Raw genomic sequence first — 268,651 nt, 5'->3', positions numbered from 1 at the left:
GGTTCTATAGAGTTTCAGGCAGGGGTCACTTCCAGCCTTACTTGGAGAAGCTGAAGATTGAACCTGGGATCTTCTGCTTGCATAGCAGATACTTTACCAGTGACACATGGCCCCTTCTAGGGAAAGAGTGGCTGTCGCTTCTGTTCCTGGGCAACTTCCTGTTCCTCTTTGATTCATTCCCCCCCCAGTCCCCAGGTTGTCAGCAGAGGAACAGCTGTAGTGCTTTGCCAGAAACAAGAGGCAGGGTCCACAAGGGCCTCCAGAAAGCCAGCTGTTGCACTTACTCAACAGAGGCTGTCTTCACTTAAATCTCATGAGCTGCGGTTGCCAACAGGGTGCCCTCCAATTATAGCTCCCATCATTCCTGACCATTGGCTGTTCAGGCCTGGACTGTTGGGGAGCTGGAGTCCAATAACTCCATGTTGGCTGCCCCTTGATGTAGGATGACATGCTAAGATCACTCGGCCTTGAACTCTTCCATCTTAACCCTTCCCCATGGGGGCCAAGAATGGGGTGGAGCGGAAGAGGGTGAAGCGCAGTAAATGAAATACACGGAGGGGGAGAGTTAAGAGCTACCATGCAGAAGTCAGCCCCAGCTGGATTTTGGTACATAACAAAGCTCTTGGCTTACCTTCTGAGTTGTGTTCTGAAAAGGAAGTTGACTTAGAGAGAGAGAGTGCGGTGGTCTGCTCCCAGAGCTTGTCTTCTGTTGCTTCTAGGTGCCCACTGACATATGCAAGATGCCACAAAGGTCTGGCGAGGGTTTGTAAAGGAGGTGTTAAGTTGTGGGTGAACATATCAGACGACACAGTGATTCTTCAAACAGCTCTTGTTTAATCACAGGCCAGAACAGAACTGAACTGAAGGGTTCAGTCAGCCTGCTTATATAGAGCTCCAGTACAATGTAACTGTAACAATTTTCTAAAACTATCCAATCACTGAACGTCACTTTCAATCCCTTATTTGCATAACTATCTACAGTATCCCACTGCTGGCCCAGGGTGAGAACTTCAGTACATAACAGGAGGGCTGTGGAAAGTTGGCATAGAGCAGCTCCTTAGGCTCTTCCTGAGTCAAGCCGTTGGCCCTTTTAGCTCAGTGCTGTCTATACTGGCTGGCAGTGGCTCTCCAATATGTCTCCAAGCTTTTACCAGCACCTTGTTCCTGGCCTGAAGAAACTCAGACATTTTTTTGGCAGCCGGATTTAACTGTAGGAATCGCACCCCACACTGTTTCTCTTCCCTGTGTTTCAGTGGCGTAGCGTGGGGGGTTCGGGGGGGCCGGCCGCACCGGGCGCAACATCTGGGGTTAGGGCAAATCCACGGGTTAGGGGGCGCAAATCCACGGGTTAGGGGGCGCAAATTACTTGCCTTGCCCCGGGTGCTGACAACCCACGCTACGCCACTGCTGTGTTTGTTTCGGAACCTGTTTCTGACGCCCACAATTTCTTCTGGGGCCCGCTTGCGGTGGCTACTTCTGCATTTGTACTTTACCAGTTCCTTTTGCGCCAGCGGCCTGGTTCCCTGCGTGGGTAGAGCTGGGTTAAAGGAGTCTTGGGTAAATATTAACCCTGCAAGTTAATTTGGCCTGCTGCAGAGCAAGGGCAGCTCCAGGCATGTTAGCAGAGGAATGCCATTTGCCTCCTCGGGCAGCTATTAGAAGGGTAGTAAATACCTTGTAGAAGTCGTGTAAAGAGTCATTTAATGCAGCTGCATTTGGGAAGGTGCAAAGGGGGGGGGGGGTTGTTCTGTAAAGCCATAAAACAAAAGAGGTTATTTCTCAAGAACATCAACAAAAACACCACCAAAAGATGAAAAACGGCAGCAAGGCTAAGATAAGCATTAACATAACACAGTCCTATGCATGACTTGTAAGGCATCTTTTTATATTCCTAATCATAATTCATCTGGTTGTGGCCTTATAGGCCATTGCAGTTTCTCCAGTGTGGTGTGGTGGTTAAGAGCGGTAGTCTCGTAATCTGGGGAACCGGGTTCGCGTCTCCACTCCTCCACCTGCAGCTGCTGGGTGACCTTGGGCCAGTCACACTTCTCTGAAGTCTCTCAGCCCCACTCACCTCACAGAGTGTTTGTTGTGGGGGAGGATGGGAAAGGAGAATGTTAGCCGCTTTGAGACTCCTGAAGGGGACTGATAAAGCGGGATATCAAATCCAAACTATTCTTTTTCTTCTGAATTCTCGGTTTAGAATCGAACCCAAAGATATGGGTGTTCTGAGAACAGGGATTAGATTTATGTTTGGACTGCAGACTGTGACTTTCTAACACTCTTGTACAGATGGGCTTTTCAGGCTTATAGCCAGTCTGTTTCATAGGTTCAAGAACCCCAATATACTGGGATGCAAATTGCTGGATAGGAAGGGGGAAAATGTTGCTTGCCTGCTGCTACTACTGTGGGACACATCTGACCTTGGCTGTTCTGGATTCCCTCATTTTCAACGCCTTGGTTGGCAGATTGAGAGCAGCACTATTTTTTTATTTTGTTCATCTGTTTAAAATATAAATATCCCTCTTTTTTTAATTAGGTGGCTAAGAAATAGTAGTACAAATAAAAACGTCGGTAAAAACATCTCAGCGTTGAGTAAAAATGCAGGCTGGATAAGGAACAAATGAACCTATTGGATTATAAAACAAATCCTTTAAAAGCCCAGTCGAAAAGGAACATCTTTTAAAAGACGGCAGGATTGGACTGTGGGAAAACTAGTGCCGGAATGTCAGGGAGATAGAAGAAAGGTTATTGCTTTTTTCCAACTGAGCTTAGCACCTGTAGCAAAGGGGCTTTACGTGTGTCCTCTTCCACAGCTGTTGAAGGGTAGGGAGGCTCCTGCAGTGCCCATGTATTAGAGCCTTTTCAAGTCAAAAGCCAACATGTTGAATTTTACCTGGATGTTAATAGGTAACTTGTGCAACTGATCAGGCTGAACACTCTCACATGTGTCATTCACCATGTGAGGTGTCGGGCTCCGACATGCTGCACAAATTGGCCCAGCCAGACAGCCTCCAAGGGCTGCTCCATGAAAAGTGCCTCCTGGCAGCCCAACCTTAAAGACACAGAAACATGAATGATGGTAGCCCAGAGCCTTAGTGGGCGGGTTGGAAGGATATTAACTGAAGCAGGGCTAGAGAGGAGGCCAGATGATTTTGTGCCGGGAGAGTAATATAATAATAATTTATTAAGCACCTAAACAACTAGGTGCTGTACAATCAATGAAGAACAATAAAACAAATGGGTCTGCCAACAGGCTTAGTGTCTGTAAATCAAATGCGGGGTAGACATGGTAAATTATCATTGGAGTAACACTGATAGCAGACTTGAGCAGGCTGCTGGCCTCAAGCCAGTCTCAAAGCAACATAACAGCTGCAAATTCCACTGGAGGCAGCAGGGACATCCCACCATTTTGTCTGGGTCCAAATCTTAGGAGAGTTGAGGGCTACCATGCATGGTTCTCTACATCATTCTAGGAGTCTGCTGTCACACTGGGCGCTCCAGGGATCTGTCGATGTTTCTCTTTAGCTGCTTTGGGTCAGAAAACTGCATGCGAAGCGAACAAGGGGGCAAATCGACTCCCCTGCGAGGAAAGGTTGTGGCATTCAAGACAATTTAGTTAGCAGAAAAGGAAGTAAGAGGTGACACGATAAAATTACACATGGCATGTGTAAATTATTTATTTATTTATTTATTTGGTTTTTTCAAATTAAAATTTTAGAGATCTATCAAACCTAAATCATAAAAACAAGATTCCAAGGAACCTCCTGGACTTCCATTCTCTGATATCAGTCATTTCCTCCTGCATCTTTTATGATGATTCAAATCTTTTACATCTCTACTGTGTCCAGAATTCAGCCTTAAACTACAAGTGATATTCCAATCCTACTAATGATTTTAACTGTCCTTAAGATAAGTTATAAATTTTCCCCATTCCTTATTAAAATTTTGGTCTTCCTGATTTCTGACTCTTCCGGTTATTTTACCCATTTCAGCATCGTCCATCCACTTCATTCTTCTGTGGTAGGAACTGTATCTTCTTTCCATCTCTGGGCCAATAACATCTGTGCAGCCATCAGCAGCCTTTGGGAACATCACTAGCTGGGTTATCTGAAGATTTGTAAGATGAAATTACTACCTATTCAGGATGAGTAATGTAATAACTTAGGTAATGATATAACAGGAATAGGAAAGGAAGTGAAATGCAAAGATGCAAAATTTAAGTTTCTAAACCATTAGGCAGGAAGGAGGGAAGTCCATAGGCTCAGTTGAGCCAAAGAGATTTAATAAGAGGATATGATGCTACTCAATGTGATTATATATAAAACTAATAAAAATGATTATAAAAAAAATATCTGTGCAGCCATGGTATGCGACCACCACAAATTTTCCTCTCATATAACGCTAGAACCTGTGGACATCCAATGAAGTTGATTGTTAAGAGGATTCAGGAAAATGCTATGGACTATGGAACTCATTGCCACAGAAGGCAGTGACGCCACCAACTTGGATGGCTTCAAGAGAGGACTGGACAGATTCTTGGAAAAGGCTATCAATGGGGACTAGCCATGATGGCTGTGCTTCGCTTCCACAGATGAAGGGAGTAATGCTTTTGAGTACCAGTTGCCAACAACCGCAGGAGGGGAGAGTGCTATTGTGTTTGAGCCCTGCTTGCGGGTTTCCCACAGGCATCTGGTTGGCCACTTTGAGAACATCGCTTCTGCCTTGTATAAAACTGGGTCAAACATATGTTGGAAATGTAAAGAAAAGGAAGGGACCTTTTACCATATGTGGTGGGAATGCAGAGAAATTTTAAAAAATTGGGAAATGATATACAATGAGTTGAAGAAAATGTTTAAAATGACATTTATAAAAAACAAAAACCCAGAAGCATTTTTATTAGGGATTGTAGGACAAGACCTGCCAAGGAAAATAAAGAATTTATTTATGTATGCTACAACAGTGGCAAGAGTCTTGATTACACAAGGATGGAAGAATGAGGAAATCCTGACAAAAGAACAGTGGCAAGAGAAATTGATGAACTCTGCAGAACTGGCTAAATTGACATGCAAATTGTGAGACAAGGACAACTGTGACTTTAAAGAAGAATGGGAGCCTTTTACAAATTATTTAAAAAGACAACAAAAGGAACTGGACTCCTTGGCAGGTTTTGAATAAACATACACAAATTTATTGAGGGTTAACGTAATAGACAGATAATATAAGGATGTACACAATTTTATAATATGCAGAAGTTAACATGGGTTGAGAAATCAGAGGAGCTGAAGGAAGTCTTAGGGGGGGAGGGAGCGAGGTTTTGTTGGGGAGGTGGGAGGGAAGAAAATGGGGGGAAATAATAAAGATGATTTGTTTTGATAATTTTTTATGTTGAAATTGTTAATAAAAATCTATATATATATATAAAAAGAGAACATTGGTTCTTCCTATGCTCTCATGTCAGTGGAAGACCTCCAAGGATTTGTTTCTCTGGGGTTGCCAGTTTGACCCATGCAAAGTGCTGGAGCTTTGCAAATGTGAAGTTTATCAGGCCACGGCAGTTCCAACAAGTGCCTATCACCTTCGCATCTCGGGGCCTAAGGCATGTTGTTCCCAATAAGTCAGTGAAAGAACATGCTGATGTTCAAAGGGAATCTAAAAATAATATATACATTTATATATTAAAATACCAGGGGAGCACCAAAAAAATGAAAAGCTGCCTGGAGTTCTTTGAAAAATCTGTGGCAGATAGAATACTGTGCCTTTCTGAAGAGGTAAGTGCTCAGCTATGGCTAAAACGAAGCGGTTCAGGTATTATTTCACTATACATTTTAGTTATTAATTTTATATCCCATTCGTCATCCCAAAAGAGCCCAGGACATCTGTGATAATGCAATGCAATTACAAATATTGTTTAAAAAACATTTTAAAACAATTGAAATGTCTGAAAACACATAACTCTCACAGCCAGTAATTTCAAGGTTGCCAAGAACAGGGTTTTTCAGCCATCAAATGCCTGGGTCAACAGAAATGCCTTAAATGCTTCCTATAAGTTAATAATGGGGGCATTCCAGAAATGGTGATCTGCCACTGAGAAGGTCTTGCCATGGGTCAAAATGGCTGTATCCTGCAACAGCACCACCAAAAGGGCCTCCTATGCTGATTATGGGATACTCTGCTGGGACAATTATGGACTTTGGATTGGGGGGGGGGTAGAAATAAGAGCAGTGCAGTGTATAATCTTTGAACAACAGCAACAAAAGAGAAAATAAAATCCTATTGGAGAAAAAGTGTCAGGAATATGCTCTGGAGTGAGCCTGGGATTAGGAGTCGGGACCAAACAGAAATGAAGATCAAAGAGCCAACTAGGACCAACAAGACTGGGTTTGCCACAGTTCATGCAGCCTCTGCCAGCCAAGCAAATCACTGCTGAGAAAGGAATATGTTTTGGGGGGCCACTAGGGGGCGCATCGGAAGATGGCTGACAATAACGTCTCTCCGACCCACACGAGGTAATTTGGAGGCTATAATGGGAGTAATTAGCCTCCCTACCCCCCCCCCCCAGGATGGTGGGGGGGGACTGCTTTGCCTGCTGTGCCCTATACCACCCCCGAATTTGTGGGGATGGGGGCACTAGGCACAAAGCCCTCCTGTGGGATTCCGGTGCTCCTGGACGCTGTCCCTGATCCGCGCCACTAGCTACAAGAACTTCAAAAGAAACAATTTGGATGAAGGAATGCACATATCTCAAGAAGGGGGAGTAAAGACTGCTAACAGAAGAGATCTCTGATAAAATAAGACGAGTCGGAGGAACAAGAGAAATCATGAGAAGATACGCCAAGACTCGGTATGGCAAATGACTGATGGGGGAGGGGAAAAAAACTTTCCTTATGTGATTAAACAAGAATCCCCTCCCCTCACGAGTGAGAAATGTCGTTTTAAGGACTTAAGCTGTGGATTTAAAGCTGTGTGGAGATAAACTTTCGAACCAAAGCATGTTTTAAGAAGAGCGTGGAATGTATAAGAGCTTTGCAATGATGCAGTTAAAAATGCCGTCACCATATTGGGAAGTTCTGTTGGAGGACTTAAGTCTGAGAGGAGAAATAGAGAAATAGAGCTGTTTTTATATTGTGGGTGAAACTCCTCAGTGGGACTTAAGAGCGACAGTTTTGCGAGATTAATGATGGAAAGAGCGATGTTATCTACGAAGGCGATGATATATGGAAACCATCTCGATTTGAGGATTGGAAGAACAGAAAAATCCACACAGGATTATTATTGGTGTTTATCGGTTTAAGGAGACTATCAGAAGAGATCATAAAGAAAAAAGAGAAAATATATGTGTTGTGACGTGGGGTTTGTGATTTCAGCTCTCTTGACATAATATGCTGGAGACAGTTCTCTAGTAACACTTCTTTATTAAAGCAAACAAGACTTCCTCGTTTTCTCAGCTATATCAGTAGCCGTTACAGGAGCCCCCGGAAGTGTTTCCAGCATCATTATGTGCTCCGCTGGAGCAGGATCCTCATTGCTCCCGCTAGGAAGGGGCAATCGACTCAGCGCATCAGCGTGGCACAACCGCTTCCCCGGCACATGGGTCAAGGTGTACTGGAACCCGTTCAGGAATATAGACCAACGCAACATTCTGGGGGAGAGAATTTGTGGCGTTTGTTTGTTCGGGTTGAACAACCCTAACAGTGGTTTGTGGTCCGTTTCAATGGAGAAATGACGACCGTACACATAATCATGGAACTTTTTGATTCCTGCCACAATTGCAAGCGCCTCTTTGTCAATTTGAGCATAGTTGCGCTCCGTGGCCGACAACGTACGGGAATAGAAAGAGATGGGCTTTTCCGACCCATCCGGTTCCCTATGACTCAGCACCGCCCCCAGACCGTATTGAGAGGCATCACATGCCAGGACCAGCGGCTTCGACTCATCATAATGAGCAAGGACGCTCCTGCTACTCAGCATTCCTCGCAAGGAGTCAAAAGCCTTCTGCTGCTCCTGCCCCCATCGCCACACATTCTTTCTCTGCAACAGTCTATGTAATGGTTCAGCTACCAAAGCTTTCTGGGGTAAGAACGAATGATAAAAGTTAATAAGTCCCAGGAATTACTGCAACTCCGTCTTGTTCTGTGGTCGTGGTGCCTCGATGATGGCCTTAACCTTAGCATCTGTGGGGTGGATGCCTGATGCATCAATTTTAAACCCCAAGAAATCCACAGTTGGCACCCCAAAACTGCATTTTTCCTTTTTTAGTTGCAACCCCACCTCCTTGAACTTGAGCAACACTGCACGGACACGCGCAACCAGTTCCTGTGGGTCTTTTCCAGCAATCAAAACGTCATCAAAAAATGGCAAGACCCCCGGCAGACCTCTTAACAGGCGTTCCATGAGCCCTTGAAAAATCCCTGGGGCCACACAAACTCCAAATTGTAATCTGTTAACTCTGAACGCCCCTTTATGTGTGACAATAGTCTGTGCTTCCGCTGATTGTGGGGTTACTGGCAGCTGTTGGTAAGCTTGTGCCAGGTCAATTTTTGCGAACACCTTGCCCCCAGCCAGTTTAGCCAACAGATGTGATACGACTGGAATGGGGTATGAGTTTCCCCTGAGTGCTTTATTGATAGTACATTTGTAATCAGCACAGATCCTGACTTCCCCATTTGCTTTAAGGGGCGTGACGATTGGAGTCTCCCACTTAGCGGAGTCCACGGGTGAGAGAACTCCCTGCTTGACCAATTTATCCAGCTCTGCTTCGATCTTGGGTTGCAGTGCAAATGGCACTCGCCTTGGTTTGAGTCGGATTGGGGCCACCCCAGGGTCCAATTCGAAGTCAACTGGGGGCCCTTTATAACAACCCAGTTTTCCATTAAAGAGACCAGCAAATTCTTTGCATAGTGCCTCGCTCATCTCAGGGCAGGTTTGGATTGAATTAAGCCCTGATATACTCAGTCCCAGGGCGGGGAACCAGTCAGTGCCCAGGAGACTGGGGCGACTGCCCTTCGCAATCACCAGTTTGAGTACCGCCTGTTTGTCCCGGAACTGTACTCTCACGGCACACATTCCCATGACATGGATGCGGCCCGCTGAGTATGACTGCAAAGTTGCCGGGAAGGGCTCCAGAGGGGGCAACTTACCCCTGGGGAAGAATGTCCTCGCGGTCTGGTCCGACACGATAGTGAATCCAGATCCGGAGTCCACCTCCATGTCGCACAGCTGACCCTCAATCTTCACCTTGACGTGTGCCTTGCGCTGGAAACTGCACGACCCTCCCGTTGATCTCCGTTACGTAGTGGCAGTCCTGTAGAACGTGGGTCGCTGTGGGCGGTCTGCGATGCTCCAGTCTAGGTGCTCCTGTCGCTCCCAATGCCGCCGATCTACAGACCCTGCGATGTGACCTGTCTTCCCGCACGTCCAGCACATAGCATCCCGGAAACGACAACTCTTCCGCTCATGGTTTCCGCCACAACCAGGGCACCTGCCTCGGTGATCTTTGTGCACTGTGCAGGCCTGACGCACTGACTCGACCCCACGGACTGGGCTCTGGCTCGAAGTAGCCTCTAGCTCGTCCATGGCATGCGCAACTTCTATCTGTGGCTTAGGGGCCCTGCGGCTGGCATCAAGCTCCTCTCTTTCATAATTCTCCGTGGCGGTGGCCTCCTTCAAGGCTGAAGCAAGGGTAACCTCTTCTTTAGCCACGATGCGTCTTCTGGCTTTCTTGCTGCTCAGACCACCGATAAAACGATCCAGGAGAGTCTCTTCCAGATCTTGGAAGTCACAGTGCTGAGCGAGCTTCCGCAGTTCAGCTAGAAATGCAGATACACACTCCCCAGCATGCTGCTGCCTCTTATGAAACTCCATCCGCCGGGCCATCTTGGTCTCAGTAGGCGCCAAATGGCTTGTTAGGCAGGCAAGAATATCTTTGAGAGATGTCTCACTTAGCTTCGCTGGAGCAAGCAATGCCTTGGCCAGCATGAAGATCTCAGGCCCACAGTAGCTCAGGAATGTGGCCCTTCTTTGCTGGCATCAGTGATCCCTTGAGCCTCCGTGAAGAACTCGAAGCGTTCGACGTAGTCTTCCCACGTGTGGGGCTCTGATGGCTGGAAGGGCTCCAAATACCCTTGGACTCTCCATTGTCCTGTGGGCAGGGTCGTCTTCTCAGCTGGCCAGTGAGTCTTGTTTTAGCTTCAATCCGGACTCTGAGGCAGGGCTGCGTTAACTGCTCCTCAGCATTCCGGATCCCACCTTCGTCGCCAGTTGTTGTGACGTGGGGTTTGTGATTTCAGCTCTCTTGACATAATATGCTGGAGACAGTTCTCTAGTAACACTTCTTTATTAAAGCAAACAAGACTGAGACTTGAGGAGGGGAGAGCTACATTTATAGGGACAGGGAACAAGCTAGAAAGGATACATTTTGGAGGGAACAATTTCAGGCAATCACAGTCCTGCCTTTTGGAGGCAACCATTAAGACAGAGGATCCAAATACAGCAGCTTAAATGAACCAATAGTAGCTGTACCCTCTGGAACCAAAAGGCAGTTACTTTACCCTAATGCAATACAGACAATAATAATACAGATATAAAATCCTTTGACTCAATACACAACAATATGAACAAGATGTGATGTGGAAACAGCAAGATAAGACTCGATAGAATTATGAACTTTGTTCGGATTGATTTGGACTGATTTGGACATTTACGCAGTAGCAAGAAGATGATCAGAATCCCCCTTCGGATCTTGAAATATGGGCCCCCCCCAACAAAATTTAAAATTCGGCTTTGTAATTCGGAATTTATGTGATGTGATTTAATTTGATTGGCCGGTTAATAATTTTTTTTTTTTTAAAAAAGAGAAAGGAATATGTTTTACAGTCCTTCCTGTTGTTCTTCAATGAAAGGCTGCTGTTACACATTTCACCACACGGGGCAGTGGTCAGCAGTTCCTAACACTGTTCCCAAAATACTGAATTCTGCAACCTATATAAATTATGCAAATAGAGCAGATTTGCATAATTTCACTTGTTTTGCATAATTGTTTATCATCTATTATGTTTATTCTTTTGAATAATTTATTCCGTCTGTGGTGTTTTGTTTTTCAAAAGAGAACTAATCAAGGAAAGAGGAAAAAATCTTGGCCAGACAAATAACTCCTCCCAAAAAAACCTAGGTCTCCCCCAACAAACGTTTGAGACTAGCTCCCCTAAATCTAAAAGATGGATCAAACTGCCCTGCAAGCTCTGATAAGCTCCTCCCACAGCTAATCACCTGCCTCAACAGAAACCCTGCCCCCTCTGACCTTTGCACAGGGAGAGCAGCTAATCAGCCACCAAGAAACACACACACACAAGAAAACCCTTTTTGCTCCTTCTTCAGCTGCTGCCCTGCAAGCTCTGAGGCAATAAGGCCTAGATGCCTGCTTTTTTAAACAAAAATGTAAGCCAAGACCTTCAAGAAGCTGCATGAGCCACCCACAACCAATTTTTGTTGCACCTGTGTCTTTCTGTGGAACTGTTAGCATCCACAAAGCTGTGAAATATGGGTCTCCTACATGAAGGGATCGGATTGGAAGGTTAACTGCATCTGCAACTGAACTTGGGGAGGGGTAGCTTGGCTTGGTGTATGCAGCAGTACTCACTTAAGCAGCTATTGATTGCTGAATCGTAAAAGTGACTGCAAGTAACAGCACTACATTATGAGCTCTGGGAGTATGTTGGGAAATAGAGCTTCATAAGCTGGAAAGGAGCATAGTTTCATAAGCTGGAAGGTGTCCACGTGCACTGCCTTAAAGAGGACAGTCCTCTGTTTGAAGGGCTGCCCCAGTCCAGCCCAAGTCTGGTTTAAAGAAAAAGAACAGTAAGAAGGAAGAGAGGCAGGGGCCTTGAAGATGCTCTTCCAGTTTGCAGTTGGGCAGCAGACTGAGCAGGCACACAGGTTATGCCGGCATTCCTCAATCCATTAAGATGTATTTCTATTTAAGTCATAGTAATCCTACATTGGGGACGCAGGTGGCGCTGTGGGTTAAACCACAGAGCCTGGGAGTTGCCGATCAGAAGGTCGGCATTTCGAATCCCCGCAATGGGGTGAGCTCCTGTTGCTCGGTCCCTGCTCCTGCCAACCTAGCAGTTTGAAAGCATGTCAAAGTGCAAGTAGATAAATAGGTGGGAAGGTAAATGGTGTTTCTGTGTGCAGCTCTGGTTCACCAGAAGCGGCTTAGTCATACTGGCTACATGACCCAGAAGCTGTACGTCGGCTCCCTTGGCCAATAAAGCGAGATGAGCGCCGCAACCCCAGAGTCGGCTACGACTGGATGAAATGGTCATGGGTCCCTTTACCTTTACCTTTAATCCTACATTTCCATTTCTACATATGAAATAGCATATGCAGATCTGAGTCCTCTGAGTGGGTGTGGATGGAGTGCGGCAGGCAAGGGGCGACCCCAGTGTGGCTCGGCTCAGCTTCCTCTCTGTGGGAATCGGGGGGGGGTGGCCTGTCCTGCCAAGGGCTGCATCGGCCAGCCAGGCTCCACCCTCCACAGGTGGGCAGGCAGGCAGGCAGCAAAGTGTGGCTCTGGTGGTGGTGGTGGGGTCATCTGGCGGTGTCTGCGGCAAAGTCTGGGCTGACATTGCAGACTCTGTTCACCCTCCTTGCCCCGCCTCTGCTTGGCACACACACCTGGGGCACCGGCAAACCAAGCTATGTCACTAAGTAGATGATCCTTGTGGTCCCTTCCAACTCTATGATTCTAAGAATTGGGGCTCCTTATGGAATATTCTGTCACTGATTGTTATGCTGTATAGTTTATTTTATTTCAGATTGTTGTTTTAGCATTTGTATTTAAAAGCTCTTTTTTGTGTGATTGCTGTTAGCCACCCTGGGCTGTTGTAGGAGCAAGAATGGTGTGTCCGGAAATAATAATAATAATAATAATAATAATAATAATAATAATAATAATACAGTAATAATAGTACGATTTGTATTCTCTGGCAAAAACCTAGTAATTAAAACAATAACTCTGTTGCCAACAACCTGTCTGTGATATCTGAATGACCCATTTTCATAATTTAGAATCCCCCATCCGGCCATCTGAAAGCACCCTAAGGCAAAAATCTAGCAAGATGTGAGCTAACACACCATCCCAACAGGTGGTCTGGGAGAACATGGACCAGAATTGATAGATTGGTAAGCTTGCATGGTTGGGCACTATTGCAGCTGGGGAAGCTGGAAGGGATTTGAAAGCTGGAAGGGAATCTAAAAATCTAGGTCACAAAGACTAGATGTGCATATATTCCCTTCAAGATGCCATTGATAATATTCTAAAAGGCAACGTGTTTTAATTAGGTCACTGCTCATCAAAGCATGTAACAAAGAGAAGAATGTGCATAAAATCCAGAGCAGCATGATCTACTTGGAATGAATGACTGTCCCTTATGGGAAGGTCTTTAGGAACAGAGATGTGGGTGGGGGAAAAGGGGAAATTATCAGTTTCACTTCTCAAAAGCAGGGAGGAGGTCAGCTTCCAGCAGCCAGCCTATAAAGGCAAGCATGTAAAAATAGAAATGTACATTTTGTGTGTGTGCGTGTGTGTGTGTCTGCACGCAAATGTGTCTGAGTTTAACTCACATGAGCATTTTTTCATTCCTTGCCAAACTAGGATCGCCAGATGCTCTGGTTTTCTGTTCCTTATTGCAGGAACATCATTCACAGAAGCAGAAAATGTGGCTGGTGAACTGCTCCTGTATTGTTATTCAAAATGCTTTAATTCCATGAAGCGGCAGACCATATGACTCTTTTTTGAAATCGTGGTCCTGGCAGCCTACTGCAAAGGATCCTTATCAGCTGAAACTACCTGTGAGTATTGAAAGCAGCAAGCCCTTGGACTCTACATTTGCAGCCTCAGCAGTGAGTCAAAGATGGTTTGGCAATCTGGCAATCTTCAGACTCCAGGTTTAATGGCCTTGGCATTCCTCCATCTGTAGATGGCAGAGTGCATCGCTGCATGTAAGAACCATCCTCATCATGCATTTAAAGCATTCTTGCATCATCCCCCACCCCAAAGAATCCTGGGTCAAAGATCTTTCTCTCCATGGTTGTGGTTTGGCTGTGGAGTCAGGGCCCTTTGCCTGATATGTTCTTGTACCTTTCACAGAAGACCATCGAAACATGCTAGTAGAAGGGCTTTTTTTCAGCTGAAACTCACCAGAACTCAGTTCTGGCACCTCTCAGATGGGCACTATTGCCACAATAAGAGAACAAGGAGGGCATTCCTGGTGAGTTCTTCTGGTACACCTTTTCTGCATAGAAAAATAGCACTGACTAGTAGACGCGGGTGGCACAGTAGGTTCAAATCCCCATGACGGGGTGAGCTCCCATTGCTCGGTCCCTGCTCCTGCCAACCTAGCAGTTTGAAAGCATGTCAGAGTGCAAGTAGATAAATAGGTAAACGGCGTTTCCGTGCACTGCTCTGGTTCGCCAGAAGCGGCTTAGTCATGCTGGCCACATGACCCGGAAGCTGTACGCCAGCTCCCTTGGCCAATAAAGTGAGATGAGCGCCCCAGAGTCGGCCACGATTGGACCTAACGGTCAGTGATCCCTTTACCTTTACCTTTAGTAGCATCTATTCTCAAACCAAGAATTGTGCTCTGACCCCAGCATCCCCTTCCATCGCTATTGCACACTGTAGAAGACTAAAACAAAAACTAAATACCTTACAGCTAGTTTGCTACATTTCAAGAGGAAAGTTTGCTACCTTGACTCTTGTTTGTAAGAATTAAGCCGTAATTCTTCCCCTAGATGTTTTTAATGTATGCCTAAGCATGGAAGCGCAGTAAGGGGGAGAGACAGGCATTTGCAAAGATTATCATACAGCTGTTCTTGCCAGCGGTAGCAGTGGCTGCATACATACCGTGTATTTAATTTGGAAATTGCTTAATTGTTTAAATTGGTTGTGAACTTTTTGATGTTTTTTATTGTTTATGACTACTTTTGTTATGTTTGTAAATATGTACTTTTTCATGTTGAAACCTGCCTTGTGCATGGTTTTAACTATGAAAATGTGGCATGCAAAAAAAATATGTATGTATGTATGTATTTAAAGCATATCACTTTTTCCAATGAATCCTGGGAATGGTTGTTTACACCTCACAGAGCTACAGTTCCCAGCACCCTTAAACTACAGGTCCCAGGATTTTCTGAGGGAAAGCCATGTACTCAAAATGTGCCTTATAAGTACAATGTGCAGTGCCGGATTTATGTATAAGCTAAACAAGCTATAGCTTGGGGCCCCACTCTCTTGGGCCCCACCAAAAAATTAAAGGTGAAAAAACTGGATGTACATTTCCAAAATATAAGATAAACAAATAAAATAAAACCTACCTACAGTGGCGTAGCGTGGGGGGTGCAGGGGGGGGCCGGCCGCACCGGGCGCAACATCTGGGGGTTAGGGTTAGGGGGCGCAAATCCATGGGTTAGGGGGCACAAATTACTTGCCTTCCCCCGGGTGCTGACAACCCACGCTACGCCACTGCCTACCTACAGCAACAGTGTTTTGTGTTGTGTTGGCTCCTATTATGTAAGTAATGGGCCCCGCCTGCTAGCCTGCTCCCTAAAATATCGCATATAAAGGGCCCTATTACCTTCAGTAGCTTAGGGCCTCATCAAACCCATATCCTGCCCTGACAATGTGCACCCATTGTGTTGCTGCCCCTTAATATTTGAGATGTACCAGGAATTATTCGTGGTAAACTAACATATTCTGGTTTCTGTCCTCTCAAACAAACTCAGCCCAGCTCTGTAATGCAAAGAGCAAAGGAATTGCTCCTTTTTACCTCCTTAATTGCCTGCAACCCACAGGTTATCAGGTGTGAAGGGAAACTAATTTCCACCAGGTGATCTTTGCTTGCGCACCCTTATTTACTAGTGAGCCGGCCTGAGAAATCAATGTTTGCGATATGCGTGCCATTTCCTTTACTGAGAAGATAAATTCTCCATTGGGAAGGGGGTGCTTTTCACTGCCTGACAAAGCCGGTCAAAAGGGCAGCAGCTGGGAGGGCAGGCAGGCGGCTGTTCAGAGGGGAAGATTTCCCCGGAGACACGCGGGACCTGCCTAGCCGTGAACCCATAAAAGGGACTGGGCGGAATTTGCCTCCTTGCAGCCAAAAAATGGAGCTGGGAGAGGGAGGCAGCAGACAGCTGGTGGGACTGGAGAAAGGCAGTTTCCTTTTGCAGCCCTGGCTTTAGCCTGTAATTGCTGGGAGACAAAAAGGAGGCGATCAAAAAATGAAAAACCTGCCTTGCTTTTTAGGTTAGAAGCTCTGTGTTCTAGCTGGGAAAGAGAGGCTGTTATTTGGGAATCTTCGCTATGGAAAAGTGGGCACTTTCTTCCCTGCCCTTGGGATGGGTATTTGTCCATGGAGTCTTGACTTGACAGCTGAATCTCATCCTGTGTGACTTCAGATGGGAACCAGGGTCATGCCATTTTGGTTACCTAGGCTCAGGTGACAGGGTCCTCCTCTTAGCTCCTACCTAAAAGCCTCTGTCACCTGCCCTCTTTGATATCTGGAAAATCAGGTCTCCCATGCCTCTGCCCTCCAGGCTTCCTCATCCCCTGGGGTGTGAGTGGGGGAGAAAAGAGTTAGGCAGACCTCTTTGGTAATTTCTGCTTTCCTGAAGAGCCACACAACCCCACTCACTGTCCCCTTCCTCTTGCATTCCTGGGGTATTTATTAGACAGGATTTGGCCTATCTCCTTGATCTATGCCGTTCTCAACTTTGTGGGAAAGCACACAGGCTAGAGCAGGATTTGCACTTCAAGCTTTGAACCTCGCCCATCTCCTTGCTGCGGGATCGAAAGCCATGCACCGGCGTCTCCTCCAGGCCTCCTCTGGAGTTGTGCTCTTTCTTGTGAGCATGGTGCTCCTTTCCACGAGGCGTTCCGGCATCCAGGAAGCGGTCGACAACCAGAGACTTTCAGGAGGGATATCTGGCAGATGGGCATGGAGGGAGATGATGCTGGCGGGTGTGGCAGACTGGAGAAACAGGAGGGAGACTGAGCAAGGAAAACAACTCAAGGGCCACGATGACGGTATGGCACATTCTGCTGCTGGGAAAGGCCTCTTGCTGGAAGAGCTTTTCATTGCTGTCAAGACAACCCAGAAGTTCCACCAGTCCAGGATGGGATTGCTGCTGGAGACCTGGATCTCTCAGGTTAAAGGACAGGTTGGTATGAGGGTGAGAGGGAGGGTTGAATGGACCGCTGACACCAGAATGCCTAAGGGAAGAACCTGTGTGTGATTCTCATATGCACTCATGCGCACGCATTGCCTAGAACCAAACGATGCCTTAAGCCAGGATTGGTCATTTGGAAGCCTCAGGGCTGGAATCGTCCCCAGATGTGATTTGATTTAGCCCCAAGCCCTGGTGTTGCCTGCTTTTAATCAAAGCATAGTAAAAAAGAAAAATAAGAAACGTGCCTGCTGTTGCACTTACAAAAAAGAGTATGTTTTTACAACGAAGCTGCCTTATACCAGATTCTAGTCTTTCCACCGTTCATTATGCTGATGGCCATCTGTCTCATTCATCATTTTATTTTACCCAAGAAAAGTAACATCAGTGTGTCTCTCGGAGAACTTCAAAGCAAGCCGAGGGAGCAAGCCGCATAGATTTGGAGGAGACTGATAATGGGGGAGGGAGGGATGCAGAGCAGAGCCAAATCCTGAGTCCTGAATCGAATCAGGCTGGTTTGGATCAACCCAGGATTCTGCCATATTGGGTTGAGGTAGCCCCTGGTCACTCTGGGTTGGATCAGGTCCAGCTGAAGCAATCTGGGGCTGTCAAAAGGGGTGCAGGATCTGGTGGTAGCAAGGGGGGGGGGAGGAGATATATAGGGTTTTAATCCTTAATTAGACACTGTGCAAGGTGCTCAGATTGGTTCAGAGTCTGCTGCTGAGTTGAGTTGGTCTTAGGTTGGATTGGTGCCTCTTCAAAGTGCCCAACCGAGCCCTGAATTGGATCGGGGAGAGGCATGCACAGCCCAACTGTTCTAACTATGCTTCCTTTGTGTGGGAAAGATTGTCCCTGCACTAGCTCCCCAATGCCTCTCAGGGCTTTTAAAGCTGCCTTAGGAACACTGGCCTTCCAAAACACTTGTTTATGAGCTTCTCCACATGTTAAAGGTAAATGGGCAAAACATATTTGGCGAGGCAGATTTCATACTTTTTTTCACTCATGAGGAAGGTGGAATTGGTTGACTCTGAGGCAGACAAAGGATTGCATTCGTGTAATGTGTGAAACATACATTTATGTATGAGAATATACTGTGCTTTTTTTCTAAAAAAAAAAGTTTAGGGGTACTCTCATTTTCCTACTCATACTGAAATACTGCTCCTCAATGAGGCCAAACTTAGATTCGCAAAATGTTTAGGGGTATGCATACGCCTGCGACCCACCCAGAAAAAAATCACTGAGTACAGTATATATCTCTCTCACACACATAAAAAAAGTTAAAGGACCCCAGACAGTTAAGTACAGTCTCGAATGACTCTGGGGTTGGGGCGTTCATCTCGCTTTATTGGCCGAGGGAGCCGACGTTTGTCCGCAGACAGTTTTTCTGGGTCATGTAGCCAGCATGACTAAGCCGCTTCTAGCGAATCCAGAGAAGCGCACGGAAATGCCATTTACCTTCCCGCCGGAGCGGTACCTATTTATCTACTTGCACTTTGACGTGCTTTTGAACTGCTAGGTTGGCAGGAACTGGGACCAAGCAACGGGAGCTCACCCCGTTGCAGGGATTCGAACCATTGACCTTCTGATCAGCAAGCCCTAGGCTCAGTGGTTTAGACCACAGCACCACCCGCGTCCCTCTCTCACACATACACAAAGCAAAATGTTGAGGATCTTGCAAAATGTACGCAGATAGTTTGCCATTACACCAGCACCGAATGCTTTTTCAGGGGCGGACAGTTCTGGTTGACATATCATTTAGAAATTCACATCTCCAATTGGTGATTTAAGGAGCGAATGTGCCATATTCAGCCCTGCTATATTCCCAGCAAACGTGTTTTTTCTCCCCTCCCTCGTATTTTTTGTTGTGGTTGCTTCGTCCCCCTGGTTCCTTTTCTTTATCGCTGTCCCTCAGCTCCTTCATTCTTCCAGAGACAAGAGGCTCACAATAAAACCCAGGCTGGATTTGTGAAAAGGCCTCGCCACCGCCAGGCCCAGGGGAGGCCCACGTGCCTGGGCGACTGTCTGAATGACTTTGCCCATATTTCAGTACATAATGCAAGTACACTGTTTAACCAGCCTGCAGGCAGCTGGTGGGGAGATTGTTTAAGGCTTGTGTCTCTCTCTTTCAGTCCCCTTGGCTTCTTGAAAGCCCATTTTCCGCTTGAGAGGAGGTATTCTTTGCTGGACGCGATCCCCACTCTGCCCTTGGGATGGAAGTACATGCCACATGATGTTGTCGAGAGGGCCTGGGAGGGACTGCGGGGAAGAGGAGGAGGAGGAGAGTAGGGAAAACAGCAGAGAGCTTATAGGTCTTTTACACACAAACAGATGTTCTTTTCTGAATTCAACTTTCCTTTCACTACAAAGCTTCTGTTTAATCTGCTGTCAGATATCTTGCAAACATCACAGCAGGATTCTCGGGGGACAAACCTGAGCTATTCAATGGTCACCCCTTGGGCTCATGAGTTATTTAGGGATGCTGGATCAGACCAGGTTCTCCAGCCCCAGGCTGGTGACTAAAAGCTCAGTGTGAGCTGGCTCAGCACAATGAAACCTATATATCGAAAGCATCTGTTCTACAAAAATGACTCATACCTAAATCAGATATTATTGGGGTTCCAGAGCCCTAGCAGAACCCCCTGGTGCTACAGTAGGCGCTTACACATTGCGCCCCCCAAAAGGAAATACACCCCCTCTCCAAAAAAGGTCAAAAGAGAACACACATTTGCAAATACAAAACAAAAACCCACACATGCAAATTTATATCCATAGATAAAAATCTAGAAAAACTATAAGTTAAATAGACCAGGGATTACTGCTATGGGTATGTGCATGCCTGTTTGGTTTGCTGTATAGGTTCTAACTCTTTCCCCCCTCATATATTTTTTACTGAATTTTAATAAGGACAAACAGGTGACAGAAAAAAAGAAATGAAGGGAAAAATAAATACAGATAAGTTGTCACAATTGCCAATAAAGAAATACAGGAAGAAGTCAGTGCAATAATAAAACGTACCGAAAGGAAAAAGATGCGTAGTTTATAATTGCAATGAGTTCTGCAGTTTAAATCAAAACAATTAGAAATTTTAATTCAAAAAAGATGATAAAACGTATTCCATCAAAACACCCGCATAGACCTGTGGTATCTGACACTCCTTGTGCTTGTATATAAAATAAAATTAGACCAAATGGCAAAGCTGCGATCTTGAACACTTGGGAACCCTGGACACCCTTCCAAGAAGGGTGATTTGCCAAGTCTTGGAATAGCAATAGTCTAGATTACTGAGATCAAAAGTTCTGCAAAATTTGGCAGTTGTGACTCTGGCTGCTGTCAAATGATGCAAAATCAGTTCCTTGTTATTCAGGTCTTGATCCGAATCTGCAAACAGATTCAAAAGAGAAGACAAGGGGCGGGGTGAGTTTTGTCCAGTTATCAATGGATTCTCAGAAAATACTTCCACCCAGAAGCCTTTTACCTTGAGGCAGTACCATCACACATGTAAGTAGGTTCCAATACTTTGGCACCCCATCTAGCATAAGGGGGGAAGGCATCTATGTGGGGCCTTGAACCAGAGCATTTTCCAGCCTTCTTCTATCTGCACTCCACAGGTGCTAACTCCTACTCTCCCCTGTGGTGGTTCTTTAGGTTTAAACTGGACTTGAACTGGATCGCCCTCCAAAAAGAGAGCTCATTCAAATAGAGGACGATCCTCTGACAGCCTTTCAAACAGAGGACTGACCTCAGTAAAGTAGGACACATGGCCACACTAACAGAGGCTGGTGCCTGCCCTGGACAAACGTCATGCTGATCTGGGGCACTGTGGAAAATTGAAAATGGCTGCCCACAACTACTGCCAGAAGAACATGCATCCGAGGAAGTGCCCGAGAAGACACTTTACTGAAATCCCTTTTCATAACTGACGCTGGCCATGATCTATCTATGTTGTATTTGTTTTAAAAGCAATTTCTCAGTAGGTGCGGTAAAGGTAAAGGGACGCCTGACCATTAGGTCCAGTCGTGGCCGACTCTGGGGTTGCAGTGCTCATCTCGCTTTATTGTTTGAGGAAGCCGGCATACAGCTTCCGGGTCATGTGGCCAGCATGACTAAGCCGCTTCTGGCGAACCACAGCAGTGCACGGAAACGCCATTTACTTTGACATGCTTTCGAACTGCTAGCTTGGCAGGAGCAGGGATCGAGCAACGGGAGCTCACCCCGTCGCAGGGATTCAAACCGCCAACCTTCTGATCGGCAAGTCCTAGGCTCTGTGGTTTAACCCACAGTGCCAATCGCAACCCTTTAATGGGTGAGGTACTCAACACCAAAACACTTGCTGGGGTGGGGGTGGGGTGAATGCCATTCTACAAAGACGTTAATGACCTTTTCCACTGAATGATCAACACCCTCTCAAAACTGCAGCATGCAGGGTCCTTTGGGAAACACTAGCTTCAGATCCATCTGAATTTTTTTCAGCACAGAACAAACAAGCATTCAAAGACCGGATTTCAAAAGATTATCAGCTAATCAATTTATCAGCAAAGGGGAGAGTGAATTAATCTCTCTCTCTCTCTCTCTCTCTCTCTCTCTCTCTCTCTCTCTCTCTCTGCAAAGAAGCTGGGTCAAATACCTACTTTCCATCATCATATAGCACTTTAAAAAATATCAGAACTTGTTACAACCTCTATTTTGCCGCATCTCTGTGAGATGGGGGCATTATTATTCCATTTGTACAGATAAAACACTTTCTGAGTGTTCAAAGCATTTTACATTCATTACTTCAGTAATAATCTCATATGACGCATAGCCACGGTGGAGAGAGTTATGTGGCTTGTCACTGGATGGCAGGTATGGAACTCAGCACATTTTAGGCACTGGAATAACCCTTCTCTCTTCTTTTCCTCAGACATATGTCTTCACTGATAAAGAAGATGATGAGCTACGGGAAAAACTGGGTAATCCGGCCTTTAGTGTTGCGCAAGATCTGGAAACTGACTTCTGTAAACTGTGTGTCAGGAGCGCTTGGGTAATAGCATCCTTACACGGCTGACCATGGGAAAGGGTTATAGCTCAGCCACAGGGCACATGCCTTGCATGCAGAATTCCCAGGTTCAATCTTGCATCTCTGAATGAGGTCTGGGGAAAACATTTGGTGTGTGTGTGTGTGTGTTGTGGTTGCTCCTCCCCTTATTTCTGGGTTGAATCAAATGATTTATTTTCTGGTATTGTGCGTATATGCGGTTGTGTGTGAGGCGATCGCGTGAAAGTGGGGGAGGGGACGCCTATACTGTAATAGATGGGATAACTCAGTCTTGGACTTAGGGCTCATACAGACATCTCCTTGTCCCGTGCTGCCTAGACATGGGCCTGAGTGGTTCTGCCTTTGTCCCGCTGCCCCTTCCTGGAAAACTCACTCTTTAATGCTAAATCAGAACAAACAGCAATGAATGGAAAACCCGATTGTTATTTGTTCTGATTCAGCCCTAAACTGCAGGTTTTCTCTGGGAAAAGTGGCACGGCAAAAGGAAAACTGCTTGGACCCATGCATTCTAAGCATAGGAGAAGCAAAAATGTGGAGAAGCCCTAAGACTGGGGAGACCCAGGTTCAAGTCCCTGCTCAGCCACAGAACTCACTAGGACACCTGATGAGGGGCAGTCAGTTTGACTGTCTGTTGGACTATGCTCAATCTTCTTCTTCTTCTTCTTCTTCTTCTTCTTCTTCTTCTTTTGTTTGTATACCACCCTTCATCCAAAGATCACAAGGCAGCTCACAACATAAAATAATAATTATTATTATATACAAATCAATATAACTGAGTCTATTCTGGATCTATTCTGGGTATGACTTAAGGCTGTCTGTTCCAAGTCTGGTGTAAAGATAAAGAACCCTGAGAATGAAGAGCCATATCAACCATCAGACCTGGAGAACAGACAGAGCAGGCACACAGGTAACCTGGACATAGTCTTCTCCACTTTGGTGAGGTGTGCTGAGTTTCTATTTAAAGTATACTACTTATTTCTAAATTTGCATGTATACATATCTGCACATTTAATGCAAATTGACTCCTCTTCTACCTCCCCATGTGTTTCCTCTTTATTGGTGATGCAGAAATCTCCACCCCAGGTTTACTTCTGTGTAGACATGTGTAGACTTGCTCTGGCATTGCCAGTTCCAATCCAAATCTGCTTAATCGACAAGGTCCTCAAGGTCAAATACTGCTATGCTTGGCTCTTCAGCTATCAAGTAATTAGTAATTTCATTTACCGCAGCTTGTGCAGTTCTCCAGAAACACTGAATTAATGGGCAGAGCCAAAAAATATGACATAAAATCTGCAGGTATCGAACTGCAGCACCAGCTAACAATCTGTGTTTGGTAAATACAACAAACAGAGCGATCCAAACCCCCAATCTATCCAGTGGAAGAAGTTTAGAGGAGTTGGAGTGGAGGTATCTCTCTATACCCTGCCCTGACTTGACTCTGCTAACCTCCACCAATGGCAGGGAAGCCCCAGCAGTGACGAACAGCTCAGTGAACCACCCAAATGGCAAATAAGTGGAAGCTACCATCAGTGGTATCTCTGCTACCAGTAGCATTTCAGGGGAAGGGCTGGACTGGGTCTATAAAGGATCTACTGGTCCTACTGCTGTCATGTGTTGACAGCATGCCAGATCTGGGCCTTCTCTTATTTCTTTCTTATTAATAGCTTTTAAATACAAAAAAACAGCATGGATCATACAGGTTTTGATAGAAAGGAACTAAGGAAAACTGGGTAAGCACAGGGTTATTTACGGATGATATAGAAGTGTGTAGCTTGTATACGAAATCCATCTATAAGCAAGACAAAAATACATAGATTGACCTAGACAGGAAGAAAAATCATAGATAAGCAGGAAGAGAAGTTACACATAATTTCAAATAAACTCCAAGTATTTTGGTACATAGTTTTTGAGGATCATGCAACATATAATTTAAAAATGGCCACAAAGAGTTGCAAAATCTGGATTGCCCTCGCCTCATTGTACTTTCAAATTTTATGTTAATTTTTCAGAAACTGCAATAAAGTTTTTTAATATATATATTGCATGTCTAAGTTTAGATTCTTTGCATCCTTCGAGTTCTGAGATATGGTGAAACTCGCAGCCCACCAACATAAAAATGATCAAGTCCTTTGGATGAAGTTTCTTAGCCCAGTCAGTAAAAACCAGACAATTAATATCAATTTGGATTGTGCAGCACATCAGCTTGTGCTGTCAGGCTCATTGCACATTAACACCACTATTCAATTCCCTACCCACAACTTGGCAATACGATCTACCGATTATGGAAGATCTGGGCCATTTTGCTGCACCAGCCTGAGAGTTGGTGGAGCAAAGAGCCATTTTCCTGCCCCACTTCCCCCGCCCATCTGTTGTGAGTAGTGGGGCAGTGGATGTTGTGGTGGCTGTGCTGTGATGCCCTGTCTCTATTGGCCAGGGCTTTGGATTACTCTGTGTGATGTTAAGGTGTACCACTGCTATTGGGTGGGATTCACCAAATGAGTCCTGCCATCAGATGCCACGTGCAAGGATTTCTACTGGAGCAAGAGGGTCCTGCTCTCCTCCCATGCCCCAGGCCCCCCAAACTGGGGTAAAGAGAACCCCAAGAAGAGCACACAGGAGGAGGGGAATGAAGATCATTCCGTCTGGCAAGCTGAAATAAAATCAGAAGACGGCGACCTTGAATTCCCCCCGAAGAGATTTTTTTTTTTTAAGGGTGATATTCAACGTTAGTCCTACTCAGAGTATACTCACTGAAGTTAATGGACATGAGTATTGTAGGTTCATTAATTGCACTTGGTCCCCTCTGAATAGGGCTTAGCTGAATACCACTCATAGATTTTAAACTGTCAGATCACAATATTGGAAGCACAGCGTTTATTATTATTTTTGTACCATAAATCCATTGTAGTTGCTCTTTTGTTGCCGCCATTTTCTCTGCAGATGAGGCTTCTGTTAAGGAGGTCCTAACTCATTTCCCCAGCTCTCAGAACCTCAATATCATGTTGCTGAGAAAATGAGATCCTTTCCCTGACTAGCGCTATCATTGCTAATGTGATTACTATGCAGAAGGTAATTGGCAACTCTTGTCAGCACCCCCTTGGGTAGTGCCTGGGAGGAGAATAATGACCAACAACGAACCAATGCCATTATCTGACTTTGCTTGATGAGCACTCCCTCGCCTGGTTTTGCTTATCAATAATTTGACTAGGTGTTCAACAATGAAATGTGGGAGTTTTTTTGGGTTTTTTTTTACGAAGTTAATACAACTTGGAACTACTGATTCTACTTTGCTCTGTGCTTTCTAGCTAGTGAAACAGGAAGGAAGGAAGGATGGAAGGATGTCCCGATGTCCCTTCACTTTACAATTCCAGCTCAGGCATGCTCAGCCAGTGCCTGCAAGCTGCTGTGCAGAGCTGCCTTTGCAGCTCCTACTTAGGGGTGCAATTGGCAGGACATCCGATAAACTACAGTATTGGGGAAAGCTGTTGCCCAAATGCATTGTGGGTCTGATATCTTGGGCAAGGGTAAACAAGCTTCACTGGAAGTACTACAAATAGCTTTGTTTTGTTTTTTAACTCTAGAACTATCCACAGCACTCCTGCAGAGAGCAGAAGAGACCTGTATCTTCTACGAAATCAAGAGGTGGTAAAGGGAGTGATTCAGTCTTGGTGCACAACTAGGGGATTATGGGCAGATCTGTCGGGACAACACATGGCAATATTCAACACATGTAGAGCAGGGTGGGGGATCTGTGGCCTTCCAGAAGTTGGTAGATTACAAGTCTTATCTGCTCTGACCTTTGTTGTCTGGAGCCGATGGGAACTGCAGTTCAACAGTATCCAGAAGGCCACAGTTTCTGCACCCCTGCTGCATTTATTTATTATTATTTATTTCAATAATTTATATACTGCTTTATGCAGTATTTTTGATGTGTTGTACAATGAAGTCACAAAGGATGAAATCAGTAAAATTAACCACACAATCAGAAAAGTTTACTTAAAATGCCTGCTGAAAAAAAGAAAAGTTTTCACCAGGCAGCTTAAGTTTAGTAGCGAGGCAAGCCTGCTCAATCTCAGTCGGGAGGGAAGTCCACAGAGTTGGGCCCATGATGCTCAAGGCATGGTTGCTGGTCATTGTGAACTGTGCCACTGACTGGTGGATGACCACTAACAGCAACTCTGCTCACGACCTCCATGATCAGGCAGGGACATTAGGAATCTTGCAGTCCAGTCTCACTGGACCCAAATTCTTAAGGGCCTTGCAAATTAAGAACCTTGAAATTGGACTCGTACCATATGGGCAGCAAGTGCACGCTTTTAATTGCCAGAGGTATTTGCTGGTGGTAGTCTGTCCTCTCACAAGGAGTCTAGCTCCAGCATTTTGCACTGGTTGGAGCTTCCAGACCAGCCCCAAGTGTAGCCCCATAAAGAGCATACTGTAGTAATAAAGTCTTCACATTCCCAATGCATGAATTAGGATCCCTGTCCAAGAATGGCTGTAGTTTCTGTACTAGTCATAGCTGGTAAAAGGCACTGCTAGTCAGGCTCTGAGCTTCCGGTGACAAAGATGCATCCAGTAGACTCCTAAACTATGAATCTTTTATTTCAAAGGGAGTCCAACCCCACACAGAGCAGGTAACTGGGCAATGTCTGTCTTACCCTGTATCTCAACTTAAAAGGTAAAGGTAAAGGTACCCCTACCCATCAGGGCCAGTCGTGTCCGACTCTAGGGTTGTGTGCTCATCTCGCTCAAGAGGCCGTGAGCCTGCGCCATCCAAAGACACTTCTGGGTCACGTGGCCAGCATGACTAAGCTTCATCTGGCGAGCCAGCACCAGCACCGCACATGGAAATGCTGTTTACCTTCCCGCTAGAAAGCAGTCCCTATTTATCTACTTGCACTTAGGGGTGCTTTCGAACTGCTAGGTGGGCAGGAGCTGGGACCGAATGATGGGAGCTCACCCCGCCGTGGGGATTCGAACCGCTGACCTTTCGATCGGCAGGTCCTAGGCTCTGTGGTATAACCCACAGTGCCACCCGCTTCCCCGCATCTCAACTTATGGGGTGTCTAATTCAAGATATACCAGCATTCTTACTTCTCATTGAACATGGTTGTATCTAGTTTTATTATTTGGTGCAGCAGCTAAGAAAATGAATTTGAAAAGGTGATTCACTTGAGTAAGCTAAGTCAAGCGTAATCACTAAGAGTCTTTATTAAGGATTTATTTTAGCAATGGCTTTTACATTAAATGAGAATTGGGAAGCTCAATTGGTCATGGTTTTTTGCCTTCCAGACATTTTACTTTTTTAAAAAAGCTACCATTTGCAATGGCCTGTGGCTTCAAGCAATAAACACTGACTGAGTTTCTGACTGCCTCTCACTAAAATGGTGACTCTTTGGAGCCAGCAGACTTAAGACAGTCATTGCAGCAAGCCTTCCTCTGTTCACTGTGTACTCATGCTTATTTAAAACCATGGTGAGCTTTCCTCTCATCTAGGCTCTTCCCACCCCACTCTCTAAATCATGGGTTGCTAACATGGCTAGCACCATGGGAGCACATTTGCCCACAGAAGCCTTCCCTGGCCCCCGCAGGATCTTGCCCCTGAGCCGCCCTCTGCTGAAATGAGGTTTGAAAGAAGTCTTTGGTTGCGCACACACGTGTGTGCATTGTTGTAGTGCATGTGCAGCTTCAGTGCATGTTTGGTGCAACAGTTTCTCTCATTTGCTAATGTGCCCAAAGGCCTGAAAATGTAGGGGAGCCCATCTGGATTATCACAATGTGCCCTAAATGGGGCTGCCCTCGAAGATGGCTCAGAAACTTCAGCTAGTCCAAAATGGAGCAACCAGATTACTGACTGGGATTCCCTTTAGAATTCCTATACCACTTGTTTTAAAACAGCTTCATTGGTTGCCAGTTCATTCTGGGGGTGCAACTGAAGGTGCTCATGTTAGTATTTAAAGCCCCAAGACCCCAAATATCTGAAATAACACCTCCTTCTCTACAAACACTCTTAGGTGTTGAGAGACTGGCAGAGGCAGCCAACTTGGAAGTACTCTGTGGGGAGCGGGGCAGGGGAAGAAAGGGCATTCTCTGTGGCAGCCCCTAAGTTGTAGAACTTCCTCCCCATAGAGGTGTCTCTGTCACCTTCACTATACAGTGGTACCTCGGGTTAAGTACTTAATTCGTTCTGGAGGTCCGTTCTTAACCTGAAACTGTTCTTAACCTGAAGCACCACTTTAGCTAATGGGGCCTCCTCCTTCCGCCACATCACCGGAGCACGATTTCTGTTCTCATCCTGAAGCAAAGTTCTCAACCTGAAGCACTATTTCTGGGTTAGCGGAGTCTGTAACCTGAAGTGTATGTAACCTGAAGCGTATGTAACCTGAGGTACCACTGTACAGTTTTCAATGAATGTTGAAGATGCACCTCTTTATCCTGGCCTTTGATGCTTGAGATGTATACTCTTAGGACCCACCCTATTCTTGTGGCTGTGGTTTCTTTTAAACTGTCTTTAACGTTTCATTTTAAATTGTTGTGATGTGCCCTGGGACCTTAGGGTGAAACGTGGGTTAATGAAAATAATATACAAACTGGCTTATTCTGTTTATATCATCCCCACAATGACCCTGTGAGGTAGATAGCTGAGAGAAAGTGACGGGCTGAATGTCACCCAGGGACCTTTCATGGCTGAGTGGGGATTTGAACCCAGGTCTCCTTCAGTTCTCTTCCGGCACTCTGGTCACTATGCTGAACTTCTGCAGAGCATTGCTGTGGTACGGAAGACTTGGAGATGAACTGCACAAAAATGCCCTTTGCACTGGGGAAAGGTCTCCTATCTTTGCCTTCTTGAGGGTATAAGCTTGTCTGTGTTTGAAGTTGCTTTAAATAAATCAAAATAGGTCCAGGAACCCATCCAGAAAGCGTTTCTCCTTTTCCCATTAGGTGACCGCGTGATCATCACAAACTGCTCTGCAGAGTACAGCCATCCAGCACTTTCTTGCAAAATGGCGGCGGAGTTTGATGCCTTTTTGGTTAGCGGCCTAAGGTGAGCAAATGTACTTGAGTTGGGAGATGTGACATGGGATGGAGTCCATTTCTGTCCAAGTTTAGTGAGATTATTTATTCACTTATGAATGTTGTCAATAAAAGTAAACATAGTTGGCTTTTTGTGGTCTAGTTATCCAAAGCTCCATTCAAACTGTAGTTTGCCTCTGCAAAATTGTCCTAGGAGGGAGCCACTAATTGGAGCCATCTGAGATCACTCAGGAAATGCAAACGGCATTTAGCATAGGTAGCATAAGGAGTCAGCTCCCTCTGATCAACATGCACTACAGAGCAATTGTCTGCTTGCTCCAGGTGGTGAATGCCAAGGTTAGTAAATTAAACTGTGTACAACAATGACTCAGTGACAGAAGTGCAGTTATACCAACCATGAATCAAGTGGCGCCTAGATTTAACTGGTGGGATAGATGCCAAAAAACTGTTCAACAGCTAACTATGACAGGGCAGTCTGGTCCATTAGGGCAAATGGGACACCACCCAAGCAACTTAGTCTGCGCTCAGCACCAACTGCTTGTCTTCTTTCTTACAATTTGTGTGAGTGTGTGCTTGCACGCCAGTGCATCTTATTGGCTGTGGCTCCACTCACTGTTGTTCTCCCTGCCTTCCACCCTACCAGTCCCAAAAGGCAGCAACCGCCATTGTTATGGAATCAAGTTGAAATTATATTCTCCTCTTGAATCTACAGGCTGTGCATTTATTTCTCCTCCTTCTCCAGCTGGTTTTGCCACCTTGATGATGACAACTACCTGAACCCACAAGCTCTGCTCAAGCTCTTGTCTTCTTATTCTCCGGACCAAGATGTGTATATTGGGAAGCCCAGCTTGAACAGGCCAATTCGTGCCTCAGAACCTTCGCCTAACAATCAGACAGTAAGTCCAACCCCTTTACTTCAGGAGTAAACAGCAGGTTGGCTGGGAATTCTAAGGGCAGCTAGGTGAGCTTCTGCACCCCAAACAATAACAACATCTGGACAATTGCTTTGAGGAGAGAGAAGAATGTATACCAGGCTGATCTCAGGAGCAAATGTTGGGTTCCTATCATAAATTTCAACAAAACATTGAATCTCCTCTGCATTCCACCCTTAGCCTATAAGGGAAGGGACTGCATAGCTTAGTGGTAGAGCATGTATGCTGAATACCCAACATCTCCATTTTTCCTTTTTTCAGAAGTCAGTGTATTTTTGGTTTGCCACTGGAGGTGCTGGATTCTGTATCAGCAGGAAGCTGGCCCGAAAGATGGCTCCCTGGGCAAGGTGAGCAGTGACCACTAAAAGATCTTGTATGAAGGTCTCTCATTTCACATCTTCCTGCAATGGCTGGGATGGGGAACCTGTGGCCTTTCAGATGTGGTTGGACTCCATCTCCCATCAGCTCCAGCCAGAATGGCCAGCGGTCAGGGACAATACAGATTTGTGTAAAGTTTGCATCTGCTGATTTATATGTATGGAGGCATATTGAGCCAACTGTCTGAGGGAAAGCTGCTCTGCAAGTGAAGTTTTAACAATTAACCCCCAGAGCCATCCCTTAACAATGCTCCTGGATGGGAGGTTAATAGATGTAAATGAACATGAACATTTGCTGAAGTGTGCGCCTGCACTCACTGTATCTTTCAAAGGCATTTGCATGTGCACGCTGTAGGGATCAGACAGTCCTTAAGGTACTTTGGACCCAAATTGCTTAGGGCCTTGTGAATTAACACAAGAATCTTGAACCTGGCCCTGTGGCAAATCAGCAACCAGTGCAGGTCTCTCAGTAGTAGAGTAACAGGCTGTTGGTAGTCTGTTCCTGTGAGCAGGTTGGCTGCTGCCTTCTGTACTCCTTGCTACTGCCAGACCAGATACAAGGGCAGCGTCTCACAGTAATCACATCTTGAGGCCACCAATGGATGGGTGACTGCGATCAGGCTGTCGTGGTCCAGGACTAGTCGCAAATGGCGTACCAGCCAGAACTTACAAAAGCACTCCTGGACTCAGAGGTCACTTGGGCCTCTAGGGATAGTGGTGGATCAATGAGTACTGTCAGGGAACTGCCATCGGAGAGACAGGTAGTGGACAGGCTACAGGAGAATAGGAGAGAATCTGCGGTAGAAGAGGGAACCAGCAGGGGGAGTGCAGGAGTCACAGCGGAGGGGAGGCTCTGGGATGCTTCCAGTGAGAGTAGTGGAGAGGTAACGGGACCCCCGTTGGGAACGCCCACCCTTCGCCGGAAACTGTCACGCAGAGAGTCTCGAAAGCGCATGTCTGTCAAAGAGCTTTTATGTTGGCGTAAATTCCGTAGACGCCCACTGTCAGATTCTACCAGCGACTGACGGAGTCATGCTTTGGGGGCTCCGTTAGTGCATCGGTTTGGATGACCAGCCAAACCCCAGAGGGATCAAGCTTTTACGCACAAGCAGCACACTATCCCACCACAGCAATCTGACAGTCTTTGAAAGCAGCTTGTGCAAGCAGAAGGCATCATGAGCGAACCATCCGGAACCGGAGGAGCAGGAGCGGGAGCTGGCGCAGATCCAAGCCTGGAACAAAGGTACAGGGCGTTGGAGGTCCAGCTGGCACTGCAAACGGCGAGGCTCGAGGAGAGGAGGGCTCAAGATGCAGATAAGGGGAAGACCACCCCACTTGCCAGACGGGTGCCTGGACTGGTGCAGAAATTTGGGGGGGATCCCCGGAACTATCAAGCCTTTAGGACAGAGATGCAATATGCACTCAATCTACTGTTTGATGACTTCCCCGACGAGAACTCTAGAGTGGCGTACGTGATTGGCCATCTAGAGGGAGGGGCGAGGGACTGGGTTCGGCCCCTGATGGCAGCCAATAATGAAATCTTAAAGGACACAATGAAGTTTTTCCGCGCCATGGACTTGATGTTTTCCAGCGAGATCGAGCAGGGAGTGGTGCGCAGGCAGTTAATGGCGTGTAAACAGGGGAGCCGATCTGTACGTGAGTACTGGACTGAGTTCACCATGCTGATTCATAGACTTGGGTGGGACCTTGCTAGTGAACCTATTCAAATGCTGTTTGAAGAAGGTCTCTCTCCGGCAGTGAAAGATGAACTTTCCCGGGCGCCTAGGGCGGAGTCTATGGATCAGCTGACTAAATCAGCGCTGTCCATTGGGGCACGCCAGGAAGCTAGAGCTATGGAAAAGCGGGAAGGAAAGGGGGAACGTTGGAAGGACTTCCGCATTCCAGAGATTCCGGAGCAGCCTTTCCCGCCAGCAGAGCCGATGGAACTTGGAACAGCGCGCGCGCGCGCAGTTTCAAACACCAGTGAAGGGCGGAAGAAGGAGGGAAAGAGCGGCAAGAGATGCTATCTCTGCCAACAGCCAGGTCACTTTGCCAGAGTCTGTCCGCAAAGGAAGGAATGGCAAGGGATGGCGGGAACTGTTGGGGGGAAGGAGGAAGAAGAAATCACGGAGCCAGTAAAAGCCAACGCCTGGTTGCCAACATCAGGGCACAGCAGCCAGGCCAGGGAGTAATGAATGTGCCCACGCCGGAACCTCCAAGACCAGCGCTTGTGATAGAGGTGTTGCTGGAACTGGCAAACGGACACCCACTGAAGATAAAGGCGCTATTGGATTCAGGTAGCTCATGTAATTTCATGAGCAAAGAGTTTGCAGCTGCACACCAAATACAGACTATCCCATTGAGTAAGCCTTTGCAGGTTACCACGATTGATGGGAGGGAGCTGTTGGGAGGAGAAGTGAGCCAACAGACTGTACCAATGATAATGAGGGTGGCACGACACACCGAACTGATAGCGTTTAACGTAGCCACCTTGGGAGGAGCTCCTATTATCTTGGGTATGAGCTGGCTGGCGCTACACGATCCGCTAGTAGGCTGGCATCAGAGAGTGGTTTCCTTTGGATCAGCACATTGCCTAGAACACTGCAAGGAGGGAGAGGCTCAGGCAGGCGCCAGGGGCACTCTAGCAGGGATGGAAGTGATGGACAAAGGGAGGGTGCCACCACAATACGCTGACTTGCTTGACGTATTCAGCGAAAAAGAAGCAGATAAACTGCCCCCGCACAGACCCTTTGATTGTCAAATTACCTTACTCCCAGGAGCACAATTGCCAGTGGGCAAGCTGTATGCAATGTCAGACAGTGAGATGCAGGAGTTAAGGGAGTTCATTGACAAGAATCTCAAGCGAGGTTTCATCAGAGAGTCACGAGCGGTGGGGGGCAGCCCAGTGTTCTTTGTGGACAAAAAAAACACAGGCAAGCCCAGGCTTGTATGTGATTTCAGGGCCCTAAATGCAGTGTCAGAACCAGTGACTTTCCCTATGCCCAGAATTGATGACATTCTAACACGGGTGAGAAAAGGGAAAATTTTTACCAAGCTGGACCTTAGGGGGGCATATAACTTGATACGTGTGAGAAAGGGGGATGAGTGGAAGACCACTATGTTCACCCCCTTGGGGGCCTTTGAGTACACCGTTATGCCTTTCGGATTACAAGGGGGCTCCGCCTGTTTTCAATCATTCATGAATCACGTCCTGGGGCCACTGCTCTACAAGAACTGCGTAGCGTTCTTAGATGACGTTCTGGTGTACTCAGACAATGAGGAGCAGCATGTGCGAGATGTAAGAGAGGTACTGAGCAAGCTGCGAGAAAACCGGCTGTGGGTGAAACTGGAGAAGTGTCAGTTTCATACCAAGGAGGTGGAATTCCTGGGGTACCGGTTGTCTGACAAGGGATTGGCCATGGATCCCAGCAAGGTTCAAGCGGTACTGGAATGGAAAACACCAAAGACCAAGAAGGACGTGCAAAGGTTCCTGGGCTTCGGAAACTTCTATAGGAAGTTCATCAAAAACTTTGCCCATTTAACAGCGCCCATCACGGATTGTCTTAGTAGCAAAAAGAAATTTGTTTGGACGGGAGAAGCGCAACAAGCGTTCGAACGCTTAAAGCAGGCGTTTGCGTCGGAAGAGCAACTCTTGCACGTGGATCTACAACAACCAATGAGAGTGGAGACTGACGCGTCAGACCGAGCGGTGGGGGCCGTTCTTCTCCAGCCGGGAAAAGATACGTCTGAATGGAGACCGTGTGCATTCTTCTCGCGGAAGTTGAACAAATCAGAGAGGAACTACACAGTGTACGACCGAGAACTGCTCGCCATTCATGAAGCATTCCGGAAATGGCGGCACTTGCTGATTGGGGCGCAGCACAAGGTTCAAGTCCGAACTGACCACAAAAATCTGGAATACTGGAGAACAGCCCGAGTGCTGAACCAGAGACAAGTGAGATGGGCCCAGGAGTTCTCCAAATTCCACTTTGAGATTCGTTACGTGCCCGGCTCCGAGAACGTGAGGGCGGACGCTCTTTCCAGGAAACCTGAGTACTTAGAGGGGGAGGGAGCGCCTGAGGCAAGGCATGTAATCCCTGAAGACCGCTGGGTGTGTGGGGCGGCATTGGTGGGGCAGAGGGAACTGATAGAGGGTACGGAGAACGATGAATACGCCCAAGAGAAACTCAGAGAGCTCCGGAGGACAGAGGAGAACACAGGGGGGTTCGAAGAAAAGAACGGGGCGTTGTATTACAAAGGGGCACTGTACATACCCGACGGGGAACTGAGGGGCAGAGTACTCAAGCAGTTGCATGACAGCCCCACAGCGGGACATTTTGGACAGCACAAAACCATGTGGTTGGTTACCAGGGAGTTTTGGTGGCCCAAGGTGAGGGAGGACGTACGGGAATATGTCAGGGGTTGCGACAGGTGCCAGCGAGCGAAAGGAGAGAGGGTGGCGCCAGCGGGGCTATTACAACCCTTACCCACGCCCGAAAGGCCATGGGAGGCAGTATCCATAGATTTTATGACGGACCTGCCAAAATCCAAAGGCAAAACAGCTGTCATGGTGGTGGTAGATCAATTAACCAAGATGTGTCATTTTATAGCTTGTTCACATGCAGTCACAGCGGAGGAAACCGCCAAGTTGTTTGTAGAACATATTTTCAAGTTGCATGGCGCCCCCTTGAGGGTGGTCAGCGACAGAGGGAAACAATTTACTTCCAGGTTCTGGAGGAAACTTATGAGCTTACTGCACGTAGAACTCAATTTCTCAACTGCCCGGCACCCAGAAACCAATGGGCAAGCGGAAAGGGCAAATGGGGTTTTACAACAATACCTGAGGTGTTATGTAAAAGACAGAGAAAATGATTGGGTGGATAAGTTACCTCTAGCAGAATTTGCCTACAACAACGCGGAGAACGTGTCCACAGGGATGAGTCCCTTCCTGGCAAATTATGGGTGTCACCCCCGGGCATTCCCAGGAGAGGGAGGGGAGAGGTGGAGCGTGCCGGCGGCGGAATATTTTTTTGAAGAGATGGAGGCGATCCACCGTCAGCTTCAACTTAACTTAGAGAAAGCCAAGGAAGAATATAAGAAGCAAGCAGACAGAAATAGGAGGGAAGGTGAAACTATAAGGGTGGGGGACCGGGTGTGGTTGTCCACCCAAGGGCTACCGTTCAAGGGCGGGAGTAAGAAATTGAGGCCCAAAAGATTGGGACCCTTTGAGGTCATACAGCAGGTCAACCCAGTGGCATTCAAACTCAGGCTGCCCAGTCACATGAAATTACACCCAGTATTTCACAGGTCATTACTGTCGCCGTACCGAGAGGGACGCGAGTGGGGGGAGCGTGAGAGAGAGGCCACCCAAACGCCCGTGATAGAAGAGAGAGAGCGCGACATGAACGTGGCAGGAATCATTGATTCCAGGTGGAAGGGGAATCAGGTGGAATATCTGGTAGAATGGGAGGGGGAAGCAGAGTCGGAAAACACTTGGGTACCAGCAGAGGTAGTCAATGACGAGGTTTTAATAGAAACATTTCATCAGCGTTTCCCAAGAAAACCGCAACCCGTGGCTCGATTTAGAAGGGAACACTTTGGGACCACCGATGAGGAAGGAGAGTTTGAAGGGTTCCCAGAGTCAGGGGTGGGTGAAGAAGCCGACTCCGACGAAGAAGAGGAAGACGGGGAGAGAGACGGTACGCCGTGGCTGGAAGTGTTAGAATCCTCGGACGACGAGGAGAGTTCCTTCAGGGGCTTTCCGCCCTCACCGCCAGTGGGAGAGGAGGCGGGAGGGGGTGAAGGGGGCCCTGGGGGGGAGGTGGATGTCAGGGAACTGCCATCGGAGAGACAGGTAGTGGACAGGCTACAGGAGAATAGGAGAGAATCTGCGGTAGAAGAGGGAACCAGCAGGGGGAGTGCAGGAGTCACAGCGGAGGGGAGGCTCTGGGATGCTTCCAGTGAGAGTAGTGGAGAGGTAACGGGACCCCCGTTGGGAACGCCCACCCTTCGCCGGAAACTGTCACGCAGAGAGTCTCGAAAGCGCATGTCTGTCAAAGAGCTTTTATGTTGGCGTAAATTCCGTAGACGCCCACTGTCAGATTCTACCAGCGACTGACGGAGTCATGCTTTGGGGGCTCCGTTAGTGCATCGGTTTGGATGACCAGCCAAACCCCAGAGGGATCAAGCTTTTACGCACAAGCAGCACACTATCCCACCACAAGTACCCCCCAGACTAAACATTGGATGAACTTTCTGGAAGTACGAGCTGTTAGGCAGTGGAATGGTCTCCCTCAGGAGACTGTGGACTCTCCTTCCTTGGAGGTTTTTAAGCAGAGGTTGGAAGGCCATCTGTTATGGATGCTTCAGCTGAGATTCCTGCATTGCAGGGGGTTGAACCTTGGGGTCCTTTCCAGCTCTATGATTCTATGATTCTATGACTGTTACAACAGGAATGACATGTTTTGGGCCTTTGGCAATATCTTAGAACTCTCCAGTGGTAAAAAAAAAAGGAAACTGATTTGAAAACAGGTGCAGACTTTCTAAATGGCAAATGAATATGCATGATGTTGGTCAGCCAAAGGTGATGGCAACCTTTGTTAGAAAACCATATATTTAGGGAAGAGGTCATTCGTTGTAGAGCAGGGATGGGGTACATGTGGACCTATAAGTTGTTGTTGCTGGACTCCAGCTTCCATTAACTCCAGCCGGCATGGCCAGTGGTCAAGTATGATGGGAGTTAAATCCCAGTAATGATTTGGAGAGCCAAGGATCTCAGTCCCTGATGTAGAGTGATATTAATGCCCATGGGTCAATCTCCACTGTAATTTGAAAGTTGTGCTATTAGTAGTATTAGCATTACTACTTTTTTTATCTCAAAGCACAATGTTTACATAAGATGAAGAAAAATCGACAAAATATATATGAGACGAAAGCAGGGAATATACCAAGGAGAAATAAAAACAGCTCTTTCAACAACAAAAAAGTTACAAAAACAAAACATATGGTTGAACATTATCATTAAATTTTTCATTCCAGTAATGAATAAACAATGCCCAGTGTTCTACAAACTTGTTATCTAACTGGCATCTTTCCCAAACCCTTATATAATATGTCAGTTCAGTCATTTTGGCTATTTGCCCAATCTTTTCCTCACAGTCGTTAAACTTGGAAGCAGTTGCACTTTTCTTCTTAGCTGCCAAATTAATCTTGATTGTGCACAAAAGGTTAATAATAAATTCAAGATCATGTGTCCCAACCTTTCTAGGTATATCACAAAAGATAGAATCGTTTGTGAATCAAATGGTAATTGCTAATCTATAACATCTTTTACTATCCTAAATTATTGCTTGTCTGCCAATATATTTGTATTTTGGGGCAACATGACCAATTATGAATAAAATCAGCTGGAGCGGAATCATCCCACTAGAAATCTAAAACACACAGATACACATACACACCCTAAAGTAGCTCAAAAAGGATTTGATTGCACTGATCCTTAATTTTATATACATTTTCTCTCAAGTTCACACAGAATAATTTTGAAGGAACATTGTCCCAAATCTAATTCCATGCATTTTCTATGAATGTTTGAATCTTTCCCCTATTTTCTTTTGTACCACTGAATTTTGTTTCGATTAACATCCAAAACCGATCATGGCCCCGACTGCACTGGCTACCAATTTGTTTCTGGGCCCAATTCAAAGTGCTGGTTTTGATCTATAAAGCCTTAAACAGCTCTGGACCACAATACTTCAAGGACCAACTCTCCCTTCCTCTTCCCATATGAACCAACCCAGACCCCATAATCAACATTTGAACCCTTCTCCGTTTGCCTCCTCCACGTGAGGAGCAACACGAGAATGGGCCTTTTCTGCAGTGGCTCCCCATTTGTGGAATACTCTCCCCAGGGAGGCTTGCCTGGTGCCTTCATTACATTTCTCTAGGTGTCAAGCGAAAACATTCCTCTTCTTTCAGGCATTTGGCTAATTATACAATCTATAGCCTTTTAAACTGTATCTGTGAGGGTACTGTTTTTGTTACTTACTATGGTATGTATTTTTGCTTTCTATATGGTAAACCACCTTTTGATCCTTGGATGTTGGGCAGTATAGAAATATACATCATCAACATCATCATCATATATGACCAAATACTTGTTTTTAGTCTCAGTAGGAGATATTTACCTTTCCCACTGCAGAGCAAACTAAGAGTCTTGCACACCCTATGCCTGATATCGACACTAGAAGACAATGTAAGAGGGTCAAGGCCCTTTTGTGTTGCCCTTTGCTATGGCTCACTGGCATGCATGCTAAAGAGGAAGTCCTTCAGGAAGTCCTCCACACTAAAGGAAAAATAGAAGATAACAATGTCCAGGTCAGGCAGTCAGGGCTTCTCTCGCCATGTACTTCCTCCCACAAATTGATTTGATGGTTTATCCCTCCTTCAAACTGGTTTGATGGCTTGCCCCTCTAAAATGCTGTGTGCTTAACAAATACCATATCTGAAAATCCTGGGGTGAGGAAAGCCAGAAGATCTTACACTAGATGTTCTTTTTATGGCAGTGCATTTCCATTATACACAATTCTTCCTAATTAAATTATACCACTTCAACAATTTAAAATTTCCTAACAGTCCTAAATCAGGCAGGACCTTATAAATATTGAACAGATGCTAATGGTGAGACATTTGACTCAGTTTAGGTTTAAAAATCTTCCATGTCTCCCATACAACTAATATGTACTAAAGGACAGTGTATTTTCTTTAAAATCTATTCTGTCTTATGGCATAATATAATAAATAGTTCAGGGGAAGGGAATTTTTACATCCTAGTGTCCCAATTCTGTGCTTTTATCAGTACCAAACATTCCCTTGCTGCTGCTAAGGGTGATGAAAGGTAGCAAAGAAAAAGATTTGATACAGCTAATTGCCTGCTCCCAACTCTACTGTATGTGGCAAAGACGCATGCCAGTTTCATTCTCAGTTTTTGCCTCTAGCCCGAATGAACTTAGTAATATATTGTTGCCAGGTCTTTACAGTTATCAGTATAGATAGGAAGAACCATAAATAATGGTTTGACAAAATTATTATCTTTACTGTACAGATTGTTCCAAACCATTAAATCTTTAAATTAGCCCGTAACAGAAACTTCTGCATTTCCTTAATCACGTTAACATAATTATCCTCAAACAACCTATTCAAGCAATCGGAAGACTATATTCCAGGTATTTAATGACATAGGTTTTCCAGGAAATTTCAGAAAGGAGGTGTGCTTCAACTTTCATTTGTTTCTCTGTGTTTAATACCAGAATTTTTGATTAAACCCCCCTGATCTTATAACAAGATACTTCATTGAAAGAAGTAGCAGACAAAGTTATTGTAATGAATTTTCATTCCTCTAGTAAAGTCCGTCCAGTCCAGTCCATAGGATTTATTAATTTTAGCATTTTTCATCACTTTCCCCCTAGTAAATAATGACTTCTGGTTCTATTGCATTTTCAGGAATAAAATACTTTACTTAAAATATCATATATATTGTCTAGAAGACTATGAGCACAAGTCTAACCAAGCCTATTAAGAAGTAAGTCTTATTGAAACAAATGAGGCTTTCTCCCAGCTAAATTGGGTTGGGATTGCGGCCTCAACAAATGCTTCAGATATGTTGCACATACAGCTGCTCCATTTTTGCATGACGAGGAGTCATTTCCTTTGCTACTTTGATTGCCAGGATTTTTGCCAGCCTTTCTCAAATTCCGTACAGCCAATCTTCCAATGATTGAGGACCCCATAAGATAGAAAGACCCTATGCACATACTATAGGCTCTTCTCTACAGCTTCTTCCCTCACTCGTGAGCAGTTGGGGGAGAGGGGTATGACAAGATGACAGTGGCACAGCCCCACTCTCTCCCTCCATGTGATCACAATGGTGTGAAGGACACTGACCCAAAATCACTTCTGTTGCAATACATCCAAAGCTTTTCCCATGGTGTGGCTATACTAGACCAGTTTTTGCCAACTGGGTATTCTCCAGATGTTTTAGACTACAACTTGCATCAGCTCCAGTCAGCTGGCTGGGGCTGATGGGAGCTGTAGTTCAAAACATCTGAAGCATATCAGATTACGATACGATAATCTTTATTGTCATTGTCCCATACAGAACAACGAAATTGAAAAATCTACGTAAGACATTCAAAAACCAACAAGCCTGCTATCCCAGCTATCCCAACCTGATTAGCCCGCTAAAAACTCTGATACCCCATTTTTAAATACAATATACTCCCATAGAGACTCCTTATATTGCATTTAAAACCAAAATCGCATTTGGGTAGAAACTGTTTCTCAGGAGGCTAGTCCTAGTCTTTATAACCCTGTACCTTCTTCCAGAAGGCAGAAGCTGAAAGAGATCATTTCTGGGGTGCACACTATCCTGCGCTATCTCTGCAGATTGTTGAAGGCTCTGTGATTCTGTTCTCTTATGAGGATCATGCCTATTTTAAATGGATCAGTTCCTACACATTTCCCCAAGCTTTTTGCTCTCTTTAAAAAACAACAAACACCAAACCTTCTGCTTGCTGATTTCTTTTCTTTTGTTTATTTAAATAAGCTGAAATTTTAATTAACTGCCCTGTCACCACTGACTTCTCTCCATCCCAAATAACAATATGACCCATAGTCTGTATGTGTGTTAGTTTAAAATACCGCTGAATTTTTTCCTTGGTAACATTCTTAAGCAATGGAGTATTTAATTTCCAAGACTGAAACAAAATGGTATGTCCATCTTTCAATTACATGGTTATTGGTGCAAGATCTGCATAAAGCTGAGACTCTTACCTTAACATCTACTGTTTGTGTTAAAACACCCGCTGTGAAGAGACAAAATGAATATATAAATGTGAGTAATGCAGTCTCAGGTCAATGGATAACAACACCTCCATGAATCAATAGGCTAAAAAAAGCTCTCGAGTCTAGATTCTTTAATACTTCTGGAAACATTCCAACCAGAGAGACCACATCTTGATTTGTCCAAACTCAGTGGATTTCTCCAACTAGGGTCCATTGCAATCCCTTCCTACAATCATCTTGCCCTCAACAACATTTTGCAGGCATTGAAACAGTCCTGGATTCCCTCCCTCTCCTTTGTATCAACAATTATATATATAAATACATCCTAAGGTGCTGTTTTGATCTACTACATATGTGCCTTTCACAAATTGTCTATTCTCATATGCAAAATAATATATATTTTTTTTCTTTTTTTAAAAAGACCAATTTGATATGTATTTGTAACAATTGCTACTCTCCTTTTTAAATAAAACAGGCTGCAAAAATGGCTCCTAACTTTCATGTTAATTGGTTATGAACAGCACTGGGGACAGATTTAGGCACTTTGTAGATTTTGTATTTCCAAAATATACAGGGCCACTGAAAATCTCTTTTGTGTCTAGCAGAAACTAATCCCTGGGGTCCACCAAGACAAAGGGCAGGTTATAAACAAAAAACAAAAAACAAACAAACAAATAAGTCTTATTGAATTCAGTTTCTGAATAAAGAGTATATAACAGGGTTGGGGAACCTGCAGCCCTTCAGATGTTTCTGGACTTCAGCTCCCATCATCCCTGTCCATTGGCCATGTTGGCTGGGGCTGATGGGAGTTGGAGTCCAACAACAATTGGAGGGTCACCATTTCCCCAACTCTGGAATTATAACACTTCATGCGGCCAATGAACTGAATTGCGGGCCTCCAGATGTTGTCAGATCCCAGCTCACTTCGGGCCAATGGTGAGAGATGATGAGCGTTCTAGTCCAGCAACATCTGAAGAGCACCACGTTGGCTAACCTTGATGTAGATGATGGTGTTGTCAGCCTGCCTAACTTCTGTTGACCTTCCTTAACAGTGCAAGCCTGCTTGTGTTTTCTCAGGAGCCCCATTGTATTCAGTTGTGCTTACTCCCAGGTAAAGGTGCATAGGATTGCAACCCAAGACTATTACAAACTATGTATTTTTGAGCTCCAATAGCAATGGCAATGCCAGGACTTTCCTTCCTTTCTCTCCCTCATCCCATTTTGCTGAACATCCAGCCTGAGACATTCTGGAGAAGTCAAAACTTTGCTTACTATTTGTGATATTTTAGTTACCCCCAATATGTATCACCCCACAGTAGTTTTCAGCACAGCTCCTTCTCTCTCCCTCTCTTTGCATTCAGTTACCATCCCTCCCACTTCTAAATATGGATTTCTTGCAGGGGGAAAAAGCCCAGCAGCTTCCCTTCTCTTTTTGAAGTTTTAAACCAAATAATGAACTCATTAATTTTCATATTACACAGGAAGTGGGCCAGGAAAAGGAAGCTGCCCTGTTGAGGAACTTATTAGCACATTTGTCTCTTTTACACAGAGTATTGATTCAGACATCTGATTTGCAGGCAAACGGGGTTCAAAAGGAATAGGGCGGATTTGTTGAGCATGCATTCTAAGAGTGAAAAGACAGCTGAATCTAGAGGCTCGGCCATTGACTGGTTGCAGTTTAGAGGACTACAAAGCTAGCATCATTCATTGGCTTTCCCCAGCCTGGTGCCCTCCACATGTTGGTGGGCTATGTAGCTTTGCAAGAGTTCCCCACTAATGGATTGATGTAGGCATAAATACAAGGGAAGCCTTTCTAATCCCAGAGAACAACTCTTAAGAACCTGAGCTAGAAGCTTCCTCCTGTTTGATTCTCTGAGCAAACACTGATGGGCCAAAACTAGCAGATGTCCAAGAATTGAACGAAGCTTGACCTCCAAGTCATGATGGCTATATATTACTGCCAGGAATGTAGGCACATTATTATTACTATTACAGAGCCAGACATTGGTCTATCTAGCTAGGTATTGTCTACACTGCCTGGCAGCAGCCATCCAGGATTTTCGATGGGGGTTTCTCCCAATCCTACCTGGAGATGCTGGGGATTGAACCTGGAACCCTCTGCATGAAAAGCAGTGCTCTACCCGGGGAAAACTGCAGTCAAATCCGACAGTGCATATTCTTGTTACTTGGTGACCTTAGGAGCTAATGACCCCAGAGCTGTATTGCTGATAGGCAGAGACTCAGGCCATAGAAATGTAATTGGTAGAGAGGGCTCTGTGTGATGTCATTTCCCCCTCCTCTCTTGAGTGGGAAGAATCAAAGAAGTATTTCCTATTCCTTCCCTCTCTCTTTCTCTTCGACCAGCAGGAGGACATCTGACTGTGCCAGGGGCTGGCAGGGCTGTGAAGAATGTGTGGTGGAGGTAGAGGACCAAAGCAGTGGCCTGTTCTCATCCACCGCATTCAAGAAATCCAATAACAGAGTTGTGCACAATTGCACACAATTATCATTGTGCGATGCTAATTAAAAATAGTATTTAAACCCAATAAAATGGCTATGATTGTAGTGCCATACAACTTGAGGCCAGAATTACACAGATGTTTATGTATGTGTGCCACCTCTCAGCCCTACCTGCCCACTATGATATAATTCACATTCCCTGGGGAAACACGGGTCTTCCACTATCCCCACTGTCAGATTCCTTTCCTTAACTTTATGAAATGAATGGATCTGGCCTGCTTTGTTTTCCAGTGGCAACAACTTCCTGATCACATCTGAGCTCATCCACCTCCCAGATGACTGCACCGTGGGCTATATCATTGAACGTAAGCTAGCCGGTCACTTGGTCCCTAGTGACCTGTTCCACTCTCACCTGGAGAACTTGCACGTCATCCAGGGTCCCCAACTTACTAAGCAGGTGAGATGATGCAGGAAACACCATCTTGCCCTTGTTGGAGAGAGTGGGCACTTTCCAAATGAACTGTTTTTGAATGACAGTTCAGATGCATGAAATTGCCCCTCCGCTATGCATTTGTTGCTCAGAATCCAATCATCTCCTCTTGAAGTTGCACATCGGTCGCCGTGATATAGCATTTTCTCAGTCGAATTGGGATGTGTTGTATTTTGTACCTGGGGGTAACATAATTCTTTCCCCAGATGAACTCATCCATTGCTGCTGAGATTGCTGGGGCCAGCCTTACACTTTTCGCTACCGCCTGTGGCATGATATCTCCCCATCCATTATGTGTGACCAGATAGCCTGCTATTGTCTTTGAATGGGGATTCGCAAGACTATCAAAATGCGGCTGGGGTTGTCTGGATAAGAGAGAGGGAGGGAGGGAGGGAGGGAGGGAGGAAGGAGAGTCAGGAGAAGGAGAGAGAGGAGCAGGCAGGAAAGCAGTCATTCACATCATCTCCTCAGTAATTGTGACACTGATTGAATCAATCATGCATTATTTAGAGGAGGTTTTCCTGACAAATGCTTCCCCAGACACTTCTCTGCAATAATAGGCAAGGGGATGGAAAAGCAATTAACTAGCCAATAAAACTTCTGCCAGTCAAAGTCCAAGAAAAGGCAACTCCTTCCACTCAAGAATAGAAGTCTTAGTGCCAATAACTTGCCCTCTTCTCCCCTGAGGGCAGTGTGACCCAACCAGCAGAATCACAGAGCGAAACTCTGGCTGGACTGTACCATTTTAGAAAGCGGAGGGTAGGCCACATGTTTCAAGGGTGGGGAACTTGTGGCCCTACAGATGTTGTTGGACTCCAGTTCCCATTGGTCCCCTTCAGCACAGCCCAATGGTCAAGGGTGAAGGGAGGAACACCTAGCAGCCAATGAAAAGGCTTGGTAAGTTAGAACACTTTTACTGTTGTTGTTGTTGTTAAACAAATGTATAAATTGCTTCATAGCATGAAGCCATTGAAGCATTGTACAAGATAAAGATAGAAAATAACACAAAAATGCAAGCTTTAAAATCAATGAAATAATTGCAACAAACTCTGAAAGCAATAAAACAAAACAACAACATAGCCAAATATTCCATAAATGACTGGGTCAGACCTTGGGGAAACCTTGAACAAAAACGTGTTCAGTAAGTACCAAAGCATTAGGCACCTGCCTAATTTTGGCAGGTGATTGATTCCAGAGGGCTGGAGCTGTGAAACTAAAAGCCTAGTTTCTAGCACAAGCTAAGCACACTCTCTCTCAGCAGTGCCCCATTATACCTGGTATAGTAGTTTCTATGTTGGTTTTTTAAACACCAACAGCATGGGGGGGGGGATGGCGGCAGAGAGGTTTCATCTTGAATGCTCCATCCCAACTAGAACTGCCCCCATGTGATTCTGCTGGTTATGTACTTTAGCTCTTTAATCTGATCCCTTGCATGGCAATTGCTCAAAGGCAGAAGAGATGCGAAGAGCTTGGGAAAATATGGCTAAACCTGTATTCTCAACAAGTCTGGAGCACCTGGAGAAAATAGAGGTTACTAGAAACTATCCAGGCATTGTAATTTGGCTTTGAATAGTTTTCAGGTAGCAGAATGCATGTGTGTGTAATAAATTGGAGAGGGCAGGAGACTCGTACCGCTGAGAAGTATCTTTGGCTGTGATGTGTAAAAGGAGTTTGTTGCCCACAGGGCATGTATATTCCTCAGTCATCTCTCTTCCTTTCTGGTATTTCCTTGTAGGTCACTCTCAGCTATGGCATTTTTGAGAAGAAGCTCAATGTCATCGAGCTTTCTGGTCCTTTTTCTCCACAAGATGACCCTTCCAGGTATCTCCCATGAGAGCAGATCTTTCACAACGTGCTGGCAATGTTAAGAGGGCTTGAAGGACAAGGGTAAAAAGCCTGAATAGAGCCAAACCGGGGGTACCAGCAGAGCTTGGGGTAGGGACAATGCTGAGTAGAAGCCTGCAGTCCTACGGCCAGAGCTGAGCCAAGCATTTCTGCTGCTCATGGTTTGCTCTCTTTTATCACCCTTTAAGCTCAGCCTTTATTGAAAAGTCTGGAACCGAAGCCAAACATTCAAGGTTATTCAGCCCCAAGGGGATGGGCAGGGCGTACTTTGGCTGAGGCGCCTATTAAATCTATACAGGATTAGAGGGTGAGAAGCATCCATCTAGACATTTCGCTGCAGTGCAGTGTGAGAGCATCTGGTGTTGAATGGGGCACTGGGGAGCACGTACTCCTCACATGCAGCCCTTTCCCCATCTGCAGTAAGAGCCGTCTCTTTACATTCCTCCTCTCTCTCTCTCTCCCCCTCCTTTCTAGGTTCCGATCGCTTCACTGCCTTCTTTATCCAGACACTTCCTGGTGCCCACAGCCAGTCATCCTGTGAAAACTGCTCAGAAGGTCTGGCCATGAATGGTGGAGAAGAACATGAGAAGAGCCCTGCTGGACCAAACCAAAGATTTACCTAGCCCAGCCGCCTGTTCTCACAGTGGCCCAGGGGCCCAGGGGCTGGCCACAAGCAGGACATCAGTGCAACAGTACTCTACTGCTCCTGATCTCCATCAACTGATGGAGATGCATGAGGCAGTTCACAGCCATCATGGCTAGGACCTCTTGATAGCCTCATCCGTCACAAATTTGTTTATTCCCCCTGTAAAGCTGTCGAGTATTCCAAATCCCTGTTCAACAGAGACCACAGTAGCTGTGTGTTGACTTAGCTGAGGGCTTTATTGATTACTGAAGGAAGAGCTGAGGCAAGAGGGGAGATACGTTAAAGTGTGTGGCAAGAGGATGGATTGAGAACTGCTCTTCAGGTTATGTCAAATGAGGTAGTAGACTGCAAATGTGACTGCCCTTGGGCCAACTCATATAACTTCTGCTGTGAATCATATCTCCTTACATGCCACCTGTATACTTTCATGTGGGACTCAGTTCATATGCCTTGCCTATGCCATCACTTTTCATTTTGATGAATGTATCACACTGATGCCCTGGTTCATCACATGTGATGCTCTACATGTGCCTGAAGATATGTTGGAATATGCAAGCCACACCACTGCTTTTGAACTTTGGGTTCACAGATGTTGCCAGACTACAAATCTCTTCATCCATGGCCATTGGCTGAGCTGGCTGTGGTATGTGGGTACCCGAGGTTCAAGTACACTGTTCTGTATGCTTTAGGGACCAGGGTCTTGTCAGATTAGCATTCTACCCTGACATTGACAGCATCACTTGTGTCACTCCTGCCTACAGGGATGGACAGGTGAGGCAGTGGGGAGATTGGGGCAGTGCAGATGCACCAGCAGGTGTGCCAGATTGGGTCTGCCAGAACATTTGCACTGCATGGACTTTGCTGCCAACTTGCCCCTCCTCCTCTGCCTCTCAGGAAGCAGCAATGATGTGACTGATGGGTGGTTACCACCCCACCACCCTGTCTCCTGCTGGTCATTGAGATAACCATCAGAGACTTTTGTGGGTGTACAAATTGCAAAGGTTGATAACAGTCAAAGAAAAATCCAAGAGCAAAAAAAGATGTGAACCATGTCTCTTGTGCAGTTGTCCTCTATTTTCGCTTTCCTCCTGGTGACCTAAGGCAGGTTGTGACTAGAGAGAGTCTCTGGGACCATAGGCCATTAGAAGAGCTTCTGCTTTACATGCAGAAGGTCCCAGGTTCAATCCCCAACATCTTCAGGAGGCCCTGAGAAAGACTTCTGTCTGAATCCTTGGAGCATCACTGTCGACTCACTATATTGCAGTGCCCACCTTTGGAATGCTCTCCCCATGGAGACGCACCTGCCATTCCGGTACCCAGCTTTGTTTTCCTAGGCTTCGCCAGACATTGTAAGGCACTGAGAAAGTTGTGTTTTTATCTGCCGCGTTTTTACTCTTTTTATCTTTGTTTGGCTGTTCAAATATTATTGCATTTAATGTTTGATTGTATTGTTCTGTTTTTATTGTGAGTCACTCTGGGAATGCACACTTGTTGAAGGTGTCGGATGAACAAAATTAATCAATACATAAAATGTCCAAGAATGATTCTCTACTCACTGAAATCTGAAAAGGCACCCTTAGCTGTAACTGCAGTAGCAAAAGTAACAGGAGGCACTTCTGTTTCTCTACCAATCCAGGCAGCCTTCTCAGTTACGTCCACGTGTACCCAACATAGCACAATTCAAGGTTCTGGCCTTGACCTATAAAGCCACAAGGACGTATGGAAAGCCTGGTGGATCAGGCTAAAGTCTGAGTATCCTTCAGAAATCCTGAACTGGGTTTTGGAAGAAGCAAAGTTAGTCGTGGTAATAATAATACTGGTAGCAACAATAATTAATTATAATTTTGCATGGGGTAGGGTTAGGCTGAGAGATGGTAACTGGCCAAAATGAACATTATCACTCTGCCAGAATTTGAACTTTAATTCCAGCTTGACACCCTAATGACATAACCACACTAGTGCCATTTGGATTCGCACCTCAGGCACCAGATTGTTTTGGGCTAGCTCTGCCTCTTTGTGAATCAAATCTGTTGATTTTGTTAAACCACTTTCTAGGGATCTGGAACTTTGACATTTCCTACCAACTTCTCAAGCAGCAGATTTTTAAAGGGCTGCCCTTACTCTAACATTCTACGTGACTCTACACCTTAACATTTTGTCTCTAAGGAGCCTGTTCTTTCATCTGAGAAGTTTCTGGCGACAATCCTGGCCTTGTAACTTCCAGCTATTCCTCCCTCTGAGTACAAAGAGGCGTGTGAATCAAATAACAGGGTGCTGATCAAAAGCCCTGGGAAAACGAAGCCTGCACTTCAATGAAATGCGAATCAGTGTGCGTTCTGAAGCTCTTGGTGCGAAATGAACCTTTTGAATAAATAAATAAATTTGAGTGAATGGATGGTGGAGAATTCATTTTTTTATTTTTTGATCAGGACAGAAACTTAAGACCTTTTGCAGAATAATCCACAGTCTGTAAAAGGAGGTCCCTGTCTTTAGTCGGTCCAATGCTTTGAGCTCCAAAACTTTAAGAAGAACCATTCCATCTGAAGAACAGAAAGAAGGATAAGCAGTCCTTTATTACGAGGGTACTCAGGGATATGCAGTACCAGCACCTATTTTTCCCCTAAAAGACATGCACTGAGGATAAGGAGATCAATGACCACCAACCTGCCCACAGTGAAAGTCCCTACGCACAAGAATGAAAAGAACAAGAAATTGTATTTGCAATATACCACACAAACAAACATGCCAATTACTATGAAATACCAGTAATACTCCATTTCAGCTAAATGTAGCCTTTCTCAAATTTGTATAATTTGGGAAGAATTATTTTTGTGCTGAGCTTTAAGGCAGCATCTCTCCTTGAAGTTCGACATGAAAAGACTCTTACCCGAGGGACTAGGACTGGGTTAGGCAAACTCAATAATAGATTACATTTGGGGCTTATCTACACTGAAGCAAAATGTGGATTTGCACCTGCCTGTCTCCCCATTAATATAGGCGGGGGTGCTTCTGTATGTCTTCTTTATCTTAGTGTTGTCCTGGACCTCCCCCTGCCCCGCCCCCATCCTTTAAATGTAGGTTTTCCCAATCCTGGTCATTCTGAATTTTCCAAGCATTGAGAAACCCTGCAGTTAAAAGGAAAGGTCTGGGATGATGCTGGGATGGGGAGGGCATCATGTGGATGCCCCATCGTTAGGAGAACACTAATGATTCAATTCTCATCATTGCAATTTGACATAGAAAGAATACATAACCATGCCAACGGAACACCAGTAATAGTCCCATTTCAACTAAAAGTCGATTGCACCATTGCAAAACATTAATTTGCCCCTATCTGAACCCCCGCTCCCCATTAATGATGTTTCCAACATGTATCCCCAAATAGTTAAGATATTTCCAAACCAGCTAGAGAGCTCAATTGGGGATACCTGTCTAAACACATTTCCATTAAGAAGGATTTGGGGATGTTGTACTTAGATCATAAGCAGAATAAGACTTAGAAATACAACGTTTGCTGTGAATAAGGACCAAAAAACTATTCTGAAGTGCTTGACTGTAGCAAAGCCTGAGAAGAGGGTATAAAATGCTTGTAATGCATGAGGTAGGAGGGAGAGAGATAGGAAAAAAAATCTGGGCTTAGAAAATTACTTGGCTTTGAAAAAGAAAATTAAATGGGGAATATAACATTCACCAGGTTTTAAAATGCTACCATAAAGATGATGTAGAACACCCGGTTGTCCACTGAGGGAAAGATAAGATCAAATTAATTGGAAGTACCAGCACTGTAGACCAGATTGGTTGTCTTGGGTTATTCCGTGCATATAGAATTTGCTGCAGAATATGGTAGCCTGTTCAGAATCCTAAGTATCTGTCTGTCTGTCTGTCTGTCTGTCTGTCTGTCTGTCTGTCTGTCTGTCTGTCTATCTATCTATCTATCTATCTATCTGAGAAATATGCCAAATCATCCCATGGCTATCTCCCAGCATGACCAAGAGGCAGGGACTATGAAGATTGGGGCTTGAGGAGTGAGTTAGCAGCAGTTGCAGCAGTAGATTCATGCGAGTATATGAGGAGATGAATAAAGAGAGGTGTTGGTTACAGAAGAAGCCATAAGACTATGTCATAGCCCCCAAGACAATGACTTGTCGGAGGGCATTTTTACATCTTCTGCTCTGGGTATTGAATGAGACACTAGATTCTACCTTTGTTTCTCTGAGTAATACAGGGGTCATATTTGTGAGCTAGGGCTCACATGCCTCTTCTTTCCCTCCACAGCTGCTGGAACACCCCCTGGCCACCAAGATTATGGCAGGGTGCCAATTACACTCTCAGGGCATGATTTCCAAGCATGTGGCATAGCAGCTGTGTTCAAGCTAAAGGCAATGACCCTGGACACAGTCGTCCCTTCCTTAGGGAATAAAGCTGGGGATTCAGGCCATGAGGGAAGTGCCTCAGGGCTAGCCTCAGAATCACCTAACCACAACGAGAGCTTGTGGCATCATCATCCCCACCCCCACCCCTGCTGGCCTGAAGACATTGTATAGCCCTCCTCTGACTCAGAAGACCTCAGCTCGGACGCCCTAGAGCAGGGCGGTCCAACACATGGCGTGGGGGTTGCATGCAGGTGACACTGTGGTCTAAACTAATGATCCTCTTGGGCTTACTGATCAGAAGGTTGGCGGTTCACATCCCCATGACAGACTGAGCTCCTGTTGCTCTGTCCCAGCTCCTGCCAACCTGCAGTTCAAAAGCAAACCAGTGCAAGTAGATAAATAGATACCATTGTGGCAGGAAGATAAACAGCGTTTCCATGCACTCTGGTTTCCATCACGGTGTTCTGTCACACCAGAAGCGGTTTAGTCATGCTGGCCACATGACTCGGAAAGCTGTCTGCCCAAATGCCAGCTCTCTTGGCCTGAAAGTGAAATGAGCACTGCAACTCCATAGTCGCCTTTGACTGAGCTTAACCATCCAAGGGTCCTTTACCTTTACCTTTACCTTACCATGGTTTGCTTTGAGGAGAGGTCAGAAGAACGTAAGGGTGTTTGCCTCATGGGGTTGTAGAAGGTCGCTTGAGGCCTTATGGGGAGCAAGGGAGAAAGGATGGAGTTGTTTGAGGAAGCAGGAGGATGGTGAAGCTAAAACAAATGAAGGTCATGTGTCAGGATAAAAGGGTGGAGAGATAAAGTGGGCAGGCAAGGACATGGAGGGTTTTGAAGTTGATGTGATGTAATAAATAAAGAACGATGTCTTGGGCGTCAGTTGTTATATAGCCTTAAGTCAACAAACTAGATTTGGGAAAGCCAGATTAGTGTCCTGCTATTTTGCACGGAAGGGGTTCTTTACAGATTTGCTTCATATTGCCAGGAAACCTATGGACAGATGCTCAATATCAAAAATATACATGTTTGCTTAATAAAAGGATAATAAAGGTAATGTGAATATTATCAGGCTACAAAAACATGTACATGAAATAATGTGGTTCCTAAAATACAAGAACAACACAGTCTGCAATTACAGAAATGCCAAGGTTCTCGAACTTTACTTAATCACATCCATTCTAAATTCTCTTTGTGAAAACAACAACACAGGTTTATTATGAACACACTCCCCGAAGGATTTTAAAGTCTTTGGGCAGGTACAGATTTAAGTACAGGTGGCAGAAACTAATTAGTTTACCTTTAGGCCAGTTGGCCAGCCTTCAAAAAAGGGAATTTCAAGAATATTTAGGAGTTCAAACCCCAGGTCTTATCCTTGCAGTAAAAGTACCAAGTCATTTTAGTTTTAAAGATGAATATTGTTATGGGAAGTGTATTCTTATAATGCGGGGGGGGGGGGGAGGCAAGGGATCTTTATGGTTGCAAGTCATCTATGCAAAAGTGCTTCAATGCTTCATGGGAGAGGTTTTCAATCTTCACTTTGAGGGTCAAGATCTGACTGGCCCCTCTGTTGCTCATAAGCACATAGCCTGCGGATTCCATCAGTATCCAACAGGTGGTGGTAACTTCTTATGAACTTCCATTAAGAATTCTTTGGGAGCTATATGCGAAGTTCCATTTAGGACCTGCAACAAAATGTTCCAGCATGGAGTGCTACTGTTCAGGCATCCAGCCACCCAGCCAGCCACTGAATAATCTCAGCACATTTTTATACTCCTCCACCCCCACCTTATTTGACTGTTTTCTAAACTAGAAAGCCCCTTGTCCTCATAGGGGAGTTCCTACAGCCACTTGGTCTTTTTGGACACCCATTTCTTGCCTACCTAGGTGTTGTTGGCCTTTGTCAATCTTCTTCACTTGTATGTTCCCTTCTGGACTTTCAGGTGCAAGTCCCTGCAGGCCATGTTTATATTTTCAAAACTGGATTGTGGTTCTAAATAAGCAGAGCCTCTTTAAGGCTGTTCCTGTCGCAGCCCCGCTCCCCTGCAAGTGACAGGAGGAAGGGAAAATCTCCTGCAAAAAACTAATTTATTTCCATGTTTGAGGTGATGCGTTATTAATTACTGACCTGAGGTCTGTTGAGCTGCTGATCTCTGATGTTTAAATTGCTTCCCAGGACTTAACAAGGTCATGGAAGTTAGTCAAATATTTAGACTGAACACAGTAAAACATCATTTTGTGCCTCTTCAACCAGATGCTTGTTATTTAACAAACTCTCTGGGCAAATTAAGTTGAATGTCTTGTTCATGACTTCTTACAACTTGCCTCTATTTCTGCTGGAACACTGACGTCTCTACAGCAATAGACCTTGGGAAAGGAGAAGCATGTGTCTGCATTAACTCTTCTGGCTACATCCAAGCACCCACCTTTTCTTGCAGCAGTAAGACACGGTCCTCCTCATCCCACCAGATGCCACAGCTTTTGAGCTGAGCAACCATTGTTTAATCCGCCAAGCCCCAAAGGTGTCTTCACCACTCACCTCTTTCAATAAAGTTGGCTAAGCTCAGTTCCTCCTGTAACTGGCAATGAGCTCCAGACACACTGGAACCCTTGTCCCCATGAAACGTAATGTCTGAATCCGACACCGCTGAGCTAGGTGGGCCTCAGCAGAAGGCAGAAGCAGAACATCCTACCTTCCAACATTCCTGAGATGGAAATCAGAAAATCGTGGGTGCCATGCTGCAGCGCGAGTCAGCTGGCCGCCACCCTCGCCACAGCCCCTACCTGGCAGCTGCATGCTCCCTTCCTCCCTCCCCGCTCGCTTCCTCTGCCCACCCCACACCTCATGCTGGTATGACAGGGGCGGCAGCTACGGCTGTGGCAGAGAGGGGCCAGCAAGAGTGTTGTGCACGTCCGCCGCAGGAACTGCCTCTCCCGCGCTCGAGGGTTCCGCTTCACGAGGGTTCCACTGCAAGCACGATGGCAGCGCATCCTCCTCCTCTGCCGTCAGGCTTCGGGGAAGTTCATCCCTTCCCCTGGTGGCAGCAAGGAGCAGAGAAAAACAAGGAAGAGTTCTTACTAATGAGTCTATTCAATCATCACAGTGAGAGACGACGACGACGACGACGACGACGACGACGACGAAGAAGAAGAAGAAGAAGAAGAAGAAGAAGAAGAAGAGTAGTAGTAGTAGTAGTAGTTTGGATTTGATATCCCGCTTTATTACTACCCGAAGGAGTCTCAAAGCGGCCAACATTCTCCTTTCCCTTCCTCCCCCACAACAAACACTCTGTGAGCTGAGTGAGGCTGAGAGACTTTAGAGAAGTGTGACTGGCCCAAGGTCACCCAGCAGCTGCATGTGGAGGAGCGGAGACGCGAACCCGGTTCCTCAGATTACGAATCTACCGCTCTTAACCACTACACCACACTGGCTCCCATTAATGGCGTTGCTCCAAGTGAGCTCCTCCCCCTTTCCTTCCTAGTACAGCACTTCCCCTTACAGTGGCCGCCAGGGGCTAATTGTCTCTGAGTTCTTTGCTTTTGCACCCTCAATGAATGCTGTGTTCTGGGAGAAGGGGGATCAGAACTACTCTCCAGTGATAACATGTCAGCTGGCTGCTCTGTCTCCGCCTTCTCTTCTCCCAACACCTCCCAACTCTTCTGTTCGCCTGTCTCTGAACTGTGACCTTCCTCAAACCACTGCTGTAATTCAGTACTGCCTTCCTCTTCTCTGGAAGCTTCCGGAAAGGGGGGCGGGCAGATCTCCACTATTCCTCCTTAAGCTCATCCCTTTCAGTCCAGTCCCTGACATGTGCTCGGTGGTGGTGGTGCTGGAGAGGTAAAATGGGACATTCTGGGATCAAATTAGAAGCCGGGATGGCTTCTGTAATTCTGGGACTGTCCCGGGGAAATCGAGACACTTGAAGGGTATGGCACATATGCCAGAACTTTGGAAGAAGGGTCATTGTGTGGTGACACCAGGTTCAACTTGCAGCACTTCCAGGGAGAACTGCAAAAGACTCCCTGCCTGAAGGGGTGCTGCCGGACCGTGAAAGCAATGCTGAGTTGGTGGATCGGTTCCTTTGTTTCTAAGTTCTTTGCCAGCCAGGATGTAACAGCTCCCTTCTTCAGCTTAGATGAAGGTAGGTCCACTTTTACAAACCTCTCCTGTATGAAAGCAGCAGGGAACGGCATGAAAAAGAGAGAGGCCTGGCCAGACACGGGGCCCAGAAAATGCTTCCATGCTCCGCTCTCCTTTGGCACATCGAGTTGGATTCCTTCCTTCCTTCCTCGTGGGCTGGGTTACTCGCTTGGGCCTGCACTCTGCCTGATTTATGATGTGTTTCTCTTGCTCTGGGGAGCAATTGCGCATGCTGGAGCTGTCATTATTTACATTCCCCTTCCCAGCAATGGCTGTGTGTCTCGCAGCAGGGAAGGGATGACTGTGCTCGATAAAGCACGTACGCCTTGTGCTGTATCGACACCCATCAGCTTAGCTCCGTTATTGCCACAGCTCCCGCGAGGAGCACCATAACCAACGCACAAAGATGGATCGCCCAGTCCAAGAGCAAGCCAAGCAGAGGCGGGAAAAGCTCCAATCCATGTGATTTGGTTCTTTCTCCAAATGGAAGATGGGGTTCTGTTCACCCAGGAAAGGCTTTATAGGAGCCATTACCCCGGGTTTCTCTCCATGCCCCATCAATCCCATCATCGCAGTGGGAAACTTACACCCCAAGCTTAGAGGCTCTATTTTGCATTGGTGAAATCTCTCTTTTTTCACATTGAAACCTCCCTTCCCTGTCCTCAAGGCTGGTGTACATGGGGAGTGTCCCATGTTTTCCAGATAACAACCATCTGAGTAGGGCCAATGCCTCTTTACACCTTTGCAAATTTAGCTCCAGTTTCTGAGGCACAGATTGCCTCTGTTGACTTTCACATAAACAGGTGCCTCTGCCTCTGTACAAGCCTTGCAAATAAGCTCACAGATGTTACTAGCCTGCAAAGTATTGTTATTTTACTAGCCTGCTAAGAGGCTAGTAGCTAGGTGGAGAGGAAGGCCCTCTACAGCCAACATGGAAACACAAGCTACTAGCCTCTTAGCAGGCTGGTGTAAAAGGAATATAGGAACATGTAGCTCAGTATTGTCCACATTGCCTAGTAGTGGCTCTCCAGGGTTTGAGGAAGGAGTTTCTTCCAGTCTACCAGGAGACACCAGCAATCAGAATAAAAAGAGAATTCCGAAGAATCTCCTGAACTTCTCCCCTTTGTGGGTCCTTATTTTAACCTTTCCCTCCTGCATCTTATCTATTAATCTGAATCTTTTAAATCTCCATTATACCCAAAATTCAACATTAAACTACAAGTGTTATTCCTAACCTAATAATTTTCATTGTTTAAAATGGTTTTTAAGGCAAATTATATATTTTCCCCATTCCTTATTAAAATTTTGGTCTTCCCGGTTTCTGATTCTTCCGGTTATTTTTGCCAGTTTGGCATAGCCCATCAACTTAATCTGCCATTCTTCTCTGGTAGGGACTCAAATCAGAGATTAATATAGACCTTCTGGGAGGGAGCATGGCATGGACATGGCATAAGGCAGATTCCTCTACCTAAGGCAGGTCATTGGTCCATCCAGCTAGCCCAGTAACTAACTACACCGACAAGCAGTGGACTTTCAGGGCATCTTTCTCAGTCCTACCCGGAGATTCTAAGAACTGAACCTGGGACCTTTCCTATGTAATGCGCAAGCTCTGACACTGAGCTGTATGTGAAACATAGCACAAACAATTTTTAAAATATATATGTATATTCCAGACTTCAAAGTCCAAACTGAAAGTTCCCCACTCCTTTGAAAGGAGCAAGTTCGAAACAAAATTGTTTTAAAAGTATATTGTGGATTTTGCTTTTGTGCTCTCATTTAAGATTTTGCTGGCAAAATTAGTTGAGTCACGCTTTCAGGGCGATGACCGTACACATGCCATTTAAAGCAAGGGCCTGCAATCTTCCATTGTTGGACGCTCAACTCCCATCTGCCCCTGCCAGCATGGCCAACAGCCAGGGATGATGGATGTTGTATTCCAGCAACATGGATGTTGTATTCCAGCAATTCATTGTCACAGGTTTCCATCCTTCATATGAAGCCAAATCACTCTCCGACATATCCCACGGCAAAGTAAATGTGAATTTAAATGTGAATTTAAAAAAATTAAAGTGTGAATGTTCAATTGATCCTTGATAGAAGAATATCGAATTCTGCATTTGGGTTTGGTGGCTTTAAACTGGGGTGGTTTTAAGAGAGGGTTAGACAGATTCATGAAGGCTAAGGCTATCGATGGCTACTAATCTGACAGATACATTCTACCTCCAGTTGCTGGAAGATGCAGGAGGGTAGATTCTGTTCCATTCATGTCCTGCTTGCAGGCTTCCCATAGGCATCTGGTTAGTCACTGTGAGAACAGGATGCTGGACTAAGTGGACTGCTGGCCTGATCCAGCAGGCTCTTCTTATGTTCTTAACTTTTGCTTCCATTTTGCTTAGATCCAATTCCCTGGACAACGCTTAAGCCCTATGATAATGGAGGCAGAGAGGCTGCTACTCTGTTCTCCTCCTATCTCTGTAATCACTGTACCAGCAGCTTCATCTGCAGCAATTAGCAGGTGATAATAGTTAACCCCATGCCTTGAAATGCTTTGCCTACCAACTTCTCCAGATCAAGCTGTTCTCAAAGGGACAGGAGTTGCCTGGCGGTTTGGCAACAGCCCAAGACCTAAGATGCATCCTTTTAGATGCCGGAAAAGCACAATTCATCAGGAAAGGGGAAAGGGGAGGGAGGGGTTGAGACCACCACTGCTGCTGCCAGGCCAGCGTAGGTGATATTCCCAAGCCAAAGCCTCTTCCCAATTGTCTTAATGCTCAGTTTAGCGTTAGAGAGCACGTCTGTTTTTAGAAACAGCAGCAGATTCCAGCATTGAACTGACTTTCTGAAGCAAACCACTCGCCATCTGCTCTATTGTCCTGGAGTAGCAGCTGAGGGGGGGGGGGGATAATGCGGAAGTGAGAGCACACAAGGAGAAAGGGAGGGGGGAGAGGGAAAGGTAGAAGAAGAGAAGAGAAGGATAAAAGATAGGGGAGGAAATCCAAAGTGATTTTAAGAGAGGAGAGGAGGACAAGAGAAAGAAGGAAAACAGGAGCTATAATGTGTTTGGAATGGTGGTCATTCAGCAATGACGTAACAATGAACTGATTGCTCTGAGCTTTTCGGGTCATCCTTAGTGTTTTCTCTGAAAATTCAGGACCTAAGACAGGGGTAGGCAACCTAAGGCTGCCCAATCACCTTCTCAATCCGGTCCATGGACGGTCCGGGAAGCAGCATGTTTTTACATGAGTAGAATGTGTGTTTTATTTAAAATGCATCTCTGGGTTATTTGTGGGGCCTAGGAATTCTTTCATTATTTTTTTCCAAAATATAGTCCGGTCCACCACATGGTCTGAGGGACGGTGGACTGACCCACAGCTGAAAAAGGTTGCTGACCCCTGACCTAAGAGATGGGGAGTTGCAAGGAGAGGAAAGAAGTTCCTTCCACCCTTTCAAAAAACAACAACAAATCCTCATACAAGCAGAAGAAGAGTTTGGATTTGATATCCCGCTTTATCACTACCTGAAGGAGTCTCAAAGCGGCTAACATTCTCCTTTCCCTTCCTCCCCCACAACAAACACTCTGTGAGGTGAGTGGGGCTGAGAGACTTCAGAGAAGTGTGACTATCCCAAGCTCACCCAGCAGCTGCATGTGGAGGAGCGGAGACACGAACCCGGTTCCCCAGATTACGAATCTACCACTCTTAACCACTACACCACACTGGCTCTAGCAGTGCTACTATGAGGTATGATGGACACTACCTCGCAGGATCATCACCTTGTTGGGGTGAGTGGGCTTGCATGTTCCTATTATCCTTGTGAGCAAAGCTGTCAGTAGTCTTGTACTCCCAGTAGGGTCATCCAAGGCGGTAAGAGGAGCTGCTAGACAAAGAATGATCCAAGAAGTCCTCAACGGCAGAACAGGCATAAGATAAGAACAGGCATAAGATAACAAGCGGTATGTTACAATGGCTGTGAAGGAGGATGAAGGCTGCAGCAGATAAGATACTACCGATTGTCATGATACTCATGCCATCGGAATATAGCCTTATGGCAAAGACTGTGAGTTGGTCAGCATGCACTGATCTCCACACATAAAACAAATTCATGCGCAGGCGGCTTCCAAAAAAACATCTATTCATAGGAGGCAATCTTACTCGGCTATGAGTGATCACCAATGAGGAAGAAGATGAAGGACAGGAGGGTGGGAGAATCAGATGTGATCCATGGGGTGCAGTATGTACCGTATTTTTCGCTCTATAAGATGCACCAGACCACAAGACGCACCTAGTTTTTGGAGGAGGAAAACAAGAAAAAAAATATTCTGAATCTCAGAAGCCAGAACAGCAAGAGGGATCGCTGCGCAGTGAAAGTAGCAATCCCTCTTGCTGTTCTGGCTTCTGGGTTAGCTGCGTGGCCTGCATTCGCTCCATAAGACGCACATACATTCCCCCTTACTTTTTAGGAGGGAAAAAGTGAGTCTTATAGAGCAAAAAATACGGTAAATAACTTTTTCTGATTCAGGCCCATTGACACAGAAAGGAGTTGTGTAAGAACACAGTCATGTTCTTCCCTGTCTCCCATTCACTTCAATGGGGCTAGGACAGGAGAGTGTCCTGGTGGGATGTGTCCCATAATTCTTCCCGTGAAGACAGCATACTCTCTGGGTTTTCCACCCCAGGCACCAAAAATGTCTGGGGCTGGCCCTGAATTCTCCTTCTGGCCATCACGCTATTTGCAAAGAAGCAGTCTCCAGATAATTGTCTGGAGGGCCAATGATTATATACATCACCATTCTGCACAAGTCAAGACTCAAGAGTTTTATGTATTGATTGGGCAGCTTTTGTGCCCTGATTTCCTTAAATGATTCCAGAGGACTTGAAATAAATAAATAATAAATAAATAAATCAAACGTATTTTAAAATGTACACCAGCACACAATGCAATCTTATATGCAAAGCATCAGTAGTGTAGTGGCAAATTCAGAAGGACAGATACAATAATCTTATACAATAATAATAATTAGGGATGCTTTGCAATGATCAATGCATCAACAGCCCTGGCACCACCAGGGCCAGCCCTACCATGACACAGATTAAAGCAACTGCCTCAGGCAGCAGATGCTAGGCGGCAGCAGCCCCAGCTGCTCTTCTTGAACTCCGCAGCTTCATTTACTCCGATTGCCACACAGCCTGTCCTGACCCCCTTAACCTGCTGGCTGCTATCCTGTCGTCAGTGTCACAGGCAGATTCAACTAACAGTCCAGTCTGCTTCGGCTTGTAGAATGGAGAGGGGATACTATTTTCCCCCTTTGCCTTAAACAACAGAACGTCTTGAGCAAGCCCTGGCCAGCATGGATGTTTGTCAGGGATGCTGGGAGTTATAGTTCAACAACATCTGGAGGACTGCAGTTCCCCCCTTCATTGCAAAAAGGGTACTGATGGGGAACCATAGGCTGGGGCTGAATGCAGCCCTCCAAGGCTTTCCACCTGACTCTCGAGACTCTTGAATCCACACCCCCAACTGGCCTTGTCTTGTCCTTGAGTGTTTTTGCCTAGCTAGAATATGCCTTGAATTCTGAGAATGCCTCTTCCTTCTTTGGATGGAAGATAGAGAGGAACACATCTAGGAACTAACATACTGCACAAAGGAAACATTTCCATTCCTTGCTCTGCTCGCTTTTGCCTCTGTCCCTCTCCCAGAAAGTTACCTAAAAGAAAATGCAGCCTTCAAGCGGAAAACATTTTCCCACCCCAGAAGAGTGGATCCATAGCTGAGGGCCCAATGCAGACAACTGCAGTATGCCAGAGAGTCAGCAGAAAGAGATTATTGCTATACCTGGGGCAATGCCCTGAGCGAGTCCTCAGGGTCAAAGCAACCACAGCAGCCATTCTTGACCTGGCTCATAAAGTTGGCACGAGATCCTGCTTACAAAACAAACAGGGAATGGAGGCCTGCCCAAAAGCCTTGTTTCCTTCTCCCCACCCTCTGCTTCTCTCTCTCTCTCTCTCTGGCTTGTACTGCAGGCCAGAGATTGAGCTCCAGGCTTGGCAGCAGAGTACATAACAGCAACATTGTCCTCCCGTGTTGCTCAAGAGGGAGGCTGGCCGGCTTTAATCAAAAGGTAAATAACAGCCAGGATCCTCTGACCCTTAATCCAATTTCTTAGAATGAGGAAACAGCTTTCTAGCGCAGCCACGTGGCCCCTCGTCCACTAGAGGGGAACGACTGCCAAGGCAATAGAGTCCTTTCTGCAGCCAGCTATCCATCAGAGGCGAGTCGCACAGAGCTGAGATGGAAAAGCTCTGGGTCAGAGAGTCAATATGCAGGGCTCTTCACAGCTGTGGGTTTGTCTGCAGATCTAATTTTAAAATTGTCCCCAAGCAATCTTTCACATGACTCAGGAGACATTTCCATAGCCCAACAGTTCCTCTGTTAGGAACAAGTTCTTGATATCCAGCCCCCTAAAGTGAATTTCCGTTCTTCCAAGTTGGGAAGGGAGATCCTTTCTACACACAGATATTCCAGGTTTGTGTCTGTTTAGGCAATCATGATTGCGCTCTCTCTCTCACACCAAATGTATATGCAATGATTGCATACCCTCCAACATTTCTCGATGAAAATAGGGATGTCCCGTTCCTTAATTATGATTTTACTGTTTATACCCCACACATCTTACTGGGTTGCCCCAGCCACTCTGGGCAGTTTCCAACATACAGTGGTACCTTGGGTTAAGTACTTAATTTGTTCTGGAAGTCTGTTCTTAACCTGAAACTGTTCTTAACCTGAAGCACCACTTTAGCTAATTGGGCCTCCCGCTGCTGCCGGAGCACGATTTCTGTTCTCATCCTGAAGCAAAGTTCTTAACCCGAGGTACTATTTCTGGGTTAGCGGAGTCTGTAACCTGAAGCGTATGTAACCTGAAGCGTATGTAACCCGAGGTACCACTGTATATAAAAACATAATAAAACATTAAACATTAAAGAAACTTCCCTATACAGGACTGCCTTCAGATGGCTCGGGGGGCAGATAACTCCATACCCTCCAACACTTCTCCAATGAAAATAGGGACGTCCTAAGGAAAAGTGGGACATTCTGGGATCAAATCAGAAACCGGGACAGCTTCTCTAAATCAGGGCTGTCCCTGTAAAATAGGGGCATTTCGAGGGTCTGTGATTGTGGTGAAAGGCACATTTATCAAACATATGTATTACTGTACATATGTCCTTTGTATGCTGTACCTTATTGTTGTAATATACAGATACCTGGGAAGGAGATTCATCACAATGGGAAGCCAAAGCAAAGCAAAAACTGGGACTGCATCAGGGCTGGCAATAGCCTTCATAACTTTAGATGGTGGCATTTGATTGGTGGGTCCACTGTCACATTGTTGGGTGCCACCATCTCATATCAACAACTGAAGGTGCCTTCTATTGAGTCAGATCTTTGGTCCTTCTAGCCCATAAATGGGGAACCTGTGACCCTCCTGGTGATGTTGACTGAGGTTCCCTTTCCCTAATCTAACTAATCTAAACCAAAGTCTCACATGCCTGATATTTAAAACAAGCAACACAACTAAAATAATAACACATTGTTGCAAACTAATTTCTGGGAAGGAAAAAAACCCTTTTACGATATTTTCATGAGTATATGCATTTTTAGGCACACTTCCCAACTAAATTTCAGGTTGGCGAGCTGTATTACAAAATTCAGAGATGTACACATTTTAAAGGATCACTGCGTTTGGGTTCATGGATGGTATTGGAAAGTGTAAAAGGTTCCAGAGCAAATTTCTCCCTAGACTTTGTGCACAGCAAAGCAAACTACTGACCAATGGATGCTCTCTTTCCATAAGACTATAGGTTGTTTTTATTTTATTTCATTGTCTGCCTGGGGAGCCCAGTCACTCAATGAATGTGCTACCTGGCTGTAATAAAACCTCTAAGCTGTTTACAAGGAATATTAAAATTATCTATAAAAACAGTTAAGCATTTAAAGATATTTCTGTCTCTGTCTCTCTTACACACACACACACACACAGACAGACTTATAGTGTGCATCAATAACTTTTTTTTAACGTTCCTCCTTGTAAATCTCTCAGAATCCCAGAGCCCTACTCTTTCAGACAGAAAAGGTTTTTTAAAAAATCTCTCTCGCTCTTCAGCTGCATATACACCATAAATTTAAAGCACATGGTCCCCCCGCCAAGAACTGGGAACTGTAACTTACCCACCACAGAGCTACAATTCCCAGCGACCTTAACAAATTAATTTCAGAACCCAGCTGCCTGGCTCATCCCAATTATCAAATTCAGGATGTTAAGGGGGGGGGGGTGAGGAGAGGGAGAAAAGAGAGGGAGAAATGGAGAGATATAGAGAGAAATGCCTTGGCTTTTCTCAGTGGATACATGGGTTGATTAACCAATTATGTTATTTCAAGAGTTAAATAAAAATAAAGGATTAGATAAAGCTGCACCCAAAGTAAAAAAAGAAAGTAGCACAAAGAGAGCATGTAGCACCCCACATGCTTAAAAACATGTCTTCATCATTAATATGCACATATTTACAATCTACAACATTTGCTGCAATAATGTTTGTTCTCAGTTTCTTGCAACTCTAAATCTAACATATTTCTCTCAGTTAGATTTTAACTGAATTGCCTGTTTGGATCAAACCATCCAATGGTGTCTTAATACATTTCCTCCTGGGATATATATATAGATGATATATAGATATAGGAAGTATATATATAGAGAGAGATAGGAAGCAACGTCAGGACAAATGTTGCCAGTTGTGTGAGCTCCACAGATATAGAGCTGTTAGCATGTGTGTGGGTTGGTGGGTCATGTGATATTGTCTCTTACGAACTTATGCAGGGCATAAGATCATGGAAATAGCTTTCAAGAGCATGCTCTGCTTTAATGAAATGCAAAGCAGATGGTCTTCTACTGAGCTGTGGCCCTGGCTTTACAACTTGTGAAACTGATGTCTACTGCACGGCTGCAGCCCTCTTCCTAGCCAATCCCATTGCCTCAGTTTTCCCATAACAGAGAAGTCAGGCATCACGTACCACAGCCTTGGTAGTACCTTTACTCACTCCACCCAGAATAACAGGGTGGAAGAGAGTGATAAATCCCCCACAGGCACTGTAGACTATTTATGAGTTTACTCTAGGTAAAGGACCCCTGGACGGTTAAGTCCAGTCAAAGACCACTATGGGGTTGCGGCGCTCATTTTGCTTTCAGGCTGAGGGAGCCAGTGTTTGTCCACAGCTTTCCGGGTCATGTGGCCAGCATGACTAAACCACTTCTGGCACAAGGGAACACCATGACAGAAACCAGAGTGCATGGAAATGCTGTTTACCTTCCTGCCACAGCGGTACCTATATATCTACTTACACTGGTGTGCTTTTGAACTGCTAGGTTGGCAGAAGCTGGGACAGAGCAACGGGAGCTCACCCTGTTGTGGGGATCGAACCGCCAATCTTCCGATCGGCAAGCCCAAGCGGCTCAGTGTAGAGTTTACTCTACACAAGTATGGTACAAAATGGTTTCTCCAACACCATGGATGAGTGATCTCTAAAGCTCTGCCCTTGCTTTTGCTTTCTCTTGGCATGAAACTCTTTAGATAATTTGAGTCTTTCTCCAGCAAAAAGCGTGTTTGCTTTCCCTCAAAAGCAGAGATTTTGTTTTATGGCCCTTTCTCCCTCCTCCTTCATCTTAAGAATAAATGCTCCACACTTTTTATGGGTCTAAATACAGCAACTCTCAAGCTGCAGCTTAGATTTGGGTTATTTTTTGCAGATAAATCCTCTTTTTCCATTAGATTTGACATCCGACAACCACTCCAGGCCCCCTCCTTCTTTCTACTTGCAACTTTCCTCTTTTCTATTTTTTTTTTGAGATATATTTCCTTCTCCTGCCATTTCCCATTACCTGCATCTGTTTTAGTTCTCTCCAGATTTCACTCTCCCATCACTTTTTCTAGCCTGTTTTGCTGGGTTATCGGTCACTCATTCCCCCCGTATTTGTTCCTTAGGGCCAGCCCTACCATTAGGCAGAGTGAGGTAAATGCCTCAGGCAGTAGATGTGGCAGCCCCTTCAGCAATTTCCCTCAGCTGGGGTACAACTCTGTGTGCCACAATGACTGATCCTGCACCCACTATGCTGGCCTGCTGCCTCAGCTGCAATGGTGGATGCTGTCCCAATTCTAGATTAAAATGTCACAGCCAGACCATACATGGGAACTGGGCCTGGGGGTGGGAATTTTATAATCTGCCTCAAGCAGCAAAATGTCTTGGGCCAGTCCTGGCATGTCTACTGCAACACCTCTCTTCTCCATTCAGCCCTATTTATTTCCCCTTCTCTCTGTTTCCACTCTTGTCCTTCAACCCCTTCAGTTGACAATCTCTAAAGGTGTGTGTGTGTGTGTGTGTGTGAGAGAGAGAGAGAGAGAGAGAGAGAGAGAGAGAGAGAGAAAGCACACTGTGTTTTTGCCCTAGAGTGCTGCACACTGAGATCAGGCACATTACTCCCAGTGGGGCCTCCTTTCATTTACCATGACATTTATACAACTGATGGAGCTTGGAAGAGTTTGCAGAGGCATTAACCATTTTTTCCCGGGCCAGTTTCTGGCGTCTCTATCAGTCGAATGTCACTTTTTAAGAACAGTGCTGGTTCATCATTCTTAGACAGAGGTGCTTAAATACCTGAAGGAGGCAGGCACCATGAAAAGCCCATGGACAGATTATCTGACTTCACATTATGGTTGCTTTGTTTTTTAAATGCTGTTGCTAATCATCATACTCCTTTGCATTAAAGGAAGTTTTAAACTAGTCAAAGATTGTCATGCAGCCAGAAATGGTGTGGTTGAGAGGAAGAGGCGAACCAAGGTTCCCAAATCCCGTTGCCAGCCACAGACCTAAACATTATTAATTGTGAGCCCATCTTCCCATAGCCTGCCTCTTCCAGCACAAATGTTCTTCACTGGAGTTGGTGAGCTCTGTTTAGAGAACAGCCACCACACGTTCCCTTGAATTTCTCAGATCTGCCATTAAAGGCAAAGCCATGTTTTGTGCAGCTGAGACTCTCCAATAACCGGACCCCAGAGTTCTGCTCTGTCAGGATTATTAAGTTTGATTCCCTCCTTCTGTGCACATTTAAAGCTAAGCTTATTGCCTGATTGTTCACGGTATGCTTACAGGACAATCCTATACAGTGGGCACGTCTAACTCCCAAGACACAGTGATCTACTCACAGTATAAAAAAACTGGCAGTGATCAACCCATTGTCATTGGTGGATGGACCAGAGTTGATTTGTTTTTTTTAGGAAGCCCAAGTTGTTGAGCTTTAATTTTTCTCTTTTTTTGGGGGGGGGGGGCTTGTAATGCTCAGGGGGTCCAAAGATCAACCAGGATCAACCAGGGGCACCCCATGATTGACCAGTAGATCATGATCGACCTGCTGGACATGCCTGCTATACAGTTAGCAGAGTTTAAGCCCCCTGGATTTTTTAAATAGGCAATTAAATCTGCCCATTCTAGTGTTGAATTCAATGGGAGTTACTCCCAGGTAAGTGGAATTAGAATGGCAGCCTTAGTGTGCCAACAGTGATATGTGGATCCTAATAATAGTTTGGAAAAGTCTACCCAAGATGCTTATCAGCATTAGGAGTTTCTGTTTGAATTGGGAAAGGAAGAGTAACCTTATTTTAAAGCATCCTTTGATTTTAAATGCCAGTATTGCAAAGAGTCAAAAACCATCATTAGGAAAACACTAGCAACCAACAACACTGGGTAAGGCTTGTTGAAGAGCTGTATCCCTGGTGAGAGCTGTTCTTTATGGGACACTATAAAGCTAGCGCTCATCTATTTTTACCAAACATTTCATAACCTGTGTTATTCATCACATAGGCCAATAAAGCCAGAGAAGATACAACAAAGCTTCCAATGTAGCCAGAGACTCTAGGGTGTTCAATATTTGATTTTGGTTTGGCTCATATCTTCTTAAAAGTTAAATAAATCCAATTTTGTTTCCTGACTTCTTTTCTCCCCTTACTTTACAGCTGGAGGCAAGGAAGAAAGGCAGGTCAGTTTCTCTCCTTTCTCAAGTTACTGGCTTGTCAATTTCATTTTCTGGTTCACCTGGACTAGCAGAAAGCTGCTTTGTTAAGGCTGTCCCAAAGGTTGCTAGGAAATACTCCCCCCTCTCTAAACAACGTTTCTCACAGAAAATAGGTTTTTATTTACTCACTTTAAAGCCCTGGAAACATTCCTGCTGATTTTCTTCTCTTTACAAAATTCTGGGCTTAAATGAACCTGATATATTCGTTTAGTACCCCTAGGGGATAATGTTTGTGTGTGGGGAAGGTTGTGTTTATTTGTTTTCTTCAGTGTGTTTATTCTAGTGGAGTTAGTGGAAAATCTCAGTGTTTCTTATTTTTCATAATGACCAATTTCTCACTTACCTTCCATAAATTTGGAGGGCAAGACCCACTCTCTATGTGAGTGTCTGGAGGCGTTTGGAGGATGGATGGCAGCTAAGAGATTGAGGTTGAATCCCAACAAGACAGAAGTACTGTTTTGGGGAGGACAGAGAGCGGGCTCGTGTGGGGGACTCCCTGCTCCTGAATGGGCTAACTGTGCCTCTGAACGACCAGGTGCGCAGCCTGGAAGTCATTTTTGACTCACAGCTGTCCATGGAGGCACAGGTCAATTCTGTGTCCAGGACAGCTGTCTACCAGCTCCATTTGGTATGCAGTCTGAGACCCTACCTGCCCTCAGACTCGCCAGATTGGTGCATGCTCTAGTTGTCTCCTGCTAGGACTACTGCAACATGCTCTACGTGGGGCTACCTTTGAAGGTGACCCAGAAACTACAATTAATCCAGAATGCAGCAGCTAGACTGGTGACTTGGAGTGGCCGCCGAGACCACATAATACTGGTCCTGAAAGACCTACATTGGGTCCTAGTACGTTTCTGAGCACAATTCAAAGTGTTGGTGCTGACCTTTAAAGCCCTAAATGGCCTCGGCCCATTATACCTGAAGGAGCATCTCCACCCCCATCGTTCTGCCCAGACACTGAGGTCCAGCGCCAATGGTCTTCTGGCGGTTCCATCACTGTGAGAAGCAAAGTCACAGGGAACCAGGCAGGTTCTTCTTAAAGCAATTGGTAGGATGAGCTGCTTAGTTCCCTCTGCCAGAGCTTTTTGTATTGTATGCAGAATCAAGTTGCTAACCACTGAAGCTTTTTCAGAGAGTTAACTAGAGAGTTTCAGACTCAGACCATGCCTGTGATTGGCTTGGTCAATCTGAAAGGCTTGACTAGGCGACAGAGCAGTTTGGCAAGCAAAGCCAGAAGGGATTAATTAATTAATAGTAGTTATCTGGACTGGCTCACTCACTGGATCTCCTCTGCCTCCCACACCCTGCTGAAGTTTTCTGTATGTCTCTCGTGTTTCTGTGTGTGGTAAGGAGGGAAAACGGTGTGTGTAGCACTCTTCTAAAAAAGCAAAATAAATCAATAAATCTGTTTTCTTTGATGAAATATGGAGCATTGAATGTATTGAGAATGTGTTCTCCATGGCTTTGAGCAACAAGGTCAAATGTTTTGCAGGGTTGTCAGATTGTAAGAACACTGCTAGGATCCTCACCTGCATACTCACTGCCAAACCCCACAGTGTCAATCATAAATGCAAATGTTGTGCTCAAAAGCAAAAGCAGACCCCAGTTATCTGTGGAAACAGAAAACATCTTTACATCCTTTATAATATGCCACCATTGGCTGAGTGGGACACCAGATGAGCTGTTTTGCACTTGGCTGCAAAAAACAAAACAAACAAACAAACAAACAAACAAACAAACAAACAAACAGGGTACCTTATAAGATAGGGGTGTCCAATTTTTTTTCAAAGAGGGCCAGATTTGATGAAGTGAACATACGTGAGGGCCAATACCTGATATAACAGTACATTACAGGTATTTACAAGGATGTGATAAAGTAGAGAAGGTTTTGGCCCCAAAGAAATATTGCAGATATTAATATTGTACAGTTTGAAGCAACAGGATGGATTAAAAACTGAACCCTTTTGGAATAAAAACATGGTCAAGGCCCATCAGTTTAATTCAAATCTTTACTTTCAGAACTTCCTTCCAAAACAAAACAAAGGCATCAAAGACATGTCAAAAATATCCATACAATATCAAGACTCAGCATCTTAGAAATAGCGTTAATTTATAATCGGAGCTGGCAAACATAGCTCTCTCTCACACAGGCTCCATTGCCTGCATTCCAGCCTCCATTAGCCTTAGACTGTTTACCTGGAGAGCTTCAATTATATCCTCACTCTCTGGAGCTTTGGGAACAACAACAACAACAACAAAACCCCTCAAAGCCGACTTCCTTCAAAATGGCGATTTGTCCAAATGCCTTTCTCATACGATCAAAGGAACACATTCAGTTTAAGAGCAGAGAACATCCCACAGTTAATTATCAACTCAGTTAAAGCCTGGAGACCACTGCCTGCTCTTCATTTAATTTCAGTGGAATCTCCCCTTATTAAACCTTATTTCACCAATACACAGGCCCTCCCATTTCAGTGTCAATTAAACCAATCATACTTAACAAGAAGAAGGTGTTTTAATATGATTGGGCAGATTAAGTATGGAATATAATTTGTAAACGTTGCCCGTCATTTAAGGGGTTAAGTAACATGCCTAGAGTGTCTGAATTTCTCCCCCTTTTTCAAACAGTACTCTACCAGCTTCCAACTGCATATTTTGTGTCCAACTGCGCACTAAATAAATAAATAAATTTCGGCTCTGCCATAAGTGCTGAGGTGCAAGTTCAGATTAAATCAGCTCTAACTGCAACTGAGCAACAACCTATCGATGGTTGTTTCTTTTGTAATTTGTTACAGTTATAGCATGTCATTATATGAATATTCTTCTGTATCCAAGCACTCAGGTACTAATTGGAGTGGTTAATTTTGAGATTAATTTTGTGTGCACGTATTATTCTGTGTGTAATTTCTTTATGTAGGTGGATGCCTGGGTTGTCTCGGAAGATGATTTTGAGTTAATACTCACTTTGCTGCCATTGGCACAGATTGCATAATTTCATCTTAGAAATTGGAGATAGCAGCACCCTTGCTGGATTGGTATAAACGGATAAGAACATTAGCTCTTTTAACTAAAATTACATAAAGAGGATTAAAGATGAAACATCATCAGATACATTTATGGAAAAATGGATTTATCTGTAATACATTAGAATACTAACTTCCGAGACAATGTTTATCCATGTACATCATTTTCCTTTTTTTTGGTAAGAAATATTCCATTTTATCATAGTATTAAATTTAATAGCAAAATGATGGTGATGATAACAGTAATTTAATTTTGGAGCCTCAACCTCTAAAGCCTAGATGCAGCTGGAATTAGTTATGATGATGTTGAATTGAAACAAATGAAACAAATCAAGATATTTATGATCAACTTACCGTATTTTTCGTCCTATAGAGCACACCGGCTCATAGGACGCACCTCGTTTTTTGGGGGGGGAAATGAATAAAAAAAAATTATTTCCCCCCCAGCCGCGGCTGCCGCCCCAAGCCTTGTGGACACTCGCCCGAAGCACCGGGAGCCCTCCGGAGGGCTCCCCGTGCTTCAGGCGGCAGGCTGCTGCCCGCAAGCCTTGTGAGCCCGTGGGAACTCCCGCAGGGCTTGCAAGGCTTGCGGATAGCTTTCTGAAGTCTGGAGAGCAAGAGGGGTTGGTGCGCACCGATGCCTCTCGCTCTCCAGGCTTCAGCGAAAGCCTGCATTCGCCCATAGGACGCACACACATTTCCCCTTCATTTTTGGAGGGGAAAAAGTGCGTTCTATGGGGCGAAAAATATGGTATGTCTTCTTGCTTTCTATGGGATATAAAGGTAAAGGTAAAGGACCCCTGAGAGTTAAGTCCAGTCGCAGACGACTCTGGGGTTGCGGCGCTCATCTCGCTTTACAGGCTGAGTGAGCCGGCATTTGTCTGTAGGCAGTTTTTCCGGGTCATGTGGCCAGCATGACTAAGCCACTTCTGGCGAAACCAGAGCAGTGCATGGAAATGCCATTTACCTTCCTGCTGGAGTGGTGCCTATTTATCTACTTGCACTTTTTGGTGTGCTTTCAAACTGCTAGGTTGGCAGGAGCTGGGACCGAGTGACGGGAGCTCACCCTGTTGCGGGGATTCAAACTGCCGACCTTCTGATCAGCAAGCCCAGGAGGATCAGTGGTTTAGACCACCGCACCACCCACGTCTCTATGGGATATAGTCACAACTAATTTTTGTGGATCAATTATTTGCTTACAAAACCCACTTATTGTGAACATAATAATAATAATAATAATAATAATAATAATAATAATAATAATAATAATTTATTATTTGTACCCCGCCCATCTGGCTGGGTTTCCCCAGCCACTCTGGGCGGCTTCCAACAAAGATGAAAAATACACTAAAATGTCACAAATTAAAAACTTCCCTGAACAGGGCTGCCTTCAGATGTCTTCTGAATGTCAGGTAGTTGTTTATCGCTTTGACATCTGATGCGAGGGCATTCCATAGGGCGGGCGCCACTACCGAGAAGGCCCTCTGCCTGGTTCCCTGTAACTTGGCCTCTCGCAGTGAGGGAACCGCCAGAAGGCCCTCGGAGCTGGACCTCAGTGTCCGGGCAGAACGATGGGGGAGGAGACGCTCCTTCAGATATACTGGACCGAGGCCATTTAGGGCTTTAAAGGTCAGCACCAACACTTTGAATTGTGCTCGGAAACGTTACAGTGAAAACATTACCCCCATTTTACAGACTAAATAATGGCACTACATTATACAACATTCATGGCTTTGGGGGATCATTATCCAGCTTCAGTAAGCTATAACTGAAGAATCAGATCAAAAAACTTATCAAACATGCCTCTCAGTTTTAGCACCAAATAGCTTCTGTGCTCTCCCAGCTGTTCTAGTAAGACTGTTCTTTAGAACACCATTATAATTAGAATAATTGTTAGAATCCTTCTGCTCACAAATCTAAATTTGTTGACAGGCAGCATATATCCATATCTCATACTTGAATTATGGTGTTTTTTTAAACTTAAAAAATATTTGTAGACGTGCTAGGTTGTGTGTTTTGCTTTCTCTCTCGGTGTTTTTGAAGCATTTCAATCCTGGACTTTGCAGCTTGACTGATAAGTTCTTTGAGTTCTCTCTGCTGTTTGTAAGTTTTTAATTGCTACTTTTAAAGTGCTTGGTTTGTTTGTTTTTAATACTGCATTCTTATCTGTTGTTGCTAGACACTTTTGGCACACTTGGTGGAAAGGCAGGATAAAAGATATGAAATACCTAAGATCAAATGCTGAAAACAGGTAACATCAAATGGAAAAACCCATACAATAATAGTATAATACTGCTGATAACAAGTAAAAAATAGCAAATAGAACTAAATCAAGCCTGCCCCCCAACTCGGGCTATAGATCAAAGGATCCAAAAGAGACTTGAGCAGAGTGGGGTGCAGGCAACCAGGTACACTTGGCCCAGGCACTGGGAAATAAATAAATAAATAAATAAATAAATAAATAAATAAAGTATTTTTTGTACCCCCGCCCATCTGGCTGGGTCTCCTCAGCCAACAAAGATTAAAAATACATTAAAATGTCACACATCTTCTCTAAACAGGGCTGCCTTCAGAGGTCTTCTAAATGTTGGGTAGTTATTTATTTCCTTGACATCTAATGGGAGGGTGTTCCACAGGGCAGGCGCCACTACCGAGAAGGTCCTCTGCCTGGTTCTCTGTAGCTTTGCTTCTTGCAATGAGGGAACCGCCAGAAGGCCCTCAGTGCTGGACCTCAGTGTGGGAAATGTAGAAAAGACTTGTACCTGTGTTCAGAGTAACATGTGAACAAGCCTATGATTAATAAGTTAATTGGGTTCTTCATGTCAACACAACTCCATTAGTGTCACCTTCTGCCATGCAGATAGGCATTAAGGCAAGTTGGGGAGCTTGAAATCCTCCCTCCCAGATGTTGCTGAACTCAAACTCCATTATCCATGACCATTCTCCATGCTAGCTGGGGCTGATGGGAGCTGGGAGTCCAACAACATCTTGAGGGTCACAGATTCCCCCTGCATTAACTAATCTGAGTCATGTGATCTTGAGCAGGTTCCCTGCAGCCATTATGAATTTTGCCATACCTTTTAGGAGAAGTTTCATATTGTTGTAATAGATAGTTATTGACTCACACTTGTGTTCATAAATAGGGTTAACCTGAGCTCATGTTGAAAGTGGGTGTGACTTTGTAGGCTCTCAGCAGGCTTTGCTCCCTCCCTTCTTTTTTTCCCCTTTGTGCTTCCTGGAAGAAGCAAAGAACAGGCCATGTGGCTTGGCTCCCAACTCAGCAAATGCTGCATGTGAATGAAGAATCTCTCTAAAAGGTTATTTTATAGCCTGCATCTTTGCTAACCCAAACATTTCATGATCCTTTTTGTAAGGAAACCAAGTACTTTTCTTTTAAAATTGTTTGGACCTTTTTTCATCTTTATTTTACTACCAACGGATGGAGATTTATTTGCTGCAACTTATGGAAACTCTGAGTAAAAATTTCACTTATTTGGAAAGTTACCGGTAAGTGACTGTAATTTATTCTAGCCTAAGTATTTTTGTGGGGAAAGTTTGTTTAAAGGTGGAAGAGGGTAGATATAATTCTTACCCAGTTTTAATGTGCTTGGAGCAATTGCCACTGCACTTAACTCTGCTATGAGTGAACAAGAAGCTCTCTTCCAAACCTCTCCAACACATATCCCGCTTGTTTTGGATTGTTTATGACTATATGCACTCTTTGGAGCAGCGAGGGAGGTGACAGTTTTGATGGCTAGGAATGCAAACAGGATTTGGAGAGGGAAGCCTTGTACATAGGCAGCAATTATTGTTGTTGATCAGGAGATGCACACACAAATACAGAAGCAAGTGCAAATTTATTGCCAGTTGGCTCTGTCTCTCTAAGGATTGCTTATTGCTTCTTCTCTGCAGCAATGTTGGCTGGGTTCTGTGCCACTGATGGGCTTATTTGCGTAGCTGATCAGGCAGCAGCCGTAAAGGAGTGGTTGGGGGAAGATATTCAGGATGAAGTCTTTTGCAAGAAAATCTAATGAAAAATAGGCTGTTTTTGGAGGTGATATTTATGCTTCTCTCTGTATGTGAAGAAGAGGCACGATGGGTAAACGTGCAGGAGGCGAAGGATCTGGCAATCGAACTTGAGGGACAGCAGGGGGCAGTCCTACACCACCACTCACCCCCAGACCTGACTACAAGCTCAGGACAGGCAGCCCTTACAACCTGGTGTGTTTCTTTACCATTTCTATAGGAAATCTATAAGTGATAGAGGGGTTGTGATAAGGATTTTGAAAACATACCAATGCATTGATATTGTCATGTGTTTTAGCTTCAAGGAAAGGTAATAATATTGAGTACAATAGTATCTGAATCCTTTGTTTTTAAAATATATCCCACCGCATATAAACATAAGATGAGCCTGTGGGATAAGGCTGGGGCCATCTAGTCTGATGTCCTGTTCTCATGATGGCCAACCAGATGCCTGTGGGAAGCCCGCAAACAGGATCTGAGCATAACAATTCTCTCCCCTCCTGTGGTTTTCAGCAACTGGTATTCAGAGGCATTGCTTCCTCTGACCACAAGGAGGGAAGGTTCTCAGGGGGGCTATTTAAAATGGGAAATTTAGGCAGCAATCCTATACGGTCGTACCCTGGTTCTCGAACAGAATGCATTGCGGGAGTCTATTCGACTCCCAGAACCATTAGAAAACCAAGGCACGGCTTCCGATTGGCTGCAGGAGTGTCCTGGGAGGTGCCCCAGACGTTTGGAAGCCATGGAAGGTGCGCCAGACGTTTGGCTTCTGAAAATCGTTTGAAAACCGGAACACCCACTTCCAGTTTTCAATCATTTGGGAGCCAAAATGTGTGCGTTCCAAGGCATTCTGCAACCAAGGTCCGACTGTATGAATCTATTTGGAATTACACCCCAATGAAAGTGGGGCATATTTCTGCGATGACATGCATAGTATTACAGTTGCAACATTAAATATAAATATGTATGTAATGATACTTGGGCCTCACTGAATGACATGACCAAACAACTCCTATCACCCTGGGCTCCTTTGGGAGGAAGGATTGGATACAAGTTTAATAAAAAATTGAACTCCTTCATGGAAGTCTTGACATTTATAGGGGGACTTCCACTTGTATTGATGAGACAGCTGACACATGCATAATCCAAAATGTTCTGATTCCCCCTCCCTGACAAATCTGAACTTCGGACATTTGTGCATTATTCTCCCAGAACAGAGCAAACAAATGTAACAGCATCTCCTGTTTAACCAGGTCACCCTACGACTAAATGTTTTGCCACACTTCTGGAAAACATCAGAAGGGATTTTGGTTATTTTGTAGAGCTGGCGGTTCACAATCCTATTGCACATCACAGGAACGGCAGCAGCAATGGTACAGAATCTCTTGTTCCAGGATATCCCAGCCCAGTAGTAGGAAAGACAGTTCCACTTATCTTTTCATTTTCTGCTTGGAAACCTTACAGAAAGGGTGTCGGGTACGAAACACCAGGAAGGTGGAGTGACGATAAACAGTGAGAAGTAGCATTGTGAGAAGCCTACAGGCAGGGGTAGACGCTGAGTTGCACCCTGTCAGAATTCTTGCAAATGTTCACCCACACTTCCCTGGCAGGAAAAGTCAAGCTGTCTCGTTACATACACATACACGTTCTCACCCAGAAAATGATTACACATGCTTTCATAATAAGAGACAATAAATGTGAATCTTGGGGACACAATAGACAGCCTTTTCTATTTTAGCTACAAGATGGAATATGGCACCAGTTTGGGGAATGGGAATTTTAGGAGCGTTATGGAAGGAGACACTGAAACTTCACTACCAGGTTGTCATACAAAAGCTCATTTCTTCTGGGAACCGTTTCTGGGACACTAAATTGAGATTGGGTTTCTTGGGTACGGTACAAGGCCCCCTGACTGATTTTAACCTCCTTTTGTACATTTTTGCGCTGTGGCACACTTCAGTAATTTCAGACCACTGGTGGCCAGTGCCTATCAGGACTGGTAGAGCAGAAGGCAAGGATGCCATGGGAGGCAGGGCCAGAGCCACTTACAGGCTGAGTCAACTCATTCTAATTTTGTCCACATAGGCCTCCTTGCTCAGCTTTTCGAGGGCAAAATTCAGACTAAGGAGGTGGAAACTGACAACCAGGGCTGGTTATAAGTATGCAGCCAGGTAGGCGGGGGTGGCTGAAGGCAGGCTGAGGTTGGTGGGGCACTGCCCCATTTGCCCTAATGGACCAGCCTCCACTGTTTTACACTCTGGACTTAACGGTCTTAGGAGGGCCTCTCTTTCCATGGTTATGTGTATTGCTTGGCGTACCTCACAATGCATACCCTCTAAGCGACCTGATTTTCCAGGGACAGTCCCAGAATTATGAAAACCATCCTGGCTGATTTGATCCCAGAACGTCCCTATTTTCCCTGCCAGTGTTGCTGCTGCCAAGTTCGGGGAGGAGGAGGAGTTGGCGCTTCTCCTAGGCGGCAGTGGCGACTGCGAGGGAGCATCCCGTTCCCCCTCCATGGCTGCCGCCGCAGGTCTCCCTTGGGCAGCTCATGGCAGCTGCTGGAGAGCAAGCAAGGAGGAGAGGCTTCCAGCGCCATGGCCCAGCATGGTGTTTTGCACTGGCTCCGAGGTGCAGGCAGGGCTGCCCTGGGGAGGAAGAAAGGGAAACCCATGAATCTGAGGTGCCACTTCCCCACGATGGGCCCATAGTTGTGAAAAGAGCCTAACCCACATTTGCAACTGGGCATACAGAAATATAGGGATGCGGGCGGCACTGTGGGTTAAACCACAGAGCCTAGGACTTGCTGATCAGAAGGTCAGCGGTTTGAATCCCCATGACGGGGTGAGCTCCTGTTGCTTGGTCCCTGCTCCTGCCAACCTAGCAGTTTGAAAGCACGTCAAAGTGCAAGTAGATAAATAGGTACCACTCCGGTGGGAAGGTAAATGGTGTTTCCGTGTGCTGCCCTGGTTCGCCAGAAGCGGCTTAGTCATGCTGGCCACATGACCCGGAAGCTGTACGCCGGCTCCCTCAGCCAATAAAGCGAGATGAGCGCCGCAACCCCAGAGTCGGCCACGACTGGACCTAATGGTCAGGGGTCCCTTTACCTTTACCTATACAGAAATATGGTGTGGTTAATACCCCAACTACATTTGCCAGTCCCACTGTTCCCTTATCTTCTGTCTCCATTCTTCAGAAGCTCATTTACTATCAGCCATCTTAATTCTCCCACTCTGAAGCCGTCTAGACCTATGCTGGAAAGAACCTTCCTCCTCCCATCCATCAAACACCCATCTCTCTTCCCCCTTAACATTCTTCTCTGAAAATCATTTCTTTTGCAAGAGAAAACTCTTACAGCATTAGGTTAAGTTCTTTTTACCTTTCTGCCAACCCACTACTGCTCTAACCTCGCCACTCCTTTATCAAATCTCACGCTTCATCTTTCATCTTCTCCCTGCCCTGACCACGTGTCACAAAGTGCAAATATTTCTGCGCAAGGAATGTGCCATAATTTAAATAGCATCTAGTACACCTTGATTGAATAAATCTTGAGCAGCAATAGTGGCTGTAATAATTGATGCTGTTGTTATGTAGAAGCAATTGTCTGTTGCTCTCTGGAGTGCTTAACTGATCTGTGTGTACAACGAGCCCGGGAAGTACTGTGAGAGATACACAGGTTTCATTTCACACTCGATGGTCATGAACCTTGGGAATTCAAATGCTAAGGCACGTTTGGGGACCCTGTGGTGCTCTCCAGTTGTTGCTGAACTCCAACTCCCATCAGTCCCTGCCAGCATGGCTAGTGGTAACTGATAATGGGATCTGTAGTCCATATACATTTGGAGAGCCACAGGCTCCCCATTGCTAATCTAAGGCCTCAAATGCACCCAGCTGTTTTGGGCCAACTTGGCTAGCTTTTCTGTTGCAGCAGCACATGTAAGCCAATGACAATTTGCCGTGTGAACACAGGCCCATTTTGACATCAGAGCGGGTCAGTCAATGGCATCAAGAGGTGGATCATACAGAGGAAGGGCAGTAGCTCAGTGGTAGAGTATTTGTTTTGCTTGCAGAACTCCCCAGTCCCTGGCATCTCCAGGTAGGACTGGGTGAAACCCCCTTTCTGAAACCCCAGAGAGCTGCTGCTAATCAACATAAACAATACTAAGAAAGATGGATCAAATGGTCTGATTCAGTATAAGGCAACTTCCTATGTTTCTATGAACAGAACAAGAGAAGGATAAACCAAAGCAGATGGGGAGTGCAGGATAACAAGGAGACTCAACAATATACCTCATCCTGTCATTACTAAGGACCACTGTGCTATGAATGAACCTAATAAGAAAACTAAAGTTTGCATATCAGAAGAGTTTGAAATTTCACCATTCATTGCTGTGCTATAACCTTAGATTCATTCAGCCTTTATTGGCAACGCACGCACACACACACACACACACACACAACCTTAGATATCAGATTGATGGTGAAATTTACAACAGTTCTGATATTCAGGCTTTAGTTCTCTAATGCTTGCATCAAAAACTCCAGGAGGTATTTGGAATTAACACAAGTAGCAAAAGCTGAGCTATGGTGCATCAAACATTTTAGTGTGATCGATAGAAAGGCAGGAAGCCCAAACAACCCCCTTTAGGTATGGCTTGTGTATAGTGCTGTGCACCACCAACAGCTGAACAACATGCTGCAAAACACACTCCCAATGGGTGACCCATGCTGATTCCAATGATTCTCTCCCTGCAGCCAGTTTATGGGACGTATGGGGGGAAAGCTATAATCCCAGCTCCCAGCTGAGTGGTATTATGACATGTGGCATTCAGACCGATTGCTTGCAGCCCTGCCTGTTGCCCAGGAGGAAAATATGAATTTGTGACTATGGAGCCATGACTGATGGCTTTCAACCACCACTGAAAACACATAAGCTGTTGTGAAAATAAAATACTCAGGGAGCCAGGATGGCCTCCCTCTAGCTATGAACCAAACCACTGTCTCTGAGGCTAATGAGCAGGATACCCTCAACCAAAAACAACCCAAACAGATGTCCTTGGAAAAATCTCTAAGGAAGGAGATGCTCTTAGGTGCTTTATCCCACCACAGCCCAAATGCTCCTATGATTAAGAAACTGCTTCAAACATTTCTCAGTGGCATGTAAATTGTCTATTGTTAAGGTGATCATTTCTTCCCCTCTTCTTAGCTGAGAGAACAAATCATTTGTTCCTTCTTTCTCCCCCACCCCCAACATCCTTTTAAATTTTGGAAGCTGTCAACAGATTCCCCCCCTTCATCACCCCTCCCCTCCATAATTCCAATCTCTCCATGAGCTCCTGATACAATTTTGTCATTTAGATCCTATATTATGTTCCAGAATTTCTACTTGGCAGCATTCTTCTGGATATTCAGATGTTAAAAGTGGGCACAGTCCTCCGGAAGAGAAGGGAGCAATGCTCAACTGAGAGATGCTATTTGCTTCCCAAGTCTTGGAAATGATGCTTTTGATATTACAAATAGAAGGATGCAGGCCATTTGTATCACACAGCATCATATTATGGTAGGGATGGCAACCTGTGGTCCTTCATATGCTATAGAACTATAACTGCCATCGTTTTTGACCACTGCCCATGCTGAATGAGACTGAAGGGACTTGGAGCCCAACAACATCCATAGGGTAACACATCCCCCATTCCTGCACTAAGGGTTCAAGTTCAGCTTGTTATCTACAATAGCCTCTCAATTATTGCTCTTGATATATGCTTCTGCTTCCCTTTGGCCTGCAAAAGTGTTGGGGTGGTCTGACTGCTTCATTTCCCATCAGAGCAAGTCCCATAGCTTCCCACTGCCCACATTGTTTTATGCCACAAAGCTTTGGCTTATTTTTGTCCTGCTTTTGTTATGCTGCTGTAACTGCTTCAGATGGCAAAAATGTCGTACCATTGAGGAAGTATCACAGAACAACAACTTTTCGTTGATATCCATCTGTCTCAAGAGACAATGGAGTGCACCTCCAAGGGTGAAATCAAACCATCATCACCATCACCATTTTATTTAAAACAAAACAAATTCCTTCCAGTAGCACCTTAAAGACCAACTAAGTCAGTTCTTGGTATGAGCTTTCGTGTGCATGCACACTTCTTCAGATACACTTCTTTGTATTTGTATTCTTCAGATACACTTCTTTGTATCTGAAGAAGTGTGCATGCACACGAAAGCTCATACCAAGAACTGACTTAGTTGGTCTTTAAGGTGCTACTGGAAGGAATTTGTTTTGTTTTGACTATGGCAGACCAACACGGCTACCTATCTGTAACTGGAACCATTTTATTTGTATGCCACCTTTCCACAGTCAAAAACAATGCTCAAGGCAGCTTACAACATGACAAGACTTACATAATTACAAAAGTCATAAACAATAAACCACATCAAAAAAATACACAACCAAATGGAAAACAATTTCCACATAAATCAAAATCTAAAACTAAGAATACAGCATTAATATCACAGTTTAAAATGACATAGGTAAAAAATATTTTTTTAAAAATACACACACACACACACACACACACAAGGGAGCCCTCTTTGTCCAGCAGCTGCGGCAGCAGTCCTTTATGGAGCCCGTCAGGCCCTGCCCTAGGCCAGATGCTAGGGCCCTCAGGCACTCAGCAGGATAGTCCTCCATTACCACTGCATTAGCAGCACTGAAGTGACCTCCTTGAGGCACAAGCCTGGGCAATGTGTCTGGAGATCTCTTGGCCTTGCTGATGTGGTCCAAAGGAAAATAGAGTGATACATTTAGCACCAGCTTGGCTGTAGGCGTTGCTGGTAGGAAGCATACAAGGCGCTATCCAACCATCTTAGGGACTCCATTCTGGATTTGTTTAGGGTTTACTCTTTAGCATTTTCTTCTCCCAAAGATACCCTGCAAGGCAGCGGAGGTCTAGGATGAGCTTTCCTTCTCCTAGATGGGCCGCCTTCCCAGGTTGATGAGCTCCATCTGCCCCTCACTTCCTTCTGCAGCACATGCAGAAACCGCTTCTTGACCATTGAACCCACTATTGGTCTCGTCCACTCAATCTGCTGGAGCCTGTCTTTGCATGCAAAGGAAGTACCTAACTTACCAAGGGCTTGAGATGCATCAGCTACCCTCACTTGGTTTAGTTGAAACTGTTTCCTGGGATGTGGCCTCTGTTGCACGCTGACAGATTCTGGGAGCCACAGGTGAGAGCTGAGTGCAAGTTGGGGACCAAAAATTGGACAAGCTGCTCCAAAAGGAGGGCGACATGTCCCCCATCAGAGGTTTTATCCCTTGTCGTGGTCGCGTATGCCACTATCCACCCCCCTTACCAGTCCTCCAAACTCCAGCAAGACCTGGCAGGTAGAGGGATAAGACGTGAGGGTTTAAGGCACAAGCCAAAACAGTAAGATGCTGCCACCACCTCCTCTCCGGGATCAACCCTCGAGAGGAGTCCAAGGAGGAGAGCCACCTTTTGATAATTACCGGGCTGCCCCACTCTGGGTCACACTACCGTGACGCAGACAGAAATCCAACAGGTATAACCTGTAGGTGTCGGGAGTGGCTAGACACTGGTTCAGCTTCTCAGGCAAAAGGCACAGAATACAAAAAGGCAAAAGTCCTTTTCCAAATTGATTGAAAAAAGGTCACTCAGAAAATAAAAGCTTGCACATTTCTTAAAAGTTACAAACAGGAAAGTAAAAATCTTGCTTAGTACAGTGGTACCTCTGGATGCAAACGGGGTCCATTCCGAAGCCCCGTTCGCATCCAGAAGCGAACACAACCCAAGTCTGCATGGGTCGCAATTTGCCACTTCTGCGCATGCACATGACATCATTTTGACCATCTGCGCAAGCGGCAAAACCCGGAAGTAACATGCTCCGTTACTTCCGGGTCGCCGCAGTGCGCAACCCAAAAATACTTATCCCAAAGCTACTTCAACCCGAGGTATGACTGGATAACTAACTAAAACATACTCACAAAGAATCAGAAGTTCAAAGCATAGCAAGAAATCACGAAGTCCGGTCCTCTGGTTAAATGCCCTCAGGCAAACACCAGAGCAAGGTGATCTGCATGGCAAGATGGTCTGCATTTTGCATCTCAATTTCCCGAAGTTTTATCCCTTAGAAGTTTTATCCCTTAGTATCCCACGTGGAGACAAAACTTAGGGGCCAATCCGTTCTTTAGATTAATTAACAATTCGCCAATGGCTGCATGTGGAGACAATAACTCCTGATCGTTAGGAGACTCGAACTCTGTTTATTCACAGAGGCCTTGAAGATCAAAGCCTCCCCTTTCATTCCCAGAGACACACCAGACTCTTCTAAGCTACAAATTACCTGACAGCCTTTTCACACCATTCCACATCTGTGACTCCCAACTGTCAGATTTTACAAATCAGATAACATCTTTCTTCCTGCCCAGAGGAGGCAATTGAGGAGGCAATTTGATTCACACCTCTAAAGACAAGGAGTCTGCAATTAAAAGAACCAGATACACATTCCCAGAATTCTACAGTTTTGACTCTCCCACAATGCTTCTCTCCTGCATGAACCAAAGTTTTAACATACTAGGATTTGCCAATGTCACTACATCCCTCCTCATACCCTCCAACACTCCTCTAATACTCCAGTTCACCACTAATGCACTATTATTATGTCAATAACACATTGCAGAATGCACCTAGAGGAGTCCTACAACTTGATGATAAACTGAGATTTGGATATGGTACCATTATTATGAGAAATGCTTGTGTTGTGTTCAGCTAAAAAGCAACAGCAGCTCTTGGTCGTGTTCATGAATTTACATATTAACATTTCTATTTATTCTTTTTTTGCAAACTGCTCTGAGTACTTCTTGTAGAAGAGCAGGATATGATTACTAAATATCAAAAAATGCTAAATAACAGGGCTTGGACTCCAGCTCCCACAGCCCCAGTGAGCACGGCCAATGGTCAGGGATGATGGGAGTTGTAGTCATGGGTTCTATGCCCCTGATATGCAGCAGTCTGTTTTCAGAGTGTGTGTGACAAACAAAATGACATTAGGCATTAGATCTCCTTAAAGCAATTTTAAAAAAATATACTTGATTCTGGTCTCTGCTGCCTCCAGCAGCTGTTACTTCCTTGCCCATATTTTTTGAAACTGAAGGCAGGACTGATTGAAGATGGTTCTTCAGACATATAATTTTTGCCTTCACAAAAAACATGGACAAACGTCACCCATAATAAATGTTCTACTTATTATGGACAGGGCACCCGAAGTATAAATGATCCTTGAAGATTATGAACGGGTGGCGACGCTATCTGCAACCAAGATAAGTTAGAGTTTTGGATGCCCTCTAGTGGTCTCCCTAATTGGAATAATTAGCCCAGGAAATTGCTTCTGGGATAAGTCTACCCAGAATTCATGGCAGCAAGCGGGCTGTATGCCTTTAGAGCAGAGGTTTTCAACCTTTTTGAGTCCATGGCTCCCTTGACCAACTACCTTCTTTCTGTGGCACCCCTGTGGGGCTCAGGAGCCCAGTTATGTCACCCCTTGCCTGCAGAGCTGGCAGCCTCTCACCCATTTTCAAACACCCCCCCTTGCAGAGTGTGCCCTCAGCCTCCTCTCTTCTCCCCTCTCCTTGGGAGTCCTCTGGGCAGCCACAGCTGCCGCCCCTGGTCTCTGAACTGCCCCCTCTTACCCCAAAGAGAGGTTCTTCCTCACACTGCCCCACAGGGGCCTGGGAGAAGCACCCTCTGACCAGCCCCAGAGGCACCATTCGCTTATTGCTTGGTGACATACTTGTAGGAAACAATATGCTCTATCTTTATATAGTGTTTGCCTTGCCCCAAGGAGTTTCACATGCATTATCTCAGTAATTCTTACAACTTGGGGTCACTTTACCTATGAGATCACCTTGCCCCAGATGTGCCGACTCGACCACTTCAGTCGGCAGAACTGGCACTGTTACAGGTGCAACATAACCCCCCTTCTGCTTTTGTAAGAACTCAATTTCTTAGTGTGGCAGCACCTGCACTTTGGAACTCCCTGCCCATTGATATAAGCAGGTGCCTTCCCTGAACTCTTTTCAGTACTTGCTGAATACATCCTTGCTTAGTCAAGGCTAGCCAGATACTTAGAAAGTTGAGGTAATTTTAATTAGTTTTAGCACTGGAACTTTTAATGTTTTAAATTAATGTTGTAAATTTTACTTGATTTATCTTTTTACCAACCATTTTTTTTTTACAATCAAGCGGTATATAATTTTTTAAAAAGCAAGTATGTAAATAGCCCTATGTCATTATTATTAACCCCGTGTTGCAGGTGAAAGGCTGAGGATAAGAAATCATGGTTTGCCTAAGCGTCCCTGGTGAGTTTATCCCAGAGGTAGGATTTGAATCTGGAACCCTCCTCTACCAGCTCATTCTTCACACAGCCACTGTGCCATTCTAGCATATGCCATACATTTATGGAGTACAGTAAGCCCACAAATTACATGGGGATTATGATATTCTACATCCGTAGTCACTGGTGGTGTGGAAGCTCGCTAGAGAATATATTTGGCTGGGTATTTTGTCACACGTGTGGTGATGTTTTGATGGGTTGTCTCTGTCACCACACTGTACCCCTATCTTTGTTTGTTCCTCACCTGAGCACACCCTGGTCAGCAGCCTCTCCCATACCAAACAAAAGAGACCAATTTTGACCATTTGTCACCTGCTGAAGGCATTAATGAATTTCAACAACCTGGTTCGGAGGAGCTATTCTTTAAAGATCTCAGCACAGTAAATGTGGTGGGATTACCTTGGAGATTGTAACTGCGGTACACGTACTGAACATTTAAATAAAATGGGTGGGTGGAAATGTGTGGTTGTGCTGTTAATGGTTACGGGGGGCCTAAGGGATATTATGATTTTTAAAAACATATTGCCACGCACCAAATCAAACCTGCCCCTGCCAAATCAAACAGGAGAATGGCACTACCAGGACCACAGTATTATCTTTCTCCCCTCCACCCTCCACCCATGCCCCAAACATTAGCCTCCATTTTCCTCATTGTGAAACATAATTATGTTCTGCTTATATGCAGATGGTGACAGCAGTCATGAAATTAAAAGATGCCTGCTCCTTGGGAGAAAGGCGATGGCAAACCTAGACAGCATCTTAAAAAGCAGATACATCACCTTGCCAACAAAGGTCCGTATAGTTAAAGCCATGGTTTTCCCGGTAGTGATGTATGGAAGTGACCATAAAGAAGGCTGATCGCCGAAGAATTTATGCTTTTGAATTATGGTACTGGAGGAGACTCTTGAGAGTCCCATGGACTGCAAGAAGATCAAACGCATCCATTCTTAAGGAAATTAGCCCCGAGTGCTCACTGGAAGGACAGATCGTGAAGCTGAGGCTCCAATACTTTGGCCACCTCATGAGAAGAGAAGACTCCCTGGAAAAGACCCTGATGTTGGGAAAGATGGAGGGCACAAGGAGAAGGGGACGACAGAGGACGAGATGGTTGGACAGTGTTCTTGAAGCTACAAACATGAGTCTGACCAAACTGCGGGAGGCAGTGGAAGACAGGAGTGCCTGGCGTGCTCTGGTCCATGGGGTCACGAAGAGTCGGACACGACTAAACGACTAAACAACAACAATGTCTGCTTGCATGCACTTCTGGCAGGGACCAACAGCAACAAAAACCCAGCACAGATGGATTCCCTCAAGCTCTGTCCCTTGGTGTGAATGGCAAATGATGGAGTAGCAATGAGCGTCCACAGTTCCATCTGCACTATATTTTCATTAAAGCAGTATTGCAGCACTTTAAACAGTAGTGGCTTCCCCCAAAGAATCCTGGGAGCTGTAGTTTGTTAAGGAAGCGGAGTGTTGTTAGCAGTTCCCATCACACAGAGATAATTCCCAGTGTTCCCTGTGAAGAGGGATCGACTGTTAAGCCACCCAGAGAATTGTAGTCAGGGTCTTCTAACAACTCTCAGCACCCTTAACCAACTACATCTCCTATGACTGTAGTGCAGATGGGGCCAATGAGTGAAAAAACAGAATGTGTGGGTGCTGACATGCCTATCACACACACAAAAGTGGCTGAACGGCCCATTTGGAATATGAAAACCAGTGCTTTTTTTTCTCTTAAAAAATATTTAGGGGTACTCACATTCCGTCTGAGACTCAGGAAACATTGTAACAGGAAATGAGGCCGCGATCAGGGGTAGCAACGGAACTGACGATTCACTGTGCTAGAGAAGAAACTAACATTTAATTATTATTATTTAGTTTCTTCTCTAGTTAGGTTCACAAAATGTTTAGGGATATGCATCCCCCGCCGTTCCCCCCCCCCCAGAAAAATGCACTGATGAAGACCCTACCTGGAATCAACCAGTGAGTCTGGTTGTGCAATTAAAAATATTCATGTTACACATTTTTGTATGACACAAAAAAGCATTTTTTGTACATTTGCATGTTGTGCAGTTGGGTGTTATGCAAATGCAAGGTCCAAAGGGACATTGAAAGTCAGGTGAGAGGGCTGTTTAGATGTGTGCGTTGATTTGAACAAGTACTGCATACACTATATGAGGTGAGTCACCAATTTGGAAAGCTTTAAAAGAGAATTGGTCAAATTCATGGAGGATGAAGCTGTCAGTGGCTGCTAGCTAGGATTTTATTATGTTTATTATACCCTATCTTTCCTCCAAGGATCTCAGGGTGGCCTATTTAATCCCTCCCTCCGTTTTATTCTCACAACAATCCTGTGAGGTAGGTTAGGCCGAGAGTGTGTGATTGGGCCAAGGTCACCCAATGACCTTCACAGCCCAGTGAGGATGAGAACCATGGTCTCCCAGGCCCTAGTGATAGACCTTTCCTTTGGAGTATCAGAATTCGCTTCAAAGAGTCAATTAGACAGCAGTAAAATATTTTTTATTTTGTCATGACAAAGTAATGGTACAGACACATGTTACCCAATGTCTGCCCCTGAATTCTGAGTGAGCCAGCTTTTTATACATTTGCAGAATAGAAGACCACCTGATTTCTTGTAAACCACCTGATTTCTGGGAAATTGAAACTTATAATAAGTTCCTATTACCATGTAAGGTCTTGGTCTCCCCCCCGCTCTCCTTCTTGCAACCTCCCTCATCCTGGTATGACAATAAATCCTTGTTCTTTATCTCTATCTGCCCAAGCTAGACATTCCAACGAGGGGCCCAATTGCACTGTAACATTTAAGCAACAAACCCTGTCCCTCTGGCTGGTGTATCCCTTTGGGATAATACAACAATTATATTGTAATATGCCCCTTCACTAGTCTGACACTAACCACTACACCACATGCTCACTATGCTCCGCCTTCACAGTCAGAGGTAGTATGTCTCTGAATACCAGTTGCTGGAAAACAGCAAGAGGGGACACAGCTAGTGCACTCAGGTGCTGTTTTGTGGGCCTCACACAGGCATCTGGTTGCCCACTGTAAGATTAGGATGCTCGGCTAGATATCAATGGACTTGATCCAGTAGGTTCCTCTTATGTTCTTATGAGACATCAGGGAGGCTTCCTCTCCAGTGTGCTGGTGGGCTGGTTGGAAGATGACCTAGTTGGGCTGGAAAAGAGGGGAAATGGGAGATTTCTCCAAGATAGAGTGTTGCACAACCTGACAGAGGATAAAAGTCGAGTGATATATGTGTCGGGCGTCAGCAAGAAAGGGAAAGGGAAACAGGAGTGGATGAACTGCCATACAGGAAAGAAAAAGGGAGTGAGAGAGGCAGCAGCAGAGGAGAGTGTAGATGAATAGAAGAGAGAAGGAGAGTGAAGAACAAAGAGCAAAACTGGCTGGATTAGAAGGGAGGAGAGGAGCATGAAGCAGAGGAGGAGGAACCATCAGAGAGCCAGATAGTAAAGGGGGGGGGGAGCAAGGGAAAGTAATAACAAATGAAAGTAAGATCCTGACTGGAGCGGGAATAAGGGGAAAGAGCAGCACCCTTGGTGAAATATGAGAAGACAAAAAGGGGGGGGAGTATTACGGAGGAGAGAAGAGGCAGAGAAGAGAGAAAGCAGGCTTGGGAAGTTTGGGGCAGTATATTGCAGTTGTGGGTTAAGTGGCAGGAGTATAAGGAAGCAAACCAAAGGTGTGTTTGGTGATGAGAAGAACCCCGACCTTCACAGGTGGAGTCACTGGCGGAGGAAGAGGAGTGTAGGTGGCACCCCCCGCCCCCAGTCCGCGCATTGGCCCTGCCCCCGCCTGCTCTCCGCCCCTGGTGCAGGATCATGAAGCTCCGCCACTGGGTGGAGTGATTCACATTTCCCCACAATGCTCAATGTATCCATTGGCCCAGGGCCAGCATGTTGGAGGCTCCTGCTAGGGCAGTTGGTAGCTGCCCAAAGTGGGAATGGGCACCCAGTGGAAGTTGGGCACATAGGGCGCTGCCCCGCTAACCTCACCTGTGTGCCTTCTTACTTACAACCAGTCCAGGAAGTGGCCCTGCCTGTCTTCTTCCTCCTCCTTTAAGACTAAGTGGTTGCCCCTTGTAGAATTCATCAGGGAGAATGTGAACAAAACTAGAATTGGTTGGTTCTGCCTGACGTTGGCTCTGGCGCCACCTACTGTTGGCCTCCCTGCCTTCCACCCTACCAGTCTTAGTTGGCACCAGCCACTGCTGTAAGGACCTTTCTCCCACCAGAGTATTCCCCACAAATGTGTGTCCATTTGGAAAACTGTCCCCTCCCATAACATATAGTTCTACCCACACTTTAAAAGTCACTCAAAATATCTGTTGGAAAATATTTCTCCACTTAGAATACTGAAAGATGGTATAGATTTTGCTGCTGATGAACAGCTGGGCTTGAAACACGTAGGGGATTTAATGTATGAATAAATCTTTAGAAGTACCTGCAGCTTTGCTCTTCTGCCCGAAATAACAATGTCAATATTTCTGGATTTGGATAATATTAATATGTTGTTTTTTCTTTCCCCAAAGGATTAGCTGCCACTGCCAAGGTGTCTACTTCAGCCAAGAATAAAAATCCAGTTTGTTTTCTTTACTCTCCCAGGATAGCCTTTAGAATCCAGTTCTTCAGATAGGCTCTTACGATCTGGTTCAGGAAAGACGGAAAGGTAACAACAGGCATGATAGATGATATTTAAATTTCTATATATAATTTTTTTTTCACTTTTGCAGTTTGGCTAATTTATAATCTATAAAAGTCTCTGCATAATTGTGTCTTGATTAAAACGGCATAATTAGGCGCTCTGGATCTCTCTCCCCTTTCCCCAAGATTATTTCTGTCTAATTGCTTTAATCTGTGCTTTCACGCACCCACTAGAAAATCAAAGCATGCTCCCGGGAGGATGGGAGTGTGAGTGAATAAAGCTGACGACTCATTAAGCACGGAGGGTAGAGAAAACTGCATCTAAATCACAAATATGATAACGAGGGGGAAATAAAAATAATGAAAAATACATTTAGGAGGCCTCACCACAACATATATTTTAATATTATGGACACACTGGAAAGCAAACAGTCCCCTGTCAAACTTGGCTGTGTGTCTGGTAGATGGAAAGGAGATTAAGGCTTGCTCTTAAGAGACGGTGCCACCAGAGCTCTTGAAAGGACAGGTAAGGATTGCAAGGAGATGAGCTCTGTCAGGGGACCAGCTGCGCTCCAGAAGGCTTTGCCTCCTTCCCTTGTTAAGCAGTTTAGTAAAGAAGGGGAGGAAAGGGGATAAATTGTCACACTGGTTATCTTGCCGGCTGGGCCATTGCTTAGGGCAGAGGTAGGGAATCTCATTCCCAGGGCCCAAGACTTTAGTCCTTGTTTCCCCACAACACCCCCCCTTCTCAGACCAGGCACTTGTGGGGCCTGCTTTGTACCCTCCTTAAGTGCCTTTGCCCAGCTGAAATGTGTCCTTGAATAATGCCTTTTGCTGACTTGATGGAGAAAAGAGAACAGTGTTTGTGAGTGTGAAGGAACTTGTCTGCTGTACAATGGTAACATTCACATCTGTTACCCACTGGCAAGTGGCCCCTGTAAGGCTGCCTGGAAGGAAATAGCACCCTTAGTGTGAAAAGAGTCTAAAAAGGTTGAGGGAGGTAAATTCAGCAGGTGCACTACTATAGCAGAGGTGGGAACCTGTAACCCTCTACATATTGTGGGACTGCATTGTATTTGAGCATTGACATGCTTGGTGGAAAATGGATTCCAACGACATCTGGAGGGCTAAAGGTTCCCCACCCGTGAACTATAGGGTCTAAGCTTATTTTGGGCAGGCTGTTGTCACTGTCCTCTCCTTCTTTCAGAGTCAAGTCTAGTCTTCAGAAATAGCAAGAGGAGGTGGCAAACCTGCATCTGGACTGCAGAATTTCAGACTGCTGGTTGGAGTCACTTGGCTGAATACTACTCCATACATAAGTTTGCCTGCCCATTCAAAAGTGACATGTCAAGGAGAAGGCAAGGTTAGAACTCCTCTCCCTGACATACAGGCTGTGTGTACCCCCACACCTTTAAAGCACATTCAATGCACATTCCTTCCCTCAAAGAATTCTGGGCGCTGTAGTTTGTTAAAGGTTGCTTTTGTACAATTGCAAGGGGTAAACTACAGCACCCAGAATTCTTTGCGGGAAAGAATGCACTTTGAATGTGGTTGAAAGGTACAGCCTGTGCACAGCCCTAGTTTTCTATGTGCACAGAGCTGTTTTGTCTGGGAAAGTATTCGCTGTCTGGAAGAGTATTCTCAGTCGTGTGAAGCACCAGATGAAGTAGGTAGGGCTTCTGTGACTGGAAGCTCCTCCACACCCAACAGTTTCTTGACTGCCTGAAGCGGTACAGTCAGGTTTGTCACCAAAACCTGTAGTTTGTGAAAATTGTGCCAGGCTGCCTTTGAGAAGGAGAGGAAGAGATGGATTGCAAAAAAGCTGAACCCACTGCTTACTTGACCCACTTCCCCATTTTAAGCCAGACCCAAATGATTGGGTTGCAATCCTGTGGAGGAAGGTATCAGAGCATCCTGTTCCTGTGGTTGCCCCTGTATGGGCCAAGGATATGATTTGGCAGAATCTTGTGGAAGCCCCACTGGGTGGCCTTGAAATAAATTAGTAACTTGGAAAAAAGTACCACCTGCTAGTCAAAAAACTACCACCTGCTTGTTTTATATTTGTAATCATTAATGCAGATTAGACTCCCCTCTTCACTCAGCAGCATGCAGTCAGAAAGGGGTAAGCAGGGAAGGATTTTATCATTCCTTCTATTTTCAGTGTTTATGCCATGCCATTGCTTCTGTAGTAAAAAATGGTGCCATCCATACACATGAGGGACTGGTCAGCAGGCTTAGGAGAACCCATGTTTTACAGAAGTACCAAAAACAACACCATCTCCCTTTAGTAAAAAAAACCCCTTAGGGTGGGGAACTACAAAAACAGGGGACTGAATATGGAATGCTAACTGACTGTTGGAGGGAAAATGCCAGACAGAAAAGAACTGAAATGGCTGGAATCTTGATCTAGGATCACCCCATCCACACTTCAGCATTTTGCTGCAGGTCCCACCTTTGACTAGTATTGAACTATTCTGATTGTGTATACTTTACTGGTGTTTAGAGAGCCAGTGGTGCTTGGTAGCTGGTGTGTTGGGTTTGGATATGAGGCATGCAATCTCAAACTCTTGCTCAGCTGTGAAATCATGGGCCATTCTCTATCTCCAAGCCTGAAATCCCAGAAAGTTGTTGTCAATCAGTGTAGGCAATACTGAACTAAATGGACCAGATTCAATATAAGGCAACTTGCTATGTTTTCCGTGTTTGTTAAGGTAAACCTAAATAATTCTATGAAGGCCGTGTTGGGCTCATTGGATGAAGTGTGGGATACAAATGTAGTAATAATATTCCTGGTAAAAGGTAAAGGGACCCCTGACCATTAGGTCCAGTCGTGGCCGACTCTGGGGTTGCGGCGCTCATCTCGCTTTATTGGCCGAGGGAGCCGGCATACAGCTTCTGGCTCATGTGGCTAGCATGACTAAGCCGCTTCTGGAGAACCAGAGCAGGGCACGGAAACACCGTTTACCTTCCCGCCAGAGCGGTACCTATTTATCTACTTGCACTTTGATGTGCTTTCGAACTGCTAGGTTGGCAGGAGCAGGGACCAAGCAACGGGAGCTCACCCCATCACGGGGATTTGAACCACTGACCTTCTGATCGGCAAGTCCTAGGCTCTGTGGTTTAACCCACAGCGCCACCCGCGTCCCAATATTCCTGGATATGTACCTTAAAAGCTGGTTCATATCCAGGACATTTCTCTGAGATGATGAAGCCCTTTCATGGTGACTATATCACTTCACTTGGGTACTGGGGAATATTTCTCCGATATGTCACATCTTGAAAATTGTGGATTTTTTTAAAATTAAAAAACCTGCAGTTTTGGGTGTGTGTGTGTGATTTCAGACAAATCCAATGCCTACCTGCAAGAAACTCAGGTGGTGTGGTACTTTTGTGATGTACTAGGCAACTTCAGAAATACATATCTGAATCAGCCTTAAGTGTATGGGTGGAAATATTGGGCTACAGAGACAACGTACCACAGCTCAGGAGGCAAGTGTTGGCAATGGAATTGGTATCACTGTGGTTATTAGGATAGTTAGCTTAATTATGACTTCAACATCAGTAAGTGAGATTTGAACAGGGTAGCCCTGTGTCTGTGAAGAGAAAAAGACACAGAACTAGGATGATAATTGCATTTTTTAGTACAGCAACAAAAGATTTCTACAGCTTTCAATAGAAGCCCTTTTATTATCCTATAAATCTAAATTCATCGATGATGATGGTTATTATTTACTGCAGAGGTATAACTATCTCTCTGGTGTGATGCCTCTCAGAAGGGCATCTGGTTTTTTAAATTATTGTTATTATGTTTATTATATACGGTTAGCACACCCAGTGTGGCAAACACCTTCCAGACAGATAGAAAAATATCTCCTCCTGTCTCTATTGTCACCCCACCCCACTCACAAAAAGTGTATGTAGCTAAGATTTGTAAGCACAATACCATTTCCCCCTTCTGCTTCTGTATTTTTTTTTTTAATCAAACGTATCTTATTTAATACTTTCTCTTTCTTTCCCTGAGCACAGACCACTCAATAGCTTCCAAAGAGTGCCGGAGAAATAAATTAAACCTAGCTCTCGCTGCTTTTGAAATCAATAAGAATTTTGCTTTTGACTTCTGCGAATTGAATTTTTAACCCATACCAGGAAGAGGGAAGAGTGTGTGGCCATATGTTGCCCTCTCTCTCCTTCCCTCAGACTTCCAGCTTTCCCTTCAGGCTTCAGGCTGGCTCAAGCAACCCTCTGCAGGATCCTTCCCTCCCTCCCTCCCTCCCTCCCTCCCTTCCATCCCATGACTCACAGTGGCCTCATCTATTATTCCCTGTGAAATTCCATCGGAAGAGATGCTTTCCTGAGGATCATCCTCTGCTGAGGTGCCTCTATAAATGGTGACTGGCAAAGGTAAAGGGAAGCTCTGTAGGAAACATTTCTATGAATAATAATAATACTTTAGTGCTTATATAAATCATTACAAACATTAGCTAATTAAGCCTCGCAACCACCCTCTGAGGTAAGTATTATTATTCACATAATTTGACAGATGGGGATGTGAAGAAGACATGAAGTACCACTGCCCAGGGCTGCAGAATGAGCCAGCTTCCAAATCAGGCTTACAGTTCAGAGAGGAGTGGGGGAGGGATGGCTATGTCAGCTTGTGCTAGTAGGGACACAGTGCGCCTTGGATCCAGAACTATTAGACCTGCTCCAGGGCTAATTTTTTTGACCAAGGGCTGATTCTAGCAAATACTAGGGTCATTCCTTGGGAGTAATATTAGGGAAGAACTGCCTCTGAGCATCTGCAGGGTGTCTTAGTCATTGGTGAGTATCACAGCAGTCTTCCCCTACCTCTGGAAACCAGTAATTTCCTGGACTTGCCAACTCTTCCATTCCAGCGGGGAAAGACTGACATTGCTCAGGAGTTCTTCGCCTGTTAAATGAACAACTGTAGGAGCGCTCTCAAGGCATGCTCACCAATTTGTTCCAACACAAATCCACCTCATCCCTAAATACCCATCTCTCCCTCCAAACACAAAGACCCAGGCTTGCAATGTTTTCAGTTGTGACGTTTGGCTCGCCTGCATATCCCCCCTGCTCATCATGGAAACATAGGAAGCTGCCTTATACTGAATCAGACTGTTAGTCCATTTAGCTCAGTATTGCTTATGCCTGACTGGCAGCAGCTGCCCCAGGTTTCAGGCTGGGTCATATCCTAGCTTGGAGATGCTAGGAAGTAAATGTGGGAGCAATTAGATGCTCTGCCCCTGAGCTATGGCCCTTCCCTCTTGGGGACCTGGACTGAGAATCTTTCGAGATAGAGCTCTTCAGCATCTCAGAGTCAGACCCATTCCCTAGTCCTTCCCTCTGCCTTGGATCCTGCACTCTGTCTGCTAAAATCCAGGGAAGTACCACTGCTCTAAGTAGACCTTACTGGAAGCAGAAAGGCTCTGGGTAGCTTTCCCCAAGCAGGATACTTTGGCCCTTGCTCCCTAGAAGGATGGATGAAACAAGATGTGGGACCCTTTAAGGGTGCAGCACTTGAGAAAGTGGAGCTTCCAGCAGGGCTCTCCTTGCTAGGCTCCAGCATGGTACCTAAATGATTGATCTTTTACCTTAGTTGCAGGATGACTAGCCATGGTCCTGAACGCCCACAGAAACCTAGGCTAGTACTTGTAGTGCTGTCCAGGGTCCTGAAACTCTCCCAGATCAGCACTTTGGCTCATGCCCTCTGGCTACTTCCCTAGGACAATGGAACCCCTAATGGATCAGGGCATTATCTTCCAGTATTTCATAAATGAAAACAGGATCATCTTTGTACTTCTTATCATTTATACCAAGGTTAACAGCTTGAACCCCACTCCACGTTATGAGAGCACAGTGGTTGAAGTTTTGGATTAGGGCTTGGGAGACGAGTGTCTGAATGCCCACTCAGCAATGAAGCACACTGGATGACCTTGGGCCAGTCATAGTCTCTCAGTCTAACCTACCTCACAGGGTTGTTGTGGGGAGGAAATGGGGAGGAAAAGAACCATGAATGCCGACTTGAGCTCCCTGGGATATAAATGGCATAAATAAATAGCAGAGGACTAGCTCAGCCTGGATAGCTCAGTTGGTTAGAGCATGGTGCTGATAACGCCAAGGTTGCAGGTTCAATCCCTATATGGGATGGCTGCATTTTCCTGCATTGCAGGGGGTTGGACTAGATGATCCTCTTGGACCCTTTCAGCTCTACAATATGATTCTATTCACCAGTGTGTTCAATGGGTTTGCCAGTAGCTTGTCCTACGTGGGCTTTCAAAGGAAGTGCTTGTATAAACTGATCACAGTAGTGTTCTTAAGAAAAAAAAGTTTAATAGACTATTTAATCTCAGAATAGATATGGGTGTACTTACTGTAGAATTGCAGTAACTAAAGCACATTCAGCAGCACTGAATATCTTGATAGGTGGCTACTGAGAGCATGAAGGAGAAGCAGAACACTGTGTGTATTTAGAGAACACTGTTGTGTTTAGAGAACTGGGAGACTAGCCGGGATCCCTGAGGTGGACAAATAGGAAAGGGATTCCAAAGGTGCTTGCACACATCAAGAGGGAGAAAAATATAGCTGGGGGTGAATTCTCATGCAGGGAAGAGAGCACAAGAGAAAGGAGAGAGGCAGAAAACCAGGATAGGCCACAAAATATAGAGGGCCATAGGCTGAGGTGGACAGGGAGGATGCTGAAGAAAACCAGGGCGGAAGGCTTCAGTGTGACACAGAGAGGATGAAGGCTGAAAGTGAAGTGTAGGGACTCTGGAGAGCAGGCGAAGAAGACTTTAGGGTTGAGGTGTCATTTGCCAAGTTAAAAAGAATCTGACTGAGCAAGTAATCTGGAAAAAAGAATCTGACTGAGCAAGTAATTACATGCACCCATATATCTTCAATTCCTGGTTGTAGGAAGTCTGCCTGAGGTTAAATTCAAACACCTTCCAACACACACACACACACACACACACACACACACACACACACCACTCCATGGGTCTCAAGGGCAAAAAGCAAGCAAGAATTGACTTAGTTGCAGGTCTTGTCATGATCTGAAAACCGAAACGGGGGCTATTTAATTGTCCTGCTATGTGCTATTTCAGTGGTACCTATGGTTACATACTTAATTCGTTCTGTAGGTCTTAACCTGAAGCACCACTTTAGCTAATGGGGCCTCCTGCTGCCGCTGCATGATTTCTGTTCTCATCCTGAAGTGAAGTTCTTAACTCAAGGTACTATTTCTGTTTTAGCAGAGTCTGTAACCTGAAGCGTATGTAACCTGAAGTGTATGTAACCCGAGGTACCACTGTATATTTAACAGTTCAAAATGGATCCACCCAGCTGCTGGTGAAATGGCAGCCCCAAGTGGCACTTTAAAAAGTTCCTTGCATTTACCAGGTTCTGTATGTGGAGGGGTGCAGGGAGGCATCTTGTCCCTTGCCTGACGCTACATAATGCAGGAAACTCATGTTTGTTGTATGTGATACAGTACAGTTTTATTGGCTGCAAGTAAAATGTTTTGCCTCTTCCTTTAAAAATGTAAGGTGTGAAACACTCCTGACATTCGGCCAAATGAAATGATAACCACAGGAGGCTAGCTGAGCTCCATCTCTTCTCTGGAATAAACCAAATAGCTATTTGAAAAAGCAGGAATTTTGGGCCTAGATAGGATTATATATATATTTTTAAGCCTCAGGAGAGGTGCTTTCAGGATGTGAATGAAGAAAGCTGTGCTAAGGAAATTGGAGATTTGTCTTATTGACTCCCACCATTATCAATCCACTTCAACCCTAAGACAATTGTGCCCATTTGACATTTTGCCTTCTGGTTCAATGAAGACACTGAATATATTGGAGGGGGTGGGGAGGAAATCAGAAAACTAACTTGCAGCTTCCCACACTGCCTTATGGATGCTCAGTTTTAAAATTGGATAGGGATGGTTCTCTTCTAATTTGCCATTTTTATTTATTTGACAGAATTTGAGTTTTTAGGCTGGGGTTAGAGCACCCACGGAAATAAGTGGTGGGATTTGTTGGAAGGTGGAATAGTAGGTTATTATGGCTTTGAAATAACAGGGTACTATCAAACACTCAGGGTCCATAAGCTCTTAAATGCTTCAAATTTTTCAGTGGTATTTGAGCCCTTGAAACACTTATCAGAAGTTTTCAATGTCAGCAGAAATAATGAGGGCTAGAAACATTTGCATTTTTAAAAGAACAACTGAAATTCTCATATTTTGGAAGAAAAAACAACATGATCTCCATATTGTACAGAATGAAGATGATAACTATTGTTGATGATGGTTGTATCCCCCTCTCAAGGTAAACATTTTAGACAACTTGCAGATCATTAAATCATTAAAACAATGACAATAATAATAACCTTACAAACACAAATAACCGTGACAAAATACAACTGACTACTCAGTGCTTTAGAAAGAAGGTACTGTAGATATAAAAGTAGCAATTACATATATTTCAATTAAAAATTAACTTAAGGACGACCTCATATTCTCTTTTTCTCTCTCATTTAGGATAAAACAGGAGATCTGGCTATTTAAGAAGCAAGGAGCAAGAAATGTCTCTTCCCCATGATATCCATTTAAATTTGGGCCACACACACTACTTGGGCTAATTCCCAAGTAATATCAAATATCAAAACAGGAGAGTAAATGTGATGTGGATGCCATGAAATCTTCTCTCTTTCAATAAATATAAACACCTGGAAAATATTCTCCTTTTGGGCCTGTCCCCCTGCTCCAAGGCTCATCTTCCATTGGTTTTCCAAGATCAACAGAACTTTTGAATCTGAAGGGTCAACCCAGGAGACTGTTCACCTGGGACCTTGATAGGCTACATTTACAGAATAGCTCTTTTGCATGGATGGACTTCCCTCTTGCTCTCGGAAGGAATTCTGCTTGCTATAATCACTGGAAATGACAACATTTGCTAGAATACTGTGTGTATATTTGCATGCAGGTCTTGCACCACATACCCATTTGAGGTAAGTCATACTGCATGACTGGAATTTGGAAATTTTATGAATCCTAAGTGTCCAAAAAGAATGATCAAAATTGACATGAAAGGTGTTGCAAAGGAATAGGTGAAATTAGGCCACAGAAAGGGACATCAACAATGGGTACCAATGAGCTGGTTTGTCTACCTCCTTCTGTGACCAGAGCCATTACTGTGCATCTGCTGGCCCCTCCTTCCCTGACTGAAACAGGAGGCCGACATCAGTGGATTCAAATGTCTTTGTATTGATTGCAAGGTTGAAACCAATACATAATGTTTATTGCAAATTAATTTGGTATCAAAATGTAATCTTGTCAACGGGCTATTAGAACCCCTTAAGTATCCCTGTCTCGTGCTGTTTGCACCTAAAGGAAAATTGGCAGTTCTTAAGAGGAGCAGTGAGGGGGCTGTATTGCTGTTAAAAATGAAATATGGGTGCCTTGAAGCAAGTTACAATTTTCAGTCTGCTGTTTGCATGAACATCTCTCAAAGTATTATGAAGAGCGGCAGCTGAACCAATTGCTGCCTGGTTTCCCCCAAGTCATTTGCATCTTTGGATTCTGTTGGTTGGAAGGGTCTCTCAGAAGGAGAGCCTTTATGGCTGCAAATTAGTATGGGATGAAGTCTGCTTCTGGGTTGCAGAATGCCTAGTCACATGCAATCCCTCATGTAAAGCGGTGGGGTCCCCCCCCCCTTTGGTAATGTGTGAACCAAACTGCAGTCCCATTGAAATAAATGGAACTGAATAGACTGTAGCCCAATTTATCTGTGCAGCAAGGATGGCTAAACTTAACAGCTTATATATCATGCTGGTCCTCTTCTGAATGCATTCTGGATTCCTAGTTCAATCACGGAAAAGAGTCTTTGGGTGTCCATGCAGGGCAGTTAATGCTGAATGAGGTACAAGCACAGCATCAATTAGAAATTTGCTCACCTCTCCCTCCTCGAAATAAGGATTGTCGCTCCTGATTATGGGAGTGGGAATACATGCCAATAACACCTATATGGCAACTTCCTTGCTCTGCTTTTCTATTCATTGCCTGTGAGGGAGGTTTAAGGAAAATAGGGAAATAAAAGCCAGAGCCCAAAGAAAGCTGATTCATCCCCAACCCAGGGCCAGCGGCTGGCTCCAAGCAGAGCTGTAAAATCAATCTGTCACTGCTCACCGCATTATAGATCAGCGAAGAGATTCTGACTGCAGTGAGAGAGGCTGAGTTTCGCTGCCATATGGGGTCTCTCCTTCCTAGCCAGATCTGAAGTAGGAAGAGAGATCCATGACTTCGTGGTGATCAAGGTGGATTGATTTAAACCAAGGTGATGTACAGGGCAAGCTGAAAAACGTGTATAGGATTGCAGCATTTTATCACTAAGAAAAAGAGAAGCTTTGAATTAAGTTTCTGAGTTGTATATTTCCTAACCAAACATACATGCAAATTCCTTGCTATAACAAACCAAGTAAAGAATTTATACTATACCCAGGAAGATAATCCAAAACATTTTGTCACACAGCTCATATACCTCTGCATTAAAAAAAATAAAATTAAATATTTGCTTAGAGCAGCAATTGTGAATTTTTTTGTTTTTCTACACACATACAAGGAGGACACTAAGCAAGATCATTTACTAACTAACTTCCCAGAACATTTCATAAGGAAGGGTTGGTTGTTACTGGGCAGAACAGCTTTTCCTTGTAATACGGAAAATATCGGTAAATGCCTATGTTGTTTGTTTAACAAATTCAAAGTAAGTGTAATTTGAGCCATAATAAATACAATACGTGGCCTGTTAATATCATATTAAAGTCACAAAGTTTTGCCCCTGATTCATCCTGTTACATAGAAAAATAAGTTTTGACTCAATGTTTCACAGAGGGTCATGGATTCAGTTTTAAAAGATTATTAGTGTGGGCATGAAGTTCTTAATACATTTCAATGTTATGAACTGGCAGGACAATGGGGAGGTGGAAGAGGATCCCAGCAAGGGGTGTAGCTGGGACTGGGACACAAAAGGGCAAGGTGGGGATGGGGAAGGAAAGGTTGGTGTAAGAAGAACTCACTCGGTGACAGAGGATGATGAGGAAATGGAGGTCACTGCACAGGAACCAGAGCAGCAGGACCCATCACCAGAACCAGAAAGGCCCCTCTCTTCACAAACACAGCAGGCTCTGAGGCATAGGGAGCAGCAGGAGGGGTGCTCCAGGGGGCCAAGGCAGGCAAGGACCCACAGCCCAGCTCCCAAGCTGACCAGGTGGGGCTTGCTAGCTCTGAGAGGAGGGGTGTGATTCTTCAGCTGGAGGAGGCTTGGAGCAGGTGATGGTCAAGCCGAGATGCTGCAATCAGCAGGCAAAGTACAAAAGGGAAGCAGAACTGAGGGGCTATGCCTCCTCAACTGCCCATGTTGATGAATCTCAGCTTGGAGGCATCAGGATCTCTGTGGGACTGTACTTTGGTTTGGAGTTTGAACACGTGGATTGACCCTGTACTGGGGACTTGACATACTGACGACACCAGGTAGGACAGGTGTTCAGGAGATTCTATTACCCACTATCATTGTAAACCAGGTTATTTTCCATGGAAACATGACAGAACTTATTTTTCAAAAGTTTTTATTTTATTTTAAATTTTATTATTGTTCTTAGATTGCAACCCCAAAGGCAGGGCCTATTTTGAAGGGTAAGATTTTTTTTTAAAAAGGTTTAAATAAACAAATAATTTCCACTAGTTATATTGGTTAGGGTTAGGGACAAGCTGGTCTGGGACAAGCAGAGTGGCATATTTCTATGAGGAGTGTTGTGAAATGTTCACTAATTTCTTGGTATACTTGTGCAGGTGTCAAGGGAGGGAGGGAGGGAGGGAGGGAGGGAGGGGTTGTGATAACTGTTCAGCAGCTGTGGTACACATTAGTGAATCCCTCCAGCTGTTGTTTGTGTGTACATATTGGGATGGCAACTAGATGTGTTTATTTATACAGCTGTTGAGAAGGGAATGAAGTTTCTTATTCTGCAAGTGTGATATTCTGCAAGTGTGATATGTAGCTATTTGCTGGCAGGGAGTGGCTCATTTCCCTTTAGTACTTGTATATGTGACTGACAGCAACTGCGGAATTTTTATTCAAGTGAATAACTGGAAGATTCTCATCACAAGGAGAGCAGGGTTCACATTCCCACTTAGACATAAAGTTCACTAGGTGTGACCTGGGGCAAGTCATTGCCTCTTGCAGCCTTAATCTACCTTATGGGGTTGTTGTAAGTATAAAAAATGGAGGGGAACTATGTACACTGCTCATATCTCTATGAAAGATCTAACAAGGCCAAGAGCAGTCTTGCTTCTGCTTCCTCTCTCATGCACACACTAACAAGATATACTGGCTAATCATGTACCAGTATAGGTAAAGGTAAAGGGACCCCTGACCATTAGGTCCAGTCGCAGATGACTCTGGGGTTGCGGCGCTCATCTTGCTTTATTGGCTGAGGGAGCCAGCGTACAGCTTCCGGGTCATGTAGCCAGCATGACTAAGCCGCTTCTGGTGAACCAGAGCAGTGCACGGAAACACCGTTTATTTTCCTGCTGGAGCGGTACCTATTTATCTACTTACTTTGTGCTTTCGAACTGCTAGGTTGGCAGGAGCAGGGACCAAGCCGTGGGAGCTCACCTCATCACGGGGTCTCGAACCGCCGACCTTCTGATCGGCAAGCACTAGGCTCAGTGGTTTAACCCACAGTATATCTTTTCACAAATGTTTGCATTTTCTGGGGAGGAGAGCCAGGTACACCTTTTGAAAACGACTTGGTGCAAATTTAGCTCTTGCAGAGGTGTTTGTGTTTCTGAAGTCCTCAGAAGGCTTCTTTGTCTGAAGAAAGACACCAAGGAAAGGTGGGATATAAATGAAAATAAATACTCTGCTCTGCAGGTGAGCGCAGCGTAGTATAATGGTTAAAGTGCTGCATCTTGACTGGGGAGATCAACCTTAAAAGCCCCACAGTTTGCTGAAGTTTACTGGGTGATCCTGGGGTGACTCACCTGCTCCCATCTAATCTACTTCATGGGTTTGTTGATTGGCTAAAATAAGACAATCCATGCACATTGCTTTGAGTCCACTGAATGAGGTGATGGGACTCTTCTGGAATCTCCAGCCCTCTTTCCCCTCCTGTATGGCATGAACTCATTGTCTTTTCATATGTGTAGGGAATCTCTGACCTCCCACCATCCCTGGTTATTGGCCATGCTTGCTCAGATTGCTGCCCATTATTGCTGGGCATTGTAGTTCAGCAACATCTGGGGGATTGCCGTCCCCTGATTTGCTTTATATGTCAGGAGTTAGGGCTGGGCCAAGGTATTCTGCTGCCTGAGACAGAGCAGCAAATTCTCTCTTCCGCCTCCCTGCCAGGTCAAATTCATACTACTCAAGGCCAACCAAGTTATTTTGGCACCTGAGGCAGAAAAATCTTACCAGCATCTCTCTAACAAGCTTCTCCTGATAGTTATTTCATTTATTGTTGTATTTTTACTAACATTTTGCTGCCCTTTCATGGCACCCAAAATCAGAAGCTTACCTCACTCTACTGAATGGTAGGGCTGACCTTGTATGGAATGTGTTTTCCCCATTCATTTCAATGGGTCTACTCTGAGTAGAACTTAGATGGCTACAACCCCCAAATTGCTAGGATGTGATTTATCAGATGTTAAAAGTTGCTGCCTTTTAAAATGGGCAGAGCTGCCACCATTCTCTAGCAGCTGGGTGGCAAGCAAATTCCACAGGTGCAGCCTTTCCCCACATTAAGGAACAGTGACAGAGCAAAGCTGTAACCACTGAACCTGCCTACCATGTTTCTGGGGGGACTGGTCAAGGAATTCCTAGAATTAGATCTGGGATGTGAAACAGGTATTGAACAGACATATAGAATAAACTCAAGGTAAGCCCAAAAGAATATGCCTGATATGGATATCTTTATGAGAACTTAAGAACATAGGAAGAGCTAAGAGACGGCCAATGGACCATCTAGATTAGTAACCTGTTCTCACTGTTGGCCAGCCAGGTGCCTGTGGGGAAAACTACAAGCAGGAGTTGAGCACTACAGCACTCTCAAATGGAAAACGAATGAGGTCCCAACTAAAGAAGAATGGCAATTTAAGCTGACAGAACATGTGCACCTTGCAGACTTAACATATAGAATAAGAGAACAAGAAGAACATATGTTTAGAGAACATTGGAAAACGTTTATTGAATATATGGGAGGGAGGAATTGTGTACACCTGAAAACGTTGGCAGCATTAAGATAAATTCAACAGTATAAGTGAGTTTTGATGGATGCAGTAATGGAATGTGGAATGGTTTAGTAAGTTTTTGTAAAATATTCAGGGATTTATGCTATGTAAAGTGAACCATGGAAAGAGAAGAAGGGAAGTCATTGATATTTTAAGGATGTGTAAATGAGTATTTTAAATTGTAAAACAGAAATATACATATATATATATATATATATATATATATATATATATATATGTGTGTGTGTGTGTATGTATATATATATATATATATATATATATATATACACACACACTGTATACACACACACACACACACACGGTGCGTGCGTGCGTGCGTGTGTGTGTATATATATATATATCACTAGAGCACGCTCTCATCCTGTGGTTTCCAGAAGCTGGTATTTTGCAGCATTGCTACCTCTGACTGTGCAGGCAGAGCAAAGCCATTATGGCTTAAAGCCACTGATAGCCCTCTCCTCCATGAATTTGTTTACTATTATTTTAAAGCCATCCAAGTTGGTGCCCACGACTGCCTCCTGTGGAAGTGAGTTCCATAGTTTAACTCTGTGCTGTGTGAAGAAGCACTTTCTTTTATCAGCCCCGAATCTCCCAACATTCAGCTTCATTGTATCTCCATGAGTCCTGGTGATATGAGAGCAGGAGGAAAACCTTTCTCTATCCACTTTCTCCACACCATTCCTAATTTTGTAAATTTCTATCATGTCACCTCTTACTTGACTTTTCTCTAAACTTAAAAAGTCCCTAATGTTGCAACCTTTCTTTACAGGGCAGTTTGCTCATATGTGTTCTTTTAACTGTTGTAAGACGAAGAAGAAGAAGAAGATTTTTTAAAAAAGATAGGCAGCCATGATATAGAAGTGTGTATTACCATAAGTTTTGAAAAAGAGTTAACTAGGAATATATATGGTATAGGTAGAGCATTCCCCTTTTGCACAATATTTTAATTTACAAATGAAAAAAAAAAGTTTCTGTGAAAAGGACAGAGCCTGCCTAACTGTTGGGCATATTCATAGGTTTGCAATGGATGTGGATTGTTTTCTTAGAAGAAGCGTGAGGGACCCCTATGACCCTCTAGATCAGTGATGGCCAAACTTGGCCTTCCAGCTGTTTTGGGACTACAACTCCCATCATCCCTAGCTAACAGGACCAGTGGTCAGGGATGATGGGAATTGTAGTCCCCAAACAGCTGGAAGGCCAAGTTTGGCCATCACTGCTAGATGCTATTGGGCTCCAGTTCCCATAATCAGCAGCCAGAATGGTCCATGGTTAGGGATGAGAGGATTTATAAACCAAGCTTCTCTACCCCATCTGAGAATATGCTACCACCGTGTATACTTTATGTACAATATGAGTAATTATAGGCACCACCAGAAATGCAAGTGTTTTTGAATAGATGCACATTTTCCAGCAGATCTTGTTAGTGTACTGTATGTGTGAGAGAGTAGAAGCTAGACTGCTTTTGGCCTTGTTGGTCTTTCATAGAGATAAGAGCAGCTGCTTTTGCTGCTGCAACTGTTGCACACGTGTGTTGATTTATTACAACCTGTGCCACATTGTACGTGATGCAGATAGTCCCCTTGCAACTGTTGGGTGTTTGAAAACACAGTGGGTAGCTTTCAAGCAGCAGCCTCATGAGGCTGGGGGTAGACTTACATACATTCCTAAAAGTGGTTTAATAATCTCAAGGAACATTTGGAACTGCCAAATTGTCCAACAGACAATTCTCAGCACTCTTGGACTATGTTACCCAGCATGCTTTGAGGACAGTTTAGAGAGATTTCTAACAGCTATTCTGTGTGAATGTGTCAGGGCAGAGTTAAAGAGAGGCATGTAGATTAGGATTGCTACACCTACCTCCCCAAGCAAAGTGTCTCTGCCTTTAATAGCTTTACAGTAGCAAAAATTCAACAGGTGCAACTTTTTGCATGACTGCACCCTTTATGCCAGGAAAGAAGCTGCACCTGTTGAATTTGTTCCTGTTTCGTTCTGTAACTTTAATATATATCTATCAGGGGCAAAAGGTGATATACGAGACATGGTGTTTCTTATGTGACTAGCTGTAAACATGGGAAGTTTGATGCTAATTCTCCAGCAGCTCTTGTGTTTGAGGTTTGAAGGGTGCTGCGAAACTGCTTACGGTTATAAGTATGAGACGGATGCTGCTTTGCAATGAATGTAGGAGTATCTCTGTATTGTGTGTAGCTTCTGGTGCTCCAATTGTATGTCAGAGGTCTAAAGTTACCTGTCATTGCAAAGGTGCTGCAGTCAGCTACTGCTTATGTGCACACAAAAGATGTTTCCTAGAAAGTGTTTGCGTATGTTTTATGTGCAGTAGCAGCTAGCAACATTTTGAATGGGTTGGGCTGCAATTTTTAACCTTGCTGTTTTTATCCCACTTGTACAGCACTTATTTAGAAGAATGTGTCAGTACACATACATGTGCCATTGTCTCCCCTGCTCTGCCCAACCCCATCAATCATTCTTTGCATATCTATGGATAGGGAAGGAGTTTCCATGTTTGAGGGCCGAAACATGTGTTTTTTTTTAAAAAAATAAGATTTGACTCCATACCAATTATTTAGAAATTAAGCTATACAGCATGACACATGTTTTTGAATTCATGTGTTGTTTACACCTACACATCTGTTACCAAAAAACTAAACACACACATTTTTTTTTAATGTGAGGAAAGCTTGCTTCTAGTTGCATGCTTCTAGTTGCATGCACAATAGTCAGTTTAGTCATCATTCAAAACACCATTTTTTCTCTAAAATAACAAAGTATTCAAACCAATAGACACCTCCCCCAATTATTGAGTATAACATTTTTGCAATGCATAGCTCAGTTCTGAAAATGTGAAGTAATAATCTATGCTTATGTGCAGAGTTCAGCATCACACTACACTAATCGTAACCAACCTCTGTATTGTCTGAGATCTGGGAGAATATTTTTCAAGTTTGGGAAAGGATTTGGAGTCATACCCAGCCAAGTATAGAGCCCAAACTTTTTATTTTTAGAAATCCACTGGCAAACTCACAAAAGAGCAAGGTGGGAAATAATAGTGACAGTATTTTCCTCCACTCTTGTGCTAGGTGAAGAGTTTGTTGGAAGCTGCTGCAGCTTTTAATAAGTGAATATAGAGAAATGGTCAATACAGAGTTTGTTGCAACACATACACAAGCCACCCACTATTCTCCTATTTAAAAAAGAAGAACCGTAAAATAATGAAGAAAAAAATAGGTATTTATTATGGAAAGAGACTCACTCTAGCAAGGTCACAAAACAAATAATAAACTAAACAAACAAAATAGGCTCTACAAAGTAAGGAATAATTCATGTTGCTTCTCTGGACTTCTGGAAAACAACTCTGACCATGCTTAGAATGAATGTGTGATTCTGACAGGGCTGTTTTGAAAGCAATCTTCAACCCCTCTCATATCTGCTATAGTGGCCATGCCGGACAGGCCTCATAACAACAGATGGAGCAAGAACTTTCAAGCCAGGGCTGACTTTCCAGCAGCCCAATCAGTCATGTGGTTTTTCTGCTTAGAGACACATGCCATACCTCCTTGCCATACCTATACTTTTGGATTAGGATTGGCTGAGTGGTGCAGAGAGCTGATTGGCCAGAGAACGGGAGACAGACAGAAATGCCTCTGTAAATTCAAGGAAGTATAAAACGTGTGTGGGACAGGAAAGAGTGTGTGGCTCTGAGATTTTGAAGAGGAGGTTTTTTTAAAAAATAAACAAAGACAATGTTTGCTAATTTCAGTTGAAAGGTTGTTCCCCAGTAGACCAGCCTCCGCTGTTTCTGAGTGTGCAAAAGTATGGATACCAGTGGCCTGCCTATTTATGTCTAGGATGCTTCCTAGTCAGCAGCAGGGGTAGAAAGGGATATGGGATATGGGACTCTGGCTGCCACTGGGTGTGAGAGGGATGCTAACAGTGGGCTCCTAGCTGCTGCATATGCATATGAAATATATTCCCCAGCCCCTGTTGCTTATGTGTTTAAAATGTAGGTGGTTTAGGCAGGCTTCTGCTGGTGGTAGATTTCTGTGATACTCAAAGACTAGCTCCCCCTGCTCACCAAAATGCTTTTTGCATGCAAGAGGGGCTTTCAAGGAGCTGCTGTGTGCCTCTATGTGTACAAGCAAGGTATGGATCCTCTTGCGTGTGTGAGGGATGAGGGTGCAGGTGTTTGCCAGCAGCTGTTTCGTGCACATAGGAAAGATGGGGAAGTAACTGCTTTCTGTGTGTGGGTGAGGATGGTACCCACCCAGCATCTGGGGTGAAGGATGCTGAACAGATGTTTCATGCCTGCAGAAGCAGGGAGGCAGCTATGGGTCGTTTTCCAGCTGCTGTTGCAGCTCGGCCCTCCGATTCACCATTTCTTGGTCACACTCAGCTGTTGCATTTGTGCAGGAGAAAGACAGCTGTTGCTGCTGCTGCTGCTACTGCGTGTGTGTAGGTGGCCGTGTCACGTGTTTGCACAGGAGGGATGGGGGTAGTTTTCCAGCTGCCGCCAGAACAGCTGGGAAACCACCACATCTCTCCCGCACACCCTCCTCGCCCTCTTTCCCCAGCTGTTCTTTAATGGGAGGGAAGAGGGTACCTGCCCAGCAACGGTTACCTTCGCATATGTGAGGAGCGTGCGCATAGGAGAGAGCTTTCCCAGCAGCTGCGGTTTGCATGCCTGTGCTAGACTTGGAATCCGAACCCTAGAATTGTAGGCTTGAAAGGGTCCCAAGGGTCATCTAGTCCAACCCCCTGCAATGCTGGAATCCTTTGCTCAAGGTGGGGCTTGAACCTGTGCACGGAGCCCTGGATCTTCCAGGAGGCCTGCCACTCGTGGCGCGGGTGCCTCCTGGCCACAGCGACCAGCTGTTGCGCTTGCATCCCGGAAGGCTGTTCCCAACAGCTGTTGCTGGCGGGGTGGGGTCAGCCCATCAGATGTGTCCATGTGAACGGGGGAGGGGGGGGCTTGTCTGACCCTCCAGCACATGGCTGGGGTGGGGGCAGAGACTGCGCGCTGCCCGGGGCCCACCTGCCACAACTGGAGAGAGCGGAGGGTTGGTGGTGGAGGGGAAGCTCCTGGGGGGAGCACCAGCCCCTCGCCGGACTCTGTTCCGGCTCCGAAGCCCCCTTGGCCAGAAAAAAAAGGAAACAGAAAAGACAACGGCCGAGGCTGAGGCCGGAATTAATCCCTTGGCATTGCAATCCTCTGGCCTGCCCTTTCCTCCTCCTTAGTGATGCAGCTGCGGTAGCGACGGCCGCGAAGCCCGGCAGCCTCCTCCTGGCTCTGCCTTGCCCGGCTGCGCTCGGTTCCCGGCGTCTCTTGGTGGTGTGGGTTTTGGCGAGGAGACGGTGGTCGGAGCCGGGAACTGCTTCCGAGGAGGGGCGTGCGGGCCAGGCACGCGCCCTCCCTCTCCCCCCCCTCTCACACACGCACGCACCCCGCGTGCGCGCACATACACACACACACAGCCAGAGCACCCCTCTCCCTCCTTCTCTCTTTCTCTTTCTCGTTCAGTTCCAGCCCTCCCATCAGCAATCGCTGGGAATTTGAATGAAGAGTGGTCCTCAGCTGCCTGCTCCTCCTCCTCCTGCTCGATCTCTCGTTGGGATGCAAACCCTGAACTTGAAGCAGCATCGCTTGCAAAGGAGCAGGTATGTGCGTTTTGGGGGCCACCCCTCTCCAAGCGGCAGCCACAATGATGCGGGGTGTGCGCGGTCTCCATTCTAGCTGGCTGCTTTTGTGTTGCATTTTAATAAAGCATTTTTTCCTCCAGCTAGCTCCCCCCCCCCTTTCCCTGCCTTCTCTCCATTCTTTAGGGCTTAAACTGGAGAAGGGAAATGAGGTGCATGTGTAGGAGTGTGGATGGATGGGGTGGGGGGACTACAGGTGAAGGAAGATCAGGGGTTGGGAGAAAAAATACCGATGTGAATGATGAATTTGCCTTGGATGTTTCTCTCTCCTCCCCCTCTCCATTCCCCCAGCTTCGAGTTCTGAATAGATCTTAATCCTGCTGTGTGCAGCTGTGCTTGGCTGGATATCTTATTCCGGCCCCTGCAAGAGCATTAGCAGCAGGAGGGAGGGGTAGGTTTCAATTTTTTCATTTGCAACCATGGTGGTGGCGGCGGCATCGGCCAGGCGGAGGCAACAGGAGGAGAATCCCACCCCTGCATCCTTCTCCCTCCGCTTCTCTGTCATCATAGTAAACTTTTGGCAGGGGCTCTTTGCAGAGACTGGCAGGGAGGTGCGTAGGCTTTGAGTTTTGGGGGATGTAGGTGAAAGCGAGTCTGCTCCTGGTTGTGGGAAAAGGGCTGGTGGATTGGCTTGGCTGGGTGCAGAAGAACCTCTCCCCCTCCCTCTTTCTCTGTGCTTGTGTGCCTTGCATGGAAGAGATTAGGGCTGATGCATCTGTGTAGGCTGAATGAGATTTGTCCATTTGCACAGGAGGAGAACCTTTGTGTGGGCATTGCACAGGAGACTTGCACGCATGTTCAACTTGCGCGTGGGCTGTCCGTGCATGTGTGCTGTTTGTGTGTCTTCTCTTTCCGTTCGGTGGAAACAGGTGGCTCTGTGGATTTCATACTGAAGCAGCATCCTGCTTGGGGGCATGGGAACCCTGAAAAGAACTAGATCAGGAGAAGCAGGTGGACAGTTGACTCACACCCTCACCCTGGGGTGTACAGAGCAAAGCTTAATGCTGCTAGTTAGTAAGACAGAGGCTTAGTCTTCGAGCCAGAGAGCAGCGTAAATCAAAAAGACGGCAGCCGCCGATATGCTCAGGACCTGCTGTGTGTACACTTCCATGTGCCCATGCACATGCATGCTTTCATACATGTATGTGAAAGTGCTGATTTTGGCATATATGCAGGGCAGAATGGATGCATGTCAAATATTCCGGTAGTTAAGGAATGATGCCTACTAGGTATGTAGATTTGCACAGGTGTATGTTAAAGGGAATCCTTTAACAGAGCCACATTTGTAGGCTCCTATATGAAGAATGAGAATGCAGTTCTTCCACCCAATAGATTTTTAATTAGGCAGGTAGGATTTGATCAGAGACAGAGATGCTATGATTTTTGTGTGTGAAGGCATGTATATCTGTTTATAACTGTGCAGGGCTGAGTAGCCGTTGCTCCAGATATGGTAAACCCCAACTGCAATGGGTTATGTTAGCCAAACACTTTGATATGCACCAGAAGACAAAAGGAGTGGATGGGAGTTGGGATGCCCTGTTTGCCCGAGCATTATGCTCCCACCGCGGCACCGTATTCCAGCACTCGTACTGCCGAGGTCTCCAATGAACAGCCCCTCCTGGTGAGTCCAGGAAAAGTGCAGCTCAACAGCACGGCTAGCATTTTCAAGCAAAGCTTCATTTGCATGGAGCATGCATTATTTAAATGGAGCCCCCCCATCTCTCTATGCTTCCCACTAGCAGTTCATATAGCAGGAAGGCCAGGTGATGAAGCTGCAGGAGATAGAGGTTGCGATGGAGATACGATAGGAACTGAGAGAAGGAAGAAAGAGCAGGCTGCAGCTATTCCCATTGTCTTGGCTTGCTTAAGAGCAGCAGCACCAGAAACATGGGAAATCTCATAGGACTGAAAGTCAAAGGAAGGGGTCCAATAACAGTGTCCTGTTGATGTATAGGTGGTTTTTTTTTGGGGGGGGGGAACATAGCAAGCCTTATACTGGGTCCATCTAGCTCAGTCTTGTCTACATTGACTAGCAGTGGCTAGCCACAATTTCATGCACAAATCCTTCTTAGCGGTACTTGGAAATACTGGGGGTTGGACCTCAGACCTTCAGCATGCAAAGAAGATGCTCTACCACTGAGAGATAGTCTTTCTTCCAGAACTCTGTCTTCTGTTGTTTTACTTGAAGCTAAATAACATGAGCTTGTTAACAAAAAATCGGTGGATCCAATTAAGGACAACATAGTTTTGTGCCAGTTCACTAAAAATATGATTGGCTTTCTAAACAGAATGTCTGAAATTGGGTAAACATTGGCATGCAAATGTTGATGATCCCAGACAAATATTTTCCCCCCAAAGTCAAAACATTTTGGGATTTGCTGTTGAATGTTGACTGTCGCCTGGATATGAATGCCAGCAACCACTTGTGTCTGTCTGACAAGTAGTGTAAATACATACATTTATTTTGAGGAATTCACAAAGTTAATGTGGGATTGTCAGCATACACATGTGAATGCTAATATTCACCAACATTTGAACATTCATTAAAACAACTTTTCAATTAATAGCTGTGCTACATTGATCTCAACTCCAAACATGTTTCTTTGGAAGTAAGTCACCCTTCAGGATTTGCTTTCACATAAGATTGCAGCGTGAGTGAAAGTAGCCTGGGAAAAAATTAATAGGTGCATCAGAGTTGGCTGCATCAGAATGTATTTAGCAAATTTAGAGTCACTGTCTGCTGGAGCGAATGTTAGGGGTCTAGAAGATCTGGATTCAATCATCAGTTCTGCCATGGTCGTGTTGGGAAACAGAAGATATTGCCCTCTCTCAGCTTCTGATCCCCTACTGTAAAACGAGAGCAATAATCACCTCTTACAGTATTGATTAAAATGGAGAAGGAGTTCTTAAGATACAGGTGAATAAATAATAAAAACAGACAGAACTTGGTGGTGGCAACTATAATAAAACCACCGAAGAGTTGCAGAGTTGCATGCTGAGACCTGTCAGAACCTTCTAGGGGCTACGCCAGGGTAGATTTACTATGGAAATTATATGCGGCTATTTCATAAGAACATAAGAACCCTGCTAGATCACAGCAAAGGCTAATCTGGCTCAGCATCTCTGTTTACAACAATGGCCAACCAGGTGCCTAGAAGAAGCCCAGACAGGATAGGTAGGCAATAGTTCTCTTTCCTACTCTCTTCTTTGGTAGTCAGAGATGTACCTAGGCTTCCTTACACCCTTGGCAAGGAGATGCATCAGTGTGGAGAGGTGCAGTTTTTGCAGCTCCTGAGTCTGCACTCTTGGTGGAAGCCAACCTGGCTGACCTCTAAGTGCACCCCTGTGGGTAGCTGGTATTCAGAGGCAGGCTACCTCTGATTCCAGAAGAAGTAGAGCCATCATCACTAGTAGCTCCACTACTCCTTTGCAAAAGAGAGCCACTCTTTGGAAAAGAATTTGCTAGCTTGTGGAGAGCTTGGAAATTAAAGGCAGCAACTGTACCAGGAAAGGTGGTGTCATTTGCCCCTGGCTCAGTCCGTGGCATCTTCAGTTCTGAGAACCAGCCAGCAGGTTGTTGGGAAAGACCTCTGTCTGAGACCCTGGAACGTCACTGCCAGTCAGAGTTGCCAATACTGGCTAGATGGAGAACAGCGTGAGCTGGTGTAAGGCACCTTCCTATGTTCCAGGTCATGGTAGCTGACAAATCCAGAGTTATGTGTTTCTCATTGCAATAATAGTTGCATTGCGATGGTAGAAGCATTTAGGTACCTTGGCAAGAGCTTGCATGTTAACTCAATGTAGCTTATGTTAACATTTGGAGTTTGTGCCCTGCCTTTCTTCTGGGGACCACAGCCAGCCTTTGAGTGTCTCGCTCATGGCTATAGCCCTATGGAATTGATGGAGGTTTTCAGACTTTTGCCTTCAAGGAAAACCCCCCCCCCATCAGCCTGTCTGCTGTAGAACTCCAGCATGTTGCAGAGGATTTTGGATCTTCTTCTAGAGGAAATCATCTTCTTGCATTCATATGGGGGCAAGCCTGGTGTCGGAAAACAGCACCCCTGAGCAGCTCTCACCATGTAACAGCAGCCCAGGGCATTGTGGGAAATTAAAATGGCTGTTGCCTCTGGGGTTCTGGGAACTACCATTTTAATTTCACTCAATCCCCAGAGTGATGCTTAGTATTTTGGGGGCGCTGTGGGATATATAGAATGGTTCCTCTGTCAGAACACTGTTGCTGCACCAGAGGACACTTTGCTGATGGAACCTCAAACCTGATGTGGTCTGGCTATTTGGGGGCCTCATTGCTGCCCCATGTTACCTGGAAGTCTGGCCTAGTATGCTTCTGAATAGTGGTTGTTGGGAACCACAGGAGGTGAGAGTGTTGTGTTCAGGTTGTGCTTGTGGGCTTCCCATAGGCATCTGGTTGGCCACTGTGAGAACAGGATGCTAGACTAGATGGACCACTGGCTTGATCCAGCAAGGCTCTTCTTATTTCCTTACGTTAATGCCCTGGAAGGAAGACCTAGAATGTCTTTCAGGGATGCTCACCTGCCATAATGGATCTCTTTGTTGCAGAACCCCTGATAACCATCTGAAGGACAGTTTAACTGAAAATCCCTGTGCATTTGGGGAAAAGAAACCCACTGAGTCTTGTGGTGCATAAATGTGAATGTTGCCAGAGGATGGATAGAAATCATGTGCTACATATCAGCAGGCGTTATTTGAATACCAATTGAAGTGGAATAGATAAAACCTACATTCTTCTTGAGTAAGGTGTTTCTCAGCCAGAAAGCCTTGGCTTTTACCAGTGAAACCTTAGCACTAAGTAGGATACTCACGCAATGATGCATAATATGTTGGAGGAGTTAGTGGTGATTCTTCTGTTGGATAAATGATTTTTATGCTCGTATGAATGAATTGTGAGTTGCTATTTACTGCTGCTGTGATAGGATTGTTGGTTGCTCTAGTATTTATTATTAAGGAATGCTTGAGAAACATGCACAGTTCTCCAAGCACTACCATGTATCAAAATATAAGGCAGCCCCTGTCTGCACACATGCAATCTAATAAGCACAGCGCAAAAGGAAAAAGGGATGAGGAGGGATGAAGAAAGCAAGCACTGGAGCAGCTGCTGCTTCAAGGGCTGATGGAAGTGACCAGATTAGTCTCCCCCTTGCCACGATGAGCTTCCTGAAAGACAGCTTTCTACTGGCCCTGAATTTTGGGGTTGTTGGCAGACGCCAGGGTGTTCTCCCTTCAACACAGTTGTTTGCTCTGAGGTATGAACAGAGATTGGGGAGTTGGAAGGTTGCCAGGGTAACTGGGTGTGAGGTGACAGGAAAATAGAGTTTTAAGCAGGGTGTTCTGGGAAGAAGAAGAAGAAGAAAGACTGGGATCCATCTTGGGCGGGCTGGCTGCACTACTGTGGGAGACATGCCCCTCTTGAAATGACAGTGCTGTAAGATCTGTACTCCCTCCATGCAGACTGAAGGTGTAAATACAGTCGGTGAATAAACCATATTTCTTAAATCTAAAAACACACACACACACACAAAACAAAAAAACACCACAGTTGTTCTTGAGCAGCAATAACTTATTGTGCGGGATGGAGTATTGATTTATTTAAAACAATATCCCATTGCCCCTCATCCTTCTGCATTTCAGGGTGGTGTATGCTCAGTAATCATAGCAAAGATACAATAATAATGTAATTGAAGTGAGTGGTTCTGTGGTTTTGATTATTACTATGAATATTGTTGTATATATCTGTTGTGAACACATCTCCTTAAGTGCAGTAGTTATGGAAAAGAAGGTTGTATGAACAAACCTGTCTTTCTGTGGGAAGAACTAATCTCCCTCCTCTAGACTTGGGAAACTAGCGTTCAAAGCCCTTCCCTCTATCTATACTATGTCTCTGGACAATTCACTAACTTTCAGCCATGAGTTCCATCTGTCATTAAGACAAGCATAATCTCTCCTCCTTGGTTAGTGTGCAGACAGACAAGGCAAAGCTTGGAGCAGTTTGCACATTAAAAATCCTCCACAAATAAATGAGAATCTAAATAGGTAGGTGGTTAAGCTTCAGGGAACAACTTTGTCCTTTAGTTCTTTCAGTGGAGGAACTAAGCTGGTGAGAGTTTTCTCTGGATTGTTTGTTCCTGTTTCTAAAAGAAAAAGTGTTGAAGCATCGACATGGAGGGTGATGGCTGATGATTTTTGGAGGCCTTGTTCTTATGGCTGTCTCATAATAATAATAATAATGATAATAATAATAATAATAATAATAATAATATATTTATACCCCACCCATCTGGCTGGGTTTCCCCAGCCACTCTGGACAGCTCCCAACAGAATATTAAAAATAGAATCAAACATTAAAAACTTCCCTAAACAGGGCTGCCTTCAGATGTTTTCTAAAAGTCAGGTAGTTGTTAATTTCCTTGACGTCTGATGGGAGGACATTCCACAGGGCGGGCGCCACTACCGAGAAGACCCTCTGCCTGGTTCCCTGTAACTTGGCTTCTCGCAGCTAGAGAACCGCCAGAAGGCCCTCGGCGCTGGACCTCAGTGTCTGGGCAGAATGATGGGAGTGGAGATGCTCCTTCAGGTATACTGGGCCGAGAACGTTTAGGGCTTTAAAGCTCAGCACCAACCCTTTGAATTGTGCTTGGAAACGTACTAGGAGCCAATGAAGATCTTTCAGGACTGGTGGTATATGGTCTTGGCAGCTGCTCCCAGTCACCAGTCTAGCTGCCACATTCTGGATTAGTTGTAGTTTCTGGGTCACCTTCGAAGTTAGCCCCACGAAAATGCATTGCAGTAGTCCAAGCAGGAGATAACTAGAGCATGCACCACTCTGGCGAGACAGCCTGTGGGCAGGTAGGGTCTCAGCCTGCGTCTCAGCATGTAGCTGCTGCAGTCAAAGTCTGTACAGCTTTCCAATTGCATTTTCCTGTGCTTAGGTCATCGTGAGGATGTACCAGTATGCACAGAATTGGTCCATCATTGCAAATGCCACAAAAGAGACATTTGCCATGGTGTGCTATATCCCAGTTGAATGTAGATGGTTAATATAAACTTCATTCTTTCTTGCAGAATTTGGAATGCAAAAGATTTCATAAATGCAGTTGCTAGATCACTGATTGGACCAGGAATTTAATTTTGGCTAGTAGGGAACACTTTCAGTATTCTTTGTCGCAGGACTAACTAATCCTACCAGTTATGCAGAGAGACAGAGAGTGTTTGTTCAAAATGGTGCCAGGATGTGCCTTGCGTTGGGAGTGAAGCAACATCGTTGGTCAAAGTTGGAAAGGAGCCCTCCTTGAATTAGGGGAGAAGGTTGGCAGAATCATCATGGAATCTTCTGGCCCCACCTTATGACTTCTACCAATTTTAACCAAAATGTGCCTCTGGCATCATTCTAAAAATAGGAGCTAACATAAAATATCACAGTACTTCATGAATTGGGTGTGGGAAGAAATATGAATCTTTCTTTTCTCTCTCGCGCGCTTTTTAAAAAATACTTTTTTCTACTTAGTAAATACCATGAGATTTGTACATTCATAGTAGATGTACGTTTTGTATGTTTAGAGTAAAATGTCTGCTTATAGCAATATGTATTGGCAGTAGCTAGTAAGAAGGCTCTCTCTGCAGCCTTTACAATTGGAGCACTAGAAGGAAGGGAACGCCCGCTTGCAACGTCTTGTAAACTTCTCCCCTTCACCAGGCAGCAGCCTGTTCAATAGGTTGCCCTTACTTTGCCACTGCGAAGAAAGAAGCCTGAAAGCCAAGCCCTTGTGGCTTCTAGCAACAATGATTGGCTATTAAGCCCAGCCAAATTTTGGTGGACCCCAAGGAATCTGCTTTCCAGTGAAGTATCTGCATGCTGACTCTTTGTGGAGCCTCAGGGTCATCATAGTGCACTTCTGCCTGGACCCCTGAAAAACTTCCCAGGGAATTTGGAGGCCAAAGCTCTAATTTATTGTTGCTGTGCTGTGTTGCTACAGGGAACTGTATATGCTTTGATTTCATGGTGGTTTTATTTGTTTTGTTATGAAAACTGTTACAGATTTAATTTTTTTTTAAAAACCCACAACGTTTTCAATGAAGACTTTGGAGTCAGGAGTCAGGAGACCTGTTATGAATTCCTTTTTCTGCTTCCTGCGCTCTTTGTGTGGCCAGAGTACAAGCTGTTTCTCTGCCAGGTTGCCATGTCTCCATTTCTGCCTGTAAAAATGGGAATAATAATTTGGCTCCTTCACAGGGATCTTCCCTAAGCAAAGAGGCCTTAATGTTTTTGCTGTGCAGAATGCATTATACAAATGAGGGCCACTTGAGTATCTAGGGAGAGAATATCGAGAAGTGAATTTTCTGATGGTGATGTCAGGACACTGTAAAATTTGCATGTTGACAAAATTCCATGATTCACAGAAGGCTGCTGCTCAGGAGAGGGAACTGTTGAGCTTATAAGGGTTCTATCAAACCATGTTTGACATGGAAATGAATGAACTCAAATTAATTTCAGTGGGCATGCTCTGAGTATGGCTAGAATTGGGTACAGCCCATACTCATGGGTTAGAGAGTAGGTCTATCTAACCTTTCTGATTGGTAGAGGCTCTCCAAGCCTATGATCTCAAGAGGAGGTACTTTTTTTTAAAGATTCCATGTTCTTATAACTGTGGAACAAGTATTATGTGGCACATGTAACAGTACCAGTTTTGTGGATTGAAGAAGTTGAATGGGCACATAAGGCAATCCCTCAAGGAAACTGCTTCCAGCAATGTGTTCCTGTTAGCAGCCGTGCTCCCAGTTTGCATTGGCTGCCTGTTCTTTTCCAGGTACATATTGAGAAATGCACTGACTTTAACCCATCATTTGCTAAGCATCTTGGGTCCTGTTGGCATGTAATCTGGATGCCATCATTCTTGCCACCTCTATTTCAGTGGCTGCTTCCATTGGGCAATGACAGGACACCAAATAGCCACATTAGACCGTGTGGGCGGATGACATAGAGATCACCTGGAATGGCATGGAAACATTATTCTTGCTTTTCCATGTAATATAGAAATGTAGTCTTAGACCCAGCATACGTTTTAGAGATCACCTTCTGCTTTGTGCTCTATTAAGATCCATCACCTTGTTAATCTGGTTGGCCACTGTGAGAGCAAGATGGGCTTCTGGTCTGATTCAGCAGGGTGCATCTTAAGTTCTTATCTTAATACCGTCTATGCATCTGATTTAGATAAGGGCACAAAGAGAGGCTTCTCAGACAGTTGATGTCCCATTATGGCACCGGGTCTCACAACTGAGTCACCAAAGACTGAGAATCTTTTGAAAGCATTGTAAGACGGGCTGTTTTGGGTTGGTTTATGGGGTTCATGGCTAGGTCGGCACAGGATGAACCTGAAGATTTAAATTATAAGTTAATTATGATATTGTTCTGTTTTGCCATGTCTGTTTGGTTGCATTTCTTTCATTCCCTATTTCAAGATTTAAGATGGAACATTTACTTTTCCAAATAAAAAGTCATGGAGACTTGTATGGTCATTTGTAGACAAGTTTCTTCAGGCCACAGGTGTTTAGGCAGGTTGTCCACAGCATCTCAGCAGTAGACATCAGATCTCTGAAATCAGATGCTAACTCCAGTTTGCTATTGCACTGTGGGTGCTGGGCCACCTCTGTCGTTAGGTGGAGTGAAGCAGCCACTGCAGGCAGCAGATGTTGGGGCACAGTGGCAGCAGCTATTCCTTCTGAACCCCATCCCAGTTGTTCCCCTTTGTTGGAGGAGACAGCTGTGTATGCCACATGGCTTGCCCTGAGCCTCCTAACTAGCTCAGGTGCAGTTGGTTGAAGTAAGATCAGTTCCCACAGTCCAGTTGTCTCCTGTATGTGGAATGTGAGCCGGCACCATCTTGTCCTTCTCCTCAGGCAACAAAATGTCTTGGGCTGGCCCTGTGTGCGCATTTTAAATTGTAATGTTTCATATAGGAAAATATGACTGAAGAATGAATTGAAAACCTGAACTCTTGTGATTGTTATTGATCTGATTGTGCCTGTGTTGGTGGCAACTTGTGTGGAGGACGAGTCATGGCCTTTCTTACCATGGCCATAATAAGGGGCCATTTCATAGTTCCTTATGTGCGCAGACATAACAAAGCAGATATTTCCATGGACTCAGGAATCAGTACATGTCGTTTCTACCTCCTTAGACAAATTGCGTAATGCCTTTGGTGTTTCACTGAGGCAAATCCACCCACTAGCCTCATTAATTATGGCTGCAATTAATGAAACTGTGCTTTTTTGTTGTCATGCAGCACCATCACACTGTACATGCTGAGTTTCAGAAGGCTGGGGCATCTCACATGGATGAGGATGCTGGAGGGGGCAACATAACTCCAAAGTATTCCTCCTCCCCACATGTGGTGTTTGAATGCCTGAATAATGCTAAGTAATTTTTAATTCTGTTTTAAAGAGTGTATTTTTGTCTTTGCATGTTGCACACCTGGATTATGTAGCCCATTATTGGTCTAAGTTAGCCTTGTCTCTGTCTGACACCTGCCTTTCCTGTCGGAGACAGCAGGAGAGATACTGTCGCTCCTAGGATAAGGGCCTCTGCTTGAAGACGAGGGGAGGGGAAGCACTCTTCAGTTCTATTCCCCAGTGTCAAATGTATGTAATGAGGTGTCTCTGTATGACAATATCCAGAGACATTCTGTCTGGTGCCTGGAGGTAATAGTTCCTCTGTATACTGTTCTGGTGAGACTAGGCTCAGAAAATTGTATTCGACTCTGGGCGCCCTGCAAGCGCAGAGATGTTGACAAATTGGAAGGAATTCAGAGAAGAGCAACAGGAATGATTAAGGGGCTGCAGAGATTGATTTATGAGGGAAGATTAAAAGAGCTAAATATGTATAGCTTGGCTAAACGATGACATGATAATGGCCTACTAGTATTTGAAAGGTTTAAAACACTAAGGAGGGAGAATTATTTCAGGTGGTGCTCAGTGGTATATATATATATATATATATATATATATATATATATATATATATATAACTCAGAAGAACAGGATGTAACAAAAGAGCCGGGGAGGAATTTTGACTGTGGCTCATGGGAAAGCGGTTCTCTAGAGCTCGGCACCCTGGGGGTGTGAGATGGTGAAGTCAAGGGTAGTCTAGCATGGAAGGAGAATCAAACAGGCTTTTGGCTAAGGATTGGCAATGTGTGACCTGGGATTTTTTCATTTTATTTTCACAATGGTAGAAATTTTCTAGGGCTGTACCTGCACAGCAGATTCTCATGCCCTTGGGGCCACACCTCCAGCCCTTTCAGTTTAGCATTCTCAGTGGGAGAGGACTGGGAGAGCAGGAGAATATTTGAAGTGGTGCAACTCTCTTTAAGGTTATAAGGTGATAGCTTTCCTACTTGCAGACAGTTTAGCACTGGGTGTTAAGATGAACAATGAACTCCTTGGAAGTGCTAGGCATCCCATGCACCCATGAAATGGAACCTGGAACCTGGTAAGAATTTGACAGTCTGGAAATTTTGCTTTGCACCTTCCCTCCCAAAACACAAAAGCAAAGCCTTTAGCCCTCAGAGAAATAAACAATGCTAGCATTAAAATGTGGAGGGCTGAGGAGATAATGTTAGAAACTGCTGCCATAGAACTTGGTACTGCAAGAGCTGGAGGCCTGGGCCCCCTCAGGTACAGATGGCCCATGGGCTTTGATAATAACAGGAGATTAGCTCCGAAATGCTAATAGTCTGACAATGGGATTGTAAAGTCAAGGAGGCAGAGGAGGTTAGAGAAGGATTTGTCCTGCCGGAGAAAATTTAGTGCTGGGACAGTGGGTTCAGTGGGTAGGGATGAGGATTTCACAGGGATTAGCTCAGGCATAGGCAAACTCGACCCTCCAGATGTTTTGGGACTACAACTCCCACCATCCCTAGCTAACAGGGCCAGTGGTCAGGGATGAGGGGAGTTGTAGTCCCAAAACATCTGGAGGGCCGAGTTTGCCTATGCCTGGATCAGCTCCTGCGCACTGGAACAGGGCTGAAGTATATTAGGAGAGCTGAAAGGTTTTGGGGGCAACAGATACTTTTGGAAAGAAGTGGGGACTGGGAATGGTCTGTTGGACTGGTTGTTGGTGGCTGCTCCTCTTGATGATTCCATTCCTCAGAGTTGCAGTGCAGGTTGACTGTCACCAAAGTGCCAGAGGAACTGTTCTTACTTTATTGTATCTTCTTGGTCTTCGTTTTCACCAGAAGGCACTCAAAGCAATGTACAGTACATCAGTCCCAGGCATCCATGTTGTGGGCCTCCAGATTTGTCCAAATAGTCCTGGACACGGTCTAAAAAACCCTTCCTGTTGCACATTGCAGTTTGGGGAACAGCTAAATAGTTCTCCTGTTTTGTTTAACATTCTGCCTGACATGTCACTGATTTCTGACACTTTAGATGGTCCTAAAACGTATTGCCCTACTGTTGATTTTGATCTTCCCCCGTGGCCCAATATGCTCTTTTGCTTTTTATTTTAAACACACAATATTGGGCTTTGACAAGAAGGCGTCCTATTTATATAGCTCTGCTTACTACTTATTCTTGCATGGATCACACAACTGCTTGACCTTTTGGGGTTTATACAAATGTCAAGTGCAATGGAGTTCCAATATTTTATCTGAGACACTGCCATAACTGTTACATAACATATCTGCTAGGATATACTTGGATAAATTCATGCCCAAATTGCAAATTGGAGAGAGCTCTCACAACCAGTTAAGGGGTGGGTCAAACATTTAAGAAGCAAGGGAAACAGATCAGGCAAGGGCCAATTGCTGAATATAAATTCACTAGCAATTTATAACTGGAGTTCTCCAGAGCCGGCAGCCACACTCCTTTGGCAAGCGTTCTGCAAGTCAAACTGAAAGGCCATCGGAGAGGCAGGCTTAAGCATTGGCCTGATTCTGTGCCATAGCCAGGACACACTCAAACTTCATGACCTCCTGGGCACAACAGCCACATACCCTCCCCCTGCCACAGGTTGGCCACCCCCAGCCTGCAGCCTCTCTGTCATGGAGTTCACTTGGGTTGAAATTTGAGTCTACAGTGGATTATTGCTGCTTACTGAAGCGACTGGTATACAGTGTATGTTGCTGACAGCTCTCATTGCGCTTTTAGTAGCATCTTCTTGTCTGGTTCAGTTGTCTTGAGGCTGGACCAGTAGTTTGGTGTGTGAAAGCAAGTGAGCAGGCAAAACAATTCTGCACCAAAGTGGCTATGGATGTAAGGTCACTTTAGCCATCCCTACACAGTCTGTGGGACGCGGGTGGCATTGTGGGTTAAGCCACAAAGCCTAGGACTTGCCGATCAGAAGGTCGGTGGTTCAAATCCCCGTGGCAGGGTGAGCTCCTATTGTTCGGTCCCTGCTCCTGCCAACCTAGCAGTTCGAAAGCACGTCAAAGTGCAAGTAGATAAATAGGTACTGCTCTGGCGGGAAGGTAAATGGCGTTTCCATGCGCTGCTCTGGTTTGCCAGAAGTGGCTTAGTCATGCTGGCCACATGACCTGGAGGCTGTACGCCAGCTGCCTAGGCCAATAAAGCGAGATGTGTGCTGCAACCCCAGGTCACGACTGGACCTAACTTTACAAAGTTACAAAGGCATGCAGAGCCAGGCCCTTGAATAGGTAGATTGAGAACATTGCCAGCTCTTGCAGTTCTAGCTGAGCTTTTGTCTCTCTGGCATTTCCCCAGCAGGTGCAAAGTTCTAACTTTGATCGGCTTTCCCCAGTGCCCTGCTTTTCCTGTGATACAATTCTAGTTTTATGTCAATATGGCCCTGGAAAACCCATATGTTCCTGCCCTTTCAACTTAGCTTTCCCCCGTGCCCTTTTTGTTAAGTTTTACTCCGTAAATTGGGAAACCCTGAACGTGAGACTGAACCTGTCTAAATCCTGTGGGGTGGCAAGGCAAAGCTCAGGTGGGGCGTAAGAAAAGGTAAGGCAGGTTTAAGGCTGGATGCAAGGCACGGGGAGTGCTCTGGGGGACACAGGGCTCTGGGGTTGCTCCAGCAAGGAGGAAGCTGAAACTGAGCCCTTAGACAGGAGTAGAAGCAGGTGCAGCTCACCCTCTGTGCCCTTCTCCTTCAGGTTCACAGTCCTCATCTCTGTCAACTGGTGAAGAGGAACTGTGACTCCTGGTCCTCTGACACCCTACTCAGCAACAAAAAAAGAGAAGATGATGGAATTTTACCTAAATCAGTGTTTCCCAAACTTGGGTCCCAACCTGTTTTTGGTCTGCAACTCCCATCATCCCTAGCTAGCAAGACCAGTGAACAGGGATGATGGGAATTGTAGTCCAAAAACCCAAGTTTGGGAAACACTGACCTAAACACTGCCTTTCCTCAGCACAGGGCATCTAAGCTGAAGTAGGCCTAAAGCTCATGTGGGATTTTTATATGGTCTGTGTAATCTTGGAATCCTACTTTTTGATTTTCTTGGAAAAAAGTAACTTTCCAGCCCACAATTTTATGGAAACATGCACTAATACCTGTGGTGAACTTAAAAACCATTCGGCAAAACCTGTATTGGCTGTGCTTCTCAAGTAGTTTGGGGAGGGGAGAAGCCTCTGGCGTAAGATTTCTCACGTTTCGGGTAAATGCTTCTAGAAAACCACGTCAGGGAAAAAAAACCTTTAATAATTAACAGTTGAAAAAAGGCGCACTAGGTCCATGTAAATGGAATGTGGAGTGTGCTAAATATGTATATTTCTCAAAACTCCCATGATATGCTTCCCATAAATTTGAGCCCGGTTGGCTTTTTTCCTGGTTGTGATACTGTGATATTGTGATATACCTGGGATTGTCCTATTACTTTTAACAGAATTTGCATTATGCATTTAGCTTTGTGATGCAAGATTAATGCCCAGCATGCAGGAGAATCTCATCCTGGCAGCCACAGAAGAGAGCAGCATTGCATAGATTTGAAGGCTACAGCAGATGGGACGTTTGGGAATCAGGATCAAGGACAAAATCAATGATACAGAGAGACCAATAAAGGGAGGAGATTGTTTGGTTGAGGTGGGAAGTCTCTCTCTGGCTTGGGAGAAGCACGTTTGCCTTTGAAACTTGTGAGATGAAGTAAGTTCATACAGAATCACATGCTTATTAGATCAGTGCAGAAGATGGTGAAGAAAGGCTTGCTAGAGGTGGCTAAGGAAACATACAGCTGAACATCAATGAGTGTGAAAGCCATAGCTGTGGGCTGGGATTCTCCAGCTTGCAGAGGGTGTTAGACACGCAATTCCTATTGAAATGAATGAACGGTGAGTGGTTAGCTAGCCAGCTTTGAAAACTGCAAGCTAGAGCTTAGAAAAGATTAGAGGACTGAGTCTGCTTGCTTGTGTCAATTGCCTGAGCACATATTTTGAGTTTTCTTCCCTGGCTTCCTTTTCCGCTTTGCACTGAAGACATCCACTTCGTTCTTGCCTTCGTTGCTTTTTCTTCTTTTAGCTTTTCAATGTAGTATTTTCTATTACCCTCTCTCTATCGTTTCATATTCCCTTAGCTTGACTATATTAGCCTTCCTGGGCTGGGGGGGGGGGGGTTCCCCCAGACACTTAAACTCTTCCCCCATCTCTCTTTATTTTTAATCCAAGCATCTGCAGCAAACTTACTACTCTGGCAAAGGTTTCCTTTTAACATTAATACTCCATCAGTTATACCTAAACTAAGCCAACATGAAGGTATACATATGACACTCCCATGGGTACCAGTGACCCAGAGGAGGAGTGGAAAGAAGCAGGTCTAGATCTAATCGTAGATCTCTGGGTGATTAGCAGTAGATTAAGGATTTCTGGCTCCAGTTGTTTAATAAAAGCAGCCTCTCCCTATCCTAAAATTATACTGCTAAAATGAAGAAAGTTTGGGGAAACCAGGAGCGGATATGTGTCGGAACATATGAGCTCTATACAGTTCCCAGAAATTTCTGGGATCAGAATACTTTAATTGTAAGTGTATGCCTTTTGTATCATGCTCTAGTTGATGGATTTTAGGGCTGTATTAAAAAACAAAACAAAAAACAAAACAAAAAACAGTAGATCCCACAAGCCTAAAGTAGGAACAGATGAATCTGCCAATTTTGGCTTTCAAAGTTTCTCATTTTTCTAATGTTAAATTCAGTTATCCACATTTCCATAGGAATGCAGTTTTGTTTTGTATTTAAAAAAATAACTCCTTTTGAAAATTCACCAGCATTTTAGTGCAAATTTCCCCAAATACACACATTTTGGTATGCAGTTTTGACTAATATATACATTTCCCTTAGAATTTTTCCATAATAAAATGGTGTTTTTTTGTATATGGTTTTTTACTAAAATAAGCATTTTTACTGCACACTTCCACCTAGCATATGCAGTTTTGTACATATAGCTTGGTTGGAGAACTGCATCTCAAAATTCAAACAAGTGCAAATTTCAAAGGACAGCCATGTTCCAGTTTGCATATTTGTTTCAAAAGTCCAAATTAGGTAGTTTGTATTAAAATGCAAACAAAGATGAATTTCTTCTCCACCCCCTACTTAAGGTCTGTTTGCATCTCACTAGCTCCCCTGTGCCCCCAAACCAACACCTTTAAACTCCTCAAGCCCTTGGATGGCAGGATCAAGTGGTCTCAGGGCTGTAAGAAGATGTGAAGGGCTCTCTCTAGGCCATCCTTGCCCCCCCCAACCAGTAGAGAACCTTCCTTGAGGCTGTGGGAAAAGATTTAGGATTCAGTGCTTCTGCACAGCCATTGCATCCAAAGTAAGCTTGCGTTTTTAAAACTCGCATCATTTTGAGTCATATCCATATCATTGCAGAAAGCTATCCATTGAGTCTCTGAATCTGCCAGGTTATCCTGAGGGAGAGAACCTGTAAATAAAGCACCCCTTCTAAATTCCTGGTTGAAATTCTCCCGAAAACGAGTCCCCCATTTCCAAAACCTCTTTTCAAAGCTTTTTCTGTAGTTCCACTGCTATTTCATTGGAAGTTAATGGAGATTCAGGACCTGGAACTTGGGTTTCTGCCAAATGTAGTAGAGGAAGGATGTTTAGCTCCCTCCCCATGGAAACACAACTGGGAACCATGGCTGGAGGAAAAATGGGTGATAAGGGAATGGAACACAAGGGAGAAGTGGTGGGTGGGAGAAGGATTATGAAATTGTCTCCCTTCCAGATCATGCCGCCTCCACTTTTGGATGTTTTTGTGAATATCTAGGTTCCTAGACACAGATATCCTTCACTTCAAGGATAGACAGACAATAGTTATGTGTGTTTGCTTTTTAAATTGAAACTGATATGAACAGACAAGTGGTTTCCCAGACCCACACATTTCTTTAGTCATACGTTCATCTCTGGTCAAACAAGCATTTCAGGTTTTTGAACCACATACCTTAAGACCTGTGATGATACTGGGATGTGTGGGCAGCAACACAGCAAGCATGCCTCCATCATGATATCTTCATTCTGAAAAATCTACCCTCTGCCCCAGAGGCCTTTTTCTAATGCAAGTTACCTCAGCTAGGTGACTTTCAAATGTTGGTGGTTTACAACTCCATGGTCTTCTCCAACCATGTTGATAGGAGTTGTAGTCCAACAGCTGCAGCAGGCCGTATTGGAGAAGGCTGCACTAAGGTTTCACTTGTGTTTCCTTTAGTTAAGGCCCATTGCTTTGTGTCTTGTTTACAGTGGATTAGAGAGAAGCATTATTTGCTAAAGATATTTGAAAAAATGCCAATATAACTTGCACATGTTGTAATTTTCTTTCCTCTTGATTGAACATGTTTGGTTTACAAGATGGTAACTTCATGTAAAACAAGCAAGAACTTTATGAAGGTAAAGACTAGGAGGTGGTTACGATAAAAAAGTTTGCATTGAAATAAAGCAGGGGTCCCGATCAGTCCCAATCAGCCTAGCCCATAGCCAAGGATGTTGGGAATTGTAGTCCAACATCATTTGGAGAACCACAGATTCTCCACCCCTGAAATAAAGACTCAAAACATATAGCACAACCCCACCAAAATGAGGCATGTGTACACATGCTTAATTTAATAGCTAGGACTGATTGGAGGACCCTGTACATTTTTGTAGGGATGGTGTAGGAGGAAGAGAGGAAACGAGTCCTGTTGCATGAGCAGAGCTCTGTATACAACTCTGATTCTCCAGATTCGCAGTTCTGTAAAAAAATCTCTAGCGTATTGTTGTTTCCTCACTCATCCCAACAACAGTACTAACTAGGTCTGGTTTGCTTTGGATGACAGATTACAGGAGACTCATGGCATTTTTAAAATATTTGATTTATTTACAAATATGCAAGCAGAGTACAAGGGAAGGCAACCAGTCTGTTTCTATCTGTCTTTTTCTTGCTGGGTGATTCCACGCCCCACTCCAAAGCTTCATTTTAAAAATCTCAGTTTATCTTTCCCCTCCCCTCAAACACAACAACATGCAACCGTTCACCTCAGTGACAGCTGGCCTTCGTGTCTGTTTGTTTTTCCTTGATCCATATTATGGACTAATGATGGGCTCCCACTGTAATTTTTGAAATCAAAGCCTTTATCACTTGCTATCCAAGGTCAGGCAAGAACCTTAAGGCACCAGTGGCTTTTCCTTCACTTGCCTCAAAGCAAGTTAAAAATGGCTCAACAGGATTAGAGGGTGGTTGGGTGGGGGGGAAAGGCAGATTGGAAAAATTGATTCGTTGGGCTCTGGGAGAGCCAGACTCAGCTTGGTTGCTTTCAGTCCCTTTTTGAAGGATCTTAGCTAACTAGAAATTCTTAGTTGAACAGGCTAGAAATTAAAACGGCCGTGAATAAAAGAACCGGGGTTAAAATTGCAGGAATTTCCACATTCGGGTTGAAAATGAGAAGAGGGATGATGCAGTACATTAATTAGGTTTGTGAGAGTAGTCCTCATTGCCTCCTAAGCAAGGGTGCAGAAGAGGCGTTGCAGGACTACAACTCTGTCTCTGAAAATTGGCCGTGCTAATCAAGGCTGATGGGAGTTGGAGTCCAACATATCTGAAGGGCCACAGGTTCCTCACCCCTGCTCTGAAGGAACGTTTGTTATTTGTTTGGTTGGCCCAAACCATCCATACACTATCAGAATATAGTGGGTGGGTGGGGCAGATTGTGGCCAGATGAGCACCTTCCAGGTTCAAAATGATGATGGGCAACTTCAAGGTCGCCACTCTTTGCTCTCCTTCCTTGGGGTTCTTTTCATTATGTTTAAACCAAGTCTAGACCAGACAAGCTCCTCAAACAGTAAAGTGCTTCCAAAAGAGAATTGTCCCCTTTAAAGTAGGTCACATGGCTACCCTACCTCTCATTCTACTGAGAGTTCGCATCAACATTAATTGTGCAAACCTAATTTTCCTGTATGTGCTTGAATCTGCCCCACAAAAGTCTGGAGGTAAACTAAGAATAGGGAAGGAAGGTTGGGATTTTGCTTGCATGCCTACTCAGCTCTAAGACATTTTAAAGGCCAAGCTTTTTCCTGCCTGTCCACTCTTTGCTAGTCTTGCAATATTTTAGAGGCACCAGAAGACACGGGTTATGTTTCATTGCTAACCAAAGAGGTGTTCCTGCTTCTTCTTTTTTAAAGGTTTCTTTTCTTTTATTTATATGGAAATCTACTAGGGGTCTGTTTTTAAGCTTAGCAAGTTGTTTTTTGTACAGTATGCTGTTTTAAACCGATAAGGCTAGTAGTATACAAATCTCCAAAAAGCAAAATAAATAAAATGAGTCAGAGTTTCCCTTTTGGATTCCTTTTCCCTTCAGATTTTTTGGATAAATAAAGCAGCACATCTCTTAATCTGCAGTAATAACCTCTGGCCCTGGCCGTCCACTGCAATGTTCCTTATTCCTTCAGCATAAGGAAGCAGCATAAGGAATCATCTTTTTATTATTATTATTGCCAGGAGAAATGCAGCTTGTGCTGGAAAGCAGCAAACAGCAAAGAGTCCACAGTAGTATCAGCAACTGTTCCTTTATCTTGCAGGTCAAGCATCTATGATGCTTTTTTGGGGGGGGGTGTGCAGGCTTCTCATTAGCTGTTGTAAAGCAAAACTGGTGCAGTGTGGATCTTGATCTAAGCTCTTTGAAGCAAAGTGTTTCTTTGTGCCTACATTAAAGAGCTCCAGATGAGGTTGCTGATCTTTCTGCCGCTCGCTGAACAGCCTTAGGCAGTTAGGGGCGAGGAGAAAAGGATGATCCCGGAGACAGAATGAATGTTGCATGTAGCTGGAGTGGAGTCTGTTGGATCTGCTATTGTGCCTCGCCTGCCATAGAGGAACCAAGCTGCAGCTCCCAGAACCCATTGCTCTGGCCCAGTGCGCCTTGGCACCTTAAGCAAGCATTCTCGTGTGTTCCTGAGAGCAGGAAAGCTCTGCTGGCACATGCCGAGGTGTGAGGCGACACTCCAGAGGTGCTAGAGGCACACTTTCCTTTCCATATGCTGCACAGATATTCCATGACTTGTTGGTAGTGTCTTTTTTTTGGTTTGGTGACTTTTCTTTTTTATTAGCTGCAAAGCTCCGATGCACACAAAAGCAAAATGCTGAGATCACTGTTCCCAAGTCAGGCACAAAATGTGCAGGTATTGCACATGACCGTGTGACTCTCTGCCAATAGAACAGAGACGTGTGGCACCTTATTATGGCGTACGTGTTTGTGGATGATGCATCTGATGATGTGGACGGTGTGTTTTTCCACCTGCTATGTTCTGAAGCTCAACATCAAAAAAACGAAGATCATGGCCACTGGTCTCATCACCTCCTGGCAAATAGAAGGGGAAAAAATGGAGACAATGAGAGATTTTACTTTCTTGGGCTCCATGATCACTGCAGATGGTGACAGCAGTCACAAAATTAAAAGATGCCTGCCTCTTGGGAGAAAAGCAATGACAAACCTAGACAGCATCCTAAAAAGCAGAGACATCACCTTGCCAACAAAGGTCCGTATAGTTAAAGCTATGGTTTTCCCAGTAGTGATGTATGGAAGTGAGAGCTGGACCATAAAGAAGGCTGGTCGACGAAGAATTGATGCATTTGAATTATGGTGCTGGAGGAGACGCTTGAGAGTCCCATGGACTGCAAGAAGATAAAACCTATCCATTCTTAAGGAAATCAGCCCTGAGTGTTCACTGGAAGGACAGATCCTGAAGCTGAGGCTCCAATACTTTGGCCACCTCATGAGAAGAGAAGACTCCCTGGAAAAGACCCTAATGTTGGGAAAGATGGAGGGCACAAGGAGAAGGGGACGACAGAGGATGAGATGGTTGGAGAGTGTTCTCAAAGCTACCAACATGAGTTTGACCAAAGTGTGGGAGGCAGTGGAAGACAGAAGTGCCTGGCGTGCTCTGGTCCATGGGGTCACGAAGAGTCGGACACAACTAAACAACTAAACAACAACAAATGTGTCATAGAGGGGTGCCAACTTGAATAAAATATTGGGGGACATAGGTGGGGGGGTGGCAAGGGGTCATTGCCCCAGGCACACAACCTGGGGAATGGTGCGCAAACTATGTGCCCCCCGCGGAGATCCCCATCACACCCTGCCTGGCTCCGGCAGTGAGGACAGCCCATGAGTCTCAAACCCTCAGTGAATTAGGGGCTTCCCCTGCATGCAAAGATGGGCTCTGGCAGATTGAATGGAGGAGACCAATAGTGGGTCCAAGCTGTTTTGTTCCCCAAAACAAGTCAAGAAGGTGGTTTCTGCAGTGCTGCAGAGGGAAGTGAGGGATAGATGGGGCTCATCAACCTGGGAAGGTAGCCCATCTAGGAGAAGGAGAACTCTGATCCTAAACCTCTGTTGCCTTCTGGGATATTTTTGGGAGAAGTAAAGGCTCAGGAGTAAACACCACACAAATCTGGAGTGGAGTTCCTAAAACAGTTGGATGACGCCCTGTACTCATCCGTCTGGCAACTCTTGCAACCACACTGATGCCAAATGTATTGCTGTATTGCATCATTTTAACAAATTACAGGTAGTTATATATCATTCCTTGCTTACTGCTAGTGTTAAGTTCAAAGACCTGGGAGAAGCTACTGTTTATAAGATGGGAAGGAAGAAATAGAACATCACCAAAAACATTTCAGAGTATTTGTTCCAGATTTCACATTCCTCTGGGAGATGCCCTTGATTATCAGTCATGGATTTGAAATGCTCAAAGGTGTTGGGATATATCACTTTGTGATGGTGAAGGAAGCCTTTAACACTGATTGGCTGAACTGCTGTGATGGCTTGGGGAATGTTTAACTGCTTGGGGAACAAAACAGCTTGCAGTCTAGTTCCTGTGAGGGACAGACTAGTTGTCCATATGTTCAGGGTTAAGTAGTCTGAGAACTTGGGAAGAGATCCTGGGCTGTAGGAAAGCTAAGGCTTTCAGAACCTGGGGGGTGGGGGTGGGAAGGTGCAGACTAGGCAAAGGACGGAAAAGGAGCAGCTGGAGGGAAAAATAAATTGAGAATGAGACTTGAGGTGACAGGGAACTGAAGCAAAAAGAGGCTAATAAGTAGAGATGACTGCAAACAAGCTGTGGTGGCTCAGGAAAACATGCCGCAAAGGTGGGGTGAGAATTAAAAGCCCAAGAATTCTTCTCTGGATCAGATTTCTGTGCTAGTAGGGACTGATGGGAGTTGTAGCCCAAAATTTTTGGAAGGCACCAGGCTGGATGTTGGTGTTTGGTGTTTTATGAGGATAATTTCATTCTCCTCTGCTGTGATTTGTATGTTGTTCTTTGTTCCGTTGCGTTTTGTGAGCCACTCTGAAAGCTTAGACTGAAGAACAGCTAATAAACAATTTAAATAAATAAAGGGCAGGAGGGAGCCGAGAGGCCACAAGAGTCTGAATTGGCGATGTAATTGAAACAAATAAATAAAAATAGGGGTTGCTAGGCTGTAGTTTCTACTGTCACTGCAGCATTGTGTGCTAGCAACCCTAAGGGAGTGATGAAGGCCAAGAAGCAGTGGCCTATGTGCAGGAGTGTTTGTTTGTGTGTGCTATGTGTATGAAGTAGCCAACCAGTACTTTGGTTACAGGCATCTACCGCTGTGCTTCGCATGCAGAAACCCTCAAAACTTTTTGAGTCTGTGTCAGAGAGGGATGGGAAGCTGTTGCAATCTCCCGGTGGTTAACTAAATCAGAGCAAATGCTGACAGCTCCACTTGTCAAGTTCGTTTTTTGTTATTCCAGGGGCCAGCCAAGCCGTAAGAAAACAGGGAGTGAGTTGAGCAGCCTTCCATCTTACAACCTTCTCCTTTGCCTATAGCGAAAATGGTGACAGTGTGTATAGTCCCCACACCCTCCATCCTGTGTCTTTATCTGAACGGGTTGAGGGCCAAGGAGAAGGACTGAGGGGCTAGGGATGCTGGTGAATTCCAGCAGAAATGGAAACAGGAGTAAAAATTGCTGCTGTTCACTGATTTGGCCCAAATATGCTCAGGATTTGCTGCTGCAACTGTTGCTTTCAGTCTGCAAACAGTGAATGATTGATTACCTCTCGCTACCAAACAGTTTCATTCTGTTATGGCTTCCCCCAGAGAATCCTGGGTACTGTAGTTCGTTAATGGTGTTGAGACACCCTATACCCTTTCTTTACAGAGGTGCAATTCCCAGAATTCCATTGGAAGAGAGAGAAATTGTTAAGCCATTCTGGGTATTGGCCATGACTGCTAAAGTGGTACCTCGGGTTACATACTGTCAGAGCCGCCCCTAGGTCCCAGCTCACAAAGGACCAACACCTGGCTGTAGTTAAGTACAAAAGTCTTTATTGAAGTTCCATTGCCATTTCAAAGCCGCAGCGTGCAACTCTACGTCTTAGAGCCTAGACCAGTGAAGTTCTGTCTGAATCTCCTCCCCTTCCACACCAGTTCAAGACTCTAGCCTTGCTCCACCTCTTCCTTAGCTCCTTCCTCCTCTGGGCCCTCCTGCCCGCTGGGGTTTCATCCTTTCTGGACTCTTCTGACGCTGACCCCCCTGATTCTTGCCCCTCCTTCCGGCGGGCTTTAGGACCTGGTTCCCTATCCGGGCTACCTGCTGTGCCGCTCGCCTGTACATTTGAACTTGGCGTGCGCGCCCAGCCGGCAACCTTCCTCTTGACCGTTCCCTCGCTCTCCGATGGAGGGTGAATACGTTGGCCCTGATACCTGGGACTCCTCCCCCCCACTACGCTCTGGTGGGGAAGCTGGTCCTGATTTCCAACTGCTGCTCTGGGAGTCCCCACTGGCCCCTTGCTTCTGGGGTGTCCCCCTTGGGGCCCCCCTTGCCCTGGCCATCGGCGCCCCCTTCTGTGAATCTTCCGATTCGCTGGAGAGGCTCATGGAATCTCTCGGGCTGCTGTCATCTTCTCCTACGGTGCCCTCGGATTGCTCCCCCTCGCTCTCCATCTCCTCCCCTCCCTGCGCTCCCGCTGCGTCCCTGACACATACGCTTCGGGTTACATGTGCTTCAGTTTACAGAGTCCGCTAACCCAGAAATAGTACCTCGGGTTAAGAACTTCGCTTTAAGGATGAGAACAGAAATTGTGCTCCGGCAGCATGGCAGCAGCAGGAGGCCCCATTAGCTAAAGTGGTGCTTCAGGTTAAGAACAGTTTCAGGTTAAGAACGGACCTCCGGAACGAATTAAGTACGTAACCAGAGGTACCACTGTAATAGCGCTTTAAATGGACGGTGTGTCTATGCCGTCTATTGGTAGCTTGGCCACCATTTTGAATCTTGCATAGTGCCCAGGCACTGGGAGAAAAATGGTGGTAGCTACATAAAAAGAGGCAGAGAATATTTGGAGGAAGTTATGCAAATCACCCCCTTTTCTAGGGCTGGGTGAGGGAAATCTGGGGAGGTTTTTTTTTGGGGGGGGGGAATCATATTCTGAGAAATGTCAGCTGACTTGCATGGAGACGCCGGTGCTTCCCCATGTAATTTAGTCATTTAGCCACATAGTTGCTTGTGCTCTCTTCGCCCGAAGCAACCCAGTTGCATCTCAGTCGGTGCTGCCCTTTGCATCTTCTCTCTCACTGAAGGGGATTTGCATACGTGAAGGGGGGAAGGGCGCAGCTTGATTATTTTTAACATTGTGCATTATTATCTCCGTTATTAAGGCAACCTCTGCCTCACATGCTAATTAAGATTCAAGGATGTTAATTTAATCGGGAATTCGGGCAGAGACCACACAGAATCAGCTGGATTAAGTTAACCTCGTGGACTATTTAATGTGTCTCCTAGAGGGACACTTTGGAGTAATGAGAATCCATCTTGAATGGCAATCAGGGACTCGCTCCTGTTTTAAGAGGAGGAGGCCTGGAATAGCCAGCCAGGCACTTTGAAATGCAGAGGCAGAATTGTGCTTGGAAACTCTGGCTGGAAGGGTTATATGAGGGCTGAAGTGTGTGAATGGCAGGGGCTGAGTTGTGGTCCAGGATTAATGTTTCAAAATACTGAGGGCTTCTGGCGAGAAGTGAAATGTATTCAAAAGTGGGATATAATGATAGTAAATTTGGATGGACACAGCCTTGTTGCCAAAATCCTGTCCCCCAGACGGACGTGGTTTTTCTGCATTTTTGCAGTGTATCCAGTCCTACCAGTGCTGGACACATTTTCCAGGACTTGGCCGGACTCTATATAATAAAAATAATGTTGTTATCCCCTTTACTGCTTCTCGTCCCATAGGCCAAAATATTATAGTTATATTTCAAATATTTATCTCCCCCGCCCCTTTAGACCACAACTGGTATTCAGGGTTGCTTTTCCCAAAATAGTTAAAATAATAAAACCAGAAAATATAGTATCAGTAAAAGAACCACCAGCAGCCAATAAAAATGGTGTAAACACATTTAATAATAAACAGGAGATAAAAAGCAGTTCGGAGCAGTTCCAGCAGCCATCAAAACAGAACAAAAGGAACAGCCAACTCAAACGAACAATAAACTACAAAAAGCCCCACACCATGATAAAAACTCTACAAAATTGATTCTGATTTTGAATGAATTAATCATCACCACCATAAAATCTGACACTGACCAGAAATATGGTATAGTTTATTTTTTGGGAGGATCAGACTTGGGGACTTCCTGCTACGGTTGTAGCAAGTTAAAGGGCAGCAGATTACAGCTGGACAAGGCTGAGCCCTTGAAGAGATGCGTTGATCAGAGCTGAAATTCCTGGGCTTTGGCTCCATATGAAGGCAGCTTCTTGCATACAGATACAGATGCTAAGATAGAAGTCCAATGTCAAATGGGAGCCAAATGGGTCAACCTGTCCTGTCCTTTTTAAGGGGTTTATCCTTGTATGGCCACTTTTAATCACAAGCTCTTTTGTGGTGTTGCTTGAAGAGTTAAAAAAAAAGCTGGTGTTGCTGGAAGTCACCCTTTGGGATGGGGGCAGGGTAATGGTGAAAGAATTGATTCAGCTGTGTGTTTAAATATTAACCAAAAAAGTAGCTTTTTTTCTGTGGTCAGCATGTCAAATGGATTAAATGTGTGTAGGGCCTTTGCTTCCGTCAAACAGAGACATTCTGAAAGGAATCTTGAGCAGAAATTTGAGTAGTTCTCTTGAAATTGTTTCTGGGGAAAGCCCAGAAAGGGTTGGGGCGTCTAGGGAGGTCGTTTATTTTAAAGAATGGTGATAATGCTAAATTTGGGTTTGATGCTATGTCTGAACAAGCCTTGGGCTTGCATCCCCCCCTTACTTTTCTTCTAACATACTGCATTTCAATTAGCTACTTTGGCTTTAGAACAAACCATAGTTTAGTATTGCATCAGAACCATCCAACCATGGTTATAGCTGCTTTCCAAACCAAGACTGAAAGTCATTCACAATCCTACTTTGGGAGTGAAGCACAAACTATAGTTTGATGGTTCAGATAAAATAGCAAATGTGTAATCTGCATGAAAGAGGAAGTAACTAATTGAGTGTATGAGAAGAGGAAGGAGAGAACACAACCCTAATTCCCATATACAACAATGCGCATACATTTGATGTACATGCATAGACTCTAACAAATGTTGTTTCCAGTATACGTTCCTATAGTACATGCTAATACCAAAAATACTGAACACATATTCCTCCCTGCTAACGTTGCAACTAGCCAGTAAGTAATACTAGAACAAGTCAGATACTGGGAATCCTGTTCATCTTGAGAAGGGGCAGCTAAATGATGTGAACTAAAACTCCCTCAGCAAAGGCCATGCTCCAAAAAATCCAGAGAGCAGCATGTTGGCTACCTTTGATTTTGAGCAAGGGCCAAATGGTAAAGTAGGCCAAGGTCTTCCTTCCTTTCATACTTTGTAATACGTAAGTTGGCTGGTTGGATAGTATATGTGTTTTATACCTCCTCTCTTCTGCAGTGTCCTGCCTGTCCTGTGAACCTATGTAGAGCCTCATAATTGGACTCCAGAATGTCACAGCTTCAGAAAAATAAAATAAGGGGCAGTCCTGATTTTAGACCCCATAGCTCAATAGTATGCGCTGCCCTTTGAACTGGGGTGAGAGGAACATGTTGCCCTCCAGATGTTTCTCCCTTCATGTCTGACCACAGACCATGGTTGGCTGGGGTGATGGGACTTTTTACTCAGGAAAACCTGGAAGACCACAGATTCCCCATCCTTGTTTTGAATGTTGATCTGGTAACAGAAGGAGGAGGAGGCAGCATTTCAGGTCCCCTGGAATGGCATCTGGGTACAAATTGTGGAAGAAGGGGACAAGAACCATCATTATACGCCTTGCAATGTTCTCGGTGAACAAAAGTTCCCAAAATAACTGAATAAATCATGATGAAATGAAGTCTGTAGAATCCAATTAAGAGTTTGAGGTCAGAGGATGATTCCTAAACCTGCCGACATCTGTATGTCTGCAGAAGGAGCATTATTTTGAGCCTCTTGTGCAATCTGTTCTGCCACTTTAAGCAGTGGCTTTAAACTCTTTAAGGAAAGAAGAAAGAAAAAAAGAACTTGGTATTGCGTCAGTGCTCAAGTTGGCAAGATCACAGGCTGCTCAACTCTCCCTCTCCTCCGACTTCTAAGAGTCACCCCTCTGTTGTGTGAGGAGGGGGACGGCATTGATGTACGTCCAGAGGATTTGTCCTTCTGCTGCAGTTGCCCTTCTCCAAGGGCAGCGCCGGTTAAGGCCACCGTCCATTTGTATAGGTTAATTAAATGCATCCAAATTTAACTTTGGCCATTGAGCAACACTGCGGGTGAGCTAAAAATAATAATTACGAACAAACAAACAGGGCAATAAGGCCCCCTCCATGAACTGGTTTGCAAATGGTCTCTTAGCATGGCTTTCGCAGGGAGCCCATTAGGCACCGGTGTGTCTTCATGCAGTTCACCACTTCCTTGAAGCATGGTAACATGGTTAGATTTCAGTCAACCCTGGTAACGTCCAGATTAAACCAGTATAGTTAAGCTCAGTCTGGACAGTTCTTCAGAGCAGTGGCTCTTCATAAAGAAAGACACCCACCCCAGATCATATTCCCCGTAGCAATCGCAGTAGTAGGATTATATGTAGATCGAGCTAGGGGTAGAATATTAGGAGAAGGGTTTCCAATGGGAATGTTGCATCTTCTATTTCCTGCAGAGTCTTAGCAGTCTCACTGGTAAACAATGAAGCATTTCCCATCAGGCTAGAGGTAGAAAGGCACACGACCTCCAAACAGCAGTCTTCTTTTCGAAAACACAGTATGAAAGGAAGATCGAGATCAATACTTGTTTAATAGCTGGACTCTTGCTCAAGATGAACTGGGTTCCCAGCTAGCCAGGATCTGATGTGCTCCAACCAAAAGGTTATCCTCCTAGCTAGTTGCAGAACAACTGAGAAGTAAATCTGGAGAAAATAATGCATGCTTGGTGTTCTTTCTACTTGTGTGCAAAAGTCCTACCAGAAGGGGTTGCTTGATATTTGAGAAGGATAATGACAAGCTGGAATATGTGCAGAGGAGGGTGGCCAGGATGATCAAGGGCCTGGAAACCAAGCCTTATGAGGAACAAGGAGCTGAGAGTGAAAGGAGACTGGAGTTGATGGGAGTTGGAGTCCCAACAATCTCTGGAGGACCACAGAGTCCCAAATCCCTGCTCTGTTCTATTTCCTCTCTGGACTGTGAAGATGTTGAAGGAGGTTTATAATCCATGTAATTCACTTATGTCCCATGTATTTGAGGTTTCTTTCTCAACAGAAAAACTTTATTTGAATATGCTTCTTTGCAGAGGCCATTTGCTGCTTCCTTCTACTGTTCCTCCCACTGCTGCAAGAATTTCTGTTACAGATATTAGCTTCTAATCCAGCACTTGCATTGATCATGTAGAAAGCGAAAAGCATCCTTTCCATCTTAAACAAGTGGGGCGGGGGATGCGACGACAACAACACTGCCTCCACATCTTCTATACTTCTCTCCTTTCTCATAAAGGGCCTGTGTACCCCTCTCCACATTGACACATCACTGAAAGCTCTTATCTGCCTCTATTTTTACTTCACATCATGGGCATAGCCGGGGGGGCAGGGAGGGGCAGCTGCCCCCCAATAAAAAAATACATAGCAAAGCGAGGTTCTGCCCCCTGCAACAAGAATCCTGGTTACTCCCATGCTTCATAGTAGCTTGTTCTGCACTGGGATCTGGAGTAGATGTGTAAGAAAAATAGAGCATAATAGCTGCTTGAATTTATTTGCAAATTTATACTCTGCTTTTTGGCCCTCTAGAGGCTTACGTTTTAACAAAGTTAAGAATATTTAGTAGAGTGTTTTAATTTCACAGTAGTTAGATAATTGATGTAGTTAAATAATAGTTGCTATCATACACATTCAGCGGCATTTGCCATAAGCAATTTTGGATTGAAAGGAAATATGGTATGTTTTTATTTTAAAAAATTCTGAAATGCCTTCCCAGAATTTCCACCAAAGATAGAGACTGAGCCAGTGTTTTGCCAGGGCAAGCAAACATGGGCTGCCCCTGGTACACAGAGACAAGTGGAGCATATTAACTTTTGCATATTGGGCCTTTAGGAATTGCATGTTTTAGTACATGGAGAAGATAAAATGCAGTGCTTGGTTCAAACTGATTCTCATAACAAAGGAAGACACTGACCCCTGCATGCTCTAAGTCACTTTGCTATTAGGTTCTCTTTGTTTGTGGGGGGATGACTGTCAGAAACAATGCACCTATTCTTAAAGGAACTCTATGGGTACCATAGACTTTGAAGAATTATTAGTAAAGATGAAGTAATGGTCATCATGAGGCTGGACTTTACTTGCTAGGACAACATGTAAGTCATAGACATAAAATGACTATGTCCACAAAATGCTTGGGTTCTGATGGAATTAATTTTTCTGGAACCAATGATCACCAGAACATTAGCTCTGCTGTATCAGGTCATTGGTCCATCAGGTCCAGCATATGCTTCTCACAGAAGCCAACCAGATGCCTATGGGAAGCCTGCAAGTAGGACATGAATGCAACAGCACTCTCCCCACTTGGGATTCCCAGCAACTACCATTCAGAAGCAAACTGACTTTGGCAATGGAGGTAGAACATAGCTATTGTGGCTTGTAGCCTCCATGAATTTGTCCAAACTAGCTTGTGGTTAGTCTGGAAGGTTCAGGTAACATACTAAGCAGGTGGAAGCTGGACTCATCATAGGGAACATTGTGACAGAAGGTGCAAATGTAGGCAAGGGGGGAATGGTTAGGAAAGGGCACGGGAGCAAGAGTGGAACTAAACAGGGTGGCCAGCTGTTCTGGCAATTACTGCTCCTGTCCTTTTTAACAGCAGTGGGGTGTGGATAAATTCAACAGGTGGAACTTTTCTTAGCAGGAATGCAAAAGTGTTGTGAAAAACTCTGCTTAATTGATTTGTGTGCGTGCCAGGCTGCTATATAAACACAAAAAAGGGACATGGGTGGTGCTGTGGTCTAAACCTCTGAGCCTCTTGGACTTGCTGAGCAGCAGGTCAGTGGTTCGAATCCCTGCAATGGAGTGAGCTCCCATTGCTCTGTCCCAGCTCCTGCCAACCTAACAGTTCGAAAGCATGCCAGTGCAAGATAAATAGGTACCGCTGTGGTGGAAAGGTAAACGGTGTTTCCGTGCACTCTGGTTTCCGACACAGTGTTCCGTTGTGCCAGAAGTGGTTTAGTTCTGCTGGCTACATGACCCAGAAAGCTGTCTGTGGACAAACGCTGGCTCCCTCGGCCTGAAAGCGAAATGAGCACCACAACCCCATAGTCACTATTGACTGGACTTAACTGTCCAGGGGTCCTTTACCTTTACCTTTTTATATAAACACAAGAGCTGTTATTGTTGTTGGCATGTCTGTCTTGAGAGACAATGGAGTGCACCTCCAGGGGTTAAGTCAATCCACTGCGTTAGCAGCACCAAAATGATCTCCTTGGGACACAAACTTGGGCAGTGTGTCTGGAGGTCCTGGGCTGCCCAGATGATAAGATCCTCCTCTTGGGCTCACTGATGTGGTCCAAAGGAAAACAGAGCAATACATTTGGCACCAGCTTGGCGTTGCTTGAAGGAGGCATACAAAGCACCACCCAACCATCTTAGGGACTCCACTCTGGATTTCTGTAGGGTTTAACTATAGGATGAATGAGACTTCCAGGGACAGTTGGGATAAATGGCAACCATGCCGCAAATTAATGGGTGCAGAAGCAGCATGAAGGATTTGAAAAGGGCAGCTGCAGTTGCCAAATGACCAGAAAAGTACAAGCAAGCCTGCTGCTGTGCTTTTAGCAGCAGCTTGATATGCAGCAATTGGCAGGTGATGTTTTCACAGCTTGGAGATAAATGTTATCACCAGCTAATATCTGCCTCACAAGCAGATGTTAAAAGGCAAAGTGGCTGAGGCTGGTTGGCAGCCCTATAATCAGAGACAGAAAAGGTGGATAACCTTGAAGGTGTAAAGACTAGAGGTCTGCAGCTAAAGCAGAAACTGATAGAACAATAGTTCCCAACAATAGTTTTCAGATAGGATGGCTACTTATGCATCACCAACAAAGAGAAAGTGCTTCACACAAAAAAGAGGGCATGGATATGCCAACATAATCTGCATGGGCTAATTTATACGTATACAGTAGGCGCAAATTTAGAAATGATTAAATAGAAATGCAGTGTGTCTCATAATAATGGGGAGACCAGGAGAGCTGTGTGTCTGCTCAGTCTGCTGCCCAGGTGCTAATGGTTGATGGGCAGCTTCAAGGTCCCTGCCACTCTCCCTTCTTATGGTTTCACTTCTCTTAAGCCAGACTCGGACCAGACAGCCCTTCAAACAGAGGACTGCTTCAAATAGAGGACTTGCCTCTCTAAAGCAGCCACATGGTCACTCTAACTCTGCAGAGCACTAGGGTTCTTCAGAAACGTATCCAGCACCCCCCTTTAATAAGATCTGCAATTGTTCCCAAGCTTCCTTAGAATGAAATTGGCTCACCCCCCAGTGCTGATCCTTCCTTGCAGCATGCAGTCTTAGGAGAGTGTTGGACGTGTTCCAGGTCATATTCTTGGGTCACTGTGGGACCGCAAGGTCCAAAGGGCCTGTGTATGCTCTGGAACGTGCCCCAGTGCATCTTCCCTGGAGGAGATTTATAGGCTCCTCGGGAGAAAGCAAATAGCTGCAGCAAGCATTCCACAAACACTGAAAAATTAAAAACCTTTCTAATCGGAAAGCCAATATAGCCTCTTGCTTTCTGAACAAATATTAAATAAATATTTTGCGCTTGCAAGGAACAATAGCTCTTTTCAGTGTTTGTACAGGAAAATGGAGGGGTGTTTGTATTCTGTTTTGCGGCTTGTTCCTTCTGACTTGTGTGTGTTTTCGGGGAGGGCGGAGGAAACTTTATCTCAAACAAAATGCTTTGTGAGTTTGATGCCACCCTAAGCATGTTGCAGCTAGCATGTAATTAACACACATTATGTAATCAAGCTACTTTTCATATCTTTTCACTTGTTTATTTGCATCGGTGACACATCTATAAATACCTGTATATTATTTCCTTCCAAGTTATGAAAGGCAGGTATTGTTTAATCTTCTCTGGGATTTCCCTGTTGAAATGAGAGCCATTACAAGAGTCCTTTGTAATGCCAAATCTGTTTTCCTGGCTGCTGCCACTTCCAGAGTCATTTATAGTATTGGATAGCAGCCATCTCTTAGGTTCCTGATTTTCAAGATAAACCTCTTCCATGTCAACTCACCTTATAAGGAGCCCTACATGCTTTCATACTGCAAAGAATTATGGGGCATATCTAGGACCCAGAGTTTGTTACCTGTGGACACAAATCAGGCCTGTTGGGTCCTACCAACACTGACCTTTGTGAAATGAGTGTACAGCTTGGGAAGGATGGTGGCCCAGTGGCTGGGCATCTGATTTGCATGCAGAAGGTCCCTGCTTGAATCTCCAGTTAAAAGGACCAGGTAGCAGGTGATGGGAAAGATGAATTGCTTGGGACCTTGCAGAGCCGCTGCCAGTAAAGAGAGTCTCTAAACTTGCGGCTCATGCCTCTAAAGCAGTGGTTCTCAACCTGTGGGTCCCCAGATGTTGTTGGACTACAACTCCCATCATCCCTGAGCTCTGGCCTTGCTAGCTAGGGGTGATGGGAGTTGTAGTCCAACAACATCTGGGGACCCACAGGTTGAGAAAGACTGCCCTAAAGGATACTTCAGGCTCACCTGACATCACACGGGTGCCTCAAAATCAACGGACTATCAAAGAAGTTGGATTGGCTATCAAGGCTTAAGGAAATTCTACATAAGGTGCCTTGTGTAACTGGATTCCAGGGCCAACCACAGGCCAGGAAGTTCTTGCAAGAGCTGGAGGAAGATGTATTGTCAGAACAGCCTAGCAAAGTTTTGGGACTGAATTCAAGATAAATCCATGGAGGATCAGGGTAGTGGACTCAGGATTATGGGATTTGAGTGGAATCTTGGAAGACCTTAGTGGAAGTTCATACTCAAGGATTAATTTGTATGCTGTTCAAATCCTTGTGGTTCAGGAAATTCTTTTTCAAATTGGGTGCCGTGGCATTTGTGGCTCTTTCGACCTTTAGTCAAAGGCTGTAAATTGCTTGGGTTTTAGCTTTGGCCAAATTAGTGACCTGACTGAGTATTCTGAAAAAGAGAGAGAGGGGCAGCTAATGTATCTTTTTTGGGGGGGGGGATTTATGATATCTCTTTGATGGAAGAGTATTTTCTGGGTTCAGTTTTCTGCAGCTTAGCTAGACAACTCTGAAAACAATATCATTTTACCTTTTCAGAATCTTGAACTAAAATCTGTATACTAGAGCATCATTTTTCTCTCAGTGTCCCTGCTCATCCTCAAAGGTGGATGCAGACGTAACCCACGGAGGTTGTTCATCAGCTGCTGTCTGATGCAAAACACCAGGATTACATCAGCTCCCCACTCCTGATGCCCAAAGCCTACAGATTCAGCACCAGCATTGCCTATGTAGAATGCCATATTTGGATGCGAATTTAGCAGAGTGGGGAAACTTTTCTCAGCTCATGGACCTCATTCCCTTCTGAGCAAGGACCACATGACAGAACTGGTGTAGTAGGTTAGTTTCTACACCTCCCTCTATACTAGTGTTCCCCAAACTTGGATCTCCACTGGTGCTCCTAGCTAGGGATGATGGGAGTTGTAGTTCAAAAACAGCTGGAGACCCAAGTTTAGGACACACTGTTCTATATCATCCATCCAGGCAAGCAAAAGGTGGTATCAGAATTCAAGGGCACACCCCAGCCAGTGTGTGAATTCTGGGTGTGAAACAGGGCCTGAAAGGGGTGTGGTCTGGGCATTGTCCCTGTTAGAGAGGTCTGGTGGGCTGTCTTGATGTTCCCCACCTCTGGCATATACAGTGGTACCTCTGGTTACATACTTAATTCGTTCCGGAGGTCCGTTCTTAACCTGAAGCACCACTTTAGCTAATGGGGCCTCCTGCTGCCGCCACATGATTTCTGTTCTCATCCTGAAGCAAAGTTCTTAACCCGAGGTCCTATTTCTGGGTTAGCGGAGTCTGTAACCTGAAGCGTATGTAACCCGAGGTACCACTGTATAATATACACAACGTGTAACCGACACATAACATACCAAAATGTGTTCTATAGAACTCCTTCAGGAGGCAGTGATAGCCATAACCCAGATGGCTTTAAAAGGGCATTAGAAAAATTTGTGGGGGAAAGGGCTAGCATGGCAACCAGTTGGAGGCAGTGATACTTTTGAATCCCTGTTGCTGGAAACGACTGGAGGAGGGGCTCTGGTGCTCTAATCTTGCTGGTTTCCCTCAAGCATCTGATTGGCCAGTATGAGAACAGGATGCTGGACTCGATGGGCCATTGGCCTGATCCAGTAGGCTGTGCTTATGTTTTTTGTGTGTTCAAAATTGCACACAGGCAATTGTAACATAAGGGATGTCCTCATGTATTGCTGACAACAGACGCAGATGCCCCTGGCCGTGTTTTCTAAATGGAGAGGTCAGGCTTGGAGTGGAGTAGAGGTCTTGGGGACAACTTCTAGGTCTATTTCCAGCACCAGATTGCACTCAAAAGTTCAATGTGGTCTCTACTCGAGCGAGGTCTTTGATTCCACACTGCCGGAAAACAGTAAGTACAGAGCCCTTCTAAAGTGCCCTCCTGACAACACTCTAACTGGAGTAGCTGTCAGCGATGTCAAGGTTCAGTGACAGCCACCCAAGTTGGCAGCATGTGTCAGCCGCGTTCTGGTTGGTGCCATGGCTGGGTACTCTTCCAGAACTCGGCTGCTCTCCTTTTCATTTCCCCCTTCCAGCCTGAATTATTTAACAAGTGTAATGCAAAAAAGATGTTACTGGCGAATGTGAGGAAGGGGAGCTACGTGGGTGAAGCCAGGTCCCGGACTGAGAAGAGGCTATTCGTTTGCAGACCTAATTTTCATCTAAAACTACACCATGAAATGCCTCTTGAAGTTAATGTGGTGCACTGGGGAGAGTCGAGAGAGCTTAATTAAAGGGAAAGGGAGTCAATTTTGAAGTTGCCACAGCTGGAAATTTTGATGATTTCTTTAGCTGTTTTCTCCAAGTTTATGAAATGGATATGGCAGTGTTTGTAGGAGTGGGTGAGCGATGTTGCTTTTTGAATGAAACTTACTGATAGAACAGGCTTACATGGGCATGCTATAATGTGATGGATGCATTTTTAAGTGTAAGATGATTTGGGAAGAAGTAGATGTGCAGGTTGGTGGGAGTGTAGGAACATGAGGGCATTTGGGGGGCAGCTTCAGACACAAACATCACTTGATTCCCTTACATTTGATGGCTGCAGCCATAACGGTAAGCTACTGTATGTGTGAACTTGCTGTGTTAGAAAGCATTGTGCTTGAGATGACTGTGGCATTCTGCCTGTGGTATGAGATTTGTGAATATACTATCTTGCAGTTATCCAGTGGATAACATATGAACCAAGCAACGTGTGTGTGATTTGTAGGGAGCAGGAAAGGGTCGGAGGATGATTCCAGTAAGGAATGTGGGAAGTGCATTTTGCTGCGAGTGGCTATGCTTGAAGGATTGGACAGTTTGGGTCTGTAACTAAATGTTGTAGTGTGGAGGGCTGCTTTTCAGGGTTCCAGACATTGGCATCCCTTTTCAGGGTGCTCCCTTCTGTTCCTGTTCCCCTGCAATGGTGGTCAACTGCCATGGACTGGTTGGACGCAGAGGAAGGGTGGGGTTCACCAGCTAGGGGAACAACCAAGGGAAGAAAGCTCAGATCTTGGGGCATGGTGGTGGGACAGCGATGCGTGGTCAAAGGGAGAAGAGCAAGGAGACTGGGAAGAGGAGGTGTCAGAAGCTGAAGAGGTAACAGGGCTTAGTGAGCTGAGAGGGTCAGTGCCAGAGAGAAGTACAGAATCAGAGGCAGAAGCTGGAGCCGGTGAGTGGGAGGAGGGAGGCCAAGAGGCAGAGGTGAGTCAGGCTGGTGAAGTCATGAGTATCTCCCCCTCCTGCTGTTACAGGCTCCCTCACTTTCGCCCAGAATCAGAAGAGGGCTGAAATGGGCAGGGCAGTGGCAGACTGCAAGCAGGTACAGTCTCTGATTGCTTGGGGGGGGGGGAAGCCCTGGAAAGGAGAAGACTTAGATGGCTGTGGGAGGTGGGGAATTTCAGTCTCAGCAACTGATTAATGGGACAAGACCTACTGTGGATGAGCCGTTGTGCTCAGGAGGCCTGACACTCAGCCAAGTCTGTGAAGGTTGTGTTTTTGCTAGTAAAGAGTTAACTCCAACTTTGAACAATGTGATTTAGTGCTGGCTCACTCTTTGACATCAGTGTTCTGTGTCCACTGAGCATACCTAGTTCTCATTGGGCTGTTTTTGGAGTCCTTCCTTCACCCCAGTTTTTTTTAGTACTTTAGCAAATATTGGGGTCCCCTAAGCCTGTCAATGCTTGTCTCTTGTGCATGGATGATGCTGGCTTGGCTATGTTAGAATCCATACTTCAAATAATTAGTTCACAATTAGTGTCTGTCCAAGGGCTGCTGGCATTGGTCAATAGCCAGCCGCTGGGCAATCTGGCCTGCCATTCGCTGGATCACTTACATGGTCTGATGCCTGGCTGCAGCACTGCCCACTGAGAAAGGTGAGCAGACTTCACAATTAGTATATAGGACATGATAGGGACGCGGGTAGCACTGTGGTCTAAACCATTGAGCCTCTTGGGCTTGCCAATCGGAAGGTCGGTGGCTCAAATCCCCACAACGGTGTGAGCTCCCGTTGCTCTGTCCCAGCTCCTGCCAACCTAGCAGTTCAAAAGCATGCCAGTGCAAGTAGATAAATAGGTGGAAGATAAATGTGGCGGGAAGATAAATGGTGTTTCCGTGTGCTCTGGCCTGGCTTCCTTCACAGTGTCCCGTTGTGCCAGAAGCAGTTTAGTCATGCTGGCCATATGACCCGGAAAGCTGTCTGTGGACAACTGCCGGCTCCCTTGGCCTGAAAGCCAGATGAGCACCGCAACCCCATAGTCGCCTTTGACTGGACTTAACCATCCAGGTGTCCTTTCCCTTTCCCTTTATAGGACATGATGCCCTGTTTTCATTTTTTGTTTTGACCCACCATCCAACCCCCTTTCTGCATAATATCAAGTTTTGTGCTAAAATTAAATTATGCACAGATGTTGAGATAAATACTAACATTTGTTGTCTTTATTTTGGATAAATCTGTTCAGTTTACATTAATTACCCTGACTCTGATATGAGAATTCAGGTACAACCTAGAGGTACAGAGTTGTATGGTGATAGAATTAAAGGTGTGGGGATGGAGGGGGAACAGTTAGGGTTATCTGAGGACAAGAGCATGACTGACAGTTCTGTCTTATACATTTCTATGCAAAAGTAAGTCATACTGAGTCCAATGGGCATTACTCCCAGATAAGCATGTATAAGCAGGGATAGGTGACTTATACTACCCCCTGGATGCTGTTGGATTCCAACTCCCATCAGCCCCAGACAGCATGGCCTATGTTGAGGGATGATGGGAGTTGTAGTCCAACAACATCTGGAAGACCACAAGTTTCCTATCTCTGGTGCATAGGATTGAAGTCTGAGATTATAGGGGAGGGAAATGTAGGCATCTAGGGTTCATGTGCTCCTTTCCTTGAAGAATGGAGCTTCCAGCACAGGCATAGGCAAACTCGGCCCTCCAGATGTTTTGGGACTACAATTCCCATCATCCCTGACCACTGGTCCTGTTAGCTAGGGATGATGGGAGTTGTAGTCCCCAAACATCTGGAGGGTCGAATTTGCCTCTGCCTGTGCTAGCAGTTAATAAATTGCAACCGGAAAGCTCTTCACTCTTACTGGGTATGTAATGAGATGATTTTCCTTCCCATAGGTGAGAATGGGATCCTTGTGTGTGTTTTCACAGCTTTCACAATGGCCAGTGATAGTGCCTGTTGCCTGCTACTTTCCAAATGCATGCCCAGGCCCATGATGGCTAGAAACTTGTATTTTGAAAGTGCATACACGGCACTGCAAATCAAGGCCCATGCACTATCCAGTTAAGTTCTACTCAGAGCAGACACATTGAAATTAAATAGCATTAAGTTACTCGTTGCCATTAATTTCAGTAGGTCTAGTCCGAGTTCCTTATGTTTTAGATGGCAAATAGTCCTTTTTTATATATGCATAGAAACAAATACCTCTTGACACACAATGGGGCAGTTGTGTTTGCTGTGGGGACACTGGTAAAGTCAGCATATAAAGTGCAAAGCAAACAGGTGGCATGTGAACGATAGACGTGGGTCTTTAGACATCTTTATGCACGTATCAGGAAGCAGCAGTCCAATAAGGTTTCCCAGGTGTGGGAAGATGGGTGCTTCAGGAAATACACAAGAGTGCTTCTTTCCTCTCTCCTTAGTGCTTTCCAGGGAGAATGGCCTGCAACTGGACACAGTGTGGCCAGTTAGACCCCTGAAAGCCTGTAAATAAGGTTAGTAGTACAAAAATAGCACCCTGTTGTGTACAAAACATCCTTGTGTTTCTAATGCACAGCCTCAGGGTATTTGAGTTTTAAGAATGGTTTGACATTACTGTTGTAGTAAGTAAATAAGCAAGAAGCGCAAACTCCTCTTCTGCCATAGGGTGCTTAGAGCAGCTTCACAGCCCAAGATGTACAAAATGAGAAAAATATGTACCAGGTGCCAAAGTACACACTGAAAACACTGCTACAAATAAACTAAAAGGCAGCAATCTAAAAAATTGTACCAAAAGTAGGCCCTCTAAATCTTTGAACATTAAAAGCCTGCCAGAAGAGGAAAGTTTACAGTTTAGAGGCAAAAGGACCAGCGATGGAGCCTGGTGAGGCCTCCAAACCTGATTTTTAGATGGGGGCGGGGGGAGAGATGATCCCAAAGGTAGACAGGACCCTAGGCCATTTAGTGCAGTGATTCCCAAACTTTTTTCATACCACCCCCCCTTGGTTCCATAAACTCATCTCTAGTGACCCCCACCCCTATGAAGAGCATTATTCAGAACAGTGGTTTGCATGACCCACTAAGGAAGAAGATACAGTGGTGCCTCGCAAGACGAAATTAATCCATTCCGTGAGGCTCTTCGTATAGCGGTTTTTTCGTCTTGCGAAGCAAGCCCATTGACAGCTTAGCGGATTAGCGGCTTTTAGCGGATCAGCTGATAAGCGGCTTAGCGGCTTAGGAAAAGGGGGGAAAAAGGGGGAAAAACCCGCAGGAACTCGCAAGACATTTCGTCTTGCGAAGCAAGCCCATAGGGAAATTTGTTTTGCGAAGCGCCTCCAAAATGGAAAACCCTTTCGTCTAGCGGGTTTTCCATCTTGTGAGGCGTTCATCTTGCGGGGCACCACTGTAACACAATAAAATTCAAAACAGTAATTGCACATTTATTCAAAATCCATTTCAAACTATTGAGTTTCATCAATTCAACAGAATTAATGAACTTGATCCAGTGATACCAGCTGATAGACATTTATACCTCAAGCGCCCCCTTGCTACCCACTAATAATAATAATAGTAATAATAATAATTAATAATAATAATTTATTATTTATACCCTGCCCATCTGGGTAAACTTCCCTAAACAGGGCTGCCTTCAGATAAAAATCAGATACTGGTAGTTGTTTCCTTGAAATCTGATGTCTTCTAAAAGTCAGATAGTTGTTTATTTCCTTGACATCTGATGGGAGGGCTTTCCACAGGGCGGGCGCCACTACTGAGAAGGCCCTCTGCCTGGTTCCTTGTAACCTCACAGTGACTAAACTGCCAGAAGGCCCTTGGTGCTAGACCTCAGTGTCCTGGCTGAATGATGGGGGTGGAGATGCTCCTTCAGGTATACTGGGCTGAGGACTCTTAGCACCCCCCTTAGTTAATCCCACTGTCCTCCCAGGGGGCAGTATTGACCACTTTGGGAAGCACTGACTTAGTGTTTTAAAGGTCCAAACCAATTCTTTAAATCCAGACAAATAGGCAGCCTGTGGAGTTAATATTGAATTTATTTATTAAATTTGTATACCACCCTTCATCCATAGATCACAACATAAAATTCCAATATAAAAAACACAAAATACATAATAAAAATAAGAGCAAGAACAAACCAATACCCCCCCCCATAATAATAAGGGCATTGGAGGCCAATCAGCGAAAGGTCTGGTTGAAGAAGAACATTTTTGCCGGGCGCCTAAAGGTGTATGGTGAAGGCACCAGGCAAGCCTCCCTGGGGAAAGCATTCCACAAGTGGGGAGCCACTGCAGAAAAGACCCATTCTCGTGTTGCAATCTCTCCAAACGTCTCATAGAGGAGGCACATGACAAAGGGCCTCAGATGATGAATTCAGAGTCCAGTACGGTTTATTTGTGGAGAGGCGGTCCTTGAGGTATTGCAGTCCTGGGCCATTTAAGGTTTTAAAAGTCAAAACGAGCACTTTGAATTGGACCCAGAAACTAATTGGCAGTCAGTGTATTTGGGCTAGCATCAGTGCAATATGCTCAAATGATTTTGGCCACCAAAATCTGAGCCAGCTGAAGTTTCTGAACCATCTTCAGAGGCAGCCCTAACATATAACATGTTGCAGTGATCTAGCCTAGAGGTTACCAGAGCACACACAACAGAAGTTGGACTGTCCCTGTGCAGATAGGGGTGCAGCTGGGCCACCAGCTGAAGCTGATGGAAGACTGTATTATGTACTCCATTCAATAGGCACCAGACAAAAGAGTGTTTTGATCTGTTGAAATTTCTGAACTGTTTTTAAAGGTAGCCCACGCAGAGGGTGTTTCAGTGGCTTCATCTTAGGAACTGAAGAAGGCTTAGTAGACAGCATGCGCTTTTGCCCTCATGCAAACCCCTCAAGAAATGTAAATGGATGTCGTTTGTGTGTGTGCATTTTCAGTTGCTCTGTTTTACACACACGCACATGCAAATATGACCTACTTACCCACTGCAGTGACCTGGGATCCGCTGTCCATAATATGCTGTGAAGGAAGCCGTACCTAATGTTACCTCTGGCACCCATCTCATTTTGCCTGTGTCCCCCAGTCGCCCTCTGCCACCAGCCCCCCTCCCTTCCCATCCCTCCTCTGACCTGGGAACACCTGGCTCTTCTCCCTTCCAACTACCTGCCTGCCATTGGAGTTTATGCCGTGTTTAGGATTTGCAGTCATGTTGTTCCCCCGATGCTGCTTTCAGCCAATTTCACAGCACTCTGGGCTGCTGAGACCTCCAGCTCTTCTTTGCATGCAGATTATGCATACCCATTGCCAAAGGGAAGGAGGACAAGAGGAGAGTGGGCAGGATTTGTGCCTGTGGATGATGCTTCTTCTCTGGCCATGTAGATCCTGAACTACTGTTGCCGCACTGGGGGGCAGGAAATGATGGGCAGGGGGAAGAACTGGCCTGTTGTCTATTACGTTCAGCACCATATCGAGTGGAAAATGCAAAGAGTTGTCAGAATTTTATCTCTGGGTATATAAACTATGGAAAAGTACAGCCTTTTCCAAACAATTTGAAGGCAGCCATAATTCAACATGGGACAAAATAGCCTCTGTGGGGGTTTGTGCATTTTTTTGTCTGTGATTTTCTCCTATATTTTCTGGTATGTATCTGGACATAAAGGCCTAGTTGGCTATGGCTGACTGGCTTGCACCTGTGTTGTACTGAATCTTGTCACAGTGATGATGCCATTTAGATGTGGGGAGCCTATCTTGCCTGACGGGTTCCAACCCCTGTGGGTCAATGTTTATAGGTGGGCGGGACAACCCATTATCAAGCGCTTGATGTCATTGTGTCAACAGATGATGGATAGGTCAAAGTCCTCTGTGTGCCACTTCCCAAGTACCCAACAGTCAGCTTGTTGTCGGGGGCTCGAAACCACAGTTCAGAAGGCATTGCCATGGGGAACTCATGCTGCCATTCCAGCAGAGCTGAACCCACTGCCTCCCTGGTGATGGGTGGTGAGCTCAGCCCTGCTTTCTGCAGGGACTGGCTGTGTGATTGAGTTCCCCTTAGTTGCTGTTTTTTTGTGTATTTTTGCACACGTCTTTGGCTTATTTTATTTATTACATTTGCATCACTCTCTTCCTCTTGAGGAGTTCAGATCAATATTTTTAAACTCACATGCATTTAAAACTCATAGGCCTGCAGGGTAGGTTGGCTGGAGAGTTACTGACTTGCCCGTAGTAGTGATGGGACTGAGCTGGGATTTGTGTCTGCGTTTCCCTAGTCTGAGCTCTCCAGTCTCACCACTGCACCTTACTTTAAAAGTCACATTATAATCACTGCTTCTGTAGGTGGTCTGCTTGTGTGATATGCACATCAGTTTGTACAAATATGCCTATACAAGTGTTTCCATCTGTGGGGTAGTGTTTTAGCATGAAATGTAACCAATGTAAATCTATCATTGCATGAAAACATGGCAAGGTTAACGTCAGGATCGTGATACATGTTTCCAGTGTTTTTTTTCTGGGGGGATGCAGGGGTAGGTATATCCCTAAACATTTGTGAATCTAACTTTGGCCTCATTGGGGGGCTGTATTTTAATATGAGTAGGAAAATGAGAGCACCCCTAAACATTTTTTTTAAAATAAAAAAGCACTACATGTTTCTTAGGATATTCATATGAAGTTTGTGATGGTGATGTGAGAAGATAACAAGGGAAATATCTCTTAGTGTGTGTGTGTGTGTGTGTGTGTGAGAGAGAGAGAGAGAGAGAGAGAGAGAGAGAGAGAGAGAGGGGAACATTTAGGTTTTGCACTGTGTATATAAAAAGATGTTAGCAGTCTAGGGATATGTCTAGGGATGGATCCTTAATATAAAATGTGCAATGTGTTCTAGTGTATGTTGTTCTATTATGTTACGGGGATGCATTTTGCCAACCAATACTGTACATTTACACAGACACACACAGGTATCATTCACATGTGTCTGTTCAACACTTACCTTTTTAGTGCTCCACTACTCACATACTTATGGACACGGGTGGCGCTGTGGGTTAAACCACAGAGCCTAGGACTTGCCGATCAGAAGGTCGGCAGTTCGAATCCCCGTGATGGGGTGAGCTCCTGTTGTTCGGTCCCAGCTTCTGCCAACCTAGCAGTTCGAAAGCACGTCAAAGTGCAAGTAGATAAATAGGTACCGCTACAGCGGGAAGGTAAACGGCGTTTCCATGCACTGCTCTGGTTCGCCAGAAGCGGCTTAGTCATGCTGGCCACATGACCCGGAAGCTGTCTGCAGACAAATGCTGGCTCCCTTGGCCAATAAAGTGAGATGAGCGCCGCAACCCCAGAGTCGGTCATGACTAGACCTAATGGTTAGGGGTCCCTTTACCTTTACCTTACTCACACACTTGAATCCTGGCAGCTGAACATGGCTATGCACACAGCATGCCTCTAAAGCGCATGGGGTGCTGGTGATGTTCTTTAAAACTACGGTGTGTCCACAGCCAGAGTGAACTGTGAACTTTTGCCAACTGAAAACCATGCGAGAGACTAAGGGGACATTGAGATGATACAAAAGCCCCATCTGTGGCAGTGGACCTGAGATGACTGTGGTCACACCCACAGCATCCATTTAAAGCACACTGCTTTCCCCAAAGACTCCTGGGAATTGTAGTTTGTTAAGGGTGCCGGGATTTGCAGCTTTGTGAGGGGGAAACCACAGTTTCCAGAATTCTTCTGGGTGGGAGCCATGTAATTTAAATGTGCTTATAATGTAAGGTGTGGAAGTGGCCATATACATGCCATTGCTCGCTGCTTAGTCTGAACATGCATGTATGAAGTGGTCCATGCTCTGCAGGGGTGGGCAATCTTTCCATTGATACCTGATTTCCCTCAAGGGTAATCTGTTGTGGGTGCAGGGCTGCATGCTGGCAAGGGATAGGGCCAGAGCCAAAAGTGGGTGGGGCCTTAAAAAAAAAAAGCTTCTCTCTGCCACCCTATTATCTCTGCCTGTCATCTTCTTCCTCCCTGCCCATTGGCTGCCAGGAAGGGAAAAATCCCTACCATCAGAGGTTCTGAACCGATTGCAGAGATCAGTTTTGAAATTAGGCCAAGGGCTGCAGGAAATTAGGCTGAGAGCTGTGCATGTGTCCCTAGAGCTGCAAGGTGCTCGCCCTTGTTCTTCAGCATAGTAATATTAACTAGAAATGTCACGGGAGGCTGGCAGGGAAAGTATCCTGCAAAGGGAAGCAGGCAGAATGGAGGAGGTGAGTGAAGGTATAATTCTGCAGCATGGGTGACCTCGAAAACAAATCGTTGTAGCATTCCATTTCTACCTCTTAAAAAGGCCTCACCATCTCAGAGGCTGTCCCAAAGCTTAGGCACATAAGTGAAACTGTAATCTCCATCCAAACTCCAGCTGGTCGAGATGCTTGTGGCAAATGCATTAAAAAAGCTCCACGGTCACTGCAAGGCACACATTTTGTATGAGTGAGGGTCAATTCCAAGGCAATGGGGATCCACAAGGAGGCTGCTGGCAAGGGGTTCTGTGCGACAGCACTTCTCGATGTCGGCAACAATGTTGGAAAGCCCCATTCCATGTGGTTGGACAGAACTGCTCGGAGACATGATTAAACTGAACCACACTGAAAGCAACTCTCAGATGTTACAGCCATTGTAATGAGCCCCATCAGGTGGCAGCAGTTTTGGTCAGCCTCCATGCATGGGCATCTGCTCACAAAGTACATCAGAGGATGCGTTGCTGGAAGGAAGTTGCTGTTTGAACTTCAAGTCTGTGTGGTGGATGTGTTTCTGTGGGGTGTGCTGTGCGTGTTGCCAGGGCTAGGAATTCCCCCAGCGCCTCTTGCAAATGGCACGGGTCCAATTGTGACCATGTGGAGATCTCTTGGATGCCACGTTGGCGACGGATGTCTCCATCTGGCTGACCTCTCCCATTTCTTAAGCAGAAGAGCTTATTTATTGCATTTGTATCACACTTTTTTCTTCAAGGAGTACATGGCTCAGTTAATTCTTACAATAACCCTGTGAGGTATGATAAGAGGCTGTGACTGGCCCAAGGTCACCCAGTGTTGGAGTGGGGGTTCGAACCCTGGTTTCCCAGGTCCTAGTCCGACACTAACCACTACACCACCTTGGCTTCCTAGAGTCCTTCTGTTAATGGGGCAGCTATATAAATCAAGTAGGTAAATCAATATGGGAAAAGCAAAATGTCGCTTAGAAAAGGATCTGAAATACTTTCCTTGAAGCCTGAATTTATATCATTCTGGATGGTTTTATTTGGTGTTTTAATATGGTGTTAACTTCTTTGAGGTTTTTTTTTTAAAAAAATATAAACTGGTATAGAAATGAAATCAATAATAATAATAACAACAACAAACATCACCGGGAAAATATGGCACCTAGGCATTCCGTTGTGGCCACCGTAACCTAGGTTTAAGGTGCTGTTTGGCGATTAGATTATATATCTGAGTTTCTAACACTGTGTGCTGCCTACTGTACGCACATACATGTGTGTTGCACAAGAGGGCCCTGCACTCACCCCTTGATCTGCTTTCCCCTTCCAGAATACAAATAAATTTTGCACATGTAATGTTTGGCATATCAAGAGACAGCTGCACATTCACCACAATGCAGTTTGAAGCTTACTTTTCAGGGCTGTTTCTTTTAGGATTATGGGAGCCGCTGCAGAATTTCCTTTCCCTTTGCCACTCAGTAGCATGGGGCACCTGGGTGGGTCATGTGAGAGGCATCCAAGCTGCATCATCTTAACACACACAAACACTGTTCCTGGGAGTGATGGGGGTGGCATGGGAAGGAGTAGCGGGATGGAGGCTATAGCGCTTGACTGTGCACCTCTGATATTACCAAGTGGCATGTGAAGGAGTTGCTGTTCCGCGTTGCTAAAGGTGACGTTAGAAAGAGTCCTAGGAGGACTTCTGTCTTATCATCAAGCACCACCGGCCTCCTGTGGCAGGTTCAAAGTACATTGCGCATGTTCAACAAGGACAACGTAGCATGGGATTGACCCTGCAGTACTGCAAAAGGCATCAATTACACCGGTGACCACCCACAGTCCTTGGCTGTATGTGCTCCTTGAGGTTTGCTTTGCCCATGGACTAGGTATCTGATGTGAAACTAAACCTGCAGATTTTAAGTGCTTGCTTCCGCAGCCTGAGAAGTGGCTGGAGGGAAATTCACCAAAGCTGAGCAAGAGTGCCTTGAAGTGTGGGAATGCTTAATGTGGGGGGCGGAGAGTAACTGTTCCAGGGCAAGCCCCACAAAAATGTGCATGCCTTGAGCATTGGGCCCTCGGTCAGGTGTTGAGTTGTGGGATAGGACTCTGCTTCACTCTGGGCTTGGCTTGCTGCTTCCCTTGGTCCGTCTGCCTCCTTTCCTGTGTACATTCACTTGTCTCTTTCCATGATCGCTGACATGCCCTGCTAGGTTGCATCCTGCACTGCCCGTGGACTAAGCAGCTGTGTGCTGCTCTCTCTCGTTCTCTCACATACATGCACTCAAACGCACTCACTATTCATTTGTGGCATATCCTGTTGCCATTGGAAACCTAAGAAAGAAGTGAATATTTCCTCCAACTCTCAGGCTTTTTTCTCTCTCTCTCTCCACCTCCCCCCCCCCCCCGCTTTCCTCCTCTCCTTGCAGAAGACGAAGAGCTTAGCAATGAATCCGTTGAAGCTCCGATCCATCAAAGCGCCAGATCGACGAGTCACGGACCGTTCCTAAATGTGATTAAATATCCTTTTCTTCCAAAGCTCAGAGGGAACACGGATTTACCTGACCCGGCTTCTTTGCAATTTGGCTTTCAAAGCACAGCATCTTGAGGTAAGAGAACCTTCTCATCCGGTCCCATTGTTTATGTCTGACAGACAAAACGACGGCATGCAAGCTCAGAGTTGTTCTTCTTGCATTCTGAGGGGTGCAGCCAGCTGCAGAAAGTACCCTTCATGCAGCACTTGCTTAAAGGGCCTTGACATTGCAGGAAGTGCTTGTCCCATCAAGGCATCTGCAGGTGCTATCCCCCCCCCTTTTTAATCATAAGCTTGAACACGTGCTTGGAATCATCTGATGCTGGAGAGTGCTCTTCCTTCAGTTCCCATCATTCCAGCATGAACCTAAGTTGGGTTGAGCATCTGTGTGTGCAGGTCTCGTTCATGTTTCATCTCTCAACGTGTAGCTTAGCAGGGGAGTGATAACAAAGAGAAGTACTGGCCATCTTGCAGCTGCTAGGCCCAGAGGGTGCAAGTTGCTGTAGTCAGATCTAAGCATCAGGATGTGCTTTGGCTCTCAGGTTAATATGGGGTTGGGATTTGCTGGGACATGCTTGGAGACAAGGGATGCTTGGAGAATTTCTGCCATAGCAGTGCTTTTTCCATAATGGGGTATTTCACTGCCAGGTTGGGAGGTGATACTGTCCGCTGGCCATTACGGTATGGAGGAAAGTCAGGAACTACCACTTTATGTGAGTCCTGGCTCAATGGCACAACCTGGGTTTTGCATGCTGAAGGTCCAAGTTCAATCCCTGGCTGTCTCTAAGTAGTTGGGTTGGAGGTGTGTCTGCTTGAGATCCCAGGGAGCCAATGCCAATATGAGTAAATAATTCTGGGCTAGATAGACAAATAGTCTGGCCTGGCATAAGAGAGTGCCCAGTTTGCTTCCTATGAATTTTGGGTGTTTGCTAGTTCCTCTAAAAGTATACCTCTCCCAGAAGGAACATGGAGTTCTTGGGACGATGTAATCCATGGGCTATAGATAAAGATGTCTGTGCAGAATGCTAGCACATGGTGATCCCAACAACTGATTTTTCAGGATTTGTGCATTTTAAACCTTAAAAGGTTTTTATTAGGGGTGGTAACATGGTAAGATCTCTCACGCTTTGAAAGAATTGGGCATTTGGATGCATAGTGGAGCAGTCATGAGAGCATGCGAAGCTGCCTTATATTGAGTCAAACCATTGGTCTATTTAGCCCACGCTGACAAATTGAGAAATTGAAACCACTACAAAGCAGAGTCCCTTCCCTATCTCCCCCCACTCCAAATTAGCCTTGCTAGCTGAGTTCCTGAGGCCCACTAAGCTCAGACCTGGCTCAGGTGCTCTTAACAAGGTGTGGGCACCCATCCAAACTATGTATGATTTAGACCCGGGAGAATACCTGACCACAGTTTCCTTTTTGAAATGACTCTATATGTAAAGGAACATTTCCTCCACATAAGAGGACATCCCTCTATTGCTTATTCACAGTGCAAATTGTTCTCTAAGCTACTGAAGACAGCTTTGCTGCAACTTGCAATCTGCCATTGTCTGAAAGTCCCAGCCCACACTCTTAAGTAGCTGGACTTCAATGAAAAATTCACCAGTGTCCTGAAGAATTGCCCATTTAATATGTTCAGTTGTAGTAATTGCTTGCAATATTGTTTTTCTTCCTGGGCAAATCACTGTGACTAATGCTCAGAGGAGGCCTGCGGGACTTTATAATTGACAAATAAAGGCATTCTTGATAGTTGGAGGCTGCTACCTGGGTTTTAGCAGTAGGGCTCTGCACAGATTCTCTCGATTCTTAACTCTCTTCGCAAGAGGACCCTTCTGATAACAGAACCTTTATCCTGCTTCCTGAGGTGCGTTCTCCCAGCGGGTGGTAAGTACCTGGAAACGCTGATCTTGGAACAGTATCATACATGCAATGCGGGTGGAGGGTGGCTGTTTTTATTATGGTGTTATAGGAAACCCCATGGTGCGAGGGATTGCTGTTTTTATTCTTCATAACTTCCCCTGTCAAGTTGTGAAAGCGATCAGTGACTTGAGCTGAATGACTAAGTCTGCGTATAGACAACCACATTTTCCTCCCCTGCCTCTATTGCTTCCCTTGTGTTGAATATTCAAATGTAAGCTCCTTGAGGGCAGAGACTGCCTTCTTGTTCCTCTGTAAATCACGATGCATGTGAATGTATAATAACAATAATTTGACAGATTGCAGCAGAACATGACACAGTCCTTGTAGGCCTTGTTCATGCTAGGCTTGCCTCAGAGCAGCAGGCCTCTTCTTGCGTGCATAGTCATCCAGTTGAATAACAACAACAACAACAACAACAACAACAACAACAACAACAACAATTTATTTATGTATTTATTTATTTATACCCCACCCATCTGACTGGGTTTCCCGAGCCACTCTGGGCAGCTCCCAACAGAATATTAAAAATATGATAAAAGATCAAACAAAAAACTTCCCTTTAGATGTCTTCTAAAAGTGAGATAGTTGTTTATTTCCTTGACATCTGATGGCAGGGCGTTCCACAGGGTGGGTGCCACTACCAAGAAGGCCCTCTGCCTGGTTCCCTGTAACCTCACTTCTCGCAGTGAGGGAATTGCCATAAAGCCCTCGGAGCTGGACCTCAGCGTCTGGGCAGAATGATAGGGGTGGAGATGCTCCTTCAGGTATACTAGGGCTTAAATATCTCTGGTCAATGAGCAGTTCTCTTCACACATCTGCTTCAGTCCATAGGAACCACACTTTTTAACACGTCTACTCAGCCTGTGGTGAGGTAGCATCAATGCCCAAAGCTTCATTCCACCGGGATTGGCTTTTTGGCATGTGACTGCAAACTCATGACCATTTTCTAAAAGCCAGCCCAGGAGTCCTGTACTATTTATTTATTAATTTATTTAGTATACCACCTTCATCTAAAGATCACAAGATAGCAGCAACTGGCAGAGAATGGAGGAGAGCCTAAGGTGTCCCATCGTGAGGTCTTAGGTTGGCCAGATACAAAAGAGGTCAGAGCTCTTGCACCTCTAAAGGTTGCGCAGAAGAAGGAATTTCAACAGATGTGGCTCATTGTGCTGAAATCCCCTCTTTAAAGCAACCGTTAAAACTGCAGGAGCCCAAGCCCTCATTTTGCATCCAGCTACCCCTCTTAGAGGTCTTGTCATGTCACTTTCAACAAGGCCACTGGCTGTGTATGCAGCCATTGAACTGTACAAATCAACAGGTATGCACTCTTTCACACCAGCACTTGTACATGCATGGAGATAGCTCATAGCTGCGTTTGGTGTAACATCTGAGCAAGCCAAGAAGTGTTTGTGCTTTTCAGCAGGAGGAAGGGGGAAAGAGAAGAGGTAGGTTGCTCAGCCTGTTGCCCGGTGCTAAGTTTGACACTGGCCCTCTGCCTCACCTAGCTGCCAAATACTGTGGAATGCATTTGGGTTGCCAGGGTGTAATCTGGTGATGGGTGCCATATTGAAGTCTCAAGAGTGGTGGCTTTTCCTCCACTTGGTTCCCCTCAGTCCTACAAAATGTCTCCCCACATCTAGAACCCTGCATCATCCCTATAGCAAGTGAGGTGGATGAAATATCAGGGGGGTGGGACTGAAGTCCCCTGGTTGCTCAATCTGGAAACGAAGCTTCAGATTCAATGTATCTGAGGGAGTGACATGGAGTTTCCTAATCTTTCCTTGGAAGTGATGTTTGCTGGGAAGCCTCCCATCCAGGCAGCTTGGCAGGCCAGGCTGCTCAGCAACAGAACTGTCTCATCTGCTTCCGGCCCGTTTCATGTTCTGTTCTTTGTTGCTGGCAAGGTGGAAGTTCACATCTCTCTGTGCTCTTTCTCCCCGCTCTTCACCATTTCCTCCCACACCAAGGTTAGGCAAACATCAGGCAGGAGTTGGAATCCCTGCCGTAGGTATGCAAGGCCTTAATTCGGCCTGTGAAGATGTGCACTCACCTTTTACCTGAGCCAATGCAGGGGGCACTGCCTTGCCTATAATGCTCAGCAACTGTTCTCTGCCAAAGGGACTTTTTCTTGAATGGGGAGTTGCGGCTTGGCCTGAGCTGCTGCTCTTTCATACCTCAAAAGCACATTTTGCCTCCCCGTTGCTAGTAAATGAGCCCTGAGTCACCATTCACTCTGCTGCTTCTGTTTATAACTGTGCTCCTCTTACCCACTTCTTTCTTCCTTCACTTGTGTGTGTGCCTATGACTAAACACCAAACGCACTCACTCCCCTGAGTTGCTGCTCTCCGTTTTCAATGTTTATATAATGTGGAATAGATTTCCCACCCCTTTTTATCTAGAAGACCTTACCCCCCCTCTTTCTATATACAGTCATCCCTCGGGTTACAGCTGCTTCAGGTTGTGTTTTTTCAGGTTACGGACTGCCGAAACCCGGAAGTACTGCAACGGGTTACTTCTGGGTTTCGGTGGTCGCGCATGCGCAGAAGCACTAATCCATGCTGTGCACATGCGCAGAAGTTCTGAATCACAACCCGCGCGTGCGCAGATGCACAGACGCAGGTTGTGAACGTGCATCCCACACGGATCACGTTCGCAACCCAAGTACCTTATTCCAGTAGAGATAATAAATTCTAGTATCATTTCAAAAACTGTATCTCTGGATCTCTCTTTTTTTCAAATCATGGCTTTGTTCCGTTTCATGAGACTTCCTCAGCCCTGCAGGACACTTTCTGAATTCTGTGTGTGGTGTACTGGAGTCTGGACTCCTTGGTCACAATTTCTCAGACATCTTGAACTCTGCCATCTATGTCTGTATGATCCTGGAGCTTATCTGGCCTCCCGAGGGCAGTGCAACTGGAGTTACAGGACCTTGGAGAGCTCCACAAATGGTCCAAACAAAGCCTTGTCTGCCTCTCAGCCTCTACTACATCCTCTCAGGCTCTGCCTTTTTCCTGGAGAGTGATGAATTTAAAGGGCCAGTCTTCTGGCCTAGAGTCTGGAATCCTCTCCTTGCTGACTAAGCTGCAAATCCAGTGATAGGAACCCAGGAAGCTGCCTTATACTGAGCCAGACCATTGGTCCATTGAGCTCAGTCTTGTCCACACTGGATGGCAAAGCTCTCCAGAGTTTCAGGTAGGGGTCCACCCCAGTTCTACCTGGAGATTCCAGGGACCGAACCTGGAGCATCTGCATGCAAACCAGATATTCTGTCATTGAATTATTGACCTCTGGAGCATGGAGTGTCTGCACTAGTTACTTGTGGATCTTAGGTTTAGGCATTGTGGTCTCTGGGGATCACTGTTTGGGGTCCTTTGTTAGACAGACCCTGACCTAGGCCCTGTGTAAGGATGCCAATCCTGCTCTGGGTCTAGGTCTTCCTTTGCCCTCGCTACAAAAGCTGTTTGAGCAGGCTAGAGTTAGTAGTGGGATGACTGTTCACAGCACAGGCAACAGTGGCACTACGATGCCACCTTCCATTGTCTGAGAACTCTTCTGTTTTCAGTCTCAGATTCTATATATTTTATTTCAAAGACTGCTTGGGAAAACAAAAACCAATGTCATTATCTTCCCATTCTGTCAGTCACAAAAAGAAAAGTTTGGGACAAGAGTTGGCCCAACACTCTGACTCTGTCCAGTAAATATGTATAGAGATGTGGCTCAAGCCAAGTTCTTAAAACAAATTCTTTGTATTGAGTCCTAACTCATACTTTAAGAATCAGCGTTGCTATCTGTTATTAATACATGAATATGATGCATTTGCCAATTTTGGAGACCCTATCAAAACTTGAAACTATAGGTTTATTTTCCTATATACATGAATGGGAAGGGGGAAGGGAACATCTGGCATAATTTATCATATATTGCACTTAGGACTTGATATAGAATCATAGAATCATAGAGTTGGAAGAGACCACAAGGGCCATCCAGTCCAACCCCCTGCCAAGCAGGAAACACCATCAGAGCACTCCTGACATATGGTTGTCAAGCCTCTGCTTAAAGACCTCCAAAGAAGGAGACTCCACCACACTCCTTGGCAGCAAATTCCACTGTCGAACAGCTCTTACTGTCAGGAAGTTCTTCCTAATGTTTAGGTGGAATCTTCTTTCTTGTAGTTTGGAGCCATTGCTCCGTGTCTGCTTCTCTGGAGCAGCAGAAAACAACCTTTCTCCCTCCTCTATGTGACATCCTTTTATATATTTGAACATGGCTATCATATCACCCCTTAACCTCCTCTTCTCCAGGCTAAACATGCCCAGCTCCCTTAGCCGTTCCTCATAAGGCATCATTTCCAGGCCTTTGACCATTTTGGTTGCCCTCCTCTGGACACGTTCCAGTTTGTCAGTGTCCTTCTTGAACTGTGGTGCCCAGAACTGGACACAGTACTCCAGGTGAGGTCTGACCAGAGCAGAATACAGTGGCACTATTACTTCCCTTGATCTAGATGATCAAGTATTGATGCAGCCCAGAATTGCATTGGCTTTTTTAGCTGCCGTGTCACACTGTTGGCTCATGTCAAGTTTGTAGTCAACCAAGACTCCTAGATCCTTTTCACATGTACTGCTCTCAAGCCAGGTGTCACCCATCTTGTATTTGTCCCTCTCATTTTTTTTTGCCCAAGTGCAATACTTTACATTTCTCCCTGTTAAAATTCATCTTGTTTGTTTTGGCCCAGTTCTCTAATCTGTCAAGGTCGTTTTGAAGTGTGATCCTGTCCTCTGGGGTGTTAGCCACCCCTCCCAGTTTGGTGTCATCTGCAAATTTGATCAGGATGCCCTTGAGTCCATCATATGATTGGCTGCAGAGTGGTATTCCACTAGACTTGCCAATTAAAAGCTTCTAGTAGTTTTGGATCCTTGCTTGTGAACATATATTATTTACCAGTTATTTTTACCATGGAAACTTAACTTTCTGAGCTATCAAAACTACTGACCTACATATTTCGTCTCCATCCTGAGTAACATCTGTTTCTTTATACTTTTATAAATACACCACAATGAAGAGAGAATAGGAATATGAAAATACTAAATGCATAGAGCCATAGATACGGAAATCATTTATCTGATTCAGTAAAAGTCTCTGATTAGCTGTAAATCAGTACATGTAAATTGTATTATCATCCAGTGTGGGTGAATTTTTATTGTTATTTTAAAAAGATAACCATGGTAACAGAAGAAGAGCGGGTGAAAATTTATGACTTCAATGGAAGGTTTTCTAGTCAGTGATTTAAATCAAGATTTCAATTAAAGTCATGGTTGCAGGCCCTGTTACTGTTGGGACTAAGCATTTCAGACAATGCAAAGCTTTAAAAACCTTGCAGTTTTTAAATGGCAAAATTGATTGGAAATTTACATTCTAATAGTTGGGGTGCAGTGGGGAATTTTGATCTGCCTTCATATTTTGTGCAAACCAGCAGTGCAGGTTTTGAGAGACAGCTTTTCCAGAATTTAGTAGAGAGGAGCATTTTCTGGGGAATATCACTGGCATCAAGGGTGATTCTAGGGAATTGTCCATGGGGCTTGAAACCCCTTCCTCCCCTTTAAAAAAAAACTACAACACTCCTCCTGTTGGTCTTGGGCATTGCAAATCACAGTGCCAGTAAGACCCCAGCAGATTTGTTTCTATTACTATTAAATCTATATCCCGCTTTTCCCCTCAAAGGAGCCCAGGGTGGCAAACACACAAACAATTAAAACATTTGGCAACAAAACAATTCCAATACAGTTGCAGTTGTGGGTGACAGCAGAGACAGATCCTATTTGTGTCATTGTGAGTTTGTGTCCTTAGTCTAGCAATGCCCCTGATTGACATCAACACTTATGGCACTGAATATCACTGATGTGAAATATAGGAGTTAATATTTTGATATATTGTTAATAGGTCATATTTTGTGGCTCCCATTGTTGCTTCTTTCTTTCTTTCTTTCTTTCTTTCTTTCTTTCTTTCTTTCTTTCTTTCTTTCTTTCTTTCTTGTATGAAAATATTAAAGAAAATATTAAAACATACCACACTCCACCCCTACCCCAAACTTGTGCAAACAGACATCCCTGACACCCCAATCCTGTACATGATCATTCAGCCCTGCTAGATTCAATGGATCTGACTGCCCATGTAAGCGTGCATATGATTACTGGCTAAATCTGACATGAAGACAATAAACCACATCCATTCCTCCTTGTTCTAAAGATGAGATTTGTGATGGTTGGTGTTGTTTTCTTCTTGATTATAGGTTGTTCGATTGCTCAAATTATAGCCCCAATTGTCTTTATGATGAGGAATAAAATAGAATACAAAAGGAGCAGGTGCACTTGCTATTGAGAATGCATGAGCTTTGCAAGAGATCTATGGGGAAAAAAGGGGTGGGGGTGATATAGGATGTTGGAAGCCAAAATTTGTGGGCAACCCAAACACATACGGGAAATCCAAGTGCACAGAGACATAGGATGTGTTTATCATATGGGAGCATTGCAAGGGACAGCCAGCCAGGTATGAATGTCCTAGAAGCAACAGCTGTCACAGCTGTGAGGTCACACCCACACTATATACATTTAAAGCACTTTATGCCACTTTGAAAGCAATGGAAAATCTTGACAGTTGTAGTTTGTTAAGGGTGCTGACCTCAGAGAGGTGCAGTTCCCATTATCCTTAACAAACTACACTTCCCAGAATTCTCCATGACTGTTAACGTGGTGTAATAGCATTTTAAATGTATGGTGTGTGCATGGACCATGGTGGACTCAATACCACTCATAAAAGGAAGAGAGCACCAAGAACAGATGAAGCCTATGAGCTACACAGGCAGATGAGGGTCCTCTTGGTGGTGAGGATCTTTGGAAAGATCACATGTGCAATGCTAGAAACACAAAGAAAATACTGGGGTTTTTTACTCTGTTAGGCTGGATCTGCACTCAAAGCTTAACACGTTTTGTTTCATTTCACGTCTTGCTGCTCTGAAATAATCTTTCCCTCCAGGGGTTGGATTCTTAACAGTTTTATTGCTGGGCTGAGTGGGGGGAAAGCAGGAATAGGAGCATACTTCATAATGGATCCTGTCCACACTCATTGCCCTACCCATCTTTTACAGAATATAGGGAACAGGATGCATTACAAAACTGCTGGTGCTTGGAAGGATAATCTTTCCTAATGTCTACAAGCGATGTTAGACCCTTCATCTCCCTTTTATTATTGCTTAAAACTGCATTTGTTACCTACTTTGTGAGAAATTCCAGAGGTGTAGTCATGCTAGTCTGTAGCGGCAAAATCAACAAAGGGTCTGGGGGTACTTTAATGAGTGACAAATTTATCGTGGCATAAGCATTCATGGGACAGGACCCGCTTCGTTGGCTGCCAGCCTTTGTGTAGCTTTTAGGCTTAAAAACTAAAACAAAATACAGGCTATTGTGAAATGCTCAGACCAGACTTTCCCATCCTCGGTGCCGTCCGGTATGGCCAGTGGTTGTGGATGGTGGGAGACTCCAGTAACATCCTGAGTGTCTCAGGTTAGGAAAGACTGGCTTAGATGATTAAAAGAACAGGAAGTAGACTTTCTGGGTGGATGGCTTGGACCAACTTAGATGACATCAAGAGAGGATTGGACAAATGGATGAATGTTAAGGCTATCAGTGGCTGCTGGATGTGGTGGTACTTCTTCTGCATACCAGTTGCTGGAAAACATGGAGGAGGGCAGACAATGCCTTTGTGCTCAGGTCCTGCTTGGCAGTCCCCCTTCCCTGCAATTGGTTGGTCAATGTGAGAATAGGATGTTTGGACTAGTAGGGCCATTGGCCTGAGCTAGCAGGCTCTTCTTATCTGCTTCTGATTGCTTCTAAAGACTGCTAAAGAAAGTGTACAAATGCCTAAAAGCTGCTCATGAGTTTCTATCCATGGCTATTCATTCGGTCACAAAAACTGCATGTTATAATTGAACATCTGGTATTTGTGTGTGTGTGTGTGTGTGTGTGTGTGTGTGAGAGAGAGAGAGAGAGAGAGAGAGAGAGAGAGAGAGAGAGAGAGAGGCCTGTCATTTTATGGGACATTAGCTTGCACATCCTTGCTGAGATATCCGAGCAGAAGTCCTTTCTCCCTGCCAACCCACTGCCTTTCCTCATCAATAACAGCTGCCCACACAATCTCTCTCTAAAATATATATGAGATGTAATGTGACACACATATTGTACTTACACTGTACACTGGGCTAACATTGAGGCTGCAACCCTCAGTCCCCACTGGGCATAGTAAGGGCTTACCTCCAACTTAAACAGGCTGTGTGTGCTGTTAGTCAATTTAATAGGGTAGATTAATCACAGAATAAAAGGTGCTCATTCCCCAATTAAAGGCAACACCTTTAAAAATATTGCCTGTTTTAAATATAATTAACTAATAAAAACTGCACACAGCAGGTGCCATCTTCGAAGAGACACACCACCTTCTTTTGCTCTCCTGTTTCAACAGCACACTTCCCTTCTTTTCTAAGGTGGGGCCTGCTGTGATACATGCAGGCATCATCTAAAAGGAAATGATGCTTTTCTTCTCCAGAACTACTGTCAGTCTTCCTGTGCTAACAGCACTGAGTAGGTATGGAGATGGCATTTTTAAAGCTTGGGTTTCACTGGCAATTACCCAAGGTTAACCACAGTCAATGTGTTTTATCTGAGGATATAAAGAAACAAATTCACAATCAACTGAAGCTTGGGATGAATGTGATTAGAAATGGCGATCTGCAAAGACCCATCCCTTCCAAGCCAGTCCCCACTCCACTGTCGCCATCTCCCAATTGTTAGCTCCCCAAATTTCCATTCCTCTAGCTGTCATTCAGTGTTCACTTAAATCCCTTCTCCCACTTCACATAACATTCCACACTGCAAATGATCTCCTCTCTACTCCTTTCTAGACACAAGCTCCAAATGGGGTTTATTACATCATTTTCTAATGAAGCAGATTTAAATAGATTTAACCAGTGAACATTCCAACCCTATATGTGCATCTTCAGAATTGCATTCCGCTGTTGTCCCTGGGGCTCAATCCCAGGTAACTGTATATAGCAGGGAACTGTCTGGTTTTGTTGGACCCAAGCTCTTATCGGCTCCAGCTAGCATAGTCGGTGGTTGAAGGGATGTGAGTTTAAATCCAACAACGTATGAAAGGTCACATATTCCTCACCCTGGTGGTAGTGTACTGCAGCTTCAACTTCATATGAATGATCAGCTACGGTATCTTTAACCAAGTGAGGGGTACACTTTCCCAGTGCCAGTTTATTGCACAACTAAAATGGGCTCTCTGCAATCCCTGCTGTGTCAGTTTTCCACATCAGGTCAACATGAGCTTCCTTGGGGAGCTGCCATGCAAATGTTGTTGTTGTTGTTTTGCTGTCAGAGTGCTTTTTAGAGTGAAAGTTCTCCTTCCCATGCAAGTAATTCTGCTTTCTCTTAATGCTTCACTAATGCTAGTCGTATCGGGCCATATCTCCATCCTTGCATAGCAGAAGAGGCAGGGATAACTCAGTGAATCATCTGGGAACATTTAATGCGATGGCACTGATGAAGCTAAAGACGTGCAAATGGAGCCACTGTCCAAGCGGGAGATGGCTGGGAGTCCTGCGTTTGTCACGCTGAGCTTTCCAAGGAAGGTTGGGATCTAAGTATCATGAATATTCTTGTTTCCAAGGGGGTAACTAGGTTGGCTTTTCTTTTTAATTGTTAGGAGCATTAGCGGTGGTAATTACATAGGCTCTGAAGGGGTGGGGGGGGGGGAGAGAAGGGGAGGAAGGAGGAAAAGGCAGTTGTCCCAGCAGGTCTAAGGAAGCAGAACAGGAGGTGATGCTGTTTGGAGGTTTCCGTGAAGGGCAACAGTGGCCCTGTTATTCCGATTGACTCCGGAGGGCCCTTCTGAGCCATTCTTCCTCGGAAAGGTCAGCGGAGTACAGAGGGCCAATTAAAGATTTTGGCTTGTTGAATCTCTGCCAGTGGCTTGGAAAATGCCTGCGATGAATTAAAGCAGCTGAATATCTTAACCGATAACAATAGGTAGCAATTATTTTCTCACTTCTTTACAATTTCTTGCAGCTTGTTTGCTTCTGTTCCCTCGTACCCACACCCCACACCCCTCCCGCTCACGGCCTCATTTGCTCTGTCTCCTCTTTATCTCTTTGTCTCTGCTTCCTCTACCAACACCTCCCCCGCCCCATTTCTCTCTGCCTTCGTTACTCCTACACCCCCATTGCCCACACATAAGGCCCCTTTTTCTCCCCATGGAGGAGAGAATGCAACATTTCACCCAATTTGCAGTGTGCTATGTCACACACCTCAGGGCTACACACCCAACACCCACACGCCCCCCCCCCAACCTGTCTGTCTTGCCTCGGTCCTTGGCCCGGTAGCAAATGCCATCACCCAGTTTACCATACCGCCTCTCTTGGAACACCCTGTGTTATCCTTGAATGAGAAGGGACATCTTATGGAAGAGAGCAAAGACTGGTACTCTGCTGCACCAGAGGGCAGGGTGTCAGGGCTGGAGTCAGATGCAGGTCAACACAGAGAAGCAGAGCCAGTTGTCAGTGATGTGAACACTTAATTCAACAAAATGGCACACAATTCAACAATGCTTCCCAACTGGAGAATGAGTTATGCAAAGCGATGGTGAGGTAAAATGAGCAAAGAGAGATGCAAGCAGAAAAAAAAAGACAAAGAGAGATGCAAGCAGAAAAAAAAGACAAAGAGAGATGCAAGCAGAAAAAAAAAGTGAGTTATTCATTCCAGGTTGGGATTAAAGGTGGGGTTCTTCCAAAGCTAAAAAGGCTGCTTTGTAGCCACCCTCAAAGAAGCCCTCAGCATGGCAGCATGTAGGAATGTACCCAGATTGCGGACAGTTTGCCACTCTTACGGCCTTTTAGAAGTCTTGGAGTTGCTTGTTGAGCCTGAATCTAGGTGTGCAGTGAAGCAATTGGATGAACACGGAAGCACAGATTGAGGTTTGGGCACCATCCGCCTGCTCACCTATATCCCCCGATGTGTGAAATATCGCACAATTGCAGAAATAAATCTTTCAAATATAAAATGTTCACTGCCCATGAATGGTGACACAGCAGCATCTACAGTTTTGTTTCTTGTACGTTGTTGCTTTGTCCATCCAGGATTCTGCACATTCCACAGCTTAAAACTGAAATAAAAAAGATTCCATAACAGGAGAAGCCGTTATTTCATGGTATTGTGAGCATCACGGTTGTGTACAAATCTGTTTAATTTGCATAGGTTTATTTTTAAACTGGTGCTTTTGCTCTGCTTGTAGAGAATCCCTGAACACACCCTTGTCTGCACGGGACTTTTCTCTGCGATATGGGCTATTTTAGCAGTAGGTGGGTTGTTGAGACTGCCTGGGCTTTTTATGTTGGTGGATGGGGTGGAGGCGAAGCTGTAGCAAGGCTTGTAAATAACACGAATGGCAGGAGGAGGACAATGGCTCCTGCAAGCCAGGACTGAGGCAACTGTTCTCTTTCAAGACACTGTTTGTTTGCAAATAGAAAGGGAGCTTGTGATTTTCCATTCTGGAAACAGAGTGAGGATTCAGTGGGAAGGCATGGGTGGTATTATGAGCTGTTTCTGCAGCCATGTAGCCTGCCAGGAGCACAAAGGGAAGCCTGGTACGGTTCCCCATCACCACCACTAAATGCTTGTTGGTGGAAACGAGCCGAGTTTGGAGCAGACGAGGGAGAAACGCGATGCTATCCATGGATAGCTATCCTTCAGGACCCGAAGGAAGTCCACAAGGGAGGTGATATGACGGGATGGATGAGAAAGGGGTGGGAAATTGAAAGGAAGAGAGTTACAATGAAGCCGAGGGGAGTGTGAAACACCAAGTGCGAGAGAGGTGGAAGGGGAAAGGGAAGAAGAAAACCAGACCAGTCTAATACCAAGGAAGGAAGGGAGTGGATGAGAGTGGGGTGTCGAGAGATGAGAAGAAATGGGCGAGAGGTGATGGACAGAGAGAGGCAATATGCCTCTAAATCCCAGTTGCTGGGAATCACAAGTTGAGAGTGCTCTATTGCAGCCAGGTCCTGCTTTTGGGCTGTAACTAGGCATCTGGTTGGTCTCTGTGAGGATCCTTGGCTAGATGGGCCTTTGGTCTGATCTTCAGAGGGGTGGGTGTCTTCTGTCATTACTGAAATGCTTCACTTGAAATAGAAAAGGTTGCAAGCTCTGTGTGGGAAGGAGACCACTGGTTTGCTTTGGAAAACACCATGCACATTGATGGTGAAAATACCCAATGAGAAAAGCACGTTCCTGGGTTTTTATTCCATGGTGGTTCCCATTGCCCTCTTTCCCCTGATAAGATTGATAGACAAACTACTTTTATTTTCATAGAGGTTGGTACACCTCTATGGTAACTGTGATTATCTTAGCTGTGCTTGCTCTCGATATCATCTTGTCATAAAGAGTTGGCAGGATCCAGACACTTGGTGAGATGTTGTCTTGGATGTAGTGATACACAACTACCACTCTCTGTTTTCTGCCTTACTTGCTAATTCATTAAAAGGAAAGAAATCTCTACTATACAGCAATGAAGGCCAGCTGCTGAAACTATGCTGGTCAGCCACACAAAAGTGAAAAACAAAGCAGATAAAAGCACTTTTACTGTGCAAAACTCACTTGTTGAGCATTGCAGACTTTCAAATCCTTTAAGGCTTTTCCTTAAACCTGGACATCTAGAGCCACCTGCCTCAGTATCATTGCATTAAAAAGCAGCTTTCATATTTTGAGGAATTTAAAAAGCAGCTTGCAGTGCAACATGTTTGTGCTATTTAAAATGCACACACACATGACAAATATCCCACTGTCCTGTAGATGTAGTCATGTACTTCTTTGGATCATTGCATTTTATGATTATTTCTGCTTTTTGTTTTGTGAGACAGTTCACACATTGTCAAAATCTTCCACAGTGTAGTTGCTCCTGGGGATGTGTTGGCACAGAGAACATAACATGTGACCTGACCATTCCTTCTCCCGAGGGGCTTCCCATGGTCCTGTGAGCATCTGCAAAAGGTGGTGCTGTGGTAGCAGAAATTGCCGCTGAGGAGCTCTGGCTGTATCATCCATGGAAGGCCCTCATTATTGCTGGCTGTATCATCCATGCAAACGACCCAGCATGCATTGCATAGAGGCAGATTTTGGCAGTATGACTTGGCTCTCGATCTCCTGACACCAGCAATAGTACAATGTGCTGCTTTTGGATGGTTTTTCATGTCTTGTTTTTTATATATTGTGGTGCACCGTCCTGATATTTTGAGATGGCAGTAGATAAACAAAAGACAATATGGTCAGTGAAATGGAAGCTGGAGACAGACAGTATTTTTTCCTTTCCAGAGAGTTGAAGGTGATATAAGAGTCATCATTACCTGTTGTTTACACGCTTGCTCCTTATAGCCCCCCCCCCCGGTTTCTGAAATGCTTTTAAAAATAGAAATATGAAAATCCTGTTCGATCAGCAGTGACCATGGAATCAGAAAGAGGACTGTGTACCTCCAGTGTCCACCTCAAACTCCCTGAAGTGTCTCTAACCTTGAGTGGAAAATATTCCCTTTCACCTGTTGACATTCCTTCCAGAAGAGAAGTCTTCTCCCCAAGCCAAAGACATAATAAATGAAGGCGAGAGAAAGCACAACATTGCCACAAAATCCGGACTCGCCACTGTCTGCTGCCTGGCGTCAACTGTCAACTCGGAGGTGGGGATGAATTTTTCACAATCTGCCTACACAGATGTTGCCAGCCTCTCTGCCTCGAGATAGCTCTGCTAATACACAGGGCTGTATTAATATACATCATAATAGCCTAAAGTGGATGAGTGATAATAATGATAATTGATGATACACGCAGAGCAGATCCTCTGAAATCCCAGCTTCATTACGTCCTCATAGAAGGGCAATCATGAGGTACTGGATGCATAATAGTGGCTCGTGGGCTGTAGATGACCAAGCTAGAGCTGCTCTGGAAGTGCCTGCCCAACTTCTCAAGCCCATTCTCTGGCTGCAAAGATGAGGAGGCAGGTTTGAGGGTGGAAAAATTCAGATGGCTTTCCCAAGCGAGAGACTTGCATGGTTTTTTTTTGCAGCCAGAGACAGTAGCAGAGTCAGCTACATGGTGCTTCTTTTTAGATTTCTCCTCCTTACATCCTTTAAGTAGTTTTTGCTGCAATGTTGCTGGGAATCCTTCTCCGTCAGGGCCCAATTTGCCCCACACTGCATCTGACGAAGGAAGATAAATGTTGAGGATTGTCACTGCTGTGAGTAAGAAATGCAGGAAAAAAATGGTAGCAAGCAAGCAAGCAAGCAAGCAAGCAAGCAAGCAAGCAAGCAAGGGTGGCATTAAAGAAGCTTTTTGACTACTGCTGCTTCTGACTGCTCACAGATTTTAAAAAAAATCCTGCAAGTGCCTCAAAGGTCATTGACATTCTCCATTTCCATGCTTTCCCCTTTCCCCTACTACCAATTTGCCAACCCTCCTCCAAACATTGGGCTCAGCTCTTGTCCAAGTATGCGCACAAAGTGACAGATTGAAGCTCTTTCTCGAATGTTTGTGTGAATGTGCTTGCAAGTAAAACCTAAAAATGGGCTGCAGCTGAGGGGCGGTGTGCGCATGTCTGTATCTGCATCCTGGTCAGATTCAAATTGCTGCTGCTAGTTAACATGCATTCTGCAGCAGTGGCATATTGGCAAAGCATGGAATACAGATTTTGCGAAAGCATATATTTTCCACTGTAAGCACCTCTGCACCAAGGACTTGCCTGTGTAGCGTAATAAGACTGTGCACACCAGGAATGGAGAGCCTTGATGTGTTGTTGGGGCTCAGCTCCCATAATCCCTAGCTGGGGCAGCTGGGAGTTGTAGTCCAACAACATAGAGAGGGTCACATGTTCCCTATCCTCAGGGAATCAATGGTGCAGTCGCTCCCCACTTCTTTGCGTGATGAGAGGGCGGCACTCCCTTGATTTGGTTTGGAAAGAGAACCAGGGACTTACAGCATTCTTTTGGGTAATATTTTGTGTCTTTGCAAATGCAGAGGGCAACAAATCCTCTGTCTCATATCAGAGAGACAAGTTGCGTCAATGGAACTGCCTTTAGCTCACAGCTCAGCTTTCTCATTCTTGTCCAGGATTGCAGTTTCTACACACACACACACACACACACAGAGAGAGAGAGAGAGAGAGAGAGAGAGACTCTAAACCGCAGCAGCAAGCAATGCCAATTGTATTGGATAATTCCTGTGCTCACTCAAATGGTATGTATGGGAATTTCAGGTTCCCTCAAAGATCTAGAGTAGTATACTAGGAGCAGTGCTATTTGGCATGGATACATTCTGTAGGTTTCAAGAGTGAAGAATCGGGGTTGCAGATGATGCACATGACACTGAGGATGGTAAAATCCTAAGGAGGCTATGAAAAGTTTCTGCAGCCTCAGCGAGTGAAGAACAGAGGAGATGTGAAAGGGAGTGGGAATCTTAGCTTCTAATCCCTCCTCAGCTGTGAAGCTCCAAATTTAAAGCACATCCAGCACACATTTAACACACATGGCTCCTCTCCCCCAAATAATCCTGGGAACTGTAGTTACCCCCTCGCAGAGATGCAATTCCCAGCACCTTAACAAACTACAGTTTCCGTGTTCTTTAAATGTGTGGTGCGGATTTGCTCCCGTGCATTCTCAACTAACACCACGAGTCCTTATGAGACAAAAATGCTGTTCTGAGCTTGGAAGAAGGGTAAATTACCCACAAATGCAAGAAATAAAATATTGGTGTTATAAAGTAAAGCTCACTGAAAACACTTGGTGCATACACTTGGTGGTGGTGGCGTGGAGGGGGGAAGAGAGAAGGACTGGGATATATATTAGAAAGACAGAGCAGAGGGAGAGAGGAGGACTCAGGCCGCAGTCCTAACCCCATTTACCTGGGAGTAAGCCCCACTGAAATGAATAGGCCTTGCTTCTGGGTAGATATGATTAGGATTGTACTGTTCATAAAGCAAGTGCGGGTATGAGAGAGGAAGGTGAAGTGGAAGCAAAAGGCACATAAAGGGTGATATTTTGTCTCTGTGAATATTTTAGTGCAGTTCACAGAGGAGGTGTGCTCTAGCCTTTGGAACATTTGTTGGACTCCAACTCCCATCAGCCTCGATAATTGGCAGTGCTGGCTGGGCCTGATGGGAGTTGGAGTCGAAAAGCTGTTTGGAAGGCTGCAGGTTCCCCACTTGTGCTTTAGAGAAACAGAATCTTGATGAGTGGCATGACAGCTGCTGTGTATGACAGTTGACAAGTGAGATCTGGGACTCCCAATCGATTGCTGTGTTATGGTTTGGCTCTCGGTTAATGAAGCTACTTTGTTGTTATTTTTTAAAAATCCAGTTGTCACCTCGATACAGAGTTTTTAGCATTACAGGGATGGATTCCAAGAGAGAGAGAAGGAGAGGGAGACTTTGCAGGAGAAGTAGGTTTTAATTAAACCTTTGAAGATGGCGAGGGAGCAGCTTGATGGAGAAGGAAACTGTTCAAGGCATCAAAAGTGTTGTGGGAAAAGGCACGCAGGCAAGAGAGCAAACTGCTCAGAACTTAGGCGTGAGACCCCCTTTCTAATTAAAATTCAGCTAAGCACTATAGAATAAAGAAAACAGACAGGTCCCTGCCAGAATGGGTTACGATCTAGTAGACATGATGTTTAAGGAAGAAAGGGGCAAGGGGAAGAGGGAAGGGAGCCAATTCAGGTATATTAAAGTTACATAATGGCCAAGCAGAATGACAGCTGATGGAACAGAGAATATGTTTTAAAATTCACATCCTTCTAAAGCTATAGGAAAATAAGATTATTATTTTTTGGGCAGCGGTTATTAGTTCCAAATCTCCAGTCCCAGGCACGTGGGTGGATGTGATTTTGTTTCAGCTCTAATTCTATGTGGACTATTTGGTTTGGTTGTGTGATTTGGTTCCCTACCCTACACCCTGAATGTTTAATATAGAGGAATAAATGTGCCTGCATTTCCAGATCCAATTCATACTCCGGGGTCCACGATGCCACAAGAAGCAGGTACGTAACTGGGGACACAGAGAGGTGTGCTTAGCTGGGGCTACTTTTTTCAAGTTTCCCAGAGTTTTCTGTCCTGTTTTACATCTGCAGCTGATTCAGAGCTGAAAGGCAATCAATGGAGTTAATGGCTCTGCATTGTTCACCTCAAAGCTCTGATTTACTCCTTTTCATTCTCGCCAGGACTCTCTTCTCCTTTTGCACAGCCTGCAGAATTCAGGTCACTGAGGTGTGTATATATAAGCGTCCACCTGCCTTTCTGACAAATCTTCTCTGGAAATTCCAAAGAGGGAGCCGGGGGTCAAGTAATTGCTCAAAGCCAGTCTAGTCTGGGAGTGTGTTTCTGACAGGGAAGCAGAGCACGTAGGGTGGAATGCATTCTTTTCATGGGTCAATAAAACTTGAAGTTGACGCTGGACCAAACATTACTTTGCTCAGTTCAAAACTAACTGGTTTGGTTTGACTCCCAGATCTCCTTGAAATGTAGTGGTTGAAAGGTCTGCAGGTAAGTTAATAATGCAGCCTGCTGAGTTGCAAGGTGGATTGTGGTTTGCGGGCTGTGGATTTTGCAGTCCAGGAAGCACTTACAGTGACTATACACATAACTGGAATACGGTGGCCAGAAGAGAGGACACAGATTTGCCTAAAATGGCCTATGACTCTCCAGCTGTTGGATACTCACTCCCACCAGCCCCAGCCAGTATGGCTACTGGTGGGAATGTAGCCCTGCAATATCTGGAGGACCAAAACTGCCCCACCCCCTGACTTAAATAGAATTGCAATACATACCCTAGGGGGTGGGGAGGAACTGTGGCGAGGCAAGCTATGTGTCTGATTGGTCTGCTGTCCAGGTGCTAAATATGGTGATGGACAACTTCAAGGCGCTTCCTGCTTTCTCTTCTTGCAGTTGGCTTTTTACCTTTAATCAGGCTTTGACTGGACAGCCCATCAGATAGAGGACGGCAAAAGTAGGACACATGAAAGCAAACAAGAGCAGTTGTGGGATTTTCTGCTGTGGGGTGAGCTACTTCTTCCTGCCTTTGCTCTAATGTAGAAGTGGGGAACTTGCAGCCTCCAGATGTTGTAGGGTTCCAGTTCCCATCAGCTAGGAATAATGGGAGTTGGAGTCCAGAAACATCTGGAGGGCTGCAGGCTTCCTGTCCCTGCTCTGATTATGTGCAGCCTCCACGTCAAATTCAGGGCACCTCTTCCTATTTGCTTCCCAAATCCTGCAATGCTTTAGGCAAGGAAGCCAGCTGCTTTTGTTATCATTTTCAAGCCCCTTGCGCATTCATCCGACCATTCTAGGCACTTTGTTATTGGTGTCTTTTTAGAAAAATGTGTTTTAAATTTCTTGTTACTCTTAAAAAAAATACCTTCACACAAAAAAGGGAGAGAAGTATCTGTATGGATAATGAAAAGGCCAGCAACTCAGAACTGTACACAGCCCTACCTTGAGAAGGGTTGAGGTAGCTTCATAATTGATATGAAGGCCAGCCAATTGGTGCTGTGCAAATTCAGTTTCTCCCCCAAACCAAGCTTCCCCTGAGCTTAATCTGAGTGAAAAGGTTTTATGTATGATTCAGTGGTAATGAGCATGCCTTTACAGCAGGGTCACTGCTAATTCTGTGTATGCCTGTGCAGAGCCTTACCATGCTTGGAACATATTCAACAATAGCTTTCAGTGCATTGCTCCTCCCTCTCACATGAAAGCCTCGGTGACATCACTATTTCTTTTCTGCATTTGCATTTGCCTTTGGATTTGTTCTTTTGTGGTCTAGCTGGAAAACAAGCAAGTTCTGTCATTTGACATCAACGTTGGATGCTGAACAGCTCTCTGCTCTGACCACAGGCAAAATACCTGTTGAGAATTTCAGAGGCAGGAGCAGCATTTCCATTCTTGAGCAAAACACCCAATTCTTGCTTTTGAAAATGTACACTGAAAATGGAGCTGCATTTGCTCCATTTCTATCTAACTGATGTTTGTGAAGGTCTGCCAGGAAAGACCTTCTGTGGTGATAGAACTCCTGCTTTACACACAGAAGGTCCCGGGTTGAGTCCCTGGCATCTCCAGCTAGGGATGGGAGAGCCCCCCACCTGAAGACTTGGAGAACTGCTGCTCTTGACCCACCTTGCTGCAGGGCCTTGAAGGAGCTGGGCAGTGCAAGACTTCACTTTGCAGTGCAGCCCCTGAAGCAAGGCAGGTCAAGAGTTTCAGTACCATGGATAGCATCTCTTATGGAGGTTGAAAGCATACTGAGGTCACATCCACACAGTACATTTAAAGCATATGGCTCACTTCCTCCCAAAAATAATGGAAACTGTAGTTTACCTCTCAGTGTACCATTCCCAACACCCTTAGAAACTATAGTTCCCAGGATCATTTGGAGGAACTGCCATATTGGGTTCCTCCAAAATCACACCCAAGACCACCTCTGCTGGCTTGGTTAGAGAAGACGATGGGCACCAGCAACCCTAGTTCACTGTCTCCTTGGCCCAACATCATGTGGAGGCCCTCAGAGCCAGCCCCCCCCATGTCCAACTTCTTTCCTGAAATTCTATGAAAACTCAGATTTTGCAAGCAGAATGAACTGAAGTGTGTGGAGTAAACTGTACATGTATTTAGCTTGTTAAATGACTTTGAAATTTGGCTGCAGAATTTGGAGGTTTTCATGGCAGAATGGTGGAAAATGTGGAGGAGCACAATCTTGGCTGGCTCCAGTGACTGCTAATCTTATACCTGCTGAGGTTTAAGGCCTGCAAATTCAATTAGAATGATTATTGAAAATAAATTGGATTTTGCATGTGAATTTTCTACCCTGCAGGAACCAACACCTGCGCTGGAAATCAGAGTCAAAAGGTTATTTGTTAACTTTCAAAAATGGCTTCTAAAGTCTCTCCCAATGAGACAGGCTTGCATTTTGCACCGCTGGAGAGCCACTGTATATGACGTGTGTATCCCAGCATTACCTCTTCGTTGTGCCAGAGAAAATCTGGAAGGGGAAAAGAAAACCTTGTAAGGATGGGAAACTGAAATGGGAGAACACAAAACTGCTGAAATATTCAGTCCTTGTTGCAAAAGGTTGGTCCTATTCTGTGATGGTTCACTGTGTTCATTTGATCTGACCCATTTCACCCAAGTCACAGGGCTGTGCCACTTCCTTGGAGAATAAAAGGGTCCAAGGGCTTTTTGTAAGCCAGAGTGCGGTCAAAGAGTAGCTGTGCCATGATGATATGGAACTTGAGTTTATCTGGGTACAGCAGTCACTTGAAAAGGACATTTCAGGATTATTACTAACTACATTGTCCTGAATATCTACCCCCCTGTATAACTCAATATACCCTTTAACTCTTGGATGAAAGCCTTGCAGGCTTGCCTGCTTCTTCCATCCTATTATACATATAAATAAACAAAGGACCAAACAGGTAGATTTAAGATTGGACTGTTACAAAAATGACTGCAAAATTAGAGGGGGTTGTTTTTTCAGAGGGGAGAGAGAAGGAATTTCAGGGGCAGGAATCCAAAATGTACTGGTGCTCCTGTGGCCTGTGTTCCAAGCAGGATTAGAGAGGTGTGAGTAGGAAATATTTGCTGTAAGACATGAGTACAGGCTAGTATTGTTCCTTGCTCCCAATAAATTTTCCCTTTATCCCTGAAAGGCAAAATTCTCCTATTGCTCCAAATGCCTCTCCAAATTCTGGCTGAAATTTTGGGTTTCCAGTGGCCCAGCACTGTGCAGAAGCAACCAATGTGGTGTCTTCCTGATTTTGGTGGACTACAAGTCCCATCTTCTCTGACCATTGGCCATGCTTCTAAGTGCCTTTCCCCCCAAATTAGATTTCCCTCTTGGAAAAAACAACAACACACCTGAGGGTCCATCAGGGTTTGATTACATGTAAAGGTAAAGGTAAAGGTAAAGGGATCCCTGACCATTAGGTCCAGTCGTGACTGACTCTGGGGTTGTGGCGCTCATCTCGCTTTATTGGCTGAAGGAGCCGGCGCACAGCTTCCGGGTCATGTGGCCAGCATGACTAAGCTGCTTTTGGCGAACCACAGCAGCGCATGGAAACACTGTTTACCTTCCTGCCGGAGCAGTACCTATTTATCTACTTGCACTTTGATGTGCTTTCGAACTGCTAGCTTGGCAGGAGCAGGGACCGAGCAACAGGAGCTCATTGCGGGGATTCGAACCGCCAACCTTCTGATCGGCAAGTCCTAGGCTCTGTGGTTTAACCCACAGCGCCACCCATGTCCCTTTGATTAAATGTAGTTGCATGTAAATTCTGATGGTGAGAGAGGAGGAAAGGGAGACAGAGACTGTGAGCATGTGCCATTGAAAATTCTTAAGCTTCATTTCAACTGGAATGGAGAATGGGGGCTAAACTACACGTGAAGTGAAAAAGCAACTTTGGATCTACCTCAGAGATGGGGAACCTGTGACTCTCCAGATCAGCCTTTCTCAACCTGTGGGTCCCCAGATGTTGTTGAACTACAACTCCCATAACCCCTAGCTAGCAAGGCCAGAGCTCAGGGATGATGGGAGTTGTAGTCCAACAACATCTGGGGGACCCACAGGTTGAGAACCGCTGCTCCAGATGTTGTTGGACTACAACTCCCATCAGCCTCTGCTAGTGGGGTCAATGGTCAAGGGCAATGGGAGTTGTAGCCCACAATATCTGAAGGGCCACAGGTCCTCTGTTCCTGATTTAGCCAATGGGACAAATAGCAAAGATTAGCCATGGCTAAACCAGTGGAACTTAATGAGTTGTGACTAAGTCCCAATTAACTTTTATTTTATTCTGCTGTAAAGGCCAGTTGTCCTAACCACAGGTCTTCTTCAGCAGCTCCCTTTTTGGGGGACAAAGTTGCTATTGGTCTTTCAATGTTAGTGTTTTGTTAAGCAATTAATATGCTGCTCTATCCTCCATTATGGAAAGTCAGAACATCTTTCCTTCATCTAGCATGTCTGTTGTGGAAAAATCAGCATTTTCTCACTGTTCAGACTTTAGAGTTGGATCTAGACCAAGCTGGTCATTCTTTAGACCCTTTGAAACCAATGGCACAAGTTGGTTATAACTACCTTTATTCCCATTGATTTCGATGGGACTAAAGTGTGACTTTGACTGCAATCCTAACCTCCACTGGTGGGACTTTGCATCTATGGCCCAGACACTCATGGCAGTCATGGCAGCAGAGGGTGTGTGTGTGTGTATGTGGAGAGATGTTCAGGCCCGGCCCCTATGCCAGCTCCAGAATGGGCCAAAAGCTTTGAATGTGAAAGTATTGACATTAGTTTGTGATGTAGCAGATCCAGGAGCCAGTGTGGTGTAGTGGTTAAGAGCAGTAGACTCATAATCTGGGGAACCTGGTTCGCGTCTCTGCTCCTCCACATGCAGCTGCTGGGTGACCTTGGGCTAGTCACACTTCTCTGAAGTCTCTCAGCCCCACTCACCTCACAGAGTGTTTGTTGTGGGGGAGGAAGGGAAAGGAGAATGTTAGCCGCTTTGAGACTCCTTCTGGTAGTGAAAAAGCGGGATATCAAATCCAAACAACTCCTCCTCCTCCTCCTCCTTCTTCCAGGACCAGTTCAGCCCCCCATCCTTTGGAGTGCTGCATTTCAGTGTTTACTGCTAGACTTCACCAGCAGAGATATATATGCCATATATATATGTGTGTGTGTGTGTGTGTGTGTGTGTGTGTGTGTGTGTATATATATATATATATATATATATATATATATATATATATATGCCTCCTATCTGCATGATTGGTGGCCCGTGGCAAGCCAGCTCAGCTAGGAGAGATGGGTAGAGGGATTCCTCCACTTAATCCAACACACACACACATGGTCTAGTGCAAGAGGGGTTTGATTTGCTCTCCTCGTCAGAATCAAACTCATGGTATTTTATTGCTGGAGAAGTGTGCTTTTAAAAATCGTCACTAATGCCTCCATTATTTTTAGGAGGGTCATATGCGCAATGGTTCTAATAAATGCCATGGGCTGTAAATGATCAGTCCCCATGACAAATGGAGACAGACCACCTCAAAGTTCCACAGAACAAATGCTTGGAACCACAACAGGTAGTTCAGCAAGAAGCAAAGTAGGCTTTATGCATGTTTAAATTGTGTGTCTGTCATTCTTCATATACAGGGCGTTTTTGAATGGATTAGAAGTAACTCCCAAGGAAATGTTTCCTAGAGCAGTTTAACAATGTGCCCTGTAATTTATGTCTAACATCTTTTTAAAAAATAATGGTAAAATGTATCTAGGAATAGCTGGACAATCTTGTGCAAAAATCAAATGTAAAAAAAATTAATATTAATGTACAACCTTTAAGTCACTGGTGCATGGACACGATACAGGCATTAATTTTAAAAAGAGACTGAATAGTTTAAGATATGGACTTGATTCAGATGTCACCGTTTTCATACTCTGTCTGCTATATTAAAAGTTAAATTGCCCATCTCGTTGAGAGTTATTTCTATCTACTAGGGTCTGCTGTCATCCATAACACTTTGTTTGCACTTAAAGTAACACCCTATAACCAGAGCGATTTTATTATCATACCCTGATCAAACACTGTATATAAGCTGGGCTCACACACCTTAAAATATTTGCCATTGTGTTCTTCGTTATACCATATGTGATGATGCAAGGGAAAGAATTTTTTATCTGATTTGGCTAATATTGATAGCCTTTATAAGCTTGTTGTCTAACATTGTTCCTTATATATTGGCAAAATGGGCTGTGGCAGCTCTGAAATAGAGATTGCGTTTTGAAGTGTCAAAAGTAGTTAATTGTAACGACCTCTAATCTTTTTTTTTTTCTTTTTTTCTTTTTTTGCTCTGACATATCTGCAAGCCTTTGCTGCTGCTAACAGAAAACAGCTGTAATATTGTTCTCTTTCTGTTCTAATGTTTGAGCAGAAGTTTGTGATGATATAATTGGTTCAACAATAGAATGTGAATTGGTTTGATTAGTGCCATGACACTGCACTGTCTTAAGCCTTCAAATATTTAAAAACATTCATGATATTTTCTGACCTTTTAAAAAGACCGAGCCTTCTCTTTTATACTACCCCAGCAGAATAAAGGCTTGTGCAGTATTTTAGACAAATTTTGAAAAATACCCTCAACAGCATCATCCCCCCCCCATTTCATAAAGCTTCATTCTAATCTTACTGCCAGATGAGGTCCAAGGCAATACTCTTTTGCTTATAGCTGATCTATAAAGATACCTGCATGCCCATTTAAATCCACCTCCAGGTCCTGCCTCCTTTAGGACTCCAGGTGTATCACACATGCAGGTGAGTAGACAACAGGACAGATGCAGGTACAGGTGGCAAAAGTACAGCCTGCCTCATCTCTTGCTGCATCAAGAGTACAGATCTCTAGGCTGCAACCTTGCTGCCCTACTAATCTAGGCTTTTAAACCTGGCCAATATCCAATAATATTTCACATGCTTAGTTCTCTAAATACCAGTCTTTATAGAGCTGAAACAACCTATATAGCTGAATCAGCAGACTTGGAGTTTGCAGAAGTACCTCCCCCCCAAACCCCCCCCCCCACCTTAAGAGAGAGGGAGATCTTCCTTCAGTGATGACTGAGCAAGCTGTGGGGTACAGAATGCTGAATGACTTTTTTGGGGTGAGTCCAGAAAGTGATAGGTAGGGAAATGTATGGTATATCCTAGAAAAAGGCATAGCTATATAGAACCACTTCTTCCTGCTACGTTTTGTTGCAGGTTTCACTTCTAGCAATCCTCTGTTACTCAACAGGAGCCTGTGGACCACACCCAGCCCCCAAACACCTGCCCCTTCCCCTTTCTGGGGCATTAGCATGGTGCTGCCATTTCATACATCATTTTAGAAGCAGTCCCAAGGGAGCAGTTGCCGGAGGATTTTTGTACTGAGAAAGCTGGTGGCCAAACTCCCTTGCAGTTCCTGTACCTTTTATGAATCTCACGTTTTTGTAACTCTGCTCTTGTGCCTCGAAGGTGAGGAACTCTCTCATCACCCTACCTTTTGAATAACCTCTATGCATATGAGAAAAGAGCAAGAGAAGTTTGAGAGGTCTGGGAGTCAATATGCCTGGCTAGTGTTCGTGGTATGCAAAATTATATCCAGGTTATTTCAAGGGATGTTGCTTGATGCAGTGCAGCAAAACTCCTGTGTGTCTTCTGTGGGTGCACAGGAGGGCTAAGTTATTCAGGTGTAGTTTTTTCTCATTATCACCACTTCAGTGGTAAACAGGAGGTGTACCTTGTATATGATGATGAAAAGCTCAGCAGTGCTGCCGTTTCGAATCGGGTGCCTCCAGCTCTTCCCGAGTCCTTGAACTATTACCTTTCTGCAACTTTCTTGAATGTTCTGTTGATTTCAGTGGGCTGTTCCGAAGTAAGTGGTTCCTTGATAATTACATCCTTAACTGTGATCCACAAATCACTTATTGCTAAAGAGCTTCATTTAAAGCTACAGGACTGCCTCCGTAATTTGTAGATTGCAGGCTTTGGTAATTTACATTGCAGTACTTGGAAGCAGCTGGAGCAAAGATGCAACTGCATTGCTTCCTGTAGGTTTTGGCATTTGGCTCTCGCGGGATCAAGATGTCTGCATCATTTCTGTGTTAATACACCCATTGGTAATCTGTTCCCATTTCGCCCTTCTAGCTGGTTCCCTTGGCTGAACCTCACACTGTCCAGGAATCTCTTTGAACAGGGAAGTGCAGCCAGTCTCTCCTCTGTTACAGTACCTGGAAAACTGCAGCAAGGAGGGCAAGGCTGCGTCACCTTTCCTATAAATGTGTGTTTGAGATGCTCAAGCATTTTGTGATGCAATCATGTCACCCCATCTGCTTCGACAAGATGCAAGTTGATGAGAAAGCTCTGGCACAGAAATCTAAAGTGCATCATTTCCTCTACATTACAGCAATTGGGAACCTCCAGCCCCCAACTATGATGGCATCCTGCCTGCTGTCTTGTACTGCAACTTCAGCAAACCTCTAGCGTTGAGGCTTGGCAGCTAAATCGCACCCCTAGCACCTGCGGACAATGCCTGCCCAGAACTCTTGCAGATCAGTGGCTGGAGCTTACAGTCAGAAATGGGGATGTCACACCCATCCCATTGTGATCCTGGCATTTAGGATGTACAAATTAATTTTTTGCAAGCACCCAGGAACTGGAGTTTGTCATGTTACAAACCTGACTTTGTAGATTCAGGGGAAAATCCTAAAAGCTTTTGGTAATAGAGGTTTAGTGCGTTTAATGCCAACGGAATTAAAAGTCCCCAGGCACTCGCTGCAAATGGATTTACATCACAGAGATTAGGAAGAGGAGGAGGAGGGGGAAAATGGTGTCCAGGAGACTCAAGGGAGCAGCTGTCGGTGGGTTTGACAGTGTACTGGCTCAGTAGTGTGACCACAGCCTCTATGATCACATCTTCAAATACACCTGCATATTTATACATACCCACACTCCCAATTCCTCCATGTAGGCAGCTAAAAGCATGTTTAATGGCCTGTTCTAGGTTAATTGACTCATACCTTGGATGAACTGCATGCAGTAAAAGGACAGAATGTATAGAACCAGTGCAGGTGCAATTCTCCCAGTGTCTTAACTGTGTTTATGGGCTTGCAAGGGAGAGGTGGTGCCGGATTACACACTCCCTTTCCTTTCCCCCTGAGAACTCAACCTCTGCCCTAACTCTGGTTTTGTGGTACATCAGCACTAAAGGTAACCACAGTTAAGCAAACAAGGCTCTCTCTTAACTGCAGAAGCAGCATCAGATCCAGGTTTCAAATCTTGGTTTAGAAGAGTGAGCCCTGGTTAAAGGAAGAAATCTGAGCCAGAGAAGGGGAGAATCTCATGACTCTCCATATTTTATTTTCTGACCTGCTGCCTTTTAAAGTGCTGATTGTTTTTAACTGCTGTCACCTTGTTTGAGTTTCTTTTCTCTTTTGGGTTGTATCATGTACTCTAGCTATGTACACACCATACATTTAAAGCACATGACTTTGCCCAAGGAATCCTGTGTACTGCAGCTTACCCTTCACAGAGCTACAATTCCCAGCACCTGCAACAAACTATAGTTCCCATGAGTCTTTGGGGAAAGTCGTGTGCTTTAAATGTATGGTGAATTTGTGTGCAGCTCGAGTTGTTCTTGTGTAAGCCACCTTGTGTTCTTTTGCAGAAAGGCAGGATATAAAGACAACAATGAAGCTAATATAGATATACATGGGAGGCCAAGGCCTTTAGCTCATGGCAATTGCTTTGCTGTTTTTCTTCCTGACCCGTGTTTTGATTACTATGACACTTCCATCTGCAAACTCATATTATTCCTGCCAGGTTCCAGACCATGAAAGCACATGCTTTTATATTATATATGTTGTATGAAACTGATCTAGGGATCCTCCCAGATAAGAGGGCTTTTTGTCACTATTGGGCAGCTTCATGGTTCAGTTGAGCACCCACAAGTCACATGTATCATCATGAAAAGTGCTGAATCCTGTGCTTTTTCTTGGTAGTCCAGAATGGAAGGTTGTGGTCTAATAGAGCTGGCATGGGTGGTCCAATACAAGTTAGTGATCCCAGCACAAACCCAATACTAAATTTCCTTATGATACCTTCTCTCCTCTTCCAGTTTAGTGCTGCGGTGCTAAATGTGCTTTGAGTGCCCTTTGATGCAGCTTAAAGTGTTTCATAATACAGGAGACTCATATATCAAAAGGTTTTGAAATCAGGAGGTAGACAATCCTCCCTTGCCCCTTCTCCTCTGTAACTTCACCCTCCACAGCTCAGTTATTTTGTGCATCTTGACTGGGCAAGAAACTCTGTCCTGCTCTCATTTCCCAATCAGTGCTGGGGCCATTCTGCCTTCCTATGCTTGATATGGAATGCGGATGACAAACCACCCGTGGAATTTGCTTATTTGCTCAAACCACTTTACATGCATTATCTTGGTAATATTTCCAAGTACCCTGCAAGGTAGGCCATTATTACAGTTCCTATATTAGAGGGCTAAGGCTGAGAGGAGAGGCTTTCTAAGGCCCCACCCAGTAGGCTTATGACTGATGACTTGCAGCTCAAAGAGCCTGCTCTTCTCGTCAAACAGCGCACTGTGGTGCTGATGGCGGCCATTGAAGGAATGATGTCAGAGAAAGACTGGTGTTAGGTGTTGGGCAAAGGAAGTTTTGCTAACCAAATGATCTTTGTTTAGTTATGCTGGGGCTGAGGCAAGGGAAACTGCCGCCACTTGGAGCTTCACTTGTGATGGGAGCTTACTGGCAACCTCTGTGAAGCCCTACTGCGAATCAAACCTAGCATAGCACTTAGTCAAATTCTGAGACGTTTGATGGTTGATTGAAAATGAATTTGGAAGGTGTCCCCTCCCTCCTTCTGCAGCATGTGGCTTTGCTGGCATGCATAAATCCTTGGGATTATATATTTCCCTCACAAATGCCTTTCTGCAGGACCCCTGTACTCTGCCTGTGCCACAGTGTGGTTTGTGGACAAAGGGTTGCTTCCATGGTTGGAACTGAGTCTGTGCAGACGTGGAATGTGTTGCACATGTATCTTCCTATACATGCCTCTATTTTAATGAGGCACACTAGCAGACATTCCTATGGCACCTTCCTCATCCCATAAACATGCCCATTCCAATTTGCATGCCTCATGTGTCTTCAAATGCACACGCATTAGCCTTTGCCCCTACTCTCAAAGTCGCTATTAGCACTCTTTGTGCCCATAATAATCCACATGGACCGCTGCACACTTTCTGGGTGTGCTAGACCATGTGAACATTACTGGAAGTGCAGGGATTGTGTGGGTACAAAGGGGATGTAAAATATGTCCCTCCTCCCAAGAAATCATGAATAAGCAGTCCTGCATTTTGAATGTGGGGGTTGTGTGTGTGTGCGTGTGCGTGTATGTACATTTAATAGCACCCATTTCTAAATACCCCTTAGCTACCCAACACAGAATGAAAGTGCTTGCACATTTGCAAGATGGGTTTTGGGAGGAAGCTTTGAAAGCGCAATTTGGGTTGGCTTGGATTTCCTTTACTGAGCTGGGAGGTCACAGCAGCATTATATAGTAAAGACAGCTGTGTTATCAGTAGCTTTCGAAGTGGTGGAAGGGAGAGCCTTTCCTGTAGAGGTGAGGACTGAGATTTCTTGTTCAATATCCTTCAGTTTAGATGGGGCAACTACCTGTTGGGAGAAGGTGGGGATTAGTGTCGTTCCCTTGCCTCCCGGTCTCGATTTTTTCCAGCATGTCCTTGGGTCCCGTTGTCGTTTCTTTTTGTTGTGCATAGATGCTGCAGCATAGTAAACTCAAGCTTTGCTTTAAGTGGGGTGACCTCAAGTGGAAGAGTAGCTCAAATCCCTCTTCAACAGTTTTTATCCCCTCTTCAGGCTGGGAAGATTCAGCCTGAAAAGGAGGATTTTCCAAAGCACAGAGCTCCTTTCATTGAGCAGATTCCAGCTCAAGTGCTTCTTCCCTTCCATCTCTACTAAAACACACAACTTGGGAGGGTTGTTCCCAGGAACAGCCCCACTGCCATTGTGAGGTGGCTGCCTCAGGCAACAGATGTTGGCGTAGTGGCAGCTGTGGAAAGGTATCTGCCCCCTACAAATATTTATTCCCTGCAAATATTCAGCAGAATGTTGAGTCCTCCCCAAATATTTGAAGATGGCGTTTCACCTCCAGTGATAGGTTGTTCCAATGTTTTAGACTTTGAAGTATTTGGTAGTCATCATGCAATAGTACTTACTGTTTAGCTGTGTTTGATGGGAACATGCAATGGTATTGGGCTTTTGACAGAATTAAATGACAGTTTATAGGATTTCAAATTTCAAACAAGCCAGAAGCAAAACAACCAAGTGATGCCAGCAAGTCAAAAGCATCTTAGGGGCAGCATAGTGCAGCAGTTAGATCAGTGTGGTCCAACATGGGGCCCAAGGGCTACATGGGGCCTCAAAGCCTTTTAGGCGGCCCTTGGCAATGTTTGGCTGTCTCCAGCCCCCAAAGCTGGGCAAGTGAGGTGCTGGGCTTTGGGAAGGAGGCACGAGGCTCTGGCAGGGTCCTAGAGTCCTTCTTCCCCCTTCCCAAAGCATAGTTAGAGCTTTGGGAAAGAGGTAGGAGGCTTCGGGAAGGGAGTGCAAGGGCTGTGGGGAGCCTTCAGATTTTGACCTTGTTCCCCACCACCCCATGTGACAAGGCAGTGTGTGGCTCACAGATTCCATGTTGAAGTCCTCTTGTGGCCCACTTGGTTTGAGAAGTTTGACCACCCTCAGTTAGACTATGAACTGGGAAATCGTGGTTCAACTGCACACTCAGCCATGAAACTCGCTGGCTGACCTTAGGCTGGTCACAGCCTCTCACCCTAACCTACCTCAACGGCTGCTGTGATGATAAAATGGAGAAGCGGGGAGAACCATGTGTGCCACCAAGAACTCCATGGAGGACAGGAGGGATGTAGATAAAATCAATAGATGCATAAAATTGTGGAGGTAAAGTTTCATATTCAAAGTTGAAATTAGAATTGTGCAAGTAGTGTTCCAAATTGGGACGAAGCTTGAACCCTGGCTGACTTTCATGATTAGTATTGCAGCATGTACTTTTCACTTTGCTCTTGGTGGCGAGGCATTGTGCAGCGAGGTTGCCCTTTCAACTCTTTTATTTTGGTAGCTTTTGCTACCCAGATTTCACCGGGGTCTCGCAAGGGCTCCAAGAAGTGGCGAAGCATGTCTGTTTCACAGAAAATGGGTAAGAAGACTGAAGTGGCTTGCTTAAGGTCACTCAACCAGTCAATGGCAGTTAAAAGGAAGCTCTCCAGGGACCCCGGTCCCAGATGGCTGCCGTCTACAACAATCACTCAAAGGCTGGGTAAATATAATGGTATTGAGAGCTGAAGCAATGGGAGATTTTCTTTGGTGAAGAGTGCTTTTGCATTCCTCCTTGCTGGCTGGGATTGATGGGGGTGGTTGTCTAAAACACGTGGAGGGCACCAGGTTGAGGAAGGCAGGCTGCTTCAGAGGGAAATGGCAGCTGCAGCTCAATGGTAGAGCATATGCCTTGAATGCAGAAGGTTGCAGCATCTGCAGGTAGGGAAGGATTCCCCACCTGAAACGCTGGGCAGCTGCTGCCTGCCAGTGTGGACAGTGCTGAGCTAGATCTACCAGTGGCTCTGACTCAGTATAAGGAAACTTCCTATGTTCCAATAGTGGGAGAAAGTGGGAGAGCATGGAAGAGGGGGTGGCGGGGTGGCAGAGATGTAGGAAATTGTCAGGAAGCCTGCTTTTTCCTCCAAGGGGAGGTTGCAACACCCAGGTAGGAACAAAATCCTGGGCACTGCCACTGACACACACACACACAGAGAGAGAGAGAGAGAGGGAGGGAGGGAGGGAGGGAGGGAGGGAGGCTGCTAAAATAATCCTAGCATGGTAATATAAGGGGATTTCTCTGCAGCGGCCTCCCTGACTAGCTCAGATTCATTAGCCGAGAGATTCAGTGTGAAGATAGTATGGCAGTTGTTTAATAAATCTGAAGAATTTAATTTTGGGATATTAAAATGGAAATTGAGGAGGATGCCAGTGGCAGTAGCAAGCTTGTAGCCGTGTCAGGGATTAAACAGCCTCATCTTGCAACCCAGCGTGTGCTAGAGCCAGAACAGACAATCTCCGTTTTCGGGCCAGTCCAGGAGCTGGAACGATCCAACGCCCCCTTCTGATGATTCAGCCGTGGAATAGTCTGTGGGATTCACCTAGAATTAAGGGCTTAAATAAGCATGCTTATTTACAATATTTATATCCCTTCCCAAGATTTGGGCATGTTTGTAAAATTAAAATGTATTCTGCTCAGGCAGTATACGGTCCTTGACTTGGAGTGGGTGGCTGAGGAGGAAATGCACTTCTTCAATGATTCTCCAGTCCAGGTAGAGCAGGTTCTTCTGGCCTCCTGGATGTTACTGAGCCACAACTTCCATCTTCCCTGGGCACCCACTGTGCTTGCTGGGGCTGATGGGAGTTGTAGTTCAGCTGGAAGGCCAAAGGTCCCCCACACCAGAGGTAGAGGAAGAGGTTGAGCCTGACAGCTGAAGAGAGGCCTGGAGGCTCAACAGAGAACCCCAAGGCAGGTGATTGAGATGAGCCACAGAGGAAGAGCCTGGAGAGGCCATTGTCCTGCTCTGCTGCTGCTGCTGCTGCTGCTGCTGCTGCTGTGTACCTGACACTGACCATAGTTCAGCAGCATTTGAGGTGGAGGAAGAAAAAATGGGCAACAAAGCAGGATGCTTGTGCAGGAGCTGCCCCAGCAGGCAAGCATCTTCAGGGGCAAGCAGGAAGTAACTGAAGGCCAGCAGATCCACAGCCAGGCAGTGGCAGGTACACTTTCTTACTAGCCCTTCTGTTCTCCCTCTATTGCTGCCACCCCACTGACTGCTCCTCTTCATTTCCCTCTCCCCTGTGCCTGGTGGCAGCAACAGGGGGATCTTGGGATTGGGGGCTGGCAATGGAGTGGGAGTGGTAGATAGGCAGGGATGGGGAGATTGGGGGTGATGGGGGTTGTCAAAGAAGCTATGGAGGATGGGAGCATTGAGTAAGGTATAAAGGGGAGGGGGGTTTTCAGGAAGGCATAGTTGGTGAGCAATGCGGGCAGGGGTGGCAGCCCCTAGTAAAGTAAGAAATTGGAAAGCCACACGCTGGCCTAAGCTTCCATTACACAATGTAGCACTAGCAATAGGGTGAGAAATGGGTTGATGCCTTGGGAGATAAGATATATGTGTTTCATTGAATGCAGAGGTATGCTTTGTTCGCGAGGCAGACACCAAGAGAGCTGCGCCTTGTGAAAATAAACTTCAGCTGTTTGCTCTGTCTCTTGTCTCATTACTTTATTCTGCTAGTTCACATTACTTTCATCTTTTTCTCATCCTGAGCCTCACGGCTCTTTCGATTCTCCTCATTCTTTCTGTGTGAAATCTCTCTCCTCACCTCTTTTGGTTCGTTCCCCCAATTCACTGTTTTTCTGTGTTGCTGTTTCTTCTTTTTGTGGTCTAGGATGCACATCAGTTGTTCTGCCCTCCTGCAGCTGCTCAGTAACTTCCGTAGCACAGGATTATTTGCAACTTGAATTTGTTCATGTGAATGACCTGGTACTAGGCTCCCATCAATATTTTACCAGGGCCCACACAACAAGGATCTCATCCCTTTCTGAAAAGGCACACTCTACATCAAAGGACACACATATATTCCTTCCTGAAAGTCACTTAACAACTTTGCAGCCCTGGCTTTTCTGCAGCAGAATAGATGAGCCTTCTGCTGGGAACCATGAGGTAGCCATACCTCTCTCCCAGCCCATGCCCGAGCCCTTCCTTGTACCCATTATTTGCCCATATGTGTACATGTATATCTGAGAAAATGTCTGCAAATCCCAGAAGGTTCACAGACATCTCACACTGCTGAAAAATCATCCCCGAGGGTGTGCTGTTTCACATTTGCTACTTTCCCCCTGTGTCAAAATGTTTCTATGTAATCCAACCAAGGAGCTTCAAGAGTAGCATATGATACCTCTTGCCTTGTCTCTGAGAAACTCTTTAGATCATGTTTGTACAAAGGGCCACCGTGTGAGACCATAACCTCAAACAAGCTTCTGTGAAGAGCAGGGCAGATGGTTATTTGGAGAGATATCAGTTGCAGAGAAGGTTTCATCATCCATTTCTCTCTTTGCTTGTTTTCCTCTTTCTCTCCAGATCCATCACAGTAGCAGTAGGATTGTTTTGAGGTGTTTCGTGAAATCCAGCATCCTTCTCAAATGCTCTAGAAATCTGCATGCTCCGGAAACACAAAGTATTATCCTTAATATGAAACACAGCTGTATTGGCAAGGATCCTAAGCTTCTCCAGAGGTGGCTCAGTCAGTAGAGCATGAGCTTCTTAATCTTAGAGTTGTGGGTTCGAGCCCCTCCTTGGGCAAAAGATCCTGGCATTGCAGTGGGTTGAATTAGATGACCCTTGTGGTCCTTCCAACTCTTCAATTCTGTGATTCCTTCTGATGGCCAAATATATGCACATATATGGGTGGTGTCTGTCAAGATGAGCTCTTTGTGAAAATTAGTGAAGGTTAAGCTAAGGGAATAGGCCTCCTCCCACGTCTTAAGGCAAAGTTGGGGAACTGTTTTTATCCTGTGAGGGATATTCCTATATGGACAACCTCCTGGCGATCCTGGTAGGTGGGGCCAGGTGCAAAAATGGGCAGAGCAGTAGATGTGTCTCTTAACCTTTGTATAGTAGGTTTCATTCCAGCCATCCCAAAGGCAGAGGTTTCTATATATACCCACACCTCTTTTCTCCTTTCAGGTAAGCAAGAGGCATTACTCCAGTTCAAGGACATATTCCAGCCAGGCAAAAGCACTTGGGGCTGTGGCTTCTGTGAGGGTGTGTGGCCCGGGGCCTCAAGGGCCACTGAGAGAGACCTGGACCTATATGGCCCCCGTGCCATAGGTTCCTCACCTCTGTCTTAAGATCTTGAGAACAAGGCAGCAATACATAATGGCAGGACATCTCTTGGTACTTTTTCAGCTGCTGATTTACCGTGGTCAAGGAACTTCTTTCCGAATGTTTGTTTAATATTTTTTTTCCCCTGCATCATATATCTTTTGATGGTTTCCAGAGCAAGTTATTAAGAAGCAATTACCTTTTACTCTTGGTAACAGATTTACCTCAGGAGTACCTTACTGTTTAACTTCCCACTGTTGTTTATAATTTCTAAAGTGCTTGCAGTGATTTGGTGCTGAAATAAATAGGAAGGGCTGTCCTCAAGCCTGCAGCCCAGACACACGAAGGAAAATCAAAGTGAAATCAGTTTGTGACTGTTAGGCTGAAGAGGTGAGTGTTAAAACAAACATTTAAACCCAGTTTAGGCCAGGCTGCTTTCCCCCTTGCTGGTCTTCTTGGTGGTGGTGACTGTGAGGGCTCGAAGCAGTCATTGTTCCTCAGGCCATATTGCCAGTTCATTAGCTCTCATTGACAGATCCTCGTGCCTAGCTTTTGATCAGAGGTTTCGTATATAATTTATATCGTTTGATCTCTTAGCATGGAAAGACGTGACCAGGTTCCCTGGGCTTGGGGGCTGAAAGAGGTCTAATCACACCCCAGCATGCTCCGCACACAGTGTTCTTCTTCCAAATGAGTGCTCCGAATGCAAGGCCTTGTGCCCTGGAGAAACATCAGGGTAGTGAAAGGTCCTGTGGGAAATGTTGGCAAGAACCTTCTGTCTGTACTGCTGATATTTTTTGTTTTATTTGTTGGTCTCTGTAGAAAGGCTTGTTCATAAGCAGGAGGGCACACTGGTATATAGTGGTACCTTGGGTTACATACGCTTCAGGTTACATACGCTTCAGGTTATAGACTCTGCTAACCCAGAAATAGTACCTTGGATTAAGAACTTTGCTTCACGATAAGAACAGAAATTGTTCTCCAGCGGCACAGTGGCAACGGGAGGTGCCATTAGCTAAAGTGGTGCTTCAGGTTAAGAACAGTTTCAGGTTAAGAATAGACCTCTGGAACGAATTAAGTACTTAACCTGAGGTACCACTGTACTATTTATCCACTGGGTGGGGGCAATACTTTGTGCATTATGGATAGTCACACAATTTGAGATTTAGACTGCAGTCCTAACCCCACTTACCTGGGAGCCAGCTCTATTGAATTCATGTGAGAAGACATGGTTAGGATTGCAGCTGCAGATGGGGCTTTTAAGCAGCAGCAGCACCGGCTTCCTTGCGATATTGATATCCCTGGAGCCAAAGTGGACTACTTACCCCAAGGCAGCTTGTTGGAAGTGAAATAGCTCCCTGGGAAGACAGGCTTATTGTTAAAGCACTCTGGGAACTGTCATTCTCTGAGTGGGAATAGGGGTCTCTTGCCAACTCTTGGCACCCTTAACAAGCCACAGTTCCCAGAATTCTTGGTGGGCGCTATGCCTGCTTAGAGTGGTATGATACTTCTTTAAATATATAGTGCAGAAGGAACCTTGGACTTGATAGCCTTTTAATTGGAGGACTCCTTATTATTATTATTATTATTATTATTATTATTAGTTTTTAATCTGTGATATTTTAGTGTATTTCTGGTTTTTATGGAAGCCGCTCAGAGTGGCTGGGGAAACCCAGCCAGATGGGCGGGGTACAAATAATAAATTATTATTATTATTATTATTATTATTATTATTATTATTATTATTATTAATTTCTACCCCAACCATCTGGCTGGGTTTCCCCAGCCACTCTGGGCAGCTTCCAACAAAGGATTAAAAATACATTAAAATAAAGGACAGACCTTTGAATCAAAGGATGTCCTCTGTAAAACAGGATGTGTGACCACCTTAATTTTATCCAGGGTGCAACAGAAGCAAGAAGCAAGCAGAAAGGTGTGCTAAGGCACGGAGACTCCAACTATTCTCCTTTAGCTCCTCAATAATCCCCATGCCTTCCCTGCCTTTTTGCCTCTGCTTCCCTGTCTCCTATTGCCCTTCATCCCTCTCCTAGAATCAGCAAGAAGCCCTGTCCATTTGCTCCCCGATATGAGATGCAGATATTGCCTATCCCTGGCACGCTCTCTGGACTGTTGAAGGGAGGTGTGTGTGTGTGTGTGTGTGTGTGTGGTGCTGTAGCACCGCCAGATGCCTGTGACTTGCTTGATACCATGCTGGAGTTGCCATGGGAAACCTGCAGGGTGGGGTGGGGGTGGGGGACGGAGGAGGAGGGAATGAGGAGGAGGAAGAAAGAACCTTTTACAGCCCTGGTGGTGCTAAGCGCCAAAACTCTTCCATTGAGCAAAGAACACCCCCTCTCTTGTCTTTCCTCAGACCTCCCTTTAAGAAAGCACGCTGCAGAATGCCGCCTTTGAAGACCCCTAATTAGCGTCCTGAACAGAGCCCTCCATTATGGCGCAGGAGCGCTCAGGAGGCCCCCATTAGCCTGCGTTTCAGCTTCGGATTAGTGCCAGGGCCCCTCTCCCCTTTGCTGGTGGGGTGGGGGTCCTTTCCAAGAAGAGACTTTGTCCCCCCACCCACCCCACTGATCCTACTGTCTTAGCGTGGAGGGAGGACAACAGAAGTCCAGAGAGAGAGAGAGAGAGAGAGAGAGAATCCAGGAAAGTACAGGGAAAAGAAAGAGAGCAGATAATAATGCCTCCTCGCTCTTTTGGCCTTTGCAGCAGCGTGGAGCAACGGGGGACTTTTCCCTCCCCATCTCACCCCACAGCATATGTGCGCACAGGTTGGGGGTCATTACCAGCCCCACCAATACCTCCGGAAGCCTGTGTGTGCACTCGGAGGGTGTTAATTAGTGAGAGGAGGGCTGATTAGATTAGACATTAAACATTTGTTTTCTTCTCTTCTGGTATTCATAATTGAGCAGATGGAGACTTTGGAGTCACGGGATGACAGGCGGCCAAGAAGCCTAATTGGGAATGGAAAACCCTTTCCACCCTCTCCGCAAGTCAGGGAGGCAGGCAGAACATTGCAAAGGGGAGTCCCTCCTGCCTCTGCTGCTTGCGCGCTTTTGCTGGAACGCACGCCGTCCCTGTGACAGCAAACCCTCACCATGTCGATAGAGGGTGGGTCCCCCTCGGTTGTGCGTGGTGCCTGCACAGGCAGCAGGGCCGGGGCATGGAAAGGATTGCACCACTTTGTGCTGCAGGGAGAACCACCTTGCTTGAAGGCTCCCCTGGATTGAAAACTCCTCACAGTTTTTTTTAAAAAGCACAGCAGGAAAAGAGGTGTGTTTGAGCTATTTCTACATGCTTTGTGGCCAGTTTTTCATTTGTTGCCACCACTAAAAAGGCCCTCTCTGTAGTCATTGCCTTAAGAAGGCAGGGAGGCTAAGAGGAAGGCCCCTAAGGCAGTGGGGAGGCCAACTGTTAGGTACTTTTCCTTAAAGAATGTAGGAAGCTGCCTTATCACAGGTGAGATTTGGCCACCTAGCCCAGTATTGCTTGTGACTTGACTGGCAGAAGCACTCCAGGGTTTCAGGCACTGCTCTAGCTAATCCTTTATAAACTAGAGATGCTGGGGACTAGACCTGGAATCTTCACATGTGGAACAGGTGCTCTAATGCTCAACCAGAGATGAAATGGTAGGATTTGGGAGAAAGAATGATGTGCACACAGTTTTGTAAATTGTAACTTAAGGTTAATCAAGTTAATCAAGGAGACTTTGGATTGTTTTAAAAAATCAAAAGCATATATTTTTTTAAATGCTTAGAGTATGAATTCTAATACCATCACCACCTCCAAGTTTTGAATTGTGTTGATTTTTTTTTTTTAACAAAACATTATTTTATTCTGGATCAGTTAATCCAGAACACCATCCAACATTTTGGAGCAATTTCTCAAAATAACTTAATACGGATTTACACTTTTATGATTTATTGTTTTCTTTGGGTTGCAAAGGGTATTTTCTTCTCCTTGACCTTCCATTGTATGTTTAGAGGAGCATTCTTGCAACTTTTTATCAGGGCTTTTAATTTCAGGTTAATTGACTCAAGAAGAGGCTTTTCAGGCTCCTTACCGCAGCTAAACTAGATTCAATTTGAAGATTTATTATGTAAAGGCAAGCACTGTTGCAAAAAAAAGTTGCACCGTGAAATGTTCCTGTTCAGGAAAGTTCATTCAAATGCCCTACCACCCAGTTTTAACCCTGCTCCCCAGTCAGACAGCATTGCTAGGCAGGCATTTGCAGAAGTTGCCTGTCTTGTGTTTCTAAAAATACTTCTTTAAATCCCTGGGGTCCCTTCAAGGCTGATGATACCTCCTTCTTGTGTGTGGATGGTTCATTTTTGGTTACATAAGGGATGGCACTCCGATAATTGAGTTTGCTGTTAATATATATTATTGGGGCTCTGCAACAAAATGTTGTAGTGCAGGGTGCTTCTGGTCAAGGTCCCAGCCAGTCCAGTCCATCTGCCAACCAGTTTTCTGCTTCTCTCCCCACAGTCAGTCAGCATTACATGCCCACTGAGCATGCTTAGTCCTCATTGAGCTGTTTCAGATTGTGGGGGGCATGTCTATATGCGTGTGTGTGCTGTACACACTGTTGCTAAATCTCAGTCGTATTAACACTTTGGATTTCCCCCCAGGTTTCTGTGGGTAGCTCTCACTTTTACACCTTGAAGATATTTAAAAATAGCCTCTCAGTGTGACCCAGGAAATGACGTATCCGTAGAATGGGATGCTTCTGTCTAGCCTTTTTCATTCTATCTGACTTTTACCTCCATTCTCCTTCTCCAGCTTCTTCATTCCATTCATCCATCTGGCTGTCTCCCCCCCCCCCCAATTTTCTCTCCACAGTCAGTGTTTTTGGAGTCCCCCCCTTCCCAATTTTTTAAAAAATACCTTTGCAAACCTTGGTGTTACCTCACTCAGCTGGCGTCTCCTTCTTGTGTATGGTTGTTGCCATCTTGGCTAGGTAGATTATGATATTTGAAGAATTGAACTGTAATTAGAATATAGGATGGGTGGTACAGATAAAACCTAGCAACCAGCAGTGTCCAAGTAGAACAAAATTGTACATACATTCTGAGCAGATATGCAAGCAATACGCAAACTGGTTTGCACCATTTAGTGTTATGACGGATAAGAATCATCACCCATCATATTAAATATTCCTTGGAAGAATCAGGGAAAAAAACCCCTCACTGACTGTGCAACAAAGCTGAGATATTAAAGGTCACTCATCTACATTTAGCATTCTTGTGAAACCTCCTTTGAAGTGCTTCTAGGATGGCTTGGGGTTTGTCTTTACTCATACATGCTGGGCATCTCGGGAAAAGACCTGTCACTCAAACAAGCCAACTTAATATTTGCAGGTCCTGAAAGACCTGCTGTGGTTCCATCTGCTTAGCAGAAAAGGAAAGGGCTGAGCTGGCATCCCTCCTTCCCTCCTGTGAGAGTCAATAGCAAGGGTTTGTGTGTGTGAAGTAGTATCACGAGCAGTTCCTGTTCTCCTGGCATGCCTTGGGCATGACGAATCTTTTTGGCATACCAATTGGGGATGCCCCTCTGGACAAGCTACATGGCAGGAATCAGAGCTTGAATCCTGGTGTGCTCACATGCACATTAGAAGGCAGGATAAACACCGAAGGCAGGTATACATGTCACAACAAGAATTAAGACTGCAGGGATACAGATAATGTGTGTGCATTGTGACTGGTTCCGTTATCAGTTCTTGTGATCATCGTCACAATAACCCAGTGAGGTAGGCCACTATTAGCACGTTGTCTAGAAGAGGAACTACAGCTGAGAGAGTGACTTGCCCAAGGTTAGTAATAATAATAACAATAATAATTTGTTATTTGTATGCCGCCCATCTGACTGGGTTGTTCCAGCCACTCTGGACAGCTCCCAACAAAAAAATAGTAAAAACACAATACAACATTGCACATTAAAAACTTCCCTGAACAGGGCTGCCTCCATCCTTGAGCTTGAATATGGACTAAGTTCAGCACTGTTTATGAAGAGACTACTCTGTGGACCTTTCTCCAGACTTAAAACAATATTTTCTCAGTCTAGGGGCTATGCTTAGAAATGCAGAGCCAGCACCTTAGAGCTACATATTGTGGATCTGCCTGGAAAGAGGGGAACCTTGTGGTGGACCCGGTCAGAGCAATTTTGGGGCATTTTTGTTTTAAAAGCCCAATGAACAGCATAAACTGGGGATTTTGCACAGTGTCCAGTTGATGTGCATAGAATCCAGGTGATGTTAGGGAATGTGCACAAACTTGGCTGCATGAACCAAGTACTGTACACATCGCCTAATCATACTGCATAGTTGTCTATATATATGATAAGGCAGGGCATGACTACATTAACCCCCCCCAAAAAAATATTCACTTTGTAACTCTGCACATTCAGTGTGTGAAATCCTCACATCCTCCAACACCACTTGAAGGTTATGCATATTGATCAGACAATGTCTATAAAGTGAGAAGAAGAGCTGTACTGCGGTGGCAGAGTGCCTGATTTGCATGCAAAAGATTCCAGGTCCAGTGGCATCTCCAGGCAGACCTGCAGAAAAGTTCATGTCTGAAACCCTGGAGAACCAGTCTGCAAACAATACTAACCTAGTTGGACCAAAGATCTGACTCCGTTTACGTCAGCTGCTTCCTCTCTTCCAGTACTATTCACTGTTCGTGCCGCTAGAAACATTAAGTGTTTTGCTAGATGAGACTGCAGAGCAATTTACTCCAGGCTCCTGTTCCTCATGGTGGCCAAGCAGATGCTTATGGGAAACTCACAAACAGGACAGGACAGCAGCGCATACCCCCTGTGCCATTTTTGCTTCCCAGTCATTAGCCATTCAAAGGCATGATGCCTCTGATCCTGAAACTAAGAGCCACTGATAGCAATTGAAAGCTTGGTCCTCCATGAAGATGCCTAATCCCCTGTGAAAGCCATTTGAGTTGGTGGCCTGCATCTTGTGGCAGTGAATTCTACAGTTGCAGTGCGTGAAGACCTATGTCTACTTTTGTTTCATTGGATAACTCTGGCTTCTAGTACGTATTAGGACAGAGGGAGTAAAATGTGTCTCTGTCCCCTTTTCCCACACTGTGGACATTGTGAAACTCCTCCAGTGACAGTGCATGATGCCTGGTTCATATGCCCCTAATGTCAGTGTGTGCCTGAGTGTGTGCATTTGCCTGTCTTAGCACAGATTTCTCTCTACCCATCTTTGCTGCTCTACGTCTGATGCACCTGTAGATCTAGTCAGGAGTTAGTTCTTTCTCTGCCCATCCCCTCCACAATCCCCTCAAACGAAGCAAGGAAGAACCCAACCCTTAATTTCTGTACCACACCAGGGATGGCTTCATGATTTGAATTCATTGTTCATGTTGCCAAGGCAATGGGAGAACCAGCAAGTAAATGAAAATATCCTCCCCAGCATTTGACACCCCCAAGCAGCAATACAGTAATGATAGGAGGAGAAATTTAGCTTGCTCCACTCCCCCACACCCAATTCACTTGAAACCCCCTCCTTCCTAAACAGCAATTAACTGCTTGATAGTCTCAGATTGATAGAAAATGGAGAATTAAGTTAAAGGGGGAAGTATAGTTTGGGACTGAATTGATTAATGGGGCCACTATTCCTTTTCTTGGGTGGCACATTAAAGGGCAAGCTGATCTGCAGCTCTGGAGTGCATTGTTAAGCCTTCTACACCAGGGCAGTCATAGCTCCATAGTAGCATGAATAATAATAATAATAATAATAATAATAATAATAATAATAATAATAATAATTTATACCCCAACCATCTGGCTGGGTTTTCCCAGCCACTCTGGGCAGCTTCCAACAAAAGATTAAAAATACATTAAAACATCAGTCATTAAAAACTTCCCTAAACAGGGCTGCCTTCAGATGTCTTCTAAACATCAAGTAGTTGTTTATCTCTTTGGCATCTGGTGGGAGGGTGTTCCACAGGGCAGGCGCCACTACCGAGAAGGCCCTCTGCCTGGTTCCCTGTAACTTCGCTTCTCGCAGTGAGGGAACTGCCAGAAGATTCCTGCTAACCTGAAGCTCAGCTACATTTGGTTGACCATAACAAGGAGGCTCTGTCTCTTTAGGGTAGCCTGACATGTCAAAATTTAGCAGGTAAAGTTTCCCCCATCAATTTTATCTTTGTGCCAGTACTTCACCTGCCTGATTTTTTGCATGCATAAAAAAGATAACGGTAAAGGACCCCTGACAATTAAGTACAGTTGCGAATGACTCTGGGGTTGCAGCACTCATCTTGCTTTACTGGCCAAGGGAGCCAACATTTGTCCACAGACAGTTTTTCCAGGTCATGTGGCCAGCATGACTAAGTTGCTTCTGGCAAAACCAGAGCAGCACACAGAAATGCCGTTTACCCTCCCACCAGAGCAGTACCTATTTATCTACTTGTACTTTGCTGTGCTTTTAAACTGCTAGGTTGGCAGGAGCTGGGACAGAGCAACGGGAGCTCACCCTGTTGCAGGGATTGGCTCAGTGGTTTAGACCACAGTGCCACCCGCGTCTAAAGACCTAGAAGCAAGGCCTGCTTGTTGGACAGGCGTTTTAAAGTCCCCTTGGTGGGACAGACCAGATTTCTCATTAAGGATCTTTTTCCCCCAGTGAAGCTCCAAAATCCTCACTTGCTGAGGTGCATTATTCAAGGAAAGTTTTGATGTGTGGGGCTGAGATAGGGCTGGCCCCAGGTTTGAGAGAACCCTCAGCAAAGTGCCCTTCAGGAGGCACATATTGGTGAGGTCCCAGCCATGGGCTTACCTGGTGGCACAATGCCCCCCCCCCAAACATAGTGGCACTCGGGGGGCAATGTGGAAGATATCAGTGGTTGCCTGCCACTGCCAGTAGCAGGGAAGCCCACATGCAGGGATCCAAGGCAGACGTTGGGGGAACCTGGTCCTGCGAGGGCACTATAATCCCAGCAGTTGTCCAAAGGTGAGTGCTGTTGATGCCAGCCTTTCCCAACCTTAGGTCCTCAGATATTGTTGGGCTACAATTCTCATCATCCCTGACCATTGGGCCATGCCTCCTTTGGCTGGTGGGACTTGCTATCCAATAACATCTGGGGACACAATACTGGGAAAAGCTGATCTACACTTAATTCAAGCCAGGGCTCAGACTTAGATCTTGTTTTTAGCCTTCAGCTTGGAACATGGGGTGTAATTAGTAACAAATCAAAGAGTTCTTTGAGCATGTGCAGAGTGTGGTTATCTCTGTGTAGTCAAATTTGCCCCCTCCAAAAAAAAAATCTGAGAGCTGGAGATGGGGTGTCAAGTAGCAGATCTTCCAGACAAACTTTGACCCCTGCACTTCTTATTTAAAAAACAACAACAGCAACAGCCATTAACCAATAAAGATTCCCTTCTGGAAGTTTAGGCAAAGCTCCCTCATTCTGACCTCCCTCACTTTGGCATAGCTGGGACATGCAGCTCTCTGCTAATGCTTGGTTAGAGAGATGCTGCGTGCCCTAATTTGCTTGGGGTGTGACCTGGTTTCAGCATTTGGGATGTTACACAACCTTTTTCTTTCCTTTGGCCTACGGGGGAAAGGGCATCGAACGAGAAGGGGCCCTGCTTGGGAGCCTATAAAGAGAAGCAAGGAAGCAGCTCTTTCTCCCCAGTGGACAGAACTGCTGCATCTCTTTGAAAGGGAGCAAGGAGGAGATGCACTACATGAGAACTGTTTGTTCTTTCATTGCTTGTAAGCCTCACATGCCTCACTTGGGTAGCAAAGAGTGTTGACGTTCTGACGTGGAAGCGTTTGGGAGAAGGCCCCTCTGAATGGCTCTTTGTGTAGCTGCTGAATGGGTGGGCTATGCCCTTCTTCCTGGGCAGCTGAGTGGAGGCAAAAATTGTGTGATCCAGTGATGTAGGTAGTGGTGAGGGCCCGAGAAACGGGGTGCAACACTCTAGAATAAGAAGGCAAACAAGTGAAATTGGACATGTGGTCATATCCTAAAAAGGGACTTTTTACTTGCTGTGCTGGGGTCCTGTGCCTCAGCCTCCCAGGCCCACATTCACACTGTCTTCCAGATTCTATAGACTGTCAGTCCAGCTCTAGAGGATCTCTAATGACTAGGCTGTTGGGAATTAATGTAGCCATTTAATAAATTTAACAAATTTGCCGGCCATCCAGAATACCTGTTTCTTTCTCTGCAGTGTGAGCCTTAAGTACCTGCGTTCAAAATGCCTTTGCTTGACTTTCCCCCAGGAATCCAATTCCAGGCTCCCCAGTGACTGCTTATGTGTAAACACAGTGTGCCTCAGCATGGCAATGTGACAGCTTGAGTAGTTTGCAGCTTTTAACTCTTTACGGACCAGAAACAATGGTAACTGTAGAGGTTTCTTGCACCTAGTGGAACATGCAGAAGTTTACCTATGCATACCTGAAGGTAAGGCAGGATTGCACCCGGTGATCAGATTGTCCTGGGCATGGGCATTCATTTGAGAGTGTGGAGGCGGGCAGAGGTAGGAACCTCTTGATTACAGTGCTGCTGCATTCTGTTTTTCAATAAAGTTATATATACGAACATCAGTGTGTTAATTAATGCAAGTGAAGAGGGGGAAACATGCGTTTGCAAAGATTTCACAGAGACTATAAACCAGTAGCAGTGAAAAAACTAATATATGCAAATTAATGGCATAAATTTAGGGTTACTTTGCAAATGTTAACAAGCTCAGTAAAAAAAATGTTTTTCCCCTGCTATTGCTGTATGATTCTTTCTTTTTTCAGGAATAATTGCTTTTTCGGTGTTTTCATTTCTAAATTAATTTTCATTCCTTCTTCCAAACACATTTCCCCCCTCTCCTTTATTTCCTCCCAGAGAAATTCGAATCATACTGTTCTGTATTTTGTTGATGGAGTTTCTTTCCAGGAACAGCTTAGCTTTTCTCAAATCTTGCTGGGCAAATGTATATATTTGGAAGGATTTCATGGAGTAAGAGCAGGAGAAAGCAAATAGCTTGCCACGAAGGGCCAAATGGCAACCGTTGCCATCATTGCGAGCATGAGAACTAGAAACTTAATTAAAACAGAAACTTGCACTGTTATCATTCTTAAAAAAAGATCCATGATCCCTGGACAAGAACCCTGGGGTTTTTATTGTAGTAACAGAGCACTTCCATGTCCAAAATGCTTTGCAATATTATCTGTCATGTGGCCCCATAAAGAAAATCATGGAGCAAATTGGTGACTCAATATTCTGGTCCAAGTCCAATATTTTCCATGCTGATCACTGATGAGCCACCTGTTGCTCAACTCTGATATATAAATCATCACCAGATCTGGCTATATTCTACCAAACATAGGTTTGATAGGTGTGAAACTTCTGGCATTAACTCAGAGCTGAAGTATGTATATCTACTGGAAGTTTGTGTGTTTTGATAATTTGGTTCCTATGTGTGCTAGTCTGCTGCCCACACAAGATGCAGTAACCAAGATGCATGGCAACCTTTTGCAAAGCTGTAGATGTCACTTAAGCTAGGACCCAGACTTCCTGGCCTTTGCTGCTCTCTCCCTCCACCTCTCTTCCCGAGCTCTGTAGAAGTCTTCAGACCACCAGCCTGGTAATGGTATACACAACACTGTCAATTTTCGACCATGCACTTTCCCTACTACAGGTAGCCCAGTGAGGCGAGGAAGAAATTTAAGTGGTCATCAACTGAACAGCTAGACTTGTTTACCCACCACTTAGATTGCTTTTAGATGGTACAGAAAAGTGAGGGAAAGGCAGGGGAGAGAGAAAAATGAAAGCAGGAAGAAGACAGACAGACAGACAGAAGGAAAACATTAAGCTAGCTCTCTAGAGAGATGGGGGTATTAAAAAAACCCCACACTTTGCTTTCTTTCCCATGCTTTGATTCCCTTTTCTTCTTTTTTTTAACTCAGCTGCTCATATTGAGGAAATTCTGTCTTCTGGCTGAGGCTAAGCTATCCAACCAGATCAGGAGGGTTGGCTCATCTATCACTTTTCTCCTTGTAGATGCTTGAGTGCTACCTGCTTAGTTTACATTGAAGATCAAAATCCTTTACAAGAAACCCCATCCTTCCCTCCCCCACAGTGAAAGAGCACACAGACACCCCCCTCTGTCATGCCTCCCCCCCACAAGCAGCAGGACCACCCCAATCTGTACTGTCGCTGGTGATGTGTAAATTTCGGTTTTCAGGCTGCAACGCTGGCAGCAGGGAAGAGGAAAGTAGAATCTCATTTTGACTTGTAAAACAGAGTTGATTGTGGAAGTGACTGCTAGGGGAATAAACACCGAAGAGGGAGTTGTCAATTTTAATGGTGATTCATGTTTCTGGCCACTACCGAGTGCACATTGCACCCCTGGAGACCTGGGCATCCGTAGTCTTCACAGCATCGCCGCTCCATTTCAGCACCATGGACAGCGTTGTCCCGACACAGCTTCCCATTTTGAGAGAACGTTCCATATTGTGAGTGTAACCAGGGGGAATGAGACGTCAATGCTTTGTTGATCGAGGGATCCCAGGAGCAGGAAGGTGGAAATGGTAGGCCAGAGTGTCCATTCAGCAGGAAACAGGAGCTAGCGACATTTTAGAAAGGAAAATTTAATGATTAGCCTTGGATGTTCAAGATGGCGATAAAGAGGATATCAAAAGGGCTAGGAAAGAATGACTGCTTGAGGCCTGGATAATGGATTATTATTATTATTATTAACAGAAGCTCTAAAATTTGGCGTAGTGGTTAAGAGCGGTAGTCTCGTAATCTGGGAAACCGGGTTCGCATCTCCGCTCCTCCACATGCAACTGCTGGGTGACCTTGGGCCAGTCACACTTCTTTGAAGTCTCTCAGCCCCACTCACCTCACAGAGTGTTTGTTGTGGGGGAGGAAGGGAAAGGAGAATGTTAGCTGCTTTGAGACTCCTTAAAGGGAGTGAAAGGCGGGATATCAAATCCAAACTCCTCCTCCCTCCTCCTCCTAAAATTTTACTATTAAGCAATGAAGCATGCAGCCCTCATGGTCCAAGGGAAAAGCTTGATCCTGTGATCAGCAGCCCACATCCTGCAATCTGTTGCTGTCAGAAGGGATTCCAGCGTATTGCCTTGACAGAGATTTGCTGCCTGTAAGAGCTGCCCTGTTCACAGCCAGGAAGCTGTGGATGTAAACAGGAAGGCCTATGTGGAGCTTTGCCTACCTTGATGCAAACTTTGTGACCTCATTCATGTAGAACAGAATTCCTTGACCTGATATTCTGGCAGGACCCAAAACATCTGGAAGAAACCAGGTTGCAGAAGGCTGATGTAGAAGCTTTGCATAAGCTACAGTGCAGAAACAGGACCCTGAGCTGGGTAAATATCTATGGAAGGCTCTAAAATTTAGAGCCTTGTTTATTTATTTATAGTATTATATCCCTCTTTATAGCCTCGAGAGGCACTCAAAGTGGCTTATGAAAGGTTCTCAGAATAAAATCATACTCCAACCTGGCACGGGAACAGGAAATGCATCTGCAACCAGAATTATTCAGGCAGCATTGACTACCCTGGTCCTTGTCTTTCTTTGTTGTCATACTGTTCATTGTTGTCTAGCAGCTCCATCAAAACTGTCTGATGCAAGTAAGTGGGGATGAGCAGCCTGTGATGGAAGCAGTCTCCCCTTGCTGGTAGTTTGCAGTTGGCAGTTACTAGGCAACAACTCCCACCCAGGACTTCTGAGACATAGGAGCAGGGCAAAGACATTGGATCTTGCTCAGTCTGAGATGGAGGTAGCCTTTATTTGTTGGTGGTTGCCAGTTTGCTTATTTGGAATCTTTGAAAGTTGAGGGACAATATTTCTTAAAGCCATCCATGTTCCTTTTCCTCCTACAAGAACTTCAGCTTACATCCTGACTGCTGCGGTATCATGCTGTCCCACAGTCTTCGGTGAGTCATCTCCCTCCCAGCATCCTGCCCTTGGCAAAAATCCACATTTTTTTCCAGAAACATAACATTTTGCAACCAGAATGAATTGTGCAATATAAGCAAATTAATACAAGTGTGCATAATGTATACAGCAGCAGCAGCAGCAGATACCGTGTTTTCTTAGTAACTCTTTTTTTATTTTTAAAAATGCTGATTTTTTTTAATCTTCTGGGAAATAGCATTCAAAAGAGAGCTTCTGGCCAATCACGTGTGTTGTTTCATGAAACCACTTCATGATTAAATATTGGCCTGATTCTGAGCCTGGACCAGAAAAAAACTTACTGTAGCATCTCACATGGCTTGTTTCATGAGTACACTGACCCCTGAGTTGCTATCCAGATGAATAGCAACCCCCAATGCCACCTGGGCCCTGATCCCTGGCATTTTATGCTGCACATAATGAGTAAACCCACATGGGTAAATTTTTGTGTATACCCAGAGATACATTTAAACCATTCTTTAACTCTGAGCTGCCTCTGTTGTCTTTTCCCCTTTCATTCTCATTGTGACCATCTCACCATTTTGCAAATCCTTTTAATTCACTGCTCATGTGCAAGGCCTTGCCATGTTGACAGGTGGGTTGTGCATATAGCCTCACTCTTGATGTTGCTACTCTCTTTTTCAGCAACTGCGGCTGTGTATATGGTATTGCTTCTCTGCATCCAGTGAGCTCCCGCTGCTAGTTTCCAAAGCCACATACACACACAACGTTAGCCACCATCCATATCGATCCTTCAGTTCCTTGATAAATACTGTTGGTGGATGCTCCTTTCCCCCCCTCCAGCCAGCTTCAATCCTACTGGAAAACCTAAGCTGCATTTGCTTCATCTTTAAGTGTGTACATTTGATACAGCTGTGCTATCTCAAAGGAGATGGCCATTTCATGAATATGAATTCCGGGGGTTGGATGGTTGCAGGAGCAGGAGAACCAAATGGGTTGTCAGGCTTTGGGGAATCAGTTCCCTCCCACAGGGCAGCTCAGAATCAGAGAAACATTAAGAATTCTTACAAAGCAATTTATTCAATAATTCACAGAGAATGGCGAAGGAATATAGCCTTTCCTAAAATGGAGTTGCTCCAACTGAGCTCCTCCCCTCTCCCTTCCTAGCAACAGCACTTCCCCTTACAGTGGCAGCCAGGGGCTAATTGTCTCTGAGTCCTTTGCTTTTGCACCCTCAATGAATGCTGTGTTCTGGGAGAAGGGGGATCAGAACTACTCTCCAGTGATAACATGTCAGCTGGCTGCTCTGTCTCTGCCTTCTCTTCTCCCAACACCTCCCAACTCTTCTCTCTGAGCTGTGATCTTCCTCAAACCACTGCTGTAATTCAATACTGCCTTCCTCTTCACTGGGAAGTTCAGGGGGCAGCGGTCTCCACCATTCCCCCATCAGTCTTGTCCACCTCAGTCCAGTCCCTGACACCAGTCATGTGGGTTCAGACATCCGCTCCCCCTTTCTGATGTGTACAAAACTGTGCAAATGTGGCTTAAGAACAAAAGAGGAGCCTGCTGAATCAGGCCAATGGCCTATTTAGCATGGCTTCACATTCTCACTGTGGCCAACCAGATGCTTGTGGGAAGCCTGCAAGCCAGACATGGGCAGAATACCACCCTGCCTACCCACAGTTCCCAGCCACTTGTATTCAGAAGCATGCTGCCTCTGACAGTGGAGGGCAGAATACAGCCATCATGACTAATAGTGGCATTGCTGTCATGGCTGTGTTTTAAGCCACTGATATTTACACAGCCTGCGTATTTTCCAACCAGTAATCTGCAAGCAGGTTGCCCAATCTCATAGAGTTCCTATTCATGAGCAGCTGCTTGCATGTGGGAATTTCACTGCAGACAGCTGTAATTGCTGCAGGAAGGAGCAGTGGTAGTGGGGATGGGGCTCAAAGCACAGCTCCACCCTGTCAACATGGCATGGCTCTGCATGACAGCAATGAATACTGGTAAATAAGACCATAGAAGCATGTACAGTCATACCTCTTGTTACATTTGCTTCAGGTTAAATCTTTTCAGGTTGCATCCTGTGGCGACCTGGAGGTCCCGGAAAGGGTTACTTCCGGGTTTTGCCACTCGCACATGCTCAGACACTCAAAATGACATCATGCACATGTGCAGAAGCGGCGAATCACGACCCGCACATGCGCAGATGCGCAGACGTGGGTTGCGTTCTGCTCATGTTGTGAACGGGGCTCTGGAACAGATCCCGTTCACAACCAGAGGTACCACTGTAATAGTAGATTTTCACCGTAGGCAATTCAAAATTATATACATCCGAACCCTGAACTTTTCTGGATGCATGAAGGTCTATCTTGCAAAGGCTTTTGATATTTAGCCTGAGCTTTTACATGAAGCAGACAAGAAGCCTGTTTCTACGTAAATGATGCATATTAGCCATGTGTATCCTATTAGTAACGTCTGGTTAAAAGAAACCAAAGAAGATCAACTTACAGCCCTGTCTCGTGGATCTTGGTGTTTCACGTGTCTGAGAAGTGCATGCAGAGCTTTAAGCTTCCCCTTAACCTAAAATACACTTAACTTCCATCTCCATTCCCTTCCATTTATTGCTACGTTGCCAATGGTTTTAAACTGCCATTTCCATTCTGTGCTCTTGTTTGTATTCTCCAAGAAATGGCAGCCTGCTATAAATTAATAACCCAGCACAAAAGTCCTCAAGAACCAGGCTGAAGTCATTATTAGCACAGTAGCAACTATATTTCAAGAGTAGCTATAGAATCGGAAACAGAGCTCTGTTGTTCACTCTTCCGATGGTTCAGGGATGGGGAAGCTGTGGTCCTCCAGAAGTTCATAAAATTCATAGGATCATAGACTTGGAAGGGGCACTGAGGATCATCTATTTCAACCCCCTGCAATGCAGGAATATGCAGTTGTCCCATACAGGGATCGAACCTGCAACCTTGGCCTTATCACCACCACGCTTTAACCAACTGAGCTATTTTGTTGGAGTCCAGGACTTCCGGTCGGCGCCAGCGTTTGATGGCGGTCCTAGCCTCGAGCTCCGAGGCAGGACTGCTCCGTAAGTTCGGGTCTTACCCGCTACGGCAAGCGGGGGACCCCTAAAATCACAGGCGCTGAAGCCTGTGAGCAAGGAGATTCGGTGGGCACCTTTGCGCCCCCCCGGCATCGTGAAAGAGCCTTTTTAAAGGCTCCGGAGCGGCATCGGGGTGAGCGCGGTGCTGAGGATCGCTACCCAGCTTACGGAGTGAAGCCGCGTCGCCATTAACGGAGAGCGCCGATTCCTTTCTGAAACTAAAGATTGGCAACAACAATACCCGTGAGTAAGAACGCAAAATTAAAAACGGGACTTAAAAATCTAGAAGATTTGGCTGAAAACGGGAAGGCAAAAATTAAGGAAGTCAGCCTCCCGGATCTGCATGATTAACGGAGCAATGAAAGACTGAGCTGTGATTAAACGGACTTTCCTTTTAACTCTTATTAAACCAGACATCGAAAGGATCTCCCCCCTGTAGTGCAGGAGAAGGGGGGGAGGAAACAGAATTAATTTAACCTGCAAAAGAAAGGGATAAGGAATAAAAAACCTCTGCTGCTGACACTTCTGGTCAGGCTGCCGGAGCAGCGATCGCCTGAAAAAGGAACTGTCAAGTGAGCTGTCAAAAGACAGTGGTTACAAAATAAGACTTATTTGAAACATATTAACGGGACTTTGGTGGATTACAATTTTAACAGTAAAGTGCTACAAATTAAAGACTCTTAGTGGGACTTTTGCCTTTGGACTTTCTGTTTCTTTGTTGTGGGTGCCTTTGGATGGTTACAATTGCCTCCTCTAGAGGGCTTCAGTTGTATTACGGTGTATCCAGCGGGATTTTCCACTTGCAACTTTCCTGTGTGAATGACCTTGAGTTATGAGCAACCCGCCAGAAGAAATTTCAACAAGAAGTAAAACAAAGCAGGCTCAAAAACAAGCTCAAAAAAGAGGTTCTTTATCAGGAGCAGCAGCTGCACAAGAAAAAATAACAGCAGCATCAATGGAGTCAATGACACAGGCTCTGCTCAAAATAAATCAGTCATTAGAAGTACTCACCAAGCAATCTGCAGAACTTACTAAACAGTCTACAGAGAACTCTAAGAAACTGACGGAGCTGACAACAAGACTAGACCTGAACACAACAACAATCTCATCTAATACAGATTCTATAAACCGTTTGGTTCAAGAGTCTACGGAAACAAGGAGAATAGCTGAGAGTGCTAGGTCTACTGCCGAAGAAACCAAAGGAAAGTTTGCGCCTATTGCAAAAAAAGTACATGAACATGATACAGCATTAGCCCTACTAGAACTGGAAAGGAAAAGCAAGAACCTGAAATTAAGACTGGTTCCAGAAGAGGAAGAGGACAAGCTTGGGGAATTCCTCACAGATAAATTTCAAGATTTTTGGAATGATGAGTTAGATGGAGAAGAAGATGAATTTGTGATAACCTCAGCCTTTCGGATTGGCAGGAAGCAAGGGAAGAAGCCAAGAGACTGTTTAATTACCTTGGGATCAAAGGAACAAAGAGACAAAATACTGAACCTACATTTCCAGAAGGCCTTGGTCATTAAAAATTCTCAGATCCAGATTTTCAAGGATATTCCTAAATACTTTTTGGAGGTTAGATCTCAATTTAAAGAATTAGTTGATCTACTTAAACAGAATAATATCCCATTCAGGTGGGAATTTCCACAAGGGTTGTCCTTTAACTTTAAAGGGAAGAAAATTAAAATAAAAACAAACCAGGATAAAGAACTCTTTTTGGAAAGAAATCAAGAGGATCTTCAGAAAGGAACTGTTAGTGAGGGGGAAGTACCGGACATTTCAAATCTATCATTTGGACTGAACCGAGCACCGACCGAGGAGGAACAACAACTTGGTGCAGTCGGTGGAAGAGCTACCCAGTAACAAAAATGTCTCTGCAACTCTTCAGCTGGAATTGTAATGGTTTGAACCACCCTCGAAAAAGGGGTCAAGTATTCCATCTATTAAAGAAGGAACATCTAGATGTAATCTGTCTACAAGAAACTCACATTGCCAGGACACATAGAAAACTTTTAACAAATAAGAGATTAGGACAAGAATTTATTTCATCAGATAGAGTTAAGAAAAGAGGAGTTGTGATCTATGTCAAGGAAAAATTTGAACCAAAACTGATCTTTAAGGATGACCAAGGAAGATACCTGGCAGTGGAAATTCAAATTCATGGAGAAAAGATTTTGATTGTCGGAGTATATGCACCAAATGAGGGGAAGGCTGAATTCTTCAAGAAGTTGCATGAGACTTTAATGGACTTTTTGGACTTTAAAATTATAATGATGGGTGATATGAATGGAGTTGTCTCCACAAACATGGACAAGGCCCAAAGACAAATAATATCTAATGATGGAAGACTACCAAAGACATTCTTTGAACTGACTGACACTATGGACCTGATTGACATTTGGAGAACTAGGAACCCTCTGGAAAGGGAGGGGACCTTCTTCTCTGAAGCAAAAATGACATGGACTAGAATTGATCAAATATGGACTTCTAGTAATCTGGCATCAAAAGTTAAAAAAATAGAAATCTGCCCAAAGACCTGTTCTGACCACAATGCTGTCAAGATGGAAATGAAACTGACAACAGCTGGAACCTTTAGATGGAGAATGAATGACACTCTCTTTGGAGATGAAGAAATCTGTAAAAAGGCTCAAAAGACACTTAAAGACTACTTCGAGATTAACCTGAGATCAGACACTGAAAAAAGAGTTATTTGGGATGCAAGTAAAGCCGTGATGCGTGGCTTCCTAATACAACAGAATTCAATAAAGAGGAAAAAACAGAATGAGAAGAAAGAGAAAATTTGGAATCTAATAAAAGAAGGGGAGAAGAAATTGAGATCTAAGCCTAAATCTCAAGAGATATTAAGAGAAATAAAATTCTATCAAACACAATACATGGAATTGATGAATCAGGAAATAGAATGGAAAATTAAACAAATGAGACAAAAGACTTTTGAGTCCGCAGATAAATGTGGGAAGCTACTGTCTTGGCAACTGAAAAAGAGGCAAAAATTGAATACAGTGACATCACTCGAAGTAGATGGGAAGTCTATTAATAAACCAAATGAGATAAGTAATTGTTTTCAAAGTTTCTTCAAGAAATTATACAGACAAGGGCCAAAAAACGAACAGGAGATAGAAGAATTTATTGGAAAATACGGCTTACCAAAAATCTCTGAAAATAATAGAAGGAGTTTAAATGAGAAAATTACAGATCAAGAAATAGAGAGCGCCATTCAGGATATGCAGCTGGGAAAATCACCAGGACCAGATGGACTAACTGCGAGATACTACAAAGCACTGAAGGATTGGTTAATACAACCATTGAAAGAAGTTTGCAATCAAATTTTGGAAGGGAAAAAGGCTCCCGAATCGTGGAAGGAAGCATTCATCTCACTTATACCGAAGACAGAAACTGAGAAACATCAAGTTAAGAATTACCGCCCTATATCACTCTTGAATGTGGATTATAAAATTTTTGCAGACATTTTAGCAAAAAGATTCAAAAAAGTTTTGTTAGAGGAGATTCACAGGGACCAAACTGGCTTTCTACCAGGCAGGCAATTGTCAGACAATGTGAGGAATATTATAGACATTTTAGAACTTCTGGAAACTGACATAAATAGAAAAGCTGTTTTGATTTTTGTGGATGCAGAGAAAGCCTTTGACAACATTTGTTGGAGCTTTATGAAGAGGAATCTCCAAGGGATGGGGGTAGGCAAAAACTTTGAAAATGGTATAAGTGCAATTTACTCTGAGCAAAAGGCCAAACTAATTGTAAATGGTATGGTTATGGACGAAATTCCAATAGAGAAAGGGACACGACAGGGATGCCCAATTTCCCCTCTATTGTTTATATCGGTACTGGAGGTTTTCCTAAATATGATTAGAAGAGACCAGCTGGTTAAAGGTATACAGGTCGGAACTAAACATTATAAGTTAAGAGCATTTGCAGATGATCTAGTCTTGACATTACAACAGCCAGAAACCAGTACAAAAAGAGTTTTGGAACTTATTGAAATATTTGGTCAGGTAGCAGGTTTTAAATTAAATAAACATAAGACAAAGGTGTTGGAAAAAAATCTCACGGTGGGGGAAAAAGATAGTTTTCAAAGAGAAACTGGTTTGGAAATTACTAAAAAGGTAAAATATCTGGGGGTGAATTTAACATCTAAGAATGTGAACCTATTTAAAGACAATTATGAGAAATGCTGGGCCGAAGTGAAGAAAGATTTCGATATATGGTCAAGATTGAGACTTTCCTTGTTAGGCCGAATTGCTGTTATCAAGATGAATGTATTGCCGAGATTGTTGTTTCTGTTCCAGACATTGCAAATTTTAGATAAGATGGACTGTTTCAAGAAGTGGCAGAAAGATATATCTAAATTTGTCTGGCAGGGCAAAAAACCCAGAATAAAATTTAAGATTTTGACTGATGCAAAGGATAGAGGGGGCTTTGCCCTGCCGGACTTAAAACTTTATTATGAAGCAGCGGCTTTTTGCTGGCTGAAACCATGGCTACTTCTTGAGAATACAGACATTCTGGACCTGGAAGGTTATGATAATAGTTTTGGTTGGCATGCATATTTATGGTATGACAAGGTAAAGGTACATAGAAATTTTAAAAACCATATTGTTAGGAAAGCATTGTATAATGTATGGAATCGATATAAAGATTTGCTTGAAAGTAAAACCCCCAGGTGGTTGTCACCAATGGAAGCCAAGGCGGTAAAAAGACTGAACATGGATACAGAGTGGCCAAAATATTGTGAAATTATAGAATATGATGGTGAAAAGTTGAAACTACAGAGTTTTGAGAAATTGAAACCTAAAGTTCGAGATTGGTTACATTATTTCCAGATCAATGAAACTTTTAAGCAGGACAGAAAACTAGGATTTCAGAAGGAGAGGTCAAAGTTAGAAACAGAATTGCTAGAACCCAATACCAAGAATTTGTCTAGAATGTATAATCTGCTGCTAAAATGGAATACACAGGATGAAACGGTTAAATCAGCTATGATTAAGTGGGCACGGGATATTGGTCATGATATTATGTTTGCTGACTGGGAGCAGTTATGGACCACAGGTATTAAATTTACGGCATGCAGTGCCCTGAAAGAGAACATAATGAAAATGATCTATAGGTGGTACATGACTCCAGTCAAGCTTGCAAAGATATATCATTTGCCCAATAACAATTGTTGGAAGTGCAATGAATGTGAAGGAACTTTTTATCACCTTTGGTGGACCTGCCCAAAGATTAAGGCCTACTGGGAAATGATCTATAATGAAATTAAGAAAATCCTTAAGTGGACATTTCTAAAGAAACCGGAGGCTTTTCTCCTGGGCATGGTCGGCCAATTGGTACCAAAGAAAGATAGGACCTTTTTTATGTACGCAACAATAGCAGCAAGAATCCTTTTGGCGAAGTATTGGAAGACTAAAGAATTACCTACTCTGGAAGAATGGCAGACCAAGGTGACTGAATTTATGGGATTGGCAGAGATGACCGGCAGAATTCGTGACCAGAAGAAAGAGACAGTGGAGGAGGACTGGAAAAAATTTAAAATCTATCTTAAAAATTGTTGTAAAATTTCGGAATGTTAAGATGTCAAGGGATTGGATACAAAGAATTACAGCTATAAATTGAAATTTATAAAATAGAATTTTTTTAAAGAGAATTAAATATAAAAATGGGATGAAGAATTGCTAAAAATTTTTAAAATTTGGATGCAGGGAAGGGGAGGTTTGGGGAAGTCGTGTTATGTTTATTTGTTTTTTGTTTATGTTGTAAAATCAATAAAAATTATTTAAAAAAAAAAAAAATATTTTGTTGGAGTCCAGCTCCCATCTGCCTCAGCCAGCATGACCAATGGTCAGAGATGATAGGAACTGCAGTCCAGCAACACCAGGAGGGCCAGGTTAACACCCCCCCACCATAATATTTCAGACCTAGAAAATATCCCACCATCTGAAGGCTTTAGATCAGGATATTTTTTACATCTATCCTTTGTGTCTTAGTTTCCACTGTCTTGCTGGTCTGGGTACATCCACCCATGTGGTCAGCTCCCTGGTGTTTAGAGACCATGCAAGCATCACTTGATCTTTCAGGAGTTCTGTCACTATGCAATTTTTAAGCACACCTGGAAGCGAAAGCATAGGCAAAATTCCTTACAATTGCTTGGATTGGTGTGGGAGAAAGTGTGGAGGTGGAAGCAATCATGCCCAGCAAAGGTATCTGACTAAATTAGGAAATTATAGCTTATGGGTTTCAGGGCTGATATAGTCCCACATTGGTGTGGGGGCTGCTTCCTCTGGGATGTTAGTCATGGGGTGTTTGGATGGAGGACCCATGTAGTTTGGTAAGTGGTCTGCCAATAGCATCAGCAATTGTCAAATGGTCCGTGGAAAAGTAATGCAGTTTGGGAATGCATTCCTCAAACGCTTGTGGAATGGATCGTGGCTCAATGACCAGACAAATCTTACTGTAAGAAGGAGGAAATGAATATGCATATATTTCAATGACTAAATGAGAGACTTTCACTTGCTGGAGAGAGGGCGTATGGATCAGAAAGCTAGTGCAGCTGGGTGAGTGAACAGGATAGCACAAAGCTCTAAGTAGAGGATATTACTGAATTCAAGGTGTCTCTATTACATGGGGCGGAGGTGCCTAAAACAATAGTGCACTGAATATCCTGAGTGTCTCTGATAGAGAATGGACCAAAGTGAAACAGAAATGCAACGCTGTGCATACAGAGACACAATGAAGCAAAACACCTCACTCCTTTGCAGAGTTTAGCTTCTAGCACAGATCAAAATACAGTAGCACCTCGGCTTACATAACCCTCTGGTTACGTAAACTTCACGTTTTGAACTCGGAAGTATCGGACCGGGGTTTGCCGCGCATGCACGTGCAGATGCGGTCTACCACCCCACACGCATGCACAGAAGCGGTCTACCGCCATGCACATGTGCAGAACAGTGATCCTCAGGTTGTGGAAACCTCGGGATCCGGCTGGACCTCTGGAATGGATCCTGTTCACCACCAAAGGTCCCACTGTAAGTGTCTTGCCATGAGATGAGGTGGTTGACAAAACAGGCAAGGCTTTCCCTGCAGCTACCAGCACACAGCTGGCTTTGTAAGTGGGCCGTTCGCTGAGCCAGCACATAAATGGGCCTGGGCGGAGCATATCAACAGGAAGGATGACTCAGTGTCGCATCACTGGATCCTTTGGCCAGTGCGATAGCAGTATTACATTGGCATCATAGCTAGATGCATGGACACAGAAGCTTAGGATCTGATTAAGCTGCTGAGCTTTGTTTGTGAGAAGGAAGAAGGCCTTGTAAACTGAAACAACTCTGGTCCCTTGGGCATCACTGGAGTTCTAGGAATGGACGGGAATGATTTTTAGAACCATTACTGTAAGCAGAGACTGGGCAAAGGCAAAACTGCTTACTTGAATTATGGGTACATTTTTGCAGGTACTGAGCATGACCCAGGAACCTTATTCTCTAGCCACTGGAATAGTTTATAGGCCAAAGGACCTTTTAGGGGTGTGTGTGTGTGTGTGTGTGTGTGTGTGTATGTGTGTGTAAATGAGTGAAAGCTCATTGCAGCAAATAGCGTGGGGGGTGGGCACTACATTCTCCAGATTCAGAAGGATCACATGACCTAAGTAGCCAATAGGGATACAGCTGTGCTTCTGTAGTAAATGATCTTTGGTCTTGTTCTTCACTCTGGCTTAGTGCAAGAGTGAGCTTTTTATTGGCTGCCTGGAAGCTGTGCCTGAGTCTGCTGAGCCACTAGCCTGGTTCCCAACCACCAACCCCAGAAACTCTCTTGCTGTACCATAGAATCATAGAATCATAGAGTTGGAAGAGACCACAAGGGCCATCAAGTCCAACCCCCTGCCAAGCAGGAAACACCATCAGAGCACTCCTGACATATGGTTGTCAAGCCTCTGCTTAAAGACCTCCAAAGAAGGAGACTCCACCACACTCCTTGGCAGCAAATTCCACTGTCGAACAGCTCTTACTGTCAGGAAGTTCTTCCTAATGTTTAGGTGGAATCTTTTTTCTTGTAGTTTGGAACCATTGCTCCGTGTCCGCTTCTCTGGAGCAGCAGAAAACAACCTTTCTCCCTCCTCAATGTGACATCCTTTTATATATTTGAACATGGCTATCATCATAGAATCATAGAATCATAGAGTTGGAAGAGACCACAAGGGCCATCGAGTCCAACCCCCTGCCAAGCAGGAAACACCATCAGAGCACTCCTGACATATGGTTGTCAAGCCTCTGCTTAAAGACCTCCAAAGAAGGAGACTCCACCACACTCCTTGGCAGCAAATTCCACTGTCGAACAGCTCTTACTGTCAGGAAGTTCTTCCTAATGTTTAGGTGGAATCTTCTTTCTTGTAGTTTGGAGCCATTGCTCCGTGTCCGCTTCTCTGGAGCAGCAGAAAAAAACCTTTCGCCCTCCTCTATGTGACATCCTTTTATATATTTGAACATGGCTATCATATCACCCCTTAACCTCCTCTTCTCCAGGCTAAACATGCCCAGCTCCCTTAGCTGTTCCTCATAAGGCATCGTTTCCAGGCCTTTGACCATTTTGGTTGCCCTCCTCTGGACATGTTCCAGTTTGTCAGTGTCCTTCTTGAACTGTGGTGCCCAGAACTGGACACAGTACTCCAGGTGAGGTCTGACCAGAGCAGAATACAGTGGCACTATTACTTCCCTTGATCTAGATGCTATACTCCTATTGATGCAGCCCAGATTCCAACCAAGCCATATCTGATTAGCTACCTAGTGTTGCGAACTAATTTTGTTCACTGTGTGAACCCTGATTGGTTGGGATCACTCATGTGGTTAAACCAGAAACAAACAGTAAATAGAAAAGTGGGAGGGACAGGATTGTGGGGATTGCAAATATTCTCACGAATTTTCCATAAATTATTTTACCCCTGGTTAGATGAGCCAGTGGTCTGACTCAATAGAAGGAATGATGATGATGATGATGATGATGATGATGATGATGATGATGTATTCCTTGTACCCCACCCATCTGACTGGGTTGCCCCAGCCACCCTGAGCGGCTTCCAGCATATATAAAAACACAGTAGAACATTAAACCTTAAAAAGCTTCCCTACACAGGGCTGCCTTTAGATGCTTCCTAAATGTTATATAATTACTCATCTCCTTTACATCTGATGGGAGGGCATTCCACAGGGTGAGCGCTACTACCAAGAAGGTGCAAGAATGATCAAACCAAATACCAAACAGATAACCGAAGACCAATTTGGACCTGCAACTTCTGCTTGTTGTATGCTGATATGTCACCTAGCAACTCGTCAAAGGACAAAATTAAGTAGATGAGAGATTAATCTATTCTATCACATTGGGAGGGGGCTACCACCTGTCACTTCTTAATACAAAGATTTATAGAACCAGCCCTTGCCCAAAGGCCTCTTGCCTGGTTAAATATATCCTGGATATGACTTGTTCTAACAGAACTGGAGGATCAAATTCAATGACTCCTCAACAAAGCCCTACTTATTATTAAAAGACCAGAGTGGAAATTGTAGGCGTGGATGAGGGAGCATGCCTCAGAGCTGCTGTTTGCATGGGGTTAAGGTAAGAGGGATATTTGCACAGGGTGCTGATATCTTAGTTCAGGAGTAGAATCTTAATGGATCAAGGCTGTGGCATAAGAATATGTGGTGGCAGTTTCTTCATTGTGGGAGGGGCATGGAAGAATTTATTTAGGTGTCTAATAATGGTATGATGCAGATATGATAAAAAAGACAACGTGATACATAACCAGTGTTGTGTGCATGGGGGGGGGGAGTTCCATGTTAAGGTAATCCAAATTTAGTACAAGAAAAGCATAATTCTTACACAACCACTATACATGAAGGAGGGGAATGAATATGAAGAAAGAAGAGTATGGACATGTTTATTGAAAGAGAATAAGAAGAATGGGTGTTCAAGAATGACATTTCAGATTTGGAGAGAGGGAAAACCGATTCTTAACATAACTCAGGGAGAAACTGTTGTTAACAATGGTGAAGAGTATTCATGGCAGAGCTATTGTTTTGCTAACAAGCAGGGGGCATGGGATATGTGGGTGGGTGTCAAGAATATTGTTGTAAACCTGCTCTTTGGACATGCAAAATGATTTCCTTTCTAAGCTTTTGTCTCGTTTGCTAACTGAAGGTGCTTGCTTAATGACCTCTGATGGCTGGTAACTGCTAGCTACAAGCTGCCCACACATGGTGGGTGGGGACCAAAGGAAGCCATTTCATTATTTGAGTGTAGCCAGTGAAAGAGTTTTTTTTCCTGACTGACTAGAAGCTGCCTAGGAAAGCTGCAAGGTTCCTGCTGGGAACAGATGTGACTTCTCCTGCAGCCAATGCTTGCAAAAGGTTGAACACAGGGCTGGTGATGCTGTGATTCTTAAGTGCCTGACAGACAGGTGGCTGTTGGGTGCTTAGGAGCCCTGCCCAAGGGATTTTGACAGGTGGGCGAGGCAACCCACCTGTCAACCATGTGATGTCATAACGGTGGCATACGATTGACAGGTGGTTCATCATATCCACCTGTCAAAATCTGGTCCCTAAATCTTTCCCAAGCCCAACTGGAAATTTGGGGAAATCTTACTCATTGTACTGCCCTCTAGAGAATATTGCAGGTTGCTGAAACTAAACAGGCATTTTCTGTCATTGCTGCAGCACTGTGGACTGTCCTTCCCTCTGCCATATGTGAATCCTCATTGATTACTTCAACTATCTTGCCTTTTTTGCTCAGGCTTCCCTATACCCATTAGAACAGGCACCCCCAACCTTCGGCCCTCCAGATGTTTTGGACTACAGTTCCCATCATTCCTGACCACTGGTCCTGTTAGCTAGAGATCATGGGAGTTGTAGGCCAAAACACCTGGAGGGCTGCAGGTTGGGGATGCCTGCATTAGAAGCTACCCTGTTATTTCTCAATTTCTGTTTTTAACTATTTCAGCTTTTAACACTGTTTTACTGTTTTTACCATGCTCTTTTGATTGCTTATAGGTTATTTTTGTATACCACTTCGGGGTGCTTTTGATATTAAGTGGTTTAGAGGTGCTTTTAAATAAATAAGCAAGCCCCTTCCAGCATGCCATTGGCCTGGGATTATGGGAGTTGTAGTCCAATAGCATCTGCTGGGGCGCAAGTTGTAAAGGTTCCTTGGAACCTCTTATTCCTTTGGGAAGTGGAGAATGTGAAGCAGGACAAAGGCAGAGAGTTCTGATGGAACAAGAGATGGGTAACGAGATGTTGATAATTTCTGAAAAGGGTATTAAGTGGCTGATCTTTTAGCAGGTGGGGGAGGGCATTGGATCTTTGGGTGTCAGGAAACGTTCCGTGGGGTACAGACTGAATGTAAAAAGCATCTGTTGTCTAAGTGATGCCTCTACTTGTGTGGGATTGAGGTCAGGTATTGATGTCTCTCTGCCAGGTAAAGAGTATCATGTCTCCAAGTGGCAAGCGGAGTTCAGCCTGGGACCTCAGTCACCCTGTCATTTTGCACAGAAGCGTGGGGCTCACTCAGGCACCTATTACCTCATCACCCCAGCTCCATTTGCGCCTATGTTAACTGCTGTGCTGACATTCCTGTTAGCAACCACCATTCTCTTGCATAATGAAAGAGGACAGGTTTTGTGTTGTTTTGTTTTTAAAGAGCAGAAAGAAAAATGCTGGCAGAGAGTGTGTGTATGTATGTGTGTGCGCGCGTGCATCCACAATGCCCATCTAGCTGCAAAGAAATAACTGACGGGAAGGGTGAGGGAAAAAAGAGGGATGGAAAGAGAGAGAGAAATATTCTGGAGATGAAAAGAAATTACCATACGCCAGGATCCTGTTATTCAACCTAATTTTCAAAGGACTGCAGCTGTCGCGCTGAGATAATCTGTTAATTATAACAGTCATTGTGTTTTGGCAATGGAAGGAGGGAAAAAAACTCAGGCTGTAATGCAAGTTGAGGTGTGTAGGGGGGAGGCAGGCCTGTGTCAAAATGTGTGTCAGGTGCTAGCTTTCTGGTGGGTGGTGGGAGTGTGCGTGATGGGGAGCCCTTGAAAGTTGGACCAGCTTTTGCCATCCAGGTGTCGGAAGATGGCAGGGAAAAGCGAGGAGGGATACGTTGTGCCTATAGACATTAATAGCATTAATATGGAGCACAGATGGAAGCTTGGAGAGATGTAACATGTGGGCTCTTTAGAGGAGGCTGATCCAAGTCTATAGCTGATCAGCATAGTAGGCTACAAATCCTCCTGATTCACAGCCATCTGCTGCAATCCTATACATACTTGGGAGCAAGCCTCATTGAATACCATAAACCTTACTTTTGAGCAAATATGCATAGGATGAGGCTAATGAATGGGATGAACAGCACAGACGTTCATACAACAGGACAGAACAGAACAAAAAAACCTCAACTATTGCAGCAGATTTTATGTGTGTCAAGATGAAACCACCCCCAGGCTAGCCAACAACAAACCAGTCCTGTTAATTCATAACCATAAGCCTTAAAGTTTGGTTTACTAAACTAAATGTTTCACAAGTGGTGTGCTGGTGTATGAAACATGCATACTCCTGCTTTGCTCATCACTTTGTTTCGGGAGGTAAACAAAACAGGATGGGGTTATCATAGTATGATGGTGTCTGGACCTGAGATCATGGTTTGCTTTGCCCTAACAAACCATGGCCCTTAGTGTTGCCATCATGCTAAGGTAGCCCCATCCTGGTTTGTTTACTCATGTGAGAGAAGCTAAGCAAGAATGCTTGGCCCATGTGCTGCTCACGCACAGTGTGATATAATAAACCACACTTTAGGGCTTATGCATGAACATGGCCAGAACATGGCCATAATGTGCCAGCTCTGGATTGGAGGTGCTCCGCAAAAATGTGCTCATGCAATCCCAAAGCCATTGATACTGTCCTGTTATTCATGACTGTCCCTGCAGAAACATTGTTCCAGTTCTCATCTACAATGCCTCTTGCAGCATCTCTGCCTCTCAGGTTTTTTTAAAAGGGTGATTTCATAATTCTTCCCATCCCCATGATTCCCTTCCTTTTTTTAGATAAAGCAAGTGTAAGTGACTTCAGTCTGGGCAGAGGTTGAATAGCAAGGGGTGGTGCAAAGGAGTTGTTTAACCATTTGCTTCCAAACTGTTTTGGGGAGGGGACAGTTGTTTCTCTCCCAGAAGAGAGGAGCGGATACAAGCTGCCACATCTTGATCTCACAGGGGGAAAAGCAGCTTCCCTATTTAGCATCCTGTCCCCCCTTGGTCATGGCCCTGGCCTCTTTTCACATTGCAGTTCTTCTCTCTGTTGCTAGAACTTCTGCAGGAGCCTTCAAATTAATTTCCCTTAGGATATTCTGTAAGGTTTAGTTTTTCCATTATTTGTTTGAAGTGCTCTTGAGCACTGCAAGCTATATAGAGCTTGTTCCTAGTTCAAACCAATCTCCTGCCGACCCACTCAGGAAAACAATAGGCCCCACTGTTATCCTAAAAGATAGCCCCCCACCCCACCCCCATGACATGCTCCCTGTAGTGAAAACAACAACACACACACACACACAAAAAATAATAATCACAGAAACCCCCCAAACCATGAAAATGGCAAGAAAAGAGCTTACAGTTGCATGTAAAATGAACATAGATACAAACTTAAGTGGTGGCCAGTTTTGTGTAGTAATTGCAACAATTTCTCCAGACACTTCACAGTATACACTGGAACCTCTGGTTACGTACCGTCCTCCTTACGAACGCTTTGGGTAACGAGCTCCGCTAACCCGGAAGTAGTTGCTCTTGGTAGCAAACTTTGCCCCGGGATGCGAGTGGAAGTCGCGCGGCTGCGGCGGGAGGCCCCATTAGCAAAAGCGTGCCTCAGGTTAAGAACTGTTTCAGGTTAAGAATGGACCTCCGGAACGAATTAAGTTTGTAACTGGAGGTACCACTGTAATGACAAAATATCTTGGATTGCAACCTCTTTCATGCCTTATCAGAACACACTGATGGCCACTGTAACCTCTTGTTTATCTTTATAGCCTCTTGTTTTATTTCTTAAAACTATGCTCTTACCACAAAGGGTTTTTTGTTCTCAAAGACTGTAACATAAAACGATTTTTGCTGTTGCAAATTCTTCTAGCACAAAAAGTTTGCATAATATGAAAATACTGATCTGTAGTCTAAAGATGACGCTCCCCCCACATCCGTAAATGGGGTATCTCTATGCTACTGCTCAGAAATGCTCTTGTGGTGGAGGAGATCAGCTGCCAAATCACATATCGGTGATTCTCATAAACAGCTACTTACACTTAAGTAGAACAATTACTCAGAAGCAGAGCTACCATTTTGGAGAGAGACAAACAATAGCTTTATATCCACTATTGTACAAGTCAGAAAAATGCTTATAAAAATGCTTCTAAAATCCATTTTATCATTCAAACCAGCGGGGAATTTTAAGTTGTGCATCCAACATACTTATTGTTGGAAAAATAATAGGCCCAGGGATAATATTCCGTATGGAATAGAGTGGATTCTTTCTAGAACAAAATAGCAACAACACACAACAAAGCAACAACATTCATATATTTAGATCAAAATATACATTCATGTGGTTGCATATATGTTCCCTTTACATTTGCTAATGTAAATCATTGCATGTATACCTAAATTGCTGTCTTCATTGTTTTGGGGGTTGTTCAAGGTTGGGGACTTTCTCCTTTGTTCTGGTTATTCTCTCTGCTTGTGTACATGCACTGCCCTTGCAGGATTCTCCACCCCATCCTTCCCACACCCCCAGTTCCCATGGGCAAAGAGGGCCACATTGTCTGCATCGTCTTGGGTGTACACAGTTCCCAAGAGTTAGTTTGACTGGGACAAATCTCTGTTCTTATAGACACTGCTCCCCCCACTTTCAGTGCCATGTGAAAACTGAAGCATGTGGGTTGCAGCCACCAAAGGTCTGTATGGAGCAAACCCACTGAAACCAATGCACCCCATTGTTTGTGATCATTCATTTCAATGGGTTTACTCTGAGTAATGAATAGTGTTGGCTACAACCCCATGAGCAGGGCAGCTTCCAAACACAGATTACCTTCCGGCCTCCATTCATTCCCCATCCACCACAATAAGTCTGCCATCACTCTTTTTCTAGGTCCTCTAATGCCCCATCTGCACTGGACATTTAAAGCAGGATCATACTACTTTAAACAGCCATGGCTCCCCACACAAAGAATCCTAAGAAATAACGCCCCCCCACACAAAATAATCTAGGGTGTGGAGAGCCTGTTAAGAGCTCTCTATTCCCCTCACACAGCTATGATTCTCAGAGTGGTTAAACTGTCAGTCCCTCTTTCCAGGGAATTCATGAAAATTGTAGCTCTGCAAGGGAAACAGGAGGTCTCGTAGCAACTCTCAGCACCTTAGCAAACTACAGTTCCCAGCATTCTTTTCAGGGACAGCCGTGACTGTTTAAAGTGATGTGATACTGCTATACATAAATGAGTAGCACAGATGGGGCCTAACCTTCCTATGGCGAACTCTCCTCACGTCGCCTCCTAAACCCTTTGCTGCTCTGCGCTCCTTGGCGGGGGCTGCTGCAGAGGACAGAGCTCTTTGCTAAGTACCCTGCTCCCTTCAGGGAAGAGAGTGACGCACACTGATTTATTACTGATAACTGTTTGGATGGTTTCTGTAATCCCCTGCTGATCTATCCTACCCCTTCTCCTGCTCTGCTGGACCACTCCCCTGCTGGCAGTGGCTGCAGGGTGGACTAGGGCAGATGCAAATCCTCTTTAATCTTTAATAATGATATTAATATGTACAGCAAAAAAATAAAATAAAAATGCTTTGTAAAACAAAAGGATGCTTCTCTCTGCCCTTCCTGGGAACTGGCTGGCACATAAAAGACTCCCCCCCCCCCCCGCCACAAGCGCTTACATTTGCCACAAATGAGATTTTGCCTTCCAAAGCTCTCGCTTCTGTTTCACAGCTCCTGATCGACCACAATTATCTCCTTTTGGACTCGTGTTCCCTTCTTCTCTTTTCTCGTCGTCTAATGAATTAGGGATCTAATCATTGCAGGGGCCTTATTTACATGATTGTGTTGTTTCATGTGCTGTTACCTTTTGCTTCTGGAATACTTGGCTTGGCAAAGATTTTTCTCCGGGCCTCAGAGGTGGAGTGGATATTCCTTGTTATGCCTCAGGCAAGGGTTTGGGGGGGGGTGAGCAATAGAAGGGAGTGGGGGAAAGAGAGAGAAATACAGACAAACAGAAACCGCTCTGGGTTGCCAGCTAAATACAAGGTTTTCAGCAAGAACGTTGCAAAACGATAGGGCTGGTCCCTGGCCAGCATATTTGTTGGAAAGGAAGGCTGCTTTAAAGATGGAGTGAATGCTCGCAGACCAAAAATCCCCATTCTTAAATTGGACTACTGTCCTGTCTTGCACTGGGACAAACCTTCCGGCTTCATTTTCTTCAGCAGTTTATGTGGTTGTGTGTGTCTGTGTTGGAACCATGGCCACAAAGAATGGGAGCAGGCAGATTTCTCAGAAATGTTGGGTGGGTAAAGAAGCAAAACCCTGCTGGATCAGGCTAGTCCAGAGTCCTGTTCTCACAATGACCAACCAGATGCCTGTGGGAAGCCTGGTAGCAGGACCTGAGCACAAGAGCATTTTCCTTTCCTGTACCTTCCAGCAACTGGTAACCTGAAGCACTGCAATGGAGGCAGAACATAGTCATTATGGCTAGTAACCATCTAACAGCTTTGGCTTAGATGAGGTGGCCGAGGGTTTCCCTTCTCCCCGCCCCTTTCTAAAAGGGGGAGGGGGAGGGGGAGCCTCACTGTGGCTCTGAGCAAGATCAAGGTTGCTTTTTAAAAGTGAAAACTAGAGAAACACCACCAGCCACCACAGGGATGAATGGCCCCACAAAAGATTGTCAACTTGCCAAGGAGAGAGGAGGGGTTGCGCTGTTGAGATGGGGCCCTTTAGGCTCCAGTCACTGATCAATAAGTAAGGACAAAAGTATTACTAATTCCGAAATGAAAAATTGGCCCAAAGAAACATGTAGCCACGTTGCCACATGCACCAGCATCACAATTTGCCATTGCTTCTCATTTCGAGTAGGTTTTGAATCTGTACAGGGCTTTACCATCTTTTTATTATGCTTGCCTTCACTGCAATCCTTTGAAGTAGGCCACTATCATTCTTATTTTGCAGATGGAGGATGGAGGTTGAACAACATAAACAGGGTCACGATGCAAAAAATCACCATAGCAGAGTTGGACTTGAGTTTAGGCCTTCTTGATCTCAGTCCAAGTCTATTCCATGGGTGGGTCTGGGTTTTAGGAGCAAGGAATTGCCTTATATTGAATCAGACTATTGGTCCATCTAGCTCAGTACTCTAGCATGGTTTGGGACAGGGAAAATTCCTAGTCCAACTTGGAGAAGTCAGGGGTTGAACCTGGGACCTTCTGCTCGTGAAGTCAATGCTCTGTCCCTGAGTTACAGCACTTCCTCGATTTTCTGAATGGGTGTGAAACTAGGGGTGAACCTGTTCTCCTCCTTGCCCCCTCCTCAGTGGCAGAAGATGGGATTTTGCTATCAAAATGTCAGAGGGACAAGAATTTTGTGCCCAGTGATATAAAGCAATCGAGTGCTTGAATAAAAAATTCTGATGTGTGTATGTGCATTATAGCATGCAAATTTGCTGATTTGAATGCCGTTTTATTTTTTTATTTCAAACTCATTGCTGCTCTGAAGATTATCCTTGCAGCAAGGTGACAATGCTGTGAGAAGCTTTGCAGCAGTGTCCTCTTATGCAGTATGAATTATAATGCTTTGAGTTTCCCCACTATCCTTTACACTTGTGGTTCCCTAACTTTTTTGGACTGCTGCCCCCTTGGTTCCATAAACTCACCCACAGTTTCCCCTACCCTACCTGTAATGGTTCTAGGGGTTGCTCGTGCATAAGTCGTCGCCACACCTGGCTGAGTTACTTGGGTGAAACCTATTCTGTCCGGACAGCCACTCACCCGTGGCTGTCTCAGTCACTGGCAGAATTCGTCAGTGGGCGTTTCTTGAACTTCTTCCAGCAAAGAAGCTCTTTGACGACTAGTCTCCGCCTACTCTCCCTGCGCGGAAGCCTTCTGCGCAGGGAGGGTGTGGGCAGCGGAGGACCCGTGCTCTCCCCACTGGTCTCCGGCGAGGAGTCATGGAGCCACCTCGCCGATTCCCCCATCTGCCCCCCTTCTTCACTGGTGCTACGCTGATTTCCTTCCCCAAAAGATGGGCTGCTTCTCTCCCTCCTGGGACGCTCTCCGTAATCCCTCTGGAGCCCTCCCTCTCCCTCTGGCTCCGATGGCAGTTCCCTGACACTACCCTATCAAAAACATTATTCAGAATAGCACTTTCCACTTAGGAAGATAATAACATAATTCAAAACAGTAACAATCAATTGCACTTACTCAAAATCCGATTAAAACGTAATTCAACAAAATTGGTGAACTTGATCCAGCGATGCCAGCTTTTCAAAGTCTGATAGTCATTTACACCTCCAGCGTCCCCTGCCATCCCCTTGCTTCACCCTGGGTAATCCCCTAACCCTCCAGGGGGCAGTATTGTCCACTTTGGGAGCCACAGCTCTACACCAATCACATTGATCCCATGAATCCCCATGCAGAATTTTTTGATCTGTGCTACCTGGACTTTGGTGCTACACCCTCACCAGTACTCAAGCTATACAAGTTGTCTGTTGTCAGCAAAACTGAGTCAGTAGCTTCCAAGCCTTCCATTTTACAAGCACTTCTGGAGCACAAGGTGCTGCCTATAGTTCAGACAATGGGGCCTATCTATACAGTTGTACCTTGGAAGTTGAATAGAATCTGTTCCAGAAGTCTGTTCTACTTCCAAAATGTTCGGAAACCAAAGTGTGGCTTCTGATTGGCTGCAGGAAGCTCCTGCAGCCAATCAGAAGCCCCATCGGACGTTTGGCTTCCAAAAATAGGTCACAAACCGGAACAGCCACTTCTGGGTTTGCGGTGCTCGGGAGCCAAAACATTCGAGAACTAAGCTGTTCGAAAACCAAGGTACGACTGTACTACAGAATTACACATCATTTAAACTGTTATTGCTTCCACCAAAGAATCAAGGGAACTGTAACTGGTTGATTATCCATTTTCCGCCCCCACTCCCCAATTTACAAGTAGTAAATTTGGGCAGGCAATTTGGGCAATTTTTTGTGGGGGAAGGATAGTTTGCAAAAGTTTCAGGAGAAATGTACCAGTCTGGGGAAGGATAGTTTGCAAAAGTTTCAGGAGAAATGTACCAGTCTGGCAATGACAGTTGTGTCATGGGAGCAGGCCATAGCTCCGTGGTGGAACACCTGCTTTTATGTAGAAGGTCTCAGGTTCAATCTCTAGGTAGGGCTGGGAGAGACCCCTGCCTGAAACCCTGGAGAGCTGCCAGCCAGAGCGGGTATCACTGGATAGGCCAGTGGTCTGACTCAGTATAAGGGAGCTTCCTGTGTCTCTCACATGCACACACTGCCTCCCCTCAAAACTTGGTGTTTGCCTTCTGGATGTTTCTGCCCACCCCCCATGATCTCAACAGATTTAGATGCCACTTTTCCACAAAATTGTGCCTAAAAGCATCTCAAAAGAACAGTAAGTGTAGCACTTCAAAAGCATATTAGAAGCAATTAGAATTTAGGAGCAATTGGAAATAATCGCCATTTCAGTAAGTGCAGAAAGTCGCTCTTTGCAGCATTGCGTAAAGCAATACAAAGAAACTAACCTAAACATAATAAGTTAAACTAAAACAACATTGTGTAAAACGATACCAAGAAGCTAAACTAATTTAATAACTTAAAGTAAATAGGACAGATAGCAATCTAAAAATAAAATAGCAAAATACAAAACAATGCTGCTGATTGCTTGCTGCTGCTCCTGGACCATCCCCCAATACCAGCCGTTGGGAGTGGGCACTATGGGGGCATAGGCTGGCACAAACCTGGAGCGGGGAGATGGCAGTATTCCATGGGAAGTGGGAACACCCATTAAACCATAGAGATGGACAAAGTCTGGAGCGGCAATCCATTTTTCTGGAGACAGAATTTCCCGGTTCCATTTGATGTCATTTTTCCTTTCTCCATCTGAATGCTGACGATTCCATGCTCTGTTTTTCAATTTCTGTAAGCATCTAGACCCGGCTGTGTGTGTTTAAATCAATGCCTCAATGCTGAGGCCATGTTTGTGGGAATCCTGTCACTTTTAGCTAAGGGTTAATGCTGCATTGTTTTTAACACTCGATTGGGAGCCGCCCAGAGTGGCTGGGGAAACTCAGCCAGATGGGCGGGATATAAATAATAAATTATTATTATATTATTATAGGGGGAGACCACAAAAACAGACTTAAATAGTTAACCCAGAACCTGGACACTGTGTTCTAGTGTTGGTCTGCCGTAGTCGAAACAAAATTTAAAAAATTCCTTCCAGTAGCACCTTAGAGACCAACTAAGTTTGCATGCACAAGAAAGCTCATACCAATAACAAACTTAGTTGGTCTCTAAGGTGTTTTTGTGGTCTCCCCCTATAATAATATAATAATAATTTATTATTTATATCCCGCCCATCTGGCTGAGTTTCCCCAGCCACTCTGGGCGGTCTCTAAGGTGCTACATGAAGGATTTTTTATTTTATTTTGTCTGGACACTGTGTGTAAGTCTAACTATTGCAGATCTATATATTAAACCTGGCTTTGGCTAGCTTTGAGACTACTCGGGGAGGTCACTGTGTTCCTGATTGTTTAGAACCAAGTGAATTCAGATTAGAGCCAACAGAGAACTGTGAAGGTATCTATTGAACAGACCTGTGGGATAGTGTGTCTGGAGAGGGGGGAAAAACATGCCTCCATAAGGATTCCAATCAGAGTTGAACATTCTGCTCCTATCCCAAATGTTCCGGTTTTCATTCGTAGTCCCAGAGGTGGTTACTGGGAATGTGGCACCCATTCAGTTCATTTCAGTTCTATTCAACTCCAGTGAATTGGCTTAATCAGTTTAATTCAATTCTGCTCAACTAGTCCGTTTCAACTTTTGTCTTCACTGTAAACAGGCATCTGGTCCCCAGTTACATAAGCAAGTTGCATAATGGAGAATCCACAGTCATTTAGAAACTGTTATGAGGAAGAAACAAATTGATACATTAGGTATCTGTCTGTCTAGGCAGATGTGTGTACACACAGACAGACCCCCCCCCACACCCAGTGCAGTTTCCCTCATCCCAGATATTCAGGGTAGGTACCGATAATCAACAGCAAAGCTGTATACGAAATGGCCATTAAAAATCATGCTTCTGCAGATGAAAATAATATAAAGAGGAAAGGGAATTGACAGAAAGGGGATTATAAAAGTGCCCTTGGCCAGATCATGCATAGCCAATTCCATATACTCCATTATGGGTGAGATGAATGCAATGAATACAAATTACACGTTAGCTGTAATTGACTGATAATCTGTATTGAACTGGGAATTGATGAATAATAAATACAAAGTTGGGAAAAGGTAAATGACCATGAATAACTGATAGCAAGGCTATGAATTGACAAATAACAAATTGAAAGCTAAAATATGAAGCAAATGCTGGAAGCCTGACTAGAGGAACAGTCAATTAAGCTGATCACAAACTGGAGAACTGATGCAGCGCTCCTCACATGTTATGAAATCACATACCTTAAATTTAATAGGTCTTCCATGTCCTGCACCCCCCAAAAAGATTTAGGTATATTCAGAACTATTTTTCTAGAAAAAGAGGTGCCAGAACTCACCACAAACGTCTCCTTTGTTCTCTTATGATGGGAATGGCACCCACCTGAGAGGTGCTGGAACTGAGTTCCGGCTGGAAAATAAAGAACACCCTGGGTATATTCAACCCACCTGGATATGCAGCTGGAGGCCTTGGGGGCAAAATATATCCATCTAAAACTTGTTCTCCAACATTTCCTATCTTGTTCCTATCTTTGTCTCATATATTAAGGACCCCTCATATGTACACCCTGTGAATGAAGACATCAGTCTGGCCCCAGTCCATGTCAGTTTCACTTGTTTACTCATAAGCACATCCTGTTCTACTTGTCTCTCTGAAAACTCATATTCAAATGCTTGTTTTACCACAAAATACGTATATAAATACATGTTCTGTCCCAATGTACAGATTTCCTAATCCCTTTGTGTCGTGCAATTTTAAAAACACATTTTTTATGTTATTTGAGCTGAACTGTATTGCAAAATTTGGATAAGTATGAAATGTGAAGGAAAATTACATCTCAGCCTGTGCAATAGTCTGGGAGGTACAAATTAAGATGATTTGCTTACAAATATGGATTGAAAAAAATTCTCTTCCATCCCTCACACACACACACACACACACACACACACACACACACACACTTCAGCTACTTTCTTCTAAGCTGAAAGATAGGCAAAGAGCTCCTTTAACATCCTCTTCCAGGAGAACAGTAAGTGAGGTTCTGCAGGAATCTTTCAATTGTGCGCAAAGCTGTTTATACCTTTGTACAAGCCAAGATGCAGGCAAATGGACGTGAGCAGCTGGGCTGCCTAAAGGGCTCTGCCAAAGCCACTGGGAGAGAGGGGGATAAAAAGCCCCAAAGCTTGTATATTTGCTTGTTTGACTCTATTCTTTTACTCACTCCCAATGTGGCTAACCGAGTCTAGCCCTTCCTTGTTTGAAATCTGTCGCCCCCCGTTCAAAATAAGCCGCCTAATCAAAGTTCTACAAACCCCTGCTCTGCTGCGTCTTCATCCACTTAATCCCAGCTCTGAGTCACTTCTCTGTGCATCTCCAATTCTTACTATGCCACGTCTCCCCGTAAGTCTTGCACCCTACCATCTGATCTGCAGCCCTCAGAACTCAAGAGACTGTCCACCCCAGCCCAAGGAGCATTAAAGCAACAGACACTAGGGCACTGAATTTATCTTCACGTTTGCTACCAGTATTGTCAGCATCGCCCTTGAGCCAGTGTACCAACTGGACTCATGCACTACAGCCCCGACTGGGCTAGGCGAGCTGGGTAGCACTGCCAGAGACCTCCTTACCCACAGGAACAGGTCACAGTGCTGTGGACTCACAGCTTGGAGCTGAGAGCACCGGATTCACTGTCTCAATAATACAGTCGTTGCGCAGCAGCGTTTTGCAGAGTCTTGCAGAGTATAAACCACTCGGAGAGCAGCTCTGTAAAATATCCTCCTTTTATTCTATAACTACAGCTATAATACAAAACTATATACAGAGCTAAATATTCTGAGCATAAATCAATGCTATACTCTGAGTGCCTGCAGCTGCTCTTAGCAGCAATCTTATCTCTAAACACGATCTCTTGCACTCACTCTCTCTCCGACACACTGACTGACTGACTCTCTCACTCAGAGATTCACTCACTTGACTAATTAAGTAGAGAGCAGTACATTGCTCCTCCTCTCTGTAGAGTCAGCAGAGACCTCAGGAGATCATCAGGAGATTCTTGGGTATGGGAGGGGTGAAATCTCCTCATCCTCCCCCATTTCATCCGACCATTCAAGAATCTTTAACATAACTGCAATTTGCACACACACTCCAAAAGTTGTTCTCTGCTTACAACCTTGGTAACATATTTGCAGGTATCTCTCTCCCCCCTTATCTAAGACACTTTATCACATCATTAAACAGTTACTACAACCACTCTGTGTCTATTAGGAAAGAGTTAAAACATAAATCTCAACCTGTAGTTTACACAAAATACACATTGTGAATACACAAATGAATAAGCAGCTTCTGGCAAAATCTTCACACACATTTCAGAATGGTTTATTTACATGCATACATGCACAGACTTGAAGCTGCTCTCCTGTGCCCCTGCTTACCTCCAACTCAGTTTGAGAAACATTCAACTATTTAACAGTGAAATAATATTGGCAAATAATCTACACTGGGGTACAACTTGGTATGTACCCTTTGGAAGTTGTTGGGCTATAACTCCCTGGTTCTGAATGGGGTAACTGTGCCTCTGAAGGACCAGGTGCGCAGCTTGGGAGTCATTTTGGTCTCACAGCTGCCAATGGAGGTGCAGGTCAGTTCTGTGTCCAGGGTAGCTGTCTATCAGCTCCATCTGGTACACAGGCTGAGACCCTTCCTGCCCGTGGACTGTCTTGCCAGAGTGGTGCATGCTCTAGTTATCTCCCGCTTGGACTATTGCAATGTGCTCTACGTGGGGCTACCTTTGAAGGTGACTTGGAAACTACAACTAATCCAGAATGCGGCAGCTAGACTGGTGACTGGGAGTGGCTGCCAAAACCATATAACACCAGTCCTGAAGACCTACATTGGCTCCCAGTACGTTTCCAAGCACAATTCAAAGTGTTGGTGTTACCTTTATAGCCCTAAACGGCCTCAGCCCAGTATAGCTGAAGGAGTGTCTCCACTCCCATTGTTCTGCCTGGACACTGAGGTCCAGTGTCCGGGCAGTTCTGACGGTTCCCTCCCAGTGAGAAATGAGGTTACAGGGAACCAGGCAGAGGGCACCTCAGTAGTGGTGCCCACCCTGTGGAATGCCCTCCCATCAGATGCCAAGGAAATAAACAACTACCTGACTTTTAGAAGACATCTGAAGGTAGCCCTGTTTAGGGAAGTTTTTAATGTTTGATCTTTTATCACTAATAATAATAATAATAATAATAATAATAATAATAATAATAATTTGTTGGGAACTGGCCAGAGTGGCTGGGGAAACCCAGCCAGATGAGCAGGGTATAAATAATAAATTATTATGATTATGATTCTCATCCCTGACTGTAGGTCATGCTGGCTGGGGCCGGGGGGTGTTGCAGTCAAATAACATTGGAGGGCACCCTATTGGCTGCCCCTATTCTATACAGTGAAATGCAAATAAAAGGACATGCAGTTAAGTCTTATTGAGTGCAGGGAGACTTTCAGCACAAAGCTGGACATGTGTATTAAGAAATAAGCCCTAGTATGTTCAATGGAGTTTGCTCTTGCGCATAGGGTTAGAGTTTCAAAAGCTCAGTTGTGCTCCTAGGTCAATGAAAATGCATTTGTCTCTCTAGAGAGAAAACAACAACAACCCTCAGCAGCGAAGTACAGCAAATCATTGAAAAACAGGCTGCTAATGAGTTGCAAACCATATCACACTCGGAGAGCCAGTGTGGTGTGGAGAGCCAGTGTGGTGTAGTGGTTAAGAGTGGTAGTCTCGTAATCTGGGGAACCGGGTTCGCGTCTCCGCTCCTCCACATGCAGCTGCTGGGTGACCTTGGGCCAGTCACACTTCTTTGAAGTCTCTCAGCCCCACTCACCTCACAGAGTGTTTGTTGTGGGGGAGGAAGGGAAAGGAGAATGTTAGCCGCTTTGAGACTCCTTAAAGGGAGTGAAAGGCGGGATATCAAATCCAAACTACTACTACTACTACTACTACTCTTCTTCTTCTTCTTCTTCTTCTTCTTCTTCTTCTTCTTCTTCTTCTTCTATAAATAACGAACAATGCAGTTTCAACTGGGAAGAGAGAAATAATGAATAGGAAGAGCCCTTCTGGTTCAGACTAACATCCTGCTCTCACAGTGGCCAACAAGTTTGTACTCTCCCTGTTTTACACTCCAGCAACTGGTATTCGGAAACATATTGCCTCCAAGATGGGAGGAAGTACACAACAATTGAAATTCACCTGATGCCAGGCACATTTTGCACCTAGCTATTGGCCACCTGTGACCAAGTCAAGATGCCCAGGTGCCAGGATGGCGTCTGATGTCTCCACTATGTGGAGGTTCATGCCTGGGGATCCTTAGATTTTGACTGTTTTCACACACTAGCAACACATCCTGTAGAATTCTGTCCTTGATATTATATCTGCACAATCAGAATGAATTTCAGGAACCAAAAAGTTGTATTTTGGGTCGTCTGGCCCCAAAAGGGCAAGGAAGCATTCCGTTTTGGTGACTGTAACCCTGGTTTAAGGAGCCATTTGGCGCCTAGCTTATGTTTCCTAACGCTTGCAGTACAACGTGAATAAACAGAACTTTATGCACTGTTTTAAAAAATGCAGAATTGAGAAATAACACAGTAATCTACAATTGTTAGAATGTCCAGGTTTTTATATCTGCAAAGAAAATCTGATGGCAAGTTTAGGAAGTTCATAATTCTGCCTGAAATAGCATCATGGGTTCTATGCACATTTTGTTGGATAGGGAACTACATGGCAGAGAGCCTCAAGCCGATGCAGCAAGTGGAGCAGCCACACAAAAATATCCAGGTAACATCCTTTGCAACAGCCTACACACGGTAGGTGGCATTGATGCCCTCTAGCACTGAAGGCAGGTGTGCCATCCAAGAACCAGCAGAAAGAGAGAGCCTTATAGTCTCTTCACTGGCTTTGCTATCCCTAAGGCATCAGTTAAGCACTGGGCAAGTTTTGTCAAGCATAAATGTCTAATGGGGAGGCTCTTAGCACCGTTTATACAGTGGTAGAATGAGTGCCTGCTTCCTAATGCCCTCGTTCCCTGGAGGGCCGTCACTGAAAGCTACATGCAAATGTTGCATTTCCCAATGGGCAGCTCTTTGATAACCAGTTTGCTCTCCATAAGCTTCCTCGTGACTTGAGCTACTGAGGTTGCAATGCACTGGATATACAGAAGGGCACCTCTCAGTTGAAGGAGTTTGTCATTGATCCCGGTTTGGCATCTTAGGGCATCCCTATAAGCTCAGGAGGTTGCACCAGATTTTTTCTCTCTTTTCACTTAATTTATTTATTATTAATGTTGCAATACCTATATGAAATCTTTACATATTGATACATATACATTATATTCGTAAATTCACATTTTCACATTTCATTATGTACCAACATTATCCATTTCTTATTTCTTGCCCTGTGCCTTCCCTCCACCCGTGCATGACTTCCTTGTTATTATTTTGTAACTTTATTATTGAGATTGTAATTTTGTATCTTAATAATTAAATATTCAATCTTATATATCTGCTTAGCTTAATTTAACTTAACTTTGTGAGATCAGTCTATACATATCAATCAAGATTTTTTTTTGAGGGGGGGAGGGAGAGAGAGAGAAGGTCCTCCTCTGCTACACTGAGTTTTGTGTGTCTTTCTACTGTACACACTCAGCCACAGATACGAATGCCCTAATGTACCTTCTACCGATCAACAGCAGAAATGCCATGCAGTTTTTGGAAATCCAGAAACGTAGATGTAAAGAGTTGCCTGCTCTGAGTGGTATTCAGTTAACTCCCACTCCAAGTAGGCCTTCTGAAATTAAGGAACCTAAGCTAGTTATGCCAATTAACTTCAGTAAGTCTGCTCTGAGCTGTACTAGCTCTGAATGTCTTCCCATATTTTAAGTAACACAGATTCTGCTGCTGTAGGAAGTATGGAAATTATAATTCAATGAGGATTAAAAAAAAAAGTTCAAACCTTCCCAAAAGAACTGTTTACAGAGTTCTTTAATAATAATAATAATAATAATAATAATAATAATAATAATAATAATAAATTTTATTTATATCCTGCCCTCCCCAGCCGAAGCCGGGCTCAGGGCGGCTAACAACAATAAAACAGTACAAAAGTACAGCACAAACAACACTCTAAAATCATTCATTATAAAATTAATTAAATTCAAGCCACTGGCCACCATTGGGCCAAAGGCCTGGTGGAACAGCTCTGTCTTGCAGGCCCTGCGGAAAGATGTCAAGTCCCGCAGGGCCCTAGTCTCTTGTGACAGAGTGTTCCACCAGGTCGGAGCCACAGCCGAAAAAGCCCTGGCTCTAGTTGAGGCCAGCCTAACTTCTCTGTGGCCTGGGACCTTCAACATGTTTTTATTTGAAGACCATAAGTTCCTCTGTGGGGCATACCAGGAGAGGCGGTCCTGTAGGTACAAGGGTCCTAGGCTGTATAGGGCTTTAAAGGATAAAACCAGCACCTTAAACCTGATCCTGTACTCCACCGGGAGCCAGTGCAGCTGGTATAGCACCGGGTGAATGTGATCTCGCAGTGAAGACCCTGTAAGGAGTCTCGCTGCAGCATTCTGCACCCGCTGGAGTTTCTGGGTCAGACTCAAGGGCAGCCCCATGTAGAGCGAGTTACAATAATCCAGTCTGGAGGTGACCATCGCGTGGATCACAGTGGCTAGGTCAGGGCGAGAGAGGTAAGGAGCCAACTGCTTAGCTTGGCGGAGATGGAAAGATGCCGCCTTTGTTGTAGCTTCAATCTGCGACTCCATGGAAAGGGAGGTCTTGAAGATTACACCCAAACTCTTAACGTATGATGCTGGCACTAATTGCGCCCCCGCAAGAGATGGGAGTTGCCCCCCCAATCCCATAACGTCCCGTCCCAGCCACAGGACCTCTGTCTTTGAAGGATTTAGCTTCACCCGGCTCCCACGTAACCATCCAGCCACAGCTTCCAAACATCTGGTCAGTGTGTCTGGGTCCGAGTCAGGATGGCCATCCATCAACAGATAGAGTTGGGTGTCATTGGCATACTGATGGCAACCCAGCCCAAAACTCCAGACAAGCTGGGCGAGGGGGCGCATAAAGATGTTGAAAAGCATCGGGGAGAGTATCGCACCCTGAGGTACTCCACACACCAAGGAGTGGCGCGATGACAATTCCCCCCCAAGCGCCACCCACTGTCCCCGACCAGAGAGAAACGAGTGCAGCCATTGAAGGACTGTGCCCTGGATCCCTACGTCGGCAAGGCGGTGGTCCAGAAGTTCGTGATCGGCCATGTCGAAAGCTGCTGACAGATCTAGAAGAATCAGCAGCCCCGACCCACCTCGATCCAGCTGTCTACGAAGATCATCTGTTAGGGCAACCAGAGCTGTCTCGGTCCCATGACCAGCGCGGAAGCCAGACTGGAATGGATCCAGAGCTGATGTTTCACCCAGAAACCCACCAAGCTGTTCAGCAACCGCTCTCTCAATCACCTTACCCAGGAACGGAAGATTCGAAACCGGGCGGGAATTGGATAGATCTAAAGGATCTAATGATGTTTTCTTTAAGAGCGGGCACACCACTGCCTCCTTCAGTTCCCCTGGGAATGTCCCCATGCCAAGGGACAAATTGATGATATCCCCCAGGAGGGCCCGCACCTCGTCAACACGCTCTAATCAGCCAAGACGGGCACTGGTCGAGAGGACAGGTGGTGGGCTTTCCAGCTCGGAGGAGTCTGTCCACATCGGCTTGGGATATCCAGTCGAAGTGGTCCAATACTGGACCCAAGGACAGTCGAGGGGCCTCCAGTTCCTTTATTGTATCCAAATTGGCAGGGAGGTCATGGCGGAGCAACAAGACCTTCTCCGCAAAAAAGCTCGCAAATGCCTCACAGCTGTGTGTCAAATTGTTATTTAAATTTGGCTGTCCCTCAAGGGACGTTAAAGACCTGATTATACTAAATAATTGTGCCGGGCGAGAGCTAGCGGATGCAATGGAGGCCGAGAAGTAGGACTTCTTAGCAGCCTTCACCGCCATCTCGTAGGTTTTCATAAAAGCCCTATAAGATGTTCTTGAGGCTCCGTCACAGGCACCCCGCCATACTCGCTCTAGCCGTCTGAGGTCCCGCTTCATTTTCCGGAGCTCCTCGGTAAACCAGGGAGCCCGGTTTCTGCGGGGTCGCAGAGGGCGCTTGGTGCGATATCATCAATGGCTGCCAGGAGCTGGATATTCCAGCCCTCAACAAGCTCAGTCAATGAGTCACCAGGGGGAGTAAGGTCCCGCAAGGCTTGGCAGAATCTATCAGGGTCCATCAGCCTCTGAGGGCGAGCCCAAATCGGCTCGCCACCTAAGCAGGGTGGGGGTGGAAAGTCAATCCTGGCTTTCAGAGCGTAGTGATCAGACCATGGCACCTTCATCGAAGGAGACATGATCACATCTATACCTACGCCAAAGATCAAATCCAGCCTGTGGCCTGCTTGATGTGTGGGGCCCGAAACAAACTGGGAGAGCCCTAGTCTCACCATGGAAGACACCAGGTCCAGAGCCTATGAGGAGGGAGTGGCATCAGCATGGATGTTGAAGTCCCCCAATACCAATAGGTTAGGGAACTCCAAGGCCCAGCCGGCCACCACCTCCAATAGGCCTGACGGGGTGGCTGCTGGTGCGCTAGGTGGCCGGTACACCAGCCAGACAGCCAAGCTCTCCTCGGAGCCCCACACTAGGCCAACACATTCAATGCCGGGGATCGATGGCGATGGTAGAGCCCTGAAAGGACCATCTTCCCGGATTAATAATGCCACCCCTCCCCCCTGGCCCACAGTCCGCGACTGGTGGAGGACGGAGAAACCCGGGGGCGCCATCTCTCGTAAGGTAACAGTTGCCCCTTCACGCACCCAGGTCTCCGTCACACAAGCCAGGTTGACCCCCTGCGAGATAAAGAAATCTCGCAGGGTGGCCGTTTTGTTACCTATAGACCTGGCATTGCACAGCACCAGTGACGGAGGTGAATAATCCTTGCTCACCCTACCCACGTCCCTCGGGATGAGGCGCAGATTGGAAGGGGTACGAGCATAGCCATATCTCAATCCCCTTCGCCTATAACATCTGCCCCCACCGCCATACCTCCCTCGCCCCTCCACGGTAGCAATCAGGCCCCGCCCCCAGGCCAGATGGTAAGTGGCAGGAAGGAGCAGGGCCCTCAGGCACTCACAGGGAAGCCACAACACTTAACAAGGGTTAGAACTGGTTTTAGTGATGTGGATAAGACCCTGTGTATATGACTAAGTCTTCTGGAATGAACCTAAACTGGCTAGTCCTTATTGATCTAACATTCACGCAAAAAGTGATACTATGCCCATCAGATCACACCCTGTGTTAATGTAGGGTGACCAACCACTTGGTCTGTATTCAACATCACTTAGATTAGAATCACCTATAAGCTTGCATTGAACAGAAATGAAGAATCCGCCATTAATGACGCATTCGTACTGTACATTTAAAGCAGTGTCATAGGACTTTAAACAGCCACGTCTCCCCCTCCCAAGGATTCTGGGGAGTTTGTTAAGGATGATGGGAGTTGTTAGGCAACCCCCCTTATTCCTTTCACAGAGCTACAATTTTCAGAGTGGTTGAACAATCAATTCCTCTTCCCAAGGAACTCTGAGAATTATAGCTCTGTGAGGGGAATAGAGGTCTCCCAACAACTCCTAGCACCTTTTGCAAACTATAGTTCCCAGCAGTGCTTTTTTAAAAATAAAATGTTTAGGGGTAGTCTCATTTTCCTACACATACTCAATGAGGCCAGACTTAGATTCACAAAATGTTTAGGGGTATGCGTACCCCTGAATCCCCCCAGAAAAAAGCACTGCTTCCCAGGGTCCTTTGGGGGAAGCTGTGCCTGTTTAATGTGGCATGATATTGCTTGGAATGTATTGTGTGAATGTAGCCTTTCTGGCCTTTACCACCCCGTCCTCCCTTCCACCAGCCCTTTAAGAAGCATAGCATGGTTGGGATGGGTGTATATGTGTATCTCAGGAGCTTAATGGGAGGAAAGCAGTCCTGGGAGGGAGTTGTTGCTAAAACCACTTTCATTCATCAAATCAGCAAGAGAGATCACTTTGTGGCTGGCCAGCCAGCCAACCTCCCAGCTGTGTTGGGCCTGGCTCATATTTCTCCACAACCAGCCCTCTCATGTTTCATATTCCCTGGAAAAGAGATGCTTGCCTTCTCACCTCCCAGCCTGCCTATCAATACTTGCCAGCCTGTGGGTTCTGAGAAGCAAGAGGAAGGCTGTAGCCAAATGGGGGAGTCAGCATCTTTCCTGGCCAGTATTGAGGGTGCTCTTGTTACAAATCTCTCTTTGGCTGAGCTGATTTATAGCAGGGGCTCTGCTGTCTTGGCGGAAGGAGGGCTGTGTTGTATTCCTCCTCTCCTTTCCTCCCTCTCCCTCGAGTGATGGATGGTCTCTGAGGATTGATGATGAGAGCAGGTTGTCCCTGCAGATCCCTGTGTCTAAAAATTTACTAAAAACAGAAGCAGCACGCTACAGGAGAATAGAGGATGAGGAGGGTCCGGGTCACTGAAGAGAACTGGGAGGGTTAATGAGTTTTGCTCCCGACATTTGCTGACTCACAAAAGTTTTGACCGGATCAGAAATCTCTGCAAGTGAAATGAGGGAGGAACTGGAGGAGAGATGTCCTTTTCTTCCCGTTTGTTTTATTCCTGTCCTGTCACGCAGGAGGAGAAATGAGGTGTAGCAATTAGGACCCATTTTTAAATTCTTCCTCAAATATGAATTCATTCGGTACCTCTGGGAGGAAATCGGAGCATCTACCTCCTGGTATCGTCGTGATATCAGGTCTGATTAGGATTACAGAATGCAACGCCTGAGAAATCACAGCCTTCCTGTGACACCGCAGGCCCTGAGGCACAGATACCTGGTGGACCACTTGACACAGGTGAATAGTTCCTCTGTAATAGTTACATGCTTTCCCCAGATGATTAACTGGGATTGGAAGGGGTTTCCCCCCTCCACATTGTTGTGACCTGGGGTTTGTGATTTCAGCTCTCTTGACATAATATGCTGGAGACAGTTCTCTAGTAACACTTCTTTATTGACGCAACAAGACTGAAACTTGAGGAGGGGAGAGCTACATTTATAGGGACAGGGAACCAGCTAGAAAGGATACAATTTTGGAGGGAACAATATCAGGCAATCACAGTCCTGCCTTTTGGAGGCAACCAATAAGACAGAGGATCCAAATACAGCAGCTTAAATGAACCAATAGTAGCTGTACCCTCTGGAACCAAAAGGCAGTTACTTTACCCTAATGCAAATACAGACAATAATAATACAGATATAAAAACCTTTGACTCAATACACAACACCCCTCCCCCCCTAGTGAGCACAGCAGACGTAATCTCTCAGGTACTGTGGGGTCCTACAACTTCTACTTGATCTCCTGACAACAGGTGTTGCCGGTTCTGGATTGGGTGTCACCTGTGGTAGGGGGGCTGCTATAGGGGTTTCATCGGGAACAGATGGAGTCCCAGACATCTCAGGGTCCCCTACCTGTGCCTCGTCATCCTGAGGACTAGCAGGCCCTGGTTCATTTGCTGAAGCCCCTGGTGATTGCTCCTCTGGTCCATTTTCACTCTGGTCTTGCAGCTCTGCGTCGTTAGCCAGGGATGAATTATCAGACTCCTCCCTGCTGAGCGCCCGGCGCCTCAGCTGATCTATATGTCTCTTCCAAACTTGCCCATTTTCCAAGGTCACATAATAGGACACAGGTCCACTAGCCCGGGTGACCACACCAGCCACCCACCGGGAACCTCGTGAATAGTTCCTCACCCAGACCAGATCTTCAGGGGCGAAATACTTTGTTGTGTCAGTCTCAGCCTGGGGGTTTGCTCTTGAATTACGGTTTGGCATTTTATCCGGGTGGACATAATCCAGCACCATTACCAATCTTCTACCCAAGAGCAGCTCAGCTGGCGACTTGCCCGTCGCAGTACACGGCGTCGCATGCTGCAAAAATAACATTCGCGCGATGCGAGCTGACCAGTTACCCTCCATTAAGCGCGCAATGGATTCTTTGGCTGTTCTTACCATGCGCTCCGCCTGCCCATTGGAGGATGGGTGAAAGGGCGCGGATGTGACCCCCCTTATGAAGTTATCAGCCAAGAATGCCTTGAATTCTTGGGATACAAAAGCTGCCCCATTATCTGATACAATGGTCTCAGGTAACCCGTGGGTTGCAAACAGCTGCCTCAACACCTTGATTACGGCAGCTGATGCCATGCTAGGGACCATCGCCACTTCTAACCATTTGGAATATGCATCGACGATAACCAAAAAGACCTTCCCCTGGAATGGCCCAGCAAAATCTAAGTGCAGCCGGCTCCAGGGAGATCTGGACTGCTCCCACCAGTGAACTGGTGCTCTGGCCACTTCTGGCCGCACCTCTTGGCATGCCTTGCATGTTCGTACCCATTGCTCTATGTTCTGGTCCATTCCAGGCCACCACACATAACATCGGGCTAGCGACTTCATCCTGACCATTCCCGGGTGTCCCATGTGAAGCATCTCAAGAACCCTGTTTCTCAGTGGTGCTTGGATGATCACCCTATCTCCCCACAGGAGACAACCCTTATGCATGGATAACTCGTGCTGCCTTGTCGCATAAGGCCTGAATTTGTCTTCATGCGGACCACCTGCCCCCCCCTCCCCACCCAAGTGAGCACACGGGAGAGAACAGCATCTTTCCTCGTTTTCTCAGCAATATCAGTAGCCGTTACAGGAGCCCCCGGAAGTGTTTCCAGCATCATTATGTGCTCCGCTGCAGCAGGATCCTCATTGCTCCCGCCAGGAAGGGGCAATCGACTCAGCGCATCAGCGTGGCACAACCGTTTCCCCGGCACATGGGTCAAGGTGTACTGGAACCCGTTCAGGAATATAGACCAACGCAACATTCTGGGGGAGAGAATTTGTGGCGTTTGTTTGTTTGGGTTGAACAACCCCAACAGTGGTTTGTGGTCCGTTTCAATGGAGAAATGACGACCGTACACATAATCATGGAACTTTTTGATTCCTGCCACAATTGCAAGCGCCTCTTTGTCAATTTGAGCATAGTTGCGCTCCGTGGGCGACAACGTACGGGAATAGAAAGAGATGGGCTTTTCCGACCCATCCGGTTCCCTATGACTCAGCACCGCCCCCAGGCCGTATTGAGAGGCATCACATGCCAGGACCAGCGGCTTCGATTCATCATAATGAGCAAGGACGCTCTTGCTACTCAGCATTCCTCCCAAGGAGTCAAAAGCCTTCTGCTGCTCCTGCCCCCATCGCCACACATTCTTTTTCTGCAACAGTCTATGTAATGGTTCAGCTACCGAAGCTTTCTGGGGTAAGAACGAATGATAAAAGTTAATAAGTCCCAGGAATGACTGCAACTCCGTCTTGTTCTGTGGTCGTGGTGCCTCGATGATGGCCTTAACCTTAGCATCTGTGGGGTGGATGCCTGATGCATCAATTTTAAACCCTAAGAATTCCACAGTTGGCACCCCAAAACTGCATTTTTCCTTTTTTAGTTGCAACCCCACCTCCTTGAACTTGAGCAACACTGCACGGACACGCGCAACCAGTTCCTGTGGGTCTTTTCCAGCAATCAAAACATCATCAAAAAATGGCAAGACCCCCGGCAGACCTCTTAACAGGCGTTCCATGAGCCCTTGAAAAATCCCTGGGGCCACACAAACTCCAAATTGTAATCTGTTAACTCTGAACGCCCCTTTATGTGTGACAATAGTCTGTGCTTCCGCTGATTGTGGGGTTACTGGCAGCTGTTGGTAAGCTTGTGCCAGGTCAAGTTTGGCGAACACCTTGCCCCCAGCCAGTTTAGCCAACAGATGTGATACGACTGGAATGGGGTATGAATTTCCCCTGAGTGCCTTATTGATAGTACATTTGTAATCAGCACAGATCCTAACTTCCCCATTTGCTTTAAGGGGCGTGACGATTGGAGTCTCCCACTTCGCGGAGTCCACGGGTGAGAGAACTCCCTGCTTGACCATTTTATCCAGCTCTGCTTCGATCTTGGGTTGCAGTGCAAATGGCACTCGCCTTGGTTTGAGTCGGATTGGGGCCACCCCAGGGTCCAATTCGAAGTCAACTGGGGGCCCTTTATAACAACCCAGTTTTCCATTAAAGAGACCAGCAAATTCTTTGTATAATGCCTCGCTCATCTCGGGGCAGGTTTGGATTGAATTAAGCCCTGATATACTCAGTCCCAAGGCGGGAAACCAGTCAGTGCCCAAGAGACTGGGGTGACTGCCCTTCGCAATCACCAGTTTGAGTACCGCCTGTTTGTCCCGGAACTGTACTCTCACGGCACACATTCCCATGACATGGATGCGGCCCGCTGACTATGACTGCAAAGTTGCCGGGAAGGGCTCCAGAGGGGGCAACTTACCCCTGGGGAAGAATGTCCTCGCGGTCTGGTCCGACACAATAGTGAATCCAGATCTGGAGTCCACCTCCATGTCGCACAGCTGACCCTCAATCTTCACCTTGACGTGTGCCTTGCCTTGCGCTGGAAACTGCACGACCCTCCCGTTGATCTCCGTTACGTAGTTGCAGTCCTTTAGAACATGGTTTGCTGTGGCCGATCTGCGATGCTCCAGTCTAGGTGCTCCTGTCGCTCCCAACGCTGCCGATCTACAGACCCTGGCGACGTGACCTGTCTTTCCACACGTCCGGCACATAGCATCCCGGAAACGACAACTCTTCCGCTCATGGTTTCCGCCACAACCAGGGCACCTGCCTCGGTGATCTTTGTGCACTGTGCAGGCCTGACGCACTGACTCGACCCCACGAACTGGGCTCTGGCTCGGAGTAGCCTCTAGCTCGTCCATGGCATGCGCAACTTCTATCTGTGGCTTAGGGGCCCTGCGACTGGCATCAAGCTCCTCTCTTTCATAATTCTCCGTGGCGGTGGCCTCCTTCAAGGCTGAAGCAAGGGTAACCTCTTCTTTAGCCACGATGCGTCTTCTGGCTTTCTTGCTGCTCAGACCACCGACAAACCGATCCAGGAGAGTCTCTTCCAGATCTTGGAAGTCGCAGTGCTGAGCGAGCTTCCGCAGTTCAGCTAGAAATGCAGATACAGACTCCCCAGCACGCTGCTGCCTCTTATGAAACTCCATCCGCCGGGCCATCTTGGTCTCAGTAGGCGCTAAATGGCTTGTTAGGCAGGCAAGAATATCTTTGAGGGATGTCTCACTTAGCTTTGCTGGGGCAAGCAATGCCTTGGCCAGCTTGAAGGTCTCAGGCCCACAGTAGCTCAGGAATGTGGCCCTTCTTTTGCTGGCATCGGTGATCCCTTGAGCCACTGCGAAGAACTCGAAGCGTTCGACGTAGTCTTCCCACGTGTGGGGCTCTGATGGCTGGAAGGGCTCCAATACCCTTGGACTCTCCATTGTCCTGTGGGCAGGGTCATCTTCTCAGCTGGCCAGTGAGTCTTGTTCTTAGCTACAATCCGGACTCTGAGGCAGGGCTGCGTTTAACCGCTCCTCAGCATTCCGGATCCCATCCTCGTCGCCAGTTGTTGTGATGTGGGGTTTGTGATTTCAGCTCTCTTGACATAATATGCTGGAGACAGTTCTCTAGTAACACTTCTTTATTAACGCAACAAGACTGAAACTTGAGGAGGGGAGAGCTACATTTATAGGGACAGGGAACCAGCTAGAAAGGATACAATTTTGGAGGGAACAATATCAGGCAATCACAGTCCTGCCTTTTGGAGGCAACCAATAAGACAGAGGATCCAAATACAGCAGCTTAAATGAACCAATAGTAGCTGTACCCTCTGGAACCAAAAGGCAGTTACTTTACCCTAATGCAAATACAGACAATAATAATACAGATATAAAATCCTGGAATTGGAAGGGGTTTCCCCCCTCCACATCATCCGCAATTCTTTTTTGCACTCCAGCAGGCAAGGGTGATCTGAGGCAGGTAAACTAAGGGTCTTTGAGGCAGGTGTATCCCCTGGAAGGTCAGGGATAGTGTTGAAGTGTCCGATCACCCTCCTCCTCTCCCCTGACTTGAATCCATGGTTAGAGAAGAAGTGTGTCCTGGACCTCGCCTGCTCCATTGCCCACACTTCCACAAATGGTTTGCTTACTGCACATGTGGAAGTTTGTACTGCAGAGACATCAGCCAGCCCTGAGTAAGATGGGGTTGTCTGTTTTACTGCTGCTGTTGTTCAATGTTTAATGTAGCTCTAATGAGTTCTAGCCAATGTACAGAGCACAGAAGTGGCACCATCCCTCCCCTAATACAGTAGAGAGGCAAGAGAGAGATGTGCGGAGAGGTCAGGACTTGACACGTGAGTAATGGGGATGGGGTAGGGAACAGTCCGGTGCAAGCAGAAGAACAAGGTCAGGTTGACAAAGGAAAGACTTTGCAACAGATGTGCAAGGAATGTGAAAGGGGAAAGGAAGAAAAATATGATGGGCACAAAGAAATGGATGGAGGGTTTAGGCATTCTATTTATTTACACATAATCAAAACAGGACAGACCCTACCTGCAGGCTTACAATCTGGAAAAACCACAACAGCAACAACAACCAGGGCACACAAGGGGAAATGGACAGGGAGGAAAACCAAACCTCGTGCACTAATTTCTAAACACTTGTTCCTATAAGGACTGGATCCTTGAATTTGATGTGGAACACGACACAGACAGCACAGATATATGCTAAGGGAAAACCAGCAGGAAAAAGAAAAAGACTGTGTGTGAGTCTACTGCAAAAAACTTCCATAGGGAGAGCACAAAGAGTTAAAAAGAGAGAAGAAATCCAAGTTGCCAACATACAATAGGGCATAAAATGGGCAAAATATGTGAAGTGGGATAATGAAGAAAAGTTGCAAATGTAATGAAAAGAGTGAAAGGAAGGGGAAGGGGGCTTAGGAAGGGCATGAGCAAATTAGTGTCTACAGACCTTGGAAATCTAAATTAATTGCTTTGTTTGTTTGTTTGTTTTATATCCCACTCTCTCCCACCAAGGTGCTAAGAGTGATTTACAAAGGCAGGTCCCCATCTCGGCAGTGCTTAGGTCCACCCCGGCTTCAACAATGGAGCTTTCTCTCATGTTCCTTCAGGCCACTTTGCAGTGTAGGCTTTGACCAATGCGGACTCTGCTTGGCAACAAACCAGGTCCTATCACAGGGGATCACGAGTAGAATAGATTCATCTTCCCTAGGATTCAGAAGATTTTGGGTTGTCTCTCTCACAGTTTGCTTTGTCCTTCCTCAACAACCTTCGCTGCCTCTTTCTCCTCCTCCTCATCTTGGCTCTTCATTTTGAATATTCAGCTGCCTCTTTCTCCAATTCGATCTGTGATCCTTTAATCCAGCTGCCCTAGTAATTCTGCAGGCCCTGATCAGCTCAGACCTCTCTCTCTCTCTCTCTCTGCACAGATTAAGTGAAGTTTCTCAAGGATCTGCATTCTTTTCTCCTGGCCCCCCTCCTTCGTTCTATTTTTTTGTCCTTTGAGTCTTTCTCTTGGAAATTGTGTTGTTTTTGCTAGAGCAAGAAAGGATTTAGTGGTAGTCTTAAATATTATCCACACACCATACATTTAAAACACATGGCTCCCCCCCAAAAAATCAGGAACATTAGTTTACTCCTCACAGACCTACCTTGTCCAACACTCTTAAATTACATTTCCCAGGATTCTTGGGGGGAAGACCTATGGATGTGACCTTAGGTCCTTCTTGAAAGCTAAAGTAGAGAAAGAAGTCACCTGATAATATAATCAGACCTCACCTTTGTTTGTATGTTTGTTTAAAGTATACTTAAAGGTAAAAGTAAAGGGACCCCTGACCATTAGGTCCAGTCGTAGCCGACTCTGGGGTTGCGGCGCTCATCTCGCTTTATTGGCCGAGGGAGCCGGCGTACAGCTTCCGGGTCATGTGGCCAGCATGACTAAGCCACTTCTGGCAAACCAGAGCAGCACACGGAAATGCCGTTTACCTTCCCGCCAGAGCGGTACCTATTTATCTACTTGCACTTTTGACGTGCTTTCAAACTGCTAGGTGGGCAGGAGCAGGGACCAAGCAACGGGAGCTCACCTCGTCGCGGGGATTTGAACCTCTGACCTTCTGAGCAGCAAGTCCTAGGCTCTGTGGTTTAACCCACAGCATCACCCGCATCCCAAGGTATACTTAGGTGGCCTTTATGACTAAGCTCTCACATACTGTACTCATTCCCATGACATAAATGCAGTGCTGTTTTCTAGAAAAAGAGGTGCTGGAACTCACCATGAATGCCTCCCTTGCTCTCTTGTAATGGCAATGGCACCCACCTGAGAGGTGCTGGAATTGAGTTCTGGTGAGTTCCAGCTGAAAAAAAATCCCTGCATAATTATAATATGTAATGCCACAACATTTGATGGAAAACAGAGTCATCATACAGCACCAGAAAAGGCAGCAATAGGAATAAATAATAAAATTGGTATAAAAAAATGATAACAATAAATAACAAACAGACCAGAATAATATTAAGGATGGCTGTTTCTGCATCACTTATAAAGCAGACAGAGATTTGTGTAAAAAGTTTCTTGTGCTAATGTATATGTATAGATGAAAATGTCATAAGGATTACCATAGTCTAAATGTAGCTTTTGGAAAATATTACTATAATTTGCCTGGAGAGTCTTTCCCCATTTGAATGTAGTGGGAAAGACTGAGCAGGTGACCCGTGAGCCTGCTCCATTAGCTAACTTTGTCAATGGGCAACTGCAAGACCTCTGATCTCCCTTCTTACATTTCTTTTGTTTTTAAAACAGACATAATGGACAGCCCTTAAAACAGAGGACTCCTTCACGCAGAGAACTGTGCTTCATATAAGGGACTTTTCTTGACAAAGTAGGACACAAGACCACCCTAATAATATTATTAAAACAAACAAAGCAATTCAGCAACAATATAACATACTTTCAGGAAAGAGGAAAGACTTAAACCTAATAGGTATTTCACACTCTCACTCGCTGGATCATTGTCATGGTGAGTGATCATTACATGTTCCTTTTTTTTTTATAAGATATTTATTAAAGTTTTCAGAAATAATACATTTATGAAACAAAAAGAAAAGAAAAAACAAAAATAGAAAAGTACAAAAATACAAAAATAAAAGCAAATTAAAAACACATAGAGTTTCCATTTACTTGTTTTCTTTTGACTTATCTTCCAGACCTCCTCATACCTCCCTTTCTTATATTCCAATTCAATTTGTTTGTTTAGCAAATCCTCACCACTAATTCTTTTAATTATTTCAAAACCTTATTTTCCATATCTCTTATACATTACAGCTGAAAACCGCTTAATTTCTATCCAATATCATTCTAACATTCCTTGATCATTACATGTTCCTATGATCCTTGGGAGCGAAGCCATCGGGAGTTTCGTACTCCCAGTAGGGTCACCTAAGGCAGTAAGGTCAAGGGGGAGGAGCTACACAAATAATGAAGAACACACTCATTTGAAGGCTTGAGGTGATAGGGTCATACAGACTGCAATTCAAATGCATGCTTACTCAGATGTAAATTCTGCTGTCTTCAGTAGATCTTAATCCTAAACATGCTTGGGATTGCAGCCTTGAGCAATTAAGGAGGAAAAAAATGTTTTCCTTCCTTTTTAGCACCCTCCCACACTGCTAGTTTAGGTAAGCAATACCTCCCTCTGACCATTAGGGGTATTGCTTTTCAGTCAGGGGTGCACTGAAAATATAACAGATATTTCAAGTTATTATTTTTGTGTTTATTATATGAGTGGGCATTCTGGGATTCTCTCGCTGCACACACATCACACTTCTTGCTGTGCCCATCTCCACCTTCAAGTTTCAAATGAAACTCCTTAAACAAGGACTTCTGAGAACATCACACTTTGAAATATGGGACACAGTGAGGGATGTAAAACATTTTATAAATAATTTGCACAAACCTATCACAGATTTAGGTGATACTTTATGGAGCACTGTCAGTAAGTTAGCTGAACCAAAATCACTCACTTTTTCTATTTCCAATTTGATCTTTCTTCCAGTGAGGTTTTTTATTTAGTTGTTTGTTTATTGCAGCCTCTCTGGAATGCTTTGAGCCTATTTCATGTTTTGGAGATAATGCTATCTCCAGGGAGCATTCAAGTTGCTTCCTAGAAGGTCTGCAGGCTAGATGCCAGCAGCTTGGATCATGTGGTTCCACACACCCAATCAATGCACAGATCTAGTCCAGGCACTTTGGGGAGTAGCTTGAGCTCTCCCTTGGGCATCCTTAGTGCTGTGGCTTTTGCTGCTGACACGGTGCTGCTTATGCAAGCAATTTTTCTCTCTGCAGAAAGCTGTTCACCACAGCAGCAGCAGTGGCGGTGGTGGCAGGTGGGGTGGGGATGGAGTGTGGAAGCCCAGGGGTGCATTCCCGTTGCTTTTCTGGGTTCCCACAGGTGCCTTGATCTTGGATGCCATTAAAACACCGCATAGCTAAACTTGCAAAAATATCATATTTAATTTCCCCGATTTTCCCTTCCTCTACCCCAATCAAAAATGTATGCCTTGAGGCCAAGCTGAGATAATATTTGTCTCAACCCTAGTTATGAATCGCTCATGAGCTGGGGGATGAATGATGGAGTCCTCAAAGTCTGAAGGAGAGGTCAGAATAACTGCTGAAGAGCCACAGAGGTGGTGACAGGACTAGTTGTTGGGTTTCTCCTGGCATAGGAGCCTCTGGTGGAGAGCAGGGATTTATTCTGCCATCTCCCTGGAGTCTCCTGCCTCATCTCTGGGCTTTGGGTAATCCAATCACAGGGCAAAGTAGGCAGGTGGCAAGTCACTATTTTGTTTCTCAAAACTGCAATGTGTGAACTGAGTTTTAAATCTCTCTGGGCTTCAGGACACCCTAGTAGCATTACGTAATCATTTCCTATCTAGGAGTCAATAATACTGAAAGCAATACACCCCACAAGCAGGTAACATTATGTGACTCAGGTATACTCTAGGAACACTGAGACATTCAAACACAACTTGTATACCTGAATAGCCTACTTTTGACTTGTCACTTTCATTGTTAATGTAAAATCTGGAAGTCTGAAACGTTAAGACAAGAGTGAATAGATTGAAGATGCCTGTTAAGTCTCAGCAAAATACATGCTAACATGCTCCTTGAACACCTTTTCTTTATTTTCTGTCAGGTCTTCCCTTTTCCTGTAGTTTTAATTTCCATATGGTACAAGATTCCACAGCAACTGTCCTCATTTGTTTTGTTGAGAAGTGGGGAGGGAAAAAAAAGTATGATATGAAATTGACGCGTGACTGAATTTGAAGCAAGAAAAGCTCCACCAATCTGCAATTGATAATGATATTTGTTTACCAGCACTGAAGTCTAAGGCTGCAATGCTATATACCCACTTACCTGGGAATGAGCCCCCATCAAACTTTGTGAGACTTGCTTCAGAATAGACACGGATAGAACTGTGCTGTGAAAATCATCAATCAGGGCTTTATCCCTCACAGCCTTTTGGCAGAGGTATCGGGTTTTTTTCTGTTTAATGTGTAAATTAGGAAAAGGGAAGATTAGTTATTTAGCAAGATCATGGTTGCCAGATCAAAGAGTCCAAATAAAAATGTGACTATAACAGACATTTGTAAATTGATGTACAGTCAGAATAAAGCAAAGAAAAATGCCCTTCTTTCATAACTCTGTATAATGTGGGTTCAGTTCATGAAATTGACTGGCCATAGGTGTAGGTTGGTCACAGAACAAAGAAATTCTTTGGATAATGTTCAGTTGGTTTTTGGAACTCAGTGCCACAAGAAATGGATATAGCTGTTGGGTTCAACAGCTGTTAAAGGGGGTTAGATAGATTATTGGAGGAGGAGAAGGAGGAGGAGGGGGAGAATTATATCAATGACTGTTAGCCAAGATGGCTAAATGAAACTTCAAAGTTCGGATGCAGTGTGAAAATGAATGCCAGTTGCTTGTGGATAAGAATGGCCTTCACAACTTACTAGTGGACTTCCTGGAAGCAGCGGGCTAGCCAGTGTGATAAACAGGAAACAGGAAGCTAAACTAGATTGGGCAGCCAGCAGCAGCTTTTGGTGGACTTCAGCCCCCATCAGCCGCAGTCAGCATGGCTGATGGGCAGGGATGATGGGAATTGGAAGGTGCCATGTTGGTTATCCCTGAACTAGTTAGACCTTTAAAATGACCCAGCATGACCCTTCCTATGTTTAAGTGCCAATAGGAATCTTGCCTCTAATGTCAGTGGAACCAGAAGAAAGAAATAAAGGAGCTGTACTAATGTAACTTAAATTCTGAACGTTGAGAAGGTAAATTCTGCTGTCTGGTCCAATTATGCAAGGTGGCACATTTCTGCTGGGAATGGCAAAGCAGCAAGGGCTATTCAGGTCACTGAAGCTTCACATGCTCCCTGACCACTGGGAATTCTCCTGCTTCTTAGGTTTCACCAGGCATCGCTTTTGCAATTTGAAGCCTACAGCGGTACCTCGGGTTACAGACACTTCAGGTTACAGACTCCGCTAACCCAGAAATAGTACCTCGGGTTAAGAACTTTGCTTCAGGGTGAGAACAGGAATCGTGTGGCATTGGCCTGGCAGCAGCGGGAGGCCCCATTACCTTAAAGTGGTACCTCAGGTTAAGAACAATTTCAGGTTAAGAACGGATTAAGTTCTTAACCCCAGGTACCACTGTATCATTGAGGACCAGAAACTTGGCATTTTGAAAGGGGGACAACGTTGAGATTCTCAGCTTGCCATACTGCACCCCACTACAAATTCCACACTGCCAAGGCCCGACCATTCACCAAATAGCAAAAAACGCACACCGCTCTGGGGCTAAGGAATGTGGAAGCACTTCAGTAAACTCAGATGTGTAAGGAAGAAACCCGTTAATCACCAAAACATCTTTATTCCAAAGGGGAGAGTCGACCTCCTAAGGACTGCTAGCTATGTGTGCTGTTGACACATCTCCCTATTCCTCAGCATGCATCGAGCCCAGCTGCGACAATCACAGCTGTACAGTTTTCTCCACCAATTAAAGGTGCTCCCCTCCTGCACTCACCCAGACCATATTACCCCTCCCCTAAAAAAAAAAAAAAATCTCTGCTAAGGCGAGAGAATTATTTTCGGAACAAGAGCAGTTATACAACAAATGAATTATTTATCTTTTTTGCATCAAGGAAGAGAAAAGCATTTAGTTAGGACCCTTATTTATTTATCTTGAGTGTGTGCGCATATGTGTGCACACAACACACACAGAGAGAAATTGTTTTTACAGGGACAGCTGAAAATCCCCATTGAAGGGAGGGGTATGTTAAGCTGAACGAAACACAGCTGTACATCCTCCCCCTCCACTTCTTTGTCCCCATCTTCCACTTTCTCCATTCCCCCTCCTCACAAGGCTCTGATTTTTGTTACATAACAGAACCCAAGTACCCTTCTGGCTATCACTGATATACAAGATTATGTTACAAGGGCTCCCTTCGCCAAAGCTTATCGACATAGCAAGCGATGCTAATCCAGCACATACACCCCCCCTTTCTTCCATCCTCATTGCTCTGCGCTCGGCTTCTCCCCATCCCTGTGAAACTAACAAACCTAGCTGTCTTTTTTCATATTTCAAAGCCCCCCTAATTGATGCCTCTTCTTGTCTCTTGTGTGTTTCCTTTCCAGATTTCAGCGACAGATGGATCCCTCTCTCCCTCCCTCCCTCCCTTTTTGCCTCCATCTCCTTCTCCCCCCTCCCTACGTTCTCCTCCTCTCCCTACATTTTTTGTTTGTTTGTTTTCAACACGTTTGATCTGAAGTTCTGAAGCATCTCGGAGGGGACCCACGAGAGGAGGAGGAGGCGGAAGCTGCACCCAAGGAGTGTCAGCGACACCAAGGCGGCGCTGCCTTGTTCTCCCACCAATTGCATCATGGTGTTGTTCAGGGGAAGCTGTGGAGGAGTCACACAAAGAAGATTTGTTGCTGAACATTTCATTTTTGTTTGGCTTTGAGAAGAAGCACAAATAGAGAGAGAGAGAGAGATATCTTTCCCCTCCAAGTACAACTTTCACTCTGATTGATGACCACAGCTAGTCAGTGTTGTCACTGTGTGTGAAACTGGGCACATATGACAATGGTGGTGTCCAACAGAACTGGGGTGCTCATGCCCTTCGATTGCTAAGCTCCGAGGGCGTCAAGTCGCCCTCTTGAAGTCTCCTTCTCAATTCTGTTGTTGTTGTTGTTCTTGTTGTTGCTGGGTTTGCCTCTTTTAGCCTAAAGGGGGCACTGTAGCCCAACATGCTCCGTCTGGGATTCTGGGTGGCTACCCTGCTCTGCATTTTTGCCCCCAGCAGTGTCTGGAGCGACTGCTGGCTGATCGAAGGAGACAAAGGTTACGTCTGGCTGGCTATCTGCAGTCAGAACCAGCCTCCGTACGAGACCATCCCCCAGCACATCAACAGCACTGTGCACGACCTGCGGCTGAATGAGAACAAGCTCAAAGTGGTGCTCTACTCCTCCCTCAACCGCTTTGGTAACTTGACGGACCTCAACCTGACGAAGAACGAGATCTCCTACATCGAGGATGGAGCCTTCATGGGGCAGTCCAACCTGCAGGTGCTGCAGCTGGGCTACAACAAGCTCACCAACCTGACGGAGAGCATGCTGCGCGGCATGGGCCGTCTCCAGTTCCTCTTTGTGCAGCACAACCTGATCGAGGTGGTCACCCCCACTGCCTTCAACGAATGCCCCAGCCTCATCAGCATCGACCTGTCCTCCAATCGCCTCAGCCGCCTGGAGGGAAGCACCTTCACCAGCCTCAGCAACTTGATGGTGTGTGAACTGGCTGGGAACCCTTTCAACTGCGACTGCAACCTCTACGGTTTCCTCATGTGGCTGGTGGCCTTCAACAATGTTACCAAAAACTACGACCGCCTGCAGTGTGAGACTCCCCGGGAGTTTGCCGGCTACCCACTTCTCATGCCTCGGCCACACCACAGCCGCAATGCCATCACCATCTTCAAGTCAATGTGTGGGGATGGCAATTACCCCTTGATCTCCAGGATCAACCCCACACCATACATCCCAGATTCTCAGAGGGAGGAGGACAATGCTGAGAACTCAGGCATCAGCCCAGACTTCCTCTCAGTAGAGCCTCCAGCGTCTTCCACCACGGATTCCTCCTACATCCCCAGCATCAAGCTGCAGCAGGTGACTATCACCTCAGCTGCCTTGGTGGTGACTATCCCATTCCCCTTCAGCAAGATGTATGTGCTGGTCCAGTACAATAACAGCTACATCTCTGATGTAATGACCCTGAAGAAGAAGAAGGAAGTTGTCACTCTCACCCACCTGAAGGCTCATACAGACTATACCTTTTGTGTGGCTTCCATACGCAACTCCAAGCGCTATAACCACACCTGCCTCTCCTTTGCCACCAGGAGCAAAGGGAGAGAGGAACCCATGGCCAACACATCCACCACTACCCATTACATCATGACTATCTTAGGTTGTCTTTTTGGAATGGTTATTATCCTTGGCATTGTTTATTATTGCCTGAGGAAGCGTAGGATGCAAGAGGAGAAGCAAAAGTCCCTCAATGTCAAGAAAACGATTTTGGAGATGCGTTATGGCTCAGATATTGATACCAGCTCAATTGTACATCCGTCACAGAAGTTGGGGGAGCCGCCTGTCATCCCTGTCTCACGGATGTCCTCTCTTCCATCAATGATTGGGGAGAAGATGCCCTCATCCAAATCCATGGAGGCTGGCATGGATACTCCCAAGGTCACCACCAAGGGCAATTACATTGAGGTTCGGACAGGTGGCGGGGATGGGCTGGACAGGTCACAGCGGGATGATGACCTGCATGAACTGGACAATGGCCAAGGTTCAGCCGCCGAAATCTCAACAATTGCCAAGGAAGTGGACAAGGTGAACCAGATAATCAACAATTGCATTGATGCCCTCAAGCTGGACACAGCCTCTTTCTTGGGGGGAGGGGGTGGTGTTGACTCTGACATGGCTTTTGAATGCCAGTCCATACCAGCCGGTTCCTCTGTTGGGCTGGAGAGGCCAAGCTTCCTCTCGCCACCCTACAAGGAGAGCTCCCACCATCCCCTGCAGCGTCAGCTCAGTGCAGATGCTGCGGTGACCAGGAAAACCTGCAGCGTCTCCTCCAGCGGCTCCATCAAGAGTGCCAAGGTCTTCAGCCTTGACGTACCTGACCACCCACCTTTGAGTAAGGCAGACTCCAAGTACATTGAGAAAGGAAGCCCACTCAACAGCCCCTTGGATCGTCTTCCCCTCGTGTCCCCAGGTGCCATACACCACCTGGAGGTGAAACCATCCTACCACTGCAGTGAACACCGGCATTCCTTCCCAGCTCTCTACTATGAGGAGAGCGGCGATACCTTAAGTCAGAGGGTGTCCTTCCTTAAGCCGCTCTCCCGGTCCAAGCGGGACTCCACATATTCTCAGCTCTCGCCTAGACATTACTTCTCGGGCTATTCCTCCAGCCCAGAGTACTCCTCAGAGAGCACCCATAAGATCTGGGAGCGTTTCCGGCCTTACAAGAAGCACCACCGGGAGGAGGTTTACATGGCGGCCGGCCACGCCCTGCGGAAGAAGGTCCAGTTTGCCAAGGACGAAGACCTGCACGATATCTTGGATTACTGGAAAGGTGTCTCTGCTCAGCAGAAGTTGTGACTCTCTCATTAAAAGAAAGAAAATCAACACACACACATACACACACATACACAAATTAACCCACCTGACTGTGAAAAACAAAAACAAAACAAAACCCCGATAAAAGAAACTGAAAACCATTTCTTAAAAGTTTACAAAAATGAACAGGAAAAAAGGCCCGTGTAAAATGAATTGTCTCTACTGTGTTATGGGGACCACTGTTAACTCCTTCGGATTGGTGGGGAGGAGACACTTGCTTTTGTACTGAGGTAAAGAGAAGGGGGTGACTGTTAAGGGAGATACTGGGCTGGTAGGTAGCAGAAGTGGCAAAGGAAGGATGCTAATCAGGCATAGGCTAAGACAGCCCACATGATTTTTCTGTTCCGGTTTGCTATTTTGTTCCAGAAAGAGAGGATTTTGCTCATTCCCCAGACAAAAGGGAGGCAGGGAAGGGGTGATGCCTCCTCATCCTTCCCTTCCCTATACTTAAAGGGGCTCTTAAAAGGTTGCCTTAGTGCAGCCCTCCCCAACCTGGTGCCCCCATAGGCTTTGCACTACGTCTCTTACCGGACCCAGCCAACATTGCTGTGGTGCCCAAGGCTGATGGGAATTGTAGCCCAAAACATCTGGAGAGCACCAGCTTGGCAAAAGCTGCCCTAGTGCATGGGAGGCACTTTCCTGTGAGTGGATCTCCCATAGCTGGGGAAGCATTTCAACAACCCAGCTGTGCGGACAAGGGCCAGTTGTGTGAGTGCCGGATGTGGGATTAGCAGCCTGCAGAGAGTACGAGTGCCAGTCTCATGGGAAAGACCCAGGTGGGCAACCTCTGCTGATGTGGTTGGGTCATTTAACGTTAACCTCAGCTGTGTTGGCACAGCTTGTTGAAAAGTGATCCCCATTGTTTCAGGGGCCTCAGAGTCCAGATGAAGACGGTGTAATACGAATGTCCTCTCTGTGCTCAGAGAGGTTTTCTAGGCCTGCTGCCCTGCTCCCACCTCCTCCATATATCCTTATCTGCACAAGGACAGGAGCAAAGAGCAAAAAGGGAGGCTTTCTTGACATGTCCTCACCTGCCTATGAACCTTGTGTGGTGTAGGCTGCCACAAGATGGCTTGGCTTCCTCCACTCTGGAAGGGGCTGGGAGATGGAGCATCAGTAGTAGGGTCTCCTCCATCTCATTCCTCATTTGTTAGGAAGAAAGAGCATTAGCTCACAAGGTGCCTCCCTGCACCTCAGTGGGCTGTTCAGTTGTCTTCCAAGAGGAGAGGGTGATTGTGCTGCCTGACACATGGAAAGAGGAATTGCCAAGGTGAGGGGAAGGGAAGGCGGGCAGCATCTGCAACCCCTCTATGATCTCAAGGAACCCTGACCCCAGATACGCTTGGCTTAGGGAACAGCACACAACTCCATCCCAGAATACGTTGGGCGTCCTGCAGAGCAGAGTCTCATGACAGACAGACAGATGGGCTCTCATCCGCTGCTCCTTACACTGAAAGAATGCCTGTGATCAGCTATGAGGTCCTTGGTGGGTGAGGCGAATCTCAAATAGGCTTCCGTTACACCTCACTGCCAGAACTTGACCTAAGTAGGAATAGAGGAAGGGAATCAATCTAACACTCTGATGGCTGGATAAATACACTACACTGCAGCGGTAGCTAGCATAGTGCCCTCCAGATGTTGGGACCGCAGCTCCCACCATGCCTGGACATTGTCCATCCTGACTGGGGCAGATGGGAGTTGCAGTTCAACTGCAGTTCTGGAAGCCACCACATTGGCTGTCTTTGCAGTGCGGGAAGCTGTTATGACGGAACACTGGATGGGAGCAGAGAGGGTTAAAGAAGGCCTAAAGGCAAGGTACTTATTCAAGGCAGTGTATAAAGGGTTGGATCAGAATAGGAAAGCATAGGCATCCATCAGTTAAACTGGTGGACAGGCCAGTCTCAACCACTGACCTGCCACCATGCTGCCATCACCTGTTCTTCATGCCCATTGAATAGAACAGAATATATTTTATTGAATTAGTATTTAGGCTATAGCAGCGCGAAGTGAGATGACAAAAATTTAAGCCCGGTAACAAAATTTTCATAAACTTACAGAAAGTGGTGGGGGGAGGGTGGGGAGCCACTCTTGAAGGAATTATACCCTTGAATGAAGATAATACGCTGATATCAGAGATTGCTACTTAAATCCCATTGCTTCCTTGCAGATGCAGCTGTCCTACTCCTGACCACCATACTTCCTTTTGCCCCTGGGAAAGAGTGCCAGTGGCCAATGGGAACAGCAGAGAAGGCAATGGTCAATGCTTGGAGTTATCCAGCAGCTCCAATGTGGCCTTAAGCTGCCATGAAGACAAGGGATTGTTTAATCAAGGAGAGCTGGTATAGAATAGGAAGCAAACATGAGATATCTAGGTAGCACCCCTGCAGAGTGTGACGTTATAGCTAATTTGCTAAATCTAAATAGCAGAGTCACTCTATGAAGGCTGTGTTCTATAGAGGTGGTGATAGGGAATGTTTTATCAGTTCTAGTGCCAAGCATAAAGCGTCTGCTTTCCGGAACGTTTCCACTCCCTCTTGCCCTCCCTGCCTTGCTATGTCTTATTACACCACTTGATAAGGTGTATTTTCCCTCTGCTCACCACCATGAAGTTTTCTCACATCTCTACCTTGAAGCAAAGCTCCATAGCTTATAGCCTCCCACTACCTGCCTGCATCAGAACACACCAACAAAGCACAAGTTACTTCAGCCAGGGAATCTCCCAGCAATTCCTTTTCAGTGATGGAGCCCCCCAAGCAAGGAGTTGTTTCAGGAGCCATCACTGGGGCAAATGCCTCTTCCCAAGATCTTCTCTTGGCAGTGCTGTTCCATTAGTAGAGCTGGCCCAAAGGAGTCCTGTATTCTAGTTTCCGAGCACCAAACTAGAGTCCTTTTTCCAATGCAGGAAAAGAAGTATCACTTCTCCCAACAGGGACCCCAGATGTAGACACTCAAGGTAAGCTTGGCCTTGCATAGCCAGGGCTAATCTCTCTGCATCTTGCAGTATTTCTTCTTCCCGATTTTCTGCCTGCAGCCAACAGCAGCAGGAATAACAATGTAAAGCTGAATTTAAAAAATGTCTGATCTAGCAAACTAAGAGGCAAGCAGCCAAGTGTATTTTGAAGTGGCTGGGTAAGTGGGCTCTGTGGTTAGGGTTCTTGTGAAAAGGCAGTTGTAGCTGAATGGTCAGTGTTTACTGGGTTGCTGTGGGGAGAACTCTTGCCTCACCTCCACCTCTGATACATGCTGTGCTTCGCACGGCAATCGTAGGAGGACCCTTCTCTTACCTGAGCAATAGTGTGGATAGCAAAAGCAGTCTGGGCTGGTAGTGCCATCCAGTAATTGGCGTGTTAAATCTCAGGGATTTGTTTACCATGGAAACAAGTGGAGGGGGCTGAGATCCTGGAGATACATTCTTGGTAGGAACTGAATAGAGATAAGATCTTTGCTGACTGATCCAACAGAGCTTCTCCTCCATCACCCTAAGAGATGTATGCTTTTGGGTGATGACAGGGAGGAATTCCAAGACAAATTCCTGGAGTAAACACTTGTTTGGGATCTGGAGACAATCTGTCTCACTCCGAGAAAGGATATGGAGGTTGATCCCTATCTGAGGAGTAGATCCTTCTTAAAATTCCAGGGGACATGTCTGAAATATTTCCTTTACAAGATCTGGCCAGGAGCCCTAAGGAAAAATATTGGGAGCATGCTCACTGTGAGTATCTTCCCCGGTGAGAGAATCCTGAAGAAAGCCTAAGGAAAAGAATGAAAATTGTTTGAAGATTACTGAGGGAGATGGGCATAACATCCGGTGGGAGGGGGGGCAAAGTGCATTCCTGCTGAGTCCCAGTGGATTCATGAATGAAACCCCCGACTTCTTGCAGAATCCCTTTTGCATGCCGGCATGTTTCCTGTGTTGTGGGAAGTTTTGCAGTGCAGTGATTCTAGGCAGATATTAACAGCAGGACCAAATACAGTTTATGACTTCCCTAATGCACTCTGGTCTGAGTAAAGGGTGTAGGGTGCATCCTGGATAGCACACCCTTATGGTGCTTGAAACAACGAGGGAGGTGTGAGTTTGTTGGCAGGAGAGGAGATGTTTCAGCATGACTCAAAAGTGGTGATGGTTGTGTGCGCTGGACTTGCTGAGGAACTGGAACATTCGGCCAAGTAGAGCCATCAACCATCATATATGGGGAAGTGTTGCTGGATCATTCTGGTGTCATAGGATCACCCACATCCATCTAGGACAGGATACCTGTGCCATTTAATATGTGCAGAGATGGGAGAAATTTGGCAGCTTCTCCCACACTCATGCTGCAGTGGTGGCAGAAGCTGCACCAGCCAAAATTCTCCCATATTATGTCGCTATTAAAAGGTACACCAAAGCCACCCCAGATAGATTTTCACAACCCTAGGGAAATGAGATAACTTGCCTTCTGACTCGGAATCAGGGTAAAAGGCAGTGAGGGTGGAAGGAAGGTGCAAACAAACCCTGTTTCCCACTTCCACTGCTTCACCCCAGCCTCCCCATCCCATAATCTCTTATTGTGGAGCAGGTTGCGATGAAATCATACGTAAGAGGCTGTGTGCTGTGTGTTGCCATTGATCTCAATTTCCTCCATCTCTCTGAAAAGGGAAAAGGGAAAAAAGGATTCAGATTAGATCATAGGTGGTGGTGGGTATATAGCAAGCCCAGGATCTTCCAGAGCTGATGGAGGACAGAACTGTTCCAACAGGCTAGGAGTGGAGAGGGGTGGCAAAGGGAGAGGAAGGCTTGCTCTAACTCTCTGACCAACCCTTTCCCTGCTGCTAAATGAGACTCTGAACAACCACAGAGTACATGCACACAGTCCGAAAAGAGGAGATTTAAGCGTTATATTTGCATGATGATTTTAACTGTATTTTTCTGAGCAAAAACATCTTTTGTGTATGTGCTGGTTTGTCGAGACTAAACCTAACCATGCTCCTTTGCTCCTTCCTCCAACTTTGCCTCCAAATTCCCCATATGCCCTTGACCGCCATTGTGATTTGACAACTTTGGGAGGGAGTGGATTCCAAAGATGACCCAAACCAGGTGCCACCAGCAAAATAGCAACCCCAACTTCCAATGCAGTCCACCCCTACAGGCAGACTGCCCCTTTGCAAGCATCTGGCTTTGGCCTCGATGACTTTCTGAGGCCAAAATGATGGCACCAAATCTTCAACATGGGCTCATCCTGTGGTAGTCATTTACCCACATGAGTCTTGATTTCATAGAAACGCTTGTGAAGCGAGGGCTGCCAGGTCAAGGGAAATCCCAATCCTTGGCCAAACATCTGTTGCTAGGGTCATCCCAGCGCAGAACCAGAACCTTTAGCTTTAAGGGCACCTTAATTGGGAATTTGCAGGCCTCGTCCAAAGCGGTGGGGGGGGGGCGTCTCCCCTTGACTCCAGTAGGTTCTGGTGATGAAGCTTCCTCATCTGTTTGTGGTGACTGAGTAACGAAGCCACTGTGTAGCTCACATAATGATCTTGATCTCCACCTCTTTGTGGTGGAGAAATGCACTAAAGGAGCCTCCCCAGAGTGAGCTGATCATTCTTGCCTTGTAGTCCTGAAATACCTGGGGCGCGTTCAAGAAGAAACCGGACACTTTTATCCTAGAAAATTCTTGCTTTGTTTTCTTTGCTGGGCTTGGACAGCCACCAAGTGATGGAGACCTTGCTTAGACTGCTGGGAGGAAGAGAAGGCCAGAGTTGGATTCGTACTCCCCTCTGAAAGGGACTCCGGTTACTTCAGTGGTAGAGAAGAACCTAAAACTGACAGTGGACCAGATTCTTCCCAAAGTGGCACTTTGGAAGGAAGGACACCTGTTCTGCATGGGAGGGGTGGTGTGTACAGCCCATCCTTCTGTTACTGAGTTGGAAGAAAAAGATAAGAATCTGGAGTGTATCGCACATCCTCTAGAAATGACTCAGGAGAAATCTCCTAGGAGGATCAGGAGTACAAGGGCAAAGTGGGCTTTTGTACAGCACCTACAACCTGTGAAAAAGACACTGTGCTGTGATTTTTATCTCATTGGAAGATGCCACAGGCACCGCCTCTGCAAATACTGCAGTGCCACCCCGACTTCATTCTTTGCTATCTTGCCTCCTGTGCCAGATAATTTCTCCTGAGGTGGGCTTGAAATATTCATGAACGACAAATGGAAATTTATGTCAAGGAATCTTGGCTGAGGTGGTGTCGATGTGTTTGCAATGCTAATCAGTCCCAATACTTAACTAGAGGCTCTCAGAGGCCAGATGAGGGTGGGGAGAGGTAAAAGGAAAAGGGACCCCCAAATTAAGGTGATGATATGTGGTGAGGGAGAGCGAGAGGGGTGGTGACAGAAGATCATGACAATAGAACTGGAAGAGAGGCATAAGAAAGCCAAGATTGTGGGACAGGAATCAAGAGGCAGAGACTTGGACTAACAAGAGGAGGAAATATCTGTTTGGGACTGTTAGTACTGCTGCTCCACAAAACCAGCATAAGGTGCCTTTTTCTGGCTATCAGCACTCTGAGCTGCCCAGTACAGTGATCAGAAAAAGCTTGTTGAGGATACTCAAGACAGGTGGATGGGGTCACTTGGAAAAGTTGCAAAAAAGAAAAGTCAAAAGCGCAGCCTTCTATAAATCTAATAGTTACCATCCAGTATACCAGCCTGTTAGGAGACTGGAGACCTTGTATCATGAAGGTGCCTGTTTAAGACTCTGCTGTAGACAAGTGACCCTGGGCTAGCTTGAAGCTTTGATTTTCATCCTAAGCTTCCCTGAGGATTGCACAGAAGTTCTTTGTCTCTTCATCAAACTACTTTGTTCCAGCTCCTCTCCTGCCAGGCCAAATACAAACACAGGATGAAACTTGAGATAGTTTTGCCCTACCTTATGCATGAAAAGTTGTCACACAAGTTTTGGGGAAGGTCAGATATGAAGAAATATCAGTTTCACTCAGTCTCTGGGAAGCCAACACTATAGAAAGATTTGGGGTTCACAGGGACACACAGAAGTTTGGGGGACAGTGAGGGACACCTTAGGAATGGAGGTTAAATAATGTAGAAATCAGTGATAATTAGAACTTGTAAGGCCACAATGGATCACTGTGGTCACTTGGGCTATTTTACTAGATCAGGGCAGAGACATGTGGATGAGCTCCCCCAAGCTTGTATTGGATTAACTTTGGGTTTTTTTGAGACATTCTGAAAAAAATGAAAATCTTAGATCATTTCTCCAAGCCAAGCCAAGAGCTTAGAAAAATCCCAAACCCCACAAATTGTTGCAGTCCTCAAAAGTTTTCCCCAGCAGCAGCAGCCATTGCAGCCAAGAAATGGAGCTTTCCATTTCTGTCACCCTTTCCCCACTGCAATTGCAGCAACTCTTGGGAGAGCCACATCTTCCATGGCCTTCCGAGTTTTTGCATCCTGTTACACTGCTAATCACATCAGTGCAACAGAAGGGAGAAGGGGGAAATATTCCCTCCAGTAATCTTACTTTCTCCTGTCCCTGGCTCTAGAAAGGTAAATGAAAGGAAGAGTGGAATGGTTTGAGAAAACTGGGACTAGCAGAGAGGGCATTAAGTAACTATGAGAGATAGCATTGATGGGAGCGGGGAGGCTACGAATTCTTTTCCGGCTCAGCTTTTCATCTGAGCCAGAGAAGATGTAATTCAGGGGCCATAAAACTCACCTCTCCTTTGAGATGGATTTCGATGAGCCTTCTGAAATCTGATTGTGATCCTATGTTTGGAGACTTTCACTGGCATCCCTACTACCAATTCTCCATAGAAATTACTATATCTGTTCCAGAAAAAAGTAATAAGAAAATATAGGAGAGGAGGTTGTAGGATATAAAAGGAGGGGATCATGAAGAGTGACATAGTGGTGAAAATGAAGAGGAAAAACGTGTATTTTAGAATATATAAAATGACTAGAAAGAAGGGCTGATTGTCCAGACAGTGGGGCATAGAGGTTCTGGTTCAGAGCATTGGATCTCTGTAAATGCTGATCTGTGTACTGAACCCTGCATGATACGTTGGCAAATCAATGTATGTTCCAAGAATCTTTGTAGGACAGCAATGGGGAACCTTTTGCTCAGAGGTGGAGCAGTGAATGCAGTCCTCCAGGCCCCCCTCTCTCTGACCCACAGAACTATTCCATGGGCCACACATACACTTGCTTATTTTTAATATAGTTGCTTACATTTATATCCCACCAATGTACATGTGGTCCCCTGGAAATCAGACCCAGACCTCCTTAGCTTCAGGAAGGTGGGGGCCTCATGTGCCTTCAAACCATGGCTTTGACCCAGCACATACCCTTCCCCCAACACTAACCCTGCTCCATGCCCTCCCCAAGTGCTTTTCCCTGCCTGGACTGTGTCTTTGAAGTGTGGCCAGCACATTTTGCTTGCCTGGATGTGGAGGTTTGGATATTTGTTGAAACCACTGGTTTTTGCAGAGCTGGAATGAGCCAATTCTACAAAGGTAAGAGTCTGTTGCTTCACCAACTTTTGCATTCGGTCCTGTCCTCGCTGACATATGGTCCCACCCCAGAAGGTTTCCCATGAGGTAATAAGTCCCTCACCCAATAAAGCCACCTAGCCCTGGTTATAGTAGAACATTGTAAAGCAGGGCAGTCTTCTTGCCCATCTCTGCTGCTGAAGTGTCCAGTGGGAAGTCCTCATTTGATAAGACCTCCATTGGAAAACTGGGCAAGGACATAGTGTATTGTTGGGGAAAAATGAGGTGATGGAGGAGGAGACCAGGAACGAAAGCAGACAGGATTAGGAAATTTAATGAGGTGGAGATGGGGAGAAGAATGGAACAAGTTGGAGGATAAGTGATTTGTAGAATCCAGTTACCAGTTCTTGGAATCCAGAGCCTAATTCTATATACTCTCATTAAGCATAATCTCATCAGTTGACATACTAGCTGATAGAGACATTGCAAGATGCAACCAAGTGCATAGTATGCCAAGACAAGACAATATGCCAAGATGAGCATTCCATGAACTAAGCACCAGAAAGCCCAACCCAGCCAAATCTCACGGAGAAGAATGCAGCCACGGAAGGACACCAAGAGCTGCTTAATGAGCTCCATCTTCCTTGCCCTGAGCATATGAAAGGACCAGCAAAGATAGCATGTGGAAAGCCCATTTATCAGATGGGGGGATCCCTTTTTAAGTGGCGGCCATCACCCGCCGCTCAACAGCCATGACACTGCGCACAGACGAAAGTGCAACCCTTCCAGGATCAGGGACAACAGCCTCCCTAGAGTCACGGTGTATAAACTACAACACTGGGAAGTTGTTCTTTAATGAATCTCACTGTGAAATGTTTTGTACTGAGCTATTGTTTTATTTGGGG

General features: G+C 45.2%; 2 protein-coding genes and 1 long non-coding RNA gene across 6 annotated transcripts; 2 read left to right on the top strand and 1 right to left on the bottom strand.

Annotated features, from left to right (window-relative positions):
• Window positions 1-16,128: 16,128 nt before the first annotated feature.
• Window positions 16,129-47,218, top strand: MFNG (MFNG O-fucosylpeptide 3-beta-N-acetylglucosaminyltransferase). The gene is made up of 8 exons (XM_081879513.1): window positions 16,129-17,217; window positions 22,124-22,172; window positions 29,201-29,303; window positions 30,036-30,189; window positions 30,487-30,572; window positions 44,196-44,361; window positions 46,130-46,215; window positions 46,714-47,218. The coding sequence occupies exons 1-8, from the start codon at window positions 16,756-16,758 to the stop codon at window positions 46,778-46,780; spliced, it is 1,173 nt and encodes a 390-aa protein (XP_081735639.1). The 5' UTR covers window positions 16,129-16,755; the 3' UTR covers window positions 46,781-47,218.
• A 2,269-nt stretch (window positions 47,219-49,487) lies between these two features.
• Window positions 49,488-53,627, bottom strand: LOC309351267. The gene is made up of 3 exons (XR_014160771.1): window positions 53,393-53,627; window positions 51,642-51,964; window positions 49,488-49,568 (listed from the first exon to the last, which is right to left on the bottom strand). It is a non-coding gene; the product is annotated as an uncharacterized lncRNA (long non-coding RNA).
• A 55,823-nt stretch (window positions 53,628-109,450) lies between these two features.
• Window positions 109,451-261,530, top strand: ELFN2 (extracellular leucine rich repeat and fibronectin type III domain containing 2). 4 transcript variants are annotated; one of them, XM_081879461.1, is made up of 4 exons: window positions 109,451-109,646; window positions 109,977-110,076; window positions 157,295-157,474; window positions 256,235-261,530. In XM_081879461.1, exon 4 carries the CDS (start codon window positions 256,847-256,849, stop codon window positions 259,253-259,255), a length of 2,409 nt encoding a protein of 802 aa, XP_081735587.1. In that variant the 5' UTR covers window positions 109,451-109,646; window positions 109,977-110,076; window positions 157,295-157,474; window positions 256,235-256,846; the 3' UTR covers window positions 259,256-261,530. The 4 variants fall into 4 exon arrangements, with proteins under 4 accessions (XP_081735587.1, XP_081735586.1, XP_081735588.1 ...); XM_081879460.1 differs by lacking the exon at window positions 109,977-110,076; XM_081879462.1 differs by lacking the exons at window positions 109,451-109,646; window positions 109,977-110,076 and adding an exon at window positions 110,167-110,236.
• Window positions 261,531-268,651: the final 7,121 nt, after the last annotated feature.

Source organism: Podarcis erhardii, assembly GCF_964252035.2.
Source record: "Podarcis erhardii genome assembly, chromosome: 10".
In the NCBI taxonomy this organism is placed as follows: Eukaryota; Metazoa; Chordata; class Lepidosauria; order Squamata; family Lacertidae; genus Podarcis; species Podarcis erhardii.
This window is presented reverse-complemented; position numbering and strand designations above follow the sequence as displayed.

Bases quoted from the DNA above. Each gene is read 5' to 3' on its own strand.
- MFNG (XM_081879513.1), top strand. From the start codon at position 16,756: ATGCCGTTCTCAACTTTGTGGGAAAGCACACAGGCTAGAGCAGGATTT. The intron at 22,173-29,200 runs GTAATCCGGCCT...TTTTCCCATTAG, and splicing joins TGAGCTACGGGAAAAACTGG to GTGACCGCGTGATCATCACA. The intron at 30,573-44,195 runs GTGAGCAGTGAC...TTTGTTTTCCAG, and splicing joins AAGATGGCTCCCTGGGCAAG to TGGCAACAACTTCCTGATCA.
- ELFN2 (XM_081879460.1), top strand. From the start codon at position 256,847: ATGCTCCGTCTGGGATTCTGGGTGGCTACCCTGCTCTGCATTTTTGCC.